This window comes from Ambystoma mexicanum, chromosome 10 (genome assembly GCF_040938575.1).
Source record: "Ambystoma mexicanum isolate Mex_15411 chromosome 10, UKY_AmexF1_1, whole genome shotgun sequence".
Classification (NCBI taxonomy): Eukaryota; Metazoa; Chordata; class Amphibia; order Caudata; family Ambystomatidae; genus Ambystoma; species Ambystoma mexicanum.
In genome coordinates, this window is record NC_090932.1 from 828,067,668 (window position 1) to 828,356,025 (window position 288,358).

Here is a 288,358-nt window from a genome sequence, read left to right on the forward strand (position 1 = left end):
GACACCATTCTGGCTTGGTATTTAATGTGCTTCTTTGAAGCCCTGTTAATACTCAGGCGAAGGGTATTAAAAGGATTGGAGATCCCCACTGTTGAAAAACTCTACACCAGATTTTTAATTACTTAGTAATTATCAGCCTATCACTAATGTGTCCTTCTCCGGAGACATCTTGGAAAAAGTGGTCTTATTTCAGCTCCAGCTCCCATTGATAAGAATGAAATTGTGTGTCCATTCCAAATACAAACATGGTGTTTCTCATAGTATGGAAATTGCCAATCTCCAGATGGTAGAAGACAAACCGCTGGCAACTGGTTCTTGTCCTGCATGATTACTTATGCTGTTTAATCTCTCCAACGTTTTTGATATGGTTGATCACAAGCAACTCCTAACTCTAAAATCTGCTTCATGGACATTGGAGGCAAGGTGCTTGAGTCAATAAGATCTTTCTTTTCTGGAAGATTAAGATCTGTCCAGATGCGACCCTCACAATCCCCTCTACTGTCTGTGCTTACAGTGTCACCCACGGATCTATTTTGTCCATAATGTTGGTTGACCTGTATTCTGAGCCCCTACTGGATCTGGTGGCTGTGGTGTCATGATTTATCAGTTTGCCGATGGCACATAGTTATATTTTGGTCAGATTGCTACATTCTCAATGAAAACACTAGAGAAACCATGATGCAAAAACCATAACCCTGGAGATTTCACCAACCTCAAATCTCTCTGCTCCAACTGTAGGATTCTGATTACCGATGCCAAAGATACTTTCACTCCACCTCTATTCTGGCAGCCTCTAACAGGAGCAAATATCTTTTTTACAGTGATATAGCATTGTGTTGAACCATCACCTGACCCTGAGGTGCAAGCAACTCAGGAAAAATTCAATGGTATCAATAATTATTTTCTTTGAAAAAATAGACAAAATTCAAAAGCTTGTTGAATTAATCTCCCATAGAATTAATCCCCATGCATTCCAGCATACACACTGCCCCTGAGTACTGAATTGTCTCCTCTCTCTCCCCAAGATGTCCTACAAATAATCGCCTCTTTCAAACCTACTTCCTAATGTGATCATATCATCTCAGCCACCCTCATTAAACAGTGAATGGGCCCTGTGCTCAATGCACTACTTAGCATCATTAATGCTTCCCTCACAGAGAGGTAATTCCCAGAGACCCTCAAGACTGGTCTCATCTGACTTCTTTTGAAAATAAACAACCCGAATCCCAGATGACCTAGCCAACAAATATCCCATTACAAACCTCCCGTTTATTGTCAAAATCTTGAGAAAAGTAATCAACACACTACTACTCACCAGAATCATTCAACTGCACCTCCTAAATAACTATCACTGGCGGTTCTGTCCCAAGTGTAGCATCGAGATGCCCACCATCCCGGTGGTGGATGATGCCCTCCAAATCATGTTATAAGGGCGAGTTGTGCACCCTTGTCCTCCTTGACCACTCAGCAACATTTGACACAATTGACCACCAAATCTTCTTTCCCTTTTTTGCTTTCAGGATGGGATTCACTGGCACTGTCCTGAATTGATTTACCTCCTACCTCTAGGGAATACTCCAGGCCATCCAGATGAGCATGTTGCATTCTAAACAATTCTCAGTCTCCTGCAGAGTGCCCCAATGCTGCAACCTCGCATCAATCCATTTAACCTTTAGATAGAGCCTCTGGACACACTCCTCAAAGATCCTGATATAGCCATCCACCAATACATGAAAGATTCTCATTTGTACATGAGAATAAAAATCCCAAAGTACACCAGTCGCCTCTGCGGTTACCTCGCCATCATCCAGTCCTGGATGTAGGCTGCATACCTCAAACTTAACCCAGCGAAGACTGAATGTGTCCTTGTCGGTCCCCCCACTAAACAACGTGTCCAACAATGGCTCAGGCTCAATGATATTTGCCTAGAAGGATTTAATCCACAACTCTCTCATTCAGTAAAATCCTTAGGCTTCAACACTGACAGCAGCCTGCCCCTCCAGAAAAACATGGTCAGGAAGGCTCAAACAGCCTGGTTCCAAATCTCAACCCTTTGCCAAATCAAACCCTTCATCCCTCTGAAGGATTTCCAGACAGTGGTGCAGGCCCTTGTGGTTTTGAACATCGATGGGGAAAATCCCACCTCACAGGCTTCCCAGCGGCTTACTTGGCTCCCCTAAAAGTAGTCCACTTTGCTGCATGAAATCTTATCACATATGTGTGGAAATTTGCCTGAATCACCCCATCCTAAGCAAACTACACTGGCTTCCTCTCCAGGTCTGGATACTGTTCAAGACTGCATGTATCACAAGTAGCACACCAGCGTACCTGGCAGCTAAGCTCTACATAACTGGTGGTATAGACTCCTTGCACAGCAAATCAACTAACCGGCTCAGATCACAACTAGTCCTCAAAGAGAGGACCCACAAACTATCCTTCTCTTGTCATGCAGCCACCCTCTGGAACTCAATCACAGTACCTACTCAAAATGCCACCACAATTCTCCAAGTTTGCCAATCTCACAAAATGTGGCTTAGCCAACAGCTCCTGACCATGGACTAATCCCAATGTATGCACAGAACGCAACTCTCAGTACTATACTAATGTTAAAAGAGGCCAACCCAAACTCTGGGTACGCATCCTTGTACAGCACTCATCCTAAGCAAACTACACTGGCTTCCTCTCCAGGTCTGGATACTGTTCAAGACTGCATGTATCACAAGTAGCACACCAGCGTACCTGGCAGCTAAGCTCTACATAACTGGTGGTACAGACTCCTTGCACAGCAAATCAACTAACCGGCTCAGATCACAACTAGTCCTCAAAGAGAGGACCCACAAACTATCCTTCTCTTGTCATGCAGCCACCCTCTGGAACTCAATCACAGTACCTACTCAAAATGCCACCACAATTCTCCAAGTTTGCCAATCTCACAAAATGTGGCTTAGCCAACAGCTCCTGACCATGGACTAATCCCAATGTATGCACAGAACGCAACTCTCAGTACTATACTAATGTTAAAAGAGGCCAACCCAAACTCTGGGTACGCAACCTTGTACAGCACTCTGCTGCTCTCATGCTAGTTTAAGGCTTTAAACGATAACAACAAATTAATAACATAATTATTTAAAAGTGTCATGTGATGACTGACTGGGTGAGTGTCTGGCTGTAATTGAGTCTTGGATGATGACATTTCATTTAAAATGTGAAACTTCTAACTGTGAGTTCCTTAACTCACATACCTGCTGAGTAGAGGAAATCATGTAAAGGATAAACACTTCTTGCTTCCGATCTTCACCAATATTGCTAGTTCTTCTACTTGGTTGCAGTCAGTTTATTCTTTTGCATGTAATAAAACATCTGCCAATAAAAGCTCAATGTGTTCAGTATCAGGTAATTCTTTAATTTGATGTAAAGCCTTACCTACCTGGTTGACTGTTTCAATCTAGTGCAGGCAATGTTTTATCCCATAAGGAATGTGATCGTTTCTTCTTGATGGGGGCATCACAATGTGCACTCCAACATCTGAAATATGTTTTTTTGCCGCCACCCAGTTGGAGTAAGGCGCAAAAAGTTACAACCGCCTCTCCCCTATTCTAACCTTACTTCGCAGGCTTTCTTTCTAAACTATCATTTAGTTCGAGTCAAACTAGGTTGCCTGACTTACGATGCAATTTTTCTTCAGCAACCTGACTACCTTGAATCGAAATGGCTGATTTCAGGATAAGGATTGTTATTCGAAATAAGCCACACTTGATCCATCTTAACAAAGCCAGAGCTAATCACCCGGTAACTGCAGGCAGTTCTTTTCACGCATCATTCCATGGTTTGGGAGTTCATTACCATCCCCTCTAAAGCTTGCTCTCTCACTTTCGGTCTTTACCAAAAATTTGAAAAATTATTTTTTTTATCAACAAACATTCCTTTTTTAACTGAACTGCTGCATTTTTTTTTACTTCTGTCTTTTATACTTGTCTTTAAATGGCTGTTCTATTTCATGGAATAGTGTATTATATATATATATATATATATATATATATATATATATATATATATATATATATATATATATATATATATATTCAGTGAAAAAACTTTGTTAAAGGGACGTTATGGTTCAAAGTCAAAGTAAAACCGAAAAACCCCTGAAATTCGGCAGTTATGGTAAGATAAGCAACCATAACTCTCCCCACCGTGCACTGCTAACACTAACACCCACGACATCAAAGATGACATCACAAACTTTGCAAAAAAATTCAGAGTGGGCCATATATTCTTTCTGCAAAGTTTGGTGAGGATTCGTCCAGAGGGAGCGAAGTTATAAGCCACCCAAAAAATGCTCTTCCTATGGAAACACCAACTTAACCATAACTACATGGATGCTACCGCATCCATGTAATTATATATATATATATATATATATATATATATATTCAACGAAAAAACTTTTTTAAAGGGACGTTATGGTTATGTTGCACTACTAAAAAATTATGAAATTCAGTGAAAAAACTTTGTTAAAGGGACATTATGGTTCCAAGTAAAACCGAAAACCCCTGAAATTCGCCAGTTATGGTAAGCTAAGAAACCATTACTCGCGTCACCACCGTGCACTGCTAAGACTAACACCCAGGATCTCAAAGATGACATCACATTCCCTCCCCACCTTTCGTTCTAAGCTCTCCTGCCAAAATAAAATGCATCCAAAAACAATATAAGAAATGTTCTTTTAGGAACCACCTTTCACAGTTAAAAAATAGAACTAAAAAATGCGTATATAGACTCCCTCTACTTTATATTTCTCAGTAAAGTACATAGACTCAATAAGATTTTCCAACATTTCCATTTGCATTTTTTGTTATGCTAATGGGAATATTGTGGCGTTTATCCGCCGTTCCAGGGATGGAACAGTGGATACCGCCCTGGCAGCCCAGGTTATCATCCTAAGCGAAGCGAGGGTGGATAACGAGGTCTCCGGACCATTATCCGCCCATTCCAGCGCCTGTAATGGGGGATGAAGGCCATTAGCACCCTAGGTTCCCAAAGTGGGAATGCAGGGTGCTAAAAAAAGATTTTTCTTCCTACACCGGGACACCTGTGGCATCCCGGTGTAGGAAGGAAAATCCTTTTCCAAGATTACCACCATGCAAAGGGAAGGCGGGTTCCGTACAGGGCCCCTCTTCGCTTTCCATGGCAGCCTGCAGAATGTGAAAAGAGAACCCTATGACCCTATTACCACAAGCACATTTTTCTTCCCTTTCAAACCTATCCCAATTTCGAATAACTTTACCACAAAGCCTGCCCCAGGTGGACATGGCCACTTTAACCCCATGTATTGTACCTCATGGTCATGGCCAGTAGCCTGATTGTCCGGATCATTACCTTATTCCATGACCCGGACAATCTGGTTACTGCACATGGCCACAGGCTACACCTCAGTCACCAAAGGTAAATCACTATTTTTTGTACCTACATTATGACACTTTTTAAAAAATTAAACACGGGCACATTTGCAAAACCATGCTTGTAGGTCCTTGCCAATGCTCCTTACGCAAGTTTGCTCGAAATCCACCCATGTTTTATTTTTTCTAAAGTGTCATATAACCTAGCCCCCACTTGACTAAATCCATTAGACTTTACGAAAACATTTATATCTAGATCTATAATATTTTTGCAAACCTTTGTATAGATTTGTCTAATGGCACCACATTTATAAGCCTTTACAATAGTTTGGTACCCCCCCCTCTGATTTTGCTCCCTTTTGACAAAATCCCACCAAGCGTTGCAAAAACATGTATATCTTGATCTATTATCAGTTTGCCGAATTAAGTGTAGATTCGTCAAATGGCACCTCATTTATAAGCCTTTACATTATTTTGGGAACCCCCCTCTAATTTTGCCCCCTCATGACAGAATCTCACCGAACTTTGCATACTCACTCAGAATCATCTCAGAAAAATACATGCAAAATTCCATGGTGTTCCATTAAGTGGTGTCTAGTCAAAGGATTGAATCAAAAGGGTCGACAGAACAAAGGATCGACACCAAAGGGTCGACAGGACAAAGGATCGAATTTTTTTTAAATTATATTTATTTTTCTAGGTTTTCGTTTAGGGAAAAAAAGTGGTTTTTAGCAAAAAAAGTGGGTTGGGGGACCCCCCCCAAAAAAAAATATGTGAAAAAAAAAACAATCAAAATTCGATCCTTTGTCCTGTCGACCCTTTGGTGTCGATCCTTTGACCTGTCGGCCCTTTCACTGTCGATCCTTTGACTGGCAACCCCAGTAAGTGGTGCCAAAGTTATAAGCCATCCAAGAACTGCATTTCACCAACCCTGTAATGCTGAGGTGTCCGCAAACTTTTTCAGGACTGTTCGCGAACATCTGAACTGTTCGCGGACTTTTGTGGCAAAAAAACACCTGTTTTTTTTTGCTTCTTAAAGCAATCCATCCTCATCACCCCTCACCTCCCCAGAGATTATTTGATAAGTTTGACAAGTGCAATGTTGTGTTTTTTAATGTTTTTACCGCGATGTCCACGTACAGTGGCAAAGTCCGCAAATCCAATATGGCGGGCGTTTCCAAAAATCTGACACACTCCATGCTCTTCACCATCCAATAAGTGAACACGTCGCATGTCCGCGGACATGACAAAAGCCGATTAACCAATCGGTGTCCTGTCCGCGGAGGGAACAGGGAAGTGTGTCCACGGAGCGGACATAGATATCACTAATTTTTTGTGACCTACGGGAGGGATTTTCACCAAGCCGCTGTGCCTGCCACAAATTTGGTGAAAATCGGTCCAGCGGTTCGGGCTGTAGGCGTGAGCAACATTTTTTCCCCATTCAGTCTATGGGAAAAAAAAAAGATTTTGGGACCCCCCCTATAACTTTGCCCCCCTGGACCAAACCTCACTTCAGAGTGGGCCATATACTTTTTTTGCAAAGTTTGGTGTGGATTCGTCCAGGGGGAGCGAAGTTATAAGCCGCCCAAAAAGTGCTCTTCCTATGGAATTAGCAACTTAACCATAACTACACGGCCACTACCGTGGGCCGTGTAATATATATCTTGCTTTGCTGCACCCTGGATGCCTTTGGGCTGTATGTGCACTCTAACAGATGTTTTAAATAAATACACACATACACAATTGTGATCAAAACTGGAAGCCACAGGTAAGGGATCATTATCCCCAAACACACATTCCAGTAGCGGCATTTCTTGCAGAAAATGATCCATAAGAACAGTAATCACATTCTAAGAGGTGTCCCTATACTGGCTGTATCTTGGAATGTTGTCTATTGATTACATTACATGTTTTTCATCTTATAAATGTGTATTACGAATTTTCCTAAAGAGTGCCAGCTTTGGTTCACTATGAATCAATGTTGACGTCTGGGTACCTTCTAGCAATAAGAGCATGCCAGGGTTATTTTAATGGATAAGACATATGTATAACTGGACTAACCAGTCCTCAGAACTGGAAAACATTCAGATGTACCATTGCAAGGAATAATGTTCTGGGGTCCTGTCCCTTTAATGTTGGAACCCTGCAAATTGATGGTGATGTTCCTGTCCAGCCATAGTTGTGTATATATCTGTGTTTCATTCCATGAAACTGTGTTTCTCGGGAAGAGACTAATATGTTATGTTATTTTATTTATAAAGCGCCAAAGTCTGAGGGCATCCAGGCGCTAAACAGAGGACAGAGTTATGAGGCTGGGACATCCGTCGTCTCAGACTTCTTTACAGAAACAGCCTAGTCTTGAGTGATTTCCTGAAGACAAGTTGGTTTCCTTCCTTTCCGAGTGCTTCTGGTAACTTGTTCCAGGCCCGTGCCACTAAAACCGGGAAAGAGCGGCCATTTCCCTGAGCTCTCTTGAAGCGATCGATTCTTAGGAGACATGCCTTAGTAGAGCGAAGGTCCCTAGTAGGTTGATAGATTAGTACCTTCTCTCTGAGATACAGTTGGGCCTTGCAACTAGCCTCCCTTTTACCAGGCACATGTAAAACTTTCCTAGTCAGAGTATGAGTGTCCTGCCAAGATATCCACTGGAAGCCAGAAGGAATTGCTTCAAGTACTCTCAAAGTGTGCAACCCTTAGAAGATGAGGGGTATACAAGTCGCCGAGCCCTGCTGCCACCATTGGGTCTACAAGGCACGCATCATAAACAGAAGGCTCGTGTAGGTTAGGGTTATCTCTAAAGTGCTCAATGTGCAACATAACTCTTCTTAACATGCCAGGTCTCCATTGCTGGAAGATTCAGCTCATCCTCACTATCTTTTGTAAAGACTTGGGCATTGCAAGAAATAGAGTCCACAAAACACATGAGTCTGCACCAAAGTAACTATCCTTCTCATTTTCAATATCTAAAGTCAGCTTGCCTGTCCCAGGCACAGACACTCCCATGTAGACATTGACCGAATGAAGGCACTATAAGATGCAGATTTTTTTTTTTTAAAGGCAATTTTTGATCTAATATCATACTTTATGCTGTCGAATCCTTTAATGACTGTGGGACTTTAAGTCCAATTAAAATCATGTTTTGATTTTTTATATATTTATAATTTTCTTCAGTTTTACCTGACTTATTCTAATGTTAAACTCAATGTTAGCACCTGTTTGCTATTTGTGGAAATCGTTTAGTTTGAACTGCATGTTAATCCATATATCTGTGGGTGGTGTGCTAGCAGTTTCATGCTGAGCTCAGCACCTCTAGTAAGTTTAAATCATGAGTTCTGCCAGAGCTGCCAATAGGAATGTAAAACAGGTTCCTGCCAGAGAAGGTCTGAATAACTAAAACATTTTACAACGGGGCAACCCCATCGAAAAACGCTTTGGAAATCAGTCGCAAAGTCTCCATTGATCGCCATGGTTGGAAATGACTAAAACAGGTGTAGTGTGAGAAGTAGGTATAGTGCATTGATGCACAAAGAGTTCTAATGGGGGGAAGCCCCGCTGAAATATGTTTTGTGCATCAGGCCCTCTGTCTTTTACCCTACTTTGCAGGGACTGCCTCTTAAAAGAATACGTACATATGTTATTTCTTCAGAAAGGGAAACCATAACTAATCCAAGAAGTAAACAGTCATGTCCTAGAAGAAATACTTCAAACAAGGCTCAGCATAGCACAAAGAAACCATTTAATAGAATAATAATGAAAACATACCCAAGAACGGACATTTTTATGAGTTTGCCAGTGCATCAGTGGTACATCCACTAATTTACTGTTACCGCCACTCAGTCCTCCGGTATTTTGTACCGGATCATGAGTGGTGGAATGGTGGCATACATCCCCATTTTGGGAGTCCATTTTACTGTGGGCTGTAATCCCACAGGGTACATCTGGCAATCTACGGTGGTGGTGGATGGTTTACATCCAGCTTTTTGGCTGGGGGACATCCCCCACCTTGCCACCAATATTCGCAGTATGGTATTGTGGTAATGTGGCAGTGTCGTGGCAGTAACATTATTACTGGCATTCTACTCCCACTTTTTGCTGCGGCACCGTTCTCGCAATGAGACCCAGCGTTCTTCTAAAACCAATGGAACTCGTGAATGTAATTGGGAATTACTTAGCCTTAGTCTGATGAGTCCAATGTGTGTACACATCAGACTCTGATGAGCCAGAACGGTTTTGAGAGACTATACAGAAAGTTGGGTGAAAGAGATAATTAATTGGGCAACAAAAATGTTCTACAAATTGTTGAACTTCTTGAGAGGTCAGTGGGGGAGAGAGAAATAGCGATCACTTGGTTGGGGGCTATTCAACTCTGAGGGGAGGGGTAAAATACAGAAACAAATCCATATATTTAACCTGTGACAAGAATATATATACAAACTGGCAAATTGGATAAGGAGCGAAGGGAAACTTGGACGCAAAAAGGCCACAAAATTATAGCTATAGGTAAAGGTTTAATCAAATGGATCAAAGGCTGGCAGGCGGGGGGGGGGGTAGCTGTGTTCCATACATGCCATAGAAGACACATTCCTTAACCTGCATCTCTGCACATAAAACGTATACGTTACTTTTGGGAAATGATATTGAATGTAGTTGCAATTTTAATATTGCTTTGACCAATAAATAAGTAAATAACATGAGCACATCTTTACGTGGAAATGCATTTTTGAATGCAATATAAAACTATTATGTACACAGTTGACCATCACTTCTTTTTTTGCCCATTTTTCTACAGCAGTTACTGATATTTGGGGCCACATGCATATCCGTAGAACACTGTAGAATATTGTTTGCACAAGGAAAGAAACAGGGATATGTGTGTGCTGTTCACTTTGTGAACGATTCCTCAAGATGCTGCTTTTTATTTTTGTTTATTTTGTGGAGTATATAAAGAGGCAGAATATCGGCCAAAAAAAGAAAAAAAATCAGCCACAAAATAAAAAGAATTACATTTGCTACTGGCTGTGTTGTCTCCTTCTGACTGAAATGTTGACCTAGTTGTAACATAACATCCAGTCTATGTGCGATAAAAAGAAAGACATGTCTGAAAGCATGTTTGAAACAGGGAGATAATACCTTCTTCCATATATACCTAAAAGTGTTAGAATAACTAAATATGGCTAAAACATTACACGATCCTTTACACTGATAGAAAAATCCGTTCCAAATGTACACTTGACCAATACAGTATATAAACATGTATTTAAGCGTTGAGGTTGTTTATCATACAATCAGATTATGTCTACATTATGATTTTAAATATTGCTGTAATTATATGTTGAAGAATTGTATCATTTTATGAAAGAAACATTTCAGATGCTTTACACTCCCCACCCACAAAGCAATTACTGTCTTCACTGTGCCGGCAAGCTTTGTCTCGCAGAGAATAAATCTAGCTTCAAATCTTGAAAGAATACTGTTAATAGTCAGCAGTTTCACCAGAAATACAGCACTCAATGGCTCCGAACCAGTGTGATCCCGCCACGGGCTCCCAACTTTGCTGAAATCAATAGGAAAGCAATCTAGGAACATCTTTCACTTCCAGCACATTGCCATGAGGATATGTTATTGATAAAAGCACGGGTAACACTGGAAGTATAGCTCAGTGGCAACTTGGAAGCAAGACAATGCATAACAACACAGGTTCGAATCCTGGGTCTGCCCTTAGAAACCTCTTAGGTATTAAACACGTTATAAAAAAAAATTCGAATTAAAAAAAAAGATAATTCTAGGTGTAAGCCTAACATCTTTAAAAAGCTGTGTGAATATCAAAGAGCCCCCCCACTGAACTGCATCTCAAACAACTGTGATTCATCACCCTGTCCAACACAGAACATCACAGACAGTATCACGCACCCCTTCATTGTCTTTCAAGTGAATGCAATGTATTAAATGAAACAAAAGACACCCTCCCCATTACAGGCCCAAGGTTCATACCAGTCTAGCATCACATAAAAAATATGGACACAACGCGTTAATTCGTCCAAGACAGGTGGTTCCTGATTTACAACGCGTTTTTGAATGGTCCAATCAAAAAGAGCGATTAGTCCTCTTCTTCCAGCAGCAGGTACTATGCTAATTCCATATGAAGTAGTTAAATAAGCCGTTATCAGGCGCAAGTACTCTGCCTAACATTTGACACCAGTCTTCATGGACCTCGCCATAACTTCCGTTTAGAAGCACATCTGTGTAACGAAATCCCACTCTTTTTTGCTCAATGGCACTACATGCATTAAGGCTCAATGCACACACTCCACCCTTGCTAAGCCACATCTGGTGCCTTGTATTTTCATTGGTTCGACCCCTTAGTCTTTATATAGCAAGTAACGCCCGTTTGCTTAAGCAAATGCTGCGCCATGCAACAGCTGTTGCGTCTTGTCTCCTAAACTCGAACATACATTTTGGAGAGGTTTGGACCTCCTAAGGAGTATCAATGAGAAGATGGCATTTAAATCAAAGACATCACGGAATCCAAGGCCTATTTTTTTAGAGTACATTTTGTGCCAGGCAGTTGACTATACAAGACATGCCCGCCAGTGGACCGCCACCCACTGTGTAGTAAGAGTATGGGAAATTGGAAACTCTCAGAAGATATCTGTCTGGGGCATGGCCCAAAAGCAAAAATAAGTCAAACAAGAGGCAAGACAGTGAAAATAACAATGCTCAACTTCATCAAATTCGGCCAACGGGGTCAGTCGAATGTTTGACTGCCAGTGTGTTGATATTCCAAGACTAGAAGAAGGACAGAGGCCCCACCACTGCCAAACGATCACAGAGCTACATTCACCGGGCTACCTTTACCGGGCTACCTTTACCGGGCTACCTTTACCGGGCTACCGTCACCGGGCATGATTTTGCAGAATATATGGAGCATTATCCGAAGGAATGATGAGAATCATTACATATTGGCAAAGCACAACTGACACTAAATATCCAGTGTGCATTGCAACTATAATCTGCCGAAAATATTCCTGCACCCCTGAGCCCAATGTGCACTCAGCTGATAATCTAATGGGCATCCCTAATAAATGGGTTTTAATTTTGTGTCAACTGCTTTTGACTGTTAAAAAATAGTCAATAGGCGCCCCTCTGCGAGAACGAACACGGGACATTGACCTGTTCTTTGGGACGCTACCCACTTGAGAGTCTACAGTCACACTTTAGCTCATTGTACTTTCACAGATGGGAAACAACCATTTGCATATCACTCTTTGTCCCACCCACTCAGTCCAGCGCCAAAATGCTATGGCAATTCCCTTCTGAACTAGACTACCAACAGCAACCCCATACACGTGTTTCAGCCTTGTTGGGCCTCATCAGTGAGGTGGAGCTGTGCCTCTCTAAGAACAGTGGGCAAGGGGTCCACATCTAGATGACCCTAGGAAACTTAGGGTGACTAAACCTAAGTCCCTTAAATAATCAAAAAATAGTCCATAGGCACCCCTCTGCGAGAACGAACACGGCCCATTGACCTGTTCTTTGGGAAGGTACCCACTGGAGAGTCCGCAGCCACACTTAAGCTCACTGTACATTCACAGATGGGAAATACCTATTTGCATATCAGTCTTTGTCCTGCCCACATGGGCAGTCAAGCACCAAAATGCTATGGCAGTTCCCTACTGAACAAGAGTACCAACAGCAACCCCATACACGTGTTTCAGCCTTGTTGGGCCTCATCAGTGAGGTGGGCTGTGCCTCTCTAAGCACTGTGGAACAAGGGGTCCACATCTGGATGAACATAGGAAACTTAGGGTGACTAAACCTAAGTCCCTTAAATAATAATAAAATAGTCCATAGGCACCCCTCTGCGAGAACAAATACGGCTCATTGACCTGTTCTTTGGGAAGGTACCCAATGGAGAGTCTGCAGCCACACTTTAGCTCACTGTACTTTCAAGATGGGAAATACCTATTTGCATATCAGTCTTTGTCCCGCCCACATGTGCAGTCAAGCACCAAAATGCTTTGGCAATTTCCTACTGAACAAGAGTACCATCCGCAACCCAATACACTGCTATACACTTTCCTATTGTGGGATGTATACTACACTGCGCCCTCCTCTTTCACCCCGCACTTTTCCCCCTCCCCCGCACTTGCGTGATCTCATTAGGTTCGCTCTCTCTGTCTTCCCTCTGTTTCCCCTCCCTTACCTTGTCGCGCCTTGAAACACTTGTGTATAGGCACGTTATAAATGCCATAACATATCATATCATATCATATCCTTTCCCCAATGTTGTTGACTTTGCAAATGTCTTTAAAGCCACCAATATGAGGAAACTGGAAGATGTGGGCATTCTGATAAACATTGCAATCCTTAGCATCACAATGTTCTATGAGACATGGGTGCTGGTTTTATAAAAACCTGATGGGTTGCACTCAGAGCTGATTCTAAATTGCAAAAGGTTAGAGCAAGGGTGTTTATTTAAGCAATAGGCCCCGAGCAGGGGTGGGGGGCATTACCACTTCAGGTAATGCCCCAGAGCCCATAGTTACAAAGTGGTAATGCCCCCCACCTCCCGCGAGGGGCCCATTTCTATTAGTACCCTGGCCTGTAAAACTGGGGTACTAAGAGTATTTATTTTCTGTTCCGAAACGCTCCAGCATTACGGAACAGTGAAGAAAAATGTCAACAAAATCACCACCGGGGAAGGGAAAACGAAGTTCATTTTCCCTTTCCATGGCGGCCATTGAAAATGATTGTAAAAAGGTAACCAAAGAAAATGGCCACCATGGAAAGGGAGAAGGGACTACAGGTAGTCCCTTCTCCCTTTCCATGGCGGCCATGCACTGGGGACAGAAGTGTTCCCAGTGCATCCACTCCCGAAATGGACAAAAAGAAGGTAAGTGGGGTTGGGAGAGCGGGGAGGGAATTCGAGGATTGGGGTGGTGGGAGGAGGGAACAACGTTTACCTCAATCCCCGGCGGGGAAGGATGGCAGCCTCCAGCCGTGTGGTGCTTTCGGAGCGGGGATTACCCCGTTACGAGCCTCCTCATTGGCTGAGTGCCTGCCACACCCTCCTGCCGGGGACAGAAAGGAAGGAGTGTTGTGGGGGGGGGATTCCCGGTCAGGTAACGACCCGGTGAGGGCCAATGAGATTGCATGTTACAATCTCATTGTACCTCACCGGGTACTAATAGTGCAACTCGTATGTAATCTTTATTAGGCACCTCTCCTTGCCCACGTAGATAAAGCATGCACTTTTCTCGCCAAGTCAGGCCAAGCTCATTTGCATGTGGTGATCTTATGTGCATTGACCCAATTTGAGTGGCCTTCCAAAGAGCATATGATTCTCTGGATTCCTGCTGTAAGAGCCATGGGCTGAGAGTAAAGATAAGGAAAACAAAAGCCAAGAATATTTCTTTGAAGAGAAACATTCTAAATGGATTGATGTTGGAGCATGTGTTGGCCTATTTTTTAGCACAGCATGCATTTTGCAGGGACTCCAGGGACTGTTTACTCTCAGTTATTAAGGCTGCACAGCACTGAAGTTGTCCCTGCTGTTTATGCAGTGTAAGATGGAACCTTTATCAAGAACTGGCATGAACTATATGTGAGGGATGATGTGAAAGGGCAGGCTTGCTCTCCACAAATGCACACCTGTACTGTCATGGCCTCAAAACGGCCTTAAATGCGGCGCCTATTGAATCCGTCAATTGCAGTTATGTATATGACAATACAGTGGGAGATCCAAAAGTCAGCACCCATGGGAGCCCAATGGATGAGGATAGTCAAATATTCTGAATAACGAAATGCTGGTAATACACGTCAGAGAGACGAAACACAGATCAAAATGGCCAGACAACACATCTACCTGGTGTTTTTTCTCTGCGTTTTATTGGCATTGTATCTTCTTGGCGCTCAGTTATCTGGTTTGAAAACGTTGTTATCTGGGATGTTCCTAACTGGAAGACTCTGCCAGTATTATCATCATTGGGATGTGCCGGCTAATAGGGCATTCTGGTTGACGGGGTGCCAAATAACAAACCTTTTACTGTATATGGAAAAAGACAGCACTCCGCTGCCAATGCAGCAGTCCCCATGATTGCCAACATGTATGTATACTCCCTAGACTATTATCTCAAACCCACAGACAGCAAACATTGCATATGATACCTACTGCAGTAGCAGTTTCTACACTAGTCAATCGAAAAGGTAAAGGACCCGTTTCTCGCTTCACTGTGGGAACCTCATGCCTTAAGCTCCAAGGGGCCTGAATGCCTACATCAGTCCTCAACACGAATGCTGAATGAGTGATTACCTGGCTCTGACAATTCCCTTATGCTGAGCAGGGCACGCCATCGTTTTAGGAACACGTTAGGGATATTTTCAGGCCTGGTGTAACATTTGCATATTTAGGTTCCCATAGTAACGATTAGACACTCTTTTTTTATGTGTGTTTTTGCGGAAACTATTGAGAGAAATTCCCTGTGTTGACACAGTTTGGAATGGATGAATAATACATAAAAGGCAGAGAACCACCTTTATTAGAGTTTATTATGCACTGTGGGAGTGGGAGTAAGTAGGTTCGCAGCTGGGTGACTACACGTGTGATGTTGACTTCTTTTCCAGAATTGATGCGTGCTTGTTTTGTAGGCACGGGGCTCCCACGTCGAATCGAGAAGTGCGCCCTTTCAAACGTTGCTTGACTGTTCCGGAGACTGCTGAGTTTGAGATATAACCCTGTGATTATATACACACATCTTGGCAAGAAAGAGCATTCTTTTGTTCGAGGCATGGCAACATATCGTTACAGTTATAGTCACATATATAGGTATGTTGACTGATATTCACAGCTTTGTGGATGTGCATCCACTCAGTAGATTGGTCACACCACTCTACCATTGTTGGATGGAATCCTACTCTAAGATGTATTCAATTATGGGCGCTGTTGTGTGCACAATTGTATGTAACATTAGATTTTAAAATTGACATGGAAATGTGGCATTGTTATGGTGCTTCAAATTGGCACACGTTAGAAATCATTATAGCGTTGTGCTTGTACTATAATTGGTCAAAGACCTTGTCTGGAAAGTGCACGTGTATTTATGATTTGTTTATAAGTCATAACCGAAGACTTTATAGACATGTGTAACCCGTTGATGGCATCATATGTAGGCATGTATATTTGGCCATACCTATTAAGTATTTGTGTATGGTAGGATTACCCGAGTCAATGTAGTTTTAATTGTTTGTTTAGCAACATTGAGGACTTTGAGAAAGAGGCGCACGCCATATGTAAACCTTATGGTGGTCATGGGGATGAGGAGGAAGACATACTAGCAGCAGCCTTTAAGAATGCAAGACAGAAAGGGCAAGGTTAGGAAGTGCCACACTTTGAATTGTGAATGTTAGCAAGTGCCACATTTAATCAGAATTGTAGCCTCCACCTTTGTCTATTTTATGATGAAAAATAGTGTGTTGTGGGACCCTGGACTTTTCTCCCGCTGTGCAGGACTCGCGGGTCTAGGTGTGGCCTCCATCTTTGTCTATTGTATGGGGAAACGTAGCGTATTGTGAGACCTGGACCTCCCCCCACCGTAAAGGATTCTCAAATCAGGTATCTAGACAAACTGCGAAGGTCAGTTGCGTAACATATAACCACTAACCAAAAAGATCAAAATCTCTGCATTTTTAACTCAGACAAAAACACACACAAGCACCTCTCGCACAGCAAACTGCACGCACTTCACCACACTGCAACAACAAACAACACATAAGCCGTACCAACAGCACACGAGGTCTGAGGTCGATCCTATCCTCACACCAAAGATCAGCGCACTGTGTTAAGCGAACTGAAGCTGCCAACAGGCCACTACTTATCTCACTATCCTACTCCCTCTTCACCCTTACTAACCCAACCCGCCTTCTCATTTACAGATACACCTGAGTGCCTGGGGACCAACTCTGTTGGTGACGGTGCACGGTACAAATACCTTTAAAATGTAACATTTAAGAAGGAGCGTTAACTCCACGCTCTGAAAACAAAAGGAAATTCAGGGAACAAAGAATGAGCGGCTTGTGAAGACACTCAGCCCACACTAAGGTTATACCTATAGTGTTACACAAACATTGGCATACTCGGCTTTTGGATAGGGATGTGAGAGAATATATTGAAAACAGATCCTTTATAGTTTTTTAAAAAGCTGAGACCATTAAAAATAAATTGAGTTTAAAATGCATGGCTCCAGCAAGGTTCCATGTAATAATGTCGCCACAAAAATATCGCCATACAAAAATATCGCTGAAAAATGGTCGTTTTTTGTGGTGACATTATTGCATGGAACATGCGGGGGACACCCTCGCACCTCCCAATTTTTTTTTTAAAAACATTTTTTGCCCCTATCGCCACATACATGGTCACCCAAATAATATCGCCAAGACATTTTCCCAGCGATATTATTTACGGCGACCATATATGTGGCGATATTAATGCCTGATACCTCCAGTAACTGTGATGGATGAAACGGATGTTTAACTACCAAGTGTGGGGCTTTATTGAAATGTGACAATTGCAGTTGTGTGCCCACGTGCTAACAAACAAATAAATAACAAATTCGCCACATATACGAATAAATAAAATCTTGATTAAGGATTATATCAACTGAAGAACTACCTGTGTAAAGTATCTAGCAATCTGAATCTGCATCCCACTGTCTCCCTGATTCATGGAATTATTTGCGGGTAAAACGCAGATTTGCGCGCCATTCTGCCCGAAAATCCCTGTTTGAGGAATGGGGATTTACGGGAAGAATGGCGCTCAAATGTGCATTTCACGCGCAAATAATTTCATGAATGAGGGAGTGTATGTGGGTAGCATCAAAAGGGAACTGTGCCTAAAAATAAGAGAACATCTCCACTTGATCCATGAACAATGTCCACTGATGCAATATCAGACGGGCAAACCCTCCAAGGAAATACTGATGAGATGTGAAGAGGGTTGCTACAATGAGAAGAACGGCTGCAACACTCATTTCCAAATTGAAAGCCTGTGAGGGTGGCCTAAAGGATATAGTGACATTCATATATTTAAGTTTTATAGACCTGGCCCGAGGGCCATAATGGGAATCATGTGCCCCTGAAGACTGAGTTAAAAGCCCAAGCGCAGCAAGGGAATTTCCCTAGGTTCAAAGGTCTATAACTCTAGGTACAGACAGAGGGTGGGCTCTATACAGTTATTATAGCCCATGCTTGGTAGGGGTTGAAGGGATAAAGAAAGTGAGGCACTCTGTGTGTGGAATTTGCTGGGAAATGGCTGGTACCCAGCAAACTGTGCATGTAAAAATATGCTGAGTGAGGGGCGGGTGTTAGTCGTCTGGGATGGGCTGTGTTTGCTGGGTGCAGCCCAGAAGAGAAACAGAGTGGCAGTTTGGGGAGCGAGGGTGGGGCAAGACATAGCCGTGTCTGCCAGGTATGAACCAGCAACGATAGGGTGCCATGAATTCGTAGCACCTGACTTCAAGAAAGGAGTGTGGGGTGGGCGAATTGGCATGCCTGGGCCACTTCTGTCAAGTGCAGCCCAGGGTAAGACAAGTGCAGTATGGGTCTCGCATCCCACAGTGCAGCACTCCCATGATGAGAGGGAGCACCACACTGAGAGCCCTACCAGCGGTGGTGACTGGATTAGTCACACAGTTCCACCTCATTGGCCAGTTTCACTGCGCGTCATGAGATTTCCGAGCCATACCGGCTTGTATCCAGAAATTAGCCAAATGGTGAATTCCACATCACTCGTCAAGGTCATAATTATAAGTAACACATGAGACTATGTACCAGCTATGCAAATTGTATAAAGAACCAGCGTAGAATTTCTGTTTGGGAGGAGACAGCATTATTGATTATATATACTATAAAAAAGTGCAGGAGGGATGCATGAAGTAAAATAGCTGTCATGAAGAACACATAGTAATGAATAGCAAGATTTGCATCACATAACGATAACATGGGATCAATCGTGAATAATAATACTCATGTATGAATTTCTATTGAGGTGATAATTGAGAGTGCAGTGACAGTTTACATAGGAATTAATTATTTCAAAATATGAGTGAAATGCAATATAGGATTTTGATAAGCATGGATTACATAAGTATCGATTTTAGCCCCAAACAGGAAAGGAGTGTATAAGAAAATCCCAGTATTGAATACTGCCGAATATCCTCATTTTGCATTTTTATTATGGCAATGTCTGAGAGATTATGTACCCATTGATTTTGGGTGAACGTTAGCAATATTGATATAAACAGATCAAACATGACATTTGAAAATGCTGTGAAACCGGATTCAAGATGGCACCACCACACGTGCTTAGTTCCCTAATATTCCTTTTATCATATTGATTTCAAAGAACTAAGATGGCACGGGGACATACTAGTCTGTTGTCTATTTCAATTACTGTCACTGTATAAAATTGGCTCCAATACGTGCCAGAACACCCGGGTCCACAGGGTCCACCGCGTTCTTGATAAAGGGAGTGTTGTCATCAAGCTCGTGAAGGTAATGTGCTACTAAAGTAATGTATAGTGTAGCAGGATTGTCTAGTTACTAGCTATTTATTTTCTAACAGAAATTAACCATGAATCATACAGAGTACAGACCAGTAATTGATCTAACTATATTATTACATGGGAGCACCTGCATGAAGTACAATTTTATTGCTTACAATCTTACATGAAAAAAGACTAAGGTTGATGAACAACAAATAGTGTGATGTGTAAAATGATTACGGGCACAAAAATTAAATTACCAATTGTTACGTAAACGTATTGGAAAAACATATTGATCTTAATAATCAATGGTATTACCTAGTACTGATACAACTCTATTTCTTTTCTTTAAACAGGAGGAACACATTAATATGTTTATTGAAACCAGAAATATTATATGAAACAAGAAAGATTGCAAGATATTACTTTTATTATGTAACAAATGCAAAGTGAGCCATTCTATGCTAAGCGCAAGAACGTCCTATCCTCACAGTACTGCACTTTCAATTATGCACCAGTGCTAACAGATTGTTTAATCAAAAGTCACTGGGCCTGATTCATGGAATTGTTAACGTGGTGCAAAGTGACGTTTCACTGCCAATAAACATCCTGTGCCTGATTCATGGAACGATTAGAGTGGTGCCAAGTGACTTTGTAATGCCCCCAAACACCCTAATTCACAGTCACTTTGCACTGTGCTAGAAATTCCAGGAATCAGGCCCACTATGTTTAGATATCAAGGAATACGATTTACAAAGTCTATGAGCCCAATAATACTATAGTCTTGCCATTTAAAGTATTAACGGCGGCTAAAAATGCAACCAATTGAAGAATATGTTTTACTTTTTCAATGATGTCTGTCATGACAAGGTTGTGCCAGACGATGCATGGTTTGGCAACAATATTGATGTGGTCTGTTTTGGCATGCAATGGTTATTTATGCTATTTTGTACTAACCAACTTTTTTTTTTTGTTTATTTTGGAAAATCAATGTGTTTTCTCATTATATTTATGTGTGGTTGTTTTTATTAATTGTATACTATTAACTACTTACAAAAAAGTAATGTTTAATTGAGCCCTGACGAAGAGCGCAAAGCCCAAAACGCATGTTCATGGAGAAAGGATACCATTTAGAAAGAAGATTTCAATGTGTTTCTCAATATGTCTATTTGTGAGTAATCTTGAAAAAGCTGCACAGCCAATACTACAGTTACTCCATTATTTTTCATCTATTTTAATGTTACATCATCTGCCACTCTGTCAGTATTGGTAAAATGCGGATGTGGGCGTGCACGAGTGTGTGTGGGTAGACATGTATAAATCCACCATGTGAACATGATGGAAATGGTGAGTGGATAAGTCCTGTTGTTTTTGTCAAACTTTCTGCATTTCCCAAGGAGCTCGGCAAGCATATGGGGTGAAAGCAATGTTTCTTGTAATTTGATCAAAGTCTCCTTCCAGCCATACCGATGGCATATGTTTGTCCCACTGAATGTGTGCAATCTTGACAAAGGAGGGCCTGGCCACTTAACATATTTTCACCCCATTCCACATTTGTATGTTTCTTGCCCAACTATTCTTATCAGTGATTTTTTTGTAACTCTTTAAATTGTGCTACTTCCTAAAATATCCCACTTATCACTTACAAAGATGATGTAACCAATGGCAGCAAGAAGCCGCTGTTGCCTCTTGGGGGTCAACTGCTGCCCCAACTCAAACTCTCTTTGTAGGCAGGTGAAGAAAAATCACCCCATAAACAGGTTTGAAATCACATCCAAATAAATACATGCTAGAAAGGTACAATTGTTAAACACAGAACCCCTTGACCTCTTCTGATCCGCACTGCATCTCTCCTGGGACCCTCAATACAGGATTATGACACACTAGTCCATCATTGATCTCCATAACAACATTTTTAAAGTCTTGGTTTCTGACTGCAACATCCATCCCCAAGGCCATACATTGGGTGTACATTGGGCCCAATTAAGAGTTTGGTGGTATTCCTGCTGTAATTGCATGGCAATACCACCAAACGTGTTTACAATTACTGGAAGATCTGCCGGTGCATTATGAGGGGCAGAATGTCAGAGTTCACCCTCATTGGATTGTAAACCAATGAGGATTTGGCAGGTTTAACACCGTAGTAATTCCACCTGCGGCAAATGCCAAACGTTTTGGTGGTCACATGGAGGAGGGTTGTCCAACTAGATGCTGAAAGTCGCTCGTCCACGTTACCTCCAAAACTGTGAGGTGGCAGTGCAGAAAAGCGGCGGTAAAGTGGCAGTAACAGAAAGACAGCATTTGAACATCCATAATTTTCTGCACCTGCAAACTCGTAATGAGGCCCTCTCGCACAAAGAATCACATTGACGGGCCCCTGTTTAGCTTACAACCCCATTCCCCAGACTGCTCTCTCGCACAAAAGGAACATTTATCATAAAGCAACCAGCTCTGCCCCCCAACACCGGGCCTCGCAGGTGCCCTCACTCTCTGAAAACCAATCAAACCCATCATGTTTATCAATTCACGGATGTGTTTTAAGAAATATCCTTTCACAGAAACCCCCAACTCTCCAACGCAGAACCTATTCAAGAAACAAATTAAAGGCAGCTCCCTTTGCGCAGCCTTCAAAGAGTCTCGCAAATCCATGCAGATGCGCAGCTTGCTCTGCGCATTCCTTGCAACATGTCTGCTTAGTGACGCATTCCCACATTCGCGTCCATTGTCTTGTACATGTAGCTCAGGACTCGCTTGCTTTCAATTCACCTTTGTAGTTTGCAGCTTCGTGTACTAAATACCGGGAAATATTCCAAATTGGTCCATGTTCTGCGTGTATTGTGTGTCAATGCCATCAGATTGGCCTAGATCAATCGTATTGCCACCCCTAAGACCCGGAGAGCTCGAGCGGGAGACACTAGCTTCCCTACCATGGCCCCAACCCATTGGAACACTCTACCACCCCACATTAGGAGGATTGACTCACACTCAGCTTTTTGCAAAGCGATAAAGACGATGCTATTTGTATAACATAGCAACTCGTGCTCTGGCTCTTGTTACCGTATTATACTTCAAATCTGTAAACAGCTACGTATTTTGACTTTATGCATTGTTAGATGAAATCTACTTACAACTATCAGAGAGGTTTTCCTACTAACCATATGCCTATGTACCCAAGTAATTCCTACTGTCAGGCTCCCGGCTCTATGTAACCCCGAGCAACAACCCTGAACCAAGCCTCCCAATCCTTCTTACTTTGTAACCAAGACAATCTCATGCAACAGCGCCTCGATGCCTTTGGGCTCTAGTGCGCTTTACAAATTCAAGGAAATAAATAAATAAATAAATTGATGTGGTTCATGTCTATGGATGACGGCGAGGACAGTCATTCCGCCCGGCAGGATCTTCAGGTGAGCCCCCTTCCCCCTGAAAGGCACGTGCAATCTGTATGGAGTTCCCCACTGGCCATCATTGTGCCTGACGTTCATACTATCGGTACTGCATGCATTGTATTACTGTGCAATTGGTTTCCATTATACACCCTGCACATAAGCCAGGCATGTCCAGGCAAGCTTGCACTGTGATCTGGCATTGCACCAATGCAAGAACATACAGTGTTAGGCCACTGAAGGTATGATTGCTTTTCAGCGGTGTTCCTTTATTGGAAGTAAACATACCTCTTTCCAAATGTTGATGCGAGATATGCTCTTTTCTTCTACACATGTAGAATGTTGTAGGTTTATGTATAGTTGAATTTTGATTATTTGTGAGATAGTGTGCATGTGCATGCCTATTGTTCATGGGCCAATAGTGTTTTTGTGTACGTAGCAGCGCCACATGTGTGAACCAGGGAACCGCGCAGGTGCGTATGCATCGCTACCGTGTTTACATTATTGGATCGTGTGGGGGGAGGGGGCGGGGGGTCTGTGAGACTGCATTTGGAAAGCCAGGGCAGACCAATGCTTTGTAATTCTGCAATTAATTTGGAAGCAACCATTGCAAACCCGATTGTTTCAGTGTTTACAAGTTGGAGATGTGTAGTGCATATCACATGCAAACCAGCATATACATATATTTTTGTTATTATTTAGATGACCCACCATAGCCCCTCCCCCCCATGACTCCTGCTACCACCTTCAATAGCTATGCCATGAAAAATGCAATCGCTGTGTCAACACTGATTTCTGAGAGATGAGCTTCGCATTGTGACTGCAGCCATTTCAATCTGTTTTTTTTTTCTTCTGAATGTGTTCTGCCAAGGTGTGCTGTATACAGTCCTTGGATCCTGTGGCAAGATTTGATTTGTAGATGAGCGTTCGGTGAGGGGGGGGGGGTGCGCGGGCGGGGGCTGCCTCTTACGTCAAAGGAAATTCGATACGGGAGACTTTGGCCGTCAAGGCTGTGTAATGGGAAAATGCGGGGCGCTGCGTCTGAATCGCTGCAGCGGCCTTGCCGAGGGGACGCGTCGGTTTATGCAGCGAAACTGCAGCCCTTTCTTGGGGGAATGCCGAGCGTTTGCTTGCAGGAGAGCTGGGTCTGCAAACTGGTATGGATCGGTGGAACTCCCTTTCAGTCAGCAGACGCTGCATGTCTGCTCCTGGGGCCCTGGAAAGAGGCGACCGAAATAGTCTCCTTGGGCTTGCAGAGCTTTGCTGCTTTTTAGCAAGAGGCCTGACGTAGCTTTTCGGAATAATTGCAGGCGCCTGTCAATCAACGGCTACTGCACCAATAAGGAATCCGCCACTGAGCTGAAGTAGACAGAGGCTATTGAGAGCAATGGAATCGAGGAATTCGCACCCACTTTTTGTTAAGGCACGGCTGCATTATTCTGGAACCCAGCTATGTGACCAGAATCGATGTGTGGCTTATTACATTTTTATTTGGGAGGAGGGGGTTATTGTCTTCAAATCCCGACAGACCCCCAGGAGTTCATCGGAAACTAGGGGTTGTGCACGGAATAGTGGAGTGTGAGTTAGGCTTGTGGGAGTGAAGGACAGAAATCAGCATGTACCTGGGGAGACAGATGTGGATATTCAAATGAGACAGGAATAACATCACACAGAGTAAGATTGCGGGGCAAAAGGGGGCAATTTCCCTCCATAACCTCAAATCATATAACATCAAATCATTTCGTTTCGTTGTTATAACCAATGCCCAGTGTTTAGGTGTGATTATGTATGAAATATCCCTATTCCATACGCATGTGATAAATTATATATCATACTCTTTAATATCAGGCTTTTATATAACGCTTCATGACGGATGCCCACTGCTTCTGAGCGCTTCAATGACAACCGATAGTATGGTACAATGCAAGCATAGGTCAACTACCGCCCTAGGAAACACGAAGGTTGTACTTGCCTTGCAAGAACCCGCAAGCTTGCCCCGTGTCCCATGTGATCGCTTAGCTTCTGAGCTAGCCACCTGGATCTACTAACATATGATAAGAAAATTGAATCCCAACTCTCAATAGTGCAGTTTACATTTAAACGAAGGTGATGGAGTCAGTAGATACCGCCTGCTGGCAGGGATCGCTTTAGGCATGGGCGAGCCGGATGGTCACCCGTGATGCACCATTAGTCCCCTATTGGCTCCCCTGCCGCGCCAGCTCGTGGGAGTCTTCGAAGGGCTCCGCCGAGCGAGCACGGTGGGAGGAGTCCTATTGAAATTAAATGTGCCCCACTCCCGTGCTGGCGCCGGGCACTCCAGCACAGGAGCGGGGTGCTTTTCATTTCATTGGGGGTACTGCTGCTATACCAGCATGGGGCCGCCTTTCAATCCTCGTTGCCCAAGGGTTGTAGTGCGCTATACAAATCCAAAATAAAATAAAATAAATAAATAAAATAAAAGGGCTGCCCTGTGCTGTTTTGGCAGCTGCATTCTATTTAAGTGATTAACTCCCCACTCCAGCACGGGGCGCAACATTTTGTTTCCTCGCCCTGGTCGCTGCCAGAGCTAAGACCGGCCGTGCCTGCGGGATTCCAGCGCTAGCTCGAAAAAAAAATATATCGGCTGGGATTGGCAACCAGAGTAAAGCACCTGAAATCATTCAAGGACGTTCTTCACCATGATATGCTAGCAACAACGTGCAAGCTTTTGTTTTCGAACTAGCCCGTGGCTGCTTGGACTGCTGCTATGGACAATGCGTGCCAGTAGAAGCAGTGGTGCAAGCAGGCAGGGCGGCCCTATTGCTCAGTGAATACATTGGGCCGTCCAAGAAACTCGTATATGGATATTTCTGTGAAGGAACTTCGCCGGGGATCCCAAACATATACTTTAGGCAAAGCAGAATCTAGCAACGTTTACTGAAATATCTGGCAGTCGGGAGCCTGGGGCAGAAGAATGGCGCGGTACACACTCGCATGGGATCTCCTGAAAACGATTCCCGTTATATGACATAACTGAGGACCAATGAACGCTGACCAATTTCCATAGAGAGGGCAAACCCGATCACTTCTTTCAAAAAATCCAAACATCTCTGTCCATACATCACTGCAAAGTAGCAACCTGGTATGATATGGCATGTATAACGTGCCTATACACAAGGCGCGAAAACATGCGCAGACGACAGACACAGAAGGGAGCAGCCAATCAATGCGTGCAGATGCACGCGCGCGTGTCCGTGTGTGAGTGGTATTTCCTGCGTTGCTGTGTTTGACAAATGTGCCGTGCGTGGCCTTTGATTTCCTGTCTTTTCGTCGGGCCACTGAAAACAAGGCGTGTCAGGCAGCACTGGGGCTGGGCTGTCATTGATGCAGTGGCCTGTCTGTCAGAGCTGACAAACAAGGAGGGGACAGAACGGAAGCTGCGAGGAGGCGGTTCAGTTCCACAGCCCCCTTGTCCCCCCTTCTCGGCAGTGGCACATAGGTTTAGTAACCCCGGTTTCCCTGGGTATCAGAAGGTCGTGACGTGTGTTGACTTGTTTATCGGGATTTGCGCACCAGCAACAAAACGGTGCTGTGGTAATTGACATAATCACTAACAGCTCAGAAGCATTATGCCAGTGTTGCTAAATGCCTCAACGATCATCAGAACACACATTGTAACCCACACTGTGCGGCCACCACACGCATAAGGAGATGAGGATACGATGTGACTGGGCCAGGATGTTCCCAGAGACCTGTGTTTGTATTTGTTCTCCAGCGTTGGGCAGTCGGTTAATTGTTTCGGACCATAAGACACTGCCTTGATTTCTTCAAGGACGGCTCAGGAGCAGAACATGTGTGTCCCTGTGACATGCGGTCTCCCGGTCACAGGAACGTGGCCCGAGTGCTAGTGGACTGTATGCTTAGATGCAAATTCACCTGCGTGTTGGTGACCAAGTGAAAATGTGTCAGACCTCCAAGCAAGGCATGTCTTTTTAGACGCACACACTGTTAAACCGGGACCTGTGTGTTAGCTCCTCCCATTTCCTCGATTGAGTCCTAGCATGAGAAGTGCTATGGCTGAGAAAAGCCAGGATTGGCTGGAGTGTCGTACTCCACGTGGGTACTCGTGTAACTACTCACGACGTGCTGCCTGTTGCAACGGACCACCCACACACTTTTTTTTTGTGTGGCCCAAGACATTTGTTTGAGGTGTGTGGTCCACGGCCCATCCTTATGAATGTGCGTGATGGGATATCTACAAGCTGTTAGGAGCGTCAGAGTGCTATGTAAGATAGCTGAAGTGGGGGTCAGAGTGAAACAGCCTGGCTGATCAAGGCTTGCGGCACAGCTGAGTATGGCTATTAGGTATGATGGCGCCTAGTGTGTCTTTCGCTCTTGAAGGTCGATGGTTCTGTTGTGTAATAAAGATGCCTAACTCCACTCCCGATTGTTCCCTAAAGCATAACAACGGCGACCACTTAGTACCATCCTCAACAACCTCATCTAGGCAATCACAACTAGTAACCACACACAATAGGCACAATTGACAATCATTGATGACAACTGTGTGCATTGAATAACAAGACATGGTGCCTACGTCTCTATGTCTGGACGACCAGCAAAGAACCCCAACATATCTACCACTGAAGGAGCAGGAGATCCCATTCACCCATCAGCACTGTACATGAATGAGATAATGATAATGATGTGTTATTTATATAGCGCCTTAATGCAACGCGTGGGATGTGGTGCATGCGCTGCCACTCCGGCTGACAGATGCCCAGCAGTGGCCACAGAGGAAGGAGAAAGGCAGCCAATGGAGTGGGCAACTCTCCTACCACTGTATCTGCTGAATATGTAATCATGGGTTTTCAGCTCTGGGTGAGGCATGGCCCACGCTGTGTGGGTCAATCACATGGTTATGATCTGATATCATATGACAAGTCATTTATAACGCGCCTATTCACAAGTGTTTCTAGGCTACAGCAAACAACCGCCTAAAACAACGCGGAGCGAGGATCAAGGCAGACAATTCACTCTGCACCTTTCTCACCTCTGCATCCACAGAACATTCAATAACCTAAGCACCAAACTTGGTGAAGCATAACCTACTGCAGGCGTGTCAGGTACTGCATGTGTGTCAATTACTGCAGTGCAAGCAGATAACGCATGCAAAACCGTAATGGAAGGGGAAATAGTGCACATTTAGCTGGCTCCCGCATGACTGCTCTGTCCTCAGTAGATGCAATATGGCTGTGGTATTCTCGTTGAAACATGGCCCACTGCACGTGGGCCGCTCACTAGGCTAGAAACATGCAACCCACCAGATTAGTGCACCAGAAGGTTCATGAAGTGCACTCACAGGAAACCACACTAACCGCTGTCTCTGCAGTGTGTTGCAACTACCCACCTGGCACTCTCCTGCTAAGGATCACTCTGTGCAAGCACACGTCCTCAAAAGGTCTGCACTGGAAGGAAAGAGGGAACCAACTCACTCAACAGCTCTCTCACAAGTTCAGCATCAGAGCATGCAATAACCACTGTGCACTCTGTGAAACATGCCTACTGCACGTGGGCCAGTCCCCGGATTACAAGCAAAATAAGGGCTGCAGTGGAAGGAGCGAGCGAGCCCATTCACTCAGTCACACACCTTACGACGATATCTGCAGTAAATGTAATAACTGATGTCACATTTTTGTTGCAACATGGCCTACTAGGGGTTGTTTCACTGGATTGCAAGTAAACGACCTCCAAAAAGTGTAGTGGAAGGAGCAGCACCCCTCTCACAAATATATCAGCAGCACGTGCAGTAAACGCTGCGCCGCTCTTAGTGAAACATGACCTGCTGCATGTGAGCCAATCCATGGATTACTAGTAAATAACCCCCACAGGGCCACAAGGAAGGTGTAGGAGGCCATCACCCTGTACCACTGTCAGGAATGTAGCTGCATTACACTAACACACTGCTGTGGCGCTCTTGGTGAATAATAGCCTTCTGCAGCATGTTGGTAAATCCGTGGACTACAAGCAAACTACCCCCAAATGAATGACTGCAGTGAAAGGAAAAACAGAACCCATGCTCTCAACGCCATTCGCAGCACTCTATATGCAGTGCATGCAATACATCATGGGCCGCTCTTGCTGCAGCAGGGCTTAGATGGGGTTAATTCACTGAATTCCAAGCAAACAATCTCCAAGTTCCAACTAATGCACTGGAGCGAGCAAAGGAGCCCATTCACTCTGCAACACACTCAGTGCTGCATTTGCAGTACATTCATTACATGCTGGGCCACTATTGGTGAAACGTGGCCTATGGATTGTGGGTCAATCCCATTATTACAGAAAAACAACCCACAAATGAATGCAGCGGAAGGAGCCCATTCACTTGACACCAATATCAGCACTGCATCTGCAGTACATGCAATAAACAGTGGGCCCCTCCACGTGCATTATGACCTACTGCATATGGGTCAGTCCCTGGATTACAAACCCCCAAATGACTGCCGTTGAAGGACTGTATCTGCAGTACATGCACCAAACGCTGTGCCCCTCCTCGTGCAATATGACCTACTGCATGAGGGTCAGTCCCTAGAATACAATCATACACCCCCCCAAAAAGACTGCAGTGGAGGGAACCAAGAACCCCATTCACAAGACACCAATCTCAGCACTGTATCTGCAGTACATGCAATAAACAATGTGCTCCTCCTCGTTCAATATGAGCTACTGCATGTGAGTCAGTCGCAGGAATACAAACAGACAACCCCCAAATGACTGCAGGGGAAAGAGCCAAGGACCCCATTCACAAGACACCAATCCCAGCACTGTATCTGTAGTATATGCAATAAACACGGTGCCCCTCCTCGTGCAATATGACCTACTGCATGAGGGTCAGTCCCTGGAATACAAACAAACCCCCAAATGACTGCTGTTGAAGCAGCCCTGGGGGCCCATTCATGTGACACCAATCTGAGCGTTATAGCTGCAGGACATGCAATAAACATGTTCCCCTCATTGTGAAATATGACCAGCTGCATGTGGGTCAGTGCCTGGATTACAAACAGACAACCTCCAGATGTTTGCAATGGAAGGAGCCAATGAGCCCATTCACAAGACAGAAATCCGAGCACTGTATCTGCAGTACATGTAATAAACACTATGCCCCTCCTCGTGCAATATGACATGCTGCATGTGGATCAGGCACTGGATTACAAACCAACCCCCAAATTACTGCAGTGGAAGGAGGCCTGGGGGCCCATTCATGTGACACGTGACACCAATTTGAGCATGTTATCTGCAGTACATGCAATAAACGCTGTGTCCCTCCTCGTGCAATATGACCTACTACTTGTGGGTCAGACCCTGGATTACAAATAGACAACCCCCAAATGACTGCAGTGGAAGGAGCAAAGGACCCCGTCCACAAGACATCAATCCCAGCATTGTATCTGCAGTACATGCACTAAATGCTTTGCAACTCCCAGTGAAATATGGCCTACTGCATGAGGGTGAGTCCCTCGAATACAAGCATAAACCCCACCACCCCAAAAGACTGCAGTGGAGGGAACCAGGAACCCCATTCACGTGACGCAAATCTCAGCACTGTATCTGCAGTATATGCAATAAACGCTGTGCCCCTACTCGTGCAATATGAGCTACTGCAAGTGGGTTAGTCCCTGGATTACAAACATACAACCCCCAAATGACTGCAGTGGAAGGAGCCAAGGAGCCCATTCACAAGGCACCAATCCCAGCACTGTATCTGCAGTACATGCAAGACACACTGTGCCCCTCCTCGTGCAATATGACCTACTGCGTGTGAGTCAGTTTTAAGATTACAAATACACAACCTTATATAACTGCAGTGGAAGAAGCCAAGGACCCGATTCACAAGACACCAATCCAAGCAACGTATCTGCAGTAGATGCAATAAACGTGCTGCCCCTCGTCAGTTCCTGGATTACAAACAAACCCACACATGACTGCTGTTGAAGCAGACCTGGGACCCATTCATGTGACACCAATCTGAGCACTATATCTGCAGGACATGCAATAAACAGTGTGCCCCTCCACGTGAAATATGACCTGCTGCATGTGGGCCAGGGCCTGGATTACAAATAGGCAACCCCAAATGACTGCAGGGGAAGGAGCCAACGATCCCCTTCAGAAGACACTAATCCCAGCACTGTATCGGCAGTACATGCAATAAACGCTGTGCCCCTCCTCGTGCAATATTACCTACTGCTTATGGGTCAGTCCCTGAATTACAAGCAAACACCCAGATGACTGCCGTTGAAGGAGTCCTGGGGGCCCATTCATGTGACACCAATTCCAGCACTGTATCTGCAGTACTGCAATAAACGTGGTGACCCTCCTCGTGAAATATGACCTCCTGCATGCGAGTCAGTTCCTGGATTACAAACAGACAACCCCCAAATGACTGCAGTGGAAGTAGCCAAGGAGCCCATCCATTCGACACCCATCCCAGCACTGTATCTGCAGTACATGCAATAAACGCTGTGCTAACAGACATGCCGATGTGAGCTAAAAATAGACGTTTATTTAACACATCTGCCCACTGAACATCTCACAAACGAAGGCTGGTCAAAACACGGACTTCAGGCCCCATTATAAAAAGAGGGATCTGGGGAGAAAAATACCATATCGTTTTTATATCAAGTAATTCCATTGGATGTGGATAGTTCGTTTTCCTTCACGGGTGCGTTTCGGGGATTGGGCAGGCCTGCCCTGAGGAGAGAGCTGCCCCCCTCCCCCCAAGGACATTGGGAAATCATAGTCGCGATATGGTTGGTATATTGCAAACCACAAGCATGTTTCATCCTGACACAAGGCAAGAGCAAAATCAATGTGGCCTGAATGACTCGACTGCACAGGCAAAGAAAAACTCCACGTATGCCAAAAAGTATGTCCTTTAATACAAAAAAATGTCATTCTCATAGAATAAATTTATTTCAATAAATGAATAGAGCCCGTCGCCAAATCCTGGCGAGAGAATGTATTCTACGGTACTGTTGAAGACGTTTTTGCGTTCAGTCAATAAAATATAAATATTATTTATAACGACCCCCTAATATTTAGCTATGGTGGAAATGAGCACGGGGTATCGGATGGGCACAGCACCAGTAACGCTATGGGTTGCACTGAAACCTGATTGGTTAGACGAGAGGAGGTGAGTGCCTATGCTAGGGTGTGCATGCGTGCAGGCGGTGCGTTCTCGGCAGCCCCTGGCCTTGCGCGTGGGGCGGCTGTTCCGAGGGGGCGCATGCTTCTGGACAGCGTTCTGATGAGTGCTGAATGCGTTCTTAAACGCCGCACGAGAGAGGGTTACTGAGAGGCCTGGTAGAACCCAGGTGGGGGACAGCAGTAAATACAGCCTGGGCGTCTTGGAATATGGCCGGCGGTGCACTGCGTGATTCGGTGGTGTGCTGACTCATGGAGGCGAGGGGTGGGAGAGGGGGGGGGCATTTGGCATCGGGAGGCGTGGAGGGTAATACACTGGGCCAGCGGCGTGTTTGTGGGCAGGGGCAATAGTTGTGTATGTTTTTGTCTGTGTTGCTGTTTTTTGTATGTGATGGATTGATGATCGGCCATCGTTGCAAGCCACAGCTTCTCCGGCCCACAGACATATTAAAGCGCCCGCCTTTGGTGCTGTCGAGGAAGCAGAGATGATAAAAATGTGATGGGCCATAATGGCAGGCGCGCATTTCGGCCTGGAGTATAAATGCAATGGCGGAAGCGGACGGGCCGGCTAGCAGCGCACCAGTCATTCTCCGGTCGAGGCGTGTAAGGCTTCTGTGACATCTGATAGATTACATTCAGGGTACAGTAATGGATCCATTAATGGCAGGTTCGGGAAGAGCCGGCGCGGGAGTTCAAGGGTGTCTGCTCCAGATCAGGCGCACCCGGCCATGCCGAACTCTGGTGCTCGAGCGCCCTCTGTCGGTAAGCTGGGATGCCTGCCTTGGCTCTCGAAACATGGCAACAACCCATTAATAATAACGAGGGGCACGGAATACACTGTATTCGGCTTCACTCGGATTCCAGTGGACAACGAATCTTCGTAATGCCAACCGTTCATGGCATAATCGAAATCGTTAAGTACGAAGACTAATTGTGTGTGAGGGGGGGGGGCTGGGTAGGGAGGGCAAAGCGGCGAGGGGCGGATAAGGATTGTGATTGTTCGAAAAATAGCTGTTATTTTATTTAAGGAGTGGTCCTAGTCCCAAAATATGACATGTGGTTCAATTGAAATGAGGAGACATGCAGACAATGGCGCCTGTGGAAGACGGGTGTTTTTTGAGGTGACGCACCTGTGTGTGTCCTTGGAACTTGTCCAGGGGTAGGGTGCGCGCGCCTGCTTGCCATGCACATGGCAGGAATGGCTCGTGTTGCACCCTTCCACAGCCTGGTGGGATTCTTCTGCAATGCATGCCAATGTGACGTGGGCCCGAGTGACCTTGTGAGGAAATAATACGCAACGTGCATTCAATCATACGTGTGCCGACTGGAAGTCTGGGGTGTTGTGTGGCGGATCGGGGGCATGACTGGGTCGCGGAGGAATTATTTGTGTCAATGCTTAAAATTGGAACATGTCTAATATGTGTGTGTGTGTGTGAATGCTTTTTCATGAAAATCCTTATATTAGAAAAGCTATACCATACGCATAATCACTGTACATTGATTAAACATTACCTGTACAACTAATGATCACTGAAATTACAGAATAAATATATGCACAATGTGTTGACTCTTTAAGCGTGTGTAAAAAACTGTTAAACGTGATTTCTACAAAGCTGTTAGTGATATATTGATTTCTGTGTGCATTATGGGTGTGCATATATATATATATATATATATATATATATATATATAGACACAAACACACGCACACAAAGATGCATATAGGTTTATGCGAGTATTCAAATATATAAATATGCATATCACACACGCTTATATATTTAGTAGCTTTTAAAAGGAAGTGCAGAGCATCGATTAATCCGTTACGGTCATGAATTCACAGAGGCGGGTCCCTGGCTGCGTTCTGGACACTGACAGCAAATTTGTAATTAGGAAATATGCCAACTATGAAAATAAACAACATTTGCATGAAATCCATGACAGGTGTGTGCAAAATAAGTATGTGCGAATGGATGGATATGTCTGAGAGTGAGAACATTCGAGCACTACCCTCCCTTGCAGTTTCCAGGCATGCAGCAAACTGCATTAAATGTACAGAATTTGTGCCATGGGCCAATCTTTGTATAAGAAAGCCGTAATTCCAGTCCCCCTTCCCTCCGCCCCCCCCTGAAAAGGTAAGTTACTACCAAAAAGACACGTGGAAATACTTAGCGGGATCAGTACACAGACCCCCATACCTTACATGGCACAGTCATGTATTTTAGTCTCCTATAAAAAAATAATGATTGATAACGTTGCTGGCAACAGTCTTGCGAAGGCACTTTGTAGAATACGGTCAGAGTATGGCCCTTCCCCCCACACCTCTGGGGGAGCGCAATAGTATATGATCTGTTTCATGCGTTTGGGGGCACTCTTGAGTTACGCGGGGCTAGAACCGGTAGGTGCTCTTCTCCAGGACTTCGAGGTAATCCGGCTTGGTTTGGAGTTTGGCCCTTAACTCGAGGTATTCGCTTTGGGTTTGGTCAGAGAATCCCTTTGCGGTGGCAAACAGAAGGGTCTCTTTGAGTCTGGCATCCTGCTGCAGGTCCGGGTACTGCATGCCCGGGGGGTGGACGTGGAGTTCTTTTAATTTGGGTACTGTGCCATACAAGCAGTCCACAAAACCCACTGTGGGTGCCGCCCGGTCTCTGTCCACGCCCCCGGCGAAGAGCGCCCCATTCTCATGAAAACCGCCAAACTCCCCGGATGGGTTAACAGTGACGATTGTGTTGAGCTGTGAGTTGGATACCGCCAGCGTCCACTCCTTCTCCTTCTCCATTAAAGTTCTGTAGTTGCTGTTGTTCTCCTTGGTTTCTGCAAACTCCTCCCCTAGTTCCTCCTCGCGGGGTTTGTAGATGGGGTTGTTACACATCTGAGTGACCGGGTGTGGGATGTAGTCGTACACATGACCTGTGGCCTTCTCCGGCGAATTGTGAGGCCGCTCCTCGAAGATCCGGCATTGCATCTGGATCCCCGTCAGATCTACCTCCTGTCTCTTTTTGAAGGGTAGTTTCTTGCGCCTCCTCAGCACGAAGGCAAAGAGGCCCGCGGCAATGAAAACAGCTGAGAAAAACAAAATGAGGAGGCTAAGGATAAGCACAGATAGGGGGACCGGGCCCCCTGCTGGTGCAAACTCAAAGGCCGAGGAGCTGGTGGGGACGCTGTTGCCAGGCACAGCGGGAGAGGCCGCAGCAGCTGAGTGCAAGAGCTCGGGGCAGAGGACCTCCATTTCGATGGATTTCAGGTCCTTGTCAGTCAGGTTCTCCGGGCTCCTGCACAGCACATCCCCCACCATAATCACCGAACTAATGGTGTCAATCCACTGCTTCAGGGGGACGATGTCACAGGTGCAATCCCAAGGGTTCTGCTTCAGGTCAATCTGCACAATGGCATTCAGGTGCTCAAGGACGCCCTCTACCGGAAGGTAGAGGAAGTGGTTATTTCTCAGGTTCAGCCTGGCCAAGGAGGTGCCTGCGAAAGCATCGTTAGGGAGGGTTCGAAGCAGGTTATCATTCAGGAACAGCAGCTTCAAATTTGGCATTAAACTGAACGCAGCGGGCTGGATTTCTCGAATTAGATTATATTCAAAGTACAAATAGTGCAGGGTCTGCAAGCCCCTGAACATACCTGGGGTCAGTTTTTCGATATCATTGCCATTTAAATATAGAGTCTTTAAATTTGGAAGGTTCACAAAAGCGCCATCTTGTACGTAAGATATTCGGTTGTTGCCCAGGTGCAATAAATCCAATGAGGAAAAATTCCAAAAATCGGACCTGTAAATTTTCTGTATCAAATTGCCACTGAGATACAGCTTCTTAGCATTGAGCGGCCGTGGAAGCAGTTCTGAAATATTGTGGAACCCCCTCTCTTTGCAGTTGACGGTCAATCCCAGATCGTTGATGTGCAGGTTACAAAGGCAGCCGGTGGGACATATTATGGGAATGGGTGGCCTTGTCTGGTAGGCTGCGACTGGGGGCTGGTTGGGCCCTGGGTAAAGGCCTCGAGACGTCGGTGGAGGCTTGGGCAGCCTGGGCTGCTTGGTAGGTTTCGGCTGACGGTTGGAGGTCTTGTACTCTACAGAAGAAGCAGTGAAATGGAAGGAAGACAGCATGGAAGATGGCCTGGTGGGCCAGGCGCTCTCCTTGCTGGATGTCAGCTGGGGGATCCCCAAACTGGCCTCCACCTCGCTCTCGGTCAGCAGAGGGCAGAGCTTGCTGCGTTTGATCTCCCTTAGGTCTTTTCCATGGAAGTGGAAAGGGGTCTCGCAGGTGATGTCCCCCACCAAGGCAGTGTAGGGGATGCGCTCGAGCCAGCTCTTCAGCTGCACTATCTCGCAGGCGCAGTTCCATGGGTTCTCCTCCAGCTGGATCTCCATGAGACTGCGCCCAATGTGGTCCAACATCCCCCTGTACGTCAGGATCTTCAGCCGGTTGCCACGCAGGTCCAGGTGAGTCAACGACACAGATCTGAAGAGGTTCAAGGGCAAGAGTGGGATCAGATTGTCATTGAGTATCAGCACCCTCAGCTTGCTCAGATTTCTGAACGCCCCACTCTCAATCCGCTTGATGACATTGTAATCGGCCTGCAAGTATTCCAGACTCTCCAGGCCCATGAAGGTGTCGTTCCTGAAAACGTCCAGCTTGTTCTCGTGCAGATAGAGCCGCTTCAAAACTTTGAGGCCGTTGAAGGCCCCCGCCTGGATGTCCTGCAGGGCGTTATTGCCAAGGTTAATGGACACGGCATTGTTCAGGTGGAGGAAGCTGTTGGCGTAGAGCCTGCGCATGGAGTTGCGCTGCAGGTAGAGCTTGAAGGGCCGCGACCAGAACTCTGTGATCTGGCTGATGTTGGTGAAGCCCTGGCTGTCGCAGTGGACGTGGAAGAGGCTCTCCTTGACCTCGCAGTAGCAGGGATCGAAGCAGGGCTCGTCGATCTCCTCCGAGTCCTCGAGCAGCGGGATGGGGGTCGTCCAGCAGAGAGCGATTGTGCTTATGAGAATGGCCCACCGCATACTTGCTTTGAGGCGAGCTTCTGCGGAGGCAGGGTCCATCCTTGGACGAGTAAACACTGAAAGGAGAAGAGAAAAGAGAGACACGTTAAATCCTCTTACACGTGAACACATGTAACCTTGCATTAACCTGGCCACATAGGAAGGAACTGACGTCCACCGCCTGTACTTATCATGTGTGTGATATTTAATCATGCATTATCACCCTCCCCAGCACACTCTTACATAAATGACTCGGAGACATCCCCTGGTTCCTCTGCACCAGCCCGTTGGCTGCCTCCTAAAGGGGGCCTTCTGCATTAAATAGGCGTCTATTGACATAGAAAATACACTCTATGTCATACTTGTCAAACCCGTCACCGTGGATTGTCAACACGCCGTCGCCCCTGTGCCCTGGAGCGTCGGCACAACCCTGAATTTAACACCAAGAGCGGCAGGTATCGCCACAAAGTTACGATATCAGAGCGAGCGCGGCTGAATGCCGCAGCATCGGCTGATCTGTTTGAAGTTCAGTCCTTTGCTCTGATTTGCTTTTTCATTTTTGGTTTTAATTTTTTTGGTGTGGGGGGGGGGTGGTACCTGCAAACATAGGAACGCGGCCGCCACTTCGAGAGCCAGTTCAAATGGAACGCCCGGGGGGTGTTGGCAGCGGGGTCCGAGCGCCGTTTAATTCCGGCACACCTTCACATCGGGCGCTTTAGCTGATTAAAGCGTTTAGCGGTGATTAATCTCCGCGCAGCACATGCCCGTGAGGTCAGCAGATCCGGGGGCGCGAGGCTGCTGAGTCTGGGAGGACCGCTGATTTACACGCTTGCTCCTCGGCTTGGAGACGGGAAGCCCCACACACCGGATCTGGTTCAAAGTCAAGTCGGGGGTAGGAGGGAAGAGGGGGGAGGGCGTCGCGGGTCTTCCAGCCCCATCCTCCTAAAATCACAAACACCCGAAACAGCAAATGCGAGAAACTGAATCCCCCGGCAGGCGCCCACAGTGTCCGATTTAGACTTTTATCTCGGGGGGGAGGGGGTGTGGGGTGGGGGGGATGAGAGGCACACAGATAATCCGTGTTAATGACACGGCTCTGCTGCAGATCCAGGGCCATTTATAATGTGGAAATGGAGCAGCCAGGAAAGGGACAGCTGCTGGCTGAGAATGGGAGATTTTCTCATCCCTGCGGGGCGACTTCTAGACGGCAGAGCGTGCCACTTAAAATGGGGCAACGGACACAAAATGAACTATAAACATGATCAGTTTGTGTATCCGTCTCGGGGAGGGAAACAGGACAGGGGGGAGCCGTGTTCGCAGCTGAGATACACAGCCTGCAATTAAGAGGACGCAATTCCAGCAACGGCTTCTTCCAGTCCCCCCATGAACATGTAAAACTCTAACCACACGTGCAACATGCACCCCCCTGGGGAGCGCGAGAAGCGACTTACCCGTTTGCCGTCGGTACATCCAGGAAAAAGAGGAGGTGGGAGTTGGGGGGTCGCTCCTTCCGTCCCCTCTCCCGAGGCTGTGGCAGAGGAGATGGAGCCGGGACGTGCGGGGAATGCAATGGGCGGCGCGCAGCCCGCCCGGCGGCTGCTGCCGATTCAATGGGCTGCTGCTTCAGTATGCAGCAGCAGCAGCAGCATCAGCGGCGGCGGCGGTGGCGCCCGCACCACGGTCAGCACCACGGTCAGCACCATGGCTGGCGGCCGCGCCAGCTGCTGCCTGCGGCGGCCGCTCCTCGCCCTCCGCCCGAGTCCGCGCTCCCCGCTGCCCCGCTCATCGCCGGCGCATCACTGCGAGCCGCCTTCAGCCCGAGAAGCTTGGCCGGGTCTCCGGCGCTCCAGCCCCCTCCTCGCTCCGCCAGAGCTGGCTTCTTTTTTTTTCACGACGTCAAAAAAAGAGTGCTAGGAGAAGGAGGAGGGAGGGTTTGCGGGGGACATGAAAGTCTCGGGGCTGCGCCTGGCTCGGGGACGCGCACTGGGGCGCCCTGCTTCTGCTGCTTCGTGTTTTACGTGGGAGGGGAACGGGAGGGGGGGGGGGGGGGGTTGGCGGATGAGGGAATGCACCCACTCACTCGCGCGCACGCAGAGGCACAGGGGGGCACAGGAGGGGGGGGGGTGCGCGCGAGTCGACAGAAACGAGGCCACAGCTGAACGGGGGCTGCAAGGAGACCTGCCCACGGCTCCACCGAGATATCAAACAACGCGATAGCCCTCTAATTGCTCCGAATAAGTATCTTTCGAGAGAATCCCCCCCGCTCTCAGCAATCCCAAAATGGAGCTTCCCTGGCAGCTCGCGCCTGCCCAAATTCTGCGCAGATACCTTGCGTAAAAACACACACACCCGCGAGGGATCACACATGCTCCCGAGGAAGCCCCGCGTGAAACACCGAGAGGGGAGAGGGAAAAACAGAGCAGGCGAGAGGGAGGGGGTGGGCGGGAGGCAGAGAGGGGGCTGCAGTCAGAGGAGCGATGCTTCTTGGAGTGTATTTTGGAGCCTGGTATTTAGGGCACGGTTTGTGATGGCAAAGCTTACCCTTTAGGCAGTGTGTCCCATGTTTCCCTGTTCCCTCAGTTTGGGCAAAGCACCGGACGACTTCATCAAAGTGTCCCGCCGCACTTGCTGCTAAGAGGGTCCCACTGAGCATCCGAGTTCATCTGTCATGGTTGGGGGGGGGGGGAGGGGGCAACCGGCTGCGAGTTGCACGTTCTCTATACAGGAGGCTCGTACCGGACCTGGCCGCCCCCGCCGAACTTTCTCACGCTTCCTTCCTCACATCGCCCACTGGAAGGGCCCAGAGAGGCACGGACGCTGCAGCCCAGCACCGAGGACACGGAGGTAACATTGCGAGAGCGCAGCACGGGCCAGCCTGGTTCCGCGGGGGGTGTTGGGGGTGCTATGAGATGGTCAACTGCCCCCGGGCCTATTGGAAGGACGGCCCCACGTTGTCCCGGTGCACAGTCTTGGCAGTTTCCCCCTGGAACGCAGAGCCGAGCTCCCGCTCGGTTTTCAGGATTCAACATCCCGGTGCTCGTACTGTGGAGAATAGCGCTGCCCGAAAATGCTGCATAGCAACACGGAGTGCTCACCGCGGGAAAATCCTGATTGGGGGGGGGTGGGGGGGTTGGCGGGGAGGGGCGCCAGGCTGCACACGATCAAGCTGCGTTAAGGGAGGATGTGTATGTGGCGGAATCACGTTGCATACCAGGGACATGCTTCACAGCCTGTGCTTTTGCCATGTTTAGTGTGTGTGTGACCCCCAAACTCGAATGCAAGATTCACGGAGGCCGCGGGTCGCTGCCTGCTGTTTTCGTGACTTAGACCGTCCTTCTCGCCGGTGCATTCCTTGAATGGTACTTTTGAAAGGTATATGTGGACCTTTGAACCCATACATGCACTTGCGTTAGAAGAGCTGCGTCAGTGCTGCATTAAGAGCAGCAGCAGCAGAGAGAAGGGCAGCTTTGGGCTGGGAAATCACAGAGGCCACTTCACGTGGGAACACAAACAGGAGCCATACATGACGCTGCTTTGCTCTTTCGGATCCGTGCACACGAGCTGTCTCTGCTCCTACCCCCCGCCCCCAGGCCCCGAATCACTTCCCCACATCACCTCCTTCATGGAGTGACTCGAGGGACCGAAGGAGTTTATGGTGATCGATTCAGACCCAGACATGCGCAAACGCGTGTGTTTGTGTGTGTCTCCCCTGCGTGTGTGTGAAATGTCGCCACTTAGTGCATGTACCGACCGCGGAGAGCTGCCCTCCACCCCATAGCAACGCCCCGTGCTTCCCGGCACAGACCTGTCCATTTCACGCCTTCACGGAAACCCCGCACCAAAGCCAACTGCGGCCCCCGGAAAGAACATGGACGAGTCCCTCGTTCCTGTTTTTAACTTTAATTGGAGGTATTCACCGCTGTCCTTCGAACCACAGCCGCACTGCAAATAACAAGCGACTGGGGACTGTGTGCGCGATGCCATTAATTTACTTCAAGCTTTCCTGAGGAGATGTCTACATGGAACTCCTCAAGGAGACTCCATACGGACAGGGCTGGACTTGGTTATAGGAAACTCTGCAGAGTTCCCCTGGGGGCCTCGGCCCCTGGCCCTCTTTTGTGTAGTAACCTATTTGATTTCCAATGTTCTCATGGGAAAAGGGCTGGGCTTGCTGAAATGATGGGGCCTCTTTGAACATTATTTTCACGGCCTCTTTTGGTTCTCAGTCCACTCCTGCGAATAAGTGCCAGACCCTTACACCCCCCCTCCCCCCACTGCAACACTCCCCGCAGGGGCCACATTCTTTCAGTCCGAGAAGTCAAGGAATGAGCAGTTAGGACAGTTGAGTACATTGAATGTACAGTGCCCCTTACTGCTGACGTTACCATAGTCTCTCTCTCTCCAGCCCCCTCTCTCTCTGTCTCTCTGTCTCCCCCTCTCCCTCTCTCCCTCTCTCCCCACGCCACTGCCTCCAGTTTTCTGTTTGCTTAAATCTCTCCATCTCAGGCTACTCGGCCCTTCTCCCGGTGTCTCCCCTTCTATCGGTTTCTCTTTCGCTCTCTCTATCACCCTCTCTAAACATCTCTCGTCTGTCTCACTCGCTCTTCCCTTTTTCTATGCCTAACTCTCGGTTGACCCCCACACCATCTATCCCACTGTCTTAAGACCTTGCACACTCAGTTCTCAGTCAGTTTCTCCACCCGCAACCCTCACTCTCCTTCACACTCAGCCTCTCTTCGTGTATCTTCTCTCTTCCTGTCCCTCTGTCCGCGTCTCTCTTTTCCTGTGTGCTGCTTTCGCCATCTCTGCCGATCCTCACATTCTCCCTGTCTCTCCCGGCTCTCTTTACTCGCCATCTCCTCTCGCTCTCTTAAAAACTCTCTGTATTCATGAGTAACCCCAGCTTTCATGTGTTCCCGTTCGGTTTGACCTCCCCTGACCGCTCACACTCTGTCTCCTTGTTTTATCCTGGCTCACTCCGTTTCTCAGCTAGTCTCTCAATCTGCACCCCCCATCGCCTCTTTCACGCTCTACCTCTCTCCGTTGCTACCTCAGTTTGTCTCACATCTCTTTGCCTCGGTCTCTCCCCCATCTGTAGCCCCCCATCACTCACCCCCTCTCTGTTTCTCGGTTATGTCTTTTCCCGCTCCCCACCCTTTTTCCTTCTCTCTCGCTGTCATTATTTCCCACGTATGCACAGAAATGCGTGTCTATATTTATACACCTCACTCTGTCTTTGTCAAAATAACCCTGTCTCTACAAATTGCCAGTCCCTCAAGAATTGCGCACGTTCAAGGACTGGCGGATCAGCTTCTTTCGGCGCAGGAGTAGATCCGCGCACTTCCCGTTGCAAAGACGCGTGGACGGGACCGCGAGAGATGCATCCATGCCACGGCGCAGCAACGCCCCGCAGTGCCCGCTGCAAGGCTGCGTGCACACCCGACGACTAGGACGGTGCTTTATCCTGAGCAACGGCAGGCAGGCCACAATTCCAATAGGTCTTTCTAGACCGATATTTGGATATCTGGGTAGTTTTGCAGGTTTTAGAAAAAATACAATTACAGATGAGCACAGCGATGGGTGGCTAAAGAGCACGACAGGTAGCCACATGTATAGGAAGAGTTAACGTGTGTGTGTGTGTGTGTGTGTGTGTGTATTATTTATTTATTGAGTGATTCAGTCACAAATTGGCGCATTAATACATACAGTGAGAAAGAAAGAAAGAGAAAGGAAGGAAAAAGAAAGAAAGAAAGAAAGAAAGAAAGAAAGAAAGAAAGAAAGAAAGAAAGAAAGAAAGAAAGAGCGAACAACATTACATGGATGGATAGTTGGGCGGACAGACGAGCGGATGGGTGAATGGCTTGAGGTTTAATCGAATCCTAGCTAGGCCTTTGAAGTTTGATCTACAGCCATTTGGATAAACAGGCATATACCATTTGACGAGTGAGAGAGAGAGAGAAAGAAAGAGTGAGGCCTATAGTAAGAAAGATACAATCAACCAGCCAGCCACTAAGACCGTCCTAGAGAAAAACATGTGCATTGAGAGATGCATAGCCATATAGACAGATAGCTAGATACATGTATAGATATGTAAACATGCACCTATGTAATAAAGACAAGCATGCTTGTCTAAAGGAAGTTATAGATCCCTGTTGTTTGTATACATATGTAAAGTATAATATAACATTTAAATAATTTAATAACAGGAGGTTGCCAGTTAATGATATATGTGTATATCTGATCGTGTGCACACAGCTAGGCATCATTTCCTCGACCATATCGCTGAGAGATCCTCGGGTGAACGACTATTCAATACATGTTCTTCACATAACATTGCCAGGCCACACAATTCAGTGATTTAAAAATCCATGTCATTGAAACATGTCATCAGACCCATGAATTATCTCTGAAATCCATGCGATTGTCATGAACTATGTAGATGGAGGAACAGGAAATCAAGACTACAGTAAATATATATATATATATATATATATATATATATATATATATATATATATATATATTGGGTCGCATCTCTATGAGGGTTCCATAATCCCCCTACCTAAGTTTCTAGATGTCTTGATCTTATTTGATGGTCATAGTAATATGCAATATATGCAACTTTCATATATCCCTCTTGCACTTAATACCACTCTGCAGGATCAATAGGTGGATATGCATGAAGACAGTCAGATAGGTAGCCGGACAGACACACAGATGAATGGAGAGATACTTTGGAGGATAGATTGGAGAGATCAAGATAGATCGAAAGATAGGTATGTAGACAGAAAAATAGACAGAGATAGGTAGATGGGCAATGTCTCTCTCGCTCTCTCTCTCACACACAGACACAGACACACACACACACACAGTCACATAAAAACAGTGATACAGTGAAACAAGTTTTAAAAGTGGAAATATTACTACTAATAACACACTTTAACAATTGACAATGTTAAGGTAAAAACATTCCAAATTAATTGTTTCCCCAATACTTGTTTGAAAAAAAATATTTATCGTGCAATAGGCACGTTTTTTTTAATTTTAGCAAATACTACACAAACATATAAAAAGAAAATATGCATATTCGAATCACAGTTAAAATTGATCAATCAAAACACTCAAATTTAAAAGAAAAGAATAGTTAAAAAGAACAGAGAAAAAAGAAATAAGAATACATTACATAGTATAAGATAACAGGCCTCACAAAGTGTCATAATGTTTCTTCTCTACACATTTCTCAATTCACCACCAAGTTAAGTTTCTTCAGGATTCTCACCACCTCGGCAGTCAGAAAACTTTCATGGCCTGATGATAATCTGTCCCAAAATTCATCCGTATTTAACCAGTATGCATCATGAACAAACCTAGAGAGTCTTTCGACTCTCAGATCCCAGGTACCCGGACAATTAGATAACAGGAGCTTAATTGACTGACATTCTTCATTGTCACACTTATCACAAATGCCACTTGTAACCCCTTCTTTGTCTCTAATGGATAGTATCTTGAGAGCTAGCATTAAGTTCAACCAAAATCTAAGAAAGGATGATCTCATACGTGGGTCAGGTGATGTGTTTAAATAGCCAGTCAAAACCGACAATCGTTTGCCCAAAACTGAAAAAAGAGGCTGATACCTTAGCCTTCTTCATGCTGTCTATTGTATCTATACAATCTTGCCGTTTCAACTGTTCCTTGACTTTAGACGGATTTTGGACGAAGAGATCAACGGAACAATCGGATCTAGTCAGTGGGCCTCATTACACATTGTGCGGTAAGGGAATACCGGTACAGGTAAGGAATTACAAGTACCGGTAATTTCCTAAGCCAATCACGACCCAGACCCACCGCTATCAGCGCACCCGTTAATTACGGTGCCACTAATAGCGGCAAGGCAGCGGGCACGCGACCCCCAGGCCGGAATTAGCGGCATGGCGCTAATACCAGGCCATCACAAGCCATGCGGACATGGCATTAGCGGCATGGAAAACACCCAAAAACCCCTTACCGGCATGGCGCTAATAACGGCATCGAAAAGCACCCGTTAAGAGACCTGAGCAGTGTACCCATCTACCACAGGTGGACACAATCAGCACAGGTGCATGCAATGGAGACAGGCAGCACAAGAGAGCACACCACACCCCTACCCACACCCCTTCCCACACCAAGATGGTCCCAATAGCAGCAGCATGACATGACGGGCTTGACTACATGATAGCAGTGCAGCACCAACAACAACAGCCCACATCAGAGGTGACCCGTAACAGGTACCCATTCCTCACACCATACAGGCGATGCCAGCTATCCACTGAGGAGGTGGCTCCTAACCCCTGTACAGAATGCACAGAACCAGCAGGAAGAGGACAACAATATTGCACATCCCCGTACCTGCGTCGTGATAGAGCTGGCAGTCAGCCTTCCAATGACAGTGCTCCGCTGCCTAAGCAGCCTGGGTGAGGCACTCCTGTACAGCCGTGTCAAAGTGGCAAAGATAACCATGGCATGTGTAGAGCATCAAAAAATGTGCATATGATGGAATGTGCCAATGCCACCTGAAATTGACATGCAACCACCAGAAGAGCATGATGTGGATGGGGATGAGTACGGGTGGAATGCCCCGGCAGGACATGCAAGAGGCAATGCCAAGGAGGCACACGATGTGCGTCAGCATCTGATTCTGATATCCCATCAGGCACAAAGGTGAAATAGCATGGACGGAGACGGATATTGTTGCCCTGGTGCATGTTTTGAGTCCCACAAAGGACCCTGTCCAAAATAAATGACACATACGCAATGATGGAGACCACGCTTGGGTTTCAACTTCAGAACAGTGTATATTGAACAGAATGTGATAAGAAGTGCAACACCCCAACACACCCAAATGCACCCTTACCCCCCTGCCCCCCAAAACACCCAAATGCACCCTTACCCCCCTCGCCCCCAAAACACCCAAATTCACCCTTACCCCCCTCCCCCCAAAACACCCAGGTGAGTCTTATGGTGTCTACGTTTCCTGCCCCACATGTGCCACCTGGTCCTTGGTGGACCTAAGCCTCAGGGCCTCCACCAACATTGGGTTGGTGTGATGTGGGGCGCCTCAGGTTGCGCAGAGAGCGGCGCAGGGAACTCGCTGAGGAGGAGGTTCCCGTCGATCCTGTGTTGGGGGTTGGTGATGCTGCTCCATGATGTCCCCAATACGTAAAATGGCCTGGCGGAGTTGGCCCATTTCTTGGCATATCCTGTCAGTGCAGGCCTCAATGGCCTCCTTTGTTTGCCCTGCATATTTGTTGAGGTCATCCCTTAGACGGCCTGTCTCGGCCACATGCTGGGCGACCAGCGCAGTAATGTCTTCCTGCCTCCGGGTGATGGTTGCAAGTTCAGGCAGGCTGGTAGGTGCTGCTGGGCTGGACGGTGAACCCTGGTCCGTGCTTCCGGTATCCGGTGAGGACACCTGAGGGCTCCATGCACCTTCTACAGTGTGGGTGTCATGTGCTCCCTGGCTAGCAGATCTGGACGTTGCCCTTGGACTCCCCTCAATGGACCATGTTGGGCTGGGGGTATGGATTAGTTGTAGGACGTCGATTGTGTCCTCCTCGTCAGTGGGCGGTGCGGTGGCTGCTGCCTCCCCAGTTGAGCTGGTGGCAGCTAGTGCGTGCCCTCCGTGCTCATCTCAGCAATGATGGGGCACACTGGCGTGGGTTCAGCTACAACAGGAGCCGTGCCCTCAGGCTGTGATGAAATGGTGCTCCTGCCGCCCTTGGCCCTCTGCAGATGGACTGTCCTCCTAGTTTCCCTGGAGGTGGTGGCGGTGTCACCTTTCTCATGCATCCTGGCTTTTTTGGCTGCTGGGGGAGTACGTGCTGCAGTGCTTGTGTCTCCAGTGTCTGTCGGTGAACCTGTGGAGGACATAAATAGGGTACATCATCGTTAATGGGTCTAGGTGCCTCATGCAGAATGTTCGCATCATGCTGCTCTATGCATTGGGGCCTATTTATCAGTGATTCTTGTAATGGGGATGTCGGGTTGGTCATGCATTGATGGGTCTGTATTGCACGTGTATATGGTGATGCATGCATGTATGTGTGTGGCTGGATCAATGGCCGTGTCATCGACACATGTTTGGGGTACCCCCTCACCCTTCACTGTGCATTGTTTGACGTATACACTCACCTCCATCAGATGAGATGGCCACACCATGCTCCATATCTCCGACCCCCTCTATGGCTTCGACTCCTATTGTGGAGGCACATATCTCCTCCCACTCCTTCATCTTCAGAGGTGATTCTGCGCCACCTACTGTGGCTATTGCAAGGTTGCGGTTGACAGATAGGATATTCCACACACGGAGCCGGAGGTCGTCCCACCTCTTGCGGCAGTCCTTCACACTGTGGGTGGTAGTGCCCTCCGCACTAACTTTGCGGGCAACTTCGTCCCAGATGGCCTTTTTCTTGATAATAGCCTCCCGGCGCATATCATTAGCAAAGACGACTTCGGCATTGGCTGCAAGTGTGCTAGTCAGCATTATGAGCTCCTCAGGTGTAAATTTCTCTTTCCGCTGACGATCTGAGGGTTTTTTTAGGGCCTTTGACATCTTCGGGCAGTCCTGGATGGTTTCTTGTCAGAGTTCTCCGGAAAGAGGTCCTGGATGCAGAGGATGGCAATGGATTGTGTTTTTAAAGATGGCCGCCATTCTCTTTCCCGTTCCTGTGCGATGACGCTATTTCCGGTTCCGCTTTTTAATGGTGTCCGCTAATAGCGGTGACCGCTATTTGCATGTTGCATGAGGGAGGAGGTGCTATCAGCACTTTGGTCGAGGCCGGTAATGGGCATTTTGTTGACTTTTGCGGCATGGCGGTAAAGTCATTTACGGCATGGCGATATGCTCGTGTCCGCGAACTCGTAATGGGACGCTATTAGCAGTCTTTTGCGAGGGCGGACACGCTAATAGCGCCATGCCGTAAAATTCCGATTTTTACCGCACAACGTGTAATGAGGCCCAGTATCTCACAGCATTTTTTCTTAAATTTGACCAAAAACCCATTGTTCGCATGCTGCATTGTGAGAGCCACGTCCTCATAAAGAGAACTCTTTAGGGGATCTAAAATCAGCCTATACAGGGAAATCCACTTCCACTCCATCCATGGTCTGAGAGATAACAAACCTAATTCATATCTAAGGCATACTACTGGGACACAATTCAGAAGGTTTAAACTTTGATTCCACAATTTAGCCTCTATTACATCCCAAGCTACATCCATGGAAACTGGATTGAAATCCAAACCAAACAATATTATGGGAACCACCTTTTTATAGAGAACCTTACTAGAATCAGTAGGGGACATTTTAAAAATTTAGATTTATTTCTTTTCATTTGGGCTCCCAACTTCATGACTTTTAAGTCGATAGATAGGAGAAGATGACTTTTAGCTGGAAAGGATTGAATTGTGGCTCCCAAATAGATCAATTCAGATACAATTTCTATGGGTAGGTGGTCCAAATTCCAGGTGTAGCGCTTCACTACCTTTTCCTGATGTTTAAATATTAGTGCCCTAGACTTTGTGGGATTAATAATTAGGTTATTGTTATGAGCATAGATCTCCAATGCGGACAGAAGACGTTGAAACCGAACCTGAGAATGATCCAAAATTACGACGTCATCCGCATAGGCCTGCAAGTTAATTTTTGTATTTCCAATACCTGGTGCTATTAGCCCTATCTCATGCATCCATTTGGATAGGTCGGCCATAAAAAGAATGAAAAAAAGGGGAGCTATCAGGCATCCCTGATGCCCAACTCTCTCAATATTCATAGGGCTTGACAATAGTCCGGATCTGGATAATCTCACACGCATAGTTGTATCCAGATGTAACTCTCTCAAAATTGATAGTAAATTTGGAGGAAGCCCCCAGCGTCCAATTTCTTTCACAGGAGATTCCCATTTATTGTGCGAATGCCTGGGAGAGATCGACCCATGCCCCGAAAAGATGGGGGGGACCCTTTTAAAGAGAATTCACACTTGAGCAGCTCAGAACTAGGCCATTAAATGACATTGACATTCCCTTCCTGAACCCTGTTTGCTGTCTAGGTATTATTCCCTTGGATTTAGCCCAGGTCGCTAGCTCCCCCAATATTAGGCCGACAAAGATCTTACTGTTGGCGTCTAGGAGGGAGATGGGACGATAATTTGAGGCTAATAATCGGTCCCCCTTCTTATAAATGGGTATCACAATGGACTGTTTCCAAGTTTCTGGCAACTTCTTCAACATAATGATGTTGTTAAATAGGTGTTGTAAGACCCGCACCCAGGTGGGAGGATTCATTTTTAAGATCGAATTTCTAAGGCCATTAGGCCCTGCCGCTTTTGGAAGAGGAATATTTCCTAATTAACATTTCAAGGTCTGTACTGTTAAAAGCGAGCAACCACTTAGATATACTTTTTATCTCAGTGGTTGATGTATCCGTAGATCCATAGACCTCCGAGAAGGGATCAACCAGACATGTTCTTGTATAATAGAGTCCTGTCTCTGACCAGAAAAGTCATAATTGGATCCAACCATTGTCCAGAAATTTCTGGAGTTCCTCAGGCATAGTGAACGTAGCATTCTTTCTCCATCTTGTTGAAATACAAGATGCCTGTACGATCGCATCCAGTTTCTATATTTGTTATTCAGAATATGAACACCTTTTCTGTAGGTCTCTACATCACAGTATGTTTTTTTAAGCACCGTGCTTTGTTGCCTCACGCTTTTCTTCTTTTCCAAGATGTGAGCATTAAAGGTGTGTTTATGCACCATATGTGGTTTCTGAAGCTGGGCATCGGATGGAGACAAATTTAAGAGGAAGGAAAGGAAGCCCTCCGGATCACAATATCCCGACTATTGTTGATCAGAGAGTCGGTCAACCATATCAGTCATTTTGTTATTGAGTACTTTCCCCCCTGTATAAAATTTCCTGATGCGGTTCCCTGCCAGATTAGACAACAACTTATGGTCATAGAAGGAGACGACTGCATCACACTCAAAGCACAGGGTCTGCTCTAGCATTACATGACCATCGATATTTCCATCTCCTATTCTTAATCTTTGGCAACTCTCAAAGACTTTCCTAGAAACAAAGAAATAATCGATTGTTGAGAAAGATGTTCCCCTGTGCCAAGTCGGAACGGTCGGAATGTCCCCCTGAATGTTACCATTGAACAGATACAGATCCCAGTCCCTCATAAAGTTTACCCACATAGTGCCATCACTACTATTTGATCGAATACTTCCTGTATTTGGATCTTTTGTACAGATACATTGTGAGTTCAAATATCCAGCAACAATTATTTCATCTGCTGGTTATTGGGACGAGCATTCAACTAAACAGTCTGAGAGAGATTGCAGGAACTCATTTAAGGGGTGTACAGGAGGGTTCCAGTACAGATTTACAATCCAGCTTGAACCAAATTTAGTACCTCTTTTCGTTACTCTTACTATTAAGATGCCCTGATTTCATTGGATAGTATACTTGAAGCATTAAAGGCATCGTTGTTACAAGCAAGTGAGGAGACCCCCCATTGGTCTACCCCCTCCCGAACACTGTGCCATTTGTTGAAACATAGAAAACCCATCAAACCCCCACCACACAGGTTATCCATGACTCTTGAAACAAGATCAACTCATAATTCTTAAATATATGGGATTTTCTAGGCTCTTCAGTGCAAGAGGCATATCCTCTAGTATTCCATGAGAGAACATTAATCTGGCTCTTCACTAGAGCTTCTGCTGACTCATACCCATTTTCAGAAAGACTTGCGAAATTATCTCGGGCACCATTTCCCACATGTTCATTGGGACTGGTACATTGCTGCTCACACTTTGTGTAGCTGGAAATTGGTCCTGGCTCAGATTAGTTGATTGTGCAGTTGTCGAAGCAAGGCAAGCCTGTGAAATCCTCAGTCCCCTTTGGTTCCATGCCTCTGCCTCTCCCTGGATTAGGTCCAGACCCAATCTTGATTTTAAGATTACTTTGGCAATATTAGTATCAGAACCAAAAGGAAAACATACAACCTTGATATCAGTGGTTGAAAAATATTTCAGGGCCGGAATTGACTTCATTTCTGATAGAATCGTTGATCGATTTAATGGTAACCCATTTTGCACATCCAGCAATTTTCTTGCGAGGAAAACCTTTAGCTCTGATGCTTGTTTAGATGAGATAGATTTTTTATGCAGCTCCTGCAGTGGCTTCCTGGTCAGTGGAAGAGCTCTTGTTTGAATATTTGCGCTGGTCCCATTCACTACTCTTGGTAATGTCTGTTGTGGTATTGGATTACTTTCAATCTATGACTGGGGGAGACCCTAACCCCAGATGTTATTCAGTGCCCCTATACTACATTGATCCGTTTCATTAGTCACTGTGGGCGCTTTCCCCAAATTTTCGGAATCTATTTGTTTGGTCTGTTTCAGAAAAAGTGGGGCAATTTTAACCATAGGATTCAAAGGTTTGCCTTTCCGTTTGGCTAATAAGAAGATTGGAGCAATTTTATTTGGTGGTTCTACTGAGTCTGTTTCGCTTCCTACTGTAGATTTCACTATTTCATCATTTCCAGTCGGATTATGATCTTTTAGTCCATTGGTTTTGGCGATCTTCTTCCCCTTTTTTCCTTTACCAGTTGTAAATGCCTTGTCTTCAGGCATTTTGTCTTCCAAACTTGGACCTCCCTTTAGCTCTCGCAGAAAACGGTTAGAGTCTGTTGTCTGATGTTTCCTCTTTCGTTTGCCTTGATTATTGATTATGGGTGATGACCCGCACTTCGCGCGACTCTTAAGAGTGTTGAATTATGCTAGGACTCGTTATCACATTATATTTATATTCACAAGAGTTCAACAAATAAACATTATGCAGTGTTTATTGAAAAATTCTGTCAGCCGACACGTGTTTCAACATTGGAGTCGTTCTCAAGGCCTTCTTCTTATGATTTTCAAATATGTTATTCTTGGCACTGTGTTTTAACTGGCGAAAAGCCTGTTGTGTTAATTTTCATGTCATGTATTGGGTAGAATCTCCTGATGCCGTCATCACAAAAAAAGTACAGACTGTGATAGCTCTGGAAATTGCATTTCATAAACCGCCGTAATTCTTTCCTCCCCGTTCAATAGGAGTATACAATCCGATAAGGTTCCGCATACCAGGGTTGAATCCCCAACTACATGTTTGCGTTGTCAATAAGCTATCACAGTCTGTACTTCAAGTCCATACTTGAAGCTGAGACATTTATATCAACCCCTGCTCTGATTTCTTCTCAGGGAGCTCAGACTCTACCACAAGCGCCAACTGTACGTACTCCTCCATCACAGAGGCTGAGAGAGGAGTATCATTTAAAGTTGTATCCATGAACGTATTGGAGGAGCCTACTTTACTACTTCCCACTGTAGATTGAGCAGGATGATCCGGTTTCTCTCATAGAATTCTGAGTTCCACTTTTCACTCCCCATATAATTCTGCCAAATGATCAATTTTCACTGATTGCTCTTTCGTTACTTTGCGGAATTCACTCAGGGATTCACCCATCACTTCATTAATCGCAGATTTTAAGGCCACCATAGTTATTTCATTTATCTCCAAATCCTTTGTGATCTCTAATAATATGCCCGTATGCTGTTGAACCTCTGTTTTGAAGTTTTCAAACACTTCGACCAATGAGTTTAGGACAAAATTCAATGCCGTTATTGTAGGTGGCACGAGTTCCTGAGATAAATTCACCGGTTGATGTCTACTTTGTGGACTTCCGGGAGGCAAGCCCTCTTCAGTTCGAAGTCCCTTTCTCCTGATGCCACGTCTGATTCATGTGATACATTTCCCAGAACAGCTATTTCAATCTCAAGCAGATCTTCATCTCTTGGTTCAGTGATATTTAGAATAGATTGCACTTAGGGGCCCTCATACTGTGAGGATACCACCCCCTGAATGGGTGGGTCATCTATAGTACAGTCCATCGTTGGCTCACTCATTTCCTGGCTAGCCACCGCAGGTGTTTTCAAAATCCCTGAGCCTGTTGGAGACAGGTTGTCTGAGGGGGAAAACGCTAGGTGGCGGGAGAAATACACTCCCCCCAGACTTATAGCTCTTAAAGACACTTGTTCCACCCATACCTGAGCTCTGGTTCTTCCTGCCACCCTCATTGGCATTATTCTGGATGTTGCAGCTACTTTCCACTCCTTGAGAGGTGCTTCGAAGATTGTACATTTTTTAGAACTAACATAGAAACTCACCCCCGCACTTGGGTCAAAGGCCAAATGGCCCACAGTCCCCAAAGTTGATGTTCTGTTGGGGAGAGATTAATGCGTGTAAAAAGAATCGTAACGTAGACACGCTTATATGATAAGAGCAGAGATCACGGGTCAAAGACAAATAGCCAACAGTCCCCCGATCTAAGGGCACAGGTTTAATAGGTTTAACCGACCACATTGCTGGCAAGAACATAACTTCAATAAAGGTATACAAGCAGAACTTCTCCTAGTCCAATATCTGCTATATTAACAACAGAAAGGGATGTCTAACCGCTGCGTAAGGAGTACGCCTGGTTCAGCTTGAAATTGCTTTGAATTGACTCTTGTGTTGTGATACCGTACCCCGTACCACCGTATTGCTGAGCACAGACGTAACTATAGTGCTCAGCTCAGCTTATGTGACTTATGTGACTTGTGTGACAGAGTGTGTAACAGGGTGCATACTCAGGCACACTCAGGCAGCATAAGGAAACAGCGCAAAAACAGCAAAAGGGGGGGCAGCCTTACCCTGTGAGCTGTATCCGCAGTACAAGTGCAGATCCCCTGTGCAGCCCCAGGCTCCTGGACTCCTGGGCTGTGCTGGGCAGGGCTGTGCTGGGCTGTGTCCTAGCATAGGTCACAGTTGTGTCCTATGTCCTGACGTCTCCGCCAAACACCGAATACTGCCCGCCGTGCCTCCCAGGTCCGTGGCCCATAATCCACCCGTAATCCGCGATCTGCAGGCTCCTGCTCCTACTTCCTGAAGGCTAGAGGAAAGAACCTAGAATGAAAGATGTCCCTCAACAGAGTCAAGCCGCACCTCGATCAGACGTCTCACAAAACAAGGAGAGAGGCCGCTTTCCGACTCAGTTTCCCCAATACAAATACCACCTATGATAACAAGTTAGTTTTTATATAGCACTTTCAACAAAGCACTGTAAATAGAACATATTTACATACAATTATCACCCAACCAAAGATGTTACTCATTTGTCAACCTGAGAAGGACGAAAGGCTGAGTTGGCCTTGACAGGACTCAAACCTGCGATTTGAAGATCACACACATATTGAGCAATGAGTGCTCAACCCACTGAGCTAGTTTACCAGCAACAAACAATTTGACCCTTAACTTACACTAAGCAAGGCTTCACAATATTCACTTTAAATGTTATGTACCTTAATGTTATAATTAACTTTAACTGGAATGTGTGAAAGAATGGTTTAGTGTGAGTTCATATTTAATTAGTAAAGTTATGAACTTTGTATTAGGCACATATTTAATTTGCACTAATGGTATCTAACAAGTGTTGCCATTTGAATTGTTTGTCAACTCCCCTTTTTATTAGTAGTAACTTTTGCAAAATATATATTTTTGTCCACAGATTCCTATATATTCATTGAAAAAAACATTAGTTACGGGACAGTTAAGGTGATCAGATATAACACAACAAAATTCTTGAAATTCAGCAGAGGGATGATCATCTTATCTCGGCATCTCCCTGTTCATGACCCATAGGAGAACACATATGCATACAATATCACGCCGCCAGATTGCATATTCATTTATCAACCTTGGAAGGATGAGAGGCTGAATTGGCTTTGACATGATTCAAACCTGCGATCTGCAGATCAAGCACAGATCGCAGCAGCAAACGCTCAAACCACAGAGCTATCTTCCCAGCCTCTAATTTTGTTTTTCATTGTGTATCACATATGTTATGTATACGCTCATGGACTTTTCAACAGGGGGGCGCCGAGTTATGATGTTCATCAATTCCCACTTCAGCTGAATTTCAAGGGTTTTGTTGCGTTAAATCTTATAATCTTAACTGTCCCTGAACTAATGTTTTTTCAATGAATTTCATGGGTTTTGCTATACCATAGTTTATTCAAACTCCACTTGTCCACTGTACATGTTGGACCTATATGTTTCCTCAGGGCCCACTAGCCATGGCCTTTGGCCCTGGATAGTGAGCATGGCCTTTGGCCGTGCCCACTGTATATTTTAGCACAATAGATTTCTTTCAAGCCGCCTCATCATGGCCTTCACCCATGGCCAGTTACCACAGCCTTTGGCCGTGGCCGCTGCACATGTTGCACCAATAGGTTTCTTTGGAGCCTAGTGGCCAGGGCCACTGGCACAAACAGAGACCCATTTCTCCATTTGATCATCCATCATCACTGCACATACAGGCAACCAGCAACATAGCACAACTTGTTTTACACACATAGAAAATGTGAATAAAACATGCCAAAAGGTGCATCACTTAGACTTTTGAAAGACATAAAAGTATTTCAGACAGATGCCCTCAGATTCAAATTTAGCCACGAAGCTAAAATAAGACATTTCCCCTCTTTGTTAATCAAATCGTGTCATTCCTCCATCCACCCACCCACTCATCCATCCAACCATCATTCCATCCGTCCGATCATCCATCCAGCCGTCCGTCCATCCATTCAGTCACTCATCCACCAGCCAAAGCAGAGCTTGCAAATCACTTAGTGAAAAGGTAGCAGCAAGTCCAATATTTCAAAGTGACAATAATGTTCCTACTAGGCCATGTGTCATTCTGATCATGCAAGTGCTGTAACAAGAAGTGCAGGGCGGGAGTGGGGAGAAGGGGTGCCGGTCATGGTGGAAGGGATAATGCTAGGATGGGAGGGGAAGTGAGAGCAGAGAGGAGGCATACAAATGCAAGCGGGGGTGAGAGGAGGGGAAGAAGGGCCCCTGGGCAAGTGATCAGGGGAGGCCAGGAGGGCAAGTGCCAGGGAATTCAGGGAGTGAGGTCAGCATACAAAGTGCGAGGACAGGTGAAGACCAGACTCAGTAGGGATGCACATCCTGCCAGGATGGTCAGGGGAAGGGGGCCTGGAAGAGCAAGTGCAGGTTAAGGGAGGTATATTAGGGGGACCGGGGTAGACTGGGCGAGGTGAGCTTGGTGCCCTGTTGGACTCAGAAGGGACCAGGCAGCCAGTCAATACTGCAGAGCGGGGCAGTAGTAGAGGAGGGGAGAGGGAAGGAAGAAGAGAAAAGGAGGGCCTTTAGAAGCTTCCGGGAACTTAAGGAGATCCGGCTCAAGCCTCAGAGGGGCAAGGAAGCCATTCCAGAGGGTGGCCCCTGCAGAAGAGAGCGATCTACCTCCTACTCTCTGCTTGGAAAAGTGTCTGATCTGCAGAGAGTTGGAGCTAGAAGACAGAAGGGCTCTAGTTGGGATGTATTAGTTGGATGTAGCGGGGTCCCACGCCCCAGAAGACCTTGTGGATGATGTAGAGGGCCTTCAACTGGATCCTCGCAGCCACCGGGAGCCAGTGGAGAGATTTTAGGGCTGGAGAGATGTAGTCCCTGTGCTTGAGTCCAAGGGTAAGTCTTGCAGTCCTACACTGGATTAGCTGAAGGGGACAAAGGGAGGAAAAAGGCAGATTGAGGAAGAAGCTGTTGCAGTAGTTCAGCTTAGAGAGGACCACAGCCCCGGAGACATTAGGTTTCAATGGGAAGGTGAGTAAAAGGGGAATGCCTATGAGGAGGTCCCACTGAAAGTGGGCCTTCTTGGCAAGGTCTGCGATGTGAGGAGAGAAGGAGAGAGAGGAGTCAAAGATGACGCCAAGTTTTTTAGCCTCACAAGATGGGGAGGTGGTGGGGCCCATGGTAACGGCCAGACAGTAGGAGAGAAGGAGGGAGCAGGGGTCCCAAAGAGAAGGATCTCCATCTTACTGGCATTAGGTTGGAGATTGTTAGCAGCAGACCATGCCTTAATAGAAGTTAGACAGGTAGGGATGAGAGAGGAGGAAGAGGGGGCAGTGGAGTGAAGCTTGAAGGAGAGCCGCGTATCTTCTGCATAACACTGGAAGTGAGGAGAGAAGGTGGATATCCAGTGAGCCAGAGGGGCAAGGTAGATGTTGAAGAGCCACAGAAAGAGGCTAGAGCACTGGGGGATGTTGCAGGTGGAATGTGTGGCGGAGGAGAGAAAAGGGTGCATTTCACCCTGGGACGGTCAGCCAGAGAGGAAGGAGGTCAACCAGTCCAGTGGCAAGCCAGTTATGCCAAGGGTATCACAGAGCCATTTTTATAAGGGTGGCATGATTGACCATCTCAAAGGAAAAGGAGAGATCAGGAAGGATGAGGATGGACAGAGAGTAAGAATTGAGATTTGAGAGCAAGTCTTCCCTGGTGTTCAGGAGAGCAGTTTCTGTGCTTCGGGATGCTCTGAAGACAGACTGGTGGTTGTGGAGAAAACAAACCGATGCAGTGTGGTGGATCAGTTGGGAGATGGCAAGCTTCTCCAAGAGTTTTCCCAGGAAGGGTTGTAATGAAGATAGGTTGGTAGTTAGCCCAGCAGGAATGTTCGGCAGGAGACTTCTTTGTCTTTGAGAATATGTTGCACAAGGCAGTGCTTGAGGTGTAGTGGGAAGGAGCCAGTGGCAAAGGAGTGACTGCAGAAATCAGCCAAGGCTGAGGCAAGGGAGGCAATGTTGTCATAGATAGTTCTGAAGGAGCAGGGGAGCACCTGTCTGGAGGAGACTTTCATAGAGAAATAATGAAACCCCATCCTAATGTACAGCAGTACCTCTTCAGTTTCAACAGTATGCAAAGTATTTCTGCTTTCACAGAGAACCAAAGACTAATCTTTTAGTTTCACCCTCCTGGTTGCCCCCTCCTCCCTCTTCTCCCTCCCCTCTGAAGCTGTCAAGCATTTGATTATTAAATGCCCTCTGTACTGTGAAGTGACTATCTTAGTCACTTGATGCATCACACGAATCCAGAAAACTGTGCTTGGCTATGTTTACTACACAGGCAGCAGCGGGTTCAAAATCTTTAATAAATGGGGATACCAGTGAACTATAGAATTATGGATTTTAATTCATCAGAAGCCCTAAACATTACAATGGTCATTTGGACTTAATGTTCGCCAAGCAGGAAATCTCTTTGAATAGTCCAATGATTCATTGCAATTAATGTTCCAAACAAATAGCTGAAACTTGCTTCACGTTAATATATTCATTTTATTTTGGGTATTTCTTGAGCATGAACCTGACTTTGGAAGGCAATGGAGCCCTATAAATCTGTAGGGACTATAGACATACAATGGTTACTGAGGGAACAGTCCTAGGAGCTCAACAGTTATAAGCCTGATGGCTACAAGATCATCCCCAAACCTCGACCCAACTGATCAGGTGGTGGGGCAGCCCTGATCTTCCCTGAGTGGGTCCCTACTTCTCTCATACCAACCCAGTCCTACTTCTCCTTTGAAAGTCTTGCCGGCAAGCTCAGTGTCTCTCCGACCCTCACTCTCACCCATGCCACTATCTACAGGCCCACTGGCCATTTGTCTGTCTTCCTTTCAGAATGGGCTGACTTCAACTTCTCTCTTCTGACTTCTTCATCTAAACTACTGCTCCTTGGTGACTTCAGCATCCACCTTGACAACACAGTTTCTGCCTGTTCTCTCTCCTGTGATCTCTGTACCTCTCTCTCCCTCACTATGCACCCCTCTGGGCCCTACTTACTCTGCCAGACACAGTCTTGATGCCTTCATCCCTGCTGATCTCCTGCTCTCCAACCCTCTCACTACCCCTCTCTCCTGGTCTGATCACTCTCTCCTCTCCTCTCATATGTGGCCTCTCGGCCCCCTGATTGAGCCTCCGCCAGCGCTGCTAGCCTTCCTCGCGGTCATCCATCCGATGAAATGAGTGTTAGCTTCTGTGTTTGCCTCCACCTTCCTCCTTCCCCTCCTCTTGATTCTCCCACCTATTCTGTCCTTGACAATCTTCATCTTGCCATCACCCACACTCTTGATATTCTTGCCCATTTCATGAGGATCCACCTGAAACCTGCCTCCAAGCGTAGCAGTTGGTATGACTCTGACCTAGCTGCTCTGAAATGTAAGTGCAGAGTTGCTGAACAGAAGTGGAAGACCTCTGGCGCATCCTCTGACAAACTGGTCTGCCGCCTGCACCAAAAGCATTACTGTCTCTCTATCCATTACAAGAAGATGGCCCAAATCCAAGCTTGCATCTCTGGAGCCTCTAACAACATGGCTCAACTTTACAAAATCTGCAAGGAACTAGCCAATTCATCTGTAGTATCCACCGCACCTCTTCCTTCTTAGGCCCTCTGTACTGCACTGGCCACCCATTTCACCTCAAAATCTCAGAACATTCTGACCTCTCTCTTCTTCCCCCCTCCATTGTTCCCCCTGCCTCCCTTGGCCTCTCTTCCACCCCCCACCCACCCTCTCCTCCTTCTCCCCTATCACAATGGATGAGATCTCTAGAATAGTCCACTCTGTGAAGGTCTCATCCAAACAGGTGTCTCCCTGTTCTTCTAGAACTATTAAGAACAACATTTCCTCCCTCGCCCCCCCTCTTGCTGACTTCTGAAACCACTTCCTAGCAGCTGGCTCCCTCCTCTCCTCTCTCAGGCACTCCCTTGTGCACCCCATCATAAAAAAGCCTTCAGCTGATGCCTCATGTTCGGCCAACTACCAACCTATCTCTACCACACCCTCCCTTAGGAAACTCCTGAAGAAGGTGATCATCCCCCCTGTCCCAACACACTGAGGTTGTTGGTTGATTACAGGACCATCAATCTGAATCCTGAGCATCCAGGGGCCCAAAAACTGCTCTTCTAAACACCTGTGATGAACTGCTCACAAATCTTGACTCTATCTCGCCTGCTGTTCTCATTCTCCTTGACCTCTCTTCCTCCTTTGACAGAGTCAACCATTTTATCATCATAAAACAACTCCAAAATAAACTTGGTACCTCAGACCGGGCACTGGATTGGTTGACCTCCTTTTTCAATGACTGCCCTTCCCAGGTGCTTCTTGGCTCCTTCTCCTCCACCACTCTCTCTAAATGTGGTGTTCCCCAGGGCTCTATCCTCTCGCCTTGGTTTACCAATATCTACCTTGTACCTCTTGCTCACCTGATCTCTGCCTTCTCTAATCATTTCCAGTTTTATGCAGATGACACGCAACTCTCCATCAAGCTCCCCTCTTCCTCCTCCTCTCCCCCGCTATCATCCCTGACTGCTTGTCTGCTATTCAGTCTTGGTTCACTGCCAATGATATCTGTCTTAATGCCAGTAAGACTGAGATTCTTCCTATTGGGACACCTTCTCCCTGTTTCCCTCCTGCACTCTGGCGGTCCTCTATGGGCTCAATTCCCTCTCCTTACACTGAGCCCAGAAACCTTGGGGTCATCTTCGACTCCTCCCTTTACTTCACTCCTCACATCTTGAACCTTTCCAAGAAGTGCCCTTTCCAAGAAGGCCCACGTTCAACTTCACCTCATTAGGGGATTCTCCCTTTCTTCACCTTCCCCCAAAAGCTCAATGTCTCTAGGGCTCTGGTCCTTTCCAGGATAGACTACTGTCATAGCCTCTTCCTCAATCTGCCTATTTCTTCAATCCGTCCTCTTCAACTAATCCAGTATAGGTCTGCAAGACGTATCCTTGGCCTCAAGCCATGGGACCGTCTCTCTCCCGCTCTAAGAGATCTCCACTGGCTCCAAGTTGCTGAAAGGATCAAATGCAAGACCCTTTGCATCATCCACAAGGCTGTCGGGGGCCTTGGACCACACTACCTGCAGCTATCGTTCACAAAATACTCTCCTTCCAGATCCCTTCCATCTTCTGGCCCCAACTCTCTGCTGATCAAACGCTTCTCCAAGCAGAGAACAGGGTTCAGATCTCTCTCCTCAGCTGGCTCCCTCCTATGGAACAAACTTGCACTCTCTCTCTCTGTCTTGAACTAGGTCACCTCAAGTTCTGCAAACAACTCAAGCCCTTTCTCTTCCCTCTCCCCTTCCCGTGTTAGCCATCCTCTCTGCTACTGAGTTCGGCGGCCAGGTCCCTCAAGAGTCCTTTTGGGTCCTGGCCTTCTGCCCAATCACCTCTAGAACACCCCTGCACTGCCCTCTGAGCCCACACCCGCCTGCCGCCTCCACTCTGCACTTACCTGTTGGGCGGTAGACCTCCCTCCTTGCCTTCACAACACATTTACCTGCTGCCTCCCCAACGGGCATCTCTGGCACTTCCTCCCCCAGGGGACCCCAATACTTACACCCACCCAACCTCCCCCTCTCTTTTCCTTTTTCTTTCACTGCACTTGCACATGCCGAATGTCTCAAGGCCTAGTAGGACCATTGTCTATTCTCATTATCAATTTCTTTGGTTTTTTTCTCCCTTGTTCCCTTCCCTTGTGGCGATTTAAAACACTGTCTTGCTGTATAAGTACATTATAAATAACCAATAATATAAAAAATAAATATAAATATAAGCAGAACATTCAGGATTACATGGAGTAGTAGTGATTTACAGTCAGTGGGGAGCATGGAACATTGTGGTAAGGCAGGATGGAGGGTGTTGTGTGGTTTAGTATTGGGATCACCAGAACCCCCAGCTTTATGAGTAAAATGCACATTCCCATTCTGTTTCATAGATTTGTATATTGAACCGTTTATTTTTTACAGCTTCCGTGATCACTTTTTTGTCCTAAATATTTTCTGCCATAAATCACAAGATTATTAAAAACAGTAAGCTTATTTACTTGTTTACAAGATTGAAGCACTGCTGCTTGATCACACTGAAGAGGATCCTATATTGGGCGACATTTGATTTCTGAGATTTCATCCTACAGCACTGCTCGTTGTTAAAAACTTTTGACTGGGTCTTTGCATTCCAAAGGCAGCCATCCTAACAGCATCATTCGACATATCTATCCATCCATCCATCCATCCATCCATCCATCCATCCATCCATCCATCCATCCATCCATCCATCCATCCATCCATCCATCCATCCATCCATCCATCCATCCATCCATCCATCCATCCATCCATCCATCCATCCATCCATCCATCCATCCATCCATCCATCCATCCATCCATCCATCCATCCATCCATCCATCCGTGTCCCGTCTGCCCTTCCACCAGTACTACGTCCATCTGCCCATTGTCCACCTGTATGCCAAGCCATCCTTCCAGCCATCCGTTTTCTGCCAATCCACTATCCAATCCATCCATTCCTTCCTGATGCCGCCCTTCCTCCTTGCCCCGCTCCATTCATCTATCCGTTCACCCATCATCCATCCATGGATCGATCCACTTATTCACTCACCATCCATTCATACGCTCCCCCCTATCTCTCCATCACGCCGTCTCTGCCTCTACATATCTTCACCTGCCTTTCTGTCTCTCCCGCCCTCTCTGTTGGTAAAAGACAAGTGCTACACTGCATATAACACAAAGAGACTATCCACATCGCCATCCATTTTTCAGATGCGTTCCTAGCATTCATTGTGACCACATATGTTGTGGTGTCTGCGCTGTACACATTTCTTATTTATACATGAGGTATAAGGGAATACAAGTGCTTGCTTCGTGTATTGTAGCGGATGAGGCAGCGTTTCATGAGCGCAGTGTGTGCCCCTCCGCACGTGGTGTTACATCATGTCAATCCCACCAAGGCAGCATCCCTCCACTGCAGACCTCATATGCTAACGAGGTCCTGCAACGCTCCTCACAGGCTACAGTGTGAAGGCACCTGAGCAGTCGCTTCTCTCGCGTGAAGGGAGGAGTCGGTGCTGTTAGATCGGAAACTGGACAGAACTTTCTTAAAAAAACACTTTCATTGGGATAGCTGCCAGGAAGCAGAGGTCTAGGCCTTGCGTTTCTAAGACCGGATCCAACCATGGCATAGGGCAAAGGAGATGCCTCTGAGTCGTTGATAACCTAGAACAAAACACAATATACATCTTAAAAGAATTGTTTACGTTCAATGTGTGTTCTGTTCAAAGGAGCATGATACCCGGGAAGATTGTTTTTTTCTGTTCAGATTGGCATTTTGATAATGCCAAAATCAGACTACACTGTTGTATCAATCCTTCCACTGGTGTATCGATCGATCTATCCGTCCACCAGTCTATCTGTCTATCTGCTAATTTGTGTAATCTTTCTCATCGTTTCCCCCCATTACTGTCATATCAAAGCCCAAATTGCTGTTTTGAAGTAACTCCATAACACGTGCGAACACCGAGCTGAGTTGCTCTTCCACCTATTTTACTCGTATTATATATATATATATATATATATATATATATATATATATATATATATATATATATATATATATATATATATATATATATATATATATATATATATATATATATATATATATATATATATATGTGTACTGGTGAAAACCGATCAAAAAGAAATCAGTACCAAACTTCATCGAATACCAACAAGTTCAGACATGCCATTATTTGCGACAAGCAACCATCCAACACCATTAAAATGGAGTATACCGTACGGATAGTTAGTCAGAATTCGACACAATTGCAGCAAACTAGATTGCTTTGATAGAGAATGCAAGATCAAAGCTCAGAACTTTGCCAAACAAAGATACCCAAAGGCAATTATGGAAAGAGCCTACACTAACACACGCAATCTTGATCGAAGAGCATTACTATCTTCTAATGGAATACCTGGAAAAACATCGGAACCGGACGATGTAAGATTGATACTCACGTATGGCTCACACACTAATACAATAAGAAAAATACTACATAAACACTGGCATGTCTTGAAAACTGATGAAGCCTTATTTCCATTCATGGGGGAACGAGTTAAAATAACCTATAGAAAATCAATCTCCATTAAAGATCCATTACTTAACAGCTTCATGTCCCCAAAGACAGAAACTCATGCTGCACCTACGTGGTTCAACACAAAGAACTCTGGCTTTTCCAAATGCACTAAGTGTAAACCGTGTCAATTTGCTGTGAACAAAACAAATTTTATACATCCAATATTAGGCCACAATGTTGAGGTGAAAACTAAAATAACATGTAATACTGAATTCGTTGTGTATGTACTACTTTGCTCATGTAATCTTTGGTATGTGGGAAGCACCATTGGCAAGTTAAAATTGAGAATTTTGCAGCATATGCGTGCCATCACCAATGTAGATGCATCCTACCCAATGGCAGTACACTTTAGAGACCAACATCAGAGCAAACTAGACAGCTTTAGATTCTTCGGGGTGCATCACACCAAACTTAATCCACGAGGCGGGAACCGAGAGCTGGAATTACGTCAAATGGAGACACGATTTAGTCTAGATTTCCAAACCAAGAAACCAGGAGGACACAATCTGGATGAAGAATTTTATACATTCCTTGGGACATAAACCTCCTCATCCCTTGTAGTATCGATCAATTCTGAAAATCATTAATGTACAAAATCTTTTGCTGACCTAGGTAGTTGAGCCTATTTTAACTATTTGTAGTATATATGTGTGTTGACTTTTTATGTAATAGTGAGAATTGCACAGCTTTCAGCCCCTGTTTTAATCCTCTCTCTCCTTTTTTATATACTCTCATCTATACTCCCCAAATCCTGGTTTTAGACTGTACACTCAATACTGACTGTGAGAAATAATGTATGTTTACAGCATTAAGCACTTTAATAAACTTTTATGTCGCTGCCACATAGGATAACTAAACTATCAAGAAATCATTTAGAAAAATGAATGGACAATATATAAGGAACAATGTTCAAGATATTAAGCACTTTGCACTATGCACTTTAGGAGTCTGTTTTTTAAAGGTGAATTGATTGAGAGTTATGTTTACAGCACTATGCACTTTACAATCTTGAATCTGAGGATTAGAACGCTATGTTCTGCAATATATCCATAATTGATAAACAGGATAGTATTATATGCTAATTGGTGGCAGCAGAATATTATATTATTTTATGAGCCAGTATTCAACTGCAAATCCAGGTTTGAATGGGTTAAAACATGCAAGTACACAGTAATGCAGGTCTTTTCTCGTGCACTTAGCATTAGAGTGGTCACAGACCTTACATTGTTTCACAAAAAAAATCTGCTAGCTGTGCATGATTTTAGAATTGTAGTGCACACAAATTGGTAATCAATGTGAGATATATTGTCTATTTAAAGAAATCATGTATTTTCTGAAGAAAAATTAAAAAAAATTAAGTCTTTTCTCGTGTATCCGGTGTGCACTCAATGGTTCTTAAATATGCACGTGAAATATTTTTAAACATTCAAAACGGGAGTGTAAATGTATTGAGAGTAAGACCAAACACATTCCAAAATGGCCGCATGTATTTGACAAAGTGTGTCCACAAGGATTTAAGAGAGGAGAAAGAGAAAAGGGACAACATTTGTTAGGCAAGACTATAGAGACTGAGCCCTTCTATATTTAAAAGCATTGTGCAGTGTACTCATGTTTTATATGTGAACAAGCAACGGGAGCGTTGTGAAACACGTTGTATATTGTGATGCCTTTAATAAAGCTGGACACGGAATGAGAATATTGGCTGATGATGGACTGATTTATTTTCAGAGTTAGATGCTGGCATCCTGACCGCTCTGAGTGCCGTCCTTATGTGGAAAAGTGCATCTACTTTTCCTTCTTTTTCAAAATATATATATATATATATATATATATATATATATATATATATATATATCAAAAACACACAAGCCCCTACGCGGTTGTAGCACTACAAAAAAACACATATCAGGCAAGTAAAATAAGATCCCAGCACACAAAACCTTGCTACTTTAAAATGACATCTTTATTATAACATTTCACAGCACATCATAAAAGACAGAGGCGCAAGAAATCACCTCTGTGACAGCCATAAGGTTGCAGAAAAGTCACTCTCCTTAGGGGTGGAAAAAGTCGCACGTTCCGCCTGAATGCTCAGGCTTCCTCAGACTAATACAATCCAATTGTGCCGGTAACACCATAGAGTTTAAAAAGAAAGGCAGTTGCAAAACGCTTCATTTCCTGTTCAGTCACGTGTTTGGTAGTCATGTGATCGCATAGTTGGAAGTCTATGACACGCCCGTTAACATAACCTCCATCTTGGAATGGCTGGTTAACTATATAGATAATATTGGATGTAATATTGGCGTACAAAGAGTTATTCTCTACGTTCAGCAGATCAGTATCTGTCATTAATATTAAGTGAATAGATAAATTGTAGCGTTAGAAACTGCCCATATTTAAAATATGATATGTACAAAAGAATTGGTGTATTTAATGCACTAGTGTGCTTATTTGTCGTTATATGTCTGAAAGCAACTAAAATAGCCACAGTCAGGCATAAACCCCCACTGGGGCAAGTGCTCACAAGCCTCTGAGCACTCGCAGCGGTCATAAACCATCCTTTAAAAGGGCAAGTGCCTTAATTTCATGATATCACAGGATTCAGCATGTCTACCTGTGCTGATAGTTTCAACATCTTCACATGGTTCAAATTAATATCTAATGATCTAACATACAATCTTTGGTCAGCAATCACTGGTAATGCAGGTACAAAGCAAGCAAATTGGCTTTCTAGATTTCATTCACAGATGATGTCATACATAGTTGGCAACGTGGAAATAGGAAATAAGAAATAAGAAATGTCCGGTTAGTCCCTATCCATAGTGGAAACAGATTATGTGCAAATTACAATTCATATGTCATAAATACCATGATAATTGTAACATTCGAAAAGTGCAAAATGGCAATTCAAGTAGGTTCAAAAAGATTGATGTCTAGCAGTTATTACATTCATGTTTGTAAGAACACATGCGTCTCAGCATCTATGTTGAGGCCTTTCGGTTTCAGAGTATCAAACTTACAGATCATAGTTGCTTCCAATTGCCTCAATTTCAGTTCATGGTTACCTAATCTTTTATTGGGTGGTATATGGGCTAGCCCCAGTAAGGATAGGTATTTCACATCACCATTATGTTTCTCTTGGAAATGGCTAGTGAGAGGATACGTTAGATCTCCATTCTTAATGGCTCTATGGTGTTGTAAAATACGCATCTTTAAAGGTCCTGTAGTAGAGCCTATGTAGTGAAGACCACATGCACAAGTTATGACATACACTACAAATTTTGTGGTACAAGAAATTCTGTGTTTGTATTTCCAACACAATCCATTCACGCTGGTAAAGGGGACTTTGGACACATGTTTGCACAATTTACAGTTAGCACATTGATAAAAACCATTCCTGCTCAAATTTGTCATTTTCATACTGTCTGCTGTTTTGGTTATCACCATACTAGGAGACAATATAGTTTTAAGGGTGGGAGCCTTGCGATATGTTATGTTGGGGGCATCACCTAAAACTGGTTTAAGTTTACTTTTTCCTAGCAAAAAGAGATTCTCTGGTGGATGTCTCAGCTTTTGTGTAGCATTTGGAAATGATGATTCTGGAGTAGCCACGTCTAACAAACCTCTGACTTATGTTTTTGGCTTTGTTCTTGTAGTCCAAATCATTACTACATTCTCATTTAGCTCTTAAGACTTCTCCATACGGGATAGAGTCTATTAGAGCTATAGGGTGATGACCTTTGGCATGGAGAGTTGAATTTGAGCTTGTCGGTTTCCTTAATAGTTTCGATGTCAATTTGTTGCCTTCTACTTGAAATTGAACATCTAGGAATACCAAATTTTGTTTACTCAAGACCGTAGTTAATTCTAGGTCGAGTGTGTTATCATTCAATATATTCACATATTCTGTGAATTCCAATTCAGTCCCGTCCCAAATTATAAAAAGGTCATCGATGAATCGATACCATATTTTTATGTGTCTGGTCCTTGTGCTCCAATTCTTCTGTCCATGCCTGCTGTATCTCCCACCATCCCATATACAAATTGGCTTAGGTCGGGGCAATACAGGACTCCATTGCCGTGCCTCGTGTTTGTTTGTATAGTTGATTTTCATGGAGAAAATAATTGTGCTCAAGGCAAAACTGTAACATTTGTAACAGCATCATGTTGTGTTGCCGATAACTTATAGATCTACCCTACAGGAAAGACTGACATGCCTGTATACCTGCAGAGTGCTGTATCGAAGTATACAACGAAACTACATCCAATGACACTAGGAAATATTCTGGTTCCCAATTGATATTATCTAATTTGGCCAATAAATCAGCAGTATCTCATATGTACAAGCTTAGACTAGACACACATTGTTGGAACAAGTGGTCCAGATATTTAGATGTATTTTCAAGCAAATGTCCCATAGAGGACACAATAGGTCAATCCGGAGGGTCTATTACATTCTTGTGAATTTTAGGATTAAAATAAATAAGAGGAGTTACAGGATGAACATTTTTGAGAAAGAAGTATCCATCTTGATCTATACGTTCCTGATCACACCACTCTTTCAGCTTCATATGATAAAGAATCTTACTTTCCATCAGTGTTTCCTTTTCTATTGGTATATAGTTGTGGATCTCATTCAATTGTCTCTTGGCTTCTTTATCATATTTCTCCCTGTCCATGATAACAATGCCTCCGCCTTTGTCAGACGGACGTATGACTATGGTGTGGTCATTCTTTAAAGTTTCTAATACCTGAAATGTCGAGTAATTTAAATTTCAGCGACCTGGCAAGATATTGTTGGACAGTTGCTTGAGATCTCTCATAACTAGTTCTTCAAAAATGTCAATAGGTCAACATACTATATTGGGACAAAATACAGATTTGGGTTTAAATTTTCATGGGGCAGCTGTTGTCTGTAGATATCCCAAACTTTTCTTTAAGCGTAGCATCATCCATCCTTATACTTTCATCCGTAGTGGATTCTATTGATTCCTCCATGTTTACTAGGCATATCAGGCATGTGAGATCTTTTTCCGATAATAAGAAAACTTCTGTTTCTGCTTTATCTCTCTTTTGTCCATAATTGCCTTCAAACTTTGTAGCATGAAATTTGGTAAGTTTGAGCTTCCTAGTGAATTTGAATAGGTCTATTCTGCTGGAAGTATAGTCATAGATGTAAGAGGGGCTAAAGGAGAGACCCAGGGATCGTTCATTCTCTGTCAAATCTCTTTTAGAGATGTTGAAGATCTTTAATTGGAGGTTTTGTTCCCTCGTGCTTTCCCCTTCGGTTTGGCTCCAGATCTCGTTGCCATGGGCGATTGATTTTGTGTGTTTGTTTCCCTGCCTCGTTTTCTTCTGCCACCTCCTGTTGCGCCCCTCTTCCTTGTCCTGTGTGTTGACCTCCTCCTCTTCTTTCCGACTTGCTGTCTAAGTGCAGCAGTTTGAACTCCTCTAAAAAATTTAATTTTTGTGAAGCCATTCCCTCTGTTTCTGTTGAGCCCACTTCTGAGCTGCTCTGGTCTTCACTTAATGGTACTTGTGCTTGACTATAATTTTTCTCCATTTGCTCTAATCTGATTTTAATGGGATTGTCGAATCTCTTGGCGAAAGTGTAGATTCTCCCTTGTTCGTAATCAAGACGATCTCGTTTGAACTTATGTTGTTTCCTTATTCTGATCTCACCTTCATGTCTTTCAAGATTTTCTTCCATATGTGACATTCTTCTTTTGCATTCATCGCCATCATCTGAAGAGAATAACTGTTCTTCCATTTCTTCGATATCTTTAAGAAGTTTGGTCCTGTCTATTTTCGCATATTTGACTAGACTTTCTATTGGAGTAACATGTATTGGTGTGATCAGTCCATTCCCTTATCAACTCGGGATTCATATCCTCAAACGTAGGGATTGTGAGGATTCTCAGACCTCTAGGGATTCTCTGCACTTCCAGGTATGTCTGCAGTGTCATCGCTTCCCACCATTTGGAAATCTCCTTTTTCTTAATCCTTTCAAGTTTGTCCAATCTTTGCTGTACAGTAAGGCTTGCTGGAAGACTGCTGTCTACCCTGGCTTCCCTGCTTGCTGCCTCCTGATTGAATAAGACGGTTGCCCCTGCCCGTCTCCTTGCTTCAACCTGGTCTGTCATTGCACTAGACTAAGCAAGTCTATAGTCTATGCAAGAGATGACTGGTGTGCTGTGTCAGAAAAGTAGCAAAACACCTGAGCTCAAGAACCCAGTATCAATGATTGTGTGTTCTGTCCCTCTCACTCCACAATATAGTGGCTAAGAGGTGCTCAGTGGGTTTCCCCCTGGTCCAAAAAGTTGTCGATTACAAATATCACGTGTACTAGTCGTTTTACTAATAGTACACATTTGGCTTTCACAAGGAAGCGGGTGGCCACACCTTGACTAATATAAGTATGCCAAAGCGCAAGACTCGGCAAAATTCACTTCAACTAGTGTTTCAAGTCAAGGGAGGCGGCTGCCACAAGCTAAATCAAATACACCAATTTAGCTAAAAACTGGTGCTCTGCCTCAAAAAGTGGCTGGTGCTAGGAATAAGAATTCAGCCAAATTCGTTAAAAATCAAAAACACACAAGCCCCTACGCAGTTGCAGCACTACAAAAAACCACATATCAGGCAAGTATATATATTAATATTAATCTGGCTATAAAAATGCACACCTAAACATTTATTCGGAAATTAAAAGACAGCTATACACTGCGGTCCTGATTCACAAAGGTTTTCTAAGTGGGCAAATCCATTTGAAAAATGTGTTGAGAATCAGGACCACCATTTCAAAGTAAAGAGGCAAATACAATATTTAATGGAACCAACACACATAAATATAGTTATCAGTAATGTTAAATGTTCTACCATCTGTAATGTATTACACGTCACAGAACTGCATTGTGGATGCAGCACCTGTAAAGGCATATTTCTATTTACTAATCCGGTTTTAACACTCGTCAAAGGAGGGTTAGTGGTGGGTGGAAATAATGAAATAGTATAAATGTGTTGACACTAACATAAAAGCATTGAAACACACTGTTCCCAAATTACAGTGTTCTGCTGATTTGTGAAGCTAGGTTCGCAGTCAGTAAATGACTGTAATAAAATTGACATATACAAAATCCATAAATTAATCAATCTTCATAAAATATTTTGAGGGTAATTCATAGAAATTCGCACAAAAGTGGCGCACGCAGCTGGCGCACAGCGTGCCCGTGCGAATGTCTGCGCCAGCCGCGTGCACTAAAATCGATTTCCGCGCACAGCGTATTCATGGATTTTCGCATCCAAAACCAGCCGTGGCGCAGTATGGCGCAGCGACCCTGCAGCAGCGCCAGTTACGCCCCCAAGAACGCCCTCGCGCAAGGAAAAGCCTCCAAAATCCCCAAATAATCGGAAAGGGCTGCGCTAACCCTGGACCAGTTCACAGGGCTGGCAAACAGCAAACGGCAAGCGGGGAACGTGTATTTCAGTGGTTCGCGGGAAGTTCCACACCCGATTGTCCTGTGTACGTGTGCATCAGGGGTGCGTGGGAAGTAACACACGCAAAAGCAGCAGGGTACGTGTATTTCAGGGGTGCGCGGGAAGTATCACACGCAAAAGCAGCAGGGTACGTGTATTTCAGGGGTGCCCGGGAAGTATCACACGCAAAAGCAGCAGGGTACGTGTATCTCAGGGGTGCGCGGGAAGTATCACACGCAAAAACAGCAGGGTACGTGTATTTCAGGGGTGCGCGGGAAGTATCACACGCAAAAGCAGCAGGGTACGTGTATCTTAGGGTTGCGCGGGAAGTATCACACACGATTCCATCAAGGTACGTGTATTCCAGGGGTGTGCGGGAAGTATCACACGCAAAAACAGCAGGGTACATGTATTCCAGGCGTGCACGGGAAGTATCACACACAAAAGCAGAAGGGCACGTGTATGTCAGGGGTGCGCGGAAGTATCCCACGCGATTCCATCAGGGTACATGTATTCCAGGGGTGCGCGGGAAGTATCACATGCAAAAACAGCAGGGTATGTGTATTTCAGGGGTACGCGGGAAGTATCACACGGAAAAGCAGCAGGGTAAGTGTATCTTAGGGGTGCGCGGGAAGTATCACACGCGATTCCATCAGGGTACGTGTATTCCAGGGGTGCGCGGGAAGTATCACATGCAAAAACAGCAGGGTAAGTGTATTCCAGGGGTGCACGGGAAGTATCACACGCAAAAGCAGCAGGGGACGTGTATTTCAGGGTGCGCGGGAAGTATCACACGCAAAATCAATAGGGTACGTGTATTTCAGGGGTGCGCGGGAAGTATCACACGTGATTCCATCAGGGTACGTGTATTACAGGGGTGCGCGGGGAGCACCACACGTGAATTGCACGTGTGGGTCCTCCCAGGTGTTCCCTCTACACCCTCCACGGCCCCTGCAGGTGGCCCACACCACAGGGGCCTACCCTGCACATGTCCTGCAGGCACCCCATCCACCATGGCCATGCCCCCCAGCCAACCCACCTTGCACTACTGCCCACCAACGCATGTCCCCCTGCAAACCCAGCCACCAGGGGCAGCCTCAACCAGGCCCCCACTCATGTCTCCCACCACCCCCACCCCCCAGCCACCAGGGGCAGCCTCCACCAGGCCCCCACTCATGTCTCCCACCACCCCAACCCCCCAGCAGTGCAGGGGCAGCCTCCACCAGGCCCCCACCCATGTCTACCACCACCCCCACCCCCCAGCAGTGCAGGGGCAGCCTCCACCAGGCCCCCACTCATGTCTCCCACCACCCCCACCCCCCAGCAGTGCCGGGGCAGCCTCCACCAGGCCCCCACTCATGTCCAACTCATGTCTCCCTGCACCCCCAACCCCCAGCCACCAGGGGCAGCCTCCACCAGGCCCCCACTCATGTCTACCACCACCCCCACACCCCAGCAGTGCAGGGGCAGCCTCCACCAGGCCCCCACCCATGCCTACCACCGCCCCCACCCCCCAGCCACCAGGGGAAGCCTCCACCAGTCCCCCACTCATGTCTACCACCACCCCCACCCCCCAGCCACCAGGGGCAGCTTCAACCAGGCCCCCACTCATGTCTCCCATCACCCCCACCCCCCAGCAGTGCAGGGGCAGCCTCCACCAGGCCCCCAACCATGTCTACCACCACCCCACCCCCCAGCAGTGCAGGGGCAGCCTCCACCAGGCCCCCAATCATGTCCCCCATCACCCCCACCCCCCAGCAGTGCAGGGGCAGCCTCCACCAGGCCCCCACTCATGTCCAACGCATGTCTCCCTGCACCCCCACCCCCCAGCCACCAGGGGCAGCCTCTACCAGGCCCCCACCCATGTCTACCACCACCCCCCCCCCAGCCACCAGGGGCAGCCTCCACCAGGCCCCCCTCATGTCTCCCTGCACCCCCACCCCTCAGCAGTGCAGGGGCAGCCTCCACCAGGCCCCCACCCATGTCTACCACCACCCCCACCCCCCAGCAGTGCAGGGGTAGCCTCCACCAGGCCCCCACTCATGTCTCCCATCACCCCCACCGCCCAGCAGTGCAGGGGCAGCCTCCACCAGCCCCCCACACATGTCTACCACCACCCCCACCCCCCAGCAGTGCAGGGGCAGCCTCCACCAGGCCCCCACCCATGTCTATCACCACCCCCACCCCCCAGCAGTGCAGGGAAAGCCTCCACCAGGCCCCCACTCATGTCTACCACCACCCCCACCCCCCAGCCACCAGGGGCAGCCTCCACCAGGCCCCCACTCATGTCTCCCATCACCCCACCCCCCAGCAGTGCAGGGGCAGCCTCCACCAGCCCCCCACTCATGTCTACCACCACCCGACCCCCAGCAGTGCAGGGGCAGCCTCCACCAGGCCCCCACCCATGTCTACCACCACCCCCACCCCCCAGCAGTGCAGGGGCAGCCTCCACCAGGCCCCCACTCATGTCTCCCATCACCCCCACCCCCCAACAGTGCAGGGGCAGCCTCCACCAGGCCCCCACTCATGTCCAACTCATGTCTCCCACCACCCCCACCCCCCAGCCACCAGGGGCAGCCTCCACCGGGCCCCCACCCATGTCTACCACCACCCCTACCCCCCAGCCACCAGGGGCAGCCTCCACCAGGCCCCCACTCATGTCTACCACCACTCCCACCCCCCAGCAGTGCAGGGGCGGCCTCCACCAGGCCCCCACTCATGTCTACCACCACCCCACCCCCCAGCAGTGCAGGGGCAGCCTCCACCAGGCCCCCACTCATGTCTACCACCACCCCCACCCCCCAGCCACCAGGGGCAGCCTCCACCAGGCCCCCACCGATGTCTACCACCACCCCCCAGCAGTGCAGGGGCAGCCTCCACCAGGCCCCCACTCATGTCTCCCATTACCTCCACCCCCAGCAGTTCAGGGGCAGCCTCCACCAGGCCCCCACTCATGTCCCCTTTCACCCCCACCCCCAGCCACCAGGGGCAGCCTCCACCAGGCCCCCACTCGTGTCTACCACCACCCCCACCCCCCAGCCACCAGGGGCAGCCTCCACCAGGCCCCCACTCATGTCTACCACCACCCCCACCCCCCAGCCACCAGAGGCAGCCTCCACCAGGCCCCCACTCATGTCTACCACCACCCCCACCCCCCAGCCACCAGGGGCAGCCTCCACCAGGCCCCCACTCATGTCTCCCATCACCCCACCCCCCAGCAGTGCAGGGGCAGCCTCCACCAGCCCCCCACTCATGTCTACCACCACCCCCACCCCCCAGCAGTGCAGGGGCAGCCTCCACCAGGCCCCCACCCATGTCTATCACCACCCCCACCCCCCAGCAGTGCAGGGGAAGCCTCCACCAGGCCCCCACTCATGTCTCCCATCACCCCCACCCCCCAGCAGTGCAGGGGCAGCCTCCACCAGGCCCCCACTCATGTCCAACTCATGTCTCCCTGCACACCCACCCCCCAGCCACCATTGGGCAGCCTCCACCAGGCACCCACCCATGTCTACCACCACCCCCACCCCCAGGCCACCAGGGGCAGCCTCCACCAGGCCCACACCCATGTCTACGACCACCCCCACCCCAAGCAGTGCAGGGGCAGCCTCCACCAGGCCCCCACCCATGTCTACCACCACCCCCAACCCCCAGCCACCAGGGGCAGCCTCCACCATGCCCCCACCCATGTCTACCACCACCCCCACCCCCCAGCCACCAGGGGCAGCCTCCACCAGGCCCCCACTCATGTCTACCACCACCCCCACCCTCCAGCCACCAGGGGCAGCCTCCACCAGGCCCCCACTCATGTCTCCCATCACCCTCACCCCCCAGCAGTGCAGGGGCAGCCTCCACCAGGCCCCCACTCATGTCCAACTCATGTCTCCCTGCACCCCCACCCCCAGCAGTGCAGGGGCAGCCTCCACCAGGCCCCCACTCATGTCTACCACCACCCCCACCCCCCAGCAGTGCAGGGGCAGCCTCCACCAGGACCCCACTCATGTCTCCCATCACCCCCACCCCGCAGCAGTGCAGGGGCAGCCTCCACCAGGCCCCCACTCATGTCCAACTCAGGTCTCCCTGCACCCCCACCCCCCAGCCACCAGGGGCTGCCTCCACCAGGCCCCCACTCATGTCTCCCTGCACCCCCACCCCCCAGCCACCAGGGGCAGCCTCCACCAGGCCCCCACACATGTCTACCACAACCCCCACCCCCCAGCAGTGCAGGGGCTGCCTCCACCAGGACCCCACTCATGTCTCCCATCACCCCCACCCCCCAGCAGTGCAGGGGCAGCCTCCACCAGGCCCCCACTCATGTCCAACTCATGTCTACCTGCACCCCCACCCTCAGCCACCAGGGGCAGCCTGCACCAGGCCCCCACTCATGTCTCCCACCACCCCCACCCCCAGCAGTGCAGGGGCAGCCTCCACCAGGCCCCCACTCATGTCCAACTCATGTCTCCCTGCACACCCACCCCCCAGCCACCATTGGGCAGCCTCCACCAGGCACCCACCCATGTCTACCACCACCCCCACCCCCAGGCCACCAGGGGCAGCCTCCACCTGGCCCACACCCATGTCTACCACCACCCCCACCCCAAGCAGTGCAGGGGCAGCCTCCACCAGGCCCCCACCCATGTCTACCACCACCCCCAACCCCCAGCCACCAGGGGCAGCCTCCACCATGCCCCCACCCATGTCTACCACCACCCCCACCCCCCAGCCACCAGGGGCAGCCTCCACCAGGCCCCCACTCATGTCTACCACCACCCCCACCCTCCAGCCACCAGGGGCAGCCTCCACCAGGCCCCCACTCATGTCTCCCATCACCCCCACCCCCCAGCAGTGCAGGGGCAGCCTCCACCAGGCCCCCACTCATGTCTCCCTGCACCCCCACCCCCCAGCAGTGCAGGGCAGCCTCCACCAGGCCCCCACTCATGTCCAACTCATGTCTCCCTGCACCCCCACCCCCCAGCAGTGCAGGGGCAGCCTCCACCAGGCCCCCACTCATGTCTACCACCACCCCCACCCCCCAGCAGTGCAGGGGCAGCCTCCACCAGGACCCCACTCATGTCTCCCATCACCCCCACCCCGCAGCAGTGCAGGGGCAGCCTCCACCAGGCCCCCACTCATGTCCAACTCAGGTCTCCCTGCACCCCCACCCCCCAGCCACCAGGGGCTGCCTCCACCAGGCCCCCACTCATGTCTCCCTGCACCCCCACCCCCCAGCCACCAGGGGCAGCCTCCACCAGGCCCCCACACATGTCTACCACAACCCCCACCCCCCAGCAGTGCAGGGGCTGCCTCCACCAGGACCCCACTCATGTCTCCCATCACCCCCACCCCCCAGCAGTGCAGGGGCAGCCTCCACCAGGCCCCCACTCATGTCCAACTCATGTCTCCCTGCACCCCCACCCTCAGCCACCAGGGGCAGCCTGCACCAGGCCCCCACTAATGTCTCCCACCACCCCCACCCCCAGCAGTGCAGGGGCAGCCTCCACCAGGCCCCAACCCATGTCTACCACCACCCCCACCCCCCAGCAGTGCAGGGGCAGCCTCCACCAGGCCCCTACTCATGTCTCCCATCACCCCCATCCCCCAGCAGTGCAGGGCCAGCCTCCACCAGGCCCCCACTCATGTCTACCAGCCAACATTTGACCACAATGTAGATCCCTGGCCCTTATGGTCAGCCTCCAAATGGCAAACACCCACCCGAGTATTGCATCCACCCACTTAGAAATGGCAAAAACATGACAGAAGCCCAATTGCAAGTTTGGAAATGAACACATGTCCCTCACATACACCCAATGGGTGTCAGTGAATGTCAAAACCCATATCATGATATGCATGAAACCAATGAGATAATACTACACATTGAACTTTGACGAAAAAATATGTATTAAAAGCAACATAAATTGAATCAAAAATAAACAAGCAATAATAGAAATAAAAAAAAAAACAACAACAGGTCCGTGAAATAATGCTAAACCACAAATCATAATGCAAAGGAAAGGTGTCCAAAGTCACAGTCCACAAAAGTAAATCCAATGGAAAATTAAAATCGAAAACCATTGCTCCATGGCGAAATCATAATAAAAATTGAAAATCCAAAAGTCAACTATGTACAGATAAACTATCCAGGGTCCATGAAATGAAACCTATCTAATAACACTACCTAAAAAAAATAACTATATACAAAAATGTGGCCCATTGTCCAAAAGGTCCAAAAAAAAGCTAAACCAAAGGAAACCTAACACTAACTATATAACTATTTAGAAGGGCAGCGGGCTAGTCCGACGGCTCACTTCGGGATGTTCCGGGCCAGGGCATCATCGAACTCCTGCTCAATGTCCCGGAGGCGCTCCTCCTCCATGGCCCGAGGGTCCGCAGGGCCGTCCACATGTTCCCCCCAAACTCCCTGCGGATTGCCTCGAGGCACTCGGCACGCCTCGGGGCCCTCTGCATGGAGTTCTCCGCCCTGACCATCGTGAGCCGTGCCTCTTCCGCCCGCTGCCGCTCCGCATCTATGGCGTGGCCCAACCGCTGCCATACGGAAGACACTTCCTGTCCTGGGTCCTCCTGCCCTCCGGCCCATGCCTGCCCCTCCGATGTCGAAGGCCCCGAGCCATCGTGGCTCCCACCACGTTGCTGCTGCTGCGCCTCTGCCCGTGCACTGCCTCCTGCTGCCTGCACATCCTCCGCTGGCTGGGGTGCAGTCGTTGATGTGGCCAACCCTGCTGGACATCTGACTCCCGACTGTGGCAGGGATGCCTCCTCCAACAGCCTGGCCGCACCGTCAGAGGCAGCTCCACATGGAACCCAGGTGACTGATGGGTGGGAAGATGGCACGGAGGACGACTGGCGCATAGGCGGTTCAGTTGAGGAGAGGGTCTGAGCAAGCCCCATCGAATGGAGGAATCCGGCCTGGGTGACCTGTTCCAGTAGGCCGACGCGGTCAACGAGCCATTCAAGATGACGTGCAGTCTCCTCATGAAAAGACTGCAGGTCACCTCGCATGGCCCATTGACGCAACGCCACACCAGTCAGGACAGGCTCAACCCGGACCCGGATAGCCACGTCCGCAGGCAGAGGAAGGCCAGTTGTCGTTAGCTCATCCCCTGCCTGAAAACGGGTCTGGACGTAGGCATCCCTGCTGGTGCAAGATGATGCAGTGACAGCATCAGGGACAGGATTGCACACAGGCACCTCCGCGGCAACCTGTGCTGCCTCCTGTCCCTGGTCCTGCACTGCACCACTAGCACCAGTGGAATCCCCACCTCCAGACCCCGTCTCTGTTGCTTGCACGGCCTCCTCCTCCACCAAACCCCCCACCAACCTGGATGACTCCGTGCCATCTTCCCCTGTTGGGCCATGTGGGGTCCCAGCTGCCCCTTCTGCTGCCGAGGAGTCCAACTCCGACCTCCGCCTCTTGGACCTCCCCCCGGCAGCTGCGGCCTGGGATGCGGCACCGGACTCCTCACTCCCCGACGAGATGACAACCTGTGAGGGGAGCCGGGCCTTGCGTCTCCGGCTGGCGGTGCGATCCCCGCCGCTGTGCTCCACAGCACCTTCTCCGCCCTCTTCATCAGTTGACGCTGCAGACAGGGAGAAATAAAACACAGGCATCAGGGCATTGTACAATGGACTCATACACACATGACAGTTGCACATGAGTGGCATTGGTAAACCTCAGACATGGCATCACAATCGGCAACACACATGTCATTTCAACTTGCACACATGAGCCATACCACAGCCACATCGCAACTGCCAGCACCATCCATACACATACAACAGCATGAGCAGGCAAAGGTGAGCCAGACATCACATGCAACACAGGGAGTGCACTACACATGCATGCACACCACCACACTTGCATGCATGTGTACACCTCAGCCAACTGTCGCAGTGTTCCGATGGGCATCCATGTCACATCTGCCAATCAGGCTTCCACATCCCGCTGTCACATGCAGCCATGTTGCCTCACTGTTGCACCCTTGTCAAATACACACACATGCACATGTACACAGTGCTGATACATGCAGCTGAAAACAACATACATGCATGACATCACGAACATGCCCACTTACATACACATTCATCCAAACATGTGTGCCCACACAACTGCATTTGGCATGCAAGCCTACACACACAAGCACCATCCATGTCTCACACACGACAGCCCTCGCATGTGTTAGCCTCACGGTCCTGTACACCCCCACCCATACTCGGCTCCATACAAACAGATGTGCAACCGGCGGCACACTACTGGCACATCACCACACGCACAGCTTACAATCATGATGCATGTACACTTACCGCTTGACTCCAGACGGGTCTGCCTCTCAAGGACCTTGACGTGGAGCGCTGGGGATATGCGTTATAGGACCCTCATCTGATCTTCCGACAAGTGGCCCGGCGCCCCTTAGCATCCACTGCCTTCAAGAGGCGCCGGGCCTTGTTCAGGGTCCTGGACCTGAAGTCCTCCCAGCGCTTCTTGACATGTTGGAAATCGTGGACTGCCACCCCCTCCGCGTTGATGGCAGTCACAATGTCCGCCCAGATCCGAGTTCGTCCTTCCTTGTCGGCGCGCACCCTTCCGTAGAGGGCATCATACTGCCCCAGGACTTGCTCCACCAGGACAACAGCTTCCCCGGCACTGAAGCTGGTGCCCCTCTGCCTCTCTGGCTGGGGGTTGTCAGTGGTGCCAGATGTTGCAGTGCCCGACATGACAACCCCAGAGGCAAGAGTGGGTGGGCAACTGGGTCCTGGGGCTGGGCTGTGGAGCGATGGAATCCCAGTCGGGAGTCTTCGGTTCCAGCAGGGGTGGTCACAGCAACAGCACCCCTGGCTGATGTGCAGGCAGCAAATGGCAGGGCACGTGGGCAGCAGGCAGTCAGGCAGCAGCAGATGGCAGGTGGGAGCGTGCTCGGGGCTCTGGGGGGCAGTAATTCGGCCTTCTGGGCAGGAGCGTGGTCTTCCGTGTGCTTATGCGTGGCCAGCTTGATACGGAGTGATTTGGCACGTAAAAATCCTGCACGTCTGCGTGTAAATCGAGGAAAGGCCCTTAGCGCGTATGCACGTCAGCACGCATATGCGATTTCATTGGACCAAAGGCCCTTAGCGCGTAAGCGCGTCTGTGACGTGACATGCGCTGGTGTTTCCCTCATTACACGTGATGACAGAGCCCACGTGGATTTCCACCAATCGCGTGTGAAAGTTCCTGCGCACCCCAGAAATACACGTACCCAGGCCAATCGCGTGTACGCTCAATTCCCTCCGATTACACGCGTTGACACTTGGACGTGCAGTTTTACCATGTGTGCTTGCATATGCGATTTCATTGGCCCAAAGGCCACCATGCGCAGCTGTGACGTCACGCGCATGGCCGTAGAGAATGGCGCATGTAAAAATGAAGAGATACACGTCCGAGTGTCAAAGCGCGTAATTGGTGGAAATGGCCTCATCGCGTATGCGCGTCTGTGACGTGTGTATAAAAGGTACGTGTAGAACGCCATTTCCTTGTACGTGCTTTTCGTGGAGAGCGAGTGGGTGAAATCTGTACTTCTTGTCGGTTCACACACGATTTACTTCACGGCATTTCCAGTTCGTACTCCCTGTTACCTCTGACAGCTTTTTCTCTTTTCCTCTTTTTCCTGGGCCTATTTCCTCAAACAGCGTTCCCTTCTACTGTTGTCCTGTCTCCTCAGACAGCGTACAATTCTTCTTTTGGCGGGGGTGTTGCCAACGCGCACATGCGCATATTTTTCACGCTTTTGTTCCTGGCAGACGGTGAGTCGCGCACGTATTTTACATCTGTGCTTGCCCCGTGTGTCGCGTACCCCTTCAGAGGTCATTCTAGGCTGAGTGTGACACGCATTCATTCATTCTTGTGTTTCTGGGTGCCACAGCGTAGTGCAGGTTTATTTTTCCACGCACGTGGTCTAGGAGGGGTTGCGTGCACCTTACTTCCCTTTTTTGGGGTGCCTGTCCGTTGCGTGACCCGTCATCTTTCCCCAGGGGTGACATACAGCCTTGCTAGAGCACTAGGGTATGATTACCATCTGGTACCCAACCCCTTTGACCCCCAATTGCCCAGGACAATAGTTCACATCGACTCCCATACGCACAATAACATCAGTGCCATGGCTCGGAGGTGACCAAGCCGTAAGGGTGGCAAAGGTGGCCGAGCCCCAAGTGCTGGCCGTGGTGTATCCAGTAGGGGACGTGGCCGCGACTTGCAGGGTGCCCCTAGCCCCCCATGTGTGGAGGAGCAGTCAGGGACACCCATGCCCCCCCCTCCCTGGTTGAGGTTAACATGGCTGACACCATCCATGCTCAGCCCTTGTTGGACCAGCCCACTGTAGAACCAGACCTGGCACAGGGTGTCTCCATGGCTGACTTCCAGGTCAGCAGGTCTAGGCCACGTGCGCCGGTGAACGTTGGTGTCATCAGGCCACATGGATCAGGGGCAGCTAGGTCATATGCTGCCCCGCGTAGGCAGGCTGGGGAGGCTGCAGGGGCAGCTGCGGCTCCATCCACCCCACCTCTCACACACCCAGCCAGGACAGTGTCGGTCCAAGTCCATCATGCTGACATTCCCCCTGACACCATCACACTTGAGCTAATGCCTGCATCAACTCCCATGTTGAGTCTGCAATCCCACGCTCCTGCCCCTAGTGTCCAGAGCGGCGTAGGACACTCAGGATCCCCACCACCTTCCAAGCGGAAGAGGAAGAGTGCTTGTCCAGTAGAGGCTGATGCCCCAGACATGGCTACACAGTCCGGCCCGTCAAGGAAGCCCAGCTTCAATGAGGCCGAACTGAATGCACTAGTAGAGTATGTGTCCGCACATGACCGCAAAATGGTGAGTGTTGCAGGATCCAAGACCACACCTGCACAACGTCTGGCACACTGGCAGCCCATTGCGGGAATCATAAGTGCCCTTGGAATTGTGAGGCACACAGCTAATGAATGCTACAAGCGCTGGCATGACCAAAGAATAAGCTGGCCTCAAGTCATGCCGCAACTCTAGTGATTGGAGGTGGGTCTCCAGCAGACAACATAGAACTCACTCCACATGAGCAGGTTGCTGGGACCTACGTCACAGAGGAACAGATCCAAAGCGTGTGAGAACTGGCAGATTACGAGGCATTGTCCGGTGAGTGCACATGCATGTGTTTGTCATTCATGTGCATGGTGTGTGTGGGAGGGCTTCTGTTTGGGTGCCAGGTGAGGGTGTGTGTGCCTGAGTGGTTCGGGTCACCCATGTGCCTCTTCCTATACATTCTTGGCACCAGCATTTGGGTATAGCAGCATCCCTTCTGCCAACATTAGACATCCAGCCCAATACCACAACAGTTGCCCTTGGAGTGTCATCTTGCCACAACATTGTTGCTTATTTACCTCTGTTTATTCAGGCAGATTGTTTGCATACCACCACTTTTACTCGGGATTTCTCAGTCCTATTGTCACATGTATGACATGGCTATGGTACAATGGACTGGCTTAGTTTCCTGGACATGATCAGTTTAGACATGTCCCTGTGCTATAGGACCATTTTGGACTGGCAGCTGCAGGTTAAACATTTGAACCATTTCAATGAAAAGATCAATTATATGAGCAAACTGGACTGAATGAACAATTGGTGACCTCCTCTCCCTCTTCACTTCATGGCTAGGGTACATGCCATCTGTGTGATGGCATATGTATTTGACCTGCCAATCACTGGCCAATGTGTGATGCCACTGCTAGGCAGCATGCAGCAGATGTGTTTATCTTCCATCTTGGTGTCATCAATGTGTGCCATCTGCCTCCCCATCACACGCAGTGACGGTGCATGCATGGGAGGGTTTTAGTCATGTGGGACATGTGTCAATCAAGTACTGTTTCTGTAGCCTCTCAGCCCAAATTGTGTGCCATAGTGCTAATGCCTGTTTCCATTTGTTTTCTTTTATGTCTTTGCAGGGGATGACTACTTGATACTTCTGGGGTTGTGGAGATGGTGCAGACCTAGGAGGGGTCTGAGGGCCGACCGACCACCAGTGAGGGACGTGGTGTGGTGGTGGGTGAGAACCCACAACTGCTGCAGGTCATGCTTTCAAGGGGTGTCTCTGGCTGAACCTCCCCCGAGCTGTATTCATGTGTCAATTCAGATGATGAGACCTATGTGCCGTCGCAGGTGAGTGTTCCTGGGAGGGATTCTGTTCTGTCCGACCCACCTGCACCAGGGTTAGAACCCTCAATGGGGATGTCAGTGTTGGCAGGTACGCCTTTGGTGGTTACGGATGCAGGGTCACACTCCGCGACATCTGATCCTGTTCCTGGGCCAGCAGATCAGAGGGGGTATGCAGTCCTGCAGCCTCAGGCAGTGCCGGCACAGCAAGGCGCTGTTCACCTTGCCCCAGACAGGTGTGGTGCCCGCCGACGTGGTGGCCGTCAGACACCTGGCAATACCGCATGGGAGCAATCCATATACGGTATGGCAACCCAACAGGCAGCATCATCAGAGATGATGGCTCAGGCCATGGATAGGGTGGCCACTTCCATTGTCCCTCCTGAAAGGCTGATGGAGCGCCTACAGCAGGGAACCGACTCCATCTGCCAGTCACACAGGGAGGACATGTTGGCGTCCGACAGGGACAGGCGGGCGGCACTGGCGACTCTGCAGGAAGCCATCTCCATAGAGTCCCAGGGCCACAGGGAAGCCCTGAGGGTGGAACTCCTTCACCTCAGGACGACTCTTGTTGAGCTTGAGGCTTCAACAAACAGAAGGACAGAACATCAGCTGGAGTGTCTCACCCGTACGCTCTCAGCTGAGATGCAGGCAACTACGGCGGAGGTCCGGGTATCCCATGAGTTGTTGCATGGGGACCTCTGCAACACTTATCCTCCAGAACGAGACCTACCACATCTGCATGCTTGCAGCCATGGAGGAACAGACTAGGGCTTTGCATGGGCTTCCTCCCATAGTTCCACCACCTCCTGATGCAGCTGCAGAGGGTGAGGAGAGCGACAGCAGTGATACTCCCACAATAGGGTAGCCGTGTAGGCCATGAGCCCATGGAGGTGTTTTTTTTTCGCAAGATCCACACAGGTGGGTTTTGGTGTGCACCCTGTCCACGGACCTCCTGGGTGGCCTCCCCCACCCCCCCGGGCCCATTAATGGCCATTTTTGATTTTTATGTATTTTTTTATTTTTTTTGTTTTGGGACAGTATGTTGCCTTTTGTGGCTCCCGTGGGCATACGCTGCATTGTGGCTGGGCACATGCAGGCTTGTCATGGATTTGGTTCAGATGCTTGGGTTTTTGTCACACACACCCCTCCTGCTTCCCGTTTCCATGGGCTTGCAAAGGGTGTGCCCAAGTGACATTGACGTACATGGTGACATTGGACTCCCATGATCTGTGTGGTAAGTCTGTAGTCAATACTGCATATACATTCATAGTGCATATTGTTGTTGTATTGTACACTGCATGGTGTATTGATATGTGCCTCTGCATCCATCTCATCCTCCTAATTTGCAGGTCCATTCCTCATGTCTTCACAATGCGGTCCACCTTGGAACTGGAGTCCATGTTGTAAGCAGTGCACCTACACTCTTGCGTGGCGCTAACACTGTATACTTGGAAGTGTTCGGAGGGCTGTCATCATCAGGTAGTGAGGCTAGCAAATTTTTAAGTCTGTAATGTCATGTCCCGAGTGGTGAAAAGGGCGAGCTGTTGTCTGCTGTGCGGCTGCCACCCTTGTTCAAGACTTTGTTCGTGTGGAGAACTGAGGAACATTTGCCTTGTGGACAGGAGGAGGATTGATTTTAAAACACCCCCCTCCAAATCGCGTAAGACTCCCAGCTCAGCTGCGAGCAGTTTGAAGTGAGCGGCATCCCCCCTGCAACACGTGACCCGCGTCACGTGACTTTCAGAAGCCACTCCCTCTGCTTCAGCCTCATAAGCAGAACAGCTTGACCCTTGCGGCGAGAAGCCCGAGTGGTGAAAAGGGCGAGCTTTTGTCTGCTGTTAGAGGCTGGTGGTGGCTAAAAGGCTAGGTAAGACACTGATCACACACACCATATTTTCTTCCAGGGAGGAGCGACCAAAACCCTTGCACCTACGCGAAGCGGCATGCGGAGTTGGCTCGCCAGAACCGCGAGCAATCTAAGGCAGCACGCGGCCGTCTCTGCCGATATGGCCTCTTCAGTCAACTCGAATTTACTCAATTCATCAACAACACCGATAACACCGCTAGGTCGCGTCCTACGCAGTCAATACACACGCCTGGAACGAATTGACCGACGCAATACAAAAGACAGAGAAAATCTACGATCCCGTTCCAACGTAAGGACGGCAAAGGGGGAGGCTAAATCCATCTCATCCTCCTCCTCCTCCTCTCCATCGTCTAGGCCAAGCTCGCTAGACAGCCAGTTGCTGCGTGAAGCAAGCTCCCGGGCTGACAAAGAGGAAGAAACCGCCGTGCAAACTGAGTTACACCTATTGAGGGACGAAGTCTTCCATCAGCTCCCCGCCGTTACTGGACCCCCTTTGCAGTCAAATCCTGTTGTGATCTCGCTAGGAGGCTCCATAAACAAGTGCGAAACGACGACGACAAATCCGTCTGACTACACACCGTCCCTGACACCGCGTAATCAGCTTTCAGTCTCAAGAGATCGACCTGCCTCCGCTGTGGCGAGTGGGACCAGACCTGACAGCGCCGAAGGGCGCAGTCGAGTTGACCCCAGCGGCATGGTCTTACTGAGCTGACAAATATCCCCGGACCTTCCAGCCTCTGCCACGACGACTGGGATCGCACCGGTTGTCGCCAGAAGGTGGCGTCGATCTGACCCTTGCGCTTCGGTCCAAGACGAAGCACAGAGTTCCGAACCTCTAACCGACTCAACCTTGCAACAAATCTACAATAAGCGCAACATCCATACGCACGCTCTACAAGCTAGAAACCTGGAAGACAACCTGGTGTCATGTGCCGATTTTGGAAGTACCATTCAAGTTGAATGGCATGCAAATTCCGGCTACACGACTACATTAAATGAAGGAGACGATACCGAAATACCTCCCACTTTACCATCACACCCACTGTTAACTCCACCGACAACAGAGAGGTCAGTAGGTCCCTCGACCCTCCCTTTAACGGTGGCTTCTTCCCCTTTACCCGTGGAAGCGGACCCAAACTCAACCTTGGGGAACGAACCGCCTACAGAGCGTTACGCTTCACAAAGACAAACTGCTATAGCTTTACTAAAACGAAAAGCACTTCACCAGAAAAAACCCTACGAATCTGGGACTTCACAAAGTTCCAATTACCATCAACGGAAGCAGCGCCAAACAGCAAAGAAAATCGAGATTGGGAAAACGCTACTTGCCAAACCCTTAACATGTCATGCATTAAAAGACTTCTTCGCCAGACAGACAAAGAGAAAACTGGTGAGGGAAGTCGAGCTTTCAGACACAGAACTATTGGACGCAATCGCCGAAATTCCCCCGGCTCCCAAACAAAAGAAAACGGGGGAGGTCGATTCACAGAACTCACCGTTAATTGACTTATGCCTCTCTCCAGTAAGAGCTTCAGCCTTGTCACATAACTCGGACCACTTACAGCCAAGTCCACCCACTGGACCCACACAACCAGCCCTCAACTTGGTCGTTGAGTCATCCGAAGACCGAGTGCTAGGACCTTGTGTCCTGGTTCCAGATAAACATAACCTACCAACAAAAGCCAAAAACGATACCCCGCCTCAAAGAACTACTGCAAACCAATTCGCTCCATGTACACGCCCTTTAGATCATCAGAGAAACTCCTCCACTCCGGGAAAAGACAAATCCAGTGAGTCTTCGCCATCAAAATTGAACCACGAGTCAAAAAAACAGTCTCCAGATATGTTCGCTGTGATGTCAGCCATCACGGTGGCCTTGTCCCCATTTGGAAAACTGTACGAATCGCTCAACGAATCAATGAAAGATCTGGTGACAATAGTAACCTCTACAAACTCAAAAATGATCTTTTTGGAACGCTTCATCACGGCCCTAAACCAAAAAAACACAGAGCTAGAACTTCAGTGGGAGCAAAGAATGTCACTCCTAGAAACCCAATTAAGATTAAGATCCCCACACACACTCCGTGCATCAACAAACATAGACAGATATACAACCATTCAGGAAAAACCGAACGAAGCAAACAAGGGTCAACCAATTAGTGAAACCCAAATCACTCTTGAAACTGAAATATCCAAAGAAGGCTGTCATCAAATAGCCAAAGATTTGAAAAGAGGTGTGGATGAATATAGCAGAAAAACGACACCGCTCATCGTAAAAGCAAAAACCAGTTCTAAGAAATTGGAACCCAAACCCGTACAAAGCCTTAGTTGGAGTAAACAACGAGAGGAGCTACACCCCAAAAGAACGTTACTACAAACCATGATACAGAATTCATCAAAAGAAGCAGCACCTCTGGAATTTCAGCATACAACCGAGGTGGACGATTTACATTCATCGATCCCAGATTCCTCCTTGATGAACCTCACACAACACTTAGAACCGGAAGATTCATCAAATCTACATATCACTGTGCGAAAGCCTTCGTTAATAGAATCAACAACCGCTTCTACCGATCTACCAACACTGGGCTCCACAAAAGCGTCCTTGACTTCATCGAACTCAGCTGTTTCGTTCGCATTCAAAGCGGCAAAAGAACTACCGTCTGAGGCACGGTCAGCAAATACACACCCCATAGCGGCCGTCAAAACGACACCGCCTGAAAATAACCCACAGGACAACAATAAAGAGTGCATTAATACACCAGTCCAGTCAAGGTCTGAATTAACCAAAACAAAAAAAAGACCCCCCAACACACATCCAAACCAAGAGCCAAACCCGACTCTTCAAAATGCAACAACTAACGCCAGGAAAAAATGTTCTTGTTCTGAACAGAAAAACAGTTCTCACAATCGTGGCCAAAGTGCCTAGTTTGACTCATTTGTCTACTACGAACTTCATTTTAATTGAACCATACCATAGGCAGAAAAAGGCCAAAGCATATCTACATGTAAAAACCATCCCTCAACATGAGCCAACTAAAGACACGCTTGACGCCCTGCTTCAACTAGGCTTCGGCCTGTCAGAAATACAACTACCTCAACCGACCTGCCAAGTAGGATCAACACATTACAAGACAAATTCTCAAACCACAAATCACAAAAAAGTGCGCAAGTAAAACAGAATACCGACTATCGAAGTTACTACGCAGAAACACGAGAACACCAACGTGAAAGACCTAAATATACGCCACGGACCTGGACAAGCAGAGCTCACCACCTCAGACAAGAAGGGGGTCAAAATTGGAAAAAAACTCATCTCAGGTCAGACAGATCCCCTGTGAAAGATTTCCCCTCGGATCACAAAGAACCATTGAACCAATTGCAATCACGGACTCCATCGGGTCCCTGGTCTTGGTTGAGAATAGTGCTAAAACCAAATTCCCAAAACTAGCAATTACCTTGTACAGAACTGCAAACCTCGGACAAACTTCTGAATCAAATCACCGAAGACTTTCCCCTGACCATCTCCATGTGCTCCTGGAATACAAGAGGTCACGACCATCTGCTAAACCCAGAAACACAAGACCTAGCAAAATTTGACATAATCTGCCTCCAAGAAACTTGGCTGAGGGAAAAACCAATTCTAGATGGATACGACACTGAAATATCACCGGCAATAAAAGGCATTTTTGGACGACCATCATCTGGCCTTCTGACCTCAATCAAAATCGGATCCGGAATTGACATCAAGGCAAAGATAGCAGAAACTTACGGAATCCTTGCTCTTCAGACAGAATGGTGCCATCCGAATACAAACGTAAAGGGAAACCAGAAATCAAAGCTGGCTATCATTAACACTTATTGGAATCCGCAAAGATATACAAACAAGGAATTTTGCGACGAAATTACCACCCTGCTAGACAAGATCACCGCCGAACTTTGCATCGACTTCATCATAATTTGCGGTGACATGATCGCAAAGTGTGATCATTTTAGGAATGCAACATTACCGACAGCCGCAAAAGCAAGAGGAGACCTGTGGTTAGATCTGATGGACGCAAGAAACTTCCATAACATGGCAATGGTAAGGGGCCAACTTCCTGCATTTCCAACATGGGAACGTGATTCGTCAACAGCTACACTTGACTATATCTTCACTTCACTCGCTTTACTACCCTATGCGTCCACCTTCGAGATTTATAAAACGAAAGAAAGCGATCACAACCTCTTAACCATGACGCTGGAATCCAAAATCCCGGTGAGACCATCCTACACATCAAAACTGCAATTGGCAGCGAACCAAAAGCGGCTTCAGCTCACATCATCAAACATCAAAGAAATAACGAAAAATTACAACGAAGCTCAACAAAACGCTACGGGTACTCCGGCAAGGCCAAATTACTTGCCCCTTCTTATACCCTATATACAAAAGCAAAAAACCGGCAAAGCCACAGTAACAATTGGTCATCATGAATATGACAAAGTTCTAGTGCAAAAACGAAGAAAACTGAGAAAACTACAACGCGACTTCAAAAGAAATCCCAATGAAAAGGCTAAACAATCACTCGCTGCGGCGACCAGATCTTACAGATCATGGGTAAGACACCGGAGAGCGGAACTTTATCAGAAGGACGCAGAACAGATGTTAAAAACTTTAGCGTTAAAAAGTGTTGGAGATTTCTGGGCTTTAATAAAGAACAATGGCATTCGAACCGATGACAAACTCTTCAATTTGATACCGGAATCATCGTGGACAGCTTTCTATTCTGCCCAATTCGCTCCTACCTCCATATCTGACACGGTGTTGGGAAACCAAAAGGAAGCAACATGGATCAATCTAGCAGTCCAAGACGAAATCAAGTCAGTAATCTCAAAGCTGAAAGCGTCTAGAGCACCTGGGCCAGACGGACTGACCAACATAGATCTAAAGAAAAAACAAACGGAATGGTCCCTTTTGATTACAAAAATTTTCGACCACTGCAGAATATCCAGACAAGTCCCGAAAACATGGACAGAGACAATTATTGTACCCATTTTTAAAAAAGGAAGCAGAGACAACCCGGCGAACTACCGACCCATAGCCCTATTGGACATCATGGGCAAAATATTTGCGACTCTACTCCTATCAAAATTTCAAAACTGGGCAAGAACCTCTCCTTCAATCGATCATTTCCAAACGGAAACATCTTGATCTTGAACATCATCAAAGACAATGTAAAAAACGGAGCTCCAAAAGTTTTCCTCGCATTTATCGACATATCTAAAGCATTTGATAAAGTAAACCGTCAAAGACTATGGTCGAAATTATCCAACTGGAAGTGCCCAGAGGAAATATTAGAACCAATAATCGCACTACACACAGAGACAACTATGCGAGTTCGACTAAACCGACAAGGTTTGCTATCGGAAGCAGTAAAGGTCGAAAGAGGGGTCAAACAGGGGTGTCCTTTAGCCCCCGCTTTATTCATTACATTTTTAGGTGACTTTCAATATACGCAAACTTCATTGGGAGTATTTCCTCCAAAAGTTGGAAACAGCGCGGTGTCCAGGTTGCTCTACGCCGACGACCTGATTCTGATGGACCAAACTCAAGTCGGTCTTCAGCGCCAGTTGACAAATCTGGCCAGATTCATTATCCAAAACGACTTAGAAATAAATATAGAGAAATCAAAAATCTTGATCTTGGGGAACAAGCGCTCAAAATCTAACCCAGGTGGCACCTGGTTCTTAGACAATGTAAAGATCGAGATAGTCACAAACATCAGATACTTGGGTGTCATGATTGATGAATCAAGAACTGAGAACTCAACCATCCTGGCTCTGTGGGCGAAAGTCAAAACACTTACTACTCAAACAAGACTGATCGACAACAAATACGGTAAATTTTCCCTAATACCAGCAATCCAGTTTTACAGACAAAAGGTGGTACCAGCTTTGATCTACGGAATGGACGTAGCACTCAACATGCACGACTCCATCTGGCCAAAACTAGAGGGATACCTCTGGAAAGCAGTTTTGGGATTGCCAAAATCGGCATCTATTGCAGCCATACGACGAGAACTTGGCTTATTATCTTTGTCAGAATCCTTAGAACAAAGCCAAATGAGAGCACTAAGGAAAATCATTGACCCGGACTCGCTGCCAATATACAAATCGATTCGAGAAGAACTTAAGATGGGGCGCTGTAAAGCATTGACCCTTTGGGAAAAGAAACTAACTTTAAAACTAAAAGCCCTTGCCTGCACCCGCGAGGACTTAATCCAAAACCAAGAAAAAATTAAAAGCAAACTAGCACATGAGGACTGGATCACCACATGTAATCTGGCAACGGCAAACAAACTGCTTTACCACCTTCCACCTATCACCAACAAACTAAACCTTCCGTTGAACTATTGCATCGAATTTCCAAGCAAAAATCTCTGAAAAATGTTCATGCGAACAAGACTAAACCTGATACAAACACAAGAAATCCGAGCTATCCGTACTCAATCAGCAAATAAAACCTGCAGACTATGTCTAAACCCAGACATCACAGAAACATCAAGACATTTGATCTTAAATTGTCCTAAAACCGCCCACCTCCGAACGGCATTCTTGCTACCGTTACTTCAGGACTCTACTCTTAGAGAAGAACAGACTTGGTGGTGTAGATTGCTCGCCGGGGAAAAAACAAAATGGGTTATAGTGGCAGTCAAGATTCTCGAAGCTGCCTTAAAACAAACCACAGAACTTTGATCCAAACAACGAACCTAGCCAAGATTAAAACCGGCGAAACAGCATCAACAGATCCCAGAAAAAACCCTGATCTCCTTCTTTTTTTTTATATACCTTGTAAAAATCAATTCTTTTTGGTTAAAATCAAGTAAATAAAAAAAAAAAAATAAATAAATAATGTCATGTTTAAGGTAGGTTGGAGGTTGTGTAGGTGATTGGTATTCTTGGTAAGTATTTGGTAATGTGGTTTGTAGGTCCTGCATTACTATGAGCATTTCATGTGTGGACATGTTTCCATTAGGGACACTGTAGCTGGTGACACTTGGGGCATGTTGTGGGGATTAATTTCTTTCCTCTCACATTGCATGACATGCCATGGTGTGTTGTGTGGCTGTGCCGGGGAGGGGTTGGGTGACATGGCACTGTTTTCATGTAGTATTTTGCGAGTGGGTATTCATTTCTGCAGCATGGAAGTGTCTTTTTTAATGACACTGCATTGGTGGTGTTTGTGTAGGTAGGGATGCACACATTGTGACACTTCCACATGAACAATCTCAGTCTGCTATGGTTCTGACAGTTGTCTGTCCCTTTGTTCGTCTTAATTGCCAGGTCGAGTCATCATTGCTTATCAGATGGTATGTGCCAGGCCTGTGTGCACTCCACTGGGGTGTGATTTCTATGTGAAGTAATTAGCCACCAGCTGCGTACGGGCTGCCTCACCCCGTGCCCTCTCCCCTCCCATGCGCAGCGGGCGTGCATGTAGTTGGGGATGTGGGGGCACCACCATGTCCATAGCCATGCCCCAGCATGTTGCAACATTGTGCAGGACACATGCTGCCACTATGATCCTGCACACTACTGGGGGCGCATATAACAGCTGCCCGCCAGAACGGTCAAGGGAGCGTCACTTGAGCACTCCGAATGTGCGCTCCACTATGCCCCGGGTTGCAATATGGGCTTTGTTGTATCTTACCTCTGGAGGCGTGATGGGGTTCCGAATTGGCGTCATCATGTGGGTGCTCAGAGGGTAGGCACTGTCCCCTGGTGAGGAGGTGATGGTATCATTAGTGGGGTAGTGACATAACTCTGCATCTGACATGCATGCATGTGCAGTGGCATTCATACTCACCAAGCAGCCATGTATCGCCATGCCGCCCAGCTTCTAGGTCCCGTGTTAGGGTAGACATTCGGTAAATTAAGCTGTCATGGGTGGACCCTGGATAGTTGGCATATACTGAGGTGATGATTCCCTTAGCATTACATACTACCTGCACATTGATGGAATGCCAGTGCTTGCGGTTCCTATAGATGTGCTCAGATGCCCTGGGGGGACGTAGTGTCACATGGGTGCAGTCAATGGCACCTAGCACTTTTGGGAATTGTGCCACACCATAGAAATCGAGGGTGGCAGCCTGCCTTTCTGCAGATGTCCTGGGCAGGTATATGTGCCTACGGACTGATGGGCGGGCAGTGATGATGTTCAAGACCTGGTGTAGGCAGCGTGACTGCGTGGCCTGTGACACCCCACCCACTATGGCACTTGTCCGCTGAAATGATGCTGTTGCCAAGAAGTGCAGTACATTGAGGACCTTCTCCAGGGGGCTGAGTGCTTGGAAGCACAGGGTGGGTGATGTGAGGTCATCCTCCCACTCACTGACCAGGTCCAGTATTATGTGTGGTGGAAACCTGTACCTCCCATACACCTGGTCATCAGGCATCCCAAAAAGGCTAGTTCTGGGAGTGAAAATTCGGGCCCTCACTATCCTCCTCCTCCTCCTTTGGTAACCCACGGCCACTGCTGTTAGGAACGGTATATTCATCCTGGCGTATGAGCTTGTTTGTTGTTTGCTCGCACTTTTATGCTGCGCGGGTCGACGTACGCCTGCTTCATGCTGGCGTACGTGTTTCAGGATTGGACCATTTATTTTTCGGCACGCCGTAGGCGAACGCGTGAATCTTCCCGCCCACCCCAGGAATACACGTAGCACGCTCTCCCAGGCCCAGTCGCGGGTAAATATTCCCGCCCAACCCTGGAATACATGTACCCCACTCTCACAGGCCCAGTCGCGTGTGGAACCTCCCGCGCACCCCGTAGTACACGTACCCAGGCCAATCACGTGTGGAACTTCCCGCGCACCCCATAGTACACGTACCCAGGCCAATCGCATTTGGAAGTTCACGTGCCCCCCGAAGTACACGTACCCAGGCAAATCGCGTGTGGAACCTCCCGTGCACCCCGTAGTACACGTACCCAGGCCAATCGCGTGTGGAAGTTCACGCGCACCCCGAAGTAGACGTACCCAGGCCAATCGCGTGTGGAACCTCCCGCGCACCCCGTAGTACACGTACCCAGGCCAATCGTGTGTGGAAGTTCACGCGCACCCCGAAGTACACGTACCCAGGGAAATCGCACAGCTGGGGGGTGGGGGTGATGGGAGACATGAGTGGGGGCCTGGTGGAGGCTGTCCCTGCACTGCTGGGGGGTGGGGGTGGTGGTAGACATGGGTGGGGGCCTGGTGGAGGCTGCCCCTGGTGGCTGGGGGGTGGGTGTGGTGGTAGACATGAGTGGGGGCCTGGTGGAGGCTGTCCTTGCACTGCTGGGGGGTGGGGGTGGTGGTAGACATGGGTGGGGGCCTGGTGGAGGCTGCCCCTGGTGGCTGGGGATGGGGGTGGTGGTAGACATGAGTGGGGGCCTGGTGGAGGCTGCCCCTGCACTGCTGGGGGGTGGGGTGGTGGTAGACATGGGTGGGGGCCTTGTGGAGGCTGCCCCTGGTGGCTGGGGGGTGGGGGTGGTGGTAGACGTGAGTGGGGGCCTGGTGGATGCTGCCCCTGCACTGCTGGGGGGTGGGGGCGATAGGGGACATGAGTGGGGGCCTGGTGGAGGCTGCCCCTGGTGGCTGGGGGGTGGGGGTGCAGGGAGACATGAGTTGGACATGAGTGGGGGCCTGGTGGAAGCTGCCCCTGGTGGCTGGGGGGTGGGGTGGTGGGAGACATGAGTGGGGGCCTGGTGGAGGATGCCCCTGGTGGCTGGGGGGTGGGGGTGGTAGTAGACGTGAGTGGGGGCCTGGTGGAGGCTGCCCCTGCACTGCTGCGGGGTGGGGGTGATGGGAGACATGAGTGGGGGCCTGGTGGATGCTGCCCCTGCACTGCTGGGGGGTGGGGGTGATAGGGCACATGAGTGGGGGCCTGGTGGAGGCTGCCCCTGCACTGCTGGGGGGTGGGGGTGGTGGTAGACATGGGTGAGGGCCTGGTGGAGGGTGCCCCTGGTGGCTGGGGGGTGGGGGTGATAGGAGACATGTGTTGGTGATCAGTAGTGCAAGGTGACATGTGGGTTGGCTGGTGGGCATGGCCATGGTGGATGGGTTGCCTGTGGGACATGAGCAGGGGTGCAGGGTAGTACCCTGTGGTGTGGCTTGCCTGCAGGGACCGTGGAGGGTGTAGAGGGAACACCTGGGAGGACCCACATGGCCAAATCACGTGTAGCATTCCCCGGCACCACCGAAATACACGTACCCTGCTGAAATCGCGTGTGAATCTTCCCGCGCACCTCGGAATACACGTACCCTGGCCAATCGCGTGTGGAACTTCCCGCGCACCCCGAAGTACACGTACCCAGGCCAATCGCGTGTGGAACTTCCTGCGCACCCCGAAGTACACCTACCCAGGCCAATCGCGTGTGGAACTTCCCACACACCCCGTAGTACATGTACCCAGGCTAATCGCGTGTGGAACTTCCCGCGCACCCCGAAGTACACGTACCCAGGCCAATCGCGTGTGGAACTTCCCGCGCACCCAGGAACACACGCTATTTTTCACACAGCGGGTGTCCGTATTTGTCGGTGCCTCTTTGCACCTCATTTGTCCTAGAGGGCCACTGTATGGCCCATTCATCATGGCTGTATATGGGTGCTTTTTGTTAGCGCACATTTTGGCGCACATTTTTTTCAGTCGCAGGGGCATCACCGCCTGCTTTCTTGTGGCGTACTTGTTTGGCCCTGTGCGCGTCTTTGACCGTGCGCTGGTTTGCCCTATTCGATTACATGAATACGGGTTTTAGGCAAGCGTGTGGGCGTTCCGCGCACTTGCCTCCTGAACTTCCCCCGTGACGCCCATATTTTCACGCATTGTTCCCCATTCCGAGTGTTACGCCCCGTGTTCCGCCAACTTTTGTGATGTGCGCCGCGCTATGTGCGATTTCGCAGTGGCCGTGGCGCACGCTGTTGGATGACCTGTGCGCCGGCGTGCGCGGCGCACATTTTTAGCGCACATCCAATGTTTTTCTCGCGCAAGGACTTCCATGAATCGATGTGCGCTGGTTTCCCTGCGATTTTCACACTTGCACTGAGATTTTCGCACTTTTACTGCGATTCGCACGTTTTGGCACCTTTGCGCGGGAATTTTCGGCGCACATGATTTCCATGAATCGACTCCTTAATGTTGATTTTTTTTCCAGATTGCCAAGTATGTTGTTGATAGTTTGAGTCAAATAAATGATCATCATGTCTATTGAAAGCTGCAACAATATATTTAGAGACTACCGCTAACATGGGTAGTTCACCTCTCCCACCCCAATTAAAGCACCACACAATATTTCATTTGTCTGATTCAGTCTATCCCTGTCTATGACTCGTATAGAGCCACATATATCCCTCTCCTGTGCCACCAATAGGCCAAGAACCAAGCCAATGTCCAGAAAATATATATATATCTATTAAATAATAAGTTCAATAAATATTTGCACCAAATGATTATACACACCATCTTCTCTGTGGCACAAAACAAAGCTTAAATTCAAACACTCACTTTTTTGGGATTTCACGATTGGGTCTCAGGTACATGGAACAGAGGCAAAATAAACAGTTCAACCCTCCTGCCCCACAAAAACCCCTGAATGCCAAAACTAAACAATACCGCGGAACATTACAAGATCATGAGCGTTATCATTCTTGATAAGGTTTAGATTTGAAACAACTGCAACCTTTTTTCTATTTTTAAAAGCAATTTCACATTTGCAGCATGTTGTATATTTAATTTCCCACGCACTTGAAAATGCTAGCAGTTTTGCAAGCACAACAGACTTTTGATAATACTTTGGATTCAAAGAATCCTTCTTCCTCCACCACTATGCAATGCAGAATGTTTTCTACCAGGAGTCACTTTCTCACTCGCTGTAGATGGGGTACATTTCAATTAGGGACCTCATTAATTTAGTTTAGCAAGACACTACTCTGAGCCAGAACCAAAAACCCTGACATTCAGTGTACATTTATCACACCTCTGCTTTAAGGCCAGGTCTGTGGAATGATGAACATTTACGGATTTCGTTTTTAGACAAGTACTCCTTTGAGGGAGTTTTGGGGTTGGGAAAGAAATTAAGTATAACAACTCACTTTAAATGACTATATTTCTTATTCACATTGGGAGCATTTTTGTTCATTTTGATAGTTAACAAAATCACCTTGTGTTATTTAGCTATCGGGGAATTCGCTGAATTGTTATTTTGCAAAATGCTAAGAGTCTACTTCCATATCCCCACCATTAATTCAGGGGAAGGTATTAATACAAACAAATCCCCCATACTGGGTTCAGTTAGACACATTACTTACACCAAATGTCTCTGGGGCTGGTGCACAAGGAAGACATCAGCATTTGGGAAAACAGGGATCTGGTCAGGCATTTCAATCATGTATAGCCAACAGCATGCATCCCTCTATTTTGGCTCTCCTTATAAAGATCCCACCATTTGTCTCTGTTTTGCTGATTTCCTTCAGCTCTCTCATCAAAAATTCTACCACAGGTAGTGTCAGGGAAGGGTAAATTCAGCAACTCTCTTTTAGTTTACACCCAGATGTTTTTAGGCAGTTCTCCTCTCTCTGGAATGTGCATCCACATTTTAACCTCAAAGCCCCTGAAATATTAAAATTAAGAGGTACTAGCTTATTAGGTCCTCTCTACCCCCAAGGCCAAGACCCTCTCTGTGGCTAGGTCCCTGGAATTATGTAGTTGAAATGATGGGAGGGATGAATCCACCCACTGGAGTTTTCAAATGTTCACCTAAAAAGCCACTACATGGCAACTTTCTTCATTTTACACATAACCTAACAACATACATATGTTTGGGTTCCTCTAATCATGCTGTTCATAATGTACTAACTCCTGTCTAACAAATATACAGATTGTGACTTTCAATTTGCGATTAAGTTCCATTTCTCCTTGGAGCATCTGCTCCAGTCTCTGCTGCTCTGTTGTTAACTTAATCCTGTAATTACCCCACAAGGCTTTCTTCGCTCAGTGCTAATGGTCAACTTATTGCTTATCTCAAAGAACTGGCCCCAATAAAATTCCTTCCTGGTCACTGCTTGAGTGTTCTCAATAGAAACTGAGCTCTACTGAGGAAATAGAAACTTAAAGGCATGCCTCTAGAAACAGACAGTTATATTTGTGAAGGTTACTTTTCTCCTGGCACATAAAGCACTTTTAATATAATTGCATCTTGCCGCCACTTGTTGATTTTCTCATCATGATATGTTCCTTTTGCAAGGGAAATTTTAACTCCATGTGTTAGTTATTTCAGCTGTAAAATGCACCCACTTCCATGATTGCAGTATCTGTGTTTGCAAATGCCTGGCTTTCAAAGAAGAAAAACCCTTACATTTTTCTTGACTTTATCATCACAAAGCCCAATCAGTAAGTGGATCTTTCTTTATTTGAAGCAGCATTATGATATATGGCAGATGCAAATGAACGACTGTTTTTTCAGTTTGGCATTAATTTTGGCACATTTTCGCTTCCCTGCATTTTTGTATGCCCAATGTGGTTAAATGCAGTTTCCTTTGTCCTTCTTCCTGGGCAAAATATATCCCACAAAACACATCTGCAAGAATGTCATTTAAAAATAGTACACAGATCTGTAATGTGATAAAATAATACTTCAACCGGGTCTTCATTCAAAAAGATTGCATCTCTTTTTACCCAAAAAAATAGCACCTTTTTAATGGACTGTGTCCTGTGAATTGTTGAAAATGGACTATGCTGCAAGTCAGAGCTGGCAGTGACATCTTTTTAGGGCCTACTTGACTAGCTTTTTCTCAGACCTTGATTCTTTTTTAAAACAAACCAACAGTTCTTTTAGAGCTCATTCCTAGATAAGGGCACCACATTTTGTTGGCTGTTGGTTTTCAGGAACTCATAAATCCGATCAGCAGGTAGGAATTTTGTTGGAATTCTTTAACAAATTAAACCAGACAGTTAACATTGATGGTAATTTAACCTGACACTGCTAGTAGCAAAATGATATTACCAGTAGTTGGATTCATTGTTCTTCTATCATATCACGTACATATTAGAACTAAAACTCTTCACTGCCTTAAGAAAATTATCTGGCAAATTTGTTTTTCATTTTATTGAAATAAACGCAAAGCTTTTATAGCTATTTTTGTTTAACGCAAGGATTTTATTGGTTGAGCAGCGCACTACACATGAAACCTTTGCAAACTCTTTATTTGCGGAAAAACTGTGGAAGCAAGTCATTGTTAACAGGTATAGAAATATGTATTGTCTTTATTAATGGATTCCACTAGGTGACGTCCCTAATCTCATGCCCCCTTTAAACAATCCCACCCTGCAATTCTTGGAAAAGAACTGATAATATATTTTCAAAACTCAAAATGTATTCAAAAGATTAGAGTCAACTTAAACAAAGGTGGTCTCCAACTTTATGCCAGGGAGGTCACCACAATGATATATGCCCATACACAATTGGCCAATGAAATACCAGTTTACATACCTTCACAAATCTTGCAGCTTTGATACAGACATGCAATCGTTTCAATACTGTTCACTGAAAACACTTTGTTAAAGGGACCTTATGGTTAAGTTGCACTAATAGAAACCTATGAAATGTATTAAAAACAGCATTGTGAAAGGAGTTTAAAATCACGCCCTGGCAACTAGCCCTGGCCTTAGAACCTTGTCACTTTCATTTTTTTTACACTAATATGCCACTGGCCATGACCAGTTTATATTTTACTGTAGTCAGTGATTTCTTACCCCAGCCTCACTGTAGGTGTATAAATATCCTTTTTCTAAACATGTTTCCCCGATAACCGTGTTAGTTTCAGATAGCTGCAATTATAGGGAAAAATGCACACAAAAAAATGTTCCCCTGGTCCCTCGCTCACTCACCAAGTGCCCCCTCCTCATAGCAAGGCCTCCCACTCCCAAAAACTCCCATTTGCCTCCCTAGCCTTCTCCCCTCAAACACTTGCTCCAACACCCAAATTGCACATGGTGCTCCCCCCCTCCTCCCTCCTCTAGCCTGATCACCTGCCACTGTTTTTCTGCCTCAGCCAGATCTCCTTAAGTACCAGAAGCTCCTCAAGGCCCTCCTTTTCTCCTCCTTCTTCACTCTCCCCGTCCCCTGTGCTAGGGAGAATTACCAGTTTCTGTGCTAATTCCCTTTAACCCGAGAGAGCGCCAGCACTTTTGATAGACTCTGGACCTTTTTTGCCCATTCCAGAAATCCTTTAGTAAATGTGTTTTGTGGGTCCGATGACCACGTGAAAGGGGATCCCAGATGTAAGGGTAGACATTCATGGGTCTCATCTGTCTCCTTAGACTGCGTCCCTGAGGAAGACACTCAAATGACAGATGCTCACTTTCACTTACTAGCTGAAGAAACCATTGGAGTTCAAGCTAGTGTTTCTTTAGTGACATTGGGTCTGTGGGAACAACAGAATGTTGATGTTTATAATACAATCCCTGGCAACACCAAAGAATATTACAAGGACAGTACACTTGTAGATGGGCAGGAGACCCCTGCCATTAGAGACACTGGGGCCAGCATTACAGTGATTGATGAACGTTTTTTCAAACCTAAGGATGTAGCTAAGGCACCCAAAGATCCCACTAATCTTGCTGCTGGAGGCCTTATCCAAATGGTCCCCATTTTGCCGGCCCTCATTCAGTGTAACAACATGACTGTAAGAATTCCTGTTAGTGTGCAATCTGAAGTACCTGAGAGAGTCCTGTAGGGTAATGACTTGAACACTTTAGGAGTAGTCTCCAGTACCCCCAGGACTCTCAGTAAAAAGGAATAGGAGCTGACAATATTTGCCAGAGAGGCAACCTTGAGAGACTCTCAGTTTGAGATCAAGGAGCTATCCAGTATCTCATATCAAGAGGCATGCCAACCTTCTACTTCCCACAAGAAGAAAGAGACCAAGGAGGGATCCAGAATCTTTAGGAAGAAAAAAGGGTCCCAAACCCAAACCTGCTCTGAACAAAAAGACGTCCCCCAGAGTAAAGTCCTTGGTCACTCCAGTGACCCCACCTCCAACTGAGGCTGAGTTGGTGGTTGAACAAACTCCTGATGAACCAGCTACTGGTGAAACAGATCTGGAGGGGACCCTTACCTGCTTGGAAGATCTGGATCCTAGAGACCATCCTGAGCTGCAGACTTTGCTTGCAGATAATGGACCTTCTAGGGCAGATTTCAAGAGAGGACAAAGAAAGTGTCCCTCTCTAGATGGTCTGGGTCAGCAGCAAGGGCAAGATGGCTCTTGGTAAGGGCAAGAGCCAAGGAAGCATAGAATGTACTGGAAGGACGGACTCCTCTAAAGTGAGCCTACAGAGTCTACTCCAGGGGACTTTGGGAGACTGGTAGTGCCCCAAGAGATAAGACAAAGGTTTCTACAACTAACACATGAGATTCCCTGGCTGGTCACTTGAATTCCAAGAGGACCAGAGAAAGACTCTCACTGTACCTTTACTGGGCAAAGATGGGTGCAGATGTTGACAAACATTGTAGAAGCTGCCACATTTGCCAAAGCTCTTGTAAAAGTTATGTCCACGAGTGTGGTAAGCTAGAACACATATGGAGATTCCAGGGAGATTTTCATGCAGCAGTCAGGTTACCCCTAGGGACTGAAACTCAAAAACACTTTAAACCTGCTTGGACTGCTAAAATAGGATGAGATCCCCATCCATTTTACTCTAATACATTTTAATTGGGAGACCATTAGGTTCAGTACTTCCTATAACACATTTGTATCTTTAGGTTAAGCATAAGAGCAGCATCAACTTTCATTTTAATAACATAAAAACAAATACATCCTTACAACACATATCCTAAATTCAATCATAAGATGCAATGTGCTATAATGTTAACGTGTTTAATCGTGATTCAACCTGATTCAAATGTCATTCTAATTTTCCCACAGTACCAAACTTTCAAATATTTCTAAGACCCAACATGAATCTATTTCATTAAATAAAGGCTGGTTTAACGTGTTTCTGAGTCCAAGAGTGTGGCACTTTTAGTGCTGCTCCCAGTAGTGGGACTTCTTTTTGAGAGGAATGGATTGCCATTGTTGGTTCCCTGGACACTCCAACCTCCTCAGGCACCCAAATGATATTGCTTCTAGTAGACCATGCTACTAGATATCCTGTGCAATAGCTATGGCAACGTTTACTGCCCAGGCAGTGGCTATTGCCCTACTTGGTATATTTACCAGGGTCGGCTTTCGTTAGGAAGTAAAATCTGACAGCCGGTCAAATATTATCTCCCACTACATACAGGCCATGTGAAAAAACAGTGGAGTTACTTACACATTCTCAAGTACCTACGACCCTCAAAGAAAATGGGTTGGTAGAGAGGTTTAACCGTACAATGAAGAACATTATAGGTGCCTTAGAAGAACCCCTGAGAAAAAAGTGGCACCTTCTACTGCCATGCCTTCTCTTTGCTTATAGAGCGGTGCCTCAAGCTGGAGTGGGTTTCAGCCCCTTTGAGCTCCTCTATGGTCATCCTGTCAGAGTCCCTTTGGTTCAGATCAAAGAAGGATTGGAGAGTGTTCCAATCTTAAAGCCAGTCCATATAGCTATGCACTAGGCCTCAGGAAGAGGATGGTACAATTGATGACTGAAGCTTCTGAACACTTGAAGACTGGTCAAGCCCTGATCAAGCTTTGGCATGACAAGAAAGCTAACATGGTGGAATTTACTCCAGAGCAGCTAGTTCTAGTTATGGATCCCATAAGAGAAAGAGTCTTGCAGGACAAATGGATAGGTCCCTTCAAAGTTGTAGGCAAACCTGGGGAGGTCAATTATTTAGTGGACTTGGGCAACCCCAAGGAGGCCCCCAGGGTCTTTTGCACTAATTGTCTCAAGGCTATGTCTCCAGACGAGAACTAGGAGCTTCGCTTCTAGCTTCTGACCAAGAGGAAGAGGAGTGTGAGTCTCTCCCTGATATCCTCAGGGGACACACTTCAGATGAAACTATAGAAGAAGTAAAACTCTCTTCTGATATGACACTGCAGCAACAAGAAGAGTGCAAAGCTCTGTTAACTCAGTTTGCCTCTGATTTCTCCGACACTAGGATTGACCCCTTGGGACCAGCATGATATACTCACTGGTGACAGTCTCCCTGTCAAAAGCAGGGGGTACAGAATGGCTGATTATGTAAGAACTCATATAAAGGAAGAGGTCAACAAGATGTTTGACCTTGGGGATATTGAGCCATCTACCAGTCGATGGGTTAGTCCAGTTGTACTAGTGTCAAAAGCATGAACCAAAGAGTTGAGATTATGCATGAACTAGAGGGCTATGAATGAAGTCACCAAGACCAATGACCATTCTTTACAGAGGACAAATGAGCTGGTGTAGAAACCTGGAGCTGCCAAGTTCCTCAGTACATTTGACCTAACCACAGATACTTGGCAAATAGCTTTGACAGGCCATGCCAAGAAGAAAATGACATTCCCTACCCCTGGATGATTGTGCCAATTTAAGGTCATGCTGTTTGGACTCACAAATGCACCTTCCACATTTCAAAGGACGGTGAACCATGTTCTGAATGGGTTAGAGGACTTCTGCAAGGCATACTTGTGTAGGTGTGGACCTTTAGCTCAATCCTTTTATCCAAATTAGGCCCACCTCTAAAATTAGTAAGTGTGCCTTTGGTTCATGAAGCAAGTTTATTGTACAACAGCTGGGAGGGGGCTTTGATGACATCTAACAGTCAAACTAACATTGGTCTCCCTGAACCACACAAAGAATACATATTATATACAGTTTGCAACAGTTTAATACACTCCCTCAGATACCGCTACAAAGGCATCCCCCAAACATGATTGGTTTCCCTTTAAAGAGAAATCTAAAACGCACACAGTTATTGGACACAGACATTATGAGACAATCCCCTAAAACTTATAATTACAGGTTTACATTTTCAACACACCCCTTCACAAAAACCTCTCCATATTTAGCGCAGCCTTGTCTCTTAGTTACAAAATAACAGAATTCCTATTAATGATGCACACAGACCTGCCCTACAAATACCTATGCACATAAAGATAGAAGAAAGACAAATAGGTTGCCTTTGACCTATTCGTGTTTGCTAACTGCATTGCCCAAACCTGTCCAGTGTCTGAATTTTATGACTATTGACCCTTCCTATTCACATGAGTTCCGCCCACCCTCTGACAACACAATCGCTCTCCTGAAATGTATTACTACTGGGCTCTGTATGTGTCCTGTGTGAAGCATCTGTTCAAACAATCCTGCTGGTTTCACAAATGCCTATCCCTAAAGACCATGAGCTCTTCTGTTTACCAGAGATCATATCTCCTTACGCCCTCCAGCACTTGAGCCATCTGCAAACTGACCGTAACCACCCCTTTGACTGGTTTACGGAACCTGTTCCCTGACTGCTGACAGGCCTTTGCCATGATTGTGAAAACACCCCTTGATACATAAAGCAACCACACCCCATACATTTAACATCTTTCACTAAATTTGAAAAATACTTCCCATACATGTATACCATTATGTGTGCATTTTGTACCTATTATGCTTTCCTTTCATGACTTGCATTGATACAGCTAAACTCCACATGCACATATTGATTGCCTGTTTCACCTGCGTTTGGAGGGGCCCTCCGTGTGACAATGTTTCATCATTATGTTTCTGCTCTCATGCCGATCTACAAATGTATCGCCTCTACACAATATAACACAGAGTAACCTAAATGTAACACTTATCCCATTTACCATAAATATTGTACTATTTCTAGCAATTTGCAAAAGTGACAGAAATGATGATGAGGACGTGTCCACCCCTCAGTCAGTGGTATGGCGGCGAAGTTCAAACTTTTCCAATTTCCCAACGCTTTGATGACATTGTAGTGTTCAGCCCCACTTGGGAAGAACATATTCATCACCTTGGATATATTCTGCAGGCCACTGAACAGGCCCATCTGACCATAAAGGCAAGCAAGTGTAAAATTGGTCAGAGTAAGCGGGTCTACCTTGGAAATGAGGTAGGAGAAGGTGAGATTCGGCCATAGCCAAATAAAGTACAAGCTGTACAGGAATGGGCCACCCCACTACTCAAACCCAAGTGACATCCTTCCTAGGTCTCACAGGGTACTACCGTAACTTGATACAGAACTATGGGAGCATAGCTTCTACACCGAATGTAATCTCTTCACCTAAATTTCCCAAGAAGGTTAGATGGAATGAAGAGTGTGCCAAGGCATTTGAAGGGCTGGAAAATGCCCCCTGCAAAGCCCCACCAATAAGAGCTCCTGATTACACCCAAACCTTTATTGTACAAACAGATGCATCTAATACATTAATAGGGGCAGTCTTGAGTCAGCTGGATGGGAATGGCAGGGAACACCCTATTTGCTTTATCAGTAGGAAACTGAAGGAACTTGGAACAAGGTGGGCAACCATAGAACAAGAATGTTTTGCCATTGTGTGGTCTTTGAAGAAGTTTAGGTCACACTTGTATGGTTCTACTTTCCTTATTTAAACAGACCACCTACCCTTGAGATGGTTAATGCAAATGAAGGTTGGAAATCCTAAACTGCTCAGGTGGTCTATCAACCTCGAAGGGTTTGACTTTACCATTGAGCATAGGTCTGGATCCGATCATCAGAATGCTGATGGTCTCGCCAGGAAGAATGAACGACTGGAACGAGAGATTCATCCATGAGTGGATTAAATCCTCCTGTCCCTTAGACTGGTGGGGGTACGGGAGTTAGGGAGAATTTTCAGTTTCTGTGCTATATTTTTTTAACCTGAGAGACCCCCCTGCACTTTTGCTGGACTTTTTTTATTTATATTAATCTCCTGAGTGAGTGGAACTGTTTACCACTCCCTCATTCTGTTTCTTGGACTGGGATTTTTATTTTTCACTTTTTATGGAGTCTGTTAAACTCAATATCTTTAATACAGGTATCTGCTTTTTTGCTCAGTGACACCCAGCACCCTATGTGCAGTGTCACTGAAAATTCCCTTGGACCTCTCTTTATGTTTAAATACATATTCGTGTGAGAACTATAGTTCCCAAGAATAGTAAGATAACTTGTATCTTACTTACCTTTTCTTATGTAGGTCCAGCACACACCACCTTATGTGGGGTGTTGGGGGTTACATTATACCATTCCTCAATTAACTTGTTGTTACAACTGACTAACTTAATTGACTGGTGGCAGTGGTTACTTTTTACTACCTTTTGTGCAGGTTACTAGCAGGCTGATTTCTCAGCTGCAGTACAGCATCCATAGGTGGCCATTTTCCCAAAATAGCCCGTCTTCTTTTTTACCAGTGTAAGATTGTGAGTTCCTTCTGGGCTGTTCTTCTATCCTTTAGAGCAGATTTGAGTCCTTTTGTGAGTGGTGTCAGAGAGTCTTCTGATCAGAGGATTCGGGTTCTGATCTACTCCTTGGCAGAAGTTCTTGGTGAGCTTCAATAGAAGGTGCCCAATAACATACACAAAACACCAAGAAAGTTATGGAGGGTTTAAAAACACTTGAACAAAAAAAAAACCTTTCACCAGAAAATTGAAAGAAGAATAGTCCATTTGAGCCATGTCACACATTCCACAATGCCACCTAGTGGCATTGTGGGTATGCAAATGAGGCCAAATGCTACTCCAGGAAATTGTTTGTGTCTTAGAGGGCAGTGCTACTTTATGCATAGCTTAATCAACCCAAGACAGGCATAATTTTGCAAGGCTGTCAGGACAATTACAAACACATATATATATATATATATATATACATACATATGTGTGTATCAAGGATACCTGTGGGGATGTGGGAAGGTAGGACATGTGTTGTTGCGGGCATGTTTCGGTGGTTTCGTGGTGGCAAATATCTGAAAATTTGTTTTTTTCCCTACATTTTGGACTTTGCTGGACCTTGTGGGTAATACATTCTAGGGCGATTCGCAAAATTCAGACCTCCTTGGATTCCCACAGTGTCTTCTTTTCAGACCAAAATATTAAAAATGTCTTCTTACAAGACTCTTTGGCATACCAGTGATTTAGCCTTTTCCCTTGGCGCCTAGGTTAGAGCACCCACACATTTGATGTGCTGTTTTCATCAGGACACCGGTGGTAACATGAGAAGGTAGGACATCTGCTGTTGCCGGCGTGTTACAGTGGTTTCCTGGTGGCAAATGTTTGAACATTGTGTTTTTCCCCTACACTTTAGACATTGCCGGGCCTTGTGGGTAATACAGTCTAGAGTGATTTACACAAGTCAGACCGCTTTGAATTCCCACAGGTGTCTTCTTTTCAGAAATGCATGGGGTTCCCTTGTTTTCCTTAGTGGCTGTGACACCCCAGGCCCAAATCTGTGGGTTGTCTAGAAAGCCAAATCCAGTCTTCCACAGGGCATTTGATGTGCCAGTGGTTTAGCCTTTTCCCTTTGCATCCAGGTAGCTGCACCCACATATGCAAGGTACCGTGTTTGTCAGGACACCTGTGGGAATGTAGGAAGGTAGGACGTGTTTTTGCCAGTGTGTTTCAGTGGTTTTCCTGGTGGCAAATGTCTGAATATTGTGGGTTTTCCCCCACATTTTGGAATTTGCCAGGCCTTGTGGGTAATAAATCCTAGGGAGAATCATGCAAGTCAGACCTCTTTGTGTTCATACGGGTGTTTTCTTTTCAGAAATGCATAGGGTTCCCTGTTTCCCTTAGTGGCTGCGACACCCCATGGCCAAATCTTTGGGTTGTCCACAAGGCCAAAATCCTAAACATGTCCTCTTCCCAGACCCTTTCGTCTACCAGCGGTTTAGCCTTTTCCCTTTGTGGCCAGGTAAGTGCACCCAAACATGTGAGGTACAGTTTATGTCAGGACATCTGTTGGAAAGGCGGAAGGTCGGACATGTGTTGTTGCCGGCATGTTTCAGTGGTTTCCTGATGGCAAATGTCTGAACATTTTGTTTTTTCTCTACATTTTGTACTTTGCAGGGCCTTTTGTGTAATAATTCCTAGGGCGGTTCACACAAGTCTGAACTCTTTTGATTCCTACGTGTGTCTTCTTTTCAGAAATGCATGGGGTTCCCTGTTTTCCATAGTGGCTGTGACACCCCAGGGCCAAATCTGTGGGTTGTCCACAAGACAATATCCTAAAAATGTCCTCTTCGCAGACCCTTTTCTATACCAGTGGTTTAGCCTTTTCCCTTTGCACCCGGTTTTCCACACTTGTGGAAACTGTTTTACTAGGTCTTCCTTATTGGCAAATTTTGAGTCATCACACTTGCTATGGACCTCTCTTCTCCTGGAAGAATTTTTAGTTGTAACACAGCTTGTTCATCCCAACCTAAGACCGATTATCCCTTCTGAGCCACACATAGTTTGCAATAAGTCTCCCTGTTTCCAAACTTGAGGTGGACCCATTTGAACCCTAGGATGTTTATAGGGCTTTGACCATATCCCGTGGCCCTCCCATTGGAAGGTCTTAATTCATTTGTGGAACAACTCAATTCCGTCTGGTAGGTAACTTCATCTACCATGGTGTAGGCAACCCGGTGTCAACCATCACCTCCAGAGGGATCTTGTCGATTATGACCTTCTCCAAGGGTCCTCTCTTCTTGTGAGAATTGAGTGAAAGGATGCATATCGGGGCTTCACTTCCTGTGCCTATGGTGGTGAGGAAATTGCTGGGCCCCCACTTCCTCCAGAGCTTTTATGGTGGATGGTCCTTTGGCCTTGGGTTCTTGCAGGTTCTACCATAGTGCCCCGCTATGCCACATCTGTAACATTCTGCATTCATGGTAGGACATTCCCCTATTCGGTGTCTAGTGCATCCACACCTGTTGATCTGGGATGTTCACAATTATCCGGGGATCAACCCACACTCTCTTTCTTTGCTCTATCATTGGCACTTGTTTTGCATCTTGCTGTAGATACAGAATTCTTTATCACAAGAGCAGCCATCGGTTCATCGCTGTCGTCGTCTCAATCCTCTATTTTATTTATTCACCTGAGAATTGGTTATCTCCTGGTGCACGGCTTTCATGCATTTTTTGCTAAATTCAATTGTTCTTGCCAGGTCAACAGCCTGTTCTAGTGTTGGGTCTTTGGTGTGCCACAATTTCTGTAGGACCTGTGCGTCTGCAGTTGTAAGAGGATTCAATTCAGCACTACAGCCAAGTTAACGCCTAGTCTAGAATACTGAATGAAAACCCTTATTGATATATCTTTAGGTCCAGTTCATGCGTTCTGGATGACTACCCTTGTATAACACCCCTCTCTTGGAATCCCCCTGACCCCACTGAGCCAAGAAGTAATTCTGTTTTGCAAGTTTAAAAGGTTTATTTGATAAATTAAAATAGATATATATATCACGCTTTATAATAAATTAATAATTGAATAGCACACTGAATCTGATATGATAAAGATCAACAACAGAGAATCTGGCACTAGCACACTTCTTATAATCAATAAGGAGTTGAGATGAAATGGATAAGGTAGCACACTGGTAAATAGGAACAAAAGTATAATGTGGTAGAGGATGCTTTATGTAGGCTCAGGTGGATGCAATATTCAATGAATGCAGTACAGAAAATACGCAATATGATTTCAACCAAACAATGTAATCACTTTTCTCTGGCTACTCCCCTCCCCCCCTTGATGCAAGGCAAGGAAATGGAAGGAAAACACACAGTTCTCAGAAATGCAATCAACTGTAATTCAGTTCAATCCAGCAAGCTTAAACAGAAGTTTGAAAACACAGGCAAATGCTTTGATAGGTGCTAGCAATGAATGAGAAATATGCTGGAAACGCTCTTAATTCCCTTTTAGAGGTTCAGGATGAGTGGTATCTAGTTAATATTAGTCCAGGCTCACACTAGCAATGATGCAGGGATAGTTAGCAGGTTAAACGAATTTCTGGCAAATGAAATCAGGCAGCAGCAGTTTTTTTTACATGTGAAGAAATTGCAAATCGCGGTAAAATTCGCGGATGCGCCGAGCGCTATTACAAAGGGACCGCAAGGACTATCTCTACCGTTTTGGGGTCCTAGGAAAGCCTGGGATCTCAGCTTCCAAATGAAAGTTATTGCAAGTCTCTAGCCCAAACGGTTGCGGAGATATGAGTAATTTAGTAAAGGTCGTTTTTGGTTTTGTAAATTTTAAACGCACACTTTTTCAAAATGACAAATTTTACTAGAAATGACAGGTGACAGATAGGAGGCAGTTCTACTTAGGTTAAATAGATTGAATTAGATGAATTTAAACTAAGAGATGTGTTCTGAGTTTTGCTAAGTACTCACAAGAGATTTTGAACAGGAAAGCGACTTGGTCACGATCTTCAGTCTGGTCAGGTCTTTCCGGATTCTGCTCACAGCGCCTGGTCTGGTCTCGGCTAGGCACAGCACTGCTTTCTCTCTGGTCTGGTCTCTGCTAGGCACAGCACTGCTTTCTCTCTGGTCTGGTCTCTGCTCTGGATAGATTGAAGTCTCTAGTTTGGCTTTCTGGAGTTTGATGGAGGTAAGTATGGATTTTTCCGGCAGGGCTTCCAGCGGCAGATGAAATTGAATCCTCTATGTGTCCTGACTCTCTGCTTTTATCTGTTTCTTGAGAATGGGTGTGTGTGTTGCATCACTAGACTTGCCCCTCTCATTCGTCATTGGTCAGGCTTCCATTCCTCCGCTTGATTGGCGAACTGAACTGTGAGTCAGATTGATGTCATTTTATGATCTCTTGAAACATCCTCCCTTATCATCTGTGCACCCAAATATATATATGATCAAAATCCATACTTCAGAGTTACACAGTTGTTTGAAATTACATATACATGGTGTGGCTGAATTTAGCCATGTCTATGTCCAAATCTGCTCATTCTCGGAGCTTGCATTCAAAGAGTGTACATAATTGACTTTTTAACTGCTTTTTCAATTTCCGACATGGACCCAACTTTACATACATGTGTGCAGGGGGTAGGGACATTAACTGATGAAGTTTCAGATTTTTAACATGCACACATTTAGAGTAATATCCACTTTTCCGCTAAAACCCCCCTGAACATACCACCGGTTCCTACCACGTCTTAAACTGTGGGCAGAAAAATCACAAGAATTATGGTATCATTTATAAAATTTTCACATGTCCGCACTATGAATTATCCCCCTTTTTATAAAACCATATCCTTGCTGCAGGGGTGTGTCTTTTCAGGTCACATGGTACAGAAACCAGTCTTTCCAGTTTCTGCCAAGCCAGCTTGCTTCTCACAGGCAGTGCCCCTCCCAGCTTCTCCAGGAGGAAGCCACTTTTTACGACGTCTGTAATAAAAACCTTTGCCTGAGTGGAGAGGGCTTTGTTCACTCTCTGGCAGAGCACAGGAAATTCAATTATCAGATAGATGGCATATCCTTAGTGTGGGCAGCAAAAGGAACATTGGCCTGGGAACATAGTTGTGACTCAAGTTTCACTCCTGATGGGATCCGTTGCTAGGCAAAATCAAGTTCCTTAAGCCAGACCTTCAGCTAACTTTTTGTTGCTTTTAAAATAACTTGTAATTTTACACATGCAGCTAGAATGCTGATTCTAAGTGCAAAACTATGACATTTCAACAGTTACAAAGGCATGTGACACCAAACATAGGTCACTCATTTAATTTAACATTTTCGATTTTGGTGGTTTTAAATCCAGTTGCAGTTAGGCTTAAGCTGCTGACTCCATAGCATTTTTGTTATAAGCATTGTTTTTGGGCTCTTCATTTCCCAGATTTTGTAGGCACACAAAACTCCATTCTGCCAAATGTCTGCTGGTGTTCAGTGAATATTTTGCACATGTTGCAAGGTTTGAAATAGGCATTTTGCTTGCCTTCAGAAAAACACACAGTGGGTTTTAAAACGCCGGCTTTTGGATAGTGGTGAGTACTGGTACTGCACCCATTTTTGGGATTTTCTTGGATTAATGCATTCTAAACAGGAATGGTTCTTACATGGTAGTAAATCCTTGCTTAACATTGTTTTGATGGGGCTCCTTACAGTAAGATGGTTATGTGGAACCCCACAAAAAGGGTTGAATCTTTAAAGTGGTCCAATGAGTCACGATTTCAGCAACTTTTTGACATCAGTAAAAGTGGATTTTGTTAACAAAGACCTTTCTTTACCCTGGTGGGTGGCAAGTTAGGTAACCATTTTGGTGTGCGCACAACTGCGCAGCTTTCCTGGATTTCGGCGCACATGTGGGTTTTCCGCCATCTTGAATTTCCTAAGCCCACAGCACCAAATGTTGTAGCAGGATAGCTTAAACGTGGGTCAGGACCCCCAACAAGTCCCCCCCACGCGACTGTACTTGAATTTGAGACGATGGGGAGTCGCGTGCACAAGGGTTTTGACCCATGCACCGGTCTGTCCGCATAATCTTCTTCCTCTTCGGTAGATGGCACAGTTCAGCGTCTTCTTCTCCATCCGGTACTGATCGATGGGTTCTCCTCGCCGGTCCTGATGGGAAGATTGGGCGGTACCCTGGGCCCATTGGATCTTCGTTCCCGGTCTCCGGATCGTCCTCCTTGGCCAGTCTCAAGGTCTTCTTTCTCCTAGGACGACAAAGGAAGAGCGGCAATATCTACTCATAGACGATTTTTTTTTTCCACCACTGTTGAGATAGTGGGGCAGCATATGCATTTCATCGTAACGAAATATTACATTCTTATTTTGAAAAAAAAAAACAGCATCACTAGAGACAGTTTCATGTAAATCACAATATTTTAGAGACTAGATGTGGTAGGTTTTATGATTGGAACTGAATTAGTCTGATACAGTACCCGCTAGGATTCCAGAGGATTCCTCCAGTTGTTGCAGAGTGTGCCTGGGATGGCAACATTTCAACTGGTTTATGTGGACCCACTTGTCTTCCCCCTCTGCCGAACCGCCTTTGGGGATGCGGATCTTGTAGGCCACAGGTGAGATCTTGTCGATGATCTCAAAGGGTCCTTTCCATGTAGGCAAAAATTTGCGCTGCTTGGCCTGGTTCCTTTGGAAGTTGTATAGATAGACCCGGTCTCCCACCTGATATTCCTTCCTGGAAGTTTTCAGGTCATAATGGGTCTTCATGCTATCAGTCGATCTTTCTAGATTCCGCTGAGCATAAGCAAAAGCATGTTGGAGGTGTTTCCTTAAATTCTCTACATACTCATGAGTAGTGGAGGCATTTATCAGTGTCTGCTCTTGGGTCCTGTAGAGCAAATGCTGCGGAAGCACCATCTTGCGCCCAGTCATCAACTCAAATGGTGACATTTTGGTTGCAGATGAAGGGGTAGATCTGATGGCCATTAGGACCAGAGGTAATCGGATATCCCAACTTGGCCCAGAATCTGCCACAAACTTCTTTAATATGCTCACAATTGTCCGGTTATATCTCTCTACTGCCCCAGAAGAAGCTGGTCTATAAGCAATATGCAGCTTTCTCTTGACCCCCAGTATCTCCCACATCTTTGTCATTACTTCACTGGTGAAGTGGCTACCTCTGTCTGACTCAATCCTTTGAGGTAGACCAAAACGGGAAAAGATGTGGTTAATCATCAAGGCCGCTGCAGTTTCTGCCTTGCAATTTGGGGCTGGGAGACATTCCACCCACTTGGTAAACAAGCATGTCACGGTCAACATGTACTTATTCCCCCTAGCCGAGCGAATCACAGGGCCTACAAAGTCGATTTGTAAATCTGACCATGGCAGTGTCATTCCCCTCTTTTGTAAAGGCGCCCGGTGTGTGAGGGATGATGGCTGAAATTGTGCACACACAAGGCAACCCTTCAGGTACTGGTCGAGGTCCTGCCCCATGTGTGGCCAGTATGCAACCTCTCTTAAGATTTCCAATGTTGTGTGAAACCCCCTATGACCGGCAGTGGCCGCATCATGGGCGTGACTTAACATCAGGCTTCGGAATGAGGTAGGAACCACCCACTGATCGTGGCCAGCTTTGGATTTCCTTACCAACAAACCGTCTTGGATCCGGAACATTTTGGGACATTTCATCAACACTCTTAGGTCCTCTTTCCCAATGTAATCGGTATCCGTCAGGGGAAAGTTCTCAGGGTCCTCAAGGTGCTGGTAAAATTTACCAATTATTGGATCCCCCTTCTGAGCAGTAATCAAATCAGCATCAGGGGTCTCCTTACTCCATTGTGCAATTGAGAGGTCGTTGTGAGCATTTGTCTGGGACCTAGTGATGGCAGTGACCTGGATTTCCCCCAACAGGGACTCAATCTCAATTAGATCCCCTTGGATGGCCCCGGTTTTGGCCAGCTGATCAGCTAAGTCATTTCCAGTTTTGTCTGGTCCCTCTACTTTGGAATGACCCTTGATCTTCTTCCAATAGATGGTCATCCCATTCGAGGTGACCAGGTCATCAATGTTTTGGATCAACTTCCCATGTTTCAAGGGTTTGTTGTTAGCACATACCATGCCTCTGGTCTTCCAATTAACCAGGTGCTCCACGAACCCGTTCCGTACATAATCCGAATCTGTGATTATGACCAGTTCGTGGAGTTGATGCTGGACAGCAGTGAGGATGGCCTGATGCACAGCCATCAATTCTGCGACCTGACTACTTCGGGGACCAATTTTGTATCCAGCGGAGGGTTCTGGGGACTCATTCACCCATGCATTCCCTACGCCGGCCACCAGTTCTTTCTCCCCGTTGTTGTCGACATGGTAAGAGCATCCATCCACATACACAGTGGGCATTCCCTCACACTTGTCTTCTTCAAAGACTTTGTGGGGGGAATTAAGGTATGCCTCCATGTTGTCCTTTATTTTTAGACTTTCGTCCTCGAGACAGTTTTCTCTGGCACAATCATGCAAGTCAGCCAGACCTTGCGCGAGGGGACTCTTCTTGTTTTGGCCATATCTGACCTCCACAGGAAAGCCTTGCATTGACAGAATCCAGGAAGTAATTCGGGAATTACTCACATTTCCGGCCCGGATTCTGTCACTTTGGAGATATTGCAGAGGCTGGTGTGGAGTCTCCACTATGATGTGTTCCCCCTGGATAAACGGGCGGTAATTCTTCAATGCCCACACCGTTGCCAGGAGTGCCTTCTCACAATCGTTGAATTTTTCCTCCACAGAGGATAAAGTTTTGCTCGCATAGGAGATTACTTTATTGACCTTGTCATGCTTTTGATATAATACTGCCGTCAAGCACGTATTAGAGAACCCCGTCTCCAGGAAGAACTCCTTGTTTCTGACAGGGTAAGCTAGGCAAGGCGCTTGTGAGAGGCTTCTTTTGAGTTGTTTTACTGCCTCGGCTTGTTCTGGACCCCATTCCCACTTGACCCCCCCCTTCAGGAGATGAATCAGGGGTCTGGTGATCTCTGCGTAGCCCTCAATGAACTTTCTGCTGTAATTAGTCAGTCCAAGGAGGCTCCTTAGTTCCCGCAGAGTTGTGGGGTCTTTCAGTTTCTGAAGTGCTTCCACTTTCTTTTCCTGGGGACAGAGACCCTGAGGAGTAATCTCATGCCCCAAGAAATTAACACGGGTTCTACACCACTGTGCTTTCTGAAAGGAAAGTTTTGCTCCGGCGGCCCTCAACTGCGTCAGAACATAACGGATCTCCGCTATGTGTTCCTCCACAGATGAACTTTTGATGAGGACATCATCTACATAAGCCAGGTTACCCCTCGCACCCAAGTCGGGCATGGCCTTGTGTAGAAAAATGTTGAATTCATTGCCGGAGTTGAGGTATCCGAAGGGAGTCCGGGTCCAGGTGTACTGCTGGCCCCCAAAGGTAAAAGCCAGCTTGTATTGGTCCTCCCTACTGACAGGCACAGTCCAGTATCCATTGGTCAGGTCTATTGCAGTGAATACCTGTGACCCCTGGATCTGGGCCAGCCCTTGGTCAATGTAGGGCAGAGGCCATCGGGAAGTATGGACCCGTTTGTTGAGCTCCCTGAGGTCGGCACAGAGTCTCCACTGGCCGTTTGGCTTCAATATTCCCAGCACCGGATTATTGAAGGTGCTGTGGACTGGACGGATTATTCCCCGGGACTCAAGGTTCTTAATTATTTCAGTAAGGGACTCCATTGATGCGAGAGGCAAGCGATATTGCTTCACAAACACAGGAGTCATGCCAGGGTCCGTGGGGATTGTTGTTGTGTGGATGTCGGTGCGACCACAGTCATATGAGTCTACCGCAAAGAGATCTTGGAAATCCAAGAAAACTTGTTTCAACTTTTGCTTTTGTTCCAGAGTCACACAGGCATCAGCTAGGTTGACTCTCTCTTCCACCATCTGCCTGAAGCCTGGAAAGACTTCTGGTTTGGCTATCTCCGCGGCCTCCTCCAGCTGGGTGGAGAAGTCCCTGGTCAGAGTGCTGATTTGGACCGGAGGCTTCAGGTGGGAAAGGCAGCCCTCATGGACCTGGAAAATCACCTCATCCCTCCTGAAGTCACAGGTCACATCTTCCTTACCATAGGGGCAGGAAGTGTACACCAGGAAGTTCCCCCCATGCCGGGTAAAAATCCTGTCTGGTGTTGCGTTGTCATCACTGTCACTGTCAAAACAGTCCTTGGGGATGGGTCCTAACAGTTCATTTACAAGATCAATGGAGAAATGTCGGTCATCAACCGCCATTCCAATAATGGTGCCTGCGGCTAGAGTAATACTCTTTAAGTCGCTGTTATCCACCTCTATTAGAATGGGGTCATGTTCTATGTTGACTAATGGAGTCGGGTTTACCCCCAACCCTTGCTGTTGGAGAGAAGCATTTAGATGTATGTAAGCATCAGGGTTTTTCAACTCTTGTCCCCTTTTAACTTTCACTTCCAGGGAGAATTGTCGGGTCCTTTCTGGGATGGTGACTTCCTCTTTAACCTGAATTTCAACTGCATAAGGTAGCAATTGAGCTGACCTAAATGCTTTTTCTGGATCATCAAAGCCCATGGGATTATCCGCTAATCGGGACCAAGCTTTGAAGTTTATTAGGTCCAAACTAATGGCAAAGCGATTGAGAATGTCACTGCCTAAGTAAAAGGCGGCAGTGACGTCTCGCACGACCCAACAATTATGGACTATGCTCTTGTTGCCAATGGAGATTTTGAGCATACACCTGCTTGGCAGGAGATGTTTGGAGTCAGGTGCTTCCAGGTCCATTTCCCATTTGTCTATCAGTTTGAAGGTGGGAATGGCTGGATCTTTTGGGAGTTGGCGGAACATGGCTTCGCTGATGAAGCTCTTACCGTTGTTCACACACACTCGAGCGAGAACAGAGTCCTTCCCATCATTTAACTGGACAGGGATGAACAACTGCTCTCCAATTTGCTGAATATCAGCCAGGCTCTGAGCTGATTTCACATCTTTCTGGACTATAGGAGTGGGAGTTTCTGATTGTGGATTAGTATAGAATTTCAGAGTGTTTCCTTCCAGCGTGGAATACCACTTTAGACTGGAAGGAAGGTTGATTTTCAGAAATAGAGAGGACCCCCCATCACCAGTCTGTTGTCCTACTGCTATTACCGTCACGTCTGGAATTTGGTTGTTCTGGAAGTGAAATTCTACTTGGTCAGATTTTTGTTCAACCATGTGGCATGTGCCGTTTAAACTAACATGGTTGACACTCTGTTTTAATTTTATGGGTCGGCTAGTCTGAGTCCAGAGGACCTTGTTTACGCAATCTATTAGGGGTGACAACCTTCTCAGGAGGTCATTCCCTAGTAAACAAGGGGTGCCCTCTGGGGTCACAACTATGACCGGGTGTTTCAACTTATGTCGCCCGATCTTAATGTCCAAGTCTGCCGTCCCCTCGACGGGAATTTCCTTCCCGTCAAAGTTCTGCAGTTGTCCAGGAAGAGAGGTGAGAGGAATTTGGTAATTCTCTCCCCTTCCTGCATTCAGTTCGTCAAAGGCCCTTCTGGACAGAAGGGTAGCTTGAGATCCAGTGTCCACCAGTGCCGAGATTGTACCCTGCCCCTGTACTTGTACCGGGGCATAATATCTTCCCTCCTTCTCCTCAAGGGGGCACAGGTAATGTACATTTTTGGACAACTGGTGGGCTAATTTTCTGGTTTTGGACATCGCTAGCGAGGAGATTTGGGCAGAATTCTGTGGAGAGTCTTGGGAATCTGAAAGAAAAAGTTGGCAACTGGAGATCAGAGCCATTGTGGGTTCCCCTGGCTCCGGTTCTGGGCCGCCCCCCCCTTTTTGGAGGCAGTCCCCAGGATGGGTTTGAACCAGGGGATTTTCTTGCTGTTGGTTCTGGGATGAGATGGTGGGCGGCGGTAGCTCAGTCTCCACATCTCCCCAGTCTGGATTTGCATCCCTAGGGACCCATTTTTCTTTGGGAGGAGTTCCCCCCTCTCTGAAGGAGAAGATCCTTTCCCCAGGATCCTCTGAGGATCCCTCTCCCTCAAATTGGAAGATCTGTACCTCCTCCTCAAACTGAGTCTGTTTGGGTCTTTTGTTTCTTCTACCCCCCCTCTGCTCCTTAGGAGGCAGACTTTCCGGGGCAAGAGATTTTGTTTCCGGTTCCTGGGTTTCCAGGGGCTGTTTACAAGTGAGGAAGGAAGCTTCCTCCAAGGCTTTACACCCCCCTTCCCTTTGTGCCTCCTCCCTGGGAACCGGTGATTTATCGGGGTGCTGCCCCCGTCATTGTTCTGGAGCACCAGGTCCAGAGTTGGGTGCGTTCTGCGCCGGCATGCTGATCTGAGGGTTCTGCTGTGCCCTCAGTATATGACCCATATCCCGCGCCATGTTTTGAACCTGGCGCTCTAACTGGGAAACCCGCTCAGGCTGATACGGGGCCCTGTTTTCTCCCCTGGGCTGATCCCGGGAAGGGTAGCTGTCCCTCCTCTGGTAGTACCCCTGGTTGGGAAGATTTTGGTACCCCTCCACCCTTGGCCTCCCCTCTCCCGGATTCAGTGGTCTGGGCTCAGGGAATTGAGGAAAGAAGGATGGATGATTTTGGGGTTGGAAGTCGGGTGGATATCTGGGGAAAAAGTTCTGCCCAGGGTTTGGTAAATTTCTGCCCTCCTGTGGGAAGTTTGGAGGGAAGTTCCCTGGGTTAGGTGCTTGGCTGGATCCCCCCCCTTGGGCTGGAGGAGTCCACACATAACCCAGGATGGGTCTGTTACCTTTGTAGCGAGGACTTACATAGTCAGGAGAGCGAGGGACCCCATTTGTGGGGCTGCCTCCCTGGCTCCCTGTCTGCGACTGGCCCGAGGACCTTCTGGGCCTAGCATTATTAGGTGCAGGTAGGTTTTTAGGCCCCCCCATCTCCAAATCCAAAACGGGGGTGACCTTTACCTCTGCCACCTTGGCAGCAGCAGGGGTGCTGTTGGCTTTGGGGTTTTTCTGGGCATTGCTTTTATTTTCTATGGGCTTCTGCACCTCATAGATGCGGGTAGCCTGTTCAATGACCCAGTCTAAAGATCTTTTCTCGTGAAAATCCCTCACGAGCTGGGTCATGATATATTTGGGCAAGGCATGGAAAAACGTGTTTATAAATTCACGGCTATCCGTGCGCACCCTTCTTGTGGTCTGTGCAAAAGCCCGCTTTAACTCCTGCACAAATTCTTGTGGGGCCTGATCCTCCCCACATTGCAAATTGTAGGCTGCCTTGCGAGCCTCTTGAGGATTTCTGTGAACAGAAAAATGTTTCAGGATGGCCGCCTTATAGGTGGACCATCTTAAATGATTTTGGTCCTCCAGCCCCGCAAAGAAACTGGAGTATTCCGGGGAGAAGGTCCACTTTACATATTGAATGCAGCTTTGGCTGTCCTTCAAATGGAAAGTCTCCATCATTTGTTCAAACAACTCTAAGTGCTCCCAAACAGAATACTTAGCGTTCTTATGGTAAGGCGTGATGACGCTCCTGATCGCCTTAATCTGCTTTAAGGGGTCCTTGAGCAAGGCCCTTTTTGCCTTATTGGCCTTTTTGGTTCGGGTAACCCTTGTCCATTCTTCGTCGGACTCAGAGGCACTGCTCCCAGAGGTTCCCGTCTGTTCTTCCAGGTTTTCCCGGATTCTGCGAGCCTGGGAATGGCTGGCAGAATGTGGGGACCTGGTCTCCTGTGTCCTGCGCAGTTCAGAGGAGTCTTCAGATTCCTCCTTGCTGTCAGGATTTGATGGGTACCCCCTCCACTGACCTAACTGGGCAGAGGTTTTCAGGATGCCCTTAATGGGCCTACTCTCCTGGGGTTCCCCACTGAACTGTATTGTACTTGGGTGCCCATACCCGGATGCCCACCCCTCCATTCCTGGATGGTACTGGCCTATGAGCCCCATGCTTCTGGCTGGATAGTAATCTGCCATCCCTGTGGCCCTGTGCTCATGTGCGCCAGGGGACATGGGGGTGGCAGAGTCCAGGGACTGAGAGGTATGAGGGCCTCTGGTACTAGGGCTCCTGAGGTTATGCTCCGGAGTTTCCATTTCCCAGCGAACCTCATCTCTATCCGCCCCTGCTCCCTGTTGCAATGCAAGAGCCTGCATTTGTGCCTTCAGTTCCTCAGTTAAGGCCTTACTCGACTCTATCAGTCTCTCCTGCATCGCTACCTGCTGTTGGAGCCTATCATTGTGTTGACAGAGGGCCTCATTTTCCCTCTGTACTTCCTGGTTGGTCCTGGAGAACTGGGCCAGTCTTTGCTGCAGGAGGGTTACCTCCTGAGCTGTGTCCCTATTGGCCTGCTCCTTTCTTGCTAGAGCATCCTCCACCCTCCTGGTGTGCTCTAGCAAGTTCTGGTTTTCTTTTTGGAGGTCACCCAGTCCCTGGTGGGCCAGGTGATTTTCTTCCATTTTCCTTTTTAAATGGCAGACTTCCTGGCCTAAGGCGTCTCTTTCCTGACTAAGAGCCTGCATTTGTGCCGCCGGGTCGTCCCTTTGCCTTTGGAAGGCACCAGCTTTCTGGCGCTCCTGATCAAACTCTGCCTGGGTATCCAGGTCTTTCAGGATCAGTTTATTGCTCTCCTCTTTCTCTCTGTCTAGTTGGATTTGCAGGGTGGCTACCTGCTCTGTGCATGCCCTGTTGAAATTGATCTGTTGCTCCAGCTTTTTCTGGCTCTGCAGTAAGGAGTCCAAACTGTCTTGGTGCTCCTTCTGCAGGGCCAGAAATCTAGTATCCTGTTCTGACTTTTCCTTTTGCAGCACATCCATATCCTCCTTTATTTTAGTAATGTACAGTCTGCTGTCATTTTCTGACTCCTGGCTCCTCTGCAGCCTCTGCTCAGAAGAGTCCAGATCAGATTGGACCTTCTGTAATGCCATCTGTTGCCTATTTGCCAGATTTTGGCTTTCAGCACATCTATCCTGCATGTCTCCCATATATAGGTACAGGTATGCTGCTATCCTGGCGATCTTATTGTGTTCCTCTTTGGCTTTAGGAGCCATATATAGTTCACTCAGGGCCACATGTAAGGGACCCTGATCTCTATATATATCTGACCCTGTTTCAGTGACCTGTTGTGTGATGGCCTGCAACCACACATCCTGGCCCTGTTCGGTCCATTCACCTCTCACAAATAGCTTATGCAAGAGGTGCTCTCTGGCTATTTTCATGTCTACTAAGGTCGTCATTCTAGAGATTGGTCTCTGTCCTGACTTACAGAAGTTAGTATTTTATTTTTGCAGAACAGAACTTTTCTTGGAGTGTCCCTTTTGAGGAATGCTTCACAGCGTAATGCAGCGTGGTGATCCGACCGGGTGTATGTATCCCGTCAGTTAGCACACTGTATTAAGCTGCACAACTGGTAAATCTAACCCAACGTCTCGGCTCGAGCCCCCACTTTGTAAGAGGATTCAATTCAGCACTACAGCCAAGTTAACGCCTAGTCTAGAATACTGAATGAAAACCCTTATTGATATATCTTTAGGTCCAGTTCATGCGTTCTGGATGACTACCCTTGTATAACACCCCTCTCTTGGAATCCCCCTGACCCCACTGAGCCAAGAAGTAATTCTGTTTTGCAAGTTTAAAAGGTTTATTTGATAAATTAAAATAGATATATATATCACGCTTTATAATAAATTAATAATTGAATAGCACACTGAATCTGATATGATAAAGATCAACAACAGAGAATCTGGCACTAGCACACTTCTTATAATCAATAAGGAGTTGAGATGAAATGGATAAGGTAGCACACTGGTAAATAGGAACAAAAGTATAATGTGGTAGAGGATGCTTTATGTAGGCTCAGGTGGATGCAATATTCAATGAATGCAGTACAGAAAATACGCAATATGATTTCAACCAAACAATGTAATCACTTTTCTCTGGCTACTCCCCTCCCCCCCTTGATGCAAGGCAAGGAAATGGAAGGAAAACACACAGTTCTCAGAAATGCAATCAACTGTAATTCAGTTCAATCCAGCAAGCTTAAACAGAAGTTTGAAAACACAGGCAAATGCTTTGATAGGTGCTAGCAATGAATGAGAAATATGCTGGAAACGCTCTTAATTCCCTTTTAGAGGTTCAGGATGAGTGGTATCTAGTTAATATTAGTCCAGGCTCACACTAGCAATGATGCAGGGATAGTTAGCAGGTTAAACGAATTTCTGGCAAATGAAATCAGGCAGCAGCAGTTTTTTTTACATGTGAAGAAATTGCAAATCGCGGTAAAATTCGCGGATGCGCCGAGCGCTATTACAAAGGAACCGCAAGGACTATCTCTACCGTTTTGGGGTCCTAGGAAAGCCTGGGATCTCAGCTTCCAAATGAAAGTTATTGCAAGTCTCTAGCCCAAACGGTTGCGGAGATATGAGTAATTTAGTAAAGGTCGTTTTTGGTTTTGTAAATTTTAAACGCACACTTTTTCAAAATGACAAATTTTACTAGAAATGACAGGTGACAGATAGGAGGCAGTTCTACTTAGGTTAAATAGATTGAATTAGATGAATTTAAACTAAGAGATGTGTTCTGAGTTTTGCTAAGTACTCACAAGAGATTTTGAACAGGAAAGCGACTTGGTCACGATCTTCAGTCTGGTCAGGTCTTTCCGGATTCTGCTCACAGCGCCTGGTCTGGTCTCGGCTAGGCACAGCACTGCTTTCTCTCTGGTCTGGTCTCTGCTAGGCACAGCACTGCTTTCTCTCTGGTCTGGTCTCTGCTCTGGATAGATTGAAGTCTCTAGTTTGGCTTTCTGGAGTTTGATGGAGGTAAGTATGGATTTTTCCGGCAGGGCTTCCAGCGGCAGATGAAATTGAATCCTCTATGTGTCCTGACTCTCTGCTTTTATCTGTTTCTTGAGAATGGGTGTGTGTGTTGCATCACTAGACTTGCCCCTCTCATTCGTCATTGGTCAGGCTTCCATTCCTCCGCTTGATTGGCGAACTGAACTGTGAGTCAGATTGATGTCATTCTATGATCTCTTGAAACATCCTCCCTTATCATCTGTGCACCCAAATATATATATGATCAAAATCCATACTTCAGAGTTACACAGTTGTTTGAAATTACATATACATGGTGTGGCTGAATTTAGCCATGTCTATGTCCAAATCTGCTCATTCTCGGAGCTTGCATTCAAAGAGTGTACATAATTGACTTTTTAACTGCTTTTTCAATTTCCGACATGGACCCAACTTTACATACATGTGTGCAGGGGGTAGGGACATTAACTGATGAAGTTTCAGATTTTTAACATGCACACATTTAGAGTAATATCCACTTTTCCGCTAAAACCCCCCTGAACATACCACCGGTTCCTACCACGTCTTAAACTGTGGGCAGAAAAATCACAAGAATTATGGTATCATTTATAAAATTTTCACATGTCCGCACTATGAATTATCCCCCTTTTTATAAAACCATATCCTTGCTGCAGGGGTGTGTCTTTTCAGGTCACATGGTACAGAAACCAGTCTTTCCAGTTTCTGCCAAGCCAGCTTGCTTCTCACAGGCAGTGCCCCTCCCAGCTTCTCCAGGAGGAAGCCACTTTTTACGACGTCTGTAATAAAAACCTTTGCCTGAGTGGAGAGGGCTTTGTTCACTCTCTGGCAGAGCACAGGAAATTCAATTATCAGATAGATGGCATATCCTTAGTGTGGGCAGCAAAAGGAACATTGGCCTGGGAACATAGTTGTGACTCAAGTTTCACTCCTGATGGGATCCGTTGCTAGGCAAAATCAAGTTCCTTAAGCCAGACCTTCAGCTAACTTTTTGTTGCTTTTAAAATAACTTGTAATTTTACACATGCAGCTAGAATGCTGATTCTAAGTGCAAAACTATGACATTTCAACAGTTACAAAGGCATGTGACACCAAACATAGGTCACTCATTTAATTTAACATTTTCGATTTTGGTGGTTTTAAATCCAGTTGCAGTTAGGCTTAAGCTGCTGACTCCATAGCATTTTTGTTATAAGCATTGTTTTTGGGCTCTTCATTTCCCAGATTTTGTAGGCACACAAAACTCCATTCTGCCAAATGTCTGCTGGTGTTCAGTGAATATTTTGCACATGTTGCAAGGTTTGAAATAGGCATTTTGCTTGCCTTCAGAAAAACACACAGTGGGTTTTAAAACGCCGGCTTTTGGATAGTGGTGAGTACTGGTACTGCACCCATTTTTGGGATTTTCTTGGATTAATGCATTCTAAACAGGAATGGTTCTTACATGGTAGTAAATCCTTGCTTAACATTGTTTTGATGGGGCTCCTTACAGTAAGATGGTTATGTGGAACCCCACAAAAAGGGTTGAATCTTTAAAGTGGTCCAATGAGTCACGATTTCAGCAACTTTTTGACATCAGTAAAAGTGGATTTTGTTAACAAAGACCTTTCTTTACCCTGGTGGGTGGCAAGTTAGGTAACCATTTTGGTGTGCGCACAACTGCGCAGCTTTCCTGGATTTCGGCGCACATGTGGGTTTTCCGCCATCTTGAATTTCCTAAGCCCACAGCACCAAATGTTGTAGCAGGATAGCTTAAACGTGGGTCAGGACCCCCAACACAGTGTGTAGCACAAGCAGATCTCTGAGACTCATCCAAGACACCAGTGAATTTGCAGGATTCAATAAGATCTCTCAGGGCAGCAATATAACTGTCAACTGATTCTCCTTTATTTTGCTTCCTTGAAAAGAAATAATACTTCTCCAAGACCACAATCATTTTATTTCTAAAGTGTTTTTCAAATTTTGCTAGTGCAGAATCATATCTCCTAACAGTTCCTGAAGAGCCAGAATCTCCCGCCCCATCCGGGTACGCTATATGAAAGATGCATGGGAGTCCAGCAGTGGATGAAGTATGGCTTTTTTAAGGAGAGAAAGAGACCCCTGGAGCACCGAGCATCATTACCTTCACAGATTACACATTATATCTGAAACGGCTCCTTTTGTGATACTCCTGAACCTCGGGGAGATTCCAGAAAGACACGGGAAGGTTGGAATCATATACCAAAACATACCCCTTGCCTGCCTGCTCGTGGTGGAGGTATTGCAATTTTATACCCTTCTTCCTTAGTAACTCCTCCCTTCTTACTTATCTATTGGACAGTTGGTTCATTCTGTGAAGACATTGACAATCTTCTTTCATACATCGCCCCCTCTTATACTTCCAGGAGATTTTAATCTTCATCTTTCTTCTGTTCACTCTTCTCTCCCATTGCTTGCAGTTCTTGATTTCTATTTCCTTTCTCCTCTTTCTACACTTCCCTCCCACATTTCTAGTTCTTGTCTTGATCTTATCTTCAGCTCTCCTTTGTCTTTCTGTTTCATTTCTTCCGGTTTACCTTCCTGACCACTGACCACTATCTTCTTTCTGTTTCAATGTTCCCTAAAACTTCAGTACATCCTTTCCCTCTACGTCCTCTCTATAAAATGGTTGGTGTGATCTACGCAGTTTTAATACTCCACTTTTTGCTTCCTCATGTATCTCTGCCTTGCCCTCTCCCTCTTCTTTCACAGCCTTGTCTGCTGACAGGTAGCATTTGTTCTTTCCTCTTTGCTTTCTTCTTCTCTAGATACCCTTTGTCCTGCCTCAGTTTTCCATCCTTCTCGGAAACCCCTGCAGGCTTGGCTTTCTAACCACCTTTGATCTTTGTGTCACGTTATCCGGCAACTTGAGAGATGTTGGCTTTATTTTAAGTATGAGGGTGATTACAGATCATATTCCTCATATCTTGCTTTTTATGATGACTGTCTTCTTTCCACTAAGCACTCTTACTTCTCCGATCTTCTTCATGCACAGTCATTTAATCCCAGACATCTTTTCCAAACTCTTTCACACCTTCTTTCTCCTTCTACTCCAGACTATTCAGACATTTCAACTCTCTCAGCTTCTGACTTGGCTTCATTTTTCTCTTCAAAGGTGGTTTCTCTTTGTTCTGGTATCAAATCATCTTCCTTACAAACAGTACCTGTTTCTTCTACCTTGCTCCCTGTTGCCTCTAGTTGCTGTTTTACTACTATTACTAATTATGAGACTTTTCTTTTGTTGTCTCAGGCTCATCCGACTGCTTCATCTTCTGATCCTATATCTTCTTTTCTTATTTCAAGGTCTTTCCCTCTCTTGTCTCTTACCTTATGTCTTTACTCAACATTTCTATTTCGACTATGACTTTTCTTTTAACCTTTAACAGTTATCTAAAAAACAATCCTGAAAGCAGGTTTTAAGAAGTTTAGTTCTCCAACGTACAGGCTACTTTTTTCTAAAAGATTGTAAGGATACCAGGTTTGTTGTTCCCACCCATGATTCATTTCCAAAGAACCTTGCCAAGAAAAGGGTGGCCCAGGCCAGCTGCAAGAAGGGCCATTGACTGATGAGCTTCCACAGCCTCATAATAGATTAGCAGGTGCTTTACAGACTCAAGTTGGCCAGAGACACACACTCGACACAGGCAAGAGGACCTAGGGATGTTTGTCCAAGCACCCTTAATTTCCAAAGTCTTGACAGAGATGGTTTTAAATTTGAGATACTCCCACACCAGTGTATTGCCCACAAATTGCCCAATGTACTTCGGGGCATTGTCATGAGAGGATGTACTCAATGATTAGGCATCTTTTCGACTTCCAAGCCAGTTGCACAATGTATTGCTTGTGGTAACAGGTGTGCACAGTGGCTTGCATAGCAACTTTGAGAGGGGCCAGCTCAGGGAGGCACCAGGAACCAGAACAATCCATCTGTTGGTGACCATGGAAATAAGGTGTAGAATGGTGCCCTGCATATAGGTTGGCCTTGATCAGAGCCGTATTGAAAATTATGGAGTTCAAAGTGCCGGCCTCAGCATTGGCAAGGCACAAGTATGTGTTCAAAGATGACAAATGAAGTCTCGCCATGCAAGAGAAGATACCAAACTCAATGAAAATGGTCTGTACAGGAGTGCAAGATGGAAAATGAAACAGCTGCTTGAGTAATGAAGAATCAAGTTTCACATCTCCCTCAACATTACCAGGATGCCAGCATTCAGCTCTGTACATGAGGATTAGGCAAATTGTGGCCAGATATAGCTGCACCAAGATCCCAACAGAGTAACCACTTCCAGTGCGGGCCAGTTTTCCAAGGGACCCGATGGCCCGAACACCTAAGCTTAGCATAATCAAGATGACAAGTACCGCGTAAGCCATCATCAAAGTGAATCTGAGGTATATTTATTCCTCAAAGACCTCAAGTCTAATCCCCTCCAAATACCAAGGCACTGTGGCCTTACGGTGGCCTGGAAGATGGAATACCATGACTTCGTTTTTTTTGGTGTTGATCACAAGATCCAGGGAGTCAGATAATCTTTTCAGGGAGTCGAGGGTTACCTCTAGACCAGTAGGGGTAAGTTCTAGCAGAATAATATCATCTGGGTACCCCAACCATTGGAGGGGAAAGTCACCCAATTTGGGAGGTGTAGATGATGGACTTGCCAGGGCAGTGCCCATGTCTGCAAGATACAGAAAAACAGAAGGAGTGCAAAAATGCATCAATTTTTCAGGCCCTGTGCCGTCTGTATCCAAGTTGAAGTGCTACCAGTTTGGTCCAATTGGACCTTTATCCTGGTATCGGAATGTAGAAGAAAAATCATAGAAAGAATACCTGTCAGAATATTCCAAGCAGATAGTTTGAACAATAGCTTATTACGGTTAACAGAATCAAATGCTGCGCTGTAGTCAATAAACATGTTATAAACAGTTTGCTGGCGAATGAGCCAAACCTGCTGGATGACAGTCTGAAGTGCAAGGCAATTGGTTGTCATGCCCAAGTCCCTTTGGAAGCCACTCTGAATGAGTGGAATAAGCTTGGCCTCAACAGCCCAAGACCATAGGTCATTGAGAAGCATGCGAGTGAATATTTTGGATGGTGCAACAAGAATCGCAAGAAGGCCATAATTGCCAGGGTCGGACCGGTTACCTTCCAAATGGGGACGATGATGCTGTCTCTCCAGGAAGGAGGAATACCTGGGGATTCACCAATCCAATTAAAAAGACAATTCAATGTACTAGCCCAGCTATTAGCTTCTTGCTTGACTATAGCACTGCATATGCCGTAATGGCCAGGAGCACACAAGGAGTTACTGCTGGTAATAATCCTGAACATGTCCTCAGAGTTATGTGTGTAGTGCCATCCACCAGATAGAGGGCAAAGGATATTGTGTGATGCTGGAAATGCATTGGAGGGACAGGGCCTCTGTATCCTTGTCCTTTATTGCTTTATCATGTATTTTCTGTCTTGTTATCTGTGCAGGAGTTCATGTGGGACTCCTGGCGGTGTGGTTCTTCCTCTTTTTGGTTTGGTGAACAGACCCTTGAGATACCCTTATGGCACCCATGGATGGGAGTACGACCCTGTACTCCTAGTGAATGTTTTTGGGCACCTGTGTGTGGCCCACCGAGTAGCGTATGAGCTGGTGGCAGCTCCGTGCTGAATTGACAGGTGCCCTGCGCATCCTCCATTTTGGGATGCCCAGGCCCTGTCATTGGGATCAGTGGATTCTTGATAGGAAACGAGATGGCTCCTGTGGCCTCTTGATTTCTATCGCCTGTTACCTTACCTTACTTTTCCCGATGTACCGGGAAGCCCTCACTCTGTCCCTTCCCCGTGACTGGCTGTTGTATGGAAGTTCCATATATGGTGTTGTGGGGAAGTCCAGGCCAGAATGGCTGGAGCCTTCCCAATGACTGTATGTTGTGGGTACACCCGTGGGGTGGGACCTGGGTGAATGGAGTGTGTGACGAATACGCATTTCATGTTATGCTTATCTAGCATCTGGTGTTTGACACAATGACTGAGACAGCCCTGCCCGAAACTGGTATGAATGCAGTGTGTAGTGCTGAATGGCAGAGTGCTTGTCCGAATCCACATTCTGTGTTGTGAGTGTCTGGATGTAGAAGAATGGCCTGAATGCACTGTGCACCTGATTGGCTGCCTTACTGCCTGAATGCCCTTCTAAGTGATTGGTTGCCTGATTGTGACCCAGCAGAGTGAATTGGAGCTCAACAGTATATCTGGGGCCTCTCACTGCTAGAAATCGTTCAGAAGCTGAAGTCGAAACTGATGCTTAACTTTGAAGACCACTGGAAGAAGAAGAACTGATGCTGTTGTCCTTCGCTAATCTGAAAGCTGCTGTCCCTTCAAGGAAGTGATCCAAGAGAGGACCTTGTTAGGAGACCTCTTCCTGAACTATGAGGGACCATCGTGCACCAGCTGATCTTTGCCGCTGACAACCGAGGAGAATCCGCCGGTGGGTTTCCCACCACCCAAAGACTTCAGAGACGCTGACGAAGCTACTGAAGCCAGCCGTGGTCCCGTCCCTTTTGCCGACGCCCTTGCTGGGCCAAAGTTCTTCATTGACTCTTTGCAGCAAAAAAACAGTTGTCGTCGAGGTGCACCACACGCCTGAGCTTGCAGGACATTTTCACCCGATCATCAATGAGCACTACAAGAACCAAAGCCACTGCCATAACGACAGTGTTCACCCTTTTACCTTGTGGGATTTCAACGATGCGTAGCTCCTGCCTTAAAGGGAGCCCCTCAAGACAGATTCATCGATCGCCCGATGTCGAACTCTGCTAGTCCAGGTACATTGGGGTTGTGGAACTATTTAGAAGGAAATAAGACTCTTGTGAACAATATATGGACTGGACTTGCACGATATATCTTAATTTACAGGTTGCCCAGGTGGAGGGATCCTCATACAGAACTGTGCCTGGTGGTAGGGGCTCAGTATTCTGCCCATTGTTCTAACCAATTGCTTTCCTCCTATGTCTATTGTTTGTTCTCTGGATTACTTGCTTTGTGTGACATTTAAATTAAGTCCAATTGATGCACTTTAATGGAATCGGATAGTAATTGTGGTACCACGTAGAACTGTGTATATATTTGCCATTGTAGATTAACCTGAGCACAAAGTGTGTTATCGTGATTGTGTATATAACCTTGAACCTTAATTATATAAAGACTGAGTTTTCACTAATACAGTGTGCGGACATTCCTTTATGGGTGCATCGGGACTACACTGTACTTAAGGACCAGCCTGCATCACCTCCTGAGAGTAGGCCTTGATTGCTCACCACGTTTTACCAATATAGAGAATCTTGGCTGGGGTCTTCTGTGCCTCTCCTCTATCATATAGAGAGCAGGAGAACAGACACCCCCCTTCAGTCTTTACACATTGGATGTGTGATTTCCTCTTCCCAGTCCGTTTACGACATGCTCAACCCAGAAGGTCACGTGTAAAGTAGTGACTGTCAAACAACTTCCAAAACTGACGTGTGTCATTAACAAGGGCCGAATTCACCAGCTTCCGCCATTGTGGCATTCAATAGAGTACCGGTGCTGTTACAGCCATTTTCAGTACAGATGTTTGGCTTTATTCAAATGAGCAACCCGATCACTAGGTGCAAGTTGAATTCCCACAATGGTGTGCAGTTTGTTGCACAAGTCCTACCTCTTAACAGCCATGTTTCCATTGTAAAAGTGATGATGATGAGGATGTGGCAGATATGGGGGTCTGTGGGCCCTTGGAGCCTGCCTAGTAAATATAGAGGTGACAAAGGCCGAAATGTCTCCCTCATAATCCCGAATCACCTCATGGGGGAAAACACTAACGCTTGCGAAATCCCCAAATACTGAGTGCAAGACAAAGAAGCCAAGGCGACACATAAATGTACCAGCACTTCATCGAGTCATCGCTCATTCTACGATATATGATTTAGGGAAGGTTTGACCCTTAGAGTTCCGGTAGTTTCAGGGATATGAGTAGGCACAACAAAATTGAGAGACAGCACAAGGTGTAAGTGGTGGCTCTCCAAACGGGGAAAGATACCTATGTCAACCACCAGGTGGAGGTCTTTTGCTATAAAACTGTAGTCCAAAATACGACTGGATTCAGGGCCATGACAGGTGCATTTTGGAGGACAGTCCAATGAAAAAGCACCATTTACCATTTTGTTAGATCTATCTGCTGCATTTGACACTGTTGATCACTCTCTCCCATTCGCTACTCTTTTGTCTTTTGGTTTTACTGGTTCTGTTCTGTCCTGGTTTCGTTCTTACTTATCCCATAGGAAATGTTCTGGTACAACTTCTGACTCTCTCCCTCTTGCTCATGGAGTCCCACAAGGATCTATTCTTGGCACCTTACTTTTCCCCCTCTACACTACACCCCTGGCTGAAGTAATTTCCTCCTTTGTTCTATCACATAATTTCTATGCCGATGATATTCAGCTTTTGCTGTCCTTTTCTTCCTTCTATTCTGACTTTTACAATCAATTGTATTCTTGTTTATTAGCTATTAAGGGGGTAATTCATAGAATTCAGCGCACAAGTGGCCCACGCGGCTAGCGCACAGTGTGCGCGTGCGACAGACTGCGCCAGCCTCGTGCGCCAAAATCCATTTCCGCGCACAGCATATTCATGGATTTTAACATCCATTACCAGCCATGGCGCAGAGTGGGGCAGGGACCCTGCAGTAGCGCCAGTTACACCCCCAACCCCTCCCCGTGCGCCATGTACAGTGCACAAATCCCATACATGACGCACAGGCCCCCAACCATGAAAACGCCTGTAAAACTCCCCGCGCGCCCCTCCGAATACCCCTCTGCTGCGCGGGGAGTTTCACATGCGATTGGCCCAGTGCGAGCGGGGTACGTGTATTACTGGGGTGCGCGGGAAGTTTCACACACGATTGGGCCTGTGCAAGCAGGGTACTTGTATTTCTAGGGTGCGCAGGAAGTTTCACACGCGATTGGCCCTGTGCGAGCGGGGTACGTGTATTACTGGGGTGCGTGGGAAGTTTCACCCGTGATTGGCCCTGTGCGAGTGGGGTACGTGTATTACTGGGGTGCGCGGGAAGTTTCACGCGCGATTGGCCCTGGCTGAGCAGGGTACGAGTATTTCGGGGGTGGGCAGAAAGTTTCACACGCGATTGGCCCTGTGCGAGCAGGGTACGTGTATTTCTGGGGTACGCGGGATGTATCACATGCGATTGGGCCTGTGCGAGCAGGGTACGTGTATTTCGGGGGTGCGCGGGAAGTTTCACATGCGATTGGCCCTGTGCGAGCAGGGTACGTGTATTTCGGGGGTGGGCGGAAAGTTTCACACGCGATTGGCCCTGTGCGAGCAGGGTATGTGTATTTCCGGGGTACGCGGGATATATCACACGCGATTGGGCCTGTGCGATCAGGGTACGTGTATTTCGGGGGTGCGCGGGAAGTTTCACATGCGATTGGCCCTGTGCGAGCAGGGTACGTGTATTTTGGGGGTGGGCGGAACGTTTCACACGCGATTGGCCCTGTGCGAGCAGGGTACGTGTATTTCTGGGGTACGCAGGATGTATCACACGCGATTGGGCCTGTGCGAGCAGGGTACGTGTATTTTGGGGGTGCGCGGGAAGTTTCACATGCGATTGGCCCTGTGCGAGCGGGGTACGTGTATTACTGGGGTGCGCGGGAAGTTTCACACATGATTAGGCCTGTGCGAGTGGGGTACGTGGATTTCGGGGTGCGCGGGGAGTCCCTCACGCGATTGGGCCTGTGAGAGCGGGGTACGTGGATTTCAGGTTGCGCGGGGAGTCCCACACGCGATTGGGCCTGTGCAAGCGGGGTACGTGGATTTCGGGGGTGCGCGGGAAGATTCACACGTGATTTCACTGACAGAGCGGGGTACGTGTATCCAGTGGGGTGCGCGGGGAGTCCCACACGTGAATTGTCCTCCCAGGTGTGCCCCCTCCACAGCCCCTGCAGGCAACCCACACCACAGGGGACTACCCTGCACCCCTGATCATGTCCCGTAGGCAGCCCATCCACCATGGGCATGCCCCCCAGCCAGTCCACATGTCACCTTCCACTAGTGATCACCAACCCATGTCCCCCAGCACCCCCACCCCCCAGCAGTGATGGGCACCTGCCAGCATGCCCTGACCAGGTCCCCCAGCACCCCCACCCCCCAGCAGTGAGGGGCACCTGCCAGCAGGCCCAGACTCATGTCCCCCAGCACCCCCACCCCTCAGCAGTGAGGGGCACCTGCCAGCAGGCCCAGACTCATGTCCCCCAGCACCCCCACCCCCAGCAGTAATGGGCAGTGAGCCTCAGGCCCAGACTCATGTCCCCCAGCACCCCCACCCACCCAGCAGTGATGGGCACCTGCCAGCAGGCCCCGACTCATGTCCCCCAGCACCCCCACCGCCCAGCAGTGAGGGGCACCTGCCAGCAGGCCCAGACTCATGTCCCCCAGCACCCCCACCCCTCAGCAGTGAGGGGCACCTGCCAGCAGACCCAGACTCATTTCGCCCAGCACCCCCACCCCCCAGCAGTGACAGGCTCCTGCCAGTAGGCCCCGACTCATGTCCTAACAAAACAGACCCATGTCCCTAAAGCCAACCCTAATCCCCCTTGCCCCCAATCCAAGCATGCAACCATCCACAGAACCCACTCCCAAATTACCCATGCCATGATAGTTGAAATGAACCACCATGCCCATACAGGAATGCACAACGTAGCCACACAGTGACAACATGTGACTGAGGAAATGTTCAATGAGACATGCACAAAACCAATTACAGAACACAACACCAATTCTGAAGTAAAAAAAATGTATTAAAAACATAAAGAACTGACTTGGAGGAATAGTAAAATGAAAATCAATATACAATGACCGATGTAGAAAAAAAAAATATTGTAAATCCAATGAAGTTAAAAAAAGAAAATATCACGTAGAATAAAAAAGTGGTCCATTGCCAATGTCTATAATAAAAACATAATCCAAATTAAAAAAAAACATTGATCCATGGTAATATAGAAAAAGAAAGTATGTACAAGTCTGCATCTATATACAATGTAAGTCCAAATGGTCCATGATCCACAAACAAAAGGAAACCTACAAAAATGTCCTATGAAGAAAAAACTATATACACACGAAGTGGAGCAATGTACATTAACTCCAAATTAAAAGAAACACAAAGGAAACCTAACACTATCTAACTATATACAATGGCGGCGGGCAAGTCCTGCAGCTCACTCTGTGATGTCCCGGGCCAGGGCATCAATGAACTCCAGGTCGATGTCCCAGAGGCAGGCCTCTGCACTGGCCCCGAGGTCTCGCAGGGATGCACTCATGGCCTGTTCCAACTCCCTGCGAGTTGCCTAGAGGCACTCTGCCCGCCTCAACGCCCGACGCATGGAGAACTCTGCCCTGACCATGGTGAGCTGTGCCTCTTCCGCCCGCCGCCGCTCCGCATCTATGTGCTGGCCCAACCGCAGCCACACGGAAGACACTCCCATTCCAGGGTTCTCCTGCCCTCTGGCTGATGCCTGCCCCTCTCATGTCGATGGCCCCGAGCCATCATTGCTCCCACCCAGAGCCTGCTGCTGTTGCTGCTGTCCATGTGCCCTGTCCGATGCCTGCACATCCTCCATCTGCTGGACTCCAGTTGTTGGGGTGTCCACCCCTGCTGGACTGCCGACTCCCGACTGTGGCAGGGATGAGATCTCCACCAAGCTGGCTGTGTTGGTCTGGCCAGGTCCACAGGGGGCCGTGGTGGAATCTGGGCTGGAAGACGGCAGGGAGAATGACTGGCGCATAGTCTCCACAGAGGAGGAGAGGTCCGCCAGAGTGCGCGACACATGTAGGAACCCACCGACCAGGTCCCCTCCCAATAATGGCACATCGCGACGCTGCTGCTCATGATGGCGTGTATGCTCTGTCCAGGAAGCATGCACATCATCACGAATGTCATGCGTGCGCAATGTGACACCAACCAGGACAGAGCCCATACGGTTGTGGGACCCCTCGTCTGCAGGTAGTGGAGAGGCAGATGATGTGACACTCCCCCCTACCTGTGGACGGGCCTGGGACAGGCCATCCCTGCTGGTGCATGGTGGTGCAGTCACAGGGTCAAGGACAGCGACATGCACAGGCCCCTCGGCGGTGACCTGTGCTGCCTCCTGACCCTGGCCCTGGACTGCACCACTTGCACCAGTGGTACTACCCCCACCAGGCCCCATGTGCGGCTCAGTAGAGGTCTCCTACTCCTCTGTGGAGACCACCAACCTGGATGTCTCCACACCATCTTCCGCCATTGCAAGCCCCTGTGGGGGCTTACCCGGTCCTCCGCTACAGCCGTAGTGGCAGACGCGGCACCAGCCCCCTCGCTCCCAGAGGTTGGCAATTCCTGGGAGGGTGGCTGGGCCTTGCGTCGCAGCCCGGTGGAGGCATCCCTGCCGCTTGGCTCCACAGCACCGTCTATACCCTCTTCTTCACTTCACGCTGCGTAGAGGGAGACATAGAACACAAGCATCAGGGTACAGTACAATATTCCCCTAGACAGGAAGCAATAACACATGAGTGGCACAGCCAAATGTCACTTCCATCCTGTCCCTCCACAACACATGGGTGAATGCACGCAACACACATGCAGAAACAGTCCCGGTGCCTACAATCAACATCAGCATCCATGTACAAGGGCCTCTCTTAACCAAAATGTTGCCTTCAAACTCACATGCATCATGGCTCACACTGATCCCATGCACACACATCACCGGAGGGTCATGCATCATGGCTTGTACACCACAGACACAGTGGATAGACACAGTGGATACAACAGTGACGGCACTGCATGAGTGAATCTACACATCATCACGGACATGTGTCATGCATCCATGGCATTTCAAAGTCACACACACACACACTTCTCAGACACACACACATGTGCACCATACATGTACATGACAGCAGCACCCATCCCTCACACCCCCTCCATGTCCAAGAACAGAGACTGGCCTGCTTTCATGTGTGCATTCCGCATACAGCTCCCCATTTTGCATTGGAACACATGCACCACCCATGTGGTTCACACATTACTGGTCTGACATGCATGACCATGATGTCCCTGCACACACACATCCATACATGGCCTATGTCACACATACAGGCAAGCATCAGACTACCAGCACACTGCAACATGCCCTGTCTCACACAGCAATGCTTGGCCACTTACTGCTCAACTCCAGGCGGGTCTGCCTCTGAAGGATCTGGGCATGGAGCGCTGGGGCTACGTGTTACAGGACCCTCATTTGGATGTTGCTCATGCTGCCCCGGCCCCCCTGCGCGAGGTGCTGTGCCTTGTAGAGGGTCCTGGACCTCAAGTCCTCCCAGCACTTCTTGACGTGGTTGATGTCGCAAGTTTCCACCTCCTCCGCGTTGATGGCAATGACTGCGTCCTCCCAGATCCTCGACCATCCTTCCTTGTTGGTGCGTGATGTTCCGAAGAGGGCATCATAATGCCCCAGGACATGCTCCACCAGGACACCAACTTCCTTCTCACTGAAGCTGGTGGCCCTCTGCCTCTCTGACTGGGGGTCGCCAGTGGTCTCAGATGGTGTTTGCCCCGACATGGCGACCCCCGAAGCAGGCTTGGGTGGGCAACTGGGTCCTGGGGCTGGGCTGTGGAGCGATGGTATCCCAGTCGGGAGTCTTCTGTTCCAGCAGGGGTGAACACACCAACTGGATCCCTGCAGATGGCTGACATGCAGGCACCAAATAGCAGGGCACGTGGGCAGCAGGCAGGCAGCAGCAGAGGGCTGGTGGGAGCATGCTCGGGGCTCTTGGGGGCAGGAAAATGGCCTTTTGGGCAGGAGCATGGTCTTCCGTGTGTATTCGCGTGGCCAGCTTGATACGGAGTGATTTGGCACGTGAAAAAATTGCACGTCAGCGTGAAATCCGAGGAAAGGCCCTTAGCAGTTAAGCGCGTCACTGATGTTACGCGCGCAGGCCTTGCCCACAACACTGGTGCATAGTGAATCAGCACGTGAGAAAACTGCACGTCACCGTGCTATTGGCGGAAAGGGCCTTAGCACGTAAGTGACGATTCACGTGTGGGCTGGCTTAAAAGGTACGAGTATCATGCTATTTCCTTGTACTTGCTTTTTGTGGAGAGCGAGCGGTTCACACGTGATTACTTCACAACGTTTCCAGTTCGTACTCCCTGTTTCCTCAGACTGCGTTCTTTTCTTCTTTTGGCAGGGGTGTTGCCAATACGAAACACGCGTGTCTTTTTCACGTTCTTTTTCAAGGCAGGTGGTGAGTCGCGCACGTATTTTCCAACTGTGGTTGCCCCCGTTTGTCGCGTACCCCTTCAGAGGTCATTGTAGGCTGCGTGTAACACGCGTACGCTTATTTTTGTGTTTCAGGGTGCCACAGCGTAGTGCAGGTTTATTTTTCCATGCGCATGGTCTACCAGGGGTTGCGTGCACGTGTGCTTTTGTTTTTGGGGTGCCTGTGCGTTGTGTGACCCGTCATCTTCCCCCAGGGGTCACATACATCCTTGCCAGAGCACTACGGTATGAATTCCATCTAGTACCCTACCCCTTTCACCCCAATAGCCCAGGACAATTGTTTACTGCAACTCCCATACGCACAACAACATCAGTGCCATGGTTGGGAGGCGACCAAGCAGTAAGGGAGGCAAAGTTGGCAGACCTACAAAAGGTGGGTGTGGTGGGTGCGGTAGGGGACGTGGCCAGGATTTGCAGGGTGCCCCTAGAGCCCTGTGTGTGGAGGACCAATCGGGGACACCCATGCCCCTACACCCCCAATAGTTGTGGGAAACGTAGCTGACACCATCCCAGCTCAGCTCTTGTTGGACCGGCCCATTTTGGCACCTGAACCGGCACAGGATGACTCCCAGGCTGACTTCCAGGTCAGCAAGTCTAAGCCACGTGTGGTGGTGAAAGTTGCTGTCACCAGGCCATGTGGATCTGGGGCAGCAATGTCATCTGCTGCTCCAAATAGCCAGGGTGGGGAGGCTGCAGGGGCAGCTGCATCTCAATCCACCCCGCTCCGAGTCTCCCAGCTGGGACAGTGTCGGTCCAGGTCCATCAAACCGACGTTGGCCCTGCCAACATCACCCTGCAGCCAATGCCTGCACCAAGACCTATGGTCATTGTGCCTTTACAGGCTTCTGTTACCCATTCCACCTGCGCTTCTGCCCCTACTGACCAGAGCGGCGTAAGCCACTCAGGATCCGCACCACCTTTTGAAGAAGAAAAAGAAGGGTGCTCTGGCACTACAGGCTGAGACCCCAGACATGGCTACACACTCCGGCACGTCAAGGAAGCCTAGCTTTAATGATGCCAAACTTGATGCACTTGTGGCCTATGTGTTGGCACATAGCCGCAAAATGTTGGTGACTGCAGAGTGCAAGACCACACCTGGTCAATGTAGGGAACACTGGCAGACCATTGCGGACCACATTAGTGCCCTTGGATTTGTGAGGCGCAGCTGATGATTGCTACAAGCAGTGGAATGACCTGAAACGCAGAGCAAAGAACAAGCTGGCTTCCAGTCATGCCTCTACTCTGGTGACTGGCGGTGGGTCTCCACCAGCGGACAACCAACTCACTGAACATGAGTCTGTGCCTGGAACCTTTGTCACAGAGGAACAGATCCAAGGCGTGGGAGACCTACCAGATTACAAAGCATTGTCCGGTGAGTGCCCATGCATGTGTGTTTAATCCATGCGTATGTTACATGGGTGATGTGTTCAGATTGAGTGCCAGGTGAGGTTGTGTAGTCCTGAGTGGTATGGGTCACCCATGTGCTTCCTCCAAAACATTTAGCGGCCTTGGATTTGGGTATGACAGTATCCCTTCTGACCACAGTAGCCAATTAGCACAACATTACTGCAGATGCCCTTGAACTGTCATCTTGCAACAACATTGTTCTGAATTTTTCAGTGTTCATTCAGCCTGATTGTTTCAATTCTCCCATTTTTGCAATGCATTTTTCAGCCCTAATGCCACATATGTGACATGCTTCTGTCATTGATTACACCCCACATTGGGCCACATTTATTACCTTGTTATGGGAATGATTAGACCATTCAGGCTGATTGAGTAAGGGCCTGCTCACAAAATATTTTGGGGCCTGTTTGAAAGTGGAACATGATAGTCTTTTTATGTCATGTTGAAGTGACCAACCATTGATGTATCCATCTGCATGCCATGACTGAATCATTGTACACTGGATGTATTGCAGTGTGTGGCACATGCATATTTTGACACACTATTTTGCATTGTTCATCTCATCATGTCCATCTCACATGGATGGGTGACAGTACTCATTCACTGACATATGGCTGTACTTGTCAAATGTACCATGGCTATGCTACATGGCATCTATGTGCTGGCATGTGTAATGTATGTGTAATGGACATGCCACTTACAGGCTAATGTGTGATGCCAGTGCTACCCAGCATGCAGAAAATGTGTTGCTTTTCCATCTTGGTGTCCTCAGTGTCTGCTTTTTGCCTCCCCTTCCAACTCATTGAAAGTGCATGCATGCCAGGGTTATAGTCATGTGGGACATGTGTAATTCATGTACTGGATCTCTGGCTTGTCAGGCCTATATGTGTGCTATGGTGCTCATGCCTGTTTCCATTTGTTGTCTTTCATGTTTTTGTAGGTGATGACGCACTTGATGCTGTTGAGGTGCAGGAGATGGTGCAGACCCAGGAGGAATCTCAGCCACAACCGGGCACCAGTGAAGGACGTTGTGTGGTGGTGGGTGAAAACCCAAACTTACTGCAGACCATACTGTCCAGGGGTGTCTCTGGTTGCACCTCCCAGACCTCTATGATTCAGGTGCTGAAACGGATGATGAGACTTATGTGCTGTCGCAGGTGAATGTTTCTGGCAGGGATTCTGTTCTGTCCAGCCCACCTGCACCAGGGGTAGAACCCTCTATGGGGATGTCACTGTTGGTAAGTCCGCCTTTGGCGGTTACAGATGCAGGGTCACACTCCACAACATCTGATCCTGTTCCTGGGCCAGCAGATCAGAGGGGCAATGCAGTCCTGCAGCCTCAGGTAGTGCCAGCACAGCAAGGTGCAGATCGGCTTGCCCCAAACAGGTGCGGTGCCCGCCGACACGGTGGCCGTATGCCACCAGGCAATACTGTATGGGAAAACTCCATGTACGGTATAGCAGCACAACAGGGAACATCTGTTGAAATGATGGCTCAGGCAAAGAAGCGGGTGGCCAGTTCCATTCTCCCCCCTGAAAGGCATGCCGCCCAGCTTCTAGGTCCCGATTTAGGGGTGACATTCTGTAAATGAAACTGTCATGTGTGGACCCTGGATAGTTGGCATATACTGAGGTGATGATTCCCTTGGCATCACATACTACCTGCATGTTGATGGAATGCCAGTGCTTGCGGTTTCTATAGATGTCCTCAGTTGCCCTGAGAGGACCTAGAGCCACATGGGTGCAATCAATGGCACCTAGAACTTTGGGGAAGTGTGCCACCCCGTAAAAATCCTGGACGGCAGCCTGCCTTTCTGCAGGTGTTCTGGGCAGGTATATGTGCCTGCGGACTGAAGAGCGTGCAGTCATGATGGCCAACACCTGGTGTAGGCAGCGTGACTGCGTGGCCTGTGACACCCCCCCCCACTATGGCACTTGTCTGCTGAAATGAACCAGTGGCCAAGAAGTGCAGTACATTGAGCACCTTTTCCAAGGGGCTCAGTGCTTGGGAGGTCATCCTCCCACTCACTCACCAGGTCGAGTATTATGTGAGGTGGAAATCTGTACCTCCCATACACCTGGTCATCAGGCATCCCAAAAAGGCTGGTCCTGGGTGTAAAAAATCTGGGCCTGACTATCCTCCTCCTCCTGCGGTGTCCCACGACCACTGCTGCAAGGAACGGTATATTCATCGTAGCGTCTGAGCTTGTTTGTTGTTTGCGCACACTTTAATGCTGCGCAGGGCCATGTACGCCTGCTTCCTGCTGGCGTACATGTTTCCGGATTAGCGCATCTTTTTTGGCGCACACGTTTCCCCTGTTCGATTCCATGAATACATGTTGTAGGCGTGCGTGTCGGCGTTCCGCGCATTTAACTCCTGTACTTCCCCTGTAACGCCCACATTTTCACACGTTGTTCCCAATTCCGAGTGTTACGCCCTGTGTTCCGCCCACTTTTGTTGTGTGCGCTGCGCTATGTGCGTGTAGCGCACACCATTTGATGACGCGTGCATCACGCAGGATTTTAGCGCACATCCCAGGATTTACACACGCACAGACTTCCATGAATCGATGTGTGCAGTTTTCACATGCTTGCGCTGCGATTTTCGCACTTGCGCTGCGATTCGCACACTTTCGCACGCTTGCGCATAGATTTTCGGCGCACATTAATTCCATGAATCAGCCTGTAAATCTTGGATAGCATCGCTTTTTCTTGCACTTAATGCTGCTAAAACTCAAGTACTTATCTTCCCTGCTAACACTTCATTGTAGTTCTTAATTTCTTCTCGTAGTTCCATAACCTCCATGTGCTCAATTGCTCTTCTGCACATTTTGCACTGGAATGCTCTCCCTCTTTCTCTACATTCTATCTCTGTTTACTCTGCATTTTGCAAATTATTGAAATTCTATTTGCCTCATCATGGCAGACTGTTTTTGCTAACCTTCATAATTGTTGTACTGTTTTGATGTTATGTACAGCGCTTTGGCTTTAGGTGCTATATAAATCCCAAATAAATGCAAATACAAATACAACTGGAGTACACTTAACCGATGAAGGAAATGCAGTGTTCCGTCATAACATCAATACAGTACTCCAAATGTGCTAGAATACTACACTCAGTGTACCCCTAAAATGTCCATTTAATAACTATTATTCACATATAAATATACAAATACATTAAAATAATACCCAAAACATTTTTCTGTATACCCGCAGCTACAGTTCATTGACTTTATTTTTAACTGCGGTTAGCAAATGTTAGTTGAAGAGTGTCTCAGTTACGGTTTTATTCATATATACATATGTTTGTAGTACATAGTTCGTAAAAAGAACTCTTTCAGGTACAAACAGAACTTTTTCAGGGCATAGAGTCCTGATAGCCACAGGAAATGACAATTGAACTCGCAGTTACACCCTCCAGTCATTGATGCCATTGATCGTCCCTCCAAAGCTCAACTCCCCATTGAGTTATATGGTAGCCGCGGTTATTGATCTATGTTTAAAAAAATAATAAAGTACATATATATGTAAACTCAATGAGAATACAGAGATGGGAGTATGGGTAATGTCTGGGTAAATGTCTGAATATTACATTCACTAGATATAGAAGAGGTATGATACAATAATATTCTTTTTGTAAAAGAAGAAAACATAATTAGTTAGAGAACAAACACACTTTAAGAAACACAATGTAATAAAAAGGTTTTTTGACCCTCATATCTTATATGCAGTGCATCACATGCACTATATAAGATACAAAATGTGTGCATACAACACTGTTGTTCTCTTCACACATACTAATCATTTGGTCATTGGAAAAAAGTGCAAGTTGGTTAAAAAAAGAACTTACATGGAACTTGGTTTGATAAATATTACAATTCAATGGTTTGGATTGCGGAGAATGCATTGGTTCCAAGTTTTTCCAAAATTGTGCAGTCTGAGAAGTACAGTGCAGCCAGACATCATAATAATTTACTGTGGAGGCAAAGATTTGTGTAATGTACAAGGTGTGTCCCTTACTTTAATGATGAAAAAAGACTTGGAAAAACGAATGGCACTTTTTACTCACACCGTCTTTATCTTTTCCAATCTGAGTCAGAGGCAAACATTGAGATAGACCACCAGATTGAATGGTAAAACTGAAAATATTACGGTGAAATGTTAATAAAATAGTTGCAGCACTCACGAGAGACCACAACCAATTATGGATTTCAAACAACAACATACAATACTGCATGGCCAATTTGTATAGACACCCTCACTTCCTTCCAACCTTAGCCCATCCTGTCTACACCTGATCTACAAGACTGCCAATAGCATGCCAACAAAGAACCATTTGGTTATTGGGAGAAAAAAAACATGGTGGATTGAAATAAAACTACTTCATAAAAACATGTTGCGGGTGTCTTCTGCTTCACTGGCACTAAAAGAAAAAACATGAATAAAAAATACTATTGACTTTAAGTAGCAAATCAGTAAAAATCTAAAAGAAAATCAAACATGTACTGCCATTAAATCTGAGAGTATGAAAAATAGTACCAAAGTATACCATCTGACAATAATATTATATAGAACTGACACACATTTTATTAAGAAGCATTACAGTAAAATGTAAAGCAATACGACAAAATTAAAGTACCACTGAATCTAACTAGGCCCAAAATAGTGCCAATATATACCATCAGATACCAGTGGTAATTTAGCTGACACATAACACTCCAAAGAAACTTTTAAATATTTAAATCTTTACTAGTACTTACTTCCACAACAGCCACACACTCACAAAATAGTGGCTTTTATACTACCCAAAAGCAATAACCCAAAAAGAAGACTATATATTACACAAACTACTAAAAAGGCTGACACATTTTCACCACAACATATCACAGACAGTTACACAAATAGAACAGTAACAACAACCAATAACTATCAGTGACAGAAATCTTTTTTACCCCTGTTCAGCATCTCTCGTAGCCACGGCTATTTGACACGGCTACAGATATTTCCTTGTAGCCGCGGCTATAAATACATTTTCTGCCATCTCAAAATCAAACTAAGCCAAACTTCAAAACTTCAAATGAGACAAGGGAACACCTAGGCACACAACATAACACAGATAACATTCTGAGCTGTATTTTTCTCCACAACAAAATGATTATTGCACAGAAAATGTAAGGTCCAATAGACATGGCTTTAATAATAGCCATTTCTACTATAACAACCAATGAAATGACAAAAAGCGCTGATGCGCTGATGCACATGCTTGTTGTAGCCGCAGCTATAGAGAAGCCTTGCCTATTCGCCTGTTGATAGCTGTGGCTACCACATGTCTACACACACTTGAGGTGTCATTTGCTAGTATGTAGCCACGGCTGTACAGGGTGCCACATTCACCTACAGGTAGCAATGCTGTGCACCAGGTGGGCACTGGGTAGCCATGGGTAAACACTCCAGAAATTGCTGTGCCTAGGCTCGATCCTCAATACACCAATCGCACCCATTTTGTATAGTCGTGGTTATAATGTATATATATATTTTTAAATCAGTGTATGAAATAGGAATGATGAAAGAGTCAGTAGTGATACAATGGTATTTAAAATGTGTTACTACACTATATGACAGCTCATGGAGTTATGTAAAGTGGATGAGAAGGAAAGAGCAGTATACATAGTATTTAGGATACAGAAGATGGGGTTAACTTGGCTGCATGCAGACAAGTTCATATACATTAGTATCCTTTATCTGCAAAAAAAAAATAAAACACAATTAGAGCACACGACATGAAAAACAATTAAATGCATTTTCTTTCCCCTCCTATATCGTCCAGTATATATACAATATAAGATACAGCATTTCTACACAGTACACTGCTCTCTTTGCACATACTAATCATTGGGACATTAGAAAAAAATCCAATTTGAATTAAAAAAAACATACAATAATATGTATTAAAACTGTCATTAAAATAAATGAACACCAATAAATAAAATGATTAAGAATAAACAGGGGAAATTATACTAGGTAGTTGAAATAGAACGGATGAGGTAGGGTAAGTAGACCTGGAGAGCAAGAGAATATAGGGTGGGATAAGTAAACTTGGAGAACATGGGATAGAAAACAAACACACGGGTAGAAACACTAGTACTTTTTAAAAATCCCTTTTACATTTTTGTAACATTGTCTTATCTCTATGGTTTTATATTTTCCTCCTCTTTTAGACATTTAAATGTGTCTGACAAGTAGGGCAGAATGAAAACCACAATAGGTAGTTGACAATACATAAAACTGAAAGAAGACTGAGCTGCTGTGAGTGGTTTCAGCTTTACCACCATAAAAAAGCAATGTGGGCAAAAACCAATTGCTGACAGTTGCGAATAGGGTGAAGTACCAACACAGCAAAAAGGAGATCGAGAAAATGATGTGCAAATACTGTGGATATGTTTTACAGAGGGATCTTTCAAACAAACTGTCGCAAAGTTCTGGAACCTCAATGTTCATTCAACATCTTGTCTGCGTACATTAGAATGAAGTGAAAGAATCAAGTAAGAAGGCTCATATGAAACAAAGTCAAAGTACATGGAACAAACTTAGCAAACCAGCATTTATCATCTGCACCACAGTGTTCAAATACTATCACTACTCTTTTTCCACCACCCAACACCCAAACCATCCCATCCTGCCTTCACCCAATCCATCAAATTGTTTGGCAATGTGTAAAACTTGTCACAGCTGAATCAAGGTGAAAGATGCTTCCCCGGATGGTTTGGACAAGACTATTTCAGAACGCCAGGACAATTGCCAATGCTGGGTGCAGCATTCAAAACTAGACTAGGGTGACTGACGTTCAAAAACACAGAATGGGATGGGTTGGGCACAAAGAATGACACTATAGTACAGAGCGTTAAAAGGATAAGGGTGCAATGTACAAGGAATAATAAAGTAGGAGAGGGTGGAATCTGTACATAGAAACGAAATTTTTTAAAAAAAAGGGAGATTTGATTGAATTTCGGCTGTATAGAAATTATGTACGGCCAAAAATTTCAACCAAGTACCCCATTCAGTGGCATTACAGAGAATAAGGGTAGTGGCGGCTGTAGGGGTAAAAAAAACGTTTGTTTTTTTTCTCCTCCGGCCATTTCAGATTCATTCATTTCTCAATAATCCGGAGATGATATGTGTGACCCAACTGCCAAGAGTCATCACAAAATAGTGTAGGTTCCCAATTCATCCCCACCACATAAAAGGGCTAGAGGAATGAAAACTTGTGCACACATGGATAAACTACAAAGACCTGTACACGATGTGGATAAACGGTACGGTGTTAACCTGTTAGGACGAACTCCCAGGTATGCCAGAGGGTCACTGGAAGTCCACAGACATTGGAGAGCCCAACATCCTCCCCCAGAGGGCATGGAGGACTCAGTCAATGGCAAGTTCAAACTGTGGTTTATTAAAGGCAAAACCAACAGGGATCAGCACAGGAACAGGAAAAATCCATGCACATCTCACTTGTCCTCGGCTCACAGGCCGGATTTAATCTAGTATGGCATCAGCGCCACGTCACAACCTGTTCCCCTCCAGAAAACCTATCAGGCCACATGATTGGGTATTGAGTATTTTACCATCTATAGTGGATTATATAGATGTTACACTACTGGCTCTCGCATGTCAGGTGGCTGGCCCGGTCCATCCCCGAGCTACTATCTATAACAATGTTGCAGTGCGGTGAACTTATCATTGGTTCTTGCCAGTTGCTACCCACACCTAGGATACTAAGCTGTAGTTGGCTAGAGCTGACGTCCCCAGGCCTGCGATCTGCAAGGGTTGCTCAGCTCTGTGTATACCTCTTCAAGGTAATGAGAACGAGTGTGTGTCTGCATTGTAACTTGTGTGTACCACCTTAGTCTATGAGAGTGCTCTCACGCTCGGCGCAATACTTGTCTCACATTGTGGAATATTTGTTGTGTTCTTATGTCTGGTAGCGTGAGACTGGCTCTCTTTCCCACCGCTGGTCGCTGTCCATTATCTGCTTCAGCCACGTCACGTGCACAGAGACCACAAATTTGGGCTGTGCAGCTCTGAATTATGAGGATGTATTCACATTTACTGCAGCTGGTGCCTTTGTCGCGGGGGGATTTGAATGTCATCTGTATCTTGTAGACTTGGCTGCGGGTCCTGGCTCACACATCTTGCTCTCTGTCCAGCCTGAATCAGCTCAGCTCTTTGATGAGAGGCCTTTGGCCTGCTGTAATTTCCCTAAACCATTATAATGCAGTTTCTACAGTATCCATGCTATACTACATTCTCCATATGTTAGTCACACTAGGTTCTGTAAGGTCCCATAGTTGTTTCTGCAGTTCCATAGGGTTATTCGCATTTAAGCATCTGCAAGCTTTGCTCAGGATCCCTTGCTTCTTGCTGTTTCTGTGTCACTGCGTTTGGCTAATGACAAAATAATGAAAGCAATGACTGTATGTATATCTGTCTGTCATCTAAGTATAGAACTGTATGTTTGTGTTCTTCATATATTCAAGTCCGTGTTTGTGTCCCGAAGTGCGGATGGCACATGTGCATCATGTCTAACGCTGCTATGTTGTGGTGTCTCTAATCACATCAGCAACATGGCTTCTTGGTGCTTTAGTCAAGACTGTCAATGGAGGTGTCTTTTTATCATGGGCTGTGGCTCTTCATCCACGCAGGGATAGATCTGTATGGCCCTGGGTCGGTATGGCTGGCTGAGGGGATACCTCTTGATTTATGTATCAATCATGGGTCCATTGGGAATCAATCTGAAATAGAATAGGTGATTGCAGGGTTTTCTGGCCTTCTTCCGTTTTCTTGAATTTTATGAAGGGGTGGTAGCATTCCCCATCCCTCTTCAGTCCACCCTCTGGTCGACCTGTCAACCACATACTTATATGACAGCTCTGGGCTGCCATTTCTTCATTATTCCCCCAAGGTGCCCATAGCAGTTTGTGTGGTCACCAAACAACTAGTTCATGTAACAGCATACTCCTTTAGGGTTTCACCAAACCCACTTCCCTTCATAGTACTTTGCATCGAATGGGTTATCCAACTTCATTGAGCTAGTTGGCAACAGATCTCATTGTGCAATTCTCTCTCTCATCTTGTTTCTTTCGGCCACAATCTCGTCCTTTGCTCCGCCTATGTTTACATTCATCAGGATCTGCACCCCCACTGCTTCCCACATCGCTTTATTGCACATTGCTATGCAGATTTTGATCTGCACATTGATGTCGCTGCCAGTACTAGGGCTCCCATTATCACCTTTAGTCCATCTGACAGCCATGATGGCATCCAGGACCATATGTACGCCATCCAGCTCTGGTCCTTTCCTGTCCCCCTTGCTTCATCTTCCATCTTGGCATGCATCTGTGCCATTTGTGCCACTGCATCAGACAGAGCTACATTATCTTCATCATTGGCAGGTGTGAATGTGCAACATGAACTCCCTAACTTTGCACAAACTCCTCCATCCATGGCTGCGAGGATATCCAGAACATACCTATTCTGGAGTGCCACCAACCTTATTGCTCAGAGCTCTTCCTTTATTTCGTTGAACCCATTCACTGTGGAATTGATCATCACCATCAGCTCCGAGCGAGTGATTTGTAATCACTTTGCCTTTGTGAATGTCTGCACTGATGGTATTATTGATGCAAAGAACATTTGCATCCTGATGAACAGCCTATGTTCTGCTGGCTTCTCTGCCCTTTCTGTCTTGGCAGTTGGTGCCACCTCAATGGATTTCCTCCTTCTTTTGTTATTGTCCATTTTCAGGAACTCATCAAGCTTCACATCCTTCCTTGGCACGACCAACAAGGTCATGTTGATGAGTACCAACCAGCAAACTCCTCCCCTGTCAGATGGCAGATTCTCGTATGCTTTTGACCCACACGCCCAATAGGGATCCATCAGCATTGCTGTTCCCACCTTCATAGCTGCGAGTTGCTCAATGCTTTTGCACCCCACATTCTCACCAACTTCAACTTCGCTGTTGTTCTGATAGCACAGTGCTAGTGACTTCAGAGTTATTATTGGCATTGGACCGGCTTCGTTGTCCACCCATGGCAGTAGCTTGGCGCTTACTTCCCATTTATTCAGACACTTGTCGTTTTCCTCCTGTACTTTGAACACTGGTAACTATGCTAGGGTCAGTGCCTTGCTCTCAACCACTCCATCTTGCCATCCATCATTGTGCATACTTGACCTTACACTAGTATCTGTGGTCTTTCTCAGCACCCAGGCTCTCGTCCCATCTCCCTCACTCTTGTCCATGGACATGGCAGTTCCTTCAAGGTGATAGTTTTTATTTCTCCTTTGTCAGTTCCATCAGTTACGTACTGTATAGGTTCATCTAGCTGCCAATAATTGTTCATCATGCAATGTTTTTATGTAATTATCTTCATATGGAAACATTTCTTTGGACATCCATCTCCAGAGTGGCTGTCTTCCCTTGAAATCTTCCTCGAATTTGAACCATCGAGAGATACATTAGGCATTGTGGTCTTTCTGCTGGCATTTCAGTTGCTATGAACGTTCTGGAGGCACGCATTGTGTAGGGGATTAAAGAGCAGACATAACAGCTCTCCCTGGTAGTTTCCTTACCTACCTTTTTCATGTGTTTGTACCACATGTTAAAAGACACTCGAGCATTGTCAGTGAGATACATGTCTGCCCCCTTCATGTCTGTGTCAACACTGCGCTTACCTCTTCTTACCTTATCAGAAATGTTCTCTTGTCCACCTGACATGGTCGTTCCACCTGCTTGGGTCGGGGATGTTAGTAGAGGGTACAGCGGTAGCAATTAACAGAATTATATAATTGCCAAAATATGAAATCCACCAACCCACTTGGAAGTAATAGACATAACATAATGATAATGTTCTTTATTGTTTCCCTCATTTCCACTTATGCTGCTTGATCCTTGCAGCTCAGAGATATAGTTGCCCACCTGAAATGCACAAATAAATGCGTTACTGTGTTAGTATTTTAAATGCTCTTAAGCCCCGTGGACCAAATAATCACTGATTGCAAAAGCGAAAACCTCCTCCTACACCTTTCTTACTGATGGGACTCTTAATGTGGCAAGTACTGAGGGTTTACCATACTCAAGTTGTAGATATGTTTGGGCCAAACACTCTAAACATGCTAGATAGTATACTCTGGGGGATCTGGCCCGGAATCAGTTAGGTCTCCTTACAGCATGGAGAAACTGTTTGCAGAAAGTATATGAGTATCGGGTAGAAGGCATCATGGATATAAACAAACAGTAGAGTCACCTCAGCGTTCAAATAGACTCTGTGTGTGTGGAAGAGAAAAATAACAGACAGTCTATACTAATCTATGTCTACAAGTGTTCCATTCGCCACGTCTGCTGCTTGGGAGCGTGTGGCCATGGAATGTCCTGGTCTCCCTAGTTGTGTAAGTACCAAACACACTTGTAGCTCTCACAGAGACTTTGTTGCCAGGTGATGCCACTGCTTTGTAGGGCCTGACATCTGTCAAGTGGTTCCAGACCCTCTAACTTGACAGAACCGTCAGCCACTTGTTCACTATGTGTGGGCCGGAAAATCGGGGCGTATTCCCGCACCTAATGAGGTTCCGCAGGAGGACAATGTCCCCCACTTCACAGAGTTTTTATGTTTGAAGTCTTGTGGTGCATTGACGCAGTCGATCTCTTTGTTGTCTTCTGGGCCCCCCTACATTTAATGTATCAGGTGAGAGATAAAAGAAGCGCTAGCCACCAGATAAGTAATATATGCATACATTTCCTGTCCTAAGACATCTGCACTACTCTCACAGTCCTTCAGTGCTCTTGTGGGAGGAGCCAGGGAAAGATGCATTTGCCATCCTGTCACCACCTCATGGGGTGTTAAATGGTGGTCGGAAAAATTATTGTGCAATGAAAACAGTGTGAGGGGCAAACAGGGCAACCAATTCTTCTTGGTGCTTTGATGTGTCTAGGTTGTGCACTCCTTTAGGAGTCCATTCAGGCGTTCACACAACCCATTTGCTTGCATGCACAAGCAAACTAATGCTGAATTCCTAACATTGCTGTGATGTGCTGAAACATTTTGTTGGCGAAGTGAGGGCCGTTGTCAGTCCGCAGGACCTCACACACTTCCCATCTTGGGAAAACGTCCCTAATCAAGAACTTGGCTGCTCTAAGTGCGTTGGCATGTGAACAGGGGCCTGCCTCAATCCACCTGGAGATTGGGCATACAACCACTATCATGTAGCAGTATCCTTGACAGACTAGGATCATGTCTATATAATCCATGTGTAAATGCAAGAATGGGCCTACTGGTCTCGTTATGGCTCCTCTCACAACTCTCAGAGTATGACCTGCTGCAAACTGCTGGCAAGTCAAGCAATTGCTCACAAATTCAGCCACGTGTTCCATCAAATTAGGACAGAAGCATGTTTCTCCAATGCGTGTAGCAATGACCTCCTTCCGTGTGTGTTGGGTAGTGCAATTGTACCAATGCTGTCTTCAATAGTGCTAGTGGCATGACCACTTTCCCATCTGTCCTCCTGAAACCTCTCATGAGCCACTGTGCCAACCATGAGTGTACTGTGGACGTCACATAAACCGAGTCAGAAAACACAGTCACTTCTGTTTCCACACTATGTACCAGTGCTAGTTTTAGGGCCACTAGTTCTGCTGCTTGTGCTGAATAATGGAATGGTAGTCACGCACTTGCAACTACCTCACTTGTCCCATCTTTCTTCAGTCTTACCACTGCAGTCCCAGTATGTCTTACCCCATCAGTTTGATCAATTGTTGAAGAACCCTCAATGTAGATCATGTCTCCCCCCTCAAGCGCGTCCTCCTCTACCTTAAATGTCTCACTGAACATGTCTATGTTCTGTGCATAGTCTCCTACCTGTAGGACGTATGCCAAAAATGTTGCTGGTTTTAGAGTCTTGCACCTCACCACTTTCAGGCCTTCATTTGATAGACATGGACCCCTTGCTCACTATTCTTAGAGAGTCACAGCTCCATCCTACTGATGAGTTCCAACCAGACTGAAACACGTGTCTGGGGTTGATGTTGGTACTCTTTTGCCTAGTATTTCGGTGCTGGACTGCCCCAGGGCAGGGCAAAGACTGATATGTTTTGGATATTTCTCCTCTGTGAAAGGTAGTGAGCTAAAGACTCTGGGTAAGGCTCTCGGAACCAGGACTAATGTCTGGCAGAGAGACTCCCAGGGACCCCCTTGGTATTTGCTATTGAGAGTACAGGGACATCTCATTTCCGGTAAAGGGGTTGTTCCCTACCATGGTAACTCCTCCCAGTTGTCTGATAGGAACTGTCGCCTCTGCGTCCACGTTGCGGTTGCGTCATTGTGCTGTATCTGTGCTAGGTGCTGAGTGTTCCCTCGATCTGTGGTGCTTGTAGATACTGTGGCAGTGGTGCTGGCATCTGTGGTACCTGCATTTGTGTTTGTGGTGCTTGTACTTGGGCTTGTGGCATTTGTTTATAGGTCACCTGCATCTGTCCTTGCTGTTGTTGTTCCTGTGCGTAATAATCATCCCTGATCCCGTAGTAGGGCTGCTGGTCCTGCCCTCCCCAATTCTGCTGCATCTCCCTAGACCTACACACTCTTGAAATATGTCCTATCTGCCCACAGGTCCAACACTGTGGCGACTCCCTCCCTTGTCATTGGAATCCTCCTGAAAAGTCCCCTGGGTTCTGCTGCACCTGTTGCCCATATCCTTGAAACCTGATTTATGAGATGGAGAAGATAACAACAGGACACAGGTTAGCAGTGGGAGACGTCAAGGGACTACTAGTATCGATATTAGGAGACCCATCTGATGACGTATGGAAAAGGGCAGGGTTCCCAGGGGTGATGACACAAAACACCGCCCGGTTACCATTTGCAAACTGCAGGGTAGCAGTATGGCAAGCACTCAGGACACAATACCCATCACATCAGACATAGGGGCAATCATGTTCTGGAAGATGAGGGAAGACAAAGACCTTGTGCAGTACATTCAGGAGATTCAAGAGCTTTGGCACCTTGAATCTCAAGCCCTGGGACAAAACAGTAGCAATATTTTATCACATACTGGTAAGGGGGGTACAGGGGCTAACAGAGCCTGTCCAGAAAAGCCTAAAAAAATTGGTAGGGCTGGAAGCAAAGGGGTGGCCTAAAATACAACTCATGATAGCTCACCATTGCACACTATGGCAGGGGAAGGTCAAGAAGAAGTAGGAGGACAGGAAGTTAGATGATGCAAAAACTAGTTCAGAGAAAACTATCGAAGTACGTGATGAAGGGGCGATCATAAAAAGCCCCACCCCACAGGTACAGCAGCAGCTTCCACAGCATTCCAAACCGCCCATGGGAGGAGGGTTTATGGGGTGGGGAGGACCATAGTAAGGGTTCCAAGGAAAGGGGGGTCAACAGAGAGGGTGTGGCTTTGGACCACAGATGCATCACAACCAAGGGGGGTTTCCAGGCCAGCCCCTGCACTCAATGATGGCAACCTACACATCACATTCTTCTTGTCTGTGTGCTTCCAATGTACATAATGAGGTTGCACCGCTCCTCTAATAAGTGCATCTGCGTGAATGCTGCCTCCACCTCGTGTGTCCTCCTAGTCAGTCTGACTTGTCGGTCCCCTCTCTCACTCTCAATGCCGGCATTTATCGGCTCTAGTGTCAGTACTCTCTTGATGTTGTCATACCTCCTTTGTTATCCGTCCCTAAGAATAAGCCATGGCTGTCCCCCCTTCCTTCATCCTGGGAGGTCTCTGAGTCTATCTATGTACGTAGTGGTGTCATGCATGGTGCAAAAGTAATTTGCCTGCTGTACCTGTTCCTCTGAAAAGCTCCCTCCTTCTCACTGTATGTACATCCCAAACTCCCATGACACCCGTTTGTCTGTCCCGAACCTGCAGACTGGGATTGAAACTGCTCCCCCTCTCGTCCCCATTATTCCTGTCCTCGTTGCCAGATCCAGTGTCCATGTTACTACAAAAATCATCACCGAATCTCAGTCTCCTTGATGTCAAGTCAGTGTTAGGTTTCATATTGAGGTCGATGTCCATCAGGTTGTACCTGCTTCCTCCCCCACAACGACCCTAGCCCTGCTCTTCTTCCTTCTGCTGTGCTCCTGCCCCGTGAGCTCATGCTATTTGTCTCTATCCGTCTGTCCTCCTCAAACCTATCATTTCCCCTGTCTAGTGCTACTTGTGTCTTTTCCGCCCTTATTGCTCTCTTGCTCCTCTCTGCCTGCTCGTTCCGTTGCCAGTTTATCCTCTGCTCTCTCTCAGCTAACTTGTGTTTTTCCTGCTCTGCTATCTTTCTTCGTCTTTAGATCTTTTCCAGCTCTCTTTCAATTTTCTCTCTCATTTCACTGTCTGCTCTTTCCCTTACCTTAAGATCTCTCTGGATCATTTCTTCCCGTTCCCTCTCCATGCGTTCCTTCTGTTCCTCCCTCCTTTGTTCCCTGTCTTCCCTTTCCAGTTTCTCTTCTCTCCTCCTCTCTCTGTCCTCTCGTTCTAATCTCTCCTCCTGGTCTTTCTCCCTCTGCTCCTCCTCATCCATTATCTCTGCCCAGTCTGTGGCTTTGCTGCTTCTTTTCAGAAATATGCAATGCAAGTTGGCAGGGTAAGTCAAGGGTATCCACAGCGCGTATACACATAAGTTACAAAGAGCATCAGGCTGCGGGTGTCCTGTGAGATGTGGGTACACTGCCAATGTACTACCACTGAACAATTACAGACAACAGAATGTTCACAGGCACACTGCGCCAAGAAAGTGCCGCTGAGTCCAGCATTCCAATACGTCCTTCGGATTGTTCCCGCACCCGCAAAGCGTAAGAGTTGTCTTCCAATCGGGCATTTCTACACCCCAAAAGTTATTGAATTGTTACTTTCAACTATAAGCCTCAGATGAAGAGCTATGCTTGAGCTCGAAACACGTGTCAGGTTTTCCCGACCTTCTTGAATAAACATCAGACCGCATCTAAAGCTTGCACTTTCTTGGCGCAGTGTGCCTGTGAACATTCTGTTGTCTGCTTCTCTTCAGACCCTGCATTTCTTTAGCTCACCTTTCCACCTCTCCATCTGTCCTCCCTTGCAATTTCAGGAGTATCTGTCCTCCTATCCACTCGTTTGTGGCTATCTCCTCAAACCCCGCCTTCGTGCCCCGCTGTTCGCCTCCTGATTGGTAGCTGGCTGATCTCCTCCTATCGGCCTATCCTCTTTGGTATATGTGGTGGTTTATAGGTCGAATTTGAGTATCCCTCTGCTGCCCTCAACTCTTGCATTGGGTACATCCCTTGCTCACTATCTGTCATCAGATGCTACACTCGGAGGAACATGGAGAGGGCGCTGAGGGATGAGTCCCTGGATTGTTCACCTCCTGCTGGCTCAGCATCCACTGATGCCTCACGGCATCCTCCTCTCCCTCCTGAAACATGCACCACAGCTTGAATATAGCCATGTGCTTGGTCAACTTCTTCTCCTTATAGGCACCCTGTATGTGTATCAGTATTGATTGCTGCACGTCAATGGAGAAACTTCCATAAGGTGGCCATGGTTGTGTTAACTTTCCCTCTGTACATTTGGACCATTCTATGCTATATTTGCAAATCTTCTTTCGATACGGTGGAAGTGCCTTACACAAGTGCTATTGATATTGATATTGATATTTAATTTATATCGCGCTCGTACACAAGTGTTTCAGAGCCCAACAAGACAAGGAAGGGGAGGGAAACGGGAGAACAAAAACAACAATCTTACTAGGCTCCCTGACATTGAGAATGTGCAGGTGCATGAGAAGGGAAAAGGAAGGGGAAAAGTGCATGGAAGGGGAGAGAATGGAAAGTGCAGAGCACATGGGAAACAAATAAATAATAATAAATAAGTAAACTAAATAAATAATAAAGGCAATAAATAGTAAAGGCAATAGACAGTGGTAGTGCAGCCAGCAAGTGGCAAGAGCTGGGTTTGGCACACAGGATATGTCTGATAAGTGCAGAAGAAAAGAAAGGGGGTGGGGGACTGTATGGGTGCAGATATATATGCCAGTGCAGGGAGTGGCCTAGAGGCAGTGCAGGAGAGTGGCATGGTGAGCAGGTACCTCAGCCCAGAGGACAGCAGGTGGCCAGGTGCACAGTGCAGAGAGAAACAGATAAGCACGCCCCGGGGGGCAAAGGCAGAAGCAAAGAGGAAGGTTGTGAGGTGCTTCTGAAATGGGAGATGGTTCTCCTCAAGTTTCAGAGTGGCAGGGAGGCTGTTCCAAAGGGAGGCCCCAGCCGAAGACAGAGATCTACTTCCAGCTTGTTTCTTTGAAAAACGACGGAGCCTGAGAGAGTTAGAGGTAGAGCAGTGAAGAGCTCGAGAGGGGAGGTATTTACAGAGGGATAGTTGAAGGTATTTTGGACACAGGCCTCAGAAAACCTTGTTGACACTGCAGAGTGTTTTGAATTTAATCCTTGCATCCACTGGGAGCCAATGAAGGGATTTCAGAGCTGGAGATATACGATCCCAGGGCTTGAGGCCAAGGACAAGTCTTGCAGTCTTGTTTTGGATTAGATGCAATGGGAGGAGAGTAGAGGCAGGTAGACTTAGAAAGAGACTGTTGCAATAGTTCAACCAAGAGAGAACCAGAGATTGGGAAACAGTGAGCTTCTAGGGGAAGGAGAGGAAGGGCAGAGTACGTCTGAGAAGGTGCAGTAGGAAGTTTGATTTTTTTAGAGACGTCAGAGATGTGAGAAGAGAAGGAACGTGTGGAGTCAAAGATGACGCTGAGGTTCTTAGCCTCGCAGGTAGGGGTAGGAGGAGGGCCAAGGGTGGCCAGCCAGAGAGTAATGGGAAAGGATGGTGAAGGTGTAACGATGAGGAGGATCGCAGTATTGTTGGCATATAGACAAAGATCGTTGGAGGCACACCATTCTTGAAATGCAGTTAGGCAATCTGAGATGAGGGAAGGAGAGAAGGTGGCAGACGGCAGCCTGAAAATGAGTTGAGTGTCGTCAGCGTAGCACTGGAAATTTGAGCAGAAAATAGCAATGCAGTGGGCGAGAGTTGCCAGGTATTGATTGAAAAGCCAGGGAAGAGGTTAGACCCCTGGGAACACCACAGGTAGAGAGGGAGATAGATGATAGGAAGGACCCCAGTTGGACCTTGGAGGGTCGATCAGAGAGGAAAGAGGTCAGCCAGGCCAGAGCCTGATTGGTGATACCCAGGTTATCATGGAGATGGTTGAGCAGGGTGATATGGTTGACCGTGTCGAAGGCAGAAGAGAGATTGAGTAAGATAAGTACAGAGGGAATGTTAGAGTCAAGGTTGGAGAGCAGATCTTAACGGATGTTCAGGAGAGCAGTTTCCATGCTTCTGGCAGCTCTGAAGCCAGACTGGTGGTCATGGAGAGAACCAACAGAATCGGAATGGAGTTTTAGCTGAGAGATAGCCAGCTTTTCAAGGAGTTTACACAAAAATGGAGCAATGGAAACTGGGTGATAGATAGCCAGACAGGTAGGATCAGCAGTTGGTTTTTTGAGAAGAGGATGCACAAGGGAGTTCTTAAGAGGGGAGGGGAAGCATCAGGAGTTAAAAAAGAGGTTGCAGAAATCATCAAGGGCCTGAGCGATGGTATCAATATGGTCCTTGATGGTTTTAGAGGAACAGGGAAGAACCTGTTTTGATGAGGCTTTCATAGATCAGACTTGTCTAGCAACCTCAACAGGGGAGAAAAAGAGGGTAGAGGAGGCTGAGGGAGGGTCAGTATGCTCCGACAGAGAGTGGAGGGAGGTGAGGAGAGGGTGGACAGGATGTCCTGGGTTTGTGAGATAAAGTAAGAGGCAAGGGCATTGCAAAGAGCCTGGTAGGCAAGAGGAGTGGTAGAGAATGCAGCAGGGTTGACTAGCTCCTTGAAGATTTTAAAGAGTTCAGCCGAATTGTTAGATGCCACAGAGACACGGGCTTCAATGTGGACTCTCTTCTTGGTGAGGACAGAAGTCGGTATTGCCTTTGAAGCAGGCAACAGGCCAGTTTGTCTGGGGATGAACAAGAAGCCCTCCATTTCCTTTCAGCCACCCTACACTTATGTTTAAGTGTAGCTAGGTCGGAGTCAAACCAGGAATTGCACTTGGCTTTGGATTTAAAACGGATCCTCATGACAAGGGCAAGAGCATTAAGAGTATCAGAAATAGAAGAGTAGAGTAGGGATAAGGCTGTGTCAGGGTGTGAGGCAGCCTGGGGTAGTGGGGGGAGAGAAGGTGGCAGTGAAAGCCTCGACTGACACACGCTTCATGGGTTGGATATACGAGAACGTAGGTGGCAGTGTTGAGGTAGGCAAGGCTTGGGGGGGAAGAGAGGGAGAGATGAGAGGAGAGGAGGCAGTGATCGCTCCAGGAGCGAGGAGAGGTCAGAGGGTTAGAGGGGGGTGGGCAGATGAGATCAATACATTGAGTGTATATCCTGCAGAGTGAGTCAGGCCAGAGGTGAGGGTAGAAAGGGAGAGAGAATCGCAGAGGTCATGAAAGAGTAAGGATGAGGGACAGGGAGAATCAAGATGGATGTAGAGGCCATCAAGGAGGAGTATTTGAGTGGTTGTGGCCAGGAGGGAAGATGAGAGGTATGCCCACTCTTAGAGAAAATAAGTGATTTGACCAGGGGGCCGGTAGAGAGTAGCAACAGTAAGTGAGTGGCTAGGAAAGAGAGCCTTCAGACAAGACATTCAAAAGAGGAGTAAGTCTGAGTGGGGATGATAGCGGCATGAATCCACTCAGGAAACATCAGGGCTACTCCCCCTCTGGCCGAGTGGATCTGTGCATGGAGAGGATCTTGTAGCCATTAGGGAGGAGACTGTCAAAGCACGTGACAGAGCTGGCCGTGAACCATGTCTCAGTAAGACAGAGGCCATCAATGTCCATTTCTTCCAAGAGGTGGCAGATGCCACAGGAGTGTTTGACAGCAAAGCGAGAGTTGAGAGTGGCAGGGTGAAGTAGGTTGCCAGCCTTAAAGACCTTCCGAGGGAGGGGTACAAATCAGAGGTACACCCTGTGTAGGTGTCGATGGAGCGTGAGGTGGGGCAGAGGAGGGGGAAAGAGAGGGCGAGGTAGCCAAGGGAGGAGAGGAGGGGACAGCCGGAGATGAAAGGAAGTTGATGAGGTGAGGGAACTGCCTATCGAAGAGGAGAAGATAGGCCTGCGGGCCTGGGACCATGAGAGTGCCATTTAGGTAGACATTAACGATGTCTCTGGAGGTGTCAAAGGAATCCATGAGGACTTCCCAGTGAGTGCCACCATTAATGGGAGAGGAGGAGACAGGACAGAGCACAGAGATCATATGAGGGGTCCATATATCAGGTGAAGGAACGACAAAGAGGATGCCTGTGAGGGTCTCTCTGGAAGAGGTGCTTGAATATGTATCAGCGATGGGGAGATCTGGGTTGGAGGCCAAGATACACTTTTTAAACTTTTTCTTGCCAGACTTAGTGAGAAGGGAAGGATAGTTGATAGAGAAGCATTTGGAGTAGATAGGAGAGACAGATAGCGCCATGGGTGAGTAGAGAGAGGAGGCAGTGGGCGGGGTATGCAAGTACAGTGGTGTGGAGCAGTCACTGGGCTAGCAGAATACAAATAATGGACAAAAATAAATGCAAAACGCACCCAAGTTTGACTTTTAACATTAAATGCAAAACACACCCAAGTTTGTCTATCAAGTTACATGTAAAACACACCCATGTTTGCTGAATGGGTGTCCCCCCCACATTTGCCATGATACATTATCCCTTATTAACCTTTATGGGGATATCTTCATCTTTGACCCAAGCTAAAACCCCCAACCCACAGGAATACCTTTATTTACATATCTTCTGTCACCCAAGCCCTTGAGTCAATAGTATAGATTATTCACCAGAACTTTTACCTCTAGAACGGAATGTGCCCTAAACATAGAAAAGGGACTTCTAACCCCGCTCCTGTCCACACTAACTTTTACAATGCTAGACAATACTTTGACAATACTTGACACCACTAAACAATACTACAGAATACTCAATACCCTCCCATACCCACAGTTGCCGTTAGACTGGGTCAATACTTACACTTCATGGTCTGGTGGTGCTGCATGGCTGCTGTCTCCTCTTCAAGGTGCTCACCTCCCCGTCCTTGTCTGCCTGGACAACTCGCTAACTTCCAGCAAGATGATTTCCAACGGCCTTTACACAGGCACCCGTTTTCCCGTCTTCTCAAAATATGCGAGGGTCCTGCAGCCTCTCAGGTTCAGCGGTAAAGGAGACAACCTTGTTCTGGGCTGATACAGCCAACCATCCTCTGCTACCAACTTGTTGGGGTGAACTCCCAGCTATGCCAGAGGGTCACTAGACGTCTGCGGACCTCAGAGAGCCCAACACCCTTGCCCAGAAGGCACAGAGGACTCAGTCAATGGCAAGTTCAAACTGCAGTTTATTATGGGCAAAACCAACAGGGATCAGCACAGGAACAGGAAAAATCCATGCAAATCTCGCTCGTCCTTGCCTCACAGGCCGGTTTAATTCTAGTATGGCGTCAGCACCACGTCACAACTTGGGCCCTTCTCCAGAAAATCTATCGGGCCACACAATTGGATATTGAGTATTTCACCACCTATAATGGACTATATTGATGTTACTCTACCGGCTCTCACATGTCAGGTGGCTAGCCTGGTCATCCCGAGCTACTATCTATAACAATGTTACAGTGCAGTAGACTTACCATTGGTTCTTGCCCATTGCTACCCACCCCTAGAAGGTGTCTCACTCACTAGTCCCTGGGGATCTGTCATTCAGGTGGCCAGGACACAGCCATCACTATTGGATCCAGGTCCTGCGGGTGTACCTGTGTGGGAGGACCACCTTTGGGGAGTAGAAGTGGGACACTGCAAGGTGAGAGGCGGTATCCCCTTCCTTATGACAGCTTTTCCCCATCCTACTCTGTAGGATATCTAGAAACTCAACCCCCCTTTTTTGACACAAACAATTTCTCACAGACCGATTACCATGAAAGACAACAGACTAACACCAGAGCCGTATACCTGACATGTCCTAACACAAGGGGCAGGCAGAGTCAGGCAATTGCCGATAATTACACACACCTGACTTCCCGTCCATTTTCATATAGGGATAAAAGGTGGAGCACGAAAGCACACTCTAAGCAAGGCCAAAAATCCATGAGGAAGCAACTATTCCAGGACAGCAGTTCAAACGCAGGAGAAAGGCAGAGAGACCTGAAAGGACGATAGGGAGGGAATTGTCCTTGCCCTTTTCAACCCAGACCCACAGAGCCTCCAAGAAGGGGAACGTAAGACCGTGAATCACAGCTGAGGAATGGTGCAAAGGATGTCAGCGGTACATAGGACCCTCCCGCACTGATAGCCAGGGCGGGGAGAAGCGGTTGCCATCGTGGTACATTCCTTGACTACAGAAGCAGGAGACGCCAACAAAGTTTGGCATAGCCGGTGAGTCGGAAAGAGCTGATAATAAATCGGACTGTGTTAGGCTCAAGGTTGTGAAGAGCAACATTGTATGAAGAAAGAAGAATAATGTACAAAGGTCTTTTGGAAAGCCAAATTGGTATCAGAGTTAGAGTGGTCCGGTGCCACCTGGGCTTTCATTCATAGGACTCTGACTGGCGCCTTCCTCCTGAATAAGGAGAATGTGTTGAACTGAGAAATTGTAGAGGTGCTGCAGCAGGTTATGTTAAATCCTATGCATAGTCAAAATTCTTCGGTTGTTGTAGAATCTACAAGTAAGTACCAAGAGACCCTAGGGGAGGCTGGCGTGAGATTTGAAAGTGGTCATTAGAGGGTCAAGCACACCCCTTTTTACAGTTGAAAGTCTTTGACATGTTGTGGAGGCAAATGTGAACTGGACTGAGGGACACCAATAGAAAGCTTAAATAAAGTGAACTGTGTAAATGCAGCAAGTATGAACCGACTGAGGGATGCCTGCATATTAGGGTAAACAGTATCCCGTCTGAGAACATTGTGATGATAAAACTGTGTGAAGCCTGACTGGGGGCTTAAGGGAGAGCCTGACTGGGGGCTGAGACCTGGACTTGGGTAAGAGAAGAACCTAAGAGGTCTAGAATTACTTTATTTTTAACTGTGTTAAAATGGCAATGTGAACCTGACTGAGAGATGCCAGGGGAAAGCCAAGGGAAGTGAATCCTGCATTGCAAAAAAACTAAGTAAACTGTGTATTTCGACAAATGTGAACCCGACTGAGGGATGCCTGTGAATAAGGGTGAGCCGTAATACACCCGTAAACATTGTGAGGACAAATGTGAACCCGACTGAGGGATGTCCATAGTGAGTGATTGGTCTGAGCCCGACTGAGAGAGGCTAACATTGAGAGTGGTTGTTCTGAGCCTGACTGAGGGAGGCTAACGTTGAGAGAAGGATCGCAGCCTGGCTGAGGGGCATCCAAGGGTGAAGAGTAATCACCTGACGTGAAGATTAGCAGAAGGAACTTTTTGTTTTGTTGTTAATGGCATATCAGGACCGCTGAAGCAAGATACTTTGCATGAAGAAGACTTGGACACAGAAGGTACTGTTATTGAGAAAAGGAACTGTAACCTCGTGCTGGAGAAGCCCAGGAGTGTGCTGTGCTCAAGAGTCCCACCTTGTCCCATGCTAAACACATGGGGAAAGGATACTTCAGCCATAACACTTCTTTCTTTTCTTGTGAACATTATCCCACACTATTTTGTAGCATAGTGGTAAGGATTGGATTTTTTTTTTTAGTGTAGGCCTATTTTATTTGACGAGGCTCCACTTGGACGGTATTATTATTATTTGATGGTCGTAGCTTGCTCCCATTTTAGACTTAGGTTTAGTTTAGGCATTTATCTGTCACTCACCGGATGGAATGCCTGATGATACCAAAGATACCCGAACCTGACTTGATTGTAGAGCTCTGGTTAGACCTAAATCAGGGCCTCCTCTCTGTTGAGGGATAGAACTCTTTTCAATGATATGCCCCCAGCCTGATCTAACTAGACAGGCAAGGGAGACCAATCACTTAAAAGAGCAGGAGCACACACCGCTACGACCACCGTTTAGTACTTTAGGCGAAGGCAATAACTAAGTACAATTGGGTATGACTGGGATATACCTGAACTGTGGTTGCTTGTTCTTCTAATAAGATACCCACCCTAGTTATCCTATAGAAGAGAGGACGGTTAGTTACCTGATTATTGGATGGGAGAGAAGAACAACCAAAATAAAAGTAGAGTGGGGGGAGGAAAGAAATAATAATCCAGTGACAATGTATGTGTTCTTACCGTGTTGTTGTGGGACGGTAAGGTGAACAAGATAGTACCACAACAAAGGGATAAAATAACAAAGGGGTAGGTTAGTACAGGGGCTACCGTGACGGAACAAGGAGCACACTAGGGCCAGGGTGGTGCACATTTATGCAAAGCGTCCCATGGTGCACGTACAATGGAAGTCCTCCAAGACACTGATGCAGAGTAGATAATGAGTCCCAAGGGTAAGAGTCAATATGCAAATAAATGCAGACAACGCGTATAATTAGGCTGGAGCAGAGTAATTCAGTAATAGGCAACACACAAGAGTAGGGTATTACTTGCTGTCGAGTACTTCCAGTAAGGTGTGATCCAAAGACAGTCCGTGTAAGCAGGCAGGAATTCTGGTACACGGATGTTCAAGGCAGCAAAAGACTCAATCAAAGGCAGTCCGTTGAATCAGAAGGGAGGTCTGGTATATGGACGTTTCAGGCAGCAAAGGATGTAATCAGAGGCAGTCCGTGGAAGAAGAAGGGAGGTCTGGTACACAGACTTGTCAGGCAGCAAAAGACTTAATCAGGGGCATGAAAAGATGCTGTCTCCAGGCCCTTTAAGATTACTTAATGTAGATTTATTACAGCTTCTTAGTTACAGTTACATATTCAGGACATATAAGGAAAACCCAGGACATTAGCTAGGACAACACCGGCTCCCATCACCCAGCCAGGCCAGCTGTAACTACCTCCACTCAGAACTCTCACTCAGAACATTCCATCATTCCATGTGACATCACTAGCTTCATCATACCAGACAGATTCTACACAACTCACCTCCCTCCTTTACCCAACCACACTTACACTGAGCACATCGCATACAGGCACTACACAACACACCTCCCTCCTTTGCCAAACTGCACCAACACATGACATAGCACACACAGACCGACATTTCCACAGCAAGTTCCCCACCATCAAGACAACAAAGCAAAACGTCCTACATTCTCGAAAACCCTTCACCAAGACAACTATACTCCCTCTGCCTGTTCCCGCCACAAACAGACAACTGGACTCTCACCCCAGGGTGAAACTCGCCCAGGCACTGGGATACTTCACCTATGTTCTGACACCACCACACAACTTCATCGCAACCGGTACCACCCACCCCGCCTCAAATCTCATGGGTCTCCAGGCTGCCACCCAGGAATTCCACAGGCCTCTAGACTTCCACTCTAGAGCACAATCGGGCCTCAAAGCCCCAAAACCCCAACCACAACCTCACACCAGCAAGAAACTGCCACACAGTGGAAACACATCACTCAGTTCACACACACACGCATCAACTCGCCCAACCAAGCTCATTCCACCAGACCACATTTTAAAAACCTACCAAACACTTTGGGAACGGTGGCCACACACTCCCAATGCCATCAACAACCACTTGTATAGCTAAACACTCCAATCTGCTCAGATGACATTCCCACACAGGTCGGAAGATTGAACCCATGATATTAAACAGGTCCACCCTCAACACCACAAGTAACATCAAAAACAACTGTCTTATAACCTTATGACACCAGCACACTCCATTCCAGTGGGTCATTGCCAGGCGTCCCCAGCCATGCACCCCTTATCTCCAGCTGCATCCTGTCCCCTGTGACAAGAAGAGTAACAAACCCTAGAGGAGGCGTTACCTCCCCTACAGAACAACTGCATCGCTGTTCAATCTTTACCAGAATCAGATAAACTCTATAAACCCGACCAATACCCAAACGTGAATTAGAAAATCCAAACCTCCTTGCACTGAAAGAGTCGAGGCACTACCTCAATCTAGAACAACCGCATGGATGTTCAACTTTTACCACATCAGGTAACTACATAAGCCAGACCAAACCCCTATCAGGAGAACTATACCCCCCCACAGACGTTAGCCAAACAACACGAACCATGCATTGCACACCGCAACACTTGTACCTAAATTGTCTTCATGCCATACACACTTGCTACCTGGCATACCCAAAAAGACCCACACACATATAATCCATGCTCAATGTATGTGAGTACACCCATTACCCTACAATCTATATGCCCAAAGCACTTAATCACACCTCCTTTCCTTTACTACTCAAAAGCATTATGTTCACGAATGTCGGTAAAAGCTGTATCCCTTCCACAGCCGCTTTCCCAGTCTCCAATCAACTCACCCCCAGACCAAGCAGTACCTCTGGGGAAGGTTTGCTAACCACCCACAACTTCCCTCTGACTCAGGAATCCATTCCTAAGCCAAATACTCTGCGTCTTTCTTTCTTCTCCCAGCAAACACCGTCAGCTCTTGAACTTTCAAACAATCAAATACCCTGACACTTTCGATTCCATTTTCCATGCCTTTTGTAGCACTATTTTCAAATCGTTCCATACTGGCATTTAGTTCAATTGCAAGTTCGTATGCGCCACACTGTTTTAACCCATCCATGTCTACGTGACTCACATGCACACTCATTGGTCACGTTAAAAGCGTGTTACCAGAATGCCTAACACGCATCACTACGTCACTTGCGGAGGTTCTTTTCTCCATTGGATTCACAACAGAATCTTAGGCTGTAAATTGAATACTGCGTTCCGTCATCCGAACTCTGCTTCCCCAACTCGGTACACTACTCCTGCACCAACTGTCACTTGCTGACCGCAGCATGGTGAGCTGCCTTACGATATATTAAACGCTGCCATATGCGTGCCAATCTTCAAAGTGCCGCTTGTTAAACCACTGCACTGCACCAATCCTTAAAACAGTTTCTTGTTGCAGCGGCACACCATACTTTAAGTTGCTTGTTGGGGAGCCAAATTCAAGGCTGGTTGTACTGCACCACTCTTAGAACAGCCGCTAATTCCTCATTAGCAAGTTCATAAACACTCGACCCTTCATCATTTTATGGGCCTGGCACACTTCTACACTGTAGAAACACAACGAAGCTACTTTCTTATCCAAATATGGTACACACACTGTTTACTAGGGACCATCAGGCCAAACTCTCTCTCCAGCCTCAGGATGCAGATCTACATAGCTTACAGATCCATAAAACACAGTTCCTCCCCCTTATGAAACATGGCTTGCCATACAGCTTTCCTTTCACTTACAGGCCCAGCTCCACTCTCCAGTCCACTCTTTTCCACTGACTACCCCTGCGCCCTGGGAGATGGGACTTACTGAATTTGTGTGGGGGTGGGGTGTTGTCCTCTTTCATGCATAGTCCTTGTCCTTCCTGCAAGCCCCTGCAGCAGGGTCCTTCAGTCTCATTTTCTGTTTGCCACACGTAGGTTCCCTTTTCCAAGACCGACTCATCGCCAATGAAAAGATGCTGTCTCCAGGCCCTTTAAGATTACTTCATGTAGATGTATTACTGCTTCTTTGTTACAGTTACATATTCAGGACATACAAGGAATACACAGGACATTAACTAGGACAACACCGGCTCCCATCACCCAGGCAGGCCAGCTGTAACTGCCCCCACTCAGAACTCTCGCTCAGAACATTCCATCATTCACTTGTCAACATTCCAAGTGACATCACTAGCTTCATCATACCAGGCGGACACTACACAACACACCTCCCTCCTTTACTCAACCACATTTACACTGAGCACACCAGATACAGGCACTACACAACAGGGCAGTCCGTGGAAGCAGAAGGGAGGTCTGGTACACTGACGTGTCAGGCAGTAAAAGAGGTAATCAGGGGTAGTCCGTGGAAGCAGAAGGGAGGTCTGGAACACAAATAGGAATGAAGATTCCCCCTGCTAATAGCGCAGGGAGCTCTTGATTCTATTAAAGACAAGGAGGCGAGCATTATGCTTCATCTTCTCATTTATTTGCTCTCCAGCAGTTTCAACAAAGTCAATAAAATAAACATTTTTTTTTCTTTTTCAAACTTCCTTTAAAACTTCATTTCCCATTAACCCTAGGTCCCTGTTCCCAGTGTCCTGGTCATGTGACCTAGTCCTTCCTCTTCCTGTAACCTCCTCTTCTTTAACTGCTTTTCAACCACAATCATAACCAATACTGAACTATCAACTTGATCCGGAAAGTCTCTGAAATGTAGACCTCAGCGGAAAACGATCCCTCCCCTTCTAACTTGCGATCTTGATCAACTTGTCTCGTTCTTCTCTTGAACTTCTTCAGTTGTTCTTCGAATCGTCTCCTAAGGCGGAAACAACAATACATGTTAGGGCGGCGGATACACACCCTATTCTGAGAGGAAAATCTTGTTATACATTCAGATACATAACACAGTACATTACTTTGTCCCCCCTCGGTCTCTCCTTTGTATCTAGGGAGGGAAAGTAATGCTTGCCTCCTTGTCTTTAATAGAATCAAGAGCTCCCTGCGCTATTAGCAGGGGGAATCTTCAGTCTATGTCAAGACCGAGGCAAGCATTATGCTTGTTCAAAGCTTTTTACCATAGCTTCTGCTAGTGAGCTAATAGGTTTAAAGTAAAACGTCTTGAACGTATTATCACTAGCCCAATCAGCTGCTTTAAGTATATCCTGTAACGTTGCACCCTGCTTCAGCGCTTTGGATGCTCCTGCTCCTCGCACTGAGTGTGCTCCAAATTTCACCATGTCTATACCTGCTAGCGTCATAACTTCTCTAACCCACCTCGCTATGGTGGCTGTCGCTACGCTTTTATGCGGCTTCCTGCACGCTATCAGCAATTGCGTCGTCCCCATCGGCCTTGGCTCAGCTGTCTTATGCACATACTCTCTTATACATGCGGCCACGCACCATTTAGGATGCTCTTGCATATACGGGTACGATATTGATGCGGAATCTGTCTTCGTCCTCCTGGCCAGATGAAAAGTCACTCCATCTGGGCCGTATACCATTCTGTCTATATCCAGGGCTCTGACATCTGCTACTCTTCTACAAGAAATCATGCACAAAAGCATTGCTAGCTTTTCTGACAGTCTGCCTAATGACAAGTATCTATTACTGGGCCAGTCTGCTAGTAGCCTTAATACTACTGTAACGTCCCATAGGGACTTGTATCTTGGCTGCGGCGGCTTCCTAAATCTAATCCCTCTTAGAAGCCTAATCACCGCTACATTCTCCCCTACTGGGGATCCCTCTATAGGAGTATGACCTGCTGATATTGCGGATCTATACACTTCAATCGTTCTATAGGCTTTGCCATCCTGCAAAAGCTCCGCTAAAAAATGTAAAATCTCTACTAAAGGGGCAGAAACGGGATGAAAACCTCTCCTCCTGCACCACCTTGACCGTCTGCTCCATGCTGCGTCGTAGCTCCTTCTAGTCGACGGGGCCCATGACTCTGCGATGAGACTCGCAGCCTCTGCCGAAATTCCTGGGAGATTCCAGCGTCTCCTGCTATCCTGCACGCCATCAGCGGCAGCGTCCCCTTCGCTCTCAGAGGGTGATACAACCCAACTGGGTCCGTGAGAAGGTCTTCTCTTTGTGGCAATATTCTCCGATAGTCTGCTATTAGTTCCATCAGCGCTGGAAACCATACTTGCGACTTCCATATCGGGACTACTATTATCAGACTCGCTGCCTCCCTGCGGACTTTCGTCAAAGCTCTGCTTATCATTACGAATGGTGGGAACGCATAGAGTATCTCCTCCCTCCAGTCTTGGAGGAAGGCATCTGTCCCTGCTGCTGCTGGGTCTAACCTCCAGCTGAAGAATCTGCTCTTCTGAGCGTTCAGTCTGGACGCAAACAGATCTGTGTGAATCGGTCCCCAGAGCTTTTCTATCTGTAGAAAGACTGTCCTGTCTAGTCTCCAGTCGCTGGAGTCTGTTAGATGTCTGGAGTTCCAGTCCGCCACTACATTCTGGGCGCCTGGTAAATATTCTGCTATCACTGCCGTCCCGGACTCCAGACAGGAGTGCCAAAAGTCCTTGGCTATCTCTGCTAACAATCTGGACTTCGTGCCACCTAAGTGATTTATGTATCTGACTGCCGAGATGTTGTCCATCTTCAGCAGTATACAAGAATTCACTTTGTCTTTCGTGAAGGCTCTGATTGCAAAAGAGCCTGCCAATAGCTCCAGGCAGTTTATGTGCAGCTTGAGTTCCTCCGAACTCCATCTGCCTCCCGTTTGGAGCTCCCCACATCGGGCCCCCCAGCCTGCTCTGCTGGCGTCCGATTCTATCACTATGTCTGGGCGATCGCCGAAAATGGCTCTGCCGTTCCATGCCTCCATGTTCTGGAGCCACCACTCTAGCTCTGTTCTGGACTCTTGGTCCAGCGGTACCTGCTGGCGATAATCGAGCCCCTGCTGCAGGTGTCTTATCTTCAGCCTCTGTAGGGTTCGATAATGCAGGGGTCCTGGAAAGATCGCTTGGATCGATGCTGCTAACAGGCCCACAATCCGTGCTATCGTTCGCAGAGATGTGGTCGGGCTGCCGAGACAGTTCCTTATCTCCCTTTTTATGTCTCTGATCTTCCTGCTCGGCAGCTCCAGGGTCGCTGTCCTGGTATCTATGATAAAACCTAGGAATTCTATCCTTCTTGTTGGCGTCATTTCCGACTTCTCTATATTCACGAGGAAAGTTAAGAGGTTCGCTACCCAGCTGGTCTGGTAACGGAGAATATCTGCGCTGCTCGCCATTATTAGGATATCGTCTAGGTAGATGATAATCCGTATTCCTTTCTCCCTGATCGCCGCTGCTACTGGCTTCATCAGTTTCGTAAACGCCCAGGGAGCGGACGCCAACCCGAACGGCATCATGGCAAACTGCCATAATCGCCCGTCCCAGTCGAAGGCCAGGAAAGATCGGTATTATTTTTCTACTGGGATCGTGAGATACGCATCCTTCAGGTCTATTCTGGCCAGCCAGTCGCCCTGTCTGAGTGTGTCTCTCAGCTGGTGCGTCCCTTCCATTTTGAAATGGTTGTAGACTACCCACTTGTTCATGTCCTTTAAATTTATGACTGGTCTCACTTTTTCTTTTCTGTGAACCAGGAACATATTGCTGATGAACTTCGGAGCCCTGCACGGCTCAATAGCTCCTTTCTTCGCTAGGCTCTGCAGTTCTGCGTGTAACAACTCTCTCTCTACTCTTGCTGTCACTATAGGTCTGGGGGCACTGCACTGTGTCGGGGTCTGAATAAATTGTATGTGTAAACCTCTGACTGACTGTAGCACCCAAGCGTTGTTGGAAAGCGCTCGCCAGTTTTCCCAGTACTTCGCTGTCCTCCCCCCTACTGAAGGATATACGGATGCTCTCACCTGAGGGGACATACTGTCCTCTTCCTTGACCTCTTCCTCTCTTTCCTCTGGGGAAACGGCCTCTGGGTTGGAAGAAGGTGTCTGGTTTCTTATCCTCCCAGTATTGTGCTCTGTTTGATTGAGGCCTTCTGGACGTGTGATAGCGACCGGCCGCTCGGCCTCTGTATCGACCGGTCCCTCCAAAAACCCTTCCGGGGAAAATCTTTCTTATTGAGGCCTGTGCTTTTCCTAGCGAGGTGTAGGTCCCTACGAACCTCCCCATCTCCTTCCCGAATGTCTCACCAAAGAGCAGGTCCTGAGCCGCTTCTCCTGCCTCGTAAGAGGATAGGTCTCCTAATTTCTGGTCTGTTTTCATGGGTGGGCCTCTTCTGCGCTCTGAAGATATCGCACAGTTTGCATTCCCTAACAGACATACGGCTCTTTGAGCCCAGTTTGCCAATACTTCCGGGTCGATCTCTTCCCCTGTATCCTTTGCTCGTTCTGCGAGGTCCATAATCTTTGCCAGAGGCCCGGCTAGATCCAGGACCTTCTCCTGGCAACTCCTCCAGGAGCGGTCGATCCCTTTTCTCGGATCTTTATTTGACTTAGCTACAAAGGCTAACATTTTGGGGTCTAATTCCGGTGCTTCTGCCACCTTTCCTGGGAGTTCCGGTCTGGGGCATTCCGCCCTCATCCTTTGCCTCACCTCCTTTTCCAGAGCTTTTCGAAGCCTCTGTGTCATATATCGCGCCACTCTCGGAGAGGGCACCCATTCTGAAGATTTTGGGTTTCTGATCTCCTCTGGCTGAAACATGTCGGAGGTTTCCTCCTCAATATTGTTCAACTTTCTCAGTCTCTTTTTTGGAGGTGGCAAGCTCCCGTCATCTCCTTCTTTCTCACCTTCCTCCTGCGAGGATGTCTGAGATTAGGCGGGTTCCTCTTCTTGGGGAACCTCTTCTTCAGTATCTCCCATATTATCTTCCCCTGGGTAGGGGGTCATGAGGCATGGCACCCCCGACTTGGACATAAAGGCTTCTTTCAGCCTACGGAAAGCGTCGGATGCCTCTGGGGCCTTAGGATCTGCCCCGTCAAGTTGGCCCGGGGGGTCAGAAGAGTTTGCGCTCTTCCGGGCCTTACTACACCCCTGAGGGCCCTCTGGCGCGGCCCTTGTGGACGTGCTAGATCGTGGTGAGGTGCTTTTATCTCTTTGGCTGAGGTAAGATTCGATTGTGTACAAGCGTTCCTGTAGGGGTCTAACCCCAAGAGCCACTGCCTCTATGAGTGATTTGCCTAGCACATCTTTGAAGCTTTGAGCCAAGTCCTCTGAATATGTGGCTTCTTGCTCCTCCTCACTCCATTCATATTCAGCCATGATGTGTGTGCTGGTTGGTGCCCTGTAATACCTGTTGTAGGTGTCTTGGCACGTCCACTAGTCACTCTCTCCTGAGGCTGCACCTGTGCTGCAAAGCAGTTTCTATTATAGTTAGTGCAGGGCACTGCAGTAATGAGAAAAAGCTCTCACTGAGCTGTAACGCTGCAATGTTTTGCTTTAATTATTCTCTTTGAAGGCTCCGTGCCTCCGGGTAAAACTATTCACGAGTGTCACAGACGGGAGATCGGGGCGCAATGACCGCGAAGCGCTCCGGAGCGTTTCCGGCTCCTCCTTCCCAAGGGAGGGGGCCGAGCGCTCCTCCAATCCTAACGCCGATCTCTCAGCATTAGGCTCCACCCATGCGAAGGTGGGGGCTGCGAGCGGAGCTCTGTTCGAGCTCTCGCTCCGCCCCCCCAAGGGTGGGGGCCGCTGCCGCACTCGCGTGTGAGCGGGCCGCGGCGTTGACAGGCTCGGAGGCTCTGTCCTCCTCCACCTGAAGGGTGGGGGTCAATCCTTTGCTCGCGGACTGCGAGCGTGAGGCGAGGAATACCCTCACCGGCTCCTCCGGGTCCGCTCACGGTTCCTTAGCGCTGCAGGCGCTGTGACACCGGAGCGTTTTGGCGCCACCTCTGATGTGCTGGAAATGCAGCACGGGGCCGCCGCGTTACCAAAACTATCCCGAACTCGGAATGATACGCTGCGCGGTCCCTTCCTTCGCAGCTCATATGTTCATATACATAGTTCTAAAATATATACACTAAAATACTATCAAAAACCTCATACAAATGCTGTAGTGTTACGCAGCTAGATGAAAAGGGTACTTATCTCTGGAGAGCAGGAAAAGAAGAGGAGGTTACAGGAAGAGAAAGGACTAGGTCACATGACCAGGACACTGGGAACAGGGACCTAAGGTTGATGGGAAATGAAGTTTTAAAGGAAGTTTGAAGAAAAAAAAAAAAGAAAAAAAAAAAATGTTTATTTTATTGACTTTGTTGAAACTGCTGGAGAGCAAATAAATGAGAAGATGAAGCATAATGCTCGCCTCCGTCTTGACATAGAATCAAAAAGGACAAAGACGGAACTTCACAAAAATGCTGTAATCAAATTCAATTGGAAGCAGAGTTCTGCGTCCTTCACAGTGTTTTGAGTGACTCAAAGAGAGGCTCTGGGTTCCCATTGGAGACAGCAGGGACAAAGTGCGGATGAGATGGGAAACATAGTCCAGATCCGATGCGGGAAACAGCAGCAACAGCCCGTTTCCATTGCCTATGGACTGGAGCTGAAAAGCGACGTATCCTGTGACAAAAGAGGGTACTAAGCCTCTTGAATGGATTCCGATCAGCAGGGTAAGCATGCTTGTCCATCCTGTGGGGCACCAACGAGCCTTGAGCCATAAAATTATCTCACCCATTATTACAGTTTAATAAACACCCTTGCACTGTGATCACTTCTGTCTGTCTTACTTTGATACCAGGACTTGTCTGAGAATAAAGAAAGTTCCATCGCTGTATTAGTCGGGGGATAGGTTCCCGATTCTTCCAGAATTCCATGGACAATTTCAATACTTAAGTCCTGCTCATTTCATTCTGGTACTTCTTGAATATGAATAAGAACGTCAGAGGTTGTGTCCTCAAAGGAAGGCTTAATATTTGCCACTATAGTAATTTATTTTTGGATGTCATCTGTTTTTACAGCAGATTCGAGAACTTTTGCATGGAAAGGTAATGAGATTAATTCTTTTTGAATGTCTACTAAATTTGTGACAATGCCCATGACTTTGTTTTTGAAGAAGCATTCCACTTCTTCCCTTTTCGGAATAGTTTCCATAAGTGTGGATACATTATTAATTTGCTCAGTGTTTTTCTGGAACCTTCTTTAAGGCTATCAAAGATCTTTGCCAGGGAGGAAAACACAAAGTTCAATGCTGACAGAGTATTCAAGTCCATATTATGTCCCTGCAGGGTTGAGGATTCAGAGGAGCTTGATTGTATACAATCACTTTACTGATTTCTGAGTACCTTGCTTGTTCCACCCCCATGCCTGTGCTTTCTTGAGGATCAAAGCTCAGGATTGAAGTTAGAGGAAGCTCTGCATGGATCATTTCCGGGAAGTGAGGAAAACATTCTCCAATTTTCTTTTGAATTGAGGCATTGTTTATTATGAAGTCCAAGTTAGCCTTCCCATCTGAGTGGATACCCTGTTCATGCATTAATTTCTTAATTTCAGGAATGCTAACCGTACTAACAGTATTATGCTGTGGGAGGTCGAATGCATTACATAATTGTTCAATTTCTAATGAAGGAATGGATGTTGAGGAGTTCAGAGAGGCAGCCGGAGGAGTGCTCCCTCCCTTACCATGACTGCGTAGGTTAATGTTCACAGTACGTTTCATTATATTTGTACTCACCTGACTTCTTCCTCGTTAGGGGCTGTATTTGTAAAACTTTGTTCACTCCCACTTGTAATACGGAATGTTGTCCCAAAGCCTTGAGCCCGGAGACAGGGAACACAAAACACACTGCAGGCACACTGTGCACGCTCTGCGCTGACTGCAGTGTGTTTGAAGGCTTGTGTTTCCTCTTCCTGTGCGTGGAAAGTTAAGACAGACTTTCAATTAGCAAATCCAGCATCATTTCTCCAAGGCAGCCACAAAACACACTGCAGGAACACCGCGTGCGCTCTGCGCTGACTGCTTTGTTTTTTAATGCTTTTGCTTCCTCTTCCTCCTCGTTGAAAGTGAAGACAGGCTTTCCATAAGCAAATCCAGCAAAAGCTCTAGACAGCAACCACGAAACACACTGCAGGCTTCTCCCAATGTTTCAGTTACGAGAGTCATTTGTTGCCTATGCCACAATTGGCTTCTCCACGGAGATGGCACACTAGTCCATTGAGAAATGACTCTCAAAATATAATGTACATTGCCATCACTAATTCACCAACACAGTAGGGGTACAATAAATGTATACAAATTGTTACTATAATTGATGAACATACATATATAAACTTGGTGAGAACAAAAGAGGGACATTATGCTAAGGAATTACAATAGAGTGAGTGGGGTAGGTTAAGTAAACTTGGAAAACAAGAGTGAATGGGGTAGATTAAGTAAACCTGCAGAAAAAGAAAATATGGGTTAGGTTAAGTAACCTTGGGGAACACAGATAGAAACAGTACCCATGGCCAATCAGGACAACCAGAATTCCATAGACAAGATATCTACCACACCCAAAATAATAACTCTAGATTGATCATTGCAGTTTTATTTTGTGAACAATGCTCCATCCCAAAACCTAGAAACATCAGTACTGATCAACCATCTTTTACAGGTGCACTAGAACAATGAATGTAGAAAAGCAATACCTCCTCCACCACCACCTCCATCCACTCTTATGTTTTGAATATGGGTTAGTCTTTCACGGGAGTTAACTGTACAACATCTGGTGCGAGTCCACAGGGATGATGTGAACAATGCCTATCGGAAATGGCACGAGCACAACCAAATGAAAATGCATGTGCCTCATGCATTACATCGAAGACAATCAGCACGTCATCCAGCATGTGCATCCACCACTGGCAAACCTTCAACAAACAGTCAACCCTCAACTTTTGCAGATACTGCTTCAATTCAAACTCTTTCTAAACTACTGGCAACCAATTTATCTATTAAAATAAAAAAGTGTTCCATAAGCCCCAATTTCCATGCAAAATGCAACAACCTAAGATTGGCACAGAGGTACATCTACGTTTTACCCAAACCTCTTTTGCATGGACAAGTTATTTCTTCAGTTGTTCTTCATCCACACCTAAATTTTGAATACAGGTTGACATTTCACTGGAGTTAACTGAACAACTTTTTAGTAGCCACAGAGTACCTCAAGTACTTGAATCATATCATCAGCTGCTCACCATAAAAACAATGAAAACCCAACCAGAAAATATATGCAAATAAGCCAACTTTCTTTCAACAGATACTAAAAAAGCAGCCACAAGAAAATACAAAAATATAAAATGACTAAAACGAACTTGCTAAATACCATTAATTGTACTACCTCACAGCAAAATGAAAACAGCTAAAAGTACTGCATAGTGAAAGTGCATTACAACTACAACAAATACAATCAAATACACGTACTCCTCACTAACATGAATGCAAAAACGAAATGCCTGAATATAAATTCCATTAATTGACAAATCAAATGTTTTGTGTCCATGCTGGTGAAAGTAAAAAAAAAAACAATACATACAAGAATACTTGCCACACATTCAGAGCAGATGAGAAAAATGACAATAAATCCCATCTGATAGAAGTGGTTAATATAACTAACACACACAGCACTGTAAATAAACTGTCACATATGTAAATATTTATGAACACTTTCACACCAGCCACACCCTTGCCAAGTGCACACTGTGAGTGGATGCCACAAAAGAGGACTATACATCGATAAAACTACTAAAATGGATCACATATTTTCACCACAACCTACCACAAACAGAGACAGAAATAACAGCCAATTACAAACAATCAAACTATGAATGAACTAATGAAATATTCTTTATTCCTGCCCAGCATCTCTTGTAGCCGCGGCTACCACACATCCACAAACACTCGATGTACTATTTGCCGGTATATAGCCAATGCTGCACAGGGTGTCATTTTTACCTGCGGGTAGCAATGCCGCGCACTGGGTGGGAGCTTGATAGCCGTGGGTAAACACCCCAGTTGTTACTGTTGCTGGGAGAAATCCTCAGTACACCATTCACACCCCCTTTTTTATAGCCATGAATATAAGAACTCTTTTAAAAAAAATGAAATCTGAGTATGGAATATTAATGATAAAAGAGACTGATAAAAGGTACTTAAAACTTGTCAATAGAATACATGACTGCTCACAGAGTTATTTAAAGTGGATGATGATAAAGAAAGTATACATACTAATTAGGATACAGAAGAATATAGTTAGGTAGGGTGGACGAAGTTCAAAAACAAGTAAAGGATGCATCAGACACAAAGAATGAAAGTATGGTAGATCATGACTTTTACAATCAAAAGCACAAAGCTGCACAAAATGGTGCCTTTTATACTTTTCAAAATCAAAACCACAAAAAGAGGACTATATTAACTATGCAAAATACTAAAATGGCCGACTACAGACAAATACAAAATTACAACAGTAAAATCAACCAATTACAAACACTGAAACAAACACATCATATGTACCCTATACTTTACAAATTAGTAGAAATTCAAACTAAGAGTGTTTTTCCTGGAAACAGAGACTGGAGATATCATGGCTGGTTTTAAAATTGTGTGGATGATCGGAGACAGTTGACTCTTTTGGTTAATGGCTTTTTGTAAGGAACTAAATATTAACATGGATTTGGGTTTGAGTATTTTAGCAATTTAAATGGTTTGGACTGCGGGGAATGCATTGGCCCAAAGTATTTCCAAAATTATTCACCCTCAGAAGTATAGGGCAGCAAGACATCATACTAATTCATTGGGGAGGCAATGATTTGGGTAATGTACGAGGTGTGTCCATTGCTTTGATGGTGATACAAGACTTGGAAAAATGAATGGAACTTTTTCCTCACACCGTCTTTATCTTTCCGAATCTGACTCAGAAGCAGAAATGGAGATGGCCTACCAGATTTACAGGGTAAATCATAGAATTTAGCACAGAAGCAGCACATGCGGGCAGCGCAGAGAGGGAGGGTGCGCCAGCGTGCGCTAGCTGCGTGCACCAAAACCCATTTTCATGCACAGCGTATTCATGGATATTTACATCCATAGCCAGCTGTGGCGCAGAGTGGTGCAGCGACCCTGCAGCAGCACCAGTTACGCCCCAACCCCACCTCGTGCGTCAAACACATCGCACAAATCCCTTACATCGCGCAAAGGCCAGTGGACAAGCATACAGCCCTCCAACCACAAAAACACACTAAAACGCCACACAGTCCTCACGTGCCGCGCACCCCTTGGATTACACATACCCCGCTCGCGCCAGCGAAATCGCATGTAAAACTCCCTGCGCACCCCCCAGATTATGCATACCCCGCTCGCGCCAGCAAAATCGCATGTAAAACTCCACACGCACCCCTGGAATATGCGAACCCCACTCGCGCCAGCGAAATCGCGTATAAAACTCCCTGCGCACCCCTGGAATACGTGTACCCCGCTCGCGCCAGCAAAATCACGTGTAAAACTCCACACGCACCGCTGGAATACACGTACCCCGCTCGCGCCAGCGAAATCGCGTGTAAAACTCCCCGCGCACCCCTGGAATACACGTACTCCACAAGCACCAGCGAAATCGCGTGTAAAATTCCACATGCACCCCTGGAATATGCGTACTCTGCTCGCACCAGCAAAATCTCATGTAAAACTCCCTGTGCACCCCTGGAATGTTCAAACTCCGCTTGCGCCAGCGAAATCACATGTAAAACTCCCCACGCACCCCTGGAATACACGTACCTCGCTCGCACCAGCCCAATCCCGTGTAAAACTCCCCACACACCCCTGGAATATGCGTACCCTGCTCGCACCAGCCCAATTGTGTGTAAAACTCCCCACTCACCAATGGAATGTGTGTACCCCACTCGCGCCAGCAAAATCGTGTGTAAAACTCCATGCGCACCCCTGGAATACACGTAGCCCGCTCGTGCCAGCCCAATGGCGTGTAATTCTCACTCCCGTACCCCCGGGTTCACGCAGCAGTGTGGTGAGAAGCCACATGCACCCCCTGCAGCCAGACCACACCACAGGGGTCCACCCTACACCCCTCCCCATGGCCCGCAGGCAGCCCATCCATCCTCCCCATACCCCAAAGGCAGACCATCCACCCTGACCATGCCCCGCAGGCAGCCCATCCACTCTGACCATGCCCCGCAGGCAGCCCATCCACCCTCGCCATGCCCCACAGGCAGACCATCCACCCTGACCATGCCCCACAGGCAGCCCATCCACCCTCCCCATGCCCCGCAGGCAAACCATCCACCCTGACCATCCCCATCCACCCTCCCCATGCCCCGCAGGCAGACCATCCACCCTGACCATGCCCCGCAGGCTGACCATCCACTCTGACCGTGCCCTGCAGGCAGACCATCCACCCTGACCATGCTCCGCAGGCAGCCATCCACTCTGACCATGCCCCGCAGGCAGCCCATCGACCCTCCCCCTGCCCCGCAGGCAGACCATCCACCCTTACCATGCCCCGCAGGCAGCCCATCCACTCTGACCATGCCCTGCAGGCAGGCCATCCACCCTCCCCATGCTCCGCAGGCAGACCATCCACCCCAACCATGCCCTGCAGGCAGCCCATCCACGCTGACAATGCCCTGCAGGCAGACCATCCATTCTGACCATGCCCCGCAGGCAGCCCATCCACTCTGACCATGCCCTGCAGGCAGCCCATCCATCCTCCTCATGCCCCGCAGGCAGACATCCACCCTGACCAGGCCCCGCAGGCAGCCCATCCACCCTCCCCATGCCCCACAGGCAGGCCACATGGCACCATGAACTTGGGAGCCCCGACTCATGTTCCCCCACCCCCCATTGAAAGGCACCTGCCAGTAGACCCCGACTCATGTCCCAAACCCACCCACCCACCCCCCATTGACAGGCACCTGCCAGCAGGCCCCGACTCATGTCCCCCCGCACCTCCCATTGACAGGCACCTGCCAGCAGGCCCCAACCCATGTTCTCCCCACCCACCTCCCATTAACAAGCACCTGCCAGCAGGCCCTGATTCATGTCCCCCACACACCCCCATTGACAGGCACCTGCCAGCAGGCCCCGACTCATGTCCCCCCAATTGACAGGCACATGCCAGCAGGCTCCGACTCATGTCTCCCCCTAATGACAGGCACCTGCCAGCAGGCCCCGACTCATGCCCCTCTCACCCACCCCCATTGATGGGCACCTGCCAGCAGGTCCCGACTCATGTTCCCCCAAACACCATGTCATACTATACAGACCCATGTCCCTAATGCCAACCCAAATCCCACAACCCCAACCCCCAGGACAAACACCCAGCAATCCACTGCACCCACTCTCTACTAAATTACCCATTCCATGATAGTCTGAAAAGAACCAGCATGCCCATCAACAAATGTCCTATAGAGCGACACAGTGGCAACACATGACTGAGCCAATGCTCATGGAGACATGCACAAAAGAAATCGTAGTAGACCACACCAAAAATGAAGATTTATGACATATATTAAAAATAAAAACAAATGACAATATGAAAATCACACATGCAAATAAAGAAATAATTATAGCAATATGAAAAAGAAAGTGAAATCCAAGGAAAAATAAAAATCCAAAACATGAAAAAAATAAAAATGGTCCATCCCCAAAGTTCATAGAAATAAATCCCAAGATGAAAATCAAAAAAAAAAATTACTCCATGTGAAAATAAAAAAATAAAGTATGTACATGTCCGTAATAATGAAAACAAAAGTCTGAAAGGTCCATTATCCCAAAACAAAAGGAAACCTACCTAAAACCCTATTTAAATACAACTATATACGCAACACCAATTAGGACGGACTCAGTCCTGTCACAGGTCCCCATGTCCACAGGTACAGGAGTGCCAGATGACGTGGACCTCCCCCCTACCAGCGGATGGGCGTGGGACAGGGCTTCCCTGCCGGTGCATAGTGATGCAGTCACAGTGTCAGGGACAGTGACATGCACAGGCTCCTCCACCGTGACCTGTGCTGCCTCCTGCCCCTGGACTGCACCACTTGCACCAGTGGTAGCACCCCCACAAGGCCCCATGTGCAGCTCTGAAGTGGCCTCCTTCTCCGTACACACCACCAACCTGGATGTCTCCGCACCATCTTCCGCTGTCGCCAACCCCTGCAGCCATAGTGGCGGATGCAGCACCAGTCCCCTCGCTCCCGGATAATGGAATTTCCTGGGAGGGGGACTGGGCCTTGTGTCTCTGACCGGTGGAGGCATCCCTGCCGCTTTCCCACACAGCGCCGTCTCCGCCCTCTTCTTCACTCGCCTCTGTGAAAAGGGAGACATTGAACACAAGCATCAGGGTACTGTACAATAATCCCTTAGACACAAAGCAATAGCACATGAGTGGCACTGTCAAAAGCACTTCCACCATGTCTCTCCACAACACATGGGTCAGTGCATGCAACACACATGCAAGAACAGGCATGGCACATGCAACAAACATTTGCATCCATGTCCAAGGCACGGTAGAAACATCCAATGTTGGGCTGAAACTCACATGCATCATGGGACATGCTGATCACATGCACACACATCACCGGAGGGTCATGCATCTGGCCCTGTATGCCCCAAGACACAGTGGATACAAGGATGACTAAGCTGTATCAGTGGATCAACACATCAGCACGAACATGCGTCATGCATCCATGGCATTTACCAGTCACTCACACACTGCTCAGACACACGAACATGTACACCATGCATATCCATGACAGAAGCAGCCATCTCTTACACCCCAAACATGTCCAAGTAAAGACAGAGGTATGCATACATGTGTGCATTCTACATGCTGCTTCGCATGATTCATTGTAACACATACACCACCAATGTGGGTCACGCCTGACTGGACTCACATGCAACACCATCATGTCCCTGTACACACACATCCATACATGACCCAAGTCACACATTACAGCCAAGTAGCTAACTACCACCACACTGCAACATGAACTGTTTTAAACTGGAATACATGGGCACTTACCGACTCCAGACGGACCTGCATCCTGAGGATCTGGTGATGAAGCACTGGGCGAATGCACTCCAGGACCCTCATCTGCTGGGTGGTAAGGTGGATCCGGCGCCCTACTGCATCCACTGCATCCAAGAGGCGCCAGGCCTTCTTGAGGGTCCTGTACTTGTAGTTCTCCCAGCACTTCTGGACGTTTTTGATGTTGCGGGGTGCCATCTCCTCCGCGTTGATGGCACCCACTATGTCCTTCTAGATCCTCTTCCGTCCTTCCTTGTCGGTGCGCAATGGTGTGAATAGGGCATCATAATGCCCCAGGACTTGCTCCACGAGGATGCCAACTTCATTTGCACTGAAGCTGTCAGCCCTCTGCCTCTCTGCTGGGGGGTTGCCACTCTTGCCAGGTGGTGTTGCGTCGGACATGTCAACCCCCGAGGCAGATGTGGGTGGGCAACTGGGTCCTGGGGCTCGGCTGTGGAGCGATGGAATGCCAGTCAGGAGTCTTCTGTTCGAACAGAGGTGGTCACAGCAACTGGACCCCTGCAGATGGCTGATGTGCAGGCACCAAATGGCAGGACACTAATGGCAGCAGGCAGGCAGGCAGCAGCATATGGCTTTTAGGAGGCTCCGAGGGCTCAGGGGAGCAGGAAAATTGCCTTCTGAGAAGGAGCGTGGTCTTCCATGTGTTGTCACGTGACCAGCTTGATGCAGAGTGAATTGGCACGTGAAAAAACAGCACGTCAGCATGTAATTAGAGGAAAGGGCCTTAGCATGTAAGCGCGCCAGTGAAGTTACGCGAGTGGGCGTTGCCTTCAGCACGGGTTAAAGGTGAGTGCGGGCCAGCAGTCCACTGTACGTGCTGTTCGTGGAGGCCGATGCGTGCGTTTATTCTTCTGGATTCACACGTGATTACTTCACAGCGTTTGAAGTTTGTACATCTTCTTTTGGCGGGCTGTTGCCTATGCACACAAGCGCGTGTGTTTTTCTTTTTCTTTTCCACGCAAGGCAGGCGGTGAGTTGCTCACGCTATTTTTCCCACTGTGGTTCCCTCTGTGCATTGCGTACTGTTTTCGAGGTCATAGTAGCCCATGTGTTCCACGTGTACGTATATTTTTGTGTCCCTGGGTGCCACACCATACTGCTGGAGGTAAAATCCACACACGTGGGCTACCGGGGTCGCGTGCACGTTTTTCTTTTGAAATTGTACTATTTTTTTAATTTTTAATTTTTTAGAATGTTTTCTTTATTTTTTTCTTTATTTTTTTGGTGGGGGAGGAGCATTGCGTGACCTGTCATTTTTCCCCAGGGGTCACAGACAGCCTTGCCGGAGCACAGGGGTACCTATTCCATCCAGTACCCTACCCCCTTCAACCCAATTGCCCAGGACAATTGTTGAGTGCACCTCCCATCGGCTATTTACCAACTGTGCCATGGTTGGGAGGCCACCAAAGGATGTGGGGGCAAAGCTGGGCGTCCACCCAGGGGTGAGCGTGGTCAGCCATGTGGGCGCGGAGACAAGGGGGGACAGCGAGTCCAGGGTGGCCAGGGTGGCTACAGAGGGGGAAGAGGCAGGGGTGTCCCACTGGGGCAGGATGCCCAGCCACGTGCTGGTGCAGACGTGCCACCACCCCAGGTGGCTCCTGGTGTTGCAGCTGTTGCATCACAACCTGGTGCCCATATGACTCAACAGCAACTTACATCAGCTGTCACGGGCCCACCGCTGGTGGTACCTGCAGGTGCATCTGTGAGGACCACCACCCGAGCTCAGGGTCGGGCAGCGCATGTTGTGTTGCATGATGAGGACTCCCAGGATGATGTCCATCTAGTCCGTAGGTGCGGGCCCCGTGTGTCCAGTGTAGCTGTGACTGGGGCACACACATCTGGGGCAGTTATGACATGGGAGGAGGACTGGGCCTCGCAGCCAGGTGGTGGTAACTTCATGGGCAGATGCAGCCAACACCACCGTGGCAGTGAGTCAGACTCAAGCCATACCTTCTGTCCTCATTCCAACACCCACTGCCTTGGTCCAGTCCACCAGCACCTCTGCCGCCACTGATCAGGACCACATTGCCCATTCAGGGACCCTACTGACACAAACACTTAGGCAACACCCCCCCCCACACCAACTACGGTGACACCATGCACACACGTGCACCCAGAATGTCTTCTCTGGCAGGCTGTGTCCCGACAATCCATGTTCACTTCCGATTCATTGATCGTGCACATGCATGACAGGGTACTATTTGGTTGATTGCACTTATTTTTCATGATGCTCAAGTGGTTTCCCCAACGCAATACTCACTCACTGTGCTGTCCGGTGAGCTGTGTGTTGCAGGGGACACACACTCAGCACACAGTGTTTGTAATGACAATTTGCTATTGTCCAATGTGCATGGCAAAAGGTATTCTGACTTTTGTTGCTTGCACCAGGGTTGGCATGCATTTGTGCCTCCGTTTTCAGGGTGTGAGCTTTTGGTCAGTCATTTTGTCAGGTGTAATTGACTGGTGTAATTGACAGGTGCCTATTTACATTTCTCATGTGGCACTTCATGACTATTGTGTCATGTGTTGTACATATGGTTTGATGTTTTGCCGTTGCATACAATGGTATGGTGTGGCAGATGGGGTCATGGTGGTTGGAGAGTTTGGGTTGGATACCAGTACTTTCATGCCCTGTTTTGCAGGGGGGGATATGCACCTTGCATGTGTTCCTTTTGGTCACATGAGATTGGTTGTGTTTAAGTAGCTAGGGATGCACACAATGTGGCACTTCCGTGGACACATTCTCAGGGTGGTAAGAATATGACAGTTAACTGTCCCTTTCTCATCATCGATTGTCACCTGGTATGTGCCAGGCATGTGTGCACTCCACAGGGGTTGGAGTTTAGGTGAAAAATGTGGCCACAAGCTGGGTACAGGCTGCCTCGCCACATGCCCTTTCCCCTCCCATGCACAGCGGCCGTGCGTGTGGTTGGGGATGTGGGGGCACCACCATGTCCACTGGTATGCCCCGCCGTGTTGCAACATTGTGCAGGACACATGCTGCCACAATGATCCTGCACACTACTGGGGCTGCATATAGTAGCTGTCCACCAGAGCGATCAAGGGAGTCGAACCGTGACTTGAGCACTCTGAATATGCACTCCACTATGGCCCTGGTTGCAATATAGGCGGAGTTGTATCTTACCTGGGATGGTGTAGTGGGGTTCCGTGTTGGCATCATCATGTAGGTGCTCAGAGGGTAGGCACTGTCCCCTGATAAGGTGATAATGGTTGTCATTAGTTGGGCTTGTGTATTTGTCTGTGTGTGACATGCATGCAGGTGCACAGGCATTTGTACTCACCTATGAGCCATGTGTCGCCATGCTTCCCAGCTTCCAGGGCCCAGCTCAGGGAAGACATTCTGAATATGAAACTGTCGTGGGTGTACCCAGGATGGTTTGCATTGACAGAGGTGACGATTCTCTTGGCATCACATACAACCTGCACGTTGATGGAATGCCAGTGCTTGCGGTTGCGGTAGATGTTTTCAGTAGGTGGACGTAGGGCCACATGGGTGCAATCTATGGCACCAAGAACTTTGGGGAAGTGTGCCATCCTGTAGAAGTCCAGGACCACGGCCTGCCTTTCTGCAGGTGTTCTGGGCATGTATATGTGCCTGCAGACTGAGGGGCGCACAGTGATGATTGCCAACACCTGGTGTAGGCAACATGACTGCGTTGTCTGTGAGATGCCCCCCACCATGGCAGTTGTCTGCTGAAATGACCCAGTGGCCGAAAAATGCAGTGCATTGAGCACCTTCTCCAAGGGCCTCAATGCTTGGGAGCACAGGGTGGGTTATGTGAGTTCATCCTCCCACTTAGTGACCAGCTCTAGGATGATATGAGGTGGAAACCTATACCTGCCATAGACCTCGTCATCAGGCATCCCACAAAGGCTGGTCCTGGGCAAATAAATGCAGGGCCTGGCTATTCTCCTCCTCCTGCGGTGTCACACGATCACTGCTGCAAGGAATGGGACATTCATCGTAGCTGTATATGCTTGTTTGTTGTTTGTGTGCACTTTTATGCTGCGCGGGGGTGCTTTCGCATGCTGTCGTTTGGCAGACGTATTTGTGCCTGTGCGCAGGTTTTGACGTGCGTGGGTTTTCCCTATTCAATTCCATGAATACGTGTTGGTCACTTGCGTGTGGGCTTTGCGTGTGTTTCCCAGCGGTACTTCCCATGTTACGCCTACATTTGCATGCTTTGTTCCCCATTCGCGTGTTCTGCCCCCTTTTTTAGGTGTGTGCGCAAGAAGTTGTGTGCTTTCCCCTTTCCTGTCACGCACGCATTTGGAAAGTCACAGTAACGTGTAAGGTAAGTGCAAATTTGGCGCACATCCCGGGAAAAACACGCACAGGGCCTTCCATGAATCGCACGTGTGCGATTCGCACGCGTGCGCTAGCTTTTTCATGCTTGCGCCAGCTTGTGCCACAAATTGCGGCGCACATTTATTCCATGAATTACCCCCCTAATGGTAAAATTTAAAAATCACAGAGAAATGTTGATAAAGTAGTTTCAGACCACATCCAATTATGGATTTCAAACAACACTTAACCAATTTCGGTAATGCACATTTTCTTCATAACATGAAAGCAGTACTCAAAACGTGCTAAAATGCTTCACTCAGTGTAGCCCAAAACAGTGTACCTTGGACTGCATATCACATATAAATTCACAAATAAAATGAAAAAACATCCAAAACTATTTTTCATTATAACCGCGGCTAGAGTTCATTGACTTCTTTTATAGCCACAGTTACAAGATGATACAAATGGGGGGAGGTCACACAGGTTTTTATACATATATACATGTTTATGTAATAGATTGTTCTTAAAAAGTACTCCTCCGAATATATAAAGTGTACTTATCAGCATGAAAACTCACGGCCATGACCTCCAGAAGTAGCTGCGGTTGACCGCGCCTCCAAAATACAACACATTGGGCTACATAGGTGCCGCAGTTATGCACATATGTTTACAAATAAATATTGACATCCCTATATACGTGTACATTGAATAATAATAAATAAGTGGGATTATGGGTAATGTCTGAGGTAGAAAGGCTGTGAATACATTCACTGTATGTAGAAAAGGAAAGATACAGTAATATCCTTCTATCTGTAAAAAAAATCAAATTACTTAGAAAACACATACATTTCATTATGTTTGTCTTCTAAGAATTTCCATTTCAAGAACCACACTCCTTTTGAGTTTTGTTATAGTTTTCTTCCTTTTGACAAGAGCAGAAATCACAGTATAAACTATCCATAAATTGCTCTATGGAGGCTTGTGCATTAAATCAATTTCATGCTTATCTTCAGCTGTTTGCTTGTCCAAAGCTGTGTGATCTGTTTTTGTGTTTGAGGCTAAATCTGCTACCAAAAAGACAGTTGTTAGCAAAGACTTAACAAGTGACCTATCTGACATTTGCTGCTTTTGTAAAACTAGTAATCAAAAAGAAGCAATATTCCATATTGTGATGGTTTGCGAGGAGCTTGTCTCCATAAGAGGAAACTATCGAGATTTGCTACTACCAACTGCCATACCTTTGTCATTAGAGTAAAGTTGGAATGTACTCATAATTGGGGAACAAACAAGCTTAACTTTTTCAGTGCTGCAATTTTGGATCGAAATCTCAAAGTTGAAAGACTTTTCATGCTCTCATTTCTGATTTATCTTTTGAATTTTCTTCAGTGTTTCCTTTTTTTTCCTGCTAATTTGGATTCTGTTGGTAACTTAATGAAGATGTGTAATATTGAAAAGTTTGTAATAAACTAAGTCATTAATAAAAACAAAAAAAACGGCAAGGACTGCAGCCTTGGGGGATTGCCTCTCTGTGTTCCTTTGTAAGGGCAGGTAACACCCTTCCTCCAGAGACAGCCACTCCGTAGGAAGCTGGCTCGCTAACAGTAATCATAGGGCACACCCATTCACAAAAGTCTAGGTCTCACATAAGAGAGCTGCATTTCTAGAGTCCTTTGTTACTATTGAAATGGGAAGGGATGGGGTTAGTGTGGCCAGGGAAACATCTGCACAGGGGAAAGATTCTGCCATCTTGTTTCTCTCTGCTTCCCTCTCTCTTATCTGTCACCCCCCACAAGCTGTAGCACACATCAATCTGGGTGTAATGTAAAAAGGGCAAAGTCCACTCTTTCCAAGAGCAGGGATGTAATCCTAAAACAGGCTATGTTTAATCAAATCACCTGTGGATGTTTACCTTTAAAAGAAGGCATCTCACACCACGTCTGTAAATAATTTCTGGAATCCAACGTTTGAAGAAGATTTTGCTGGACCCTGCTGATTGAGCAGTTCTTTCTAAAGTGCTCCACTTCAGAAGTGAAGGCAAGTGTTCCAAGACAGAGAAGGGGGATTCTGCTGCTGGACCAGGACTTGCATCTCTGCTAGCTACCTTCTTGCCTAGGACTTCACAATGTTGCAGGATCACCAAAGGTGTGTACCAGCTTCCTCTGTATTTGGGAGCCCATGAAAAGGACTAACGTTGGACTTTGAGTCCCTGGAGTGGGACCCAAAGTTCCTGAAAGCCGAACCAGAAAAGATCCATGATGGGAACTCCAGGCAAGCTGTGATTTGAGCGTGTTTGATGTTGAGCAAACCTCCAGGACCCTTTGAAACTGCCTTTGGCATTCATCATTCTCCGAACCTCTGTTTGCTGTTCGACTCTGTTAGCCGCTGCAATGCACCAGCTGAAGCGCATTGTTGCCTTCGGTCTAACCAAAGAAGTATCACTGCCTTTCTTGAGTCACAGTTTGAAGTACTATCTTCTTCACTGCTGTTCCTGTAAATTGATCGACCCAATCCTGGTATCTGCTGAACAGCAATCACAGAGCCTCCGCATCAAATCAACTCGCCTGTGTATCCTGGTACAGCTAACCACTGTCAACACTTGACCACAGACGAACCTGGTGACCACCCAATCCACACAGCTCGAGTAGACATTTCGAGACATCAGCTATCTTCCGTTCAACCTCAACTCAACGCCAGCTTGCCGCTGCACCATGACAACATCTGCACCCACAATCCGACACAAACCGGTAATCGATGCCGAGAAGCCTAATTCAATGCTGTCGAAACAACAAGATAATTGCAAAGCTATTATTGACTAATTCCTGCACCGCTGGCCCATCATTTGGCCCTGTAGACTGGACAGGTCATTTGAAACCCTTTTTGCAACTTCAAGAACATATCTTTTGGTTAATTGCCTTTTCTCCCCCTGTCTCATTACCCAGGGTGATGCATCTTTTCAATCTTTGAATTTGATGCCTTCTTTCTACAAGAGTGGTTCTTATAGTGTTTCTAGTTAGTTATTATTGTACATGATTTGCTTGATTAAATTATATATTTTTATCGAACCTTGATTGGCCATTCCCTTTACTTTGGACTGTTATACTTTGCTGTTTGTGTTTGTACTGAACCACATCCACACCCCTCTTGAGAGTATAACATTCTCTCAGATCTCAACCTATGTTACCACAAAGGACACACTTTCCCTCGATGCTGATAACTTCTTCTGCATTCTTTCATTCCATGCCACCATATCATGGTGCATTTACTCCCTCATTGAAGATACCCAAGGCCTGCTACCACTTTATTGTCCATCTGTGAAATATTCTGACACAATTCCTGCAGGAATTGTCCCTGTCTGTCGGTTGCATACAGCAACTCAGCCTCAAATTGGTTGCCAGGCAAGCAGTCTTCATATTTGTGTGGCCAAGCCATGCGTGATGTAACTGTACCACCCTGTTTTAATGACCCAACATTCAATGATTAAGGTCTTGTACCAGATGTACTGGCCCCACCAAGCACTGCAATCCCCACAGAAATAATTGGCAACAGTGCAGACAACATTGAAGGAACTGCAGCTGTAGTCACACCAGAGCAAAACATGTTTGATCCCTGACTCACAAGTGGCTCACTGTCCCTGGCTCCACAACCACATTATGGCTGTTGTGCCATGTTCATCATCAGACAAGCCCAAGGTGGCCTGGGTATCTTCCTCTGGCTTCACCTTTGACATGAACTGAGGCAACTCCTCCTCATCCTGCCTTGTGAGTTCAGGCCCATGCATGAGTTCTCCAAATAAGTGAATCACATTCTTTGAGGAGGAAGAGTCCTCAGGCCTGCTCAATATTGCCTGCAAGCACTGTGAGCTTTCACCAGGTACAGCTAGCTGCAATGTGCTGATTGATGGTCCAGCCTGATCTTCATCTGGGGAATCTTCACTTGCAAAATAACAGACAACCACAATCAGATACCTCAACCTGTATGTGCATAAACTACACTGACCATACCATGTCACACAATGACCCAGAATCACACGCATTTTAATAGCCTTCTGTCGCCTTATTACAATCCCATATGACCTATTCACTGAGCACAGAACATGATGAATATTCAAACAAACATTCTTCATGCATTGTTCGCTCAATGCCAATTTCCTGCACTCCATGACATCTGTGTTTGTGCCTTAAAAATGGAAATCAACGAAAAGCACAGATTTCAAGAGTTAATGAACATAGTTGACTGCCTTTTACCTGCATTCCCTTATTGGAGCATTGACAGACAATACCAGGTGAAGCATTGTATTGTGATTGCTTTGTAAGGCCCAGTTGTGCCAAACAAACTAGGCTTCCTCTTGTGACAGGCCATACGTGCCTCATACATCCATCTTAGATGCAGGGTAACTCAATAGCCATTCCTGACTGTTGCTACCCTGATACCGGTACAATGTAGTATCAACAGCAGGAAGAACACATTCCAGACAGAGGATGGGTGAACAGCGCACACTTGTGAACTTTAACACAGTGTCAATGAGTGGACATCTACAATGGCATTTAGGTAATTTGGGCTAGGAATGCATGGACTGTCCATCATGTGATGTACTCCAAAATGAATGGAGCAAATCTGCTACATACCCACACATTGAAAATGACACTCAAATGTTCATGCACACATAATATTCGGCCTAAATAAAGGCACTTAGAGACGATTTGGCTATCACCATACCTAAATACAGGGGTATGTCCGTTCCAACAATAGGTGCTAGCAATGTCATACTTCAATGTTGTGCATATGTGCATATGGGTTCTGCCTACTTACAACCCGAGAGACCCAGCAGTCATGGCTTAGTACCAAACCATGCACAATAGGACATGTGGGACTTACATCTTAATCACCACCTTCTCCTTCATACCTTACACAAGTACATTGGTGTCCTTGCACATACTCCTATGTCAATGTTACATCTGTGTCTTTACTGAAATGAGGACATGGTCACAATGGACACTGATACCCAGTGCACGTTAGACACTCACAGTCTGGCCAGGGTATCATGTCCACCTCAGGAATTTAGGTGAGTACCAAACACCAGATGACACGTGGAACATTAACTGTACCACCTACTCACCCAATTGCTGCTAAGGGCAATATAGACATGAATCCTTCATGAAAAGCTGTAAAGCTTAACCCAGGAAAGGCAACTGTATTCAGAGAACATGCACACCCCCGTATGTTACACTGGGATTGTCACTGTAGCATGTGTGTTGCATTCAAAAAGCCCATTAACAGTAACGTTTCTTCACGTGTGTGAATAAAGAGTCATGAGTGAAAAGACATAGGGGTTACTCAGTCCACGAGATGAGGCATGTATCATGCTTGCAACAGCCTATAACATGGGAGATGGCTGGTTTCCATTACATGAGGAATGAGGGGAGGTAGAGAAGGACCCTTAAAAAAGTTGCATTTACATATGCACACCCATGGAATATACGCACAACAAATACTTAATTATTTGATTTGATTTGATTATTTATAACGTGCATACCCTGAAGGGAACAGGAAAAAATGCATCTAGGTGCAGATATAGGCTAATTCAATTTTTTGCTGTATAACACTGGCTCAGACTAGCATTTCAAACAAACCAAAATTAGGCAAACACATGGGTTTGTAGTTGTTTCCTAAAAATAGCCAGAGAGTCAAGACATCAGAGCTCCAAAGGGAAAGCATTCCATGCTCGAGGGCCAAAGGCAGAGAATCGTCTCTCAACCCATTTGGTCATTCTAACCGATGTGACCTGCAAAAGGTGCTGGTCTGTAGAGCGCAAATATATCGCTGTGGGCAATACAGCAGGAGTTTTGCATTTAGGAAGGCTGGTGCCATCCCATGGATACACTTAAACACCAAACAGAAAATGCTTCCATATTTTAACAAATCACAATGACTAATCAATAGTTGTATTCTTCAACTTGAGTTTATTTTTTTGGGATTTTCCAAAATTGTAAAGACATTTTCCTTTGCCTTGTTTTGTAATCAGTACATTTCACTACATGTCTTCTCTCACAACACGTGTTTCACCATGTGTTTAACATGGATCTTCAGGAGAGAATCTGTAAACAAAAACATATATCAACCTAATATTAATATTTTTATACGGTTTATTGCTCCTTTTTTTCCCCTATAATTCCTTTAACTCTAAATTCCGTACTTTACATACTTTATAATTACTCACCCTGTTCTTAATTCTATGCAGGTTTTTATCCCAAGTGGCTCGTTGTCTGATGTTGGTTTCGTTTTCGTTGCTGTTTAATGGGCACAGCTGATTGAGATCCTTAAAATAATGAATTAAATGTGTGTCAAGTCGAGCATTAATCTTTTGTTTCTACCATCATTAATTATCTTTGCTAATTGAGATCCTTAAAGTAAGTAATTACATTTTTGTCAAATCAAGCTGTTAGAGATGTTTTTACCTTATAGTTTCTATGGACTAATGTTAAATGTAAGTTCTTCCCTTGTAGTAACTATCCTACTTTACATCCTTCTTTTTTTCAGAATTATTCTAATTGCAAAGTTATTTTGCTGGCTTATAGCAAATGCACATGAGTGCATACTGTTGGGAAAGCCATGTGCTTTTGTTTAAAGTTCAAAGACACTCTGCACACCAACATAAAACACATTTTTATGTTGCTTTGTAGCAAATGCACCTGTAGGCATACTGTTGGGAAAGCCATGTGCTTTTGTTTAAATTTAAAGTTGAAAGCTACTCTGCACAACAAGATAATTACTGAGATTGATAATTCTCTTACCTTAAACTGGAGATGCATTTGTCTCCTTCACTGCTGATCCACGATCTGATACTTACTTTTGGCAGCCTTTTATCCGCGGGTGCAATGATGTCATCGCGTTTTTTACGTGATTACATTATTATGTATTGCATGCCACATCCATCTTGCTTTTTGCTTTAATGATTTATGTCAAAGCGAAAAAGGAGGATTTGGTATTATTTCTGCAAAAGCGGGTATGCCGAACTTTAACTTTATTAGCTAACATCTAACTTTCCATTCTAACATTTCATGGAAAGTATTTTGTTAATGTAGAGCTCTCTCCTGAAAACAGGTATGCTGAATATGAATTTTATCAGCTAACATCACATTTTCCATTCATACATATTTCATGAAAAGTATTTTGTTAATTTGGAGCTCTGTCCTGAAATTCATTTGCTATTCTATTTTCCCAATACTAAAAAGTGCTTTTGTTGTGCCTGTTTGCCCGGGCCAGAGTTAAATTAGAACATACATACTCTTCTTATTCCAAAGCATTTTTCTCTCCTGAAATTCAACAAGTCATATGTCTAATCAATCATAATGTGTCTATACAAGTTATTCTCCAAAATGTTTTAATTCAGTTGACATATACATTACACTTTTATAGATAGACCATTATCTTTCTGGAATTTTTCTGTGTTCTTTAGAAATGTTTTCCATTTGGCATTGCTTGTCAGACAACTTTCTTATCAAGTCACAACCAATAGGACATTGCATTGTCTGAACTGAGACCTATAACACAAGTGTCCATAAGGCAGATCCATTTTCCTTCCTTTCTTCTTAGAAGTAGTTCCCTATTGCCACCTTTTGCTGGTGCTTTAACCTTTTCCAATCCAAAAAAACAAATAAGGTCTATCTCTTTTTTCATTATTCTCGGTGCAAAAATGAGTTACTATGGGATATCTAGTGTCTTTATTTTTTATAGCTCCCAAATATTCTAATAGTCTTAGTTTTATGACTCTAATTGTACTTCCTATATATAGTTTGTTGCAAACACATCTTATACCGTACACCACAAATGTACTGTTGTAGTTGATGTACTGTGCAATTTTTTCTGGTCTTTCCATTTGGTAGATCAAAATTCATCATCCGATTTTCCATATTTGGACATATTTTATAATTACCACATCTGTGCACTCCAATCACTGTATATAAATTAAAAGACTTCAAAGGTTTTTGGGCTGCTCCGGTTTACGGAAGCTTGGACTGATCTGTTCTTTTATAGTAGGTGCTTTCCGAAAGGTGATTATAGGTTTATCATATAAATATTTCTTCACATTTCATCAGTTTTGAAAATATTCCAGTGCTTTCTCAAGATTCCTTTGATTATTTTAGCATAACTACTGTATGTTGTTGTAAAGTTTACTTTTGACATATTCCTTGTTGTTTTTGGTTTGTCTGTTAGAAAGTAAGTCCATGAAATTTAAGTTGCATTCTTTACTGCTCTGGCCAGAGCTTTAGGTTGGTATCCACTTTGTCTAAACTTTTTTTTTATTGTTTCCACTTGTTTTTGAAATTATTCAGTTGTGCTGCAGTTTCTTTTAACCCTTAACATTTCTCCATAGGGTATATTTTTGATTACATGGTGCGGATGATTACTCTGCGCATTCAGAATGCTGTTAACTGCTATTGGTTTTGTGTGAAGGTCCATGTAGATTTTGTCTCCTTGACTGAAGAGTTCCAAATCTAAGAATTGCACTCTTTTCTGACTCTCTTTCATGGTGAATGTAATGTTCTAACTGTTGTCATTCAGGTAATTGACATAGTATAATAGGTTGGTGCTTTCTCCATCCCAAATCATTAAGACATTGTCAATATAACGTCCCCAATAGATCACATTTTCATCTTCATTGAATGTGTTATGTTCCTAAGCATAATTTAGTTCATAATACCACATAAACAGGTTGGCATATGTCGGTGCAAATTTCAAGCCCATGGCCGTCCCTTGGAGCTGACGATAGATGTGTTGGTCAAAAGTCAAGGTATTATTACTTAATGCAAATGTTTACATTTCTAAGATCAAGGTATTTTGATTTTTGTACGAGATCGATCTTGCTTTTAGAAAATACTCTGTACTTTTCACCCCCTTGTCATGTTCAATGCCCGTATATTAGGATACTACATCCAATGTGATAAATTGATAATTGTCCTCCCATGGGATCTGTTCTAACTGCTGAATTACGTATTTTGTATCTCTTAGAAAGGACGCCAGATCTACTGCCGAAGTTTTCAAGTAAATGTCTATATATTGAGATATTCTCACAGTGAAAGACCCAATACTGTTAATGATTGGACAGCATGTTGGAAAGGTGGTATACTTTTTGTGTAATGTCGGCAAAAAATATGTAGTAGCCATAACTGGGTGTGCTACATTCATATGCAGGAATTCCTCTTCTGTCAATAATCATTAATTTTACCAAGACTTACTTTTATCTTTCCATTCTTTCCGAAGGGCTGGTAATGGGTCATTTGCTAATTTTGTATAGCAATATTAATTGTTAAGGTGTGACTTTCCTTCCTTAACATAGTCAGAACTGTAATTTAGAACAATATTTCCCCCTTTATCGGACATTTTCATGATAATATACTTATTGTTTTCCAGTTTATCTATCTCTTGTTTTTCTTTCAGAGATAAGTTAAACTTAATTTTTACATGTTTGTTTGTAAGGTAATTTTGTCTAAGTTCTTCACAAATGGCTTTCTGAAATTTGTCTATGATATTTTCCTCTGGAAGTGTTGGCACACATTTTGACTGTGGTCTCAATAACATTTCTTCTGCCAGATAGGTGTTTATATCTTGTTCATCTGTAAATCTTTGTAAAGTGAATACCTCTTCTTCATTAAGATTCAATAGGTTTACTGTGTTTACCGCCATTTCCACTGTTAGTTCTGAAACATCCTGTGTTGTTATTTTTTCTTTTCTTTTTTGTGGAATCTCCTCAGAGAATTTTTATCAATTTGAGTTGTCTGCAGAATTTAAAGATATCAACTTGTGTTTGAAAGTAGTCTGCTGAATTTGTCAAACTGAATGAGGGGCCTTTTTTAAGCGCTGTTATTAAACTGGATCCATATGGGAATATGATAAATTCAATACTAAGTTTATCTGTTCTCTCTCCATTGTGATCTGGTTTGCATTTCTTGAAACTGTCCTCCTTGGTTTCTTGGATCCTCCCCTCTTGCACCTCCTGTGGGCATATGCATTGTTGAACTATTTGGGTTTTGGGAGTTTCTTTGTCTTGTATTTATTGTATCTGTCTGCTGATAGAACTTACATTTAACATTAGTCCATAAAACATATTAGGTAACAGCATCTCTAACAGCTTGATCTGACAAAAATGTAATTGATTATTTTAAGGACCTCAATCAGCAAAGAGAATTAATGATGGTAGAAACAAGAGATTATTGCTTGACTTGAAAAACATTTAATTGATTAATTTAAGGATCTCAATCAGCTGTACAAATCAACAGTAAGGAAAAAGATACTAACATCAGACAACGAGCCACCTGGAATAAAAACCTGCATAGATTTAAGAACAGGGTGAATAAGTATACAGTATCTAAAGTACGGAATTTAGAGTTAAAAAGAATTACAGGGGAAAAAGGGGGCAATGAACCTTATAAAAATGTTAATATTATGTTGATATATGATTTTGTTTACAGATTCCCTCCTGAAGATCCATGTTAAACACATGGTGAAACACGTGTTGCGAGAGAAGAAATGTAGTGAAATGTACTGATTAACAAAACAAGGCAAAGGAAAATGCCTTTACAATTTTGGAAAATCCCCAAAAAATAAACTGAAGATGAAGAATACAACTATTCATTGGTCATTTTGATTTGTTAAAATATGGAATAATTCACCTTATAACTAATTAAATATAATAATTGGCACACATCAAAAGATACCATTTAAGAGAATACAGTTTACCAATTGTGTAGACAATTATGAAAATATAAAAAAAAAGATAAACAGATTCGCCTATGACTTGAGCCTATTCCTTGATGGGTCTCTTGTTTATAAACACCAAACAGAGTACCTTGAACAAAATTCTCTGGGAAACTGGAAGCCAGTAAAGATTCCTTCGATATTGGGAAATTTCTATTCTTCTTCCTAACGAGAATATCAGTCTAATTGTGGAATTTTGAGCTACCTGCAATCTTTTATTTTTTGACCCCCAGAAGGAGGGCCTTGCAATAGTCAAGCCTGGCATTTCTCAATATTCTGACCATGTTTGGTTGGTCCTTCTCTGTAATAAGAGGGATGACTGGTTTTAGGAGTCTAAGTTGATAATAGACTGATTTAACCATTTGACTGACCTGAGAGTTGAGGTCCATACTTGACTGCCAGATGCAGCCCAAATTTTCCATCGCGTCTGAATATCTGGTGGAAACACCCAATAGAGAGGGGCACAGGGTGATTTGAACTGTCTTTTATACTAGTCTCTTAGAACCCAGCACAAACTTTCATTTGAATGGGTTCATCTGGAGTTTGTTCTCCGGCATCCAACACTTTATCTTGCTCGCACAAGACAACACCAGGTTCACTGCTTCTTGTGGCTGATTAAGTCGCACATACATTTGGGTGTCGTCTGCATACGAGTGGTATGACAACCAAAATTCAGTGAATATGTTAAGCAGTGTTCTGCTATAGATGTTAAACAGCAGAGGCAAGAGTGAAGGCCCCTGAAGGACCCCGCACTCGACAGGCATGACAATTGAAAGACAATCTCCCATTTTCATCTGTTGGGTGTGATTGTTCAAAAAGGACACAAACCATTTTAAAGCTTCATCATGTATTGAAGGCCGCTGACAGATCTAGCATGACAAGCATGCTGACAGTTCCTTCATTGGCGGCCCCCAGCAAGTCATCCCAGACTCACACTAAAGCTGTCTCAGTGCCATGACCTGGCCTAAAACCCGAGTGAAAGCAGTTGAGGATCCCATATTTATCTACAAAGGCCTGTAGGTATTTAGTCACCACTTTCTCCAGAATTTTAGCAGGCCATAACAGGCCGGCTATAGGACGGTAGTCGGAAAGAACCTTATGATCCAGTGTCTGGTTTTTTAAATGTGGTGTAAGAAAATATTTTTTCAATTCTTGGGGAACACATCCCTGTATAGTGAGGCATTTACCATAGATTAAATTGGTGCACTAAGAGCCATGGCATGCTATTTAGCCAGGTATGCTGAGATTGAATCGTAGCTGAGATTGGTGGGTTTCAATTTTCCTAAAAGCTCAGTGATTTTGTCTGTCCCAACGGGAGAGAAAGAGAATTTAGAGCATGTCCTGGGTGAGTGTATGAAATTAGATATACTGGGCCTGTCTTCAGAGTCGGCCGGGCTGACATTCATATTGTTTTGAATGGTATTAATTTTATCTTGGAAGAAGCCATTAAACTCATTGGCCATGGTGACTGATGCGGGAAGGCGAGAATTAACATTCTCAGGGAAAGAGAAACATTTTATTGCACAAAACAGCTCTTTGGATTTGTTTTCTGCTAAGTCAATTTGTTTTTGCAATGTTAGGTAATTGGCGAGCATAATTTCTGGTTTGTAAGTATCCAAGGCTAGTTTGACTGCTAGACGATTAGTTTCATCTCTCGATTTGAGCCAAATGTTCTCTTTTTTTCTGTATCGTTGTTTCAAACTATTCAAATTCTCACTATACCATTGGTTGTTTTTCCTTTTGTTTTCTTTAATGACTTTTAACAGCGCAATACGAGTGCAATTATTTTGCAAGCATGTCATCAGATTAGAGTAATAATCAGATCAGCCCATAGTAGATTGTGGATGAGGTAAATCCTGCATAAGTTCGTCACTAGAAATAAAGTGGAGATCCCTTTTCTGATGACAGAACTATGCATTGGTACCAGTATTTGATGACTGAGACTGATATAGATTCTGTAACTGGAAGTTTACCAGAAATGATTAGACCAACTCAGAGGAGTTATGGCACAGTCACCTAGGTTCGAGCCTCGATAAATAACAGGGCCCAGACAGTGCCCATCCACATGGGTGGGGAAGTCTAGAAGAAGATGAAGATCATGGATTTGTAAGACATCCAACATATATCTACAGGTCAACATCTTACACAACATTTCATCAAATGTTTAAATCACCCAAAATGATTAGACTGCCATTCTGGGGTGCCTGAGATCCTAGGCATCTATGGCATCCAGAAATAACGTGGCCGAGCCAAGGGGTCTACAACAGAGCAGTAAATGGTGGACTTCATTTGGTGATGGGCAATAAGTATAAGCTAAGATTTGGGATGAGACGTCCCAGTCAAGTGAGCGAAAATGACTAACTTCTAAAGAAGATTTCACCACAATAGCCACTCTATCCCCTCTCTGAGTGGTTCTATTATTCCACTTTATGTGATAAGCATCTGGCACCAGCAAGTGAAAGTTGGCTGTAAAGTTATCTGTGAACCAACATTCAGTTATAAGGAATATGTCAATTTCCAAAGAGCAAATGATGTCATTAAGAAGAATAGCATTTTTTACTGCTGAGCAAGCATTTATGAGTGCAATCCTCAATGGTACCGCTGTAGTGCTGGTACGATACTGCACTTTATCTATACTAATTTTATTCAAAGAACGAGCGGCAATGCACCGAAAGCAGTTTCCTTTTGAAGTAGTATGTCATCTGCTGAGTCGAGAAACCCCATATCACTGTAAAAAAGTAGAGACTTACACAACAAAAAGTATCCGCATGTATGTTTACGTTAAAAAGGAATAACTTTGCACAGACCGGCTGGTCTCTGTCACGCTTGTTAATAAAATATAAGTTTGCAAGAACAATATCTCATTTGGGAGTTGTAGTTTGAATGTAGAAGAAATTTAGCAGCGCTCACAAAGTATGTCATTGAATCGGCATGGAATCTATTGCCTTGTTTAACTGGAGGTTGACCCTTTTTGATTTGGGACCTTCTCCTTCGGGGTTCCCTTCTCTTTTCATGACTCCCTCTGACTCATAGTGATCTCCTTGGTCCTATTCATGCAAGTGATGGAGTGCACGGCCGGTGATTATGTCACAGAACTCCGGTGTTTGAGTGATGGAAAACAAAGTGATACACGTATGCTTCCCTTGCAAAAACTCTATGAATTAGCAATGCTTCCCTTTTTCTTATTTTAACATGATTATGCGGTGCATAAGAAGATCATATTGCATGATGTTTGTAACTTATGTGCTGAGGTCCTTTCCTCAATGTTTCTCAGTCTGCTGCCTTCTACTACTGATTCCACCTATACCTTTTGTGTCCTCCTGCGTTCCCCATCTGTTGCCCCGTTCTGCCTCACCTCCATGAATTCATGCTGCCTGGTAGACTGTCATTGGTTGCTGGCCACATGAACTTACAGTGACTGTTTTGTCACCAGAGCCTGTCACCTCTTGCTGGTGTACTCTGCAGAACATAACCATCTACTCCCTCTGAACATCTCATCTGACTCATATGGACAACCACACCTCCATAGTACTACCATTGTGCCTCCTGGTTCAAGTACTCTAAGGACCCACAGTGACAGCTACCGGCATCACCTCTGCATGGTTGCATCATCAACTCACACCATCAAGCTGCTGATCCTAAGGCTGTCAACATTCCAACCAGTGAACTGGCTTCCATCAGTATGTATGGGATGGCAATCCATACTTTCAACAACTTCCAGAAGCATTAGGATGACATAAGGATCCAGAGCCAGAAGATGACAAGGGAAGCCATTGAGGTAGGCCACACATTAGAAGTGCATTCTTGTGGCTGCCATCGTCTAGCACAGCTACAGCTCCAGATGCTGCCGGATGTGAATACAGAGCTTAATGCCCACATCCTTGACCTGCAAACCTGGATCCATTCTGCAGGTACGTACACAAAGGAAACTGATCCTGCATTGTTACAATGTCATAGATGAGAGGACATGAAGGGAGGGAGAGACTACGTTTACCAGTAACTTTGTGTTGTCAAATATATTACTTGCATGGTGGGACATTGGCACACTGCAACAATGGTAAGGTACACATAGGGCCTCAATATAAGTCTGGCAGTAACCCTCCTGTGCTACCAGCGGGTTGCCGCCGGACTGAAACACTGTTTCCGCTGCCTGATATCCCGGTGCCACCGGGACATTACAAGACCCGGTGGGCCAGGATATCAGGCCAGGATATCAGGCGGCGGAAAATGTTAGTCCCCATTCCCATTGAGCGCCATAGGACTCCATGGGAGTGGGGACACAGAAGCACCGGCACGGTTGCTAACGGTGCCAGTGCTTCTGTGACAACTCTGCTTTCCAGGACTGTTGAGCCAGGTGCACAGGTCTGCCGGTCCGGAAGGGTGCTGATACATTGCTACTGGCACCCTTATTTTGAGACCGGTAGACTCGTAACGAGGCCCATAGGCTTACTGGCTAAGGGCCTGATTCACAGAAGCATATTATAATGGTGCAATCCCATTGGAAAAGGCTCTGTGAATCAGGCCCTAAGTGTACAAGTAGTGAAAGCAAGCTATGGATGCTCTCCAAGGTGCTGTGAAAGGTGAATGTGACAGGGACAGGAGTATATATTGGGCCACACATGGATCAAATGTATGAATATACATAATTTGTTTAACATGCTCACGTCCGGTACACACTCCAATCCCCATTGCTGTGGCGATGCAACTGCAAACAATCAGAAGTAGCTAGAATGTTTTTCAGGGTGTCAGGATACCTAGAGCCCTTTAAAGTATGAGCCTTGGAGGGTCCACAAGAATGGCATCAGCTGAACACGCATGCCAGTTACACATCCACTCCATACAGTTGTCCTAAAATGTGTGGGATGCTCATTCCAAGATGGACAGTCATCGCACTGAATTTGAAGTCAAATGTCCATGTGGCCATGGGCCCTTTCCATTACACTGTTAGCGGACAAAAATTATAGAAATGCAGGAGTGCCGAGAGAATTTCAGACATGTTGTTATGGGTGCATGGCCACTTTTCAAGGTTTCCTTTAGACATGTAAAGGGCTCATGATTGGCACCCGCCTCTAGCCATTATCTAGTAATAATTGTCTATTGGCGAGCAGACATAAGTGTGCTGTGCGTATGTGTGCAATTGAGCTGCCAAGTGACTTATTATGAATTGTCAGTAGACTCCAACATGATATTTGTAGCCCTGGACATATCCATTCACATTCTTATGGTGGTTTGTTTGTTTCAAGCAGCTGAAGAGAGACCTGTACCTGTGAAGGAACGAACTGCATGCCACGGGCAAGGATTCCACATGGCACAATAGACCGAGACAGGTCACATGTTATCTACTCTATGGAGGGGTGTGTGCCTGGGTGGGAGGGGGGGGATCTTCCGATAACACTACTGCTGAGGAAGAGGACCTGGTTGAGGTAATTGTTGTGGCACCTGTCAGAAACTCATGGTGGCAACAGTAAAGACAGACACAAGTGATCACAGTTCAAGGGTTTTTATTGAACAGTATGCAGAAGTGAGAAAAATACCTAATCTAAACCTAAAGCTAGGGTGGGAGCAAGCTATGACCATGAAATAATAAGGCAGTCCTAGTAGCGTCTTGTCATATAAAAAGTGCCTATACTAAAAAACCTATTGCCAATCCTTACCATCAAGTTACAAAAAGAGCATGGGATAATGTTCATCAGAAAAGAGACAAGTGTTCAAGTCAGGATGGTATGGCGGGGTCTCCCTTCCCCACATCTTTAGCGCAGGACTCATGAACACAGCACACTCCTGGGCCTTTCCAGCACAAGCCTCACAAGTTCATACCATGATACCAGAACTTTCGAAAGCCAAGTCTCTTTTCTACAAAAGTCTCTTGCCTTAGAAGTCCTGCTGGATCAAAACAACAAACAAACAAAAGTTCCTTTGGTGGTCTTCCCCCTTGGGCGATCGCTCTTCGCCCATAGCATCTCCCTCCATGGGGCTCGGATCCTCCTTGCAAAATGGTCCTCCCTCCATCAGGGTCACTACGGACTTCTTAAACACAGTTCATGATTTGCTAATTTTCATCAGAAAGCGGGGTTCCCTTCCCCTAGCTTTCTCTCAGCAATGAGTCAGAGACTTTCAATTGTACAAGGGATTTGACGTGACCCTTGTAGAACCACTCTGATATCTCGCGCAGCCCTTTCCTAGGGTCTTCTGGGACTTGCAGTTTTAATATGAAATCAAAGGGTCATTCGAATGAGCACTCCTACAGCACCCGACCACTCTGCAGCTGGCCCTTGTCTGGGCTTTCTCAAAAGTTCAATCACACAAACACATTCTGTCTTCTCAAGTTCCTTGCATTCATAAAATATTGCTACTTGCAACCTTGGGCTCAACACAGTTTGATTTGTTATCAGCTTTCTCTGACTCACTGGCTGTGTTGAACCCATTGGCTTCTCTTGCTTCTGGAGTCAAGGATGGTACCATGGTTGCCAGCGTGCCTCTGCACCTGTGATATCAATGCAAGAGGCCCAGTGCACCGTTGATATCTGTTTCTCCCCACGCCAGCTGTAACTTCCAGTCTTATGATTTCCCTTTCAGATGCTTCACGGGTCTGAGTTGAAAAGGGCAAGGGCAGCTCCCGCTTTGTCTTCTCTCCAGGTCTCGCCGTCTTTCTCCTCTGTTTGACTTGCCGGTTTGGTGTAGCCGTTTCCTCATGCATTCAGCCTTGCTCGCAGTGTGCTCTGATGCTCCACCTTTAATACCTGCGGTGATGGTAAAGGGCCATCATGTGTGCATGGTTATTGTCAATGGCCTGACTCTCCCTGACCTGTGTGTTGGGACATGTCAGGTAAACAGCTCTGGTGTTAGTCCATTGTCTGGTATGATGTAATAAAGTGTTTGTGTCGAAAAGGGGGGTGGGTGGGAAGTAGAGCTTCTACATATACTACCGGGTAGGATGGGGAAAGGTGTTCCAAAGAAGGGGGTACCGCGTCTCAACCTTCAGGGTCCCAATGCCACTCCCCAAAAGCCCCTCACCCAGGTGATCCTCCCCCACTGGTCCACCTCCAGGAACTGGATCTAATAGTGATGGCCATGTCCTGGCCACCTGGACAACAGATATCTGGGGACTAGCGTGTGAGACACCTTTAGGTTGCTCACACACCTCAGAAACAGAGGGACAGAGGAGACATGCTGCCTGGAGACCTCAGTTGGGGTTTCAGGGGCGGGTGTGCAGGGGGAGAAGGACGACATTAAGAGCCTACCCTTACTCTCAGGGGGTGGATCTGAGTTGGATGTGCATACTGCAAACCTTGGTGTAGAGATTTAGCTGTGCATGACACAGTGGATGAGTAAGCAGATCCTCCTGTCCTATGCTCATCTGCTGCAACACTACGTGTCTTCTAGATGCCCCCATCCAGGCAATATCTGGTCATTTAGCTGACAAGACCATCCATTACACAGTGTTGCCACTGCTGTTAGATGGATTGCGGAAAACCAATGCTTTTCGTGATGCAGTGGTTGACACCCAACAGCAGGAGTGGTGGTCACGATCTTCACCTACCTGGCAGATGCAGTGCTCAGACCCAGCTTCTTTGGACAGGACACTTTAATGGCCTCCTCCTCCTCCTCCAAATCTGTGCCCAATATAACCTTAAGTGGTGCCTCTGTACCTGAAATCTGCTGGGCCTTCTCTGTAGCTCTCCCACCATCAGCCACTTTGTATTTGCCATTGTGCCTGGTGGAGGCGGATGCCCGTACAGAGGCAGATGAGGTGGCCTCTGGGCCAGTGGAGAACAGGCTGCAATGGCCACATTTTAAGTCCAGGACTGTAGGTGCATGGGTTCCTCTCTCCTCAGCTAATCATCTTTGAGGAGGTAAAAGCAGAGTTAGAGAAGGATTGCCAGGCAACCGGTGTTGTTGAGGAAGAGAAGGCAGAACGTTGCCATCAAGGCTGATGGGTGGGTGCATCAGGTGAGGGACATCACTCTTGCAAGGCAGGAGGCTAGCCCAAGTGTGATGACACAGGTGGAAGCTGTGTTGGAGGACATGAGACAGCAGGAGGAGGACCTTGACACAAGGTTGGGGCAGGCCCTGGAGATGGTGCATGCTATTTTGAAGCTTGTTTGTTTTTAACGTGTGCGCCAATGTTGTTTGAAAAGGATAGTTAGGTTGCCCTAAAATTAGCAGTCTTTTATGGATGATGGTGCAACATGTAGGATTCTTTTCTGGTGTGTAAGTGTGGTATCTATCAAGGTTTTGGGTGGGCATGGAGGGCATGAATGTGGGAGAGTAGCAAGGTTTGGATGGCAGGTGTTATTCATTTTGCTGGGATGAGAGAATTGTGTTTCATTTTGGGTGCATATTTCTAATTCTGTTTTTCCTGGTTTATTGCTATGTGTACCTTTTAAGAGAGGGGTCTCTCATTGCTGGAGACAAGTGTCATTATAGAGGAGGTCAGCTGGTGGAAGTGGTTGAAGGTCATAAGAACTGTGCCCCACTCACCTGTGTTGCCATGCTACCTGCTTTCTTTTTTTGCACTGTTAGGCCCCCAGCCATCTCACTACAGACATCCTAAGCGTTGTACTGTCATGGGACAGCTAGGAGCTAGGTCCTGTGTAGACTACTTTGGACTATGTGTAAGCACATCTGGATGCCCTGCTTCCAACACATAATGAGCTCCCTGTAATAAATTCAATATTTCTCTCTCTGACTACGGGCCAGACATGAAATATCCACTCATTGTTTGACGTTGCTGATCATGTACACCATGATGGACATGACATCATGACTACCTCACACATGTCGCCACAGGGGAGACATGCACCACATCTGCCCCCACCCCCACATACTGAGTGATGTTCCCCCATATGCACTCAACTTCATGGCGTGAATAATATGTTTGCAAGCTGATCCCCACACACAACTTGTACTCCTGTGTGGCTGACACCTGTATATCACCCACCTACACCCAAAGGCCAGAGATACTCATCCAAATTGGTTAATGCTTACCATGTCCAGTCAATCCATTGAAGATGGTGAATGGCCTCCCCATCATTCACTAGGGTACATGAGCTTGCACTCTAATGAACCTCTAGATCATACGCTTGTTGTTGGTAGCCTTCGGTGGCATCCTGCTTTCAAATACAGTGTCAGCTTTAGTTCATGGCACTTGCAGTCAAGCTCAGTCGATGTTCAATTAGAGACTTCACAGAGTTGCTCCTCATGATGTCTCTCATGCACCCCAACACCTTCTTCCTCGCTGTCTTCCATGTTCATGACAGTCCTGTACCATTTGTTTGAAGGTAGGTGTCCAGTGCATTCTCAACACTCTGAACCAGTCACAGTACACAACAGAGTTAATGCACATGAAACGTTTCACACTGTAGTTGTTGCTGAAAGCAAAAATTGACTTTCTCATGAGTCACAACAACCCAGTCATCCACATCAATTGATAAGGCAGAAAACTGGCATTGCTCATGATGTAGAGGATGTTCTGGTACCACATGCACATGAGGCCTCAAGTGCACAACTGACTGGCTATGTTAAGTGACAAGAAAAGGTTGTATAGTGGACATGCTCCCAGCGGACAGACGAACGAAGTGAGCTCAGCGGTGCAGGCCGCAGAGGAGGTGAGGTGTGCGAGGACTCCCTCCATCAGCAAGACGGTGCCGGTCGTGACAACAGCCCAGCAGTGCGGTACCCGGCAGACCAACTAACGAGGTGACCCCGCTGTGCAGGCTGCCGAGGAAGAGCAGCGCATGAGGAAGACATGCCGGCGGAGACGAAGTCCCAGCAATGCGGTACCCAGCAGACCAACTCGGGGGGAGATGGTGAGCCCAGCTGAGGCGGAGCGGGTTGCAATCCACCCTGTGGACCCGCCATCAGGAGAGAGTAGAACACGAAACACATGCTACATTACGCACGTGCAGATAAACAAGCGGGAGGATAAAAAAAAAGGACAACCACAAATAACAAAATACTGCTCATCAGAATGCCATCAGCAGCCAGCACCGTGGAGAACATGTGCCACATTGCACGTGTGCAGCTAAACATGCAGGGAGAAAAGAAAAGAATTCCACTGAAAACAAAACACTGCTCACCATAGTATCACCAACAACCAGCAGAGCACGTGGGGCAGCAGGATACCATCCAGACTCACTGAAATCACGAGGCAAAGGCAGGATAACACTGCAGGGCTGCAGCCTCCAGAGACGACACATACCACATCTCCAACGACACCCAGGCTACAGCCGCACCACTAAGGGCCCACAGCACACCACGAAGTACAGCCCAAGTATAAGCGCACCCACGAGGCTGCAAAACCCCTGTGCAGCACTCACTCATGCCGCTGGTGATGCTGAATGCAGTTATGAGCACCCTGGGGAAGGAAACCGGTGCCAGACCAGTACATCACGGGGGCCAACACGCCTAGTTTCACTAATAACTCAAGAAACCGGCACCTCAAGACCCCACCACGATGGTGGACCAAGCACAACAAGCTACCGATGCAAGGGCACGTGCCCTCGCAATCCTAGGGTTTGCATCCCATGCCACTTTCCTGCAACAGCCCAAACTGTTTACCTTGCATCCACACCATGACCAAGGACAAAGATGGGAAGAATGGGTCGAAGAATTGGAGGACTTTATGAGTGCAGTCCAGAGTTTAAAGGTATAATGAAAACAATTCCCACACAGGAGAGAAGCACATACCAGTGCCTTCTTGCAGCCATCAACAGCAAATTGATAGCATTCCCCAATAGGGACTATGAACGGTACACATTCAATCAATGCGCACAGCTCCCACACAAGTCCATAGGGGAATTTGTCATCCATCTGCAGAAAATGATCCTGTACTGTGACTTTGCCAACTTTAATGAAGATGAGGCAATCCGGCTACGAATCATTGAATGCTGCACATCGTCACTGTTCAGGAAGCACTTACTAAAGAAACCCCTGTCCCTACAGGAGATCATTGACTTGGCATGAATATACGAAAGGGTTGACGCTTAAGCAGCAGCTATTGAGAACCCCAAAAAGAGTGACACCATCACAGCCATAGCAACAGGGAAACCAGGATACACCAGGAACCCCATATTCCTGGGGAGACAAGGATTCAGAAGCCCACAACAATGCCCCCAAAGGGACAAACAATGCTACAGGTGCAGGTTTGAATTCCCTCATAGAGGTCTATGCCCAGCCATTGGACAAAGGTGCAAGCGCTGTGGCCAGGCTAAGCATTCACAGGCAATGTGCAGAGAAAGGTTACACAATCCCGCCGCCTAATGACCATCACCGTTGCCAGGCCTCACGAGATACCCAGAACAAACAAGGGAACCCAGAGACCGACTGGTTGAGGAGAAGGACCCAGAGAGACCATTCCAAGAGGGGTACCCAAGCATGGCGATGGCCTGACCCGAAGTAATAAGGGCTCTGGAAGACCTGACCATTGCGCCACCCTGGCGCTGCTCTGACGCATATGACTACCAACCTGGCCTGGACATACGTGACTACCAAGCCAACACAGAGTCAGGCTACCAAGGAGGAGTCGACTTCAATCAAGAATATGACCTGAATGAGCTCCCCACCCCACGCTATGCTCATGATCTGTATGAAAACCTGCTTCCCAGCAAGCTGCCAGAGCCTGGAGAAAGTCAACGCTACCCCTACGACAGATAGAGCAAAGAGTATGTTAGGCTCATCAGCACCTCATCAGATGACACCTTGGTGCCCAAAGTAGCTGTACAATTAGGAGGCCTACACAACCAATTTGTCATGGACACAGGAGCGACTGTCAATGTCATGAATGAAAAATTACATCAAGCCATAGCGGAGGCATATCCACTGTGCAAGTGTCAGGCCCACATCTTCCAGATACAGTTCAAGGGCCAGTTCTCTGTGACCTAATCCACAGAGGTAGCAGAGTTTCCACTGCCATCCAAGTCATACAGAGTCCCTCGGTAGGATGCTGTCTTCTCAGCTAGCGGACTACCTGAGCCTTTGACTCATCGACATACAGTATGAACTGTCAGAAGTCATCCTGGGCCACCTGCTGAACAAGCAAATCGTACAGTCTATATCCCCCCGGACTCTAGACATCGAAGGGTTCAAGACTCTATTCCCTAAACCGTTCAAAGGCGTTTGCATGCTGAAAGACACTGTCATCCTCCTTCACATCGACCCAAACATCACCCCAGTACTCCAACACCCCAGCAGGGTTGGATTCCATCGGCAAGCACAGGTGACGCAAGAACTCCATATACTCCTGCAAAATTACATCATCGAGAGGGTGGAAGACCCCACATCGTGGGTGTCCCCCCTAGTGGTCGTCCCAAAAGTCAGCGGGCGTCTGCACCTATGCGTGGACATGTGCATCCCAAACACAGTTATCCAAAGAGAGAAATAGCCAGGGACCAGCATTGAGGACATGATAGTATGGTTAAACCAAGCCACTTGCTTCTCTAAACTGGAACTGAACCAAGGATACTACCAGCTGGTAATTGATCCCGCCTGCTGGCCCATCACCACCTTCGCTACCCATGAGGGATTATTCCGATACAAGCGGCTTAACTTCGGGATCTCCTCAGCCGTGGACATTTTCCTAGAGACAATACGCAGACTAATTGCTCTGGTGCTCAATGCCCTCAGCTATAGCGACAATATCCTCATATTCGGGACCAGCCAGGAACAGCACAACAAAGCACTCTCAACTGTATGAGACATCCTTCACACTGCGGCCCTCACGCTCAATGGACCAAAGTGTGCCATTAACAAAACCAGTCTGTGGTTTTTCGATCACATCTTCTCAGATCAAGGCATTACAGCTGACCCGGAGAAAATCAGCACCATTGTCTGCCTGAAGACCCTCACGGGAATAACAGAACTAAGATCATTCTTAGGGATGGAGGGCTGCTGTGCTCGTTATCTCCCGAAGAATGCAACCATCACAGACCCCCTTTGAAACCTGCTCAAGAAAGACTCTCTGTTTCACTGGGATAAACAGTGCCAAACTGCCTTTAGCACATTAACAACTGAACAAACCAATCACTGCAACTGGCATATTTCAACTCGAACTGGGACACCGACCTCCCAGTCGATGCCAGCCCCATTGGCCGTGATACCATCCTGGCCCAGTCAAACCCCAAGGACAGTGGCGAACACAACATCATAGCATACGCCAGCATGATCCTGTCGCACACCGAAAGGGGCCTTCTCCCAAGCAGAATGCGAGAGCCTGGCAGCTGTATGGGCCTGTGAGAAATGTCATAATTTTATCATTGGGAGGAAATGTACCCTCATCACCGACCATCATGCGTTGTTCTCCCTATTTGGAAATCCAAAGACCAAGATGCCTCCTCGCATTGAAAGGTGGGGCATTAGACTCCAAGAGCACAACTACAAGATCATTCACGAACCAGGGGGGGATGCTAACCCGGCGGATTACTTATTCTGACATCCCGAAGGACAAATGGAAAACACCACGACACGAGAGGCAGAAGATTACATCTCGTACTTGTCCATGAATGCCCTTCCCCCTACTGTCACCACAGAAGCATTTGCCACCAAAAGCAGAGCAGATCCCACCATACAGGCAGCAGTGCACCTCACCAATGGGAACAAGTGGAAACACCTCGACGCAGAACGCTTCACAGGAGGGGAGGTGGACAAGAAAGATCTAACAAGGCTGGCCAAGATGCAAATGGAACTTGCAACAATAGAACAAGGGATACTGCTAAGAGGAAACAGACTAGTGGTACCCAAAGGCCTCAGAAAGGCGCTAGTGCTTATAGCCCATGAGGGCCACTGAGGGGTTGAGAACCCCAAGAAAATACTAAGGAACCAAGTATGGTTTCCGTACATGGATGTCATTGTGGAGAATGTACTAACCCACGGTGGGCCCTGTCAAAAATCAGCACCAAGCAGCCCCCATGCATGTTACAAATAGTACCCCTGCCAGACTGACCATGGCAGAGAATAGCCATGGACTTCTATGTCCCACTTGAGGAAGGAGGTCACCTGCTGGTCATAGTAGACAAATGCTCCCGGTTTCCTCTCATCGAACACGTGCAATCAACAGCGTTTCACCACGTTGCCGCAGTGATAGATGAACTGTTCAGTGAATGGGGAATCCCCACGACAGTGAAGACAGGCAACGGCCCACCGTTTCAGGGACAAGACTTTCAGAAACTAGCCTGTCATCTAGGTTTCCATCACCAAAAAGTCATGGCACTGTGGCCACAGGCCAATGGCATGGTGGAAAGGGGTATGGCCACGGTCAAACGAACTAGACAAAAAGCAGTGATAGAATAAATTCCACAACCACAAGCGATATGCCAGAGGCTACGGAGTTAGAGAAACACTCCACATGAGACGACGGGGTGAACACCTGCGGAACTCATGGTGACGTACAGGCCACGGACCTGCCTTCCCCAAGTGGAAGACTACACCCCGGAGCAGGATGCGGAGACCAAAATAGCAGCACCCTATTGTCATTAAATGAGCCCTCCGCCGCGGGTGCATTTAACAACAAAAGCCTGCCTGCCGCGCCTTCTTCCACTATGCCAGCTCGGGGGAGCCCGTTAAAGACTCCCTTCGAGCTGGTGTGGCAGGAGCTAATGGTGCCCTGGGGGGGGGGTGCCCTGGGCAGTCACCTGGCTTGCCCCCCCCTAAGGCCAGCTCTGGTGTTAGGTGTCCGCCCGCACGTTCCACTGTATCAGACAGTCACCACAATGGAAATAGAAAGAAGCACAGATGGAGAGTGAATCCACCCGCTTCACCCTACCCACTATTTCTGTTGCACTCACGCAAAAGAAAGTGAATGTCCCAGGCAGTACCCCAAATAACATTTGCTTACCCAATTCGGGAAACACCATTGCAAATATCGGGACACTTCGGCAAAAGATTAATCTGCGGGAACGGCTATAGCGAGCCTTCATTAGCTCACATAGGAAGCTCACTAAATATTATGATGGCACGCTGTCAGTTAGTGGATCTTGCCTCAGTAAAAGGTGTAGTTATTATGCATATTGAACTTGCGGCATTCCTGGCCGCCATCTTGAAAAGGTGTGAATCCCTGCACGCTGCAGATAAATATCCATAACCCACATGGCTGCAGTGCAAACCGTCATGTAGGTGGAAAAAGAAACAAATCCTTTCAACTAAAGCAAATTCACAGCTCATGGGTCATTGTGTATGCATAGAAAGTTATAAATGCAACTGGCACACTGAATCCACAAACCTATGTTCCACTGGTCAGCTGAAATTGTTGTTGAACACCAAGGCTACAAGAAATACAAAATAAATAAATAAATCGGGGGTACATTCCTATTGATACCTAGTGTGTAACTGATGATACCAGTGTGTGCCTACCCCAATAGCTATGCAGAAGGAAAGGGTATAGGATATAAATGTCCTGTTCAACAATGAAAAAGTGAAATCAACTGCTGTAGACACTGTTGAGAGTTTGTGTTTATTGCTGGCTGCTGGCGTGCATTAACTGAGTCTAGAATGCACCAGCAAGGTCAATAAGGTGGACCACTGGAGGCCATCATTTAATTCAAGTTCATGGGTCCTGAGTCATTGGTTCCACCTTTCCTCAGGTTGCAGCAGGCGAGACGCCATAGGTAAACCTTCCAAATCCGGCCTCTGTTGATCTAGAAGAAACCAACTGAATCTGTCCAGGCAATGATTGCGCTGCACAAAGTGTTGCACAATGGGAGTAGATAGAACATTATTTCTTATTCTGGTGACATGCTCACCGATCTTTGTTGAGATCTGACTAGAGGAAATGCTGATATATACAAGATTGCAATTGCATTTAAGAGCATAGATCGCATTATAAGAATTGCAATTGGAAAATCTATTCAGTGTCCAATGGAAGGCACAATGTACAAAGTTATTGATGGTGCTTCTGAGTGTGCATACGCTACAGTTCCCACACAGGTAATGACCCACTAGTGGAACTGTTTGTGAGGCCCATGCTGCTTCAAACGTGTTTTGAACAGCCCTCCCTTTGTAGGGCAGAACCTTGCATGAACTAATTTGTCTCAGAGGGGTTTTCCTCTTTTTAATGCAAAGAGGGTTTTGTTAGATGTACTCCTTGTGCTGGTAAACAGATGCCAGTATTTTCCCAGCAGTTTCTTAATTTGGGTTGTATATCTAGAAAAAGTGGTCACACATACCAGTCTACCTGTAGATGTATTGCACTTACTCAAAGCTAACAGCAAGTATCTATTAGCACACCTGGCTCTCTCTGCAACATATGTAACTATTTACTTACTGCAAGGAGTTGTGCCTGTTCTGCATAGTCCTCAACAAATGTGCAGTTGTGTTGTAGATGCAAAAAAGTAGCCAAACGGCAAGTTGCCTTCCAACGCCTTAGAGTGCAGACTAAAAATAGGACAGCAAAGTATTGTGGTCTGTAGAATTTCTGAAAAGATTGGTAAACACACTGCCCATTCTATGGCCTATTAATAATTCTGGGAAGGGTATGGTTTCATGTGATGATGTACATCAGAGAACGTACATGTGAGACGTACACTAAGTTGAAATCTTGCTGATTGATCCAATCTACAAATAGATCCAGTTGTTCAGTCGAATCCGACCAAATGAAAAAGATAATGTCAATGAACCTCTCCCATTGTGTGATCTAAGGTCTGAATGGGTTGTTTGAGTAGATATGTTTGTCCTCAAAATTGGCCATGAAGATGTTCACTAGGCTGGGGGCAGACAATGCCACCATGGCCACCCCTTTCTTTGGAAGAGAACATTTAGACACAAAAGACAAGAAACGTTCCACAAGAGTGATTTTCAAAAGGTCCATGATAAATGATGTCGGAACAATTTGGGGACCAGGCCTAGCATCCAAGCGGTCTCTGACAATGGACTTCGCCTCCTCTTGGAGTATGTTGGTATATACATACCAACATAACCAAGACATTGTTATCTGGATTGAAAATGTTGATTGCATTGGTCATGTCCTTAATGTAGGACCTAGACTCTGTGACCAAAGGCTGTTGAAAACTCTCAACATACTGGTTTGGTTGTTCTAGAATGGAGCCACACATGCTCACTATTGATTTCCTGTGTGGGTTTATGGTGTTTTTATGTACCTTAGGTAGTTAATATATTGCTGGCCAGCAGCAGTTTATTGTTAGTAGAAACATGGTTTCCTTAGATGTAAGTTAACCCTCTTGAACTCCCTTTCTGCAAAGCTCCTGGATCTTATGTCTAAGAATATCTGAGGGATCAGCAGAAATCCTAGTGTAATGATCCTCATTGCCCACTAGCGTTTGAATCATCAAAGCATATTATTGATTACCCATGATCACAATCCTCCACCCTTGTCAGCGGATTTGATCACTATGTCTGTTCTTGTGGAAAGGTGTCTAAGTGACCGATATTCATCGCCATTCATATTGTTAAATTACCCAAAATTACCTCTATCCTGATAATCACTGGTAGTTTTTGATCATTTTCTTCTTTCCAACAGCCAGTTACCTGGCTGTCTGCATTGTGTTCCATGGTATATTAATGTTAGCAGACGATAGAACTTGTTTGTACTTGCAGCACAATGCTGTCTATACAGTCTTTTTTAGAGTCTGGAAAAAGGAATCAAAGTTGAAGACTATTTGTGCCCCCATTACCAGTTTGCCATTTGTGGAAAATAACAGGGCTGTTACCTTTACACTTCTTTTAGACTTCTTTTAGCCCGAAGTGTAAGGCAAGTATTTTATATGTTTTCATTGCTGAACTAATTTATCTTATTTATCTTTGCTCTATAGGCCAGAAGAAGAACATCAAATTCCATACTTTGAAGTAGAACATCTTTCTGTTAAGAACTCAATCTTCTTTAAAGATATTTAAAGTGAAATGAATTATGCATACTACATCTCAAGCCTCTTAAGCAGTGTCATGCATCCCCAGATTTAAAATGAACTAACTAATCCCCTACCATAGTGTTTTGCACATTTATCAACCTTAAATTGGTTTGTGATTGTATAAATAGGTCTATTTAGTGGAAAAAGCTTCACATGTTCGGTTTAACTATCGCCGTGGTTAGGTTTTTTGATTGCACTACACTCGAATTCGAAATTCAGCTTGCCCGGACAGTGCGAGTTCAGTTTCTTCAAAATACTGAATCATAGAGGGTTGAGGCAGGGCTGTTTATTGGGGGTCCTGCCTCTTCAGTCTATACATTTCTGTTCTAGGAGAAATTCTGCCTGAAACTAGATACTTTTTTCCACACTTACCCCGGTTAAGCATGCCTAGGAGGAAAGAAAAACACATTAATGTTGATAAATACAAATAATCTGCTTTTCACATAAAAAACAGTCTGTGTTTGATCTGGAATATCGGGAGTAAAAAGGTGGAAATAGTTACCCAACTGAAGTATCTTGGATTTCAAATGTATAATTGTCCATCGATTACTATGAAAACCAGTAGGCTAAAGAATAAAGTACTTACATTAACGGCACATCTGAAGAGAATACGTAAAAACATGTAGATTCTCATTAATACATATGAAAAATATTATAGGGCAAACATAATAACTGCTTTGACTTACGGTTTAGAGTTCATGAATTGTGCAAATGCATGGATATTAGATAAACTTGAAGAATTGCTATGGCGGTAGGTGTTATCCCTACCTATATGCATGAACATTTCAATTATAAGATATAATTTGGGCATTTATCATGATCAACTATTGTGAAATTGCATCGAATGCAGCTTGATTGGCTACTCCTGGTGCCACCAAAACGTTGTTTATTTATGACTCTGTGGGAAGAAATGGGTAATTAGAAACCAAGGGTATTAAATACAGTCTCTCATGGATGTGAAGGTATCTAAAAAGACTGTTCTGCTACTGTGGAAGATTTGATTACAAATAGGGAAAAGATTAAGATGAACCTGTAGAAGTTAGAATAGATACAAATGTGGGAGTACATTATATTGTACCGTTTGTTCTATAAAGTGGCAAATAAACAGGAGTTAGGGATTCTGCCCTTCTATTTAACAGGATTCCCCTATGTGAATTGGAGAGGCCAGTTCTTGGGTTTGAGATCAAATCTGTTGACCACACATGAAGTATTATATATAAAAATAGGGATACCACACATTAAGTGATTTGGCCAGTTTTGTGGGGATCACAGTGAAGTTCAGACTCTAATTACTCTGTGTCTCAAATGTTGACATGTATATAGTAAACAATGTAAGTATTTTAAAGCATGTGTGTCAACATGTGTTTTTGAATGTTTTTAATTGATATAGTTTAAAATAAAATCAACCTTTTAATAAGTAACAAAAACAATGACATTTTCATCTTCCATCATTAATACAGTAACCTCCAGGATTTAAAAGTGAAAAATCTAATTCATAAATTACATTTACATTTTGCATTTTGGGAGAAAAACAATGGATGAGTTCTAAAAAAAAACACAGTAGAGATAAAATAGATACATTTTGTCTAAAATAAGAGATATTAAGAAATGTACAATAGCAATTCTGATGGATATTTGCTGACAATTAAATAGTCTGTCCTACAAAGAGTGACACCTTAAGATAACATAATCACAAAGAAAGTGCTGAAAGTACAATTTCCATTTCATAAGTAAAGCAGGACAATGGGCAAGTACGTGTTTCAGGGTTTCAGATTGTCCGGGGTTTTGGCAAAATCTGCATATGTTTCTAGCCTTAGTAAGGATTTTGCACCTTGCTAGGATGTAATTAGTTATTTAGTTAGCGACAAATTAAGTCAGAATCTCAGAAAGAAATTCTGTATTTTGCTGACGGAATTTGATCAGATATGATTGCAAGATGTGGAACCATTTAGAGTGAAATAGCTCTTCTTGGAAGTAATGGTAAGTTATACACTGTTCTCTTGTGCATATCCAATCATACTGCCACAGTTTCCTTTTGGACCTAACAGGATTTGTCATCAAGAGTTTACTAGATATCTCTGCCAAGATCATAAGGGCTAGCACTTTCTGTTTCCAGGTAGACATTGTTATATGCTCAGTAGTTTTAACATATGTAGATAGAACATTCATCAGGGAACCTGGGTTTGAGGGCCACACACACTTTCTAAACAGGGAACACAATTTCCATACATATGAGCTATTTAGGGATAAGAGTCCTAGCTCATTACTTATGATACACATCGGCTGACTCTGCTGAAACAATAAAACTTCTTTCCAAAAATATCCTTCAACATGCAACCAAAAGATTTCGGTTTGCGAAGCTCTAGAATATGGACCATATATGGTGATTGGGATGACCTTTTGGTTATAACACGTTAGAAGAGGAAGAAGGGAAAATCTGCCGTATTTTGCATGCAAGGTACAAGCTTCTGCTATCGCTGTTCAAATTTTTCCATTTAGTTCAAGCAGCTAAGGGCAATCCGATACGGGATTGTTAGCATTTAAGCGAAGGTATTGGTACTCATGAACTACCTGCAAAGGTTTCCTTTGCAAGAACCAGGTGAAAGAGGACTTGTTGATGTGGTGTCTGGTTGCACATATTAATACATGAGATTTATCAAGATTCACTGTGAGATGATTCAAGTCAGCATATTTGCACAATTGAGTTGTTGCAAGCCATTGGGAGTTTTAGCTAATAGGATGAGATTGTCAGCATAACACAACCAGGGTATTGCTTGTAGGCCTAACTTGGGCAAATCAGAAGTGATCTTGATGAAATGATGTCTCATGTCTGAGATAAAGAAATTAAATAGGGCAGAAGGTAGTATGCAGCCTTGTTTTAGGCCTCTGAAGGAGGAAATAGGGGCTGACAGCTTGCCATCCAGAGTTAGATGCAATTAAATGGTAGTATCACAATGGAATTGCAAGATCCAGAACTGGATATAGGCAGGGCAGGCAGCATCTCTCAGTTTGGTTATTAATAACTTTCTAGATACAGAGTCAAAGGCTGTTTTAAAGTCTACGAAAGCCATATAGACTAGCTGCTTCATCTGAAGCTCATTTATTTTGATTGCATGGAGAGTTTGCAAGTTAACTGTCATGCCCAAACCAGGCACAAATCCCACCTGGAATGGATAATGGAGGTTCATAGATTGCATCCAAATGTTGAAATCTTTAAGTACTAACCGGGTGAACAGTTTGCTTGGGACATCATGCGGAGCAATCGGTCTATCATTTTCTGGTAATTGACAATCTCCCTTCTTATATATAGGGACAATGATTGACTTGCACCACAATGGAGGGAGTTGATGAGTCTTTAGGGCTCTAATGAAAATGCTATAAAGGATCTTGGCCCAGGTTTATGGGTGAGACTTGAGCATAGCATTGCTGAGGCCACCCGGTCCTGGTGATCTAGATGAAGTACGTTTAGAGATATAAAAATTTATATCTTCAAAGCTGAATATGACATTTACAGTGTCATAGGTTATTATTCCCATGTCATGGCCACATAGAGGGGCAGAGGCATATAGAGTATGATAGTAAAAATTCCAAATTTCTTTAGGGACTGCATTTATCTGCATCAGTGTTTGGGTGACATTATTCCTATTCAATAAATCCCATATTAGTGCTGAGGTTTTTGAGGCCAGAGCCTGTAACATTTGCTGTGCATCATGTTGCATAATCAGAGCTTTTCTCGATTTTATCCAGTTTTTATATTTGGTTTTTAGTTGTTTCAACTTTGTAAATTTTATTACTAGAGGAAGATTTGCTAATTCTCTCTTGGATGAACAATAAGCAGTTCTCTTGTTATACAGTCCATATGCATGTTGAATTGGGGTTTAGAGATGGAAGAAGTAGATAGCTTAAATGCCTGTAATGCAGCAATATATAGGCTAATATATAGGCTATCCGAGTATATTAACTCAGGGTTTGGAATATCAGTTGGATACTCAAGTTGTAAGTTTAATTTTCTTAGCAGGTTAAGGGTCCATCTGAAGCCATTCCTGCCACTGGATATGACCAAGGCTGGAGTATAAGGTTGGTATTGAGGAAGAGAGACCCAGAGAGAACAGGAACATTATAAAGACAAGAGCTCATGGTCACAGTATTTTTGAGGTTCAACTTGGAAATTGTCAATCTTGGCAAATTGATCGCGATCAATGTAAACATAGTCAATGAGTGCTGATTGCTTGGCTCTTCTCCAGGTGTTACGAAGAGAGTTGTCATTGGGAGTAGATCCGTTTACCATAATAAGTTGTGTTTCATCCATAAGAGACATCCAGCGGCTTGACAGATTGGAATATCGAGTAAGAGTTTTAGTCATGCAATTCATATTAAGATCCCTGGCTAAAATCGGGTAGTCAATTGAATGTTCATTTGAAATTAAATCTAATATGAGCTCCAGATCGTGCATGAAAACATCATCTTGTATGCCAATGTGATTCCAATAGATGTTTATAAGAGCCAAAGTATGGCAAGATGTCTGGATTTTTACTAGTTGCATAAACGTGTTAGGGGTGACCCAAGGTGAAAGTTGGAGGCCAGATGAGACCTTTACAGCTACCAGGAGACCAGCCATAGGTCTACCTCTGGCTAAGGCTTTCACTGGTAGCAGAGAAAGACTGTAGTTTTCCCAAATCGGAGGTTCTAATAACCAGACCTCCTGTAAAGCAACAAGTCATAAAGATTCAGAGGATTGAAAACAGTTGATGAAACATGTTTGTGGCCTCTTGTATTCCATCAGGCACAATTACACTTGGATGGTATTTTGATCTTGAGTTGTTAATTCTGATCACGAGTTGGAGAATAACTCAGCAATGGTTGTACTTGAAGTGTTTGAAAAGCCCATGAGAGCAGGTTATCTTTAGAGGTGTTGGCCAAGAGTTAATATTTGCCAGTTCAAAGTTCTTACTTGTGGATACAGAAGAAATAAGGTGATCAGATAAGGGTTGTTGGGTGAGTATGAATCCCAAGTTGTAAAGGGCTTCACAAGCTTGCCATATCATGCTAAGAACAATTCCTGACTGCATCCACAGTCTGACAATGGATGAATCATTGTCACTTATAAATTCAATCTGCGCTACATGAGAGGAGGAAAGATTCTCAAGCAGCGGAATATCCCCAAGAATGTTTAAACACTAGTTCTGTTTAAATCATAAACAGGAAAAAGGCTGCCTCTACATTGGAGAATTAAATGATGGTGAGTATTAGAGGAACACATGCCATTTTTTGATTTGGGAGCGACTGCTCCATTGGTAATTAACAGAGTTTGAATCTGCTTCGAAGGTTCAGGTCGTAAAGATCTGGCTTCAAGGGATCTGTTATGCATGGAATTTTCGATATTCCAGACATTTGCAAGGAGAGGCATTGATTTTGTTTGAGAGCGAGCAGCAAATACAGCAACTGACTTGGCAATCTCAGATCGTCTTTCTTCCAGGGTCAGGAAATTGTCATTAATGACAGGTAAAAAGGCGTGAAGGGATTTACTCAATGCAGTAATAGCATTGGTTTGAGTATCCCAGGTGGAGTGATTTTGAGAGCATTCTACCTCCTGTAGTAAATCATCTAAAGGTTTGTTCTGCAGGTCAGCAGGGGTCATTTGATGAGCTGATACATCATTTTGCTTTTTCCGTGCAACATTTTTTTGACGTGATAAATTTGCATCTCTTTTTGAAACAGCAGCACAGGCTGATTGAACTTGTTTTTTGTAATAGTTAATAAGTTAATTAAGTATCGAGAAATATAGCGATTTGTTGAAATTGCTTGCTCAATATATGTGTGTTTTCTTTTAGAAGGATGTAGCAGTTTTGACTATTTTTTCAAATTGGACACAATTGTAAATGCTGGTTTCTCTAGAGGTGGTGGTAACAAAGATTTAGTTTGGGGCTGAGTGACAGTGATCACAATGATACTGTGAAGTTGAGAGGCTTGTGATATTTTGAATAGGTTTGTTATAGGAATGAGTATTAGGGACTCGTGCCTTAACAGGTAGTTTCAAGGAGTCTTTAGATGAGCTTGGTACAACCAGAATCAACTCTTGTGACAGAGATTCTGAATTCATACTCTCGGGAGACAGAGTTACATTCTTCGGACTACCAGGGGCCATATTAAGAGCGGATGATGTATTAGTCCACAATAGTTGCATTAGAATGTCTGTGCATTCATTTTAGTGTCAAGATTTTCATATAGTTTGATCAAAGAAAAAAGGGTTGTGTTCATAGCCTGTAGAGTAATTTCCATAAAGGGAGGATCAGATGCTGGTGGAGATGGGGATTGAGTCATGAGTATAATCGGAAAACATAACTGGGGATTGTGAAAGGTTGGTTAAAATCGGTAAAGAGGGCAACATCGAAGGCAACAATGCAACTACATTGTCATTTAAAACGGGAGACTTGGGAGGCAGATGAATGGTGGACTCAGTGTTTGCAACATTTCCAAGGCTTTTCTCTAAGTTACAAATGGCATTATTCTGGTTTGGGACATGCGATTTTCAAGTGTCAACGGGGGTTAGAGGGCAATTGTGACCTGGTTCATAATGACCATTTCACTGGGACTTTCCGAAGTAACAGCATTTATAGTAGGTTGCTCAGTAGATAAAGCAAAGGCCGCAGCTACTAGGAAATCATGCGGAGTACATAGGTTAACAGTCAGGGGACTGATGTTACAGCATTCCGTAGGTAAGGGAGTGGTAGTTTCAGGAGCAAGCTTGTGTGCCTGCACCATAACAATGTTGTTTAGGTGAAAGCCACACACATGGATATAGTTGTTGATTTTGTTATGGTGCAGGCACACATATGTAACTACTCAGCTGTGTAACTACCTAAACAACAGTTGAAACCCACAGGAGCAAGCTTGCTGCCAACTGGTATAGCTATCAGCTTGAAGGGTGATTCAGAAACACAGTAACCATGGATGCCTCTTGTTAATGACATGGAACCCAAATGAAGTACAAGAGCTGCCGCTCCCGGTCAAATTCAAAGTGTGGGTTACTCGTTTGGGAGTGCGTTTAGATTTGTCTACCATCTTTGCTATTTCCTTGGCTGGAGACATTGATGAAGTCAGCCTGCAAAAACCAGGCTTGGGGGATTCAAAGCAACGTGATGATGAAGTGGTCAAAAAGCTTATTAAAGCTTTGCAGAAGACGGTAACAAGAAGTAAAAGGAAAAATAACACAACAAAGAAGCCTGACCAGAGAAGCAGCAAAGCAGCCAAACAGCTAAACAGCACTTTTCAAATGCACTTCCCCAAATGTGCCTGCACAAATGCACATGCGCCCAGTTAATATGTGGCTTCTGGGAAAAGTGGGAGGAGCCACACATATGACAGTAATGCTGTTTAGTTGTGCCAGTAGTTCTAAAATAAAAATAATCAATAATGTCCAATTAGCTTGAAGCATAGCTAAATCTCACACAGAGTAGTCCATCAAAATTATGCAGTGAAGAGGGTGCTCGGGAACAGTGAAACAGCACTTTTCAAATGCACTTTCCCAAATGCGCCCCTTCCCAAATGTGTTTTTAAAAGGTTGACCTGTGGAGGCGTATAACTGCATGAAACCAAATGTCTCTGATAATAGCAACAGCTTTTTTATCAACTCTGTTTTAAATTTATAATTGATTAAATGTATTTGGTAATAGCTAAATGTATATTTGATGTAGCATTATATTGGAAATGCAAGGTTATACATTAATGTTTTTGTTTCCCATTTTTAGATAGATTATATTGTATGGTTGTATATTAGAGCTGAATGCATTTCATGGTTTTTACTATGAGCTCTTGTAGGGATTTTTGATGCTATAGAAAAGATGCAGACCACAGCATCATTGTAAAAAACATGGTGCTGCCTGCGCATAGCAAATGGGAAACACATGCACAAATGGAATGTGAAATGCTTTGCAGCCACTCAAAACTCACTGATAAGGCCTGAGATGAACATTATAAACACCAGAATAATATATCCTGCAACGTTTGTTAAAATGGGAAACTGCTGAACCTGAGGAGAAAGAACATCAGTTTAAAGAATGAACAACAATATTGAATGCTGCTGTGTTTTGGGGAAAATGTCCAATCAAGGGGACCAGGAAAAGCTATATTTAAAGCTGCAATTGTGAAAATAAACCAACTTGTAATGGATCCAGCACTGAAATCTGACACAAGGGTATCCTTTCAACTCACAAATACATCCCCAATCCCCAGCATACAAGATGGGAGTACAGATAAGTTCCATCCTCAAGCTAATAAACAATTTAAATCCAGCTTAATGCAGATAAGGATTCTTCTTCAAACGGGCAAAGCAAACCAGACCCGTGCTAAAAAGTCTATATGACAGTCAACTAGCGAAGAATTCCAGCTCTGACTCAATAGAACATTACCATGTTACTTGTGTTGTATCTAGGCAGAATAACAGTAACTGCAATGTCATATTTTTGTATGAAAGAAAATACCCTTTAAAATGCACATTAAATTGTTTATAATGCTTGCATCGCTGAAAGCGAACCTCTTAGAGAACTCATATAGGTGTCACCATGTTCAGCTGAAAACCATCTATTAGATGAATCCACAACTATTTTGTTTAAATGTAGTTTTAATATACGAATTAGGCAAATTTACATTTTGTCACAAAGGAAGTGTGCGTGCTAGTGTGTCATATGTCCACACTTTCATTGAGATGGTAAAATATTATAAACATAAACGTGGAAGTGAGTTAAAGGGAAAAATCTATAACTCAGAAATTATTCATGCTATAATGATAACACTTGCATACATTGATTTGTGCAGAGAGAGAAATCTGATGAGCTGATTCTTGAAGTGGTTACATAGTTGGAATGTAATGTTTAAGAATGTTGCAATTTTAAATGTAAGAAGTCTTTGAGATGATGTCACATTAAATGGGAGGGAAGCTCGGTGTAGAAGTTACTCCCATTGCAGAGGGGTATGTATACTGTGATGTCACTTTTGGAACTCTGTCCAAACATATGCATTGACCAATTATATTGGGGAAAGTACACACACTTCAAAAAGATGGGATTTTGTGTTCTATTTAATGTCAAACACAGGAGACACTGAGTCACTCACTCATGGTCACGTACTGAATAAATTCACTTGCTCACTCAATGACTGATGGAGAGAAAGAAGAATTGATAACAACAGCAAGGAGAAGGAATGGATAGCTTTCCTTTGAACCCTTTTATGGAATTTTGGTAGAGACTGAAAGTAAGGCCGAACAGGAGTTAAAGTCCTATGTATTACGTATTGGAATGGAAAGCAGACAGGCTGTGGAGAAAAGCTGATCCTGTCTTACTCGCTGATGCCCACCTGTACCAAGAGAAGGGAGAATTGAACTAGGGGGGTGCCCATCTGTCTGTGATTCAGCCAAATGAAATACTGATGTATTATCTAAAAGGGAAGTAATCATGTATGGAGTAATCCTGCCAAGGGAATTAGAGTAAAACCCGGTCCCCATAATTTGTTAATACCGAGGGGTGGGAATAGGTACATTAATTGTGCATCACAAAAAGCTAGCGAACATTTCAGAAGTGTATGTGCTTCTGTAAAAATATATATTTTATACATTAGGTCACAAGGTGTGTCTACGGTGAGCTCCTTTCACACCTTCTCTGTGTAATAATGTCTTGCACAGAAGAATTATCGGGGAGTTAAATGGACATTTTATTTTATTTACCTAGAAAAGGAAGATTATCAAAGTAATTCCTGGGTTCATCATGAAGCAGAGTATTGTTAAAATGGAGAGTGTGATAATTTGCTGCCCATTTCATTCTGCTGTTCAAGGCGCCCATTGAATGGGAGAATGGTACATTTTACAATGTAATTGAATAGAAATAGCACTAATGGGAATGTTGGCAATTTACTGCAGAACATACATTTTATTTTCTACAAGCCATTCACAACTCAAAGATCCAATAGCGTGTTACAATTTAATTGAAACTCTGACCTGTCTAGGCTGTAGTATTTTGAATAAAGGGAAAGTAGCAAGAAGTGAATAGGCAGAGATATTTTAACTAATGTGTTGTTTTCACAAATGAATGATTCGTTCTGGACTCTCATGTATCCAATCTGTGGTGCCTGCATGCTCAGGGTGAATTAAATGCATAGCTACTTATGGTGAAGTATGTGTTGCTAAAGTTTCTTTTTCTCTATATGTGTGGCATTGAAAACTAAAGCGACTAGAATGTTGATAATGTTTTACCATTTGCATTTTTGTTTTTGAAGCAACAATGTGCTTATCTGTAATCTGATTCAATTATTTCTTTTTGGTTAATGAATAGACCTTCTGTGCAACCCTGCATATTTCTTGACCCAAAAGTGAAGGGAAGCTGTGGGGAATCAATTCTGTTAGATTGGGGTCCAAGATTCATAAAAAGAATTAAATAAAAATTAAATAAAGGAAAGTTGTGCATACCTGATTTGGGGTGTGTAGAAATTCCCCTGGATTAGATGTAGACTAGTTAAAACATCCTACAATGTATTGTGTACATTTTAATCTGAACAGTCACAACATTAAAACAAAAATACATTATATTACAGAAGGCTATAATACTAGGGACTAAAGGTTTGAATAGTTCGGCCATTTCTAATATTAACATGCTTGGGTATCCTCTATTTAAGACAAATAATTCTCATCCAAGTGTTTTTCACCTGCATGTGGAAAAATATGGAGCACTAAAAATGAAGTATTACATAAACATGATGTTCTCTCAGAAAGAAGGACCATTTATTCTTTGAATTTCTTATTGCATGCATCTGGTCCTTTTCAGTTTTTGAAAGGGAGAAAGTGAGACAACTGACTGAATTTGATCCAGTGATATGTACTGTGTTTTGTTTGGGAAAGTTAAGCATATGTCATTACAGGAACAGGGTGTATTAAGTAAAAGTGGTAGTGTTATGAAATAATTGATTAACTTTGACATGACCGAGGCTTCATAGGAACTCAATTTCTTGATTCCTAATATTACCTTTTCTCATTAAATCCATTTGACTGTCTCCAAGAATTTAGCCAGTGTTTATTTCGAGAATGCTTCCATGTTTCGATGTAAATGCAAATCTGTTCTAAGCAAGGCTTTTCCTGGTGGCTAAAGCTTGGGACCTCTCCACCCATTATGGAGGTCCCAGGAATCCAGCACAGCAAAATATGAGAGCTCCCTCTCTTCAGACCAATGAAACAGACCAGGCAATTAGGAAAAGTCAATTTGAAGAAATATGTATGCCCCTTCACTGGAAAAAAATCACCCAGCTACACCTTGGCAGAACTGGTAAGACAATAAAATTACCTCTGAGCAAAATACTTAATTCAGGATGCACATGTCTTTTTCTACTTTAACAAAATCTTGGCAACATTCACTGTGCTTCCTTTGCAGAAACATGCACTTAGATATGTCTTTTAACCCATTTATTAGATTGTCTTGTCTAAAATACTTTCAATGGCATCAACAGAAAAATGTGTGAAATTCTGGACAGTCGCTGTCTGAAAAATTGCCATCTGACAAGGGCGCACAAGCCTTAGCATTTGCCATGGGACTGTGCTATACAACTGATAAAGAGTTGACTATATTTAGAGTGGCAACATTAATCCATATAGCCTGGCCAAGGAGACAACATATGCTGAAGAGTATAAATGGACCTTCGTTACTGACGTAGGTGCACAATGCTTTATTTCAGATTACGAATATTGTGGCTGTCATATATTCATAACCATGTTTTTTTAAAAAAATCTAATTTATTTTAAGTTGTATATAATTGACATGCAGGTGTATGCATTGTGAATGAATGATGCTTTGTTAAGGTCAATAAACTGAACCGAACTGATTTTTATAATAATAAAATTATGTGGGTAGTTCCATCTCAGAAAGTGTGTCCTGCTAACTGGCCCCTCAGACAACTCCATGCCAAAAGCATAGTGTACACCTGTGCCCCTCTGAATCAATATCCTGGTCTGCAGCACCTGCTCTAAAGTAGCACAGAGTAGGTTCAGTGTTTTCTGGTGCCCTGTTGGCAGCTGCAGTGACAGCCAAGTCACTGCAGCACAGTGGCCGATTTTCAGACATGTAGCTCGGTTCCCAAACCACATAACTATGAAAGTCACTATCCTGGTGGGAGTTGTGTACTGTATATATAAGGCGTACCTGAGTTAAGGTATGGTAGTATCTTTCATAATTATCAGGGGCCCATCAAATTGATATCATACATGTTTCAGCACTGTGAGCCTAGCCAAGCTATTGAAGGGTTAAGTGTATTCCGGGCAGACAGCCTGACCCTGCAAACTTGCAGGGCAGGAGAATGAATGACTTTGCCTCTCCTTTGATCCTGTGTGAGGCCTGGTAACAACTCAATCCAAGAGGACATCCTCCCAGCAGAATCTGTCCTGGGACACAAGAAACACTGTTCACACTCCTCTCTAGCCTCACACCAGGAGTTAGTGTAGACACAGGGAGCTCAGCATAGTTACCACCATATAGTTTCACTCTATCTCTCTTTCCCTTTCTGTCTTAATTTCCTGTAGGACAAAGCTTTTTGGGTATGATGTCAGAAGGCAAAGGCCACTTGTCTCAATTGGACTCTCTGAAGCAGGCTTGCTTTAGTACAATCACAGGTGGACCTTTGACTATCCCTCCCAGTCTTTCTTCGATTCTTCCCTTGAACAAGTACCTGAAGAAGAATTAATTTGACCTCTATCGGGAGAGGTGACTTTTCAAATCTTCCCACCAGTGAGGTAAATACTGAGTGCCCAAAGCAGAGGTATGCCCTGTTCACTAACTATCCACAGAGCACATTGGGGTGACCTACTGCTAGAGTAAGACCTCCATCTCTGCCAGCCACACTGCTGCCCAAGACCTCACCATGTTGAAGGACCCCCAAATGTGTGTGCCAGCCTCCCCTCTGCTTGGGAGACTATACCTGTCCCTGAGAACATGAAGTGGGCCTCATAGCGACCAAGATCCAAGATAGCCAGGAGCCTGTTTTTTTTTCATCTATGAACAGCTGCGAGCTATGATTTGAGCTTGTTTGACCCCATCAAACCAACAGGACCCTCTGGAGCGGTCTTTAGCACTCGACAAATCTTAGAACCACTATATTGCACTCTCTAACCAGTTTGCCAACACGTCAGCTGAGCATGTTGTTGCCTCATCTCAAACCTGAAGCTTATCTTTCCACCCACCATGTTTGGACTGCTTTTCACAACTGTCAGCATCTTAATTGGTGATCTTCACTGACAAGTGCACTGACACTAGTGCCCTCACTGAACCGTGACCTTCAGACACCACAACAAACTATCCAACACAAACTGTTCATCCATTCATCAGCATCTTCACCATGTATTTATGTATTTATTGTTTGCTTGTTAGGTGCTTATACAGCAAGTAAAATACTATTTCAAAGCTCCCACAGGACTACGGGAGGGAACAAGGGATTTAAATACATTACAAAACACAATATTTAATAAGAGCAAAGGAGGGATAATGAGGAAGGACAAATCTACTATGCCTTGTGAGTATTCAGAATGTGCAAGTGCAGCAAGGAAGAGGGCATAGGGTGTAACTGCTGGGGAGTACAGGCTCATGGGTGAGCCACATATGAAGTGCTTGGGATGTTGAGTGCAACATGGTCAGAGGCAATGTTAGGATTAAGTGTGAACCTCACGTGCGGAGGGTGTTCCAAGGCAAGTACTGAGGGTGGACAGGAGCTGGGCTGATTGGGTGTGGAAGGTAAAGGGCCCAGATGATGCATAAGGGCCATGCACACCAATCACAGAACTGTGGGATTAGCAGAGAAGAGAAGAAGGGAAGGGGAAGGTAAAGACAAACGTCTTGATGAGCTCCCGGAATTTAAGAAAGACCGGCTCAAGGCACGGAGGCAGGGCGAGGCTGTTCCATAGGAAGGAGTCAGCTGATGAAAGCGATCGGCCACCTACCCTCTGTTTAGCAAAACACTTTACTGACAAAGAGTTGTTGCCAGAGGAACGTAGTGGTCTAGAGGGAGTGCATTTAGTAAGACAAGTTGAAGATAGTGGGGTCCCCGGGGCCAGACAATCTTGTGAATGATGCAGAGGGGTTTGAATTTAATCGGTGCAGCAACCAGGAGCCAATGAAGACTTTTTAGGACAGGAGAGATGCAGTCCCTGGGTTTATGGCCAAGGATACGTCTTGCTGCCCTATTCTGGATTAGCTGGAGGGGTTGCAGAGTGGAAGAAGGTAGATTCTGCAGGAGGCTATTGCAATAGTCAAGCCTAGAGAGAATGAGGGCTCGGATAACAATGATCCACTGGGGGAAAGTAAGAAAAGGGAGAATTTCTTTGAGAAGGAAGAGCTGGAGTGGGACATCTTGGCACTGTCCTAAGTGTGAGAGAGGAGTCGAAGATGACTCCAACATTTCTGGCTTCAGAAGAAGGAGCAGGCAGAGAGCCCAAGGAGGAGGGCCAGGGTGAGGGGAAGATGGAGGTTGCATGGGTCCTGATGGGAAGGATATCAGTTGTACAGGCATTGAGGCAGAGAGCATTGGAGGTGCACCAGGACTGGATGGCAAATAGGAAGTCAGGGATGATGGAGGATGCAAGAAGGTCACTAGGAAGTTTGAAAAAGAGCTGTGTTTCGTCTGTGTAACTCTGGATGTTGGAGGAGAAGGAGGAGATGGGGCGTGCAAGCCGACCAAGGTAGATGTTAAAGAGCAAAGGGGAGAGGATAGCACCCTGGGGGACACCGCAGGTGGAGAAAGAAGTTGGAGAGGAGAAAGTGACCCAGATGATTTGGAAAAGTGGTCAGTAAGGAAGGATGTCAGCCAGTCCAGTGCCTGTTCAGAGATACCAAGGGTATCGTGGAGCCTTTGTATGAGGATGGAGTGGTTGACAGTTTCAAAGTCAGAGAAGAGATCTAGAAGGATGAGGGCAGCAGGGGAGTTGGAGTCCAGAAATGCAAGCAGTTCTTCACGGGTGTTCAGAAGAGCAGTTTCCATGCCTCTGGATACTCAGAAACCAGATTGATGGTCGTGGAGACCATAACCATTTCGCGTGTGAGTTGAGTTGGGGCAATGCCAGTTTCTCGGGCAGCTTCCCCAGGAAGGGGATGATGGAAATAGGGTGGTAGTTGCCAGGGCAGGTAGGGTCTGCAGAATGTTTTTTCACAAGGGAAAGCTTGAGGGAGAAGGTGAAAGATCCAGTATCAAAAGAGTGATTTCAGGAATCAGCGAGTGCGGGGGCAAGAGAGCTAATGTTATCCTTGATGGTCCTGGATGAGCATGGGGAAAACAGTTTAAAAGAGACCTTCATGGAGTGTACAACTCCGGTAACTTCTTCAGGTGTGACAGAGGAGAAGGAGAAGGAATAAGGAGGAAGGTGAGGGGCCTGGGGAAGGCAAAAGGTGTGGGATGGGTTGGGAGGGTAGGTAGCAAGGGCATTCAGGATGTCCTGGGTTTTGGGGGCAAAGTGTGTGGCCAGTTTATTGCAGAGGGCATAGGAAGGAGAAGGGGAGGAGGAGACTGAGGAAGGGTTGGCTAGTTCCCTGTAGTTCATGAAAAGTTCAGCCGTGTTGTTGGATGCACCAGAAACCCGTGCCTGAATGTGGGCTCTTTTCTTGCCACATATTGAGAGTCTGTATTTCCTTTGAAGCAGGTGGCAGCTCAGTTTGTCAGAGAGTGAACCCAAAGTTTGGCACTTCCGTTCCACCACCCTGCACAAATCTCCTCGATCAGCAGACTGCTCACTGAATGAGGAGCACAAATTCACAATGAATGCCACAAATTGGCCTTTCACCAGATGACATGCTGATTTTCTTTCAGCATGAAACAAAAGTTCATTAACAGTAGACCCCGGATCTGTCCCTCAAAAGAAAGTCTCATTCAGTTCTGAATGTTCTTGCAGAGTACCCGTTCACTTGTATGATAGTATCTCTCAGAATTTCATTAAGCGCTCCATTGTCTCTCAGGTCCCTCAGGAATGTTCGGATGTCAGTTTGCCTCCCAACAAGATGCAGGCACTCTTCATTCAAGTAGTAGAATACTAGGCTGACCAGTCTGTGTGCATTATCCGGTGACAGGGGCATTTGTGATCTCCCCACTGAACGCAGGAAGCTGAAGAATCTGCTCAACAATCGCTATGAGCAATCTCCTAACAATTGGGCCATTCTTAGGATCTTGTAAGAAAACATAAACACTAGAGTTCTCCCCACAAGCGCAGGGTATGCACGCAATATGAACACGAAAACTGCAAGAATAACCCATGAAACATTTTCATTGGGCACTACCATGCGTGCCTCTGAACAGAAACTCAGTGAGAAACGAATCTGGGTACTGCTCCGTCTTCCAGTTGTCGAAAACGAACTCCATATTTGGCATGTATTTTTCGTTTCAATAAAGGCTTAAGCATGCCTCTGTTTAATGTCAACAAACTCCTGTGGCTCAAAAACACAATAACTTCCCTTAACTCCTTTTTAAATGACTGAAAAGAGCATCTGGAAATAAGCCACAGTCCAATGAACTTTGTATCTTTATTCAGCAGCTTCTGCATCCTTCTTCCTCACCATAGATCTAGTCTGCACCTGCTGTGGTTCTTCCCTGATGGTTGCTTCTGATGGATGTGGGTGTGAATCGGGTTCTCCAGCATAGATCTTTACGTCGCCAAGGAAAGTCCAAGTGTGTCTGCCTTACACCTTGACTGCATTCGGCTTGACGTCTTCCACAATGAAAGGGCCGTTGAAGTGAGGTTCATGACAACTTCTAGTGAAATTGCTTATTACGTCTGCATCTCCTGGGAAACGTTTGAGAAGACATAACTCTTTAGTTCCACTTGTTGAAGCATCTCCTTCTGTGTTCTGTGCTGCCCCACACCCGCATGAGCTGATCTGAAATGACAGAGATACTTGAAGTCCTACAGATAAGGTAATCACATATCTCCTTTCCTAACAATTCTGCAGTTGACTAGGCATCCCTTCTAATACTAGCCCGAGGTGTGAGAGGTGACCTAATTCACCTCACTGTCACTATTTTGTGCACGGTAAGATGGTGGTCTAACCCTAGCTGATTTCTTAACAAGTACAATGCAAATGGAAGGCAATGCAACCATCCTTTTTTCAAAGTAAGCTTCAATTTGGCTACTCTTTCTTTAAGCAAGCCATTGAGTCTCTCACAGACACCTTTCACTTGCGGGTGATAAGACGGTGGAAACCTGTGCTTTATGCCAAGCAACACGCTTATTTGCTCAAAGTCTGTGTTAACAAAATGAGGGCCATTATCTAATCTCAATATTTCACATATTCCTCATCTGGGAAACACTTCTCATACTAGACATTTTGCTGCACAGGTGGACTCTAAGTGTGTACACAGTCCAGCCTCAATCCACCTCGAGAAAGGACATACCACTATGATCATATATCTATATCCATTACATACTTGCAGCATGTCGACATAGTTGATATGCAAATGCTGAAAGGGGCCACTAGGTCTAGGAATAACTCCCCTAATTGTGTGCAATGTGTGCCCAGCAGTAAACTTTTGACATACAATATAATTTACTACATAAAATGCAACGTGTTCTACCAAATTAGGAACAAACCAATCCTCTGCAATAGTTTCAGCGAGGTTCCCTGTAGTTGTGTGCCCAGGGTAGTGTAGCTGGTCCAACACCACCCTTAATAAGGCTACAGGCATCACTGGTTTACCAGTACTATCTTGTCGCCACATCGCTTCAGAGGGGTTTAAAGAACACCCTCTCCATGTCCACAAGCACTTCTCATCTTGGGGTACTTCCCCCTGGATCTCTATCAATTGAGTTCTAGACAGGTTGTTATAACACTCAGACATGCTCATCATCACCACCATGCTTTCATTCACATTTGGTGTGTCAAATGACATAATGTTATCCGAGCATACAACACATTTGGCTTCCTCGTCAGCTTTTTGATTTCCACGTGAAATAAAATCTCCCCTTTTATCTAAGCTGCGCATTTAACGACTGCAATGGCTACTGGGAGTTTTAGTGCTTTAATAAGCCTGTCCAATAGGGCTAAATGTTGGATTGGACTGCCATCTGCTCGGAGGTAGCCCCTCCTTTTCTAATGTGCAAGCCCTGCGTGCACCGTCAATGTTACATATGATATGATATGGCATTTATAACATGCCTATACACAAGTGCTTCAAGGCATGACAGAGTCACTGTACACTGTTACTTCCTAGTCTGCGTGATTCTGGAGCGCGACAATCAGCGCCACTAATTCTGCAGCCTGTGCCGAAAAATGAGACGGTAGTCATGCACTTATCAGTACCTGAAACTCCCCATTAGCCATGTGCTTTACCACAGTGGCACCTGTATATCTTTGTCCATCATTTTGATCGATTCTTGAAGAACCGTAAATAAAGAGAATTGCCCCAGCTGACAACGCATTCTCTTTTCCTTGGGATTTCCTCATAGAACGTTTCATAGTTCAAGCAATCATGTGCATGTTTGTTGTGGTTCAGCTACAAATATGGCAGGATTCACTATTCCGCATCAGACTATTTTAATCACTGGATTCGATATGACTACTTCATAGGCAGAAGCCCTTTGAGATGTCAACGTGCCTTTAGGTTTCTCCAAAATGGCAAATAATGCATGTTCAACAAATAACGTCATGGAACACCCCATTACTATACTGGCAATGGCGAACACAGCGGCTGCCAAAGACTGTTTGCAAGGAAAGTGACCCCTCATTACTGAATCTAGAATCACACTGTAATATGCAAGGAGCTTGTACCCCAATGTGGTTCTCTGCGTGAGGACTGCTGTCATAACAGTGCCATCCGTGTGTGAAAACAAATAATCCTCAGCATAATTGGGAATCCCTGAAACTGGAGCTGTGCAAATTGCCTTTTTCAATTCATCAAACCCTTCTTCCATTTCCTCAGTCCAAACAATTTTCTCTTGAGTTGCCTGTGCTTTTTTCAGAGTTTGCAATAAGGGCCTAATGCATGAGCTATCATCAAAGGCCCGCGCTCTCACATTGTTACATAGCCAAAAAATCTCTGCATGTGTTTTATCATCTGTGGCTTTACTGTTTTCAAAATAGCCTCAGCTCTCTCAGGAGTGACCTTCTTTCATTCATGCAAAATTAACAAGCCAATGTACAACACTTCGTGTTGACAATAGTGTAACTTCTCTCTGTCGACTTTATATCTGTTATGCTCACCTGATATCCACAGGGTCGCCACCAAGCCGGGTTACTCGCTGGTATGCTTCTCAGCATTGCCCTGATGTGGTCTGCGGGGAAGGTTCTGCCTGAAAATACAGGAGGACTGTTTGTTTGTTTGTTTATTTTATTTGTATAGCGCTCCAAACCTAGGGGTAGAAGGGCTCTTAAGAATATGGTTACAGCGTTGAGAAGTGTCTTTGTGTTACATACTTCGTACATACTTATAATATATACATATATATACAGTCATCAATGAACAGAGCACATACAGTACGCATAATATACAATTTTCAATATAAATACAGTACCTAAACCAGTTACCGCACAGGGAGTAGGGTCTGGTGTTAATGGGGCTAGTCTTTGTTTAGGAGCCAGATGATGACCTGCTTCCTGAAGATCTGGAAGGAGTTGATAGTTTTGATGTTGAGAGGTCGGGTGTTCCAGAGTTGGGGGGCAAGTACTGTGAAGCTTGCCCCTCCAGCTCTTTTTAGGTGGAACCTGGGCACTGTCAAGCATAGAGTGTTGGAAGATCTGGTGGATCTGGTAGCAGGTTTCATGGTGAATTTATTGGCTAGATATGGTGGTGCTAGATGATTGAGGGACTTGTACGTGAGGCAGATGGTTTTTAAATCAATTTTTTGGTGTATGGATAGCCATTTGCAGGCTTTCCAAGTAGCAGAGATATGCTCTCGTCTAGGAATGTTGAGGGCTGCGTGCAGGGTGTTATTTTGTCATACCTGCAGCTTGTTGAGTACGGATTGGTTAGCACCTAGGTACAGGCTGTTGCACTAATCCAGTTTGGATTGTATGAAGGCCCTGGCAAGGGTGAGGCAGCTGTTGGGAGATAGAAATGGTCTGCTGGCCCTGATGAGCTTGCCGGTGTAGGCAGCGGCTGAGGCGGTCATATTTGTGTGTTTGGTGAGGTTGGTGTTGGCATCTAGATAGAAGCCAAGGGTTTTTACGCTTTTGGCTATAGGGATGGTGTGGCCGTCGATGGTGATGTTATTATAGCTAGGGTTAAGTTTAGTTAGGGTGTTAGGGGAGCCGACGATTAGGAGCTCTGTCTTCTCATAATTCAGGCAGAGACCATGCGAGGCCATCCATGCCTGAATGATGGAGAATATTTTGTTGATCTGGGCCAAGTCTGCTTGGTAATTACCTGTGATGGTGAGGAGTATCTGGGTGTCATCCGCATAGTTTATGTAGGTGACACCCAGATGGTCCAGTTGGTCAAATAGAGGCTTTGTAAATATGTTGTACAAAGTGGGGGATACACAGGATCCCTGTGGGACCCCGCATGTGATGGGGATAGGGTCTGCTGCAGCTGTTGTGGAGAAGACCCGCATGGTTCTGTTTGCCAGGAAGGATTGTATCCCTGTGATGGCAGAGGAGGAGAAGTGGGCTGCGGTGGCAAGGTGATTACAGAGGATTTCATGGCTGACCAGGTCAAAATCCGCTGAGAGGTCTAGTAGGAGAAGGATTGCAGCATTGCCTTTGTCTTTAATTTCATCAATCTGGCTTTTGAGCTCAACAAGGGCGGTTTCTGTTCCATGTTGAGGTCTGAAGCCAGATTGGCGTATTCCTAGCAGTTGGTTGGATTCCAAGTATTCCTGAATTTGGATGTAGGCAACTCTGTCCAGGATTTTTAGTAGGAAGGGGACTGTGGTGATGGGCCTGTAGTTGGTGGGTATGGCCGGGTTGAGAGACTGTTTTTTTAGGAGTGGGACAACCCATGATTGTTTTAAGTTGCTAGGGATCGAGTTATTGGTGAAGGATAGGTTGATGAGTTTGGTGATGAAGGGGGGGAGCTCTCTGGCTGCATCTTTTATGATCTGTGCCGGGCAGCTGTCTCCTTTGCAGTTAGAGGGTTTCAAGGAAGTGATGATTTTTTGAACTTCTGGGATAGTGACTTTCTTAAACAAGAAGCCAGAGCTAGTATTGTTAGGCGTGGGTAGGCTAAGGTTGGTGACCTTGTTATTGGAGAGTTGTTGGCGTTTGTCCTCAAATTTTGTTTGGAGTCCTGAAATTTTATTGTTGAGGGCGTTTTGGATGCTGGTGCACCAGGATTTGTCTTTCAGGCAGGTGTCTGGAGGTGAAATAGGGTTTTCTAGTTCCTTCAGAATTTTAAATAATTCTTTGGTGGAGGATCCTGCCTGAACAATCCTGGTGTTGTATACATCTTTTTTGGTGCAGATTATCTCGCTTTTGTAAAGTGAGGATAGGTTTGTGAGGTTGGATTTGTTTTCCTCGGTGGGGTTAGTCTTCCAAGTGTGTTGTGCCTTGGCTTTCTCTTTTCTGAGTAGTTTGAGCTCAGGTGTGTACCACGAGTTCAGGTGAGCTTTGGGTTTGACTTTGCATATTTTCAGGGGGGCAACGGTATACATTGCTCTGGCCATGGAGTCGTTAAAGGTGTCGATCAGCAGGTTAAGGTCTGCGTTGGCTGGGAGAGCTTTCAGGGTAGGTAGGACTAGTGGTAGTAGGGCTTCAGCAGTAATGTTGCGTTTGTTCCTGGTGAGACAGGCTGGTGCCAGTGGGTGTTTAATGGGCAGTACCTGATTGGTGTTGACCTCAAGGGGGATCATGTGATGATCGGTCCATGCCAAAGGTTGGGGGTCTTTTCAGGTTGTATTGCAATTGTAGGTTGCTACCCAATCAAGGGTTCTGCCTTTTTGATCGGCTAGGACATTGGCTAGGGATACAGCATGTACATCGTTCGGGTCTTGGTAGCCGAGGTTGAAGTCCCAGAGTATCATAATTTGTGCTGATGGTTTGGAATTTTCGGTGATGAGGGATGTGATGTCTTCTTCAAAGGTCCCAGGGGGGCCTGGGGATCTATATATGAGGTGGATGGTGATCGTGGTTGTGGGGGAGGTTTGTAGTTTGGCTGTGAGTAACTCGCAGGATGTGAGTGAGACTGTAGCAGCTAGTCTGAGGACTAGGGAGGATTTGGAAATGATCGCTACACCTCCACCTCTAGCGTTAGGTCTGACAACCCAGCAGTCCCCAGCACCTACGGTGGAGCAGGAGCTCCAGTCCTTGTCCCTGCAGGAGCAGTGGACACACGGAGACAACTACCGAACTTGCCATAATATTCTACACAGTGTTTGGTAAGCGCTGATGCTCCCGCGCCTCGCCAACCTCTAAAAAGCGCTATCTGCAGCCAGAATACAGCAGCACGCGAGTATTTCCAATCCCTGCAAAGAAATAGCCACTCGCTCCTACGCTCGCCCAGAAAGCCACAAGAAGCCTCCTGCCACCATCAAGGCACACGAGGCACCTGCCAGCTCCAAGATGGCCGCCCGCCCGATGCCCGCAGCCCCTTCTGCCTCAGCTGCCATCTGATTGGCCAACGGGCCCATCTGTACCCCCATTGGTCGCCGGTAGGCAAACCCGGCCCACTCCCTCCTGGCCCTCGGGAGGCGAGGTCTACACCTGTCCTGTGACGACCCAGCAGTCCCCAGCACCTCCGGTGGAGCAGGAGCTCCAGTCCTTGTCCCTGCAGGAGCAGTGGACACACAGAGACAACTACCGAACTTGCCATAATATTCTACACATTATGGTAAGCGCTGATGCTCCCACGCCTCGCCACCTCTAAAAAGCGCTATCTGCAGCCAGAATACTGCAGCACGCGAGTATTTCCAATCCCTGCAAAGAAATACCCACTCGCTCCTACGCTCACCCAGAAAGCCACAAGAAGCCTCCTGCCACCATTAAGGCACACGAGGCATCTGCCAGCTCCAAGATGGCCGCCCGCCCGATGCCCGCAGCCCCTTCTGCCTCACCTGCCATCTGATTGGCCACCAAGCCCATCTATACCCCCATTGGTCGCTGGCAGGTGAAGCCGGCCCACTCCCTCCTGGCCCTCAGGAGGCGAGATCTACACCTGTCCTGTGACGACCCAGCAGTCCCCAGCATCTCCGGTGGAGCAGGAGCTCCAGTCCTTGCCCCTGCAGGAGCAGTGGACACACGGAGACAACTACCGAACTTGCCATAATATTCTACACATTATGGTAAGCGCTGATGCTCCCACGCCTCGCCACCTCTAAAAAGCGCTATCTGCAGCCAGAATACTGCAGCACGCGAGTATTTCCAATCCCTGCAAAGAAATAGCCACTCGCTCCTACGCTTGCCCAGAAAGCCACAAGAAGCCTCCTGCCACCATTAAGGCACACAAGGCACCTGCCAGCTCCAAGATGGCCACCCGCCTGATGCCCGCAGCCCCTTCTGCCTCAGCTGCCATCTGATTGGCCACCGGACCCATCTGTACCACCATAGGTCGCCGGCAGGAGAAGCCGGCCCACTCCCTCCAAGGCCCACAGGAGGCAAGGCCAATGCCTGTTTTGTGCCTGTTTTGCCGTGTCTGCCGTCTGCCAGAACCCCTGGCCCTCACATGCTAAGGTAACCCGTATGTTGATACTGTACATTACCAACATCCACAACCGACACGCTCAAAGGGATACAGACACTCTGCTACCACTGGCTCCGGCCCTTTACATCTGCCCGTGCACTACCAGTGATTACCATTGCAGCTAAATGTCTGCACCCTCACATCTTGATGCCTAGCTGAATGCATGACATGGTTCCCAGGGGCACTACACCCCTAGCCTAATGTGTCTGACACTGTATAACCTGTAACTCTCCAACTTAGCATAAGCTAATGCCCCATCTTAATTCGCCCCCCCTACCAGCTTGTCTACTGTTCGCCTGATTACTGTTATTGCCTATCACCCTTACGACCGATTGGCCCACATTACTCCAATCATGCTATATACTCTGCTCCAATGTGCTCCACTATGCCTTGCAACTTGAAATCCGGATATGCCTTCAACCTAGTCAGCTTATCACTGTTAATCACTAAAGTGCCCAATGTGTACTCTGACCAATTTTACTATTGAATCTGGTCGCTTATCTAGCCAAATATACTCCCGAACCCATGCGTATTTTAACCAATGTGCAATTTCGAATCTAGCTGTGTTTTTAACCTATGTGCAATTTCGAATCTAGTAGTGTTTTCAATCTATGTGCAATTTCGAATCTAGCTGTGTTTTAACCTCTGTGCAATCTCGAATCTAGTAGTGTTTTCAACCTATGTGCAATTTCGAATATAGCTGTGTTTTTAACCTATGTGAAATTTCGAATCTAGTAGTGTTTTTAACCTATGTGCAATCTCGAATCTAGCTGTGTTTTTAACCTATGTGCAATCTCGAATCTAGTAGTGTTTTTAAACTAGATACTATAGCGCTCCTAGGCGCACTCTGACCAAATGTGCTGTTGAACCTGGTGGTGTCTTTAACCTAGTGTGCAATTTCAAATCTAGTAGTGTTTTTAACCTATGTGCAATTTCGAATCTAGCTGTGTTTTTAACCTAGCTACTATAGCGCTCCAAGGTGCACTTTGACCAATTGTGCTGTTGAATCTGGTGTTGTATTCTAACCTATGTGCAATCTCAAATCTAGATGTGTTTCCAACTTAGTTACTATAGCGTCCCAGGGTGTACTTTGATCAATTCCACCCAGCTCAAACTAGCCGCCACCTATCATAGCCTGGCCTGCTCCCCACCAGCGCCACTAGCCTCCAGTAGTACCCACCGCTATCACCAGACCACGATCTTCTGGCTGGCCCTAATCATGTTCCCTTTCTGAATAACGCTGGACAACGTACCCTGTAGCAGCAATATCTACATAGCCCACCAGGACGGCCTGGCTAAACTAGGGTGCCCCAGACACCACCCCATCCCCTACCCCACTCCGTTCCTACCCTGCACATCCCCCTTTCCACCCACTCACCATCACCCTCTCACCTCCATTGTCAACCAAGGCCTACCTACCAACACTACACGCAGCCACCCCAGTCCCATCGCTAAGTCTAACCAAATTAAACCGATTACCAAACCTCCTGCCCGCTCTAGGTCCCTCGGCCTAACCCACCCTCTTACCCCCAACCTCACAGCCCGCAATAACAGATTAGGCTCCAGGTTCCTCACCACAACTACTAGACCCAACTCCAAATCCAACACCAAAACCTATACAAAGCACAATGCGTCAAATAAGCCCACACCTCCCCCACTAAAAGGCGCCCTACTCAACGTCAGATCCCTGGCTGCCCACCCAACAGAAATTGCAGACATCATCCTTACCAACAACCTCGACTTTCTAGCCCTAACAGAAACCTGGAAACCTGGCTTCATGAGGCATCTGGACCACACTTATCGCTAGCCATCCCAGACAAATACTCCATCCTCAGAGCTGATAGACCTAACGCCACTGTATTCAAGACTGACCGACTTGGGGATGTATCCTCCCTCCACCCCCGTATGATTTCAGTCCCTCTGGCGCCCTCTCCTCACCTTGTGGTAGAATTAGGCGTGCTTTCCGTCCAGCCTTCTTTGCAGGGGGGAGTTGTCTTTCATGGGCGAGTGCGGTCCAGTTACTGCACTGACGCCGGCCCGTTTGATATTCTTCAGGTAGGTCTTATTGGTGTTCTTTAGTTTTGTTGCTATCCTGCATGCCTTTCTTTGTTTAAAATGTCTCTTTTTTCTCCCTTAGGTATGCAGACCTTCAGCACGGCGAATTGGCTTGGTTGAGCCCCGCTGGTAAATGATGGCGCATTAAGAGTGCTATGATGCGGTAAGTAAGCGCTATGCGCAGCACTGCAAAGTCTTGCCTTTGCTAACCTGTGTTTTCCTTCCTTGTAGGTCGCGGTGTTCTTCAGCGCAAGTGGAATGTCAGAGTGGTGCCAACCGAGAGGCTACCAGCCAGGTAAGCCTTTTGGGCAGTTCGTAATTTGTAAATGTCTCTACTGCTTTCTTTAATGTTGCCTCTATCTTCCTCTTTCAGGTCGTTCTGTCCGGGAGGCGTGCAGATTCGAGGAAGCTGTTCTCAGTAGCTGCAAGTGTTTAAAGATGAAGACTGCAGGTAAGATGCTGCTGCTAATGATGTTCCTTTTGTCTCCTTGCAGGATCTGCTTCTCCGAGGTTCGAGGGAATAGCTGGACACGGTGAGCGTCACGTTGCAAGCTGCAAAGTAACGCGAAGCGTGTTGTCTTGCTCGGGTGTGGTTTAAATAGCCCCAACAAAATAGTCCAGGTAAAGTAGTCCCTAGGCTACCACACCCAAAACACTAGACCGCATAGCTTGGTTCTTAGGAACCAAACTATGTGGATGCCTCCATGTTGGCTGACAATACAATAAAGTAGTTCCCAAGCATATTGTTTTTCATGGTGTATGAGCCTGGCGCCATAGGCACCAGGACTAGCCCCATGAGGGCTTTTGAAGAGGATGCCAGGCTCTAGAGGCCCGAGTCCTGACTCCACCTGGCCAATGGGTTTGCCAGAGGGTTTTTGGGCGAGGGCTGTGACAATATCCTTTGTCAGCAGGAATAGTCATTAGCTGAACAGAATTGCATCTGCACTTTTCCTCTGTGGTTCTTCAGACCAATATATTGTCTACGTATTGCAGCACAACACTTTCTAAATCAATATTGCTTAAGTCCATCTGCAGGACCCTATTGAAAATCGATGGAGACTCACTGTTCTCCTGGGGTAAACAAGTGCTTTCAGGCGAGTCTGTCTGACCGTAAATGGTGTCAGATCTTTCAAGTCTTTATGCAATGGGATTGAGAAAAATGCATTTTTCAAGTCAATCACAGTGAAATATTGTGCCTCAACAGGTATATTACGTAGGATTGTTGCAGGATTAGGAACTAGAGGAAACTCTGCCTCTACAATCTGGTTAATTGGGCATAAATCTGGAATTAAAACGCAACAATTACTCTTTCGCTTTCTTGATCGGATAGATTGCGGTATTACACGATGACTCTGATGTCACTAGGATGCCTTGTTCCATTATAGCTGATATCATCTTGAAAATACCCTTGTCTGCCTCTCGAGACATAGGATACTGTCGTGCTTGAGGTAAAATTGCTTCTGGATTCAATTTAATCTTCACTTCTCCAACCCCCTTGAATAGGCCTACGTCATAGGGGCCTGTCATCCATAATGAAGCTGTCACTTTCGCCATGTCTTCCTCAAAATACTCTGGACATTTTTGAACTAACATTTTCTGAGGAACCTCACTTTTAATTGCTCTCACCCAATAAGTGATACTCCTCTCAAATATCACTTTGTCATCTGATGGATGATCTCCAAACATATCCTCATCAGTGACGTCAGTCAATCTGTAACCCTCTTCAATGGCAATCACTGTGCACCATTGTCTGCCATCATGATCATTCCCATCAAGCAAAGCCATTAACCCTCGCACTATGGCTGCTTGAGATTCTAAAGGAAAGATTTGCCCTTCCTCTTCATCCATAGGTGTTTTTGGCCTGAATAAGAATTCATCAGGTATTCTAATAGTCCGGTCCACTAAGCCTGGCAGCCATGTTAACAAAATGCGTTCACCATAGTGAAACACTTCTGATTCTAATGGCACTCTAATTGTCCTGCAAATGCCATAATAAATTCACTCACATTTAAATAATGCATTTCTGGTGTTGCACACAATACGCCTTCATCAGTGAACCAAATTGTCATATTTAACTTGGTCATTAAATCTCGACCCAATATATTAACAGGTGTCTGCCTTGAATATAGCAATGGCACTGACATATCACACTCTCCTACAGGTACTGGTAATGTGTCAGTAAAATAAACTCTGCTTGTAGCTCCTGTAAATCCTTGAGTATTCATGGCATTTCCAGACATTGAAAATTTCCCCTCTCGTATACATGAGCGTGTTGCACCCGTGTCTACTAAAAACTAAAAAGTTTTGCCTCCTATGTTAATGTCAACCCTTGGTTCCTCTTGAGGATTTAGCGTTACCGATAGTATTGAACACATAAAGTCTCCCAGTTAGCTCTTCCTATTGTGGGAACAGTCTCATCTCTGTACCTGTGAACGGTTTCCCTCCATCGGCAGTGACACCCCCTACCCTTGGAGTCATCATTAACTGTCCTGTGCTTGTACTTTGCTGTATCTGCTGTCTGTTGCGTCAGTAAATCGTGCTGCACCGTTTGATTCTGAGCAACCCCATCTCCATTCTGCTCTGAATATGCAGGCGGGATTGAAGTCTCCCCTCTCGAGAATTGATTATTCTGCACACATCCTTGACTTCTACATATGCCGGAAAAATGACCAGTCATACCAAAATCCGACCTATAGGCAGAGGCCTTCTCATTTGTCCTCCCTGCATGCTTTGATTATTATTCTGCATGTCCTGAAACCCACCTTTATCATGCTGAAAGTTCCCCTGATTATTCCGAAAACCTCTTCCTCGAAAACCTCCACTTCCCTGTGGTATAAACCCATTATTACCTTGGTCAAACTGCCTTTGGCTATTCATCTGTGGCATGTTTGCTGCTTGCTGCGAACTTATCTGTCTCCACTAGTTAACATTGCCCCTTCAATGGCCTACTTGAAGAGTACTAACTTTGCCTCTTCCCCTTTCCTAATATCGTCTTTTTTGTGATTCTTTTCTTGGAAGAGTCTGCAATAATTCACAATGGTCAGCTGCATCTCCAACCACGGATTTGCTTCCAGGCCCACTAACTTCTTGAGCTGCTTCTGTACTGGGTCTAGCAGCCCCTGACATAATATATGATAAAACACAGGTACAGATTTCCCCCAAGCCACTTGTGTTTCCAAATCCCATTGCCCTTGGACATTTTGAATATAAACAAGCCGCTCCTCTCCTTCCTGCATCTTTTTTGTCATTATCGCTCCCATATCTTATGTATACGGATACAGCACTCTAAGCGCTTTCCAAACTGCCGCTCTGCAATTGTTTAACGGTGCTCCATCATGAGCAGTGTTTACTGTGATAACACCAGAATATCCTGCTCTTGACCAAACGTCATCAGCTCCTTCCCCAAGGATAGCAATTAGGAGACCCTAAATGCCCCCTATAGCTAATGTATTACCTCCTGTCATATTCTCTAATTCATGCATCCATTTCCCAGTGCCAGAAGTTAAACTCAGGAGTTTGCACCTTAAATGATCCTTTTCCATCTGCGGCCAAGGTTTATACTGTGGTCTGGCCCCTCCCTCCTCTAACTAAGGTAACTGTGAGACCACAAATTCATTCTCATCTCCCATTGTTTGTCTATCCATAGCAGGAAAAATGGATCTGCACCGCCTTCTTCCTGGTAATGACCTTAACCTGCTCACATAAGGTGGTGAGTCCCCCCTCTGACCATGGGACCGCCCTTTAGATGGTGTATCTAGCCATGTCAATGAGTCTGATGCCCAAGATGTAGGTAGGTTTAAATCCTACCATCGACTTCCGTATCCATTGTAAAACACCCCTCAAGTCCATATGCATTACCTCCCTCTTCCCCACAGAAGGCTTCTGTCTTCATCTGACATCTCCTGTGCCCAACTCGTGTGACCACTCTCCTCTTCATCTCTACCCAGAGTCAGTCTTTCTAGAGACAGCTCTTTGGGCTCAAAACTACATGAGGCTCCCTCTTTGTTGTACAACTGCGTACTCTCAAGTTGATTATTTTTACCCTTCCCCTGCAATTCTTTCTTAGTCTTCATATCATGATAGACTTTATCTATAGCATCTCCAGTGCTTCTGGAGTCAAAATCATCCTCTAGATTTACCCTAGATAGACCTGCGCTGGCTCATGTTCTGGGAAGAACTCATCTAAATCATCCCATGATACTACTGGATCAGGATACATTATCTCCTTCTCCATGTGATCAAGATTGCATGCTCTCTGTCTTCTCTTTCATTCTAATTCATTGTCCAACTCTCTTCACTTTCTCACCTCCTCTCGTACACTATCTTCCTCTTTTCTTTTCATATCTCTTCTCTCATTTGCCCTTCGAATGTCTTCATCTCTACGTCTTTGCATTCTTTCATCCCTTAATTTCTGTTCTTCTTCTTACTTTCTTCTCCTTTGTCGTCTTTCCCGCTCTTCGATTGCTTTCTTTCTATTGTCATATATTCTTTGCTCTACTGCTCTTTCTTATTTCTTCAATTACGCCCGTCTTTGTCTATCCTTTCCTTTAGCCCCATCATCTTTCAATCTTTCTTCCCTTTCTTTGTATTTCTTATCCTGCTCATCTCGATTTTCCCTTTGCCTTACATCCTCGATGCCTTAACCATTGAGTTTGAGCAAAATCTGATCACCCATCCATTTGTTCTGCATAAGTGCTAACTCATCAGCCTTATCTTTTTCTCCTTTCCATCTCTTTTTTTCTCGTCCTGTATCTAAGGATATACTTGGTGGATCACTTCTCTCTTCATCACATCTCTCCTTCTCCCTCAGGACCTTAGAGATTACATCTCTCTCAGGATTTTTCTCTGGGTCTCCATCGCTGCTTTGCGCAGGTGACTCATACGCCGGGTTACTGTACCCTGTCGCTGCCTTAAGCTCCCTCAATGTGTACAGCCCATCATCTTTCTGACTATCACCATCTGCTTCAGGTGCGGCGGGTGGAGCAGAAGGCTCCTCACCCCCCCTCTTTGCATACATTAAGTATCCAATCTACAAGAGGCGGGTCTTCTCTCTCCTACTGGTACATCTACCAGAGCTCTAAGCTTGCTAGTCGCTTGTCTATTTTTTCCCCGTATATGCAGCATGCAAATATGTTGTCATATGCTGCAGAACTGCCTTTGATACTGATCCCCCTTGTGGCCATGGCATGAACATTTTGTCTGCGGTTCCTTTATCCCATTCTGCACTGTACTGCCTAAGCTTAGGTGCATGTTTCGGCGGCTGTTTGCAAAGGTGTATAAGTGGCAAAATATCTTCCATTTTGACACATCACTCTTTGACCGTCAATGCTCACTGTTTTACTATTTGCAAATTTCAATAATACTTTTCAAGAAAACAAAACAATATGAGCGTGCACCAATCGTTGCAGTTATATCATGATTTTTACTTTAATCTGCTAAACATATCATCAAATCAAGTTCCTTTAAATACACGCTTAATTCTTTAACTCTTTCATTTCTCCTCTTTACGTTTATCAATCTCATCTATTATTTCGTAATCACAATCACATAAAACATAACAGACGGACAAATATACTCGGTTTACCACATATATCTTAGCCTTTTTCCTCAAGACTTTTCCTGCCTCTGAAAATACTCCTATGGAGTTTGAACAGCACTCCTTAAACCCATCTTTAACCGGGTTCGTCTCCTATGTCCTCCACTATGGGATTTTAGGTGCTGTTCCTTCTATTACGTTCTTTAAAACGCAGGTATCTAGGCATACTCTTTATCGAGGACTCTCCTCATGATACTTCTTAATTGCTTGACCTCTCCTCAAGTACATTTACTCAATATTTAACACTCATTATTCTCAAGTTGCTTTTACCGCACCCTCCTGCCGTTACTCATTTTCCCCTTATCACTTTCTCCATTCACTGCCCATACACAATTTTGCCACCTCACTCAGTTCTACTCACCATTCGTATGTACGACTTTCCAACTCTCGGGATCGCCCGCCTCGTTATCGCCTCTTCAACTTTTAATTTGTTCAGCTTCCTATTGATGCTGGGAGGGGATTCACTGAAACCGGGGGATCCATCACACCCTAGCTTGCAAGAATCATGTTTTTAACTAAGACCGCTATGTACAGGGAGCGTCACATCTTTTCAGCTGAATGGCAGGGGTTGTGCGATATTGCAGGGACCCCAAAGCTTACTTATCTCAATGGATTTATTTTAAACCATCCTCTCCGCTACCACGTCAACTGGGTGATCTCCAGCCCTTCAAGATGAGTAGCAATACCCTGGAGATGGATGGGGATGCAGACCTTACTCATACATCAATAATCAAAATGACTCAGTTAGTTGGCAAAAAGGATAACTGTTTTAATATCAATTATCTAAAACAGGGCGTACAAAGGACATCAACGGACGTCTCAGCGCAAATTCTCTCAATGCATTACAAAATAAGCAATCTTATATAGCAAAAAATCATCATTGATGACGTTAACCTACGTATTACTAACGTCATCCTACATGGCAAACTACAAAAACCCATTGAAGAAAGTGATTGGGTCTAAAGGGATGTCTAAGTCTATGTTCTATACTAGTATAGGACAGTGAATGAAAGTAATTGGTTTCTTAACATCACGTGGGGCAACTAAGCCCTCACTTCAAAATGGCCACTATGAATGTCACTAAATACATATCATCCTATTGGCTATACAAACTATAGGAACCTTAATTACATGTTTCCCTACAATTGGTTGGCACTCTAACCTTCGTCAGTGCTTTTCCACTTACGTCTAGCAGCATGCAGATTGGACATCCAGGTGCTGGTGAGCTCATCTACAATAGAGCTTCCCACCAATTAGCATACCCATCTATCATCACCTCAGTGATCTGCTGGCAATTAAGACTTTGAACTGGTCATTGTTAGCGTTCGGAGCTTTGGAGAATTCAGGTGAGTGAAGGTACGCTCTGCCCTCATGAGTAGGTGTGATAGTCCTGTTTGTCCACCTTCATTTGTCCACGTGACTGTAGACCATGATTTCAAGCCTTTAGTGTATTAAAATACGTTTTTCTAATAAGCCTCTGATGTCTTCCTTGTTTTATTCATGCCTTCTGAACAGGAGCTTGTTCTTTCACATGCTTTTGTATCCAATGTCAGCTCACCCCACCCTGATAAGACCTTGGCTTCTTGGCTCATCCAACCTCGCCTTTCTGAGATTCACTTTTAATTCATTAGTTTTCTAATGGCGACATACTGAAAATGAGGCCTTCCTTTTTTAGTCCAGATATGCTACAACACGTAGCGGAAACATCCATCCTTTGCTCAGTTATGCAAATATGTATATATTGGCGCATTCTGCAATCTGTTCACTATAAAGCTAGCCTCAAGAATACTTAGTCTGCTTGCATTTCTCTTCATCTGTACACGTGTAAAACAGCTTGAAACCTTCATCATTTCTGTGGCATAAGCTTCTTCACCTTGGACCCAAGATTTCACTTATCCTTGATACTTTCTTGATACCTTATAGAAAATCTGCATTCTCTTGTCTCTGCATCTCTTCTATGTACGTCAGCTCGACTCTATATGACGTCACCATTCATCTTGGTCATTGATTCATTTGCTCTGCTTCTTCCGGGATTTCATTCAAATGACCATCTTATTTTCTTGTATGCAGGTATGGTTTTCTCAATGGGAACCTTGCTTCTAGGATTCTCTTTGGTATCAGTATTCTTAGTGGTACTGCACATGTCTCACTCTCTGGCTCCCAACATATAGGCAATATGGGCAACTCTACAGGAGGATGTCCAGGGCCCACATCTTCACAACATGCACTACCCTTTTTGGGATATCGGATGACCAGGTCTATGGCAGGTACAGGCCCCTCAATGCATATAATCCTAGACCTTGTCATGGAGTTGGAAGATGGCCTAACATAGCCCACCATCTGCTCGCAGGCCCTTACCCTGCTAGAAAAAGTGCTGACTGCACTCCATTTCCTTGCCACTGGCTCCTTCCAGCAGACTACTCTAATAGTTGATGGGATATTGCAGGCCACACAATCACGCTGTCTACATTAGGTGATGTCATGCATAACAGCACATGCATGTGTGCGCAGGCACATATATAGCCCCGAACACTGGCGGAAAGGCAGACAGTCATGCAGGATTTCTATGCAGTGACATGCTTCCCTCGTGTACAAAGTGCAATAGACTGCACACATGTTGCGCTATGGCCACCATGATTGACAGAGCACATTTGCCAGAACAGAAAGCACTGGCACTCCATCAATGTTCAGGTAGTGTGTGATGCCAAGGGAATCATTATGGAAGTCTATGCTAATTTCCCGGCCAGCACACATGACAGCTACATCTTCTGCATGTCACCACTGCACCCGGCCCTGGTATCTGGAAAACATGGCAACACTTGGCTCATTGGTGAGTATGAACGGTCATGAACATGCATACATGTCACACACTGAATAATAGACTCTGCCAATAAATGACAATGACAACCATGTACACATTTACAGGGGACAGTGCCTATCCGCTGACTACCTTCATGATGACACCCATCAGGAACCCCACAACACCAGCTTAGATGAGACATAATACTGCATATATAGCCACTAGGGGCATAGCGAAGCCCACATTCAGAGTGTTAAAGTCACAGTTCCGCTTCCTTGACCACTCTGGTGGTGTATTGCTATATGCACCACTAGTAGTCTGTAGAATCATTGTGGCTGCATTTTTCCTTCACAATGTTGCCACACAGCACAGTGTATCAGTGGACATGCAGGTAGCACACCGGTCACACCCCCAGGCACCACCATTGGCCATGGCTGGCCAAAGGGCACGTGGAAAGGCTGCACACACACTGTTGGTGTAATCATACTTCACCTAAGTACCAGCCCCTGTGGAGTCCACACACTGAAGCCATCTCCCAGGTGCCATCCAATGATCAAATGTGGCCTATCTTCCGTGCCCCCAACAACACCCTGAGAATGTGCCACTAGGGGGACCGAATTGTGTGTGGGTTCATTAGACATAAAACAACATGCACAGAGGACCCAGACAAGACTTCTACGTGGGATTATAGCACTACCACTTTGCTAAGTATGGATTGAAATCATTCTGGAGGCTGAACAACTGTAAAAATGCAAAAAAACAAGAACAAGTAAAACTATTTTGCTTCAGAAAAATGCATCAACTATGCAACAATCAAATCTTAGCACCTAGTCATTCATAGACAGCAAACCAACATTTCCACCAATTCCTCTAAGCAAACCAAAATCAGATTGAATACCAGTGGGACCATGTGCACTAAAGTCAGAAAAATATCCATGTTGCTGTGAGCATGAAAGCAGGGGTGCAAGATTCCACATGTGAAATACATACCGGAAATATGGATACATTGCATCCCATATCAAAACAACCACTCAATAAGAGCCAATTTGTAAGTGAGCAAAAGTGTTTGACACACCCAAAGGGCCACATTCATTGAAGTGTCAAAAATTGGTGCAATCACATATGAAAACATCCTGTGACTCATTCCCCTAATCTGCATGGCAGTGCACAAATGAACAACACAGGCCTAGCAACTTGACACAACAGTGTCCATGTAGTACACCCAAACGCACAAAGCACAAGCAACAAAGTGCCAGACCGCATTCACATGGATAACAACAATAATACTGCATGTAGACAAAAAACCACACCCATGACACCACAGGTAGGTAGGCATACTACAAAACTGATGCTAACAAACTCATGTGAGGATAGCCTTGGACCCATAATGCATGTTACACAACAATTAACATGTTCAGTGGCCAACCCATTCCCTGACAACCACTATGCTCGCAATACCCAGTCACATCAAAGCAGTCATGTTGAAAATGAAAACAAACAGTGCACTGCGAAAGAAATGCACATCTTTCCGCATCCCGTGTGAGCCTGCAGCAGCTGGACTGTGCATTGCACCAAACTCCCTCTCTATTGGCCTGGAAACCACCAAACGCTTTTGCTGTTTCCTGTGCATGCATACAGCTGCTACTTCCTCCACAATTCCTGCATCCATAATTCCATGCCAAATTCATCTGAAGAGAAATACTAATCAATGTGAGGGCCGGCAACACATCCATGTGCCCAATCAAACAGCAACATGTGCCCCCTGAATGACATGCAACAAATGCATACAATATTTCACCAGCCACCCATCACCATGTGTTCTGACACACATGCTGCCACATCCGCCCACCTCATGCCAATACAAAATTAAAAAACCTAAATTGTGACACCTTACTCACCCACAACCCATACACTGCCCGCCCACCCCGAATGCCATGCAGTGATGGACCATGTTACACTTACCCATCATCATGCTGATGATAACTTCCCAACACATGCATCTGGCCACAGTCAGGATGACAAAGAGAGGACACCCAAAAAGTGAAGACTAAGAGGATAGTAACCCAGGCGCACCTTTGTAGTATTCTCAATGCCATTATATGCCATCCCCTTATCAATGTTGCATTGGGACAGCGCAGTAAATGCTGGCAGGGGAGCCGATGATGCTAAGCCCAAGAAGAAGTGAACCAAAAATCTCACCAATTGCACAGAAGACATGATCTTGCCAAAAGCCGCACTTCACAGAGGCAACTCTCAGACTGGAAGTGAGGGCACCAAGGCAACTGGCATGAAACACACAAATGGACATGATAAAGCAATGAGAAACAGAGGCCAAGGACAAACACAAACAAAAGGGAACAGGAAATAAGAAAGTGCAAGGGAAGGCAGACTCCACCAGGACTGGATTGAATTGGGTCAAATGCGCATTGAACTGAAGGGAGCATTAACAGGCCTCATAATAAGTGATGGTGTACTGTGTGTGGCACATGGTCACCATGGCAACCAACAAAGACTGGACACTCATATGTGTTAAACGGAAATCATATTATGCCTCCTTTTGATGTATATTGGCCTAAGCCTAGTTGCTCCATGGGGAAAATCGCGCTGCAATGTTCTGAATTAGAATTGACTTCAAGCGCCATCTTGGAAAAAGTCCTCCATCTTCATCTTAGTTCTAACTTCTCACTCTTCAGTAATGATTAGCTATGTTTTCAGCTGCTATAGCAGAATCGACCTTTGAGCCTATGTCAACACTAGGGCTGGCAGAGCAGACTATTTGTCCTGTGCAAACAAGACCTTGTGGTCAGAACGAACTCTCATTCAAAGTGTTATCTATGTCTACAAAACTCATCCTCCCACAAACAATGTTATACAATGAATGTAAACTAATGCTGTGTGTTTTTCAAGGAATCCTGTGTACATTTCTGGAAATAGAATTACTTTAGAAAGCTAAAGATCCACACAGCTGATGGCAACAAAGTATGTTTAAGGAACCTTGGAGCTAAAGTGAACTCCAATTTAAAGTGTTTTCTGTATAAATAGCCTCAGCCATATTCAAACATAAGAACTGAATGTTAGACAAACTAGAACTGTGTACCTTAACAATAAGCTATTGAATTTGTTTCTTGAAACTAGGATCCCCCTAAGCTGGATAACCAACATGACCAGACAGAACAAAGTTGTAACCATTGTATTTTGAAGACTGGAATACACTTGAAGTATGTAAAGACAATATTGTTGTATTTGCCATGTGAACTGGTCACAAACCCAAATTTGTAACCTATTAGTTTGGATATGGGCTGAGCTATGACCAGGACTGTTTATAAATACTGCATGTTTTGTGATGACCAGGACTCGCTCGCCTCACAGTGTTTCTGGTACACACTGCGAGGTGCTGTGAACCAGATAGCTATCTGCTTTGATATTTGAATCTGTACAGAATAAATCTTTGACTTCGTGACTGGTGGATCTAATTTTTGGTGGTACCAAGCCTCGATATTTGCTTGATCTAACATATGGGCCTGGTGTCTGTGGAGAACATTGCATCCCATAAATATGCAGCAATGCTGCTTTGTGTGTAGAGTTGTCTTTGGACAGCAGCCCCAGAAGGGGAAGGAGGACGAAAATTGAACTGCCTGTGTTGGTAGGAATTACTATTAGAAAATCATTGTATGGGATGCTATGTGGCAGCGAAGACACATTTGAAAAGTGCATGGAAACACTCATGACCACAACCTTCATAACGTGTCACAGCACACAAGCATCCAGGCTAGACTCCCTCATGACACCTCACCAACTAAGGCCCCACAATGATAGGCCCCCCACAACTAGGATCCCGTAACCAGGGCCACCATGATTGTCTTGAAAAAACGGCATGCATAGACACAACAGCCTAACAACACCATGTGTCACATGCACCCACGAAGCTGGACCCATTCATCCCAAAACAAGTAAAAGAAAAGCAGGAAGCAGAAAAGACTTCCTGCCACAAACCACAACAAAAGTGACACCCTGAGTGCCCTTCACTTACTTGCACAGGCTACCCACCTGGCTTGCATCCACTGCATCCCACATGGAAATACATCTTCTAATCGCCAAGACATGCATTGCAACAACTTAAAGATACTAGACATCCATGACAACTCATGAAGGGAACAAGAAAATAGGCATGCACCACCAATTGTACAAGGATCACAGAGTGCTAGAGGGAGAAAGGACACAGAGTGATGATTGACTAGCAGTGGAGTGGAGCCAGAGAGAAAGAGAGAGAGAGAGACAGGAGAAAAGCATTGCAAGGAGGAGACTTTCTGGAGCGGTGATGACGACGGACATGTCCGACATCACAGTGTGTGAGGGCATAGATAATCCACCCTAGGGAGGAAGATGGAGACAGGAACACCTCTTGAACTAGCATCCTGGTCAGAGAGCATGGAAGGAACAGAGATGTACAAGATCCACATGCAGTGGTCCATGAAGGACGCAAGTGGGTGACGGTGAAGGGCAGATTGACAAAGAATGTGCATATATGAAAGGTCAATCATCAGCTCTACATCAGAAAAAACACTAGCAACCATGGCATGTAAATCACAAAAAAACCCATGTATTCTACATCCCTGCAAAGAAGGCACTCCAACCATACATACCCTGTTCTACAACACTGCAAATGGACCTCTGGGCAACATGCAGCAGTACACTCACCCTCCAACACACTACACACCCTGATTGAGACTGTAAGTGTGCATGGATTCCAGGATGCACTTGCAACTCACAAATGGAGAACCAATGAAGACTGTGGGGAGTGTGCAATCACATCAAGTGTGACAAACATGTATTGTGGAGTCAATGCACACAAAATACCAGAATTGAGTCAATATGGGCTACGTCATGAAGCACTGAAGAAGAGGGTGGGATAGATGTCAATCAACATGTGTGGTACATGTTGAATAGTGGCATGGCTGGGCAGGTCATGTACATGGAAAAGGTAGTGGATTGGGAAGAAGCACAGGTCAAACTGAAGTGTGCACAGGAAGTAGACCTGCATGGCAGGAAACATGTGGACAGGGGGAGTGGAATGGTGGCAGTATGGAGACATCATCATGCTCAGTGAGACAAGTGTTTGAGTACAAAAGTACAGAGAGTGCATGAAACACTGCCAAAGCGTAAAGTGTGAATAGTGCTGCAAAATCACTTTCAATGATGGGGTCACTTATCTAAGTGCATCCACCCAAACAATGCACACACATAGAAGTGTAACTGCACATACAGACACATCACACAGACATTCGCTGTCACACAAGTTTAACCCACCCAGTTCATCAAGATGTGTATCAACAAGGTGATCAAGAACACTGATACAAAACGCAAGACATTGTACATGCTTACCTGCTGACTGAGCGGGCATGATGTGATTACAGATGGCTGCCACTGTGATTTGTGATCACCTTGTCTAGTAACATGCCGAAATGTTGCCCGCCAATGCTACGAAGTTCCTGATTGGCCTCCTTCCATTATTTGTTGATTCCGGAGAGACTGGTAGGCGATAGCCAGCCTGCACAACCCAAGGCCTGCTACATAAGGCTGAGTGTCTGTCTGCGTCTATCCGCGACGGTGCACCAATCGCCGACCAAAAACGCAGCTGCACTGCTGCTCTGACACTCCTCCTAATACTGAGCGCACACCTCAACAGCCCTACTCCCACCGGATTCTGTCCTCCGCCTGCTCTCACCTATGGGAACAGAAATGCTCCGGGACATACCACCAACACTCAAACTGTAATACGTGGGGAAAATCAATGGACTTCGCACCCCACAGGTACATTCCAGTGAGCATTATCCACTCTCTGACTGCCATCATCCCTGATATTGAGATCGCTCAGCATTGGTTACAGGTCCACCATTAAGCTACTTGCTCAAGTTTTCTCCCCGCTCATCTCCCCTACACCGATGGTGACCTGCAGAGTACGGTCCTATGGCCGTATCTGCATAGCCACGGGCTACCACGATATAGACACCATACCAGCTATCTATCCAATCTACCTGCTTGCACCACCCCACCTTAGATACCAAGTGGGGGCACATCGCCACTACCACCCTCCTTTGCCGCCTGCTCTAATCACCATATATATTGCATCAAATACATTGCTCTGCGATCATCGTCACCATTATGCTCTTTGGACCAACTCCCATCTAGGCATCAGTCGCCATTATGCTCCACTAGGCCATCTACCAATTGTGTTGCCCCGATCCCCACCTACTGTATTGTCATATACCTCTCAATTGTGTTGCACTGCTACTGATATAATTGCTACTTGCCAACCTCCAATCTTGGTGCCCTGATCTAGCCATCTACTGTATTACCATGTACCTCCCAATTGTGCTGCATTGCTACTGATATTAATTGCTATTTGCCAACCTCCAATCCTGGTGCCCTGATCTAGCCACCCACTCTATTACCAAGTACCTCCCAATTGTGTTGCACTGCTACTGATATTAATTGCTACTTGCCAACCTCCAATCTTGGTGCCCCGATCTAGCCATCTACTGTATTACCATGTACCTCCCAATTGTGCTGCATTGCTACTGATATTAATTGCTATTTGCCAACCTCCAATCCTGGTGCCCTGATCTAGCCAGCTACTCTATTACCATGTACCTCCCAATTGTGCTGCATTGCTACTGATATTAATTGCTATTTGCCAACCTCCAATCCTGGTGCCCTGATCTAGCCACCTACTGTATTGCCATGTACCTCCCATCAATGCTGCCCTGCTATTTGTTTTAATTGTGCTGCCCAGCATGAGCCATCAACTGTGCTTGCTATCAGCCAAATTACGACTATCTGCCACCCGTACTGTCTCCATGCACCTGATATACAATCCCCCAAGACCACTAGGGACCTTTGAAAAGGCATAACGGCTCTCTTCAACACCAACACTAAACCCAGCTCCCAAACTATCACACTCAGCGACTTCAATCTAGGTCTGAATGACCTGAATGACACTAATGCCACCATCCTATCCAACACCATCGCAGAAGCAGGCCTCACCCTTAGGAACATTGGTCCCACCCATATAAAAGGTTGCACCCTGGATTGGATTGCTGACATCACCTGCCTGCCCTCAATTACACATTCTGAAACTTGCGTGTGGGTAGATCACAACCAGATCTCATTCACCATACAGGACAGTTCCCAAAAAATAACCCAACAGCTCAGAATAAGATCCTTCTCCCCTCCGTGGCCGCTAAATATAAAAAGGAAATAATTCGAACAAAAAAAGATACCTTCAATGACAGAATAGAAAAATCCAGCTCAAACACCAGAGAAATCTTCACCATCCTAAGGGAATTGGAAACCCCGGTCACGCCTAAGGATTCATGCATCAAAAACATATCCTGGTGCACAGGCATCCAAAACGCCCTCTGTAATAAGATAACCATGCTCCAAGAAAAAATGTTTGCCAAAAAAAGCCACCCTACATAAGATTGCCCTGGATAGACAAGAAGCCATTCTGCAAGAAACCTCCTCCAAACAAACTATGGCCCAGTCACACAATTTAAATTCAATTCTATCTCAACCGCTGAGGCTGAGAAAATAATCTCTTCCCTAAAACCATCCAAGTGCCTGGGGGACACTTGCCCAGCAGCTATTATTAAAGAAGCCGCAAGATACCTGGCTCTGTTCATTGCCACTTTTATCAACACCTCCTTCATATCCTGTTCAGTACCCACCAACCTCAAAGATGCCTGGGTACAACCCCTACTAAAAAAGCCCAATGTAGACCCTAATATTCCCACCATCTACAGCCAATCACAACTGTACCCTTTCTTCTCAAAATCCTGTACAAAGCCACCTACCTCCAGATTCAAGCTTATCTGGAGATCAATAACCTGCTGGGTACACGCCAATCAGGTTTCAGGCCCTGACATGGGACAGAGACAGCATTCATAGAACTGAAGAATCAATTAGACGACCGGAAAGACACAGGTGAAGCTTCCATCCTTCTCCTCTTGGACCTGTCCGCCGCGTTTGACCTCGTAAACCACAATGTCCTGTGCAATCACCTCAGAACTGCCGCCCACTTCTCCAAGGAAGCCACCACCTGGATAAGCTCATTCTTCGACAACAGGTCCATGTGAGTATTCTCACCCACCGCCGCAGCAGACCCAGTTCTTATCACATGCAGAGTACAACAAGACTCCTGCATCTCCCCAACCCTATAAAATATCATTACAAAGCCCCTGTTTGACAAACTTGACAATCTCATCCCTATCCTAAGTGATTAGGACAAAGATACAATCATGATCAATAAAATCTTTCTAATTATACAAACATGGATTGCCACCCATGGCCTATGCCTCAATGATTAAAAAACCAAGCTCCTAATCGTTGGGTCCCCTTACAAATGGACTGAACTATTCACCCTCTATAATTCCCTCCTCATTGATGGAATTAAGATCAAAGTTTCTAAGGATGTCAAGACCCTAGGCTTCTATCTCGACTCGTGTCTCATCCTTAATAAACAAATCAACGCCACAGCATCCGCCACCAACTACACATGCAAACTGATCTTTGCATGCAGACCATTCCTGTCCACTGCAAGCTGCATAACAATTGCAAGATCCATAATCCTCTCCAAAGTAGACTACTGCAATGCCTTATGCTTAGGCACCAGCAAACGTAACACCACTAAATTACAAACAATCCAGAACAATGCCTTAAGAGCGGATCTAGGCATACCCAATTCCCAACACATCTCTCATGTGAGACGTGATACCAATTGGCTTTCCATAACTGACCGAATCATGCTCAAATCACCCAACCTCACTAATAAATGCTTGTCCAACAAGGCTCCCCTTTACCTCACGGCAGATTTTCCAAACAGACCTCCACACGCCCCATCAGAAAAGCACAAGCCAACAGTCTCAGAATGCCTAAATTCAAGCAATAAAAACAGAAGGTGCTAGCGTTCCAGTCATGGCCGCACAACTATGGAACTCTATCCCTGAATCACTAAGAGCCATATCTCCCTTCCATTGTTTCAAATCTAACACCAAGAAGCGGCTGCATTCCCTAGACTGCTGACCCCTATTATGTTTTCTTGTACTTCCATCTGTTGAATTCACCTAAATATGAAAGTCTTTTTTAGTGATGTATCTACTATACATATGTACCTCAAGGACACATTGTCCTGCTCTAGATGTACGTTAAGCGCACATTGTATATATTCTGTATTGTGTATATTTGTATACTGTCATATGTAACCTTGTAACCTGCTCTGCGCCCAGATGCCTACCGGCCCGGTGCGCACTATAAATTAATAATCAATTACAATTACCTCATCACCTCCACCAGGAACTGTGCCTCCAAATGTGTGAGAGGAAGGTAATTGCCTGGCAGAGGGCATGTGGACTAGGGATGTTGAAGGGTGCATGGTGGACCTCCCATGGAGTGCAGTCAATGCATGATTCTGGAGCACTGCAACAACATGAGACAATGCATTATAACAGCCATAGTTTGCAATTGTGCATACAGCACACATGCGTCAATATTCCCTCCGCCCAATGTTACCTGCACATGCCATCCTGTTGACCAGGAGTCAACCATGGCAGTTAACTTCACTGTGCATGGCTGCTTGTCCACAAGTGCATTCCTCATGCACTTGAGAGGTCAACTGCACATCTCAAGGGACAAAAAGAAAATAAATTCCACCATGGAAAGGGCAAAACAAATTAACATGCCAACATCCAGGCTAGGGGAATTGAAAAAAAAAACATAAAGTGTCCATGCCGAATCCAGAGGACAAAAAACAAGAAAAAACTCTGGCCATGGACAACAAATAAAACAAAAATGTCCATCATGGAATCTGGGAGTCCACTCTGGAGGGGGTGGGGTAAGGTGCATGTCAGTGTCTGCATGAGTGGACACAAAAATTAGACAAAAAGAAGAAGAAAAAATCACCTCCACAGGCTCATGGACCTCACGGCAAAAGTGGACCAGGAGACTGATATTTGGTGGGAACCCCATCCTGTGGTTATCTGCAGGTGGATGTGGTGTTGGAGCCCTCACACGGAGTGCCAAGGCCTGGTCTACACTGGCCACGGCCAGCCGTGATATGGTTGAATGCACCAGCACAGTGAGGTTGGTGAGGTCTCCATATATTTCTTCATGGATCGCTGCAGAGTCTGCATGCGTGCTCACACATGATGCATTAAGCTGCTCTGAGAGTATCTGACTGAAGGCATCCATCTCCTCATGAATCAGTGTCCTAGTGGCTGAGAGTTCTTCATGGATAGAAGTCCTCATCGCCAACATCTCACACCTCAGGGCTTCACTGTGTGTCTGAAGATCAGCCTGTCTGTCCTTGATGTTGGCCTCCATGCACAGTCTGTTGGAGCAGCATTAGACCCGCATGACCTGCAGATGTTGCTCTACCTGAGCCATTGTCGGGGTCATGGACTTGGACATAGTATCCATCCCTTCAGATATTTTGTCCAACACATTCCCATGTCAGAGGGCGGCACGCAACATCTGCTGCACCCATTCTGTCTCCCCAGCCTGCACACATCTTCTACATGTGCGGGGCCCACAGGGGTCTGATGCAAGGGAACAATCTCATTGCTACGGTGCCCCTGTCATTGGATCCAGGTCAGCAACCCTCCCTTAGACATCAACCCCAGGACCTGAAGCCAAATCATGGGAGGTGGCCTTGCAGCCATAACCACTGCAGACAGAGGGACAACCATTGACGGACCGTGTGATTCCAGCTGCCCACCATAGTCTCACGGGCCTTACATGATCCACCCATTGGAGCACTCACCATTGTCCTCTTTGAGGTATGCACATCAGGTTCAGCATCAAAACTAGCTGAGTCAGAAGAGACTGAAGAGTCTGCAGCACGAATGAGGATAGTCTGGAGCACCAGTGGGTTCTTACGGCCTATCACCATGTCCTCCACTGGTGGTCTGACACACTATTAACTGTTCCTCCTCCTCCTCCTCTGCATCTGGTGCATCCTCCCCTGCACATAGACAGAGAAAGAGATATTGAGCCATGTGCAAAGGGACAACAATGCACTTATGCTTCAAGGCACCCTCTAACAACAAATGGCAGGACACACCCCATCAGACATTGTGGATTCACACACTTTGTTCAGTAAGCAACAGATGCATCGCATTTTCTGACAAGTGACCACCCCTACTCATCATGTCCATGCCAGCAGTGGAAATATTGACATTCAACTGTGGCATATTTGCACACTGAGGGGCCATGCAACTGTCGAGTCACCACACATACCGGTGGAAAAGTAATGCACATGTGACATTCAAATGTTCAATGACATCACATGGCAACAGCCAGCCATCCATATCCACAGACAACACCATGGTCAACACATGACACAATAATCAGGTTTGGGACAGGGAACTGGAGACAATCAGGACCTGCAGGAAGTTGTGGAAAGGGAAAAACCCATGAGTAGGTACAGCTGAAAGTGGGCCTTTTAGTCAAGGTCTTTGAAGTGCAGAGAGATGGAGAGAGGATCGGGCGATGTTAACAAGGTCCACTAAGCCACAAGAGGGTGAGGGGAGTGGCTCCATGGAGTGGGGCCAGAGTGTGGGAGGGTAACAGGGAGCAGGCATAACAATGAGTTGGCTCCCTGTGTCACTGGAATTGAGGCATTGGGGATGTGGTCTGTGGGCTCTTATGCAACTTCACTCTGGGAACACCAAAAGGTGCATTGACAGACATCTCAGATATGCATTGTAACAAGGCAACCCATAAGAGCAGGTGACAAATGGAACATGCAACTCTGCATGGCTTGCCATGAAAGTTAAACTCGGTTCACATGCGCCTGTCTAGCATTGCAGAGTGACACACAAAAAGAATGTAGCACTCAACAGTACACGTAGGTGTCTCATGTTGCAATTGTACCGTGAAGTACCCTGTGGTGGTTGTGTTCTGTCACATAGACATGTGCCACAAATGTTCATCACACGGGGTACTTCCAGTATCATGGCCATTTGACATGAGTCTGTACGTCACACGACATGCTTTACCCCACGCTGTCATACAAATGCAGCCAGATGTGCCACTACACAAATAATCTGGGTTATGCATGACTGAAAAAACACAGGATGCACAATGACGACACACTCACCTGACATGTCCTCATAATTCCCCAGGCCTCCCATGCCTTGCACCTGCTGAAGGAGGATGAATTGGCTTGTGACCTCTTCATGCAGTGTCAGCTGCTCCTCTTCTGCTGGATCCCCTCCAGTTGCCAGTGTAGACGACAGGTTGACACTCAGCTTGTGCTTAGTGTGGCGGGTGAGATCATTCCAGCACTTCTGAACCTGTTCAGCAGTGTGCATCACCACCCCTAAGGCATTGATCCGGTCTCTGACACGCTTTCAATGCACCATATATTGTGCGAGTGTATGTGTGCTCCCTGCATACAGGCACATGTCTTGATGGTGATCGGTCACGTAGTCAATGAGGATCTGGAGCTCCTAATCAGTGACATTGTTCTTCCTCTCTGGGCCAGTGTCATGTGCCGTGTCTTGGAGTTGAGCTTATTTCTGCTGTGCAGGGTGTCCCTTCCTGATATAAGTGGCACAGGGTGTTGGTGCTTCCCTTCTCTGGCTGGAACCATGCTGGCATCCAGGTGCCGGACCACCTGTGGACTGGGGCCTGCCATGTCCTCCCGGGACTGGGGCAGATGTCTCTACGCCGTGTCCCTGGCCGCCGGTGGCTGGGACAGACATTTTATTACCACGTCTTCGACTCCAACCCCATCTGACCCCTTTCCCTCTTGGGGCCTTTCCACTCATATCACAAATGTAAGGGATGAATAAAAGGCACACCAAGTTATTGTCCTGGGCAATATCAGTAAGGGAACAGTCTATGTGATGTGTCACATAGATGTGTGGTCCAGCAAGACTCAAATGTACCCCAAAATGACAAAAGATACAGAATGCGATACATAATGTCCCTCGGAAAAACAAAAATTGAATGCGCGATACCCGGAACCCTTCAGAAAAATGGAAAGCGGGACACAATACACAGTGGCACCCCCAAACACAAGCATTGCATACGCGATACACAGAAAGTTTCCGCTGTTAGGACAGTTTTTCTGAAGTCCAACTAAGGGCTTATTAAAACCATTCAACAGAGACAGCACAAGACTCCACTCTTAGTATAAGGCTGTACCACCTGAGTTCATGGTAGCGTAGACAGAGCAGCCATGCTTATCTTATGATAGAGAGAGGGCCGTAGAACCAGTATAAGGAAATTGTATTTTACATATGGTCCACAGAAACACTGACACATTATGCATTGTAGAAATAAAGGGTTTATTTTATATACAAGCAGGCCAAGAGTTTCTTGGGTAAGTAAGTACTATCATAAAGCATATAAACACATTATAGAAAAACTCAACACTTTGCTTGAAGGTACGCAGACCAAAGAATATAACCTTATTTGGAACACATAACAGGAGTTCTAGGGAAGCCAAACAAATAGTTACTTTTTTTATTACTTACGGTAATATAAGGGTAGTAGGCACTATCAGTTGCACCGTGACGCTCAGCAAGAAATCACATAGTAATATCAACTTGACATTATACTATAACTCTGATTCAGGATAACACAGTTAATCTAGGGAAGTTGGACCTTGGGGTGTAATATTCAATTATAGTTGCTTTTCAGTTCACAGACTAAGGGAAGCAATAACTCTAACTAACTTATTTTAGGATAGCATAGCCATACTAAAGGTAAGTAAACCCTTTTGATGTTATATTCAATTACAGTTGCTTTTCAATTCACACACTAAGGGAAGTAATAACTAACTTATTTTAGGATGTTATTTATGTATTTAATATCCCCCTGACACATCCCATACAGTAAACAGTACAGATTGGAATGGTAGTCAGTGGTTGTGTTTGAGGGGGAGCACTATGCAAATAACCACATTTTCAGGGCCTTGCGGAAGGCCCAGTAGGCGTCTTCTGCTCTTAATTCTGGCGAGAGGGTATTCCATAGGTTCACAGCCACAGATGGGCAGCTCACACTACCTCCTTTGGCTCTTTTCACTTTAGGAAGGACCAGCCGATTAGCATGGAGGATCTTACCGGTCTGTGGATTTTGATCATCCGATTTTATTGGCCAGATATTGTGAGGCAGTGTTGCTTATGCATTTGTGGGTAATTGACAAAATTTTGAAAATGATCCTTTCCCTGATGGGGAGCCAATGCGCCCTTTTTCTGCCGGCTAAGATATGGTCTCTCTTAGGAATATTTAGAGCAGCTCGGAGAGAGTTATTTTGAATAATCTGTAGTTTATTAATGTTCTGTTTGGAGGTCCTAGCAAAGAGGACATTTCAATAATCCAGTCTTGCCCCTTTGATAGCTCTTGTGATGGTAAGGCAGCTCTCAGGCGACAGGAATTGTCTCGCTGAATTGATAAGTTTGGTGGTGTAGGCTGCCAAGGAGGCCACCGCACTCACTTGTTTGGTAAGAGATAGAGTGGCATCCAGATAGACGCTCAGGGCTTTTACGGACGTAGATACTTAAATCTGGATTCCATCAATTCTGAAGGATGTGTAATGGGGGCTCGCTTCTGCAGCCTGGAGGGAGAGCCTACCAATAGGATCTCAGTCTTGTCGTCATTCAGGCATAAGGAATTCATGGCCATCCAGGTCTGGATGGTGGCGTATACTTTGTTAAACCTGAGGGATTCTTCGTCGTAGGAGCTTGACAGGGTTAGGGGTTTTTGGCTGTCAAAGGCATAATTAGTATAAGATATGCTGATGTCGTCTAGTAGGTCGAATAGGGGTTTAGTGAAAATGTTGTACAATGAAGGGGAGACGCAAGAGCCTTGCAGGACGCCACAAGGTATGGGGATAGGCTGGGCACTCGCTGTGTCTGAGAAGACTCTCATGATATACCCTCTAGGAAGGAAGCGACCCATGCTGTGACCTTGTGGGAAAGGTTGGCAGAGGTGGTGAAGTGGTGGAAAAGGGTAGGATAACATAGTTATGCTCAAGGTAAGTAAAACCTTTATACTATTGTAAGGAGCTACCAGGAAAGTATGACCTAGGTCGACTTATTCTGGACAGGCTAACAGCAAGTCAGGGGAAGCAAGACCAAATTGGGGACACTCATACAATTATCCTAACAGGAATAATAAAGTGAAACCGACAGCATTACTTTTGGGGAAGAGGCACAACCAAAAGAGGATAACTTTTAAAAGATGCTATGGAGAATCATAGAAATGGCACCTATGAAAACAGTAAAAGAATCTGTGAGTGTGGAAAAAGACTCCCACTCACTGAGGTATAGGGAAAAATAATTGACCAGTCCATCAAAAAAGTTCTGGGTTTGACACAGGTCAGGAAAATGTATCATTAATATTAAAACCTTAACTAACATCCATCAAGTCAAAAATGTGGTATGAGATATACAGAGACACGCAGAAATACAAAAATATCGTTTGTGACACAACGTAGAATTCAGAATGTTCACAAAAACATGCACATATGTGCAGAGGCAAAATCCCCTCAAAGAAAAAGGGATACGCAGTGTTAGGGAGAATTCTCAGAAATGTGCTAATTCCCTCCACCTTAGAGACCCCCAGCAAAGTTACTGGATTTTGTGGAGTCTGCCAAACTCCATAGGCATCATCTTTTACATTGTGTCACACAGCACCTTTAGTGCAGTGACACAGGGAAGTTGTTTAGATTTCCCAAAGGTTTAACTACCTTCTCTGAGATAAACTACTGATTCCCAGAGCAGTAAAGTAAAATTGACTTTACTTACCATTGTAACATTCTAGACCATGCACACGCTATCTTACAATCGGGTGCTGGAGGGTTACCTATTATCCCCTTTGTCTAGATTCTCATGTAAAACATTTTATGTTACCCTTTCCTCACTGAATGGCTGGTGGCAGTGGTTTTGTTTGAACTACCATGGTGTGCCTCTACCTCGGGCTGTGTTTGCAGCTACAGCAAATCAAGCACGGGAGCCCTCTTTGTCAAATTGGTGCACAGCCTTCTTTTTTCGCCATTTCTTTGTGGAAAGGTCCTTCTTGAGATTTTCTCTGAATGCCAATCCAGGTTTGGTCTCTTTGTTCATTTTGCCTTTGGCATGATTCATGAGTGAAGCCCGCCTCTGTCTCCCGAGTGCCTGGGATAGGCACTCGGGATAGGCAGGAAGTGAGTGAGGGGCCCAAAACTTCCTGTGCTTAGTCTCCTAAGAGACCTAAATGCACTCTGTGGTGATTGGTCGGCTGACTATCCGGCAAGGACAGGCATCCTGCTGGGTGACTTACAGCTAGTCTGGAATGAATGGGAGAGAACCGAATAAAAGGCAAGTCTTTTGGCTTGGAAGGCAGAGTCGACCTCTGGACGAAGGAACCATTGAAGAACTTGAAGAGGACACCTGCTGCAACTCCTGGACTGTTGGTTTGCCCGGTGAAGCCCTGCTGCAGTGTGAAAAACCAAGTTTGCATCGACAGAGAAGCCCCTCAACATACGACTTCTCCCCTTGAGTTGGTGGGACCAACCAACTCCAAAGTAAGCCACCTGGACATCCATCTCAGAGCTGGTTGATTTTCCACAGAGTTGGTGCTGGAAAGCGTATAGCCAGGGAGAGGAACACCAGGTTGTGTGTGTTGCTTTTAAGCTGGCCTAGAGCTTTTGGAAGATCCTCTGGACTCCCAGGAAGCAACACTGGCCGAGCTTGAGTCCCCTTGACAGAGTGCGGGTCCCCAGAAGCAAGGAAAGTCCATCTCGACAGCCAGGAACCGCAATGTTGCTATTTACGATAGACATGAGGAGCTGAAACACTGAACAGCCACTAAAAGTGAAGTTGCCGGTTGCAACTTTTGACCATTCCAGTGCATTGGAGGAGTCCCCCGATGTCCTCCCTCTTGTCCCCATGACTGAGGCCCAGGAACATTGAGATCTGCAGAGCTGCACAGTAACAGAGGTCATCAGCTCCATCTTTTTCTTCATTTCTAAGGTACTGTAAAAAGTCTGAGAGAACTTAGATCTTACTGTAGAGTGCTTGCAACTTCTACAACTCACAAGTCTGATCAGCTTGTGGGCCTACATTTGATTCTTCTTTTCATCAAAGACTCCTAAGAACACGTGCAAAGACTTTTCCATTGACTTACCAGAGGTGCTTCATCCTATACAAGACTTTTGCCCATTGACTTTGGCTTGGCCTATTGAATTGAATAACTCTTCTCGGAGAATCTAAAAGTATTTGTCCTGCTATGAATATTTGTGGTCTCTTGTTGTTCTAATAACCTTTGCTTTTTACCAACTTCTAAGAGTATTCTAAATGCCAACAGTAAGATATTAATGTCCTCAGCACCCTAGTTATAGAAGACACCTCTGGGTGTAGGTTGTGTCTGTGGGCCATCCCAAAAGGGTCTTTACTGATTTAGAAACTAAGAGTGTGCACTATTGAAGTGTATTTGTGTGCAACTATTCTATTGCTCCCTTCTGAAGAAGGCTTTATAACTGATTAATAATTGTTTATGCAAGAAACCTTAAGTGAAAGAGTTTTTTGAATACTTGTTACTGTGAATCTTTGTGTAACTCCACTACAGCTCACATTTTCCCCTCGTGAGATAAGCCTGGCTGCTCAACACTCTACCAAAACTGTGTAGTACAAGCTTATACAAAGGTTTGGTAGCCTATACCTGTAGTCAGAGTTGTTTGTAGTGTTGCCAGAGGGTACTGCATTCAAACTTTGCCTAACACGTGGTACCGGATGGAAAGCAATTCGTAGCATAACAAAATAAGTCTCCAAAACCGGTCGGGATCGTAACCTTCACACACACAACTAGTGATGCACATCACGACTTGCACAGGCGGGCTGCGTAGATGCACAGCATCACTGCATACAGGACGTAATGTACGTGTTAAGTGCCTTTACTCTGCTATCAGCTGCTGCAGATGCAAGACGCACACCACTGTTCCTCCTGCCTACCTGCTGCTGGATTTGCCTCCCCTGGCCCTGCTTTGCCTCAGTCACTCCTATAGTGCTGCTGCCTGCTCGAGAGTGAGTGCCTACCTGCAACCATCACTGTCTTGTTGTGCCAGCTGCCCCACTTTAGCCTGGACTCCTCTGGCGTGCCTGCAACTACCTCTTCTGTACTTCCCAGGACTTCCACCTCTGCCAACACCACTGAAGCTCCACATCACCTACCAAAGACCCAAGACCCAGGAAGCCCATACCTGAATCGGGTGTGCCATGTCTGCCCCATCCTCATCATCTGCGGACAGACATGGCACATCCGAGGGACACACCGAAGTTGGCATCCTGGTGGATGGTGTCCTGGGTGCCTATGATGCCCTCTTCAACCAAGCTACGCAGCTGGGCACTGAGGCAAGACTGAGGATCTGGGACAACATCACGACTGCCACCAATGCGCAGGGGGTGGCAGTCTACCCCAGAAGCGTGGTCTGGAAATTTTGGGATGACCTCAAGACCCGTAGCCATACAAAGGTGGTGGCAGCCCTCGACACGAAACCGACTGTGGAGGTGTACCATGTCGGCTGCCACTGGTTCACCCAGTTACAGCTGCAGGTCTTGAGAGGTTCTATCCGGATCTTCATTCTCAGTTCTTAGCCTAGAATAGTCATCTTGATGCTGCTGGTGAGTATCCATGTGTGACAATGCTCTACAGCGTATGTGTGGCGTGCATGTTTGCAGATGCCACATTATGTTTATGGCTTGTGTGTGTTGTGAGATGCAGCTGATTGTTGACTCATGCCAATGCAAGCCATTTGTGACATCAGACATTGTATGCTGACATTTGTGTGAGGATTGGCGGATTGTGCATTCATGCCTTGTTGTTGTTGGGCACATGCAGTGTGTGAGCATGCAGCAAGGGCTTGGATATGACAGATGTGGACATGCTACGTTGTGAGCATGTGAGCGACGTGCATGATGTCTTAGTCTAAGTGTGGCACAACTGACAGTGCATCCATGTATGCACATATGATGATAGTGGCACATGTGCTTTGATGCCTGTGTGTGTGAAGTTCATGCATTGACGATTCCAGGACTGGGATGTGACCTATCATTCCACTGGATTTGTAACACACGTGTACGTGCATAAATACACGGTTTGTTTGGTTGGCTAACTGACATGTGAAATTTGTTTACAGATATGTGTGGCAGTACATGTTGCTTGCAGGTCATGCTGTTGCATGTGGACATTGGTGACTGTGTTTGTGTGGGCAGGTGCCCTGGTGCTGTCCCCATGACCATGGCTGCATGCTGTTCTTGCGCTGGTTTGTCATTGGTATAGTTTCATTGACTGTTTTAGGTGAGGTGTTGTTGGGCACTGTACAATCTACTTTGTTCACATGTTCATGGGTCATGACTGTGACTGAGCCTTCACACTACACTGGATGAAACATGATGCATGATTTCCTTTGAGGATGATTACTGATCTCAATGTTTTTTCTCAAAATGTTCAACAGTTGCTGCAGATCGTGGAGCAGGCGGAGGCATCATTGGGGCCTGGGGCAGAGGTCAGCGGCATTATAGGGCATTACAGGGAGGAGGGTGGACTTTTGGGTAGTGCTTTGTGTTGGGGGTTTGGGTCATACGTCAGTGGGTGTTCAGGTATGAGGGTGGACTTGTAGGTGGTGCCTTGTGTTGGGGGTTTGGGCAGAGGCCAGTGGAGTTACTGGGAAGATTGCAGAATTTCAGGAGGTGCCTGGTATTGCAGGGTTGGCGTAGAGGTCAGTGGTGGTACTGGGAAGAGGAAAGACTTGAGGGTGGTGCATTTTTTTGTGGGTTGGGGCAGAGGTCATCGAGCATACTGGAGGGAGAGGTACTTGATTGTGGTGCCTTGGGTTGGTGGGTTAGCACAGAGGTTAGTGGGGTACTGGGAGGAGGGCAGACATGTTTGTGGTGTCTTGGGTTGTGGGTTGGGGCAGAAGTTAGTGCAGTATTGGGAGGCAGGCGGAATTGCTTGTGGTGCCCTGGGTTAGGGCACAGGTTAGTAGGTGTGCTGGGGGAGGACAGACCTGAGGGTGTTGCCTTGGGATTGGGGGTTGGAGCAAATATCAGTGGGGATACTGGGAGAAGAATGGGCTTGTGGTTAGTGCTTTGGGTTGGACGGTTGGGCCAGGGGTCAGTGGGTGTACTTGGAGTAGGGCAGACTTGCGTATGGCGTCTTGAGTTGGCAGGCTGGGGCATAGGTCAGTGGGGGTAATAGGATGAGGGTAGACTTGCAGAAGGTTCCTTGGGTTGGGTGTTTGGGCAGAGGTCAATGGGGGTACTGGGAGGAGTGTAGACTTGCCTGTGGTGCCTTGTGTTGGGAGTTGGGGCAGAAGTTAGAGGGGACACTGGAAGGAGGGTAGACTTGCAGGTGATGCCTTGGGTTGGGGTGCTGGAATAGAGGTTAGTGTGGTATTCAGAGGAGGATGGACTTGCAAGTGGTGCCTTGATTTGTAGGGTTTGGGCAGAGGTTATTGGGGGAACTGGGAGGAGGACAGACTTGATGGTGGTGCCTTTGGTTGGGTGTTTGGGCAAGACGTCAGTGGCAGTACTGGGGGGAGGGTGGATGTGCAGGTGGAGACTTGGGTTGGGAAAGTGGTCACTTGGCATATTTGGAGGAGGTCTGACTTGCGGGTGGTGCATTAGGTTGAGGGGTAGGGGCAGAATTTAGTGGGGGTTCTGTGAGTAGGGCAGACCTCCGGGTGATGCCTTGAGTTGGGGTGTTGGAGCAGAGATTAGTGGGGGTATTGGGAAGAGGACAGACTTGCAGTTGGTGCTTTGGATTGGGGGGAAAGGGCAGAGTTTATTGGGGGAACTGGGAGGAGGGTGGACCTGCGGGTGGTTTGTTTGTTTTTGTTTTATTCGTATTTGTATAGCGCACAACAGCCCGAGGACATCGTGGCACTTGTTACAGTACAAAGCTTAGTTACTTAGTTGCATGGTCATTAGCAATATATATACAGGTTGCAAAATAGTTACATAGTCATTAGCAGTATATATACAGGTTACAATATAGTTATATTACATTTGTGTTATATTACAATGTACATGGCAGAAGTGGAGGAGGCAGTCCTCCACTTGCTAGTTGAGGAGAGTGGCCTTGAGGTTGTTTGCGGAAGACAGAGATGGAAGTTTCAGCTCTAAGAGTGGCCAAGAGTGAGTTCCAGAGTTTCGGTGCAATATAGGAGAAGCCTAGACCTCCCGCTGTGGCTCTCTTTATGCGTGGTATGTGTAGATGGTGGGTGTACTGAGCTCTGGTGGAGCAAGTGGATGTGGTCATTGATATTGCTTCAGATAGGTATGCTGGAGTGGTTTTGTTGATGCACCTGTGAGTGATGGTGATGATTTTCAGAGTAATACAGTCTTTGACCTGGAGCCACTGGGCTTCACGTCTGGCGTGGGATATATGGTCTCTTCTAGGGATGCTCATGGCGACTCTGAGGGCATTGTTTTGTGTGGTTTGCAGTCTGTGAATGTTTTTGGCAGAGGTGCCAGCTAGAAGGGCGTTACAATAATCGAGTTTGGCCATTATAGTTGATCTAGCTATGGCCAAGCGGTTGGGGGTGGATAAGTAGGGTTTAATGGCATTGATGAGTTTGGTGCTGAACGCTGATGCAGAGGCTACGGCGCTGACTTGTTTGTTCATCAATAGATTTGCATCAATGTGAACACCTAGAATCTTGACAGAGGATGATACGGAGATGGTTGAGTTGTCTATGTTGAAGTTGTTGTACTGGGGGCTTAGTTTCGATAATGTGTTTGTCTGGCCCAGGATGAGAATTTCAGTCTTTTCCCCGTTAAGACAGAGGCCATTGATTGCCAACCAAGCTTGTATAGTGGCATTGATGTTGTGAAGGGCCATGGCGTCTTGGTGATAGAGTCCAGATAGGGGTAAAAGTACTTGAGTGTCGTCTGCATAGTTTGTATATGCAACACCCATGGAGTCAAGTAAGTCGAAGAGGGGTTTTGTGAGGCTGGGGGCTGTACAAGATCCTTGGGGGACACCACAGTTTATAGTGGTAGGATCTGCGTTAGCTGTGTTGGAGTAGACCTTCATGGCTCTTCCTTCAAGGAAGGAAGTGATCCAGGATGCTGCTTGATTAGAGAAATGGGCTGCATGCGTGAGGTGGGTGGTGAGTGTTTGGTGATCTACCAGGTCAAAAGCAGCTGATAGATCGAGGAGGAGGAGCAAGGCAGGTTTGCCTTTGTCCATGATCTGTGAGATTTGATTGTTTAGGTCTGATAAGGCGGATTCTGTTCCATGCCCGACACGGAAGCCAGATTGTCTTTTGCCTAGTATGGAGTTAGCTTCTATGTATGATTGGATCTGGATGTGAGCTGCTTTGTCCAGGATTTTTTTAGGAGGAACGGGACTGTCGTTATCGGTCTGTAGTTGGTGCCTTGGGTTGGGACAGAGGTCACTTGGGGTACTGGCAGGAGGTTTGGCTTGTGGTTGTGCCTTGGGTTGAGGGGTTGGGCATAATTAAGTGGGGGTTCTGGAAGCAGGGTGGACTTGCGGGTTGTGCCTTGGTTCATGGGTGTGGGCAGAGATCAGCAAGGGTACTGGCAAAAGAGCTGACGTGCAGGTCTTGCCCTGGACTAGGTGGTTAGGGTGGAGGTCAGTGGGCATACTGAGAGGAGAGTGGATTTGTGGGTGGTGCCTTGGGTTGGGAGGTTGGGCAGAGGTCAATGTGGGTACTGTTAGGAGGGTAGACTTGTGGATAGTTCCTTGGGTTGGGGGTTTAGGCAGAGGCCAGTGGGTGTACTGGAAGTAGGGTAGAATTGCAGGTTGTGCCTTGTGTTGGGGGTTGGGACAGAGGTTAGTGGGAATACTGTGAGGAGTGCAGACTTGCAGTTGATGCCTTGGGTTGGGGCTTTGGCTCAGAGTTTAGTAGGGGTATTGGGAGGAGGATGGACTTGCGGGTGCTGCCATGGTTTGGAGGGTTTGGCAGAAATCTGTGGTGGTATTTGGAGGAGGGCGAATGTGTAGCTGGTGCCTTGGTTTGGAACATAGGTCACTAGGGTTACTGGGAGGAGGTTTGGCTTGTGGGTGATGCCTTGGGTTGAGGGGTTCAGGCAGAATTCAGTGGGGGTTCTGGGAGGAGGGTGGACTTGGGGGTGGTGCCTTGGTTCTGGGGATTGGGGCAGAGATCATTGTGGGTACTGGGACAAGGGCACATATGCAGGTATTTCCTTGGGCTAGGGGGATGGGTTGGAGGTCAGTGGGGAGATTGAAAGGAGTGCAGATTTGCACATGATGCCTTGGGTTGGGAGGTTGGGCCAGAGGTTAGTGGAGGTGCGGGGAGGATGGCGGACATGCAAATGGTGCCTTGGATTGGGGGCTGGAGCAGAGGTCAGTGGGGGTATTGAGAGGAGGGCATACTTGTGGGGGTTACTTGGGTTGGGGCAGAGGTCTTTGTTGGTTCTGGGAGGAGGTTGGACTTGCAGGTGGTGCTTTGGGTTTAGAGGTTGGGGCAGAGGTCAGTCTCTGTATTGGAAGGATGGGAGACTAGTGTGTGGTTCATTGCATTGAGAGGTTGTGGCAGAGGTCAGTGCGGGTACTGGGAGGATGGCGGAATTGCAGGTGGGCACTTGGTTTGGCAGGTTGGGGCAGAGGTTAGTGAGGTAGTGGTAGGAGTGTGGACTTGCGGGTTGGGTTTTGGGTTGGGGTTTGTGTCATAGGTCAGTGGGGCTACTGGTAGGATGCTGGACTTGTTAGTGGTGCCTTGTGTATCGGATTGGGGCAGAGGCCAGTGGTGTTACTGGGAAGATTGCAGATTTTCAGATGGTGCCTTGCTTTGGGGGGTTGGAGCAGATGTCAGTGGTGGTACTGAGAGGAGAGCAGATTTGTGGGTGGTGCCTTGTTTTCGTGGTTGGGGCACAGGTTAGTAGTGGTGCTGGGAGGAGGGCAGACTTGCGGGTGATGCCTTGGGTTGGGGAATTGGAGCAAAGGTTATTGGGGGTATTGGGAGGAGGACGGACTTGCAGGTGGTGCCTTGGTTTGGGGGGTTTGGGCAGAGGTTATATTTTTTTTTTCTGCATTTCTATCACGCTCCAGCTACCCACAGAATTAAGGGTGCCAACATGAAATAGAATAAGACTAACACACATACAGTGTTTATTAGATAAGTTTAAACTACATAACGGGAGAGTACTGAAAATTCAAAAGACTAACAGAACAAGAAAGTTTTAAGTTTCTTTTTAAACAAATCTGTAGACTCAATTTTCCTGAGATCTGGTGTGAGGGCATTCCAGACTTCAGGAGCTGCTAAGTGGAAGGCTCCCTTGAGGGCTTTATTTGTTTTTCAGTGTGCAGTATTAAGGAGATTGGTGCTGTTGGACCTTAAGGATCTTGAGTTCTGTTTTTTCACAATCGCCTCAGATAAATAGTCTGGCATGTGACCCATAACACATTTATGTGCAATGAGTAGCATCCTAATGTGCGCTTTTGGTTTAACTGGGAGTCAATGCATGCTTTGTCTCGCCTCTGACACATGGTCCTTTCATCTCAGACCCTTCACCGCCCTAACTCGCCATTCTGAATAACCTGACGGTGGTTGATGTCTACTTATGTAATGGCAGTAAGAAGGCTACAAAAATAATCAATTTTGGAGCCAATAATGGCACTGGCAATTTTTTCTGTACTTTTTTCTGGTATGAAAGGAGGTAGATCTCTGATCAACTTTATATAATAAGAGGATGTAGAGACTAGGTTGCTCACCTGAACTTTCATATTGAGGTTTTCATCCAGCATAATTCCTAGAGTTTTCACTTTCCTCTTAACTTCGATCTTACAGTTGTCAATGTTGAATGATTTAAACATTGGGTCTAATTTGGCAAGTCTAGTGGCCATTTCCACAATCATAAGCTCTGTTTTTTCAACCATTCCGAACCATCCAGGTGAGGATAGTGAGATAGGTATTATTGATGTTGTACTCATCAGTACTGTGTGATCCTTTTAAGGGGGTGACACATTGTTTGTCACCTGCATAATGGCAAACAGTATGCCCTTTTTTTCTAGCATGTTGAAAAATGGTAACATAAATATTTTGTAGCGACATGGTGAAACACACGGCCCCTGCGGTTCCCCATAGGTAAGAAGGGCTGGTTTATCTTCTGCAAGACCACTAGCACCTGTCCCTTGCCTTCCACTCGGAAAGGAGGTGATCCATTGCATAGCGTGGTCTGAGAAGAAGGCGATATCCCTTAACCTGGCGATCAAGATGGAGTGATCCACCAGGTCAAAGGCCGCCGAAAGATCTAAAATCATGAGCAGAGAGGTTTCGCCCTTATCCATTGATTGGAGCAACTGTGCTTTCAGGGCAAGGAGAGCGGTCTTAGTTCCAAGATTTCGTTGAAATTCTGATTGATATTTATGCAATATCTGTGAGATATTGAGGTGTACTGAGATCTGGTTATAAGTGATCCTATCCAATATTTTCAGAAGAACAAGGTATTTGTGATGGGCCTATAATTTGTAGGGTTCAGAGGAAATAAATCGGCGAAGTGGGAAGCAAAATGTTACAGTCTGCAGCATACCATGCAGACTATGTGCTGTTTTTCCTGCTCCAGTGTTTTCTTGCTGTCTACCCTTCTGACAGGCTCCGCCTGCTACTTATTGTTTAATACCGGCTCCTACCGCAAAGCGGACCGTGAAGTGGGAAGCAAAGTGTTGCATTCTGCAGCATACTGGGCAGACTACGTGCTGTTTTTCCTGCTCCAGTGTTTTCTCGCTGTCTACCTTGCTAACAGGCTCCACCTGCTACTTCTTGTTTAATACCGGCTCCCACCACGAAGCAGACCACAAAGTAGTAAGCAAAGTGTTGCAGTCTGCAGCATACCGAGCAGACTACGTACTGTTTTTCCTGCTCCAGCGTTTTCTTGCTGTGTACTTTGCTAACATGCTCCGCCTGTTATTTCTTGTTTAATACCGACTCCCAGGCGAACCGGACCGTGAAGTGGGAAGCAAAGTGTTACAGTCTGCAGCATACCGTGCAGACTACATGCTGTTTTTCCTGCTCCAATGTTTTCTCACTGTCTACCCTGCTAACAGGCTATGCCGGCTACTTCTTGTTTAATACGGCTCCGTGAAGTGGGACCGTGAAGTGGGAAGCAAAGTGTTTGTTAGAGAGATTTCTCACACAAGTGCTAAATTCCCTCTACCTTTTCTGGGACTTTGAACTTTTCATTTTCAATGTGTTTTACTTTTGTGTTATTTGATTATGGAGTAATACCTTCTCTGGGACTGACTACCGTCTCCCAGAGCATATAAAGCTAAATTGACTTTACAAGTTGTTAGGGCGAATTCTCACACAAGTTCCCTCTACCTTAGAGCCCTCCAGCTCTTTTGCTATATTTTGGGGCTTTGAACTTTTCATTTTCAATGTGTTTTACTTTTGTGTTCTTTGGTTATGGTGTTTTAAACAAACTCCATGGCATCATCTTTTTCTCTGTGTCACACAGCACCTTCAGTGCAGTGGCACAGGGGTGTCTTTCAACTCCCCATGGTTTAATTACCTTCCCTAGGACTGAATACTGTCTCCCAGGGCATGTGAAGTTAAATTGACTTTACTAGTCTCTTTAAATTTACTGACCCAGCACACACTATCTTACTATAGAGTGCTGCAGGGGTTGCCTAGATTCCCCTGAGTGAAAACACTAATGCAACAGTAAAATGTTACCCTTTCCTACTTTAAATGGCTGGTGGCAGTGGTGTAGATCAACTACTGTGATTTTTCCCTACTGCTAACATCGGTAGCTAAAAATAGGGTCAGCCATGTTTTTCAATATGGCGTCCAAGACCTATCTCTAATAACAGACTCCGGGCATCTTTTTTTGCCATTTCTTTTGGGAAAGGTCCTTCTTGTGTTTGACTCTGCGCGCCAAACCAGGTTTGGTCCCTTTGTTCGTTGGCCTTTGGTGGACTTCAGTGCTGAAGCCCTCCTCTGGCGCCTGCGTGTCTGGGGTGGAGAGGATGTGAGGGAGGTGTCCGAAACTCCCTGTGGTTAGTCTCCTATGAGACCTAAATGCACTCTGGTGTGATTGGCCGGCTGGCTGTCCAGCAAGGACAGCCACCCTGCTGAGTGAGTGACAGCCAGGCTGGAATGAATGGTGGAAAACTGTTTAAAAGCAGGTCTCTGGGACTTGGAAAGCAGAGTCGACCACTGGAACAAAAGAACCGAAGAGTAGAGGAAGGAAGAGGACTGCTGCAACTCCAGGATGAGTGTTGAAGCCCTGCTGCATGTCCGAATTGCCTGAAACTCCAACGACAGAGAAGCCCTTCAAGGCTAACTTCTTCCCTTGAGTTTAGTAGGAACAACCAACTCACAAGCCACCTGAACACCGTCCTATTCTGGTCGAATTTTCATCAGAGTATTGTTGAAAACCGGATAGCCATAGGGAAGGAAACCAGCTTGTGGACTTTAAGTCACTCACACATTAAACCAAGTTCTTGCTACAGCTTTTGGCCTCTTCCCTGAGCAGTGCAGGAGCCTCCCGATGTCCTCCTTCTGGTCCCCACAACTGAAGCTCAGGCACAGCGAGATATGCTCGAACTGCCAGGAACAACTGCCTCAGCTACAGCTTTTTTCATTTACAAGATACTGTGCAAACGTGGTCCGGAAATCTTTTCGGACATCGAGAAAGTGTGTGAAACTTTCCTCAACTATGAAGTCTTGTCCTTCCCTAAACATTCATCAAACTTTTCGCCTAGCCAAATCCTTTAAAAATCCATGGCAAAGACTTAAGCGTTACATACCAGAACTGTGCTATCCTATACAAAAGACTCTGAACCATTGACTTTGGGCTTGGGCCAGACCTATTGAGAAGAATTGCTGGTTGTATTTAACTGAAACCCTTTGCCCTGCCTATGAATGTATTTGGGCTGTCTATTCTTATAACCTTATCTTTTCTCTCCCTTATTAAGTATCTGAAGTGCCGTTTTGCTCACACTTCATTTTTTGGGCTAAACTTGTTCAATTACTTACCGGTTGGATTTTTGTGGTGTATTAGTGTGTGATATTGAGCTGCTTATGCTAGTGTAATGTTTTATAACTGACTGAGTAAACAATTCATTCATTTTGGAGCTAAACTTGTTCATTTACTTACCGGTTGGATTTTTGTGCTGTATTAGTGTGTGATATTGAGCTGCTTATGCTAGAGTAATGTTTTATAACTGACTGAGTAAATAAATGTATATTCTTTTACCAAGAAACCTTGAGTAAGAGTTTACTTGAATCACTGTATTGGTTGTATTGGTTGGTCCTTTGTGTAAACTCTTGAGATAAGTCTGGCTGCTCAGCCATCGCTACCACTTTACTGTGTAGTAGGTAAAATTGTACTTCACTTGTATTCCTAATTGCCTGTAGTGTTACTAAAGGGTATTGCAGGTGATTCTGCCTAACACTGGTGTACAGCGGTGGGGATAAAGTATACTTGTTACATTTAGAGTGCTACTTTTACTTTTGTTCAAATAATCCTCCCAAGGCAAAGCAACACTAGTAAAGCAATTATTTTATCATGACTGATACCGAAAGCTTCAGACAGGAAACCCGAGTGACTTTAACTGTTGATCAATTGAGAGATATGTTTAAAGCTAGGAATCTCACCGTAAAAGGCAAAAAGGTTGAACTGATAGAAAAGTTGTTAGAATACCAAAGTCTGAGGAGTGGGTCTGAAACCCCCACACCTGTAGCAAATGTGGAAAATGTTGATGAGGATGATAATATGTCAGAGCCCAGCTCTAATATTGTGGATGAGTTAGATGAGGCAGAGGAGTCTCAGAATGTAGGCCCCGTATTACCTCTTCCTGATCATAGGCCTCAACCTTTGACCACAGGGACCCCCCAGGTCCAAACCTATGTCTTGAATTTGACTCACTTGAAAAGATGAGACTGGAGTTAGAATTTAAAAGAATCCAAGCTCAAACTGAAACAAAGCATCAAGAGCTTAGTGTTACAAAATACTTGATTCTAAGTCAAGGTTCAATGGATCTTTAAGAACCCCCGATAAATAGGTCTGGAGGTCTTACCTGAGCAGACTGATATGTTCAACGGGAAGCAAATGCTGAACTCAAGAATCTCCCCGACCAACGCGTCAACCTCTCAACCGGTAGGGAAACCCAGCGTGAGAGGTACGCACCAGTCAGGGAAACCCTCTGGGGAAGAAAACCCTGGTCGAGCGCAGGATCAGAAGATTGGAGCGTGGTTTGCAGGCTGAAGACGCCTATTCGATCGTGGTGTAGCGTATTGGAAGACTGCTTCTGGAGAGGGAAGAAATGAGAAGCGAAGTAATGAATAGCAGAAGTATAGGAAGAGGATAAAAACAGGAAAGAGACTAATTCCCCTGACCTCTTAACCAGCCGGATTGTAAATACCAGAAGAGAAGCTGAGAATATGAGGAACGGAGAGGGCGACTGGAACACAAGTCTGTCAGAAGAAAGTAAAGGTGAGTAAGCCCGTAAAGGCAATTCCTACAATACCTGAAAACAGATTCAGAAAGGGACTGGGACGGGAGTATTTAATATTACCCAGTGACTAGATCTCAAAGGCAGCGTTTCAGAATGAGACGCGAGATGAATCCGGGGGATTTGTGTCAACAAAGAATGCTGAAAGGAGAATCTGGAATATTAAGAGGAGAGGGGTTAGTATTGATCAGAGGTAAGAGATTTCTGCTGAAGATTTGAGATTGCCTAGTTGCGAACTCACGGAGCATCCACTAGTACAGTAGCGACGCGAAGAGCTGGAAGTCTCTGTGTCCTATGAAGAGTCACGTGAGCGGTACGCCGTACCTCTGGCAAACGTGAGAGGACTGGAACGGTGATAGCGGAATCGTCCGTGCTGCGATCCACCATCTTGAAGGTACTTTTCCGAATGGAGCCACAGAGCCGGCTTCTAGACCAAAGGGACCAGCGCTTCGTGAGTGTAACAGTATGCCCCCTTCTCCTGGGGGGGCGACCCCGGCTTCCCAGGATGTAACCTAAAGAAACGTCGGATCAGACGTGGAGCATGAACACCTGAGGTAGGTTCCCAAGTCCTTTCTGCAGGGGAGTACCCCTTCCAGTCCACCAAGAACTGTAGTTTCCCCCTCCGATAACGGGAGTCACAGATACCGGCGACTTCATATTCTGGGCCAGCATCAGTAGAGATAGGAGGAGGAGGGGTACAGTCCGACCGGTGAAAACGGTCCGGTACTGTCAACCGTATCTGGGAGAGATGAAAAACAGGATGGATCCGGGACCAAGACGAGGGCAAATCGAGCTTGACTGCCGCAGAACCGACCATCGATAGGATCCTGAAAGGACCGAAGAACCTAGGGGATAGCTTAGAAGGGACCAAATGCCGGGGAAGAAAGCGAGAAGCCAACCAAACAGTATCTCCCGGGCTTAATGGTGGGACGTCTCGGCGATGTTTATCAGAAGTCCGCTTGGCCCTATCTTGAGCCATTCGTAAAGAGACTTTGGTCAATTTATGTCCTTCTTGTATTTCAGAAATGAGGCCATCCACTCCTGGAGAGTTAGAAGGGGATACAGCGACAGAAGGAACAAAGGACGGATGAAACCCATAAGTACAATGGAAAGGGCTAGTATGAAGGGCTGTATGATGGGCATTGTTGTATGCAAATTCGGCTAAGGGCAACAAGTCCAACCAATTGTCTTGGGCTGCTGATACGAAACACCGTAGATAGGTCTCCAAGGTTTGGTTAAGGCGTTCTGTCTGTCCGTTCGTCTGTGGGTGGTACCCCGAGCTGAGAGCCCGCTTGATTCCCAAGACATGGCAAACCTTTTCCCAAACTCTGGAGGTATATTGAGGGCCTCTATCGGAGACCACTGTGTCCGGTAGACCATGTCTGGAGAAGATTTCCGAAAGAAAAATCTTAGACATCTCCCCAGCCCCTGGCAGCTTGTTCAAGGGGGTAAAATGTGCCAACTTCGTAAGATAATCTATGGTGACCATTATAGCGGTCTTGTTGAGTGAGGGAGGAAGATCTACTATAAAGTCGGTAGAAATCACTTGCCAAGGTTTCTCTGGAATAGGCATCCGGGTGAGCAGCCCCAAAGGTGGGGTCCTGGGATTCTTGGATTGGGAACAAACGATGCAGGCTGCTACATAATCCTGTACATCATTGCGGACTTCTGGCCACCAAAAATACCTTAGTACTAGGTCTAAAGTGCCTTGAACGCCTCGATGCCCAGCGGCCCGAGAGTCATGACACATTCGTAATACTTCATGCTGCAGCTCTGCAGTAGGGATAAAAACTTGTGATTTGTGAAAAAAGAAAGAATCGTTCTGGCTAAGATGATAAGTGCTGGCTGTCTTCTTGCAGGCGTCTAGGTTAGGGACCGATGCAGTCCTCAATTCACTCAAGAAGTCGGTGATGACAGCGATGAATCTTGCTTTAGGAAACAATTGTTCAGAGTTGAAGTGGGGGACAGGAACGTCCTTGCGAGAGAGAGCATCCGCCCTCTGGTTTTGCTTTCCTGGAAGTATGGTAAATTCGATCCGGAATGGAAGGAAGAAGTACGCCCAACGTGCTTGTCGACTGTTGGTTGTATGAGCGTTCTGTAGGACCCTAAAATTTTGATGGTCTGTGCGTACCACTATAGAAAAGGGAGAACCAAGTAGTAAGTGTCTCCACTCTTCAAACGCCCTTTTTATAGCCAGCAATTCTTTTTCGAGCACCGAATAGTTAAGTTCTGAGGCACTGAAGGTTTTAGAAAGATATGCAACTGGTCTTTCATCTCCTTGGTCGGTTTGTTGAAGTAAGACCGCGCCGAGAGCATGATGAGATGCATCCGTTTCCACAAAAAACTGTTTGTTCTGATCGGGGGTTATCAAACAGGATGCAGAGGTGAATAAGGATTTTAGAGTCTGAAATGCGAATTCGGTGGATTTATCCCATATAAATGGAATTCCCTTCTTTAACAGCCGAGTAAGAGGCAGAATAATATCTGAAAAGTTAGGGATGAATTTCCTATAAAAATTAGCAAACCCTAAAAAACGTTGAATCTCCTTAACGTTAGAAGGTATAGGCCATTCAACCACTGCAGAGATCTTTCTTGGATCCATAGAAATGCCTTGGGCCGACATAACAAACCCGAGATAGGTAACCTGTCTTTGGTGAAATTCGCATTTAGATGCTTTACAGTAAAGCTGATTTGACTGCAGTCGTTCGAGTACAGTTTTTACATGTGTCAGGTGTTCTTCTTGAGAGTGGGAGTATACTAAGATGTCGTCTAGATAGATGATTACAAAATGGAATAGAATATCTGCGAATAGATGGTCCATGAAACGCTGGAACACAGCAGGTGCGTTCACCAATCCAAAGGGCATGACGTGATACTCGAAATGCCCAAATGGGGTTCGAAATGCTGTCTTCCATTCGTCACCAGGGGCAATACGGATGAGATGGTAAGCTCCGCGAAGGTCCAGCTTAGTATAAAAGGATGCTCCTCGAACTGCCTCCAGGATATCAGGGATTAACGGCATGGGATATTTGTCTGCCACTGTGATCTTGTTAAGACCCCTGTAGTCGATACAAGGTCGAAGTTCATCAGTCTCCTTCTTTGGGATGAAGAAGAGAGAGGCCCCCGCCGGGGAAACCGACTCAGTAATGAGCCCGTTCTTTAAATTGGTTTGGAGATATTCTTTAAGGACTACCTTTTCTTGTTGGGAAAGGACGTACATTCTCCCAAATGGGATGGGTTTGTCAGGAAAAAGTTCAATGTGACAGTCATCTCTTCTATGCGGTGGTAGAGTAGGGAACTGGGGATTGGAGAAGACGGAGTGATACTGCGAATAACATTCCGGAACAATCTCCAAATTGTTTATTGAAGATACTGGTGTAGGGATCGAGTTTTCAGTAGGAATGTAGATGCCAACTGATTCCTTGGCTAAACAATGGCTGACACAGTATTCCGAGCCAAGGAAGAGAGTACCTGCTGTCCAATTTATAAAAGGGTTATGTCTCCTTAACCAGGGGAGGCCCAATATAATGGGGAAATGGGCTGCCTTGATTAGATCGAAGGTTATGGTCTCTTTATGTGAGGCTATTTGACAGACAATAGGTTCTGTCTGTTCTCGGATAGGGCCGGAACTTAGTGGATGACCGTCAACTCCTTGGATAGGATTGACCATCGCTTTGGGTATACAGGTAATTCCCTGTTTATTGGCCCATTGATCATCAACGAAATTCCCTGCAGCTCCACAGTCTACCAGAGCAGGTACGTTCTGTACCATCTGATCGTGAAAAACAAGAGTAACCGAAATAATAACCATATCGTGAGTGGTTGCTACAGAGTCCAGATTTACGGGGATCTCCTTTGGGGAATCAGAATCTTGTACCCCTACCGTTGTTCCCCCTGTGGTAGGGCTTTGAAGTTTCCCGACCCCTTAGCTGGAGTGCGTCGGGGAGGAACTAAAGGACAATCTCGCAACTTATGAGATGAGGCTCCGCAATACATGCATAGTCCCAAACTCTTCCTTCTCTCTTTCTCTGCTGCCGATAAGGGTCCTCTCACAGTTCCAATTTGCATAGGCTCATCAGAAGTTATAGGTTTGTTTGTTATGGAGGGATAATCAAATTGAGATCGTATGCCTCTAGTCTTCTTCTTTTCAGACAAACGTTCATGTAAGCGGTAATCAATTTGCATGATGAGTGTTATCATATCTGCTAGATTTGCCGGACGCGGAACCTTAGCTACCTCATCCTTTAGTTCGTCTGACAGCCCTCGTCGGAGTAGAGTGAGCAACCCATCGTCTGGCCATCCTAACTCAGAGGAAAGTTGTTTGAAGAGAGTGATATAGGTAAGTAGGTCTTTGTTACCTTGTCTAAGATCTAATAGCCTTTCTTGTGTGGACACTGAGATCTCTTGTCTACTGAACATTGATTTCAAACTGTTGGTGAAAGCAGAATAAGAGTCTAAGATCACATTATTAGAGGTCACCAATGGTGTAGCCCAGGCCAAAGCAGGTCCGGCCAAATGCAAAATCAAAAAGCCAACCTTATCTTTGTCCGTGGGAAAGAAGCGGGATTTGAAAGTAAACTGCACAGTGCAGCTATCAAGAAACTCCTTAAGTTTGTGTGGATCTCCGTCAAACTTGCCAGAATTCAAACTTACTGGGGGAGAGTCTGAGAAGGCACGAGTAACCTGTTGTCGTAATTGAGCATTATCCTGTTTGAGGGCCTGCAACTCTAGGGACATTGATTGCATGGCGGCAATAAGTTGTTGCATTTGCTGTTCCATTGAATCTCAGTCTGCAGTAGCCTTAATGTTTTATGGGCGTCGCTAACTGTTACAAAATACTTGATTCTAAGTCAAGGTTAAATGGATCTTTAAGAACCCCCGATAAATAGGTCTGGAGGTCTTACCTAAGCAGACTGATATGTTCAACGGGAAGCAAATGCTGAACTCAAGAATCTCCCCGACCAACGCGTCAACCTCTCAACCGGTAGGGAAACCCAGCGTGAGAGGTACGCACCAGTCAGGGAAACCCTCTGGGGAAGAAAACCCTGGTCGAGCGCAGGATCTGAAGATTGGAGCGTGGTTTGCAGGCTGAAGACGCCTATTCGATCGTGGTGTAGCGTATTGGAAGACTGCTTCTGGAGAGGGAAGAAATGAGAAGCGAAGTAATGAATAGCAGAAGTATAGGAAGAGGATAAAAACAGGAAAGAGACTAATTCCCCTGACCTCTTAACCAGCCGGATTGTAAATACCAGAAGAGAAGCTGAGAATATGAGGAACGGAGAGGGCGACTGGAACACAAGTCTGTCAGAAGAAAGTAAAGGTGAGTAAGCCCGTAAAGGCAATTCCTACAATACCTGAAAACAGATTCAGAAAGGGACTGGGACGGGAGTATTTAATATTACCCAGTGACTAGAACTCAAAGGCAGCGTTTCAGAATGAGACGCGAGATGAATCCGGGGGATTTGTGTCAACAAAGAATGCTGAAAGGAGAATCTGGAATATTAAGAGGAGAGGGGTTAGTATTGATCAGAGGTAAGAGATTTCTGCTGAAGATTTGAGATTGCCTAGTTGCGAACTCACGGAGCATCCACTAGTACAGTAGCGACGCGAAGAGCTGGAAGTCTCTGTGTCCTATGAAGAGTCACGTGAGCGGTACGCCGTACCTCTGGCGAACGTGAGAGGACTGGACTGGTGATAGCGGAATCGTCCGTGCTGCGATCCACCATCTTGAAGGTACTTTTCCGAATGGAGCCACAGAGCCGGCTTCTAGACCAAAGGGACAAGCGCTTCGTGAGTGTAACACTTAGACTACAGTCCTAAGAGGCCTTGCATGCCCAAAAATGCAGTAAGTATGTATGAGGTTAAGCTTGATATTTTGGATTGGGTGGCTGTTTTTGAATCTAACCATGGGATTCAAGACATTACAGGGAATCAGTTGATTCCTTGGTTTTTTTCTAGGATACCCCCTGTTGCAACTGATGTGGTAATGGAGTTGGGGATAAAGACAGAAAGGAGTATGAACTGTGAAGCTAGCTTTGATAGCTATATGTGGGACAACCTCTTCGCAGTATCCTAAGAGGTTTAGAACCCTCAAAAAGCATGATGGTACCCCTTGGGCTACCTGGGTGTGTGAATGTTTGAAAAAAACTTAGATGGTTGGGTTAAGGGTTACAGAGTTTACACTAATGAAGGTATGAGGAATCTGTTTATGTTGGAAACCGTGTTGGATGCCTCCTCTCCTAAGCTGAGACAGCACTTGGCTGACTCTAAGGAATTAGATCCAAAAAGGTTGGCTAGAGCAGCCAACTCATGGGTAGCAAACAAGCCCCTTATAAGGATTCTGAGGCAACTCCCAAAACGGATGGGGGGAAGCAGCACAAAGGTGAAAACATAGATAAATCTAAATCCATCCAACAAGAATAGGCCCCCAAACATAACCAGGGTAAGCCACATGGGAAACCAAATAGGGCTAGTGAATCCTATGGTGCACAACCAGAGGGAGGTCAGCAGAAACCCCCATTCCAGAGAGCATTTGGTAAATGCTGTCTGTTGGTCAACTGACCATGTGAAAGGAGATCCCAGATGCAAGGGTAAACCCGCAGGGATCAGCACTGCCTCCTTAGCCTTCTCCCCAGAGGAAGAAGTACAAAATGCTAGTGCCCACTTTCATCTATTTGCTGAAGCACCCTTGGGTCTTCAGGCCACTCTACCCTTAGAGTCCATGGGTCTGGGTAAGAAATAGAATATGGATGTGTACAACTCTATTCCAGAGAACTCTAGACAGTATTATATGGACAGTGTTCTTGTCAATGGCCAGGATACTCCTGCCAGGAGAAACACTGGGGCCAGCAGAACAGTAGTGGATGAAAGCTTTTTCAAGCCTGAGTTTGTTGCTAAGGCACCCAAATGTCCCACTAAATTTTCTAGAGGCCCTGTCCAGTTGGTTCCAATTCTACCAGCTCTCATTCACTGTAATAATATGACAGTGAGCATTGCTGTCAGTGTCCAGAATGAGGTGCCTGGGAGAGTCCTGTTGGGGAAGGATTTAAAAACTCTACGAGTAGTATCCAGTACCCCCAGGTCTCCCAGTGAGAGAAAATAGAACCAAACCAAATTGGCTAGAGAGACAACCTTAAGAGACCCCTCTGAGCCTGCGGGAACCTCTACTGAGACCCCCACTGAAAGCCCTGGTGTTAGTAAGTTGACCTCTAACCCAGGCAAATCTGAGGCTAGTAAAGTAGGGAAATGGGAGCTCCAACCAAGCTCTGTCATTGCCTATCCAATTGTAGAGTCTTTGACCCCCCCCGCTTCTGGGGAAGAGGTGGATAGACAAATTGGAGCCCTGTCTAGGCCTGTGATAAGTGGTAAATCTCAAAGCTGGTAGAAAACTAGGAGAAATAGGTCTAGGGCAAAACACCTTAAGACTGTTAGAGCTTCTACTGAAGACTCCAATGTAAATCCTAGTATTAGGAGGGACAATTCTAAAATAGGTAAGGTCAGATCGCAGAGGAAGTGGCAGCATGTATCTTGCTTGACCACAACCCCTCCCACCAAGTTACCTGAGACCCAACCTGCTCTTGAGAAAGAGGTGGTGAGGAACCATGGACACCCCTCTAGAACTAAGGGATTCCTTTCTAAGCACCCCTTGAAAAAGCCTATTGTAGGTTCAGAGGTTGTCATAACTTCAGTTAGATCAGTTAGATCAGATCACTGCTCACTTAAACTCTTGAGATAAGTCTGGCTGCTCAGCCATCGCTACTACTTTTCTGTGTAGTACAGGCTTGTACCAAAGGTGAAATTGTGCTTACACCTGTAGTCCTAATTGCCTGTAGTGTTCACAAAGGGTACTGCAGGTGATTCTGCCTAACATTGTTACAGTCTACAGCATACTGGGCAGAATATGTGCTGTTTTTCCTGATCCAGTGTTTTTTCACTGTCTACCATGCTAACCGGCTCTTCCTGCTGCTTCTTTTTTAATACCGGCACCCTCCGCGAAGTGGACCGCAAAGTGGGAAGCAAAGTGTTACAGACTGAAGGCTGTGGGCTGCGAGGAAGCCACATTGTATTATCAGCTTTGGAATTTCGAATAAGTTTGAGACCGAGCCCAGGCGATGCCACTTTTGTGAACTATAAGAGGCATCTCCTAAATTGACTCCACACATCAGAGACCTGAGGTCTTGTGGACAAGTTTAAGAACGAGCGGAATTGGCGCCGCAATAGTAAATGGTAAGCAGCAAGTTTATAATCGACTGCACATGTGTTCATATATATTGCTGCGCGCTACTCAAAACATTTTCAATATACTGTCAAACATAGGCATTTCTTCGAGGAGACTACGGAAGCAAGTGTTTTTCCTTACTGAAAACTGTGAACTGGCTTACCTGAAAACTGCAAACTGCAAACTGCTGATATATATAAAAAATATACTCTTCCCCCAGAGACTGTTGGGACATTGTTCCCTTTGATCTGGGTTATCGTCAGCTTGTGTGCAGATAAGCTCGGGTTTGTGCACAAGTGTTTTCTATATTAACCAGAGACTGCAGGGACTTAGATCCCTTTGATCTGGACTAGTCACACCTCACTACAAGTGATTAACAACTGCACTAGGACCCCCGTGCAGTTGTAACACAACCAAAAGTTCAATTAAGTACTGCCTTCTGTAAGTTGAGGTTGGCCGGTCTTGTTATATCATTATGCAAGCTCTCCTGCGAAGCCTGTTGGGCCATGAGTCAATACTGGACCGGGTACCAACCTTAGAAGAGGCGGTACTGAATGAGACTGTTTCCTCGCTTTGTGACCATAATCATGCGCTAAAAATACCACAGGTCTTGACATCATTATGTTGATTTTCTCCATCCATTACTAATATTGAGCCGTCTGACCAAGCTGTCTGTGGATCAATTCCAGATGACCATCTAGTCCTTCAACTAATCCTAACCATGGATGTTCAGTTCAATCCTGCCATACCAACAAATATTAATAAAATAACATCAAGTAATATAAATCAAGACATGTGTCAGACCGATAAGATTATAATCAACAAATCTTTGGCCTCATTTAAAACTCCGAAAGTGAACGCAGCCCTCTGACCCATTTTGGGCCAGCGTTATTTGGATAATTATTTTGTCAAAACCGCAACAACAAGTACCTAAGTGAAAGTACTACCGGTAGCCAGAGGAAAAGCCATGCTAGATCATTCAGTTATAGTTGCACAAGAAAATATTGATGGGCATAAATATCTAACCGATATTATCATCATTGAATTCGCAGATCAAGTCCAAGAACATGAAGAACATACACAGTTTGAGAATGCTGATAGAATGATACAACAAACATATGATGCATCAGTGCATGGCTCTCCATCCGACCTCACAAACTTAATTGACAAATATTCCATCAGTAATGATCTGGAAGGCCATGCTCAGATAGATATTGATCACTCACTGGTTGAGGAAGAATGATGCGAACAGCCA

General features: G+C 46.3%; 1 protein-coding gene and 1 long non-coding RNA gene across 6 annotated transcripts; one reads left to right on the top strand and one right to left on the bottom strand.

Moving 5' to 3' along the window:
- Positions 1-32,215: 32,215 nt before the first annotated feature.
- Positions 32,216-40,164, bottom strand: SLITRK3 (SLIT and NTRK like family member 3). 4 transcript variants are annotated; one of them, XM_069618483.1, is made up of 2 exons: positions 40,028-40,164; positions 32,216-37,563 (listed from the first exon to the last, which is right to left on the bottom strand). In XM_069618483.1, exons 1-2 carry the CDS (start codon positions 40,137-40,139, stop codon positions 34,889-34,891), a joined length of 2,787 nt encoding a protein of 928 aa, XP_069474584.1. In that variant the 5' UTR covers positions 40,140-40,164; the 3' UTR covers positions 32,216-34,888. The 4 variants fall into 4 exon arrangements, with proteins under 4 accessions (XP_069474584.1, XP_069474585.1, XP_069474587.1 ...); XM_069618484.1 differs by lacking the exon at positions 40,028-40,164 and adding an exon at positions 38,938-39,498; XM_069618486.1 differs by lacking the exon at positions 40,028-40,164 and adding an exon at positions 38,084-38,443.
- Positions 40,165-40,241: 77 nt separating this feature from the next.
- LOC138491780 (uncharacterized) lies at positions 40,242-224,887 on the top strand. Of its 2 annotated transcripts, none has more exons than XR_011276084.1 (3): positions 40,242-40,330; positions 200,913-201,390; positions 215,239-224,887. It is a non-coding gene; the product is annotated as an uncharacterized lncRNA (long non-coding RNA). The 2 variants fall into 2 exon arrangements; XR_011276083.1 differs by lacking the exon at positions 215,239-224,887 and adding an exon at positions 202,726-202,844.
- The last annotated feature ends 63,471 nt before the right edge of the window (positions 224,888-288,358 follow it).

Bases quoted from the DNA above. Each gene is read 5' to 3' on its own strand.
- SLITRK3 (XM_069618483.1), bottom strand. From the start codon at position 40,139: ATGCTCAGTGGGACCCTCTTAGCAGCAAGTGCGGCGGGACACTTTGAT. The intron at 37,564-40,027 runs GTAAGCTTTGCC...TTCTCCTTTCAG, and splicing joins TGGGACACACTGCCTAAAGG to TGTTTACTCGTCCAAGGATG.